This window comes from Silurus meridionalis, chromosome 15, assembly GCF_014805685.1.
Source record: "Silurus meridionalis isolate SWU-2019-XX chromosome 15, ASM1480568v1, whole genome shotgun sequence".
Taxonomy (NCBI): domain Eukaryota; kingdom Metazoa; phylum Chordata; class Actinopteri; order Siluriformes; family Siluridae; genus Silurus; species Silurus meridionalis.
This window is the reverse complement of record NC_060898.1, coordinates 3,457,240-3,742,500: the sequence shown is the minus strand read 5'-3', so window position 1 is coordinate 3,742,500 and position 285,261 is coordinate 3,457,240. Positions and strand designations below refer to the sequence as shown.

Here is a 285,261-nt window from a genome sequence, read left to right as displayed (position 1 = left end):
GACATATTTTCTCTACAAGTACAGTTTTTCCAAGAAAATGTTAACTATTAAAACACTGTTTCAGGTAGGGTGAATGCCAGTGAAAGTTATATACTGGTTAATCAATTCATGAACTGGACTGAAGCTCAGAGATACTGCAGAGAGCATTACACAGATCTGATCAGTGTGAGGAACGAGACTGAAAACCAGAAGATCGGATTATTAATACATTCTTTTATATATTCATTTCTTGAATATGAATATAATCATAATAATTATTATTATGATTATATCTATTATAATTATTTGTATCCTTATCAATACTATTCCCATGTTTGGATCGGCCTGTACAGAACCATGTCTTGGTCAGATAAAAGTGATTCTTATTTTAGCAACTGGAATCCTGGACAACCATATAATTATGCACAAACTGAATCCTGTACTGTTGTGTCATTTAACGATTCTGGGAAATGGACAGTTGAAAACTGTGCTGAAACTCTTCCATTTCTCTGTTACAAAAGTGAGTAGATATTTGTTAAAATTAAAACAGAAGTAGTATTTATATAATATATTAATTATACAATATCTGTTAATAGCTGTTCTGGTTTTAATAACTAACAAAACATGTATATTTATATTTCTACATTTCTATTTCTATTAACCTCAACATTAATATAATATATTGTTTTATTATCCCTTATAGTGCCTTCTAAAACCTCTGACATGGCAATGCTGATTCTTTAGTTTTTGTTACACATTGAAGACATTGGGGTTATATAACATTACTATATTTTGTGTGTGTGAGAAATGCAAGTCAATTAAAAAAAAAGGAAAGGGAAAATTACTTGATTGTTCACAGACTCAAAAGTGTGTAGTGGATTCAAAAACAAAAAACTTGGCCTTGCTGTTTCACTACTTTTGGAAGGGACTGTATACCTAACAAATAGATTCTGCATATAATTTAATATTAAAACATACTGCATTTCTAACCCTTCTCTAGAGATTGCATCATCCTCTCACCAGTATTACTTTGTTAATGAAAATAAGACCTGGACTGAAGCACAAAAGTACTGCAGAGAGAACTGTGACTTTTTCAATTGTCTCAACATTAGATACAAACAATGCATATGTGTGGATTAATTATTCAATGACTTGGAAAGAAGCTCAGAGATTCTGCAGAGCAAATCACACAGACCTGGCTAGTGTGAGGATGAAACTGAACTTCAGAGAATAGTGAACATCACAAATGGCAACTATGTATGGATAGGTCTGTATAGGAACCGTTTATGGTCAGATCAGGGCAACTCCACTTTTACATATTGGAGACCATACATTCCAGGTCAGAAAGAAGAACCTGATAATGGTGTAAATTCAAATTTACAAAATGGAAATCAACACTGCACAGCTGTAGATCATTCTGGCCAATGGACAGATGAAGACTGTTTGTCCAGTTTCCCTTTCATCTGTTACACTGGTGAGTTTATCATCTTTTTGAAAGGATCAGTTATAAACTGTTATTTGCAAATATAATTGAATATAAAATTAATAGAGCATAATACATGTAAAAAGAGTTGAGAGTAAATAAGGTACCATGAGAACGGCATTTACTAATTTATATTTCTTTTCTCAATGCTCTGACAGCATTTACTCCAGGTAAAAGCACAATACATGTTTTTATACGTATATCTGTATAGCATACTTGTAAATGTATTTATTATTTGACAAAAACCTTTTCAGGTGTTGTGACAGGATTGCAAATGAAAGCCAAAGCTAACGAAAATATATTATACTCTGAAATTCCAAAACTTGTACTGATGGAAGTGAGTAACTGCTTTTATATTATTTCTTTATTCATTTTAGATAGACAGATGCATATTCAACATTAAATGCTTTTATTAACCATTGTATAAAATATTACATTATGTTTAGTTTTTTGATAATGTGTAGCAGTTTACATCAGGAAATATTTGTCCAAAACGATGGTACAGTTCAATCTATGTTCATATTTGCTTTCATGTGGCATATTTATGTTTCACAATTGTTGCTGAATTTTTTACATTCCACTTTTTTTCAGCTTCAACAAGAATTCAACAGACTTGGCCTTTCAAGGAACATCTCAGTGAATGTGATTAAAAACGTAAGATCAGCCCATGAAGGAAAATATCAACATCGATATGAGAACAGAATTCATTTTCTGGTGATTTTATGTATTTATTCTTTTAGCTATTTTTTATTTGTTTTTTTTTACCTAGAGCAGGTGGGAATGCTGTTTTAAACCTTAAAAATGCAGCCTTGAAATACTAAAAATAATAATTACTGTAAGTATATTGATTTATAGATTAGTATTTGTTCATGGAAGTAATATTTGTTTAGTTAATTGGAAATGTTTATAGCTTGAACCATATTCTTAAAAGGGAAAGAAAGAAAACACTATACTTATTTGTGCTTGGCGGAATTTATAGAAATGTTTGATCTTATTTCCTGCAACGATCATATTAGTAGTTAGCTGTGTGTTAATGAATACTTTCTGCCTTTATTTTATTACGTACATTCTGACGATTTTATTAAAACAAGCATTGAATGAAGTGAAATGTGTGACAAGGTTTTGAATTCATCTTGCTATTTCAAGTAAGGATTTAAAAAATTAGGGTTTTTAAAAAAAATAGGTGCTGGGTTACTGATTGGAAGGTTGGGGGTTCAAGCCCTGGTATCGCCAAGCTGCCACTCTTGGGCCCTTAAGCAAGGCCCTTAACCCTCTGTGCTCCAGGGGTGCTGTATCATAGCTGACCCAGCTTTCGAGCAAGCTGGAATATGCGAAGAACAAATTTCACTGTGCTGTAATGTGTATTTATCCCTGATGTACGGCCTGGGGCAACTGCAGCAAGGAAAAACTTTCTTAGATGGTATGAGGAAGGAACCTTAAGAGGAACCAGAATCAACAGGCGATCTCTAAAGTGTGATTATAAGTCAAAAAACAATGCAAAACACCTGAAAGTGAGAACTACTATTAGCACCAGAATGTGTGATTTATGAGTAATAGCCTTTCTACAGTCTTATACAGTCTTATACACTCAGTACAACTTATACAGTTGACATTGTGGAACCAGGAGCAACTGAGAAACTCATTAAATAACATCTGAGATCATCAACACCAGCTTCTCCATGCCAGAGCCATTAAATTTAAAAAAATGTCCAACTCCACATGAAGTTGGATCCAAATGTTGCTGATACGTCTCTACATGGTTCAGGATGTTTGTGGGCTCAGCATCTACTTCTTTAAATGTCCAAAATCTTCTTGAGGTGGGACACAACTGGAGCTGGTGCAACCTTTGGATACTTAGGGATGGGTAGAGAAAGAGAAGCAGTAAAGAGGAATTAGCTTAGCTCAATTTCTAAGGTGGAAGAAGGCTGTTTTTGTAGCATTTAACCTCTAAATTCTAAATTAAACAACTAATTAAACAATAGTTGATTATTTTTTCTTTTTAAATTAAGTGCATTTGCTGCCTCGGAAAGTGCCCACTTTGAGACTGATCTCAACATTTACAATTTGTCAGTCCTGAGATCAATTTACTTTTCCCTAAAAAACCCTCTCCACATCTTGTGATTATGTGGATGAAACAAAAGAAAGAATTTCCCCTGGATCCGTCAAAATTAGCCTGTATGCATTAAAGATCTCGTTTGTTGCTTGTTTGTTGATTTTGTGTGTCAGTTTTCTGACTTGTTTTTTCAGATTTCATGAGAAAGACTTTCTTTGTGAGTTTCATTGTGCTTTTTTTTCCCCAATTCCTGTGAGACTAAATATTTTTCCTGAGTTCCCAATAAAGTTTTGTTTTTTTTCCTTTTTAAGTTCTTAACTGATTTTTGCTCTTCATTTTGTTGGATTTCCGGTCGAGTTAAACATGCTCCTGAGGTTCCAGTGACCACTGTGACTCCTGCCCCTCTTTCCTCTGTGGATCTTCCCACTTCATCCAAGCCTGGCTCTGGATAGTGTCCTCTTTGATTGGAGGCCACTCGGTTTCTCATCAACGCCTTGGGTGGTTCCATGAAATTCCATAGTAAGAACGGGAGCTTTGAGGATAGATTTGGACTGTAGTTAATGTCAACAGTCTGCTACACTGACTCAGGACAAATAGAACAGAACAAATGTATAAGGAATACAAAAACATAATAAAAGGAAATCATGGAATCATTTTGTTTAACAAGATTTCATTTTAGTAGACAAACACACTATGCTATCCTTTCTTTAACGGAAATCAAATATTGTTCAGAAAGTTTGTGACACTTTGTGTGCTTTGCTTTAACTTTCTTGTGCATTGTCTTTTTCTCACCATCATAATAATTTTACAATAGTCACTGCAGTACAATACTATCCGAATAGTGCTTAAGAGGGTGTAGAAACAATGTCTATGCCATCACTGCTTTTGTCCTGACACAGGGTTTAAGTAATCAGCAAAGGCACAACTGTAGGAATTGTTAGCATCAACTTTCAAGGCTTCATTTACTTTGCTTCAAAAGAGTTGTTAGCCCATTACTTTTTCCCTGAAAACACCTTTTTGCATATTTCTGAAAGGCACATAATTTTACTTAGCGAACTAAACTTTTTTTTTTTACCCTCTGCTAGTTTACCACTTATTTTTTTATTATTCCAAGTTATTCACTGGACTTCATATGGTTAAATTTCAATAAAAAACTTGGATGTGTTTGAAATTTTGTGACTGGTAGTGTAACTGATTTACAGAAGCTTAAGATTATTAGTATTTGCAGCCTGACATGTTCTTGTGTAAAAAAAAAAACAAAGGTGACTGCTTCTGCTTGTTTTATATTCTGTACATTTTAATTAAATTAAATAAGACTAAAGTGCAGCAATTTTACAAAAAAAATGTCTGTAAGATGCTGTTAGAATATCACAGATTTATCCTGTCTCTCTGCCTGTTCTATATTCATTGCAGTGTGGTACTGATACATGTGACCCCAATTTTTAATTGCTATGTTGATGTGTCTAATACTACAACTTTGCTAAATTTAAAATGTGTGCATTACTCCAAGCAAATAAAGAGTGTCTCACTGAGTTGTGTTTCAACAAAAAAAAGGCTCTGCATTTATCTGCAGGAAATAAACTTGTATTGATTAAACATTACTTATTAGCAAAACTTGTCAAAAGATTTAGGCAGTAACAAGAAATTTAAATATGCTGATTTTGACTGTTTATAAAAGGTCTACTTCTTCTTCTTCTTTCAGCTGCTTCCATTAGGGGTCGCCACAGTGGATCATCTGTCTCCATACTAGTCTGACATGTCAACAATGGGATTCAACAGACATGTTGTTGATTTGGTGGTCCAAACAATGGTCCTACCAAGTCGATAACGTTGATAATTGCAGGTCACACCATCGTCCTATAAACTTTCTCTTTCACTTTTGCAGATACTCTTCTCCACCCACTTCACCCTGCCTGCATTCTTTTCTTCACTTCTCTAACACACTCTCCATTATTTTGTTCTGTTGAACCCAGGTACTTAAACTCCACTGTTGATTGTGTTAATGTAATGCATATGAAATGACAGTGTGAGGTTTACATTAATGTCATGGGCCAGGAACTTCCCATCCAGGTCACTGAAAGTGGAGGATCTCAGTGGTTCATTGAGGAATCCAGCCTTAGTTGCTAGCTTAGTGTCTAGAAGAAGTAGTTCAGTTCAGATGAGTTCACTGGCTAGCAAGGGAATGGAGAGCTGGTTATGACAAAGGGGTGCCTGGACATGGAGGTGAAAGGAAAGGGGAACAGTGCTTGGCTGAATGGTAGTGTGACTGCATCTTCCCTGATTAGTTCGAAAAGAAGTAAAAACCTTGACCTCCTCAGTGTCATAGGACAGTAGCCAGTTGTGGAATTCTAGGAAAAACTGGAGTAAAAATGACCTTTCCTTCCCCATATCTTCAGAGTATGGTTCAGTGTCAGGAAAATAAGTTTAATGTGGCACGTGGGCTGGAGTAGGTGGAGCTGAGGGAGAAGATGTAGACTTAACAAGCTGTGTGCTGGGGCAGAGATTCCATTTCATCTGTTTTTGTTGGATTTGTTTTGAGCATGTTGTATTGGATCCATACAGATCAAGTTGTTCTGTGACAACCACAGATTGTTCAGTGACTAAGAAACTGTTTTTTTTTTATCTAATAAGAAAATAAGAAGCAGTTGTGTGAGCTGATTCAAACAGTGACACGAAAAAGAAGCATAGAGGATGAATCGATAAGAGGGAGTTAAAAAAAAATAGTAGGCCACAAAGGTGTATCAGGAAGGTAAATTCAGCTCATGACAATTTTTATTTTAATGGAAAATTGTGTTTTTACTGTGCCATCCAAGTCAACTCACAAACTCAACCTTCCCACTTTCTTTTGTAGATTTTTTTCCCCATTTGTAATAAGGATTTGCCGCCACCTAGTGCCTTTGTATCTGTATTACATTTGTATTCATTCAGTGTTACGACACATATACTTTAAAGTATGGTAACACTGAATGAATACTGCGGGCCACATTTGGCCCGATGTACAATTATATCTGGCCTGCGAGATGATTTTATATAGATCTATTATTATTGTTATTAATGTCCCGGCGATATGAAGCGCTGATAAACACAAACTACATATCCCATAATGCAGCGCTTCAGCTGCCTTACTGAACGCTAGACTACCTTGAAACATTCCAGCGTCAATCAATTCGAGCTTCTGTTGATGTGTTTAACCCTATTGTAAAGTTATTGTGAAACAGCGCCTCACAGTGGCGAAGAGCAAAGTTGATTTTGAAAACAGAGCCTTTCAAAACCGATGGGATTCTGAGTATATGTTTACTGACACTGCCGGTGTTGTGCCTAATTCAGACCCCCGGTCTAAAACCAACCCCCCTTCGCGTGCACGCGGACAGTACCGTCGTATTTCCTGTAGATGGCACTAAAAACACGGAAGGTTGGGTCAAATGTTTTCTGATCCTAACGCCAAAAGATCAATTTGAAAAAACGTATACAGCTTCCTGTAAATGGCAGAATAAACTCAGGAATGTAATCATTTGCTTTCAAAACCACATGCGTGATTTCTAAACAGCGTATTTATATAATATTACTCGGATACACAAGTAAAAAAAATATTTAAATAGTTAATTTCATTTTATTAACATGGACATAACCTGATAAGGAAAAAGAAATAGAGGGGATTACAATTCAGGCAGGGGGTTTACATTCGGATTGCCTAAATAATACCCCCCTAAATAATACAGCTGTCCATGTTGTTAGATTAAATGTAGTATTTTACACATACATTATTACTTGTGTAGGTGTTTTACAGCAAGGGGTGGGGAGGGTGGCGGTCAGGTTATGTCCATATAATATTTTTTTTACTTGTGTATCCGAGTAATTTTAGTGAGTCTAGGTATTAACGCAAAATAAATACGCGGTTTAGAATTCACGCAGGTGGTTTTAAAAGCAAATGATTACATTCCTGAGTTTATTCTGCATTTACTGTATGCGTTTTCTTCAAATTGATCTTTTGGCGTTAGGATCAGGAAAACATTTGACCCAACCTTCCGTGTTTTTAGTGCCATCTACAGGAAATACGACGGTACTGTCCGCATGCACGCGAAGGGGGGTTGATTTCAGACCGGGGGTCTAAATTAGGCACAACACCTATTAAACCGCGTGTTTTATATGTGGAGTGAATGTGGAATTGAATCTGAGACGCCACTACGAGACAAAACATCAGGAGAAGCTAAAAAACCTGAATGCAGAGCAGAAGATACAGAAAGTAGAAGAGTTAAAGAAGAATCTGACATTTCAGCAGATGTTTTTCACCAGAGCAAAATCACAAAGTGAAGCTGGTGTGAAAACAGAGGAGAAATCAGAGTCACATCAGCAGGTTATTTACTGAGGGAGAGTTTCTGAAGAGCTGCATGATGAAGCTGTGAGACCTCTGGTGTTTGACTGGAGATACTTTTATGGTGGGCAAAATATTTTAAGTTTAATATTATTTTTTTATAAAATGGCATAAGAGCAAAGATCTGATTGTTTTGTTTTGTTGTTATTTTAACGTTTACTTAAAAGCACAATTTTTATTGATTTGTTCAGGGTTTTTTTGCAGCATGTTCTTATTTCTAACTTGTATAATTTCGACAGGAGATATTTTTATAAAGAGCTATTTATTTAAGTATATTTTTTCTGGAATAATATTCCTGTCTGTTTTTATTCATATTTGTGTCTCAAAGTGTGCTTTGAGTTTTGGCCCCCTGTCAAATTGAGTTTAACCCTGATATAGATGAATATCATTATTTATTAATAATAACATATAATTAAAGGTAAATTGAGCAAATTTGTTATTTCAGAAGTGCGTATCAAACTGGTAGCCCTTCACATTAGTCGGTACCCAAGAAGTAGCTCTCGGTGTCAAAAAGGTTGGTGACCCCTGCTTTAAAGTATTCTTTTAAAGATGATTTCTCTGTACGTTTAAGGATATTTCTTTGTCATGAAGCATCACTAGGCACAGCTCTTCATGGTATATGATGCTATAGATTTAGGTTTACTTTATGTGCAGAGCACTATACAAGTGATACATTTACTAGAAGGTGCACATGAATATCAACCCATCAGTTGAACTGCAATTACAGAAAATTAAATTACAAACACCGTCTGAAAAATCAGATAAAAAAAGATATTTTTTGCAGTCCCCCCAGCAGAGGGCAGCAGAGTGTCGTGTAATAAAGACTGAGACCAATGCAATTGCAGGTAAAGTTGGTTTTATGCATACCAATAGTGAATATAAAGGAGGAAGAAGAGATAGCTGGTCTTATAAAAAGAAAACTCAAACAAGAGAGCAGACACCAGAGAGTATGCAAGCACACGTCTCAGCAAATTCATGTGGTAAAACACTAAACTTTACTTTGCCCCGAACAAAGGACACATTCAGGTATAAATATACAACTTAATTTACATGTATGGCATTCAGATGACACGCTTATTCAAATCGATGTACAAAAGTGCTTTGAATACTCTATAATGAATAAATGAACACTGGTTCGCTAAGTTGCAAACCCTCAGCCTAGCACTCTGTTGAGAGGAATTATAGCATTTTTTAAATGTTTTTTTAAACATAACGACATGAAACAAACAGGGAAAATAAATGCTTACAAGTGTTTCAGGAAGAAGTAGGTCTTCACCCAGTCTTTGCAGATAGGCAGTCAGCTTGTTGGACATCTAGCGCAAGTTTATTCCATCAACTTAGTGCATTATTAAGCAGACAAAATCAATCCGAAGGCCATGATTCTGTTCATGCAATATGATAAACTGTGAAGTACCTACATTTCTTTTATTTTTTACATTTATGTAATTAAGCATGTGCTCTTACCCTAAGGTTTTAAAGTCTCTAGCTAAAGTCCTGACCTGGTAGTCATGGACTAAAAACATCAGCCCAATATATCTGTTGGAAAGGTATTATAGTTAGAAAATCCAAAAACAAGTGTTTTTTTCCCCAAGTGCAAATTACAAAAGTAATAATTCTGGTGTTGCAGGTAAGTGCAAGGTGTGTGTGTGTGGGGGATGGGGGGTAAAGTCTTGCCAGGGATGAGTTGCATGAGAGGAATTCTTTTAAAAACATTAGGTGTGGTCCCTTCAAGTTTCAGGTCTTAACTCTTAAACAAAAAGCCTTTCTCAAAAGCTTATAAAGGCTGCTAACCCAAAGTAAAGGCATGAATAAAATGTTGGCACTGTCAGCACATTTCATGTTTACAACGTATGTTTTGTGAATATTTGTTCACAGAAAATCTGTTTTGAAAAGCAATGTGTTCACAAAGCATATATGTGTTATATACTATACAGCGCCTATGTTTGTGTTACAATTAATACAGTTTCCTGTCCAATCCTGTCCATCATCGTCTCTCCCAATAAAAATCTCAACATCTTCAGCTCTGCTACTTCCAGTGTTACCTCCTTAGATTAATGTCAAACAGGTTTCTGTACATTTGCATTTGGTGCATAATCCGTAATTTGCAAATGTACAAAAACCTGTTTGACATGTCTCTGACACATTTTTACATACAAAAAATACATTGTGAACTTTGTGTTAAAAGTTTCTGAACATTTGCAACCTCCAGATTGTGTATTATATACCTATGCTTTTATGCGGAAAAAGAAAAGGAAAAAAGAAAGAAACATTCGATGATATTATAAATAGAACAACATAATCGGTAAGACACAAAAAAGCACCTTCACATGCATGAATTTGCCCCTTCTATTGCTTCTGCAAAGTAAAAGCATGTAGCACGTGCTTTATATTAAAGGACAGAAAAATGTACCTTTGTGAAAGATAAGAAATATAAATATACATGTAAAATAATGCAACCGATATGATTTATATCAAGGATTTATGCCTTAAGATGATTTCCAAAACAAAGCTGTAATAGGATTAATCATAGCTCATTAGGAATCTACCTCTCCTATATACAGGTAATGCAAAAGGAAAAAGGGGGCACAAAAAGCAGAAAGTTAAGAGTAACATTGCAATTATAGGGGACAGTGCACATGGATTGTGCACTTTATTCTATATCCAGTCTCTCTAGTTGTTCATATGTAAAATAGTGACAGTCCTAATCATCTTTAATGATGTTTGCATGTTTCCCAAGTAAGACAAGGGAAGGAGTGAGGCTCATGAGAGCAATGGAATGGCCTGTCCAGTCACCACACCTAAATACTATTGAACTGCTCTAAGAGGAAATTTGGTCAGGAAGAAATATCCAAATAGCAAAGAACACTTTGTATTACAGCTGAAGGTTTGGAGAAATGAACTGTTTGGATGCCAAGAGTGTTTCAAGCTGTTATTCATGCTAAGCTATAAAGTGGCATTTGTATATTTGTTTTGTCAAAGTAAATCTTCATATTGATAAATGACCTAGTTTTGGCATTTAAATAAAAAGAACCATGCATGTGTTTCTCAAAACTGATTTGACCAGGTGTTTCTAAACTTTTTAAAGGCGCTACACATTAACTAATCATACTGAATCAATTTAATGGAATTGTTGCTTATTCATTGCTTCCTCTCTGCCTGTTCTCCATTTACTTATGATGGCTGATTATCTGTTGCAATGTTTTTGTCCTTGTTTTTATGCTTTTTTTCTAATCTTAGCTTTGATTACAAGGTTTCGAGTGTTTTTTGCACATGCATATGTTTAAGAATTTGATTTGCACAATGCTACTACTGTTTGCACTACGGAAATACAGGTTTCTGAATCACAAACATGTAGTTCCAGAAAAGCTTGGTAATCTTAATTAATCTTTAACTACATTGTGTCCTGCACAGATTAACATTGCATCACACCACAAACACACACACACACACACACACACACACACACATTCATAGAGAAGATAAATTCTGGCCTATTGTATAATAATTAACATTATATTAATTAACGCCCTTCAGGGCAGTTGTAAATAACCAGTCATGCTGGATCTTATTAAGCCCATCCCACATATCTTCAATTCAAGTGTTCATAATTATTGTTTAGTTCAGCTAAGACATAATTAATGAGCAGAAACCCGTAAGAAGGAGACGAGAGAGAAGATACATTAGGTTAAGTATTCGAATGCAGGACAAAGTATGAAGTATATACAGAAGTATATTTCAAATTAAATTGTTTTTTTTATATTCATCCAGGAGCCATGTTTCAACTTTTGCTGCTCATGGGTAAGTTATTTCTTTTCTATATAAGAAAGTGTATAGTTTACATTTACATTTTACATTTATGGCATTTGGCAGCTGCCCTTATCCAGAACAATTTAAAATAATCTTATTCTTACAAACTGAGCAGTTGAGGGTTGAAGGACAGAGCAGTGACAGCTTTATGATGCCTGGATATGAATTCACAATCTTCCAATTAAAAGTTCAACACTTTAACTACTGAGCTACCACTACTACAATATGATTACGGATAATAATAATAATAATAATAATAATAATAATAATAATAATAATAATAATAATAATAATAATTTACTTATTTTAAAAAATAAAACTCGCAAGCTGATTTACTCAAATGAGCATGTCCCTTTGATTTTTTGCGCTTTTTGTTTTAAACCTAAAATACAATCTGCAATCAAATAAAAACATTTATCTAGCACCCAGTATTTCTGGAACAAAAATTGCATTGCGTGTATGAGTGAATGGGATATACCACATTTGCATTAACATGTTTTTGCCTTTTCAAAAGTCTAATATATTTATTATTTACATGAAAGTTACAGGAAAGTACATTAAAATACAATTATAATTTTGATACAGTTCCAAATTACAGGTCACTTGAGAGAAGGAGGGAGATCACATACAGTATTTACATATAGGGCAAAGATTTAAGTGGCTCAACAATAAATCCCTTTAGTATCCAGGAGCATGTACTAACAAAAAATTGTATTTGTGCCTAATGTTTTGGTTGTACTTTGGTTTAGACACTAAACCTAAGAAGATCTTTATTTTTACAATTTGTATTTATAATAATGTTATAAATCTATATTAATGTAATTAGTGTAATGTATTCATTTATATCAATAAAACTATAAAAAAGAAAATGAATTAGCCAAGACAGCACATGAAAAACGGGATAGTCAGACTCTTTGAACTTACATATCATAATAGAGCTTTTGTTAATGATACCACATTTATTTCCTGGTGACACTCTACAAAGAAATTCTTTGAAATCTGTCAGTCAATATCATTAACGTTGGGCCAGAAATTATATGGTGCTTACGTATGTTGCAGCATACCAAATACCAGTGATGAAACTAATAATTAAATTAAACTAGTAATTAAATGTCAGCGCTCAAATCCAAAAGTGATCAAAATAAAAATCAAATTTAATAATAAATGGATTAGTCTTATTTACATAACATATTTATTTTACTTACTTAACACTTTATTTGCCCATTTATATGTTTCTTTTTAAACTTATGTATCTTACCATTGGGTAAAATATTTAACCATTATTATGTTATAGATCAGGCATTGTGTTGATGGCTTTGTCAATTTCTGCAAGATGAATCCATACACAATTATTTATATATTGTATATCAAACCCAATTTTGTTTTACTATCAAACGAATGGCACATTTACCTAGTTACAGAAATGAGATAAAATAAATGTGTAGGTGTGCCTCACCTTGTATAAATAATATAATGTAATCATCTAGCGAAAGTAAACAGCTCCGTGATCCGTGAATATATTTATGAGTGCGAGATATTTACAAGGCAAGTAACACATTTGTTTATATATATATATATATATATATATATATATATATATATATATATATATATATATATATATATACAGTACAGACCAAAAGTTTGGACATACCTGCTCATTCAAAGAGTTTTCTTTATTTTCATGACTATGAAAATTGTAGATTCACACGGAAGGCATCAAAACTATGAATTAACACATGTGGAATTATATACATAACAAAAAAGTGAACTGAAAATATGTCATATTGTAGGTTCTTCAAAGGAGGCATCAAGAGAATGCCAAGAGTGTGCAAAGCAGCAATTCAAGCAAAAGGTGGCTACTTTGAAGAACCTACAATATGACATATTTTCAGTTGTTTCACACTTTTTTGTTATGTATATAATTCCACATGTGTTAATTCATAGTTTTGATGCCTTCAGTGTGACTCTACAATTTTCGTAGTCATGAAAATAAAGAAAACTCTTTGAATGAAAAGGTGTGTCCAAACTTTTGGTCTATATATATATATATATATATATATATATATATATATATATATATATACACATAACACTTCAAACACCTCAAAGTCAATTACACCGAATAAACAGTGCCAGCCAATTTTTTATTTTAAATTTAAATTTTATTCTTACTGACAGAATTATACATATAAAAAAGAAATAAATAATTGTATATAATAAAGATTTTACCTGCATGGAATTTAATGAAATAAAAATTGTACAACCCCAATTCCAAAAAAGTTGGGATGTTGTATAAAATGTAAATAAAAACAGAATGCAATAATTAGCAAATTTCATAATCTGCTATTTTATTAAAAATAAAACAAAGAAAACATATCAATGTTTAAATAGAGAAAAACAGGATGATTTTGAATTTGTTGTCCTTTTTACCATTAGTTTTTTTGTGACTTATTTCAAACTTGAAAAAATGTATTAACCTAGACAGAACATGAAAAACCGGATAGTCATTCTTTTTGCAATTATTTATCATAATGGAGCTTTTGTTTTATTTTACCACATTTATTTCTTGATGACAATTTAAACAATACTTAACCTTGACTTGTCAGCCAACATTATTGACAGTGGGCCAGAGATTATAGGTTGCTAAAGTGCATATTTTGTTATATTGATTAAACCAGTAATAAAATGCCAGTGATTAAAATAAAGTATGTAATAATATTTTATAATAAATGGTTTAGTCTTATTTATAAACTTACATACTTCACAATTTATTTGCCGATTTACGTGTTTCTTTTTTATACTAATGTATCTCACCACTGGGTAAAATATTTAACCAATATTATGTTTTTTATTATTATTATGTTAAGAAAAGAAAATAATGTGCAACCCCAATTCCCAAAAAAGTTGGGATGTGAAAAATGTAAATCAAATTTAAATACAATAATTAGCAAATTTTATAATCTGATATTTTATTCATTTTATTCAATAAAACAAAGAAAACATATCAAATACAAGGTGATCATGAAAATATTGGCCTCAGCATGCCTCAAAAAAATTGGGTCATGGTCAAAAAGAAGTTTTGCTTCTTTAAGTTTCCTTTTCAGCATTTTATTGCACACACACACATATATACGAAAGCGCATTGCATTCACACAAAAAAAAAATTCACAGCCAGGATCTCATAATTATGACTTAGTATCTCATAATTATGACTTAGTATCTCATAATTATGACATAGTATCTCATAATTATGAGATAAGTTGGGGCAGTCTGTGGCAGGGGAGTGTTTTAGTGCATAACACCAGATCTGACGTTACTGCATTTTTTGCTTGGAAGCGCCTCATTGCAACAATGGAGATAATTATGAGATACTAAGTCATAATTATAAACATTTTTTTTTTGTGAATGCAATGCGCTTCCGTACATATACACATAAGGGCTCTAGCCCCAGGCAGTTCTCTCTCTCTCTCTCTCTCTCTCTCTCTCTCTCTCTCTCTCTCTCTCTCTCTCTGCTCCAACACCCTTTTTCCACAATCCACAATTGATTGATGTGTTAGACAACACTTAGGTCTGGAGGCCTGGTCATTGAAGCAAGCAAGGTTTATCTAAATTCTTGGAATCTTTTCATAATATTATGTTCTGTAGATGATGAGATGTTGAGGAACATTATTCTAAAATTGTTCCTCTCTGCAGCTATAAGATCCATTTTTATACCCAGTCATGTGACTGACCTGTTGCCAATTATAACCTAATTCATTGTACAGTAAAATGTTCCACTAGCTGTTTTTTTAGTAACTTAGTTTTTCGGACTGGTGTTGTCCTGTCCCAACTTTTTGGAGATGTGTTGTAGCCATCAAATTCAATATTTATCAGTTTATCCCACATACTCAGTGTTTGATTGCACATTAGAAGCAGTTTATTTTAAATAAACAAATCTATAAATAAGTTATATTTAAAATTAAAAACTGTTATTGTGTCTTATAGGGTTTTTCAATCTTGGAGTCTGTCTCCCTCGTCAGTTTCACTTCATTAACGAGAGTAAAACCTGGGCTGCAGCACAGAGATACTGCAGAGAGAATTATGTTGATTTAGCCACAATTAACAATGCTGAAGAGGAACTAGTCGTTACTAACTTAATTGGCACCACAGACAGCAAACAAACTTGGATTGGACTGTACGATGATCTGAACAGCTGGAAATGGTCTCTGGATGATGATTCTTTCTACAATGAGGGAGAGAGAAGCTTTAGAAACTGGTATATACAGAAACCAAGATACTGGTATGAAAACCGTTTGTGTGTATACTTATCAGATAATGATGCAGTATGGGTAGAGTCCTCGTGTTCCAAAACACATCCGTTCATTTGCTTTGATGGTGAGTACAGCACTTTTTGGTTTTGTGATGCTTAATGAAAACAACTTTAAACAGCTTAAAATTTTTTATACATTTCTCTAAAAGTAAGGTTTTTCCATTTTTCATTTGTCTCCTGTAGGCAGAGAGAATGCCAATGAAATGTATGTCCCAGTTATTCAGTTCATGAACTGGACTGAAGCTCAGAGATACTGCAGAGAGCATTACACAGACCTGGCCAGTGTGAGGAATGAGACCGAGAACCAGAAGATCAGATCATTATTATATTTTAATGATTATTATAATTATAATTTTTGGATCGGCCTGTACAAAAACAGGTCTTGGTCAGACAAAAGCAGGTCTTCTTTCAGCAACTGGAAATCTGAAGAACCAGATAATTATGCGCTGAATGAATCCTGTGCTGCTGTTTCATTTGATGATGATGGAAAATGGAGCGATGAAAAATGCAGTCAGGGTTTTCCATTCCTTTGTTACAGTAGTAAGTACCTTAATGACATTTTGCACACACTCTTATCCAGAGTAGCTTACATTTATCTCATTTATACAAATAAGCAGGTAAGGGTTGAAGGCTTTCTTTAAGTGCCCAGGAATGGTAGTGAGGTGATGCTGGGATTTAAACTCATGAGCTTCTGATCAAATGTCCAACATAATAATATCATCAGCATAAACAATGAGCTTCCACTTCTCAGAGTAAATTACTATTCCTAGAGTAGATACATTTTCTTGTCTAAACAAAGTGTCTATCTAATGTGATCACTTAAGTAGTATTACTTGCTTAATTAATTGTTGCAAACCACCTATAATGTATTTTTTCAAAATTATGAGCATAATAAACAAGGTTTTTTCGTTTCCCTACTTTAGAAATGTCATCATTACTCTCTCGTCAGTATCACTTCATCAATGAGAATAAGACCTGGGCTGATGCACAAAGATACTGCAGAGAGAATTACATTGATCTGGCTACCATCGATAACATGGAGGAAATGAATACACTTCTTAACACAGTAAATGGAAGATATTCAGGTTTAGCCTGGATTGGACTGTATGGTGAACTGGACAGCTGGAGATGGTCTCTGGATGATGATGATTTCTACCATGAAGGAGAAAGAGACTACAGAGGATGGTTCCATGAACCTGATAACTACAATGGAAATGAGATGTGCGTTTCCATGAACTCCGAAGGGGAATGGTTTGATCAGATTTGTACAGACAGAAAGACATTTATTTGCTATAATGGTAAGAATGGCAAAATTCAGCAGTGATTCTAATATGCTTTCATAGCTGAAATTAACCAAAATATTAACCATGTTGACATTTTCAATTGACTCAATGTTACAAACCCAGAATAAAAACAACACATATGTGAATTTATGTGTCTATAAAGTCAATCCCTGATAATTCGCAGTTTGGAAAACTCACGGCTCGGAATATTTGCGGGTTCTTATTTGGAACCTTACTAACAGCAAGTTGCGGATTATTTTAAAATTCGCAGGAATCCGCAGCGGGATCGAATGTTCAGGAACGTTAGGAATAACATTTTAAACTATGTATTCGGTACATATTATAAAGTTACATAATGTCTAGATGATGGGTCAGCAACGTGGTGCCCGCCAGGTCGCTACCAAGGACCACATGAGCAGCTGTTTCCTACTTTGTTAAATCATTGTTGATAATTATTATAGGAAATTATTAATATGATCAGTGTCTTCACATAGATGAATATCATTAATTATTAATAATAACATAATAAAAGATGAATTAAGCAAATTTGTTTTTTCAGATCAAACTGAAAACTGTGTGTATCAAACTGGTAGTCCTTACACTAATCAGTACCCAGGAAGTAGCTCTCAGTTTCAAAAAGGTTGGTGACCCCTGGTATAGATTAATTCACTAAGGTACCATAAAGGTTGCAGGGCTGCGTCCAAAATTCACAGATTTACAGAACGTAGCGAGTTCCGAGGGACCACTGTATTGTAACTGATGGGCCATGTTTTGATGAAGAATGTAATTTCTTTTATAATTTTTGTTTTCCATGATGCTGAGAAATATTATATAAACAATTTATGAGGATACACTGAACGATATTTGCTCCAGGATTTATTGAGCACATTTAACCTTTCAGGAAAGAATGGAACAGAAATGTACACATGGATAAACCAGCACATGACATGGACAGAAGCACAACATTACTGCAGAAAGCATTACACAGATCTGGCCAGTGTGAGGAAACAAACAGATAATCAAGAAATCCTCAACCTTACTGGGGGCTCTGCTGCTTGGATTGGTCTGTACAGAACGAGACTTTGGTCAAACAAACAAGAATCCACATATGAAAACTGGAGACCGGCCACCCCTGAACAGCCAGACAATGGTTTATATGCTAAGTGGGAATCTGGTAATCAACACTGCACTGCTGTATCATTCAGAGATTCAGGCCACTGGACAGATGAGAACTGCTTAGCGACATTCCCTTTCATCTGCTATGAAAGTAAGTTCATCAATCAGCCTTTAATTAGAGTTTTTGCAAAACAAGATGCTATAATATAGCATCATGAATCCGATATTTGATTTCAAGACATGACCTAGCTTATGTAGAACCTATTTTTCTCTTTAATGCATATCAGATACTATAAAACATTAATGGCACTTTAAAAACTTTTATGATTTGTCTGTTAAAGAATCCTGCACAGGATCGTCATGTACCCTCCATCAGTATCACTGTTAATGAGAATAAGACCTGGACTGATGCACAAGGGTACTGCCGAGACAAATACACGGACCTGGCTACCATTGATAACATGGAGGAAATGAACAGTCTTATTAACACAGTAAATGGAATCTACTTGGGTTTAGCCTGGATTGGACTGTATAATGATCTGAACAGCTGGAAATGGTCTCTGGATGATGACTCTTTCTACAAGCAGGAGAAAGAAGCTTTAGACGTTGGTACATAAACAAACCAAGTTGGAACTGGAATGGTAACAATTTGTGTGTTTATTTTTCGGGCATTGATGGAGTATGGTGGATGACATCTTGTTCTTTGACACTGCTATTCATTTGTTTAGATGGTGAGTAATAGGTAAAATAGCTTAAAATAAAAACAAAATACAAATAAAAACAAATGACAAATTCTCTAAAGTAAATTCTTTTTTTCAAATAAACTATAATATATTATTGTCTTTTCAGGCAGAGTAAATGCCACTGAAAAATATGTTCCAGTTTATCAGTACATGACCTGGACTGAAGCTCAGAGATACTGCAGAGAGCATTACACAGACCTGACCAGTGTGAGGAACGAGATTGAGAACCAGAAGATCAGATCATTAATATCTGTTTATTTCTATAATGAAGGGTTTTGGATTGGCCTGTACAAAACAGGTCTTGGTCAGATAAAAGCAACTCTTCATTCTGCAACTGGAAACCTGGAGAACCAGATAATTATGGACAAAACATATCCTGTACTACTGTGTCATTTAATGATGGATATCACTATGGCAAATGGACTGATGAAAACTGTGGAGAAGTGCTTCCATTCCTCTGTTACAGCAGTGAGTAGATTTCTATTAAACCTTCAACTGTAAAGTGTATTTTTTTTGGTTGATCAGGGCAATAGTGTCATTAGTTCATTTTCTGAAGTATTACTTACAGTATACATAATAAATTCAAACTACCATTTTGGACCTTTGTATATTTTAATTACCCTTTGTTGTTGTTCTTCTTTAGCAAAGTCTTTAACATCTCCTCATGAGTATCACTTCATTAATGAGAAAAGACCTGGACTGAAGCACAGAGACACTGTCGTCAGAATTACTCTGATCTGGCTTCCATTAACGACATGAAGGAAATGACGGTGCTTCTTAACACAGTAAATGGCAGCTACTCAGGTTTAGCCTGGATTGGACTGTATGATGACCTAAACAGCTGGAAGTGGTCTCTGGATGATGATTCTTTCTACCAGGAGGGAGAGAAAGACTTTAGATGGTGGTTCCATGAACCTGATAACTTCAAAGGAAAAGAGCTGTGTGTTTCTATGAATAACAGAGGGGAATGGTTTGACAGGCCTTGTAATGACAGAAAGACATTTGTTTGCTTCAATGGTAAGTTGTGACAGAGTGGAAATACGTATGGACATATAAATAATAATTATAGAGCTAAGTATAATCCATGTGACTTTTGTAATACTCTCAACCTTAGGTATGACCAACTCATATGTGGGCATTAATGATCCAGTGACATGGGAAAAAGCTCGTAGTTTTTGTAGAGTGAATTACACAGACCTGGCCAGTGTGAGGAATGAGACTGAACTTCAACAAATACTGACAGTCATAAAAGACGTTGAGGTATGGATTGGTCTGTATAGGAATCAATTATGGTCAGATCAGAGCAACTCAACCTTTACATATTGGAGACCAGCGAGTTCAGAACCAACAGAAGAACCTGATAATGGTGTAAATTCACATGGACAACGTGGAAATCAACGATGCACAGCTGTGGAACAGTCTGGCCAATGGACAGATGAAAACTGTTTCAACAGTTTCCCTTTCATCTGCTACACTAGTGAGTTAATCCCCTTTCTTTGTAAAAGAAAGTATAATAAACAAAACAATCAACACAATACTACCACAATATAACACTAATAATACAATAAAATCTAGTAGTAATTGTATGTCTAAAAATAAATTAAATATTTTGTAATAGCATTGGCAATGCTTTCTAATCCTAACTGTCATTCTTGTGTTCTGACAGCATATACTCCAGGTAAGCAAAGACACTATTTCTGTGACCATAAAAATATATAGTGCCTGTAAAAATTTTGAAAATGGCTAATTTCCTTTTATCATTATTCTTATTTTCTTTGTTTACATGCAACCGACTTTTTGTGACCGTGTTTGTATTCGTAATTCTGGCATTCGTAGTTCGAGGGCTGTGATGCATAACATACAAGTACTGGAAGCAGTGCAGCCAAGAGACATGCTACACAATGAAGAGAATAAACTGTTGGAAATAAATTAAAACAATTTCATGGAAAAAATATTAGAATTTAGGTTGTAAATTTAGGTCAGTGCTTCTGATAGTGTTTAGAGCCATCAGGGCTTTGCTGGCCCTGATATATACCGTATATCGGTCAAAGTACATCTTCATAATAACCTTATTTGTTGCATGCAGACAAAAGAAACATACATATATAAATATATAAGCAATTCTTAGTTGAAATTATTAGTTAGTAATTACACTTTTTCTTTTTACAGAAATGAACACACTGCAAAGGAAAATCAGTGCTCCTGATATTCTGTAATCTGATAAAGTCTGAAAATAAAGGGTTAATAATGATGGAAGTAAGTGAACTTTCCAGATATAAAGTCTGCAATGTTATTAGCTATCACATTCTCTGTACATAATTTGTAGCAATTTATTTGCTACAAAAGGGTTGATTTGGGGGTTGGGATTGGATTGGATCGGATCATTTACATTTTAATTTAGATGAGATGTGACATTTGTATGTAAAACATTTACATTTACATTTACATTTGCGGCATTTAGCAGACGCCCTTATCCAGAGCGACGTACAAACGTGCTTTAAATCTCTAGTAGTGAATAAATCTACACTGGTATGCAAGAATACAAACTCAATATAAATATAACTCGAATTAAAAAGTGTTAAAAGTGTTAAAAGTAAAAGTGTTTTCCCATACATACAGGGTTTTCGTAAATATTTTTGTGGGCATCTTTTGAGCAGACTGGGACTTTTAGGCATAGTAACACAATATGATGTAGTAGGACACAAATGTTTCAGATTTTGAATTGATTTATCTGTGTTTTATTTATCCATTCAGCAATCATTCTTTTCTAGATCACCTGAGAAGGGTATAGTGTTAATATAGATATTAAAATGCAGATATAAATGTAAAATAAGAATTTGATCAAATAATCTCATAAAAGCAAAAGTGACTGTTTTACATTTTGTCTGTGAACATATGGCAAAGTGATTTGTATTACAGAATCACCACCTGTGGGTCCAAAGGTCACAGGCATCCAATATTGTTTTTTTTTGCCCTTGTCCCTTGTGCACAAGATTTCTCTAGATATGTACTGTAAGTTATAAGATATTCAACGGTTTTTGCAATTTTATGCTGAGGAACATTATTCTGAAATTGAAGCTCTGCTCATCTTTACTTCCGAGAGACTCAGTTTAAACAGTTTATATGTTTTCTATGTTTACATGTAAATAAACTGGGATTGAGATTTGCAAATCATTGCATTCTGTTTTTATTTACATTCTGCACAATTTTTTTATATACATTCTGTCCCAACTTTTTTGGAATTGGGGATGGAATTAGAATTTAAATGCTTATGTATATACAAAAAAAAAAAAAATATATATATATATATATATATATATATATATATATATATATATATATATATATATATATATATACGATGACAATTTCAGACCCCTCCATGATTTCTAAGTGGGAGAACTTGCAAAATAGCAGGGTGTTCAAATACTTATTTTCCTCACTGCTATTTTGCAAGTTCTCCCACTTAGAAATCATGGAGGGTCTGAAATTGTCATCGTAGGTGCATGTCCACTGTGAGAGACATAATCTAAAAAAAAAAAAATCCAGAAATCACAATATATGATTTTTAAACTATTCATTTGTATGATACAGCTGCAAATAAGTATTTGAACACCTGTCTATCAGCTAGAATTCTGGCCCTCAAAGACCTGTTAGTCTGTCCACCTCCACTACATTTATTATCCTAAATTAGATGCACCTGTTTGAGGTCGTTAGCTGCATAAAGACACCTGTCCACCCCATACAATCAGTAAGAATCCAACTACTAACATGGCCAAGGCCAAAGAGCTGTCCAAAGACACTAGAGACAAAATTGTACACCTTCACAAGGCTGGAAAGGGCTACGGGGAAATTGCCAAGCAGCTTGGTGAAAAAGGTCCAATGTTGGAGCAATCATTAGAAAATGGAAGAAGCTAAACATGACTTTCAATCTCCCTCGGACTGGGGCTCCATGCAAGATCTCACCTCGTGGGGTCTCATTGATCCTAAGGAAGGTGAGAAATCAGCCAAGAACTACACGGGAGGAGCTGGTCAATGACCTAAAAAGAGCTGGGACCACCGTTTCCAAGGTTACTGTTGGTAATACACTAAGACGTCATGGTTTGAAATCATGCGTGACACGGAAGGTTCCCCTGCTTAAACCAGCACATGTCCAGGCACGTCTTAAGTTTGGACCATTTGGATGATCCAGAGGAGTCATGGGAGAAAGTCATGTGGTCAGATGAGACCAAAATAGAACTTTTGGGTCATAATTCCACTAAACTTGTTTGGAGGAAGAAGAATGATGAGTACCATCCCAAGAACACCATCCCTACTGTGAAGCATGGGGGTGGTAGCATCATGCTTTGGGGGTGTTTTTCTGCACATGGGACAGGGTGACTGCACTGTATTAAGGAGAGGATGACCGGGGCCATGTATTGCGAGATTTTGGGGAACAACCTACTTCCCTCAGTTAGAGCATTGAAGATGGGTCGAGGCTGGGTCTTCCAACATGACAATGACCCGAAGCACACAGCCAGGATAACCAAGGAGTGGCTCTGTAAGAAGCATATCAAGGTTCTGGTGTGGCCTAGCCAGTCTCCAGACCTAAACCCAATAGAGAATCTTTGGAGGGAGCTCAAACTCCGTGTTTCTCAGCAACAGGCCAGAAACCTGACTGATCTAGAGAAGATCTGTGTGGAGGTGGGCCAAAATCCCTCCTGCAGTGTGTGCAAACCTGGTGAAAAACTACAGGAAACGTTTGACCTCTGTAACTGCAAACAAAGGCTACTGTACCAAATATTAACATTGACTTTCTCAGGTGTTCAAATACTTATTTGCAGCTGTATCATACAAATAAATAGTTAAAAATCATATATTGTGATTTCTGGAATTTTTTTAGATTATGTCTCTGAGTGGACATGCACCTCGATGACAATTTCAGACCCTCCATGATTTCTAAGTGGGTGAACTTGCAAAATAGCAGGGTGTTTAGATACTTATTTTCCTCACTGTATATATATATATATATATATATATATATGTATATATATATATATATATATATATATATATATATATATATATATATATACAGAGAGAGAGAGAGAGAATATATGTATTTATATGTAATATAAGTGTATATATGTATATATATATATATATATATATATATATATATATATATATATATATATATATATATATATATATATATATATATATGGCACAACATCTGTGACTAGGACAGCAGGTCTTTGTGGTGTAATAACGACCACAGTATCCAGAGTGATGGAACCAAAACGGATTAACCACATCTAATAGAAGAAAATGTCAACATAAAAAGAAGTTGCCGGAAATAGATGTCCTGGTTCTAATCTGGCTTGCATCGAAAATACATAAATCCACACCTGGAAAACTCACGTCAAAATTAAATGTGCTTCTGATGAGCTCACATTTACTGTCTTTCCCACATCCCAAAGAGTTGACGATGGAGAAGCCCCAAAGCTTGATGAACAAGAACCAGTGATCATGTTCCTGTGGTCCTGACAAGCCTCAAGTCAGCACAAGTAAGATCTATAACATCTGCACAGGCAAGAAAAACTCATTTATTGGCAAACTATATTTCCTAGCAGGAAATAATAACATTTACATTTTACTTCCTGCAGCAACATTCTTTTTATGTTGTTTCCTGTTAAAAAAATATATTGATTCTACAATAATATACACTCTTCAAGTTTCACACAATCCCCGGACAAGACGGACTGGACCCCCCCTTTACTTTATACCATACAATTAATAGAGCATGTAGTTTAGATTGAATATTGCAGGAACTTTGAAATGTGAGCTGCACTCAAAGACAATCACTTATGAAAAATACGGAGTTTAATGAATGAGACAAAACAACATAAAACTTACTACACAAACATGCAAAAGGAAATAAAGAAAATAAAAATAAACAAAAAGTTTAAAATAGCAAAAGGGAGGAAGAGAAGGGAATAGAAAAGAGAGAAAGAAAAGAAAGGAATGGCAAGCTTAATCTTTAAAATTAACCACAACCTAAACGAGAATCATCAAGGAATTCAAATTCACCTTAAAATTAGGGGGCTCAAGCTTCAAGTCAAGTCAAGAAGATTTTATTGTCATTTTAAAATATATAGCTGATGCAGTACACAGTGAAATGAAACAACGTTCCTCCAGAACCAAGGTGCTACATAAAAACAACTTAAAACAACAACCACAGAAACAGAAAAACACAGGGCCAAGAACTAGCAGGAAAAAAAAAAAAAAAACACACATCTAAATTGGTTGGTAAAGCGGTTACTTGCATTGGCTTGTTGTACAAGAGTCCGAATAGGGTAGACAAAGGAATCTTTGAAGAGTCGGTTAGGAGGGAGTCGGATACTCTATCAGAAGAACAATCATTGGTCTGTTCTTTCGTGTTTTTTTAAATGATTTTTAAAAAATGTTATCTCTCACACAGCACTGTTCATTTATACTCCTTACTGTAACTGAAATTCTAACAAAAGTTCACAAAAGTTCGAAACTACACACAAACTTACACACTTAACCTATTAACCTATTACCACCAATAGTTATTTCTAGTTTGTGCCCAAAAAAAGTTTGGCTGTAGTACAGGCACAAACAACTGCTCAATCAGACATTCAATCAATGACAGAATACAGTCAAACCCCGAATGAGGACCACTTGACTTACGACATTTCGGGGATAAGACGGTCACCTCAGATGAAAGTTAAAAATAAAATTTAAATAAAAATAAAACAACATAGATTAAAATAATATAAAAAATAATAATTTTGTCTTTTCAGGCTGAACAATTTGATGAAGACCAAATGTATATTTCTGTCTAAGAAGATTTCTGTATAAAATGTGTCTGTTCTTAGTGCAATTCTCAAAGTTTGTTTAATTCTTATCTGTTGATTGCACTTAAAGATTTGTTTAAAAAAATTGTTAAAAAAAGAAAAGAAAAGAACAGCTGCCAGTATTTGCTGCATACTTACCCCTAAACATTTCTTATATGCACAAGCATTAACCAGTGATTACCCAGAGATAATCTCTTCCATTTCTGGCAAAAGTAAACAGATGAGTAACCTGTGTTCCACTTTTAATAAACCAGTTTGGCTACATTGAACTAATCCATCCCACAATCCTGAATTCGTAATTACTTTAGCTATAAACAAATGAATAGGCAGAAACCTTTAAACAGGTGCAAAGACACATGAGGAAAAGTACCTTTACCAGAATATCTAAAATTTTAGCAATCCAGATATAAATACTATTTTAAAATTATTTAATGCGTGGTACTTTTTCTGTTTTCATTATTAATTTTTTTATTTATTTATATTCATACAGGAGCCATGTTTACATTTTTGGTCCTCTTAGGTGAGTGATTTTACTATTTTATACATTAAAAGTATGTTAATGTTACTGTAAGATTTAACGTAACACTGTTAATAGTACTGGTAACTCTTTTGTGTATGTGTGTTAGTCTTTTATTGCTTTTGAGATATATAAATGTTCCTTTTGATAATATGCTATAAACTAATAATTTATGGTCATTTAATGGAATTTAATAGTAATTAAATTATATGTAATTCAATGAATATTTTATTCAATGAAAAAGTAATTGAATAATTAATGATATAATTTAAAAATACAATTTAACTCAGTTAAATTTCCTAGTCTGTTACTGCATATTAATAGAAGGAACATGCAAAAGGTTTATCTCTCAAAAACAATAAAGGACTATTTTTAACTTTTGACAGGTATAACAAGAACTTTTTATATCATCTTGCTCTGTGTGGTGATAATTTACCTGTAAACAGATTTACAAACTTTATGGTATGTGAATTAAAAAAATAAGAATCCTTCAGGCTAACTTACTAACATGGTAAATGCACTATTGTGAAATTAATATGTACCATTGAGTGTCATTTTTTGCTTGATAAATGGTACAATTTGGTGCACATCTATGTAAAATTATAATGTACTTATATCTAGGGCCACTACATTTTGAAAAATAATTTTCATGGTTTTTACGGTGTTATTACCAATGTGATACAGTTATGTCATATTGTAGAACTGGAGCTGCAAAGAAAGCATGTTGAATTGGTTTATAGTTTCTCCTTTACCAACAGGTTCATAACTTCTCTCTAAATTGTATTGGGTCTTGGGGTATACCTCAGGGCTGGCATTAAATAATCACAGTAACTGGCCAATTAACAGGTGGCACATGATTAACATGACTACCACAAATAAACAAGGTTATTCTCTATATTCTAACATGTACAGATCCATAGTGAAAATAACAAATAAAGATAACTTTGGTTTACTTGTGAATTATTACTTTATAATAGCCTTTAGGCAATATACATTAATAGAAGTCTTAGGATACTGCCCTCCTTTTTTTTTAAACACATACAACAAACTGGGAAATAAATTAATTAATTAAAAATCTACCAAAAAAAAAAATACATAAAAATAATTGACAAAAAAAAAAACTTTTGTAGCATGTTTTCTGTGCAGACGCAGCAGGCGCCATTTGCTTTTAGATAAGACGTGTTTGCGCTGTGCTACTTCTCCTCGGCTTCAATGCCACAAAGAATTTCATTTATTTCTTTATTTTGAATCCAAACAATTGAAAGTTGTGCCTTAAAGTGCCTAAAGTTATTTTTCCATTTTGCATTTAAGAAACAAGAACACTTCTTTATTTTATTGTTCCTAATTTTGTGGTGTTTGTTCAAAGTTTATCATTTAGATTATATCGACTATTCAAGCACCATTAATTTCCTTTACTTCTTTCAATCAACACTACAAAGATTGAGTCAAGGACAGATATATACTGTACTTAATATGTTAACCTATTTACATATTGTGACTTTAACAGGGTTTTTCAGCCTTGGATTCTGTCTCTCTCATCAGTTTCACTTCATTAATGAGAGAAAAACCTGGGCTGCAGCACAGAGATACTGCAGAGAGAATTATGTTGATTTAGCCCCAATTAACAATGCTGAAGAGGAACTAGTCGTTACTAACTTAATTGGCACCACAGACAGCAAACAAACTTGGATTGGACTGTACGATGATCTGAACAGCTGGAAATGGTCTCTGGATGATGATTCTTTCTACAAGGAAGGAGAGAAAAGCTTTAGAAACTGGTATATACAGAAACCAAGATACTGGTATGAAAACCGTTTGTGTGTATACTTATCAGATAATGATGCAGTATGGGTAGAGTCCTCGTGTTCCAAAACATATCCGTTCATTTGCATTGATGGTGAGTACACGAGTTATATATACTTTTATTTAAATTGACTTATTTATAGTTTTAAACAAAATAGCTTTTAAAATTTGTATACATTTCTCTAAAAGTACAGTTTTCCCATTTTTCATTTGTCTCCTGTAGGAAGAGAGAATGCCAATGAAATGTATGTCCCAGTTATTCGGTTCATGAACTGGACTGAAGCTCAGAGATACTGCAGAGAGCATTACACAGACCTGGCCAGTGTGAGGAATGAGACCGAGAACCAGAAGATCAGATCATTAATATATTTTAATGATTATTATAATTATAATTTTTGGATCGGCCTGTACAAAAACAGGTCTTGGTCAGACAAAAGCAGGTCTTCTTTCAGCAACTGGAAACCTGAAGAACCAGATAATTATGCGCTGAATGAATCCTGTACTGCTGTTTCATTTGATGATGATGGAAAATGGAGCGATGAAAAATGCAGTCAGGGTTTTCCATTCCTTTGTTACAGTTGTAAGTACATTTCTAGCATTTGGCACACACTCTTATCTGGTTCCTACAAATAAGCAGGTGACAGTTCAGTTGCTCAAGTGCCCAAGGTGATTGTGATATTTAAACTTCTTTTAAGAGAGAACCTTCTGATCAGAAATCAACATACTAATATTATCATCATACTAAACACTAAGCTACCACTTCTCTAAGTAGATTTCTTATCCTTTAGAAAATACATATGTACTTTATTATGTATATTTATTCATAATCCGAATTTGTATTTTTTACTTTTATCCTTACTTTTATCTTTTAATATGAGCAACTGCAATTAAATCATTTCCCTATTGGATCAATAAAGTATTTTGATTCAGATTGATTCATTTTCAGTGATTTAAATGCTAACAAAACACTTGTCTAATAAAAAAGGTTTATTTAGAGTGACCATTTCAGTAGTATTACTTGCATAATAATTGACCCAAATCAGCCATAATGTATTTTTTCAAAATTATAAACACATTAAAAAACATTTTGTGTTCCTACTCTAGCAAGCTCGTCATTACCCTCTCATCAGTATCACTTCATCAATGAAAATAAAACCTGGGCTGATGCACAGAGATACTGTAGAGAGAATTACACTGATCTGGCCACCATTGACACCATGGAGGAAATAGACAAACTCCTTAATGCAGTAAATGGAAGATATTCAGGTTTAGCCTGGATTGGACTGTATGGTGAACTGGACAGCTGGAGATGGTCTCTGGATGATGATGATGATTTCTACCAGGAGCGAGAGAGAGAATACAGAGGGTGGTTCCATGAACCTGATAACTACAATGGAAATGAGATGTGTGTTTCCATGAACTCCAGAGGGGAATGGTTTGATCAGATTTGTACTGACAGAAAGACATTTGTTTGCTATAATGGTAAGAATCGCAACATTTACAGACATACTAATATACTACCATAGCTGAAAATTATGTAAGGAATATTAACCGTGATACAAGAATTGCCTAAAAGGACATTGTGAAGGTTGCAAATTTGGATAAACAACACATACATGTGGGTTTATGGGTTTTTATTGGATCTAATGGTATGGTGGAGACATTTTTTAAATAACTTATTATTTTCTATGATGCTGAGTATAAATTGTATAAACAATTTATGAGGATAAACTTATGAGTGTATTTGCCCAGTTGTTATTAGGCATATTTACCTTTTCAGGAAAGAATGGAACAGAAATGTACACATGGATAAACCAGCACATGACATGGACAGAAGCACAACATTACTGCAGAAAGCATTACACAGATCTGGCCAGTGTGAGGAAACAAACAGATAATCAAGAAATCCTCAACCTTACTGGGGGCTCTGCTGCTTGGATTGGTCTGTACAGAACGAGACTTTGGTCAAACAAACAAGAATCCACATATGAAAACTGGAGACCGGCCACCCCTGAACAGCCAGACAATGGTTTATATGCTAAGTGGGAATCTGGTAATCAACACTGCACTGCTGTATCATTCAGAGATTCAGGCCACTGGACAGATGAGAACTGCTTAGCGACATTCCCTTTCATCTGCTATGAAAGTAAGTTCATCTAATCAGCCTTTAATTAGAGTTTTTTGCAAAACAAGATGCTATAATATAGCATCATGAATCCGATATTTGATTTCGAAGACATGACCTAGCTTATGTAGAACCTATTTTTCTCTTTAATGCTTATCAGATACTATAAAACATTAATGGCACTTTAAAAACTTTTATGATTTGTCTGTTAAAGAATCCTGCACAGGATCGTCATGTACCCTCCATCAGTATCACTTCGTTAATGAGAATAAGACCTGGACTGATGCACAAGGGTACTGCCGAGACAAATACACGGACCTGGCTACCATTGATAACATGGAGGAAATGAACAGTCTTATTAACACAGTAAATGGAATCTACTTGGGTTTAGCCTGGATTGGACTGTATGATGATCTGAACAGCTGGAAATGGTCTCTGGATGATGACTCTTTCTACAAGCAGGGAGAAAGAAGCTTTAGACGTTGGTACATAAACAAACCAAGTTGGAACTGGAATGGTAACAATTTGTGTGTTTATTTTTCGGGCATTGATGGAGTATGGTGGATGACATCTTGTTCTTTGACACTGCTATTCATTTGTTTAGATGGTGAGTAATAGGTAAAATAGCTTAAAATAAAAACAAAATACAAATAAAAACAAATGACAAATTCTCTAAAGTAAATTCTTTTTTTCAAATAAACTATAATATATTATTGTCTTTTCAGGCAGAGTAAATGCCACTGAAAAATATGTTCCAGTTTATCAGTACATGACCTGGACTGAAGCTCAGAGATACTGCAGAGAGCATTACACAGACCTGACCAGTGTGAGGAACGAGATTGAGAACCAGAAGATCAGATCATTAATATCTGTTTATTTCTATAATGAAGGGTTTTGGATTGGCCTGTACAAAAACAGGTCTTGGTCAGATAAAAGCAACTCTTCATTCTGCAACTGGAAACCTGGAGAACCAGATAATTATGGACAAAACATATCCTGTACTACTGTGTCATTTAATGATGGATATCACTATGGCAAATGGACTGATGAAAACTGTGGAGAAGTGCTTCCATTCCTCTGTTACAGCAGTGAGTAGATTTCTATTAAACCTTCAACTGTAAAGTGTATTTTTTTTGGTTGATCAGGGCAATAGTGTCATTAGTTCATTTTCTGAAGTATTACTTACAGTATACATAATAAATTCAAACTACCATTTTGGACCTTTGTATATTTTAATTACCCTTTGTTGTTCTTCTTCTTTAGCAAAGTCTTTAACATCTCCTCATGAGTATCACTTCATTAATGAGAAAAAGACCTGGACTGAAGCACAGAGACACTGTCGTCAGAATTACTCTGATCTGGCTTCCATTAACGACATGAAGGAAATGACGGTGCTTCTTAACACAGTAAATGGCAGCTACTCAGGTTTAGCCTGGATTGGACTGTATGATGACCTAAACAGCTGGAAGTGGTCTCTGGATGATGATTCTTTCTACCAGGAGGGAGAGAAAGACTTTAGATGGTGGTTCCATGAACCTGATAACTTCAAAGGAAAAGAGCTGTGTGTTTCTATGAATAACAGAGGGGAATGGTTTGACAGGCCTTGTAATGACAGAAAGACATTTGTTTGCTTCAATGGTAAGTTGTGACAGAGTGGAAATACGTATGGACATATGATTAATAATTATAGACTTAAGTATAATCCATGTGACTTTTGTAATACTCTCAACCTTAGGTATGACCAACTCATATGTGGGCATTAATGATCCAGTGACATGGGAAAAAGCTCGTAGTTTTTGTAGAGTGAATTACACAGACCTGGCCAGTGTGAGGAATGAGACTGAACTTCAACAAATACTGACAGTCATAAAAGACGTTGAGGTATGGATTGGTCTGTATAGGAATCAATTATGGTCAGATCAGAGCAACTCAACCTTTACATATTGGAGACCAGCGAGTTCAGAACCAACAGAAGAACCTGATAATGGTGTAAATTCACATGGACAACGTGGAAATCAACGATGCACAGCTGTGGAACAGTCTGGCCAATGGACAGATGAAAACTGTTTCAACAGTTTCCCTTTCATCTGCTACTCAAGTCAGTTCATGTCCTTTCTGAATCAAGGTAATAATAATAAAATAAAGATAGTAGAAATACAATAAAACAAATTTGTGGTAGCAGTACGTATAAAAAAAACATGTAAGAAGGTTAGCAATAGTTTACCAGCAAAAGTTTACAGGTTTCGGCCTGTAAACTTTTTTGTTTCGGTGAGGAAAGACATGCAGGTGGCTAATTTAAAAGAGGCAGATGCAGAGGACAGGGACAAGAATATTTATATAATTTAATGGCTTTGTAAATGTATGAATTTACAATTTTTACTTTACAGGTAGGAAGACACAGCAGGAGAAAATCAGTCCTTCTGATATTCTGTAATGTGTTAAAGTCACAAATTAAAGGACTGGTACTGATGGAAGTAAGTGAACTTTCCCAATATTCAAAGAGATGTATTTGAAAAGTGTTTGATAGTACTTACAGGGTTTAGATAAATATTTAATATATTTTTTTCGTCAGCATCAGGAAGAATCGAGCATATTGGGACGTTCAAGCAAAGTGGCACATCTATAAGCTCAGTGCCTGATGGAAATTCAGATTTAGAATATAACTGACACTTCTTCCAGATTTCGTGGTGATTTGTCTTTATTTAATTAATTCTATCAGCAATCATTTTTTTACAAAAGCTTGCAAATGGTATAGAGTTAAGGAGAATATATATTAAATATATTCAAATGCAAACATAAATGTCAAATAAGAAAACAAGTTGAATAAAATAATCATTTTTGATCATAACAATATTAATGATGTTAATTATACTGCATGTGATTGAAATAAAGTGATTGTTTTTGGTGTACTGGAAATAAATATATACCTTATAAATGTTCCTAAAATAAACACTGTACTTTATTTTCTTTGTGCAAATTAATGCTGTGGATCTGAGGGGATTGATTTGTATTTATTTGTTTAGAATTAGTATTGTTTATTGTGTGTACTGATTAAATGCTGATTAAAATAATAATGGTGATTTTTGGTTTTGCACATTTTCTGATATATATTTTGGTATTGTTTTCATTTTATTTATTTCAAAATAATTTTATTTTATAATATTTTAATCCGATTCCTGTTGTGTTCTTTGAGACACAGTTTGCATTGCATTCCATCTTGGCAGTCTGACAGGCTTTTGTGATTACAGTAGATTAAATAATCGCACACCCACACACATTTCTTTTTTTCTCTCTTTTCTTTTCGCAGTCTGACAGGTTATTTTGTTTGTGTTTCACCTTTTGCCTTTTATTGTTCAAGTAACAAAATCAAATAAGACTGAAATGCATGCACAAACTGATTTTTGGTCTTCTGGAAAAACTAAAGCTTCGGGTTGTGACTACTGAAGGCTATTAAATTGGCTGTGCATAATAGTTAAACCCCATACCAGACAATGAATAACAAAGACATGCCATTAAACCACAATTTTGTTACATTTAATGTTATCTGTAATAAAGATTCATTAGTATACTTGCAGCTGTATGACTTGTGTTCAATCTGCCCAAGTTTTCCCACACCACCCCACTGCTGCGTTCCCTTCACTGGCTTCCATCTGGACATATCAGATTCAAAACACTGATGATTACCTACAAGGCCAAAAATGGACCAGCACATCTTACCTCAGAGACCTCACCACACTGTCTGAGATCCTCCAGCACTGCTCGACCGGTACCACCTTCTCACATAATGAGAGATAAGTATACTTCTCTTAGATGTCCGAACAGCGGAATCCCTGGCTATCTTCAAGCGACGATTGAAGATCTACCTCTTCCTGAAACACTTAAATTAGCACTTTTCAAGTTTGCTTTGTAGAATTCAAGAGTTATATTTATATTAAGTTTGTAATCTTGCGTACCAGTGTAGATTTATTCATTGCTAGAGACTCAAAGCACTTTTGTACGTCGCTCTGGATAAGGGCGTCTGCCAAATGCCGCAAATGTAAATTTAAATGTAATATTAGTAGAATCCTGATTAAAAGATATATTTTTATTAGCGAATCCTGACCTTTCAAACATGACAGGCATGAAAACTCAACATGAACTTGAAATGTATTTAGTAACGTATGCATATATATTTGGTGCCTGTGTGGAATAAGCAATTTTACAGGAAGGTAAAAGGAACAGGACTATTTGTTTGGTAAAAACAGTGACAAAAAAATCTAAATACATATTAAACCCAATAAAAATCAGCAGAATAAAGCTTACAGATTATATAAATAAAAAATTAATTATATATATACACATGTATATATATATATATATATATATATATATATATATATATATATATATATATATAAACAGACAGACGGACGGACAGACGGCTATTTGACAATTTTTAAAATGCAACATGTCAAACAGATACCTTTCTGGCTTCTGACAAAGCATTCAAAGGTGTTTAAGGAGCTGGCACATACTCATATATCATAGCTGGCACAATCTCATATAACAAACCCATTTCCTGATCTATAATAATTGCAGGGTGAATCTGAAATATGTGAACAAACCTGTCAGAATTCACCATTATCATTTGTTAGGTCTCTTACTATACCTATACCTTTGCCAAGTTTACAAGTATAATCCATGAAAAGAATTTAAATTGTATTTATACTTCTGGTTTTATCTGAACACAGCAACAGATACAGATAATTCTGAGAGAAATACAGACACAGACATTTTTATTGAAAATCTATAGGTTCTGATTGGGTATTATAATTAATTACAACAAAATGGTTTATTAGTTGCTTTGATGCATCTGGTGCATTTGGGTATATTTAATAATGCCAGAAAGACAAGGCTAAAACTGTATTTTGCAAAACTCCCCATCACACGTCTTTGTACTAAATAAAAAAATCAGAATGAAACCTATCTATGATAGCAGTTAAAATGATCTCTTATGTGTTGGGGAATGTAGCAAAAGTACTGTTTTTAGATGATGATATTGATGATACTGTATACAGGCTGACTTTAAGTAAATCCCACTCCAAAAGCTTTCATTATGTGGTAAATTTATTTGTTATTATAATTTGTATTTGTCTCGAGAAACTGTAGTGTCAGGGTCTGGATATTTTGGGTTGTTTGTTTTTGCTTTGGCCACCAGATGCTTCCACCTGCTCCTCATTTGTTTTGTGTATTTAAGTTACCGCTTTTAGCTTGATTATTGTTGGTTCAGTATAATTGTCTTAGTATTTGGAAGGTGAGAGGATGCCTGAGGAATGGAAAAGGAGTGTGCTGGTACCGGTTTTTAAGAATGAGGGAGATGTGGAGACCTGCAGTAACTACGGGGAATTAAGTTGATCAGTCACACCATGAAGTTATGGGAAAGAGTAGTGGAAGCCAGGCTGAGAGAAGAGGTGACCATCTTTAAGCAATGGTATGATTTCAGGTCGAGGAAGAGCACCAGAGACGCATTATTTGCTTTGAGAATGTTGATGGAGAAGTATAGAGAAGGTCAGAAGGAGTTGCATTGTGTGTTTGTGGATTTAGAGAAAGCGTATGACAGGGTGCTGACAGAGAAGTTGTGGTACTGTATGAGGAAGTCAGGTGTGTCAGAGAAGTATATGTGAGGGTGGTGTAGGACATGTATAAGGACAGTGTAACACCAGTAAAGTGTGCAGTAGGAACAACAGACTGGTTCGAGATGAAGGTTGGACTGCATCAAGGATTGGCTTTGAACCCTTTCCTGTTTGCAGTGGTGATGGACAGGTTGACGAACGAGGTCGGACAAGAGACTCCGTGGACTATGATGTTTGCGGATGATATTGTGATTTGTGGTGATAGTTGGGAGCAGGTTGAGAAGAGCCTGGAGAGGTGGAGGTACACGCTGGAGAGAAGGGGAATGAAAGTCAGTAGGAGTAAGACAGAGTACATGTGTGTGAATGAGAGGGAGGGCAGTGGAGTGGTGCGGGTGCAGGGAGAAGAGGTGGAGAAGGTGGAGGAGTTTAGGTACCTGGGGTCAACAGTGCAAAGTATTGGAGAGTGTGTTAGAGAAGTAAAGAAAAGAGTGCAGGCAGGGTGGAGTGGGTGGAGGAGAGTGATAGCAGGAGTGATTTGTGATAGAAGAGTATCTGTGAGAGTGAAAGGGAAAGTTTATAGGACTGTGGTGAGACCTGAGATGTTGTATGGTTTAGAGACGGTGGCATTGAGTAAAAGACAGGAGGCGGAGCTGGAGGTAGCAGAGCTGAAGATGAGTTTTTTGTATGGAATGATGAGGATGAACAGGATTAGAAATGAGTTTATTAGAGGAACAGCGCATGTAGGACGTTTTGGAGACATGGTGAGGGAGGTGTTAGGAGAATGCTGAAGGATGGAGCCACAAGGAGGAAGGAAAAGAGGAAGACCAAAGAGGGGATTTAGGGATGTGGTGAGGTAGACATGCAGGTGGTTGGTTTGAAAGACGCACATGTAGAGGACAGGGGGGTATGGAGACGGATGAAGTTGTTTGAAGACAGTTTGTGTGTGTATATTTCGGGTGAATGGAAATGGCAGGAGAGCTCTTGTTTAAGGAGATGTTTATTCATTTGCTTTGATGGTGAGTATAACTGGTTAAAGATTCAAATGTTTGTTGAGTTTGAACTTCTTTCAAAAATATTATTCATTTAAAACATGTTACATATGCATCTCTGTTCAAGGTGGTGTGAATGTGAGAGATGAATATGTTCTGGTCAATCCTTGTATGAGCTGGACTGAAGCTCAGAGATACTGCAGAGAGCATTACACAGATTTGCTGTTTGGAGTTTTGGATAGGCCTGTACAAAACCAGGTCTTGGTCAGATAAAAGCTTTTAACTGGAAACCTGAAGAACCGGATATTTATGGGCAAAGTAATGCATGTACTGCTGTGTCCTTTAATGATGATGGAAAATGGACGGATAAAAACTTTTTTGGGATTACAAAACCTTTGATCATAGTTATAACATTTAAATATAAAGCATAATTTGTGGGTCTAAATAAATACACACTCATTAGTAAACTTTACACTTATTCAAGAGAATAATTTATGCCATGATTTACCTTGTGTACTGACCAAAAGCCATTTGTTTGCTATGATGGAAAGTCAAGTTTATTTCTGTAGCGCTTTTCACAACAGACATTGTCTCAAAGTGGCTTTACAGAAATCAACAGTCAAGGTGAATGGTGTGTATTTATCCCTGATGAGCAGCCATGGCAACTGTGGCAAGGAAAAACTTCCTTAGATGACATGAGGAAGAAACCTTGAGAGGAACCTGACTCAAAAAGGAAACCTCATCCTCATTTGGGTGACATCAAAAGTGTGATTATAAATATTTAAACAATGCAGAACACTGGAATGTAAGATTATGAGTAATGTTCTTTCTACAGTCTTATACAGTCATCTGTGGTTATAGAACTAGGAGCTACTGAGCAACTCCTAAAATAGCTCAACATTTACGATCATCATAGATGAACGTTTGTGCACTGGTTCTAACAATGCAATATTGATATTGACTAATGAATAAAATATCATATTAATAATTTATCATTATCTATAGACTATTGTAACGTTTCAATGCTCTCAATCATAGATACAAACATGTGTGGATGTAGTACAAAATGACTTGGGAGGAAGCTCAGAGATTCTGCAGAGCAAATCGCAAAGATCTGGCCAGCGTGAGGAGTGAGACTGAACTACAGAGAATACAGAACATCACAAATGGTGATGAGGTATGAGTAAGTCTGTATAGGAACCAATTATGGTCAAATCAGAGTAGCTCCACTTTTACATATTGGAGACCACAGATTTTAGCACAGGGACCGTAACCTGATAACGGTATTAATTCACCTGGACAATATGGAAAACAACAGTGCACAACCGTCGATCAGTCTGGCAAGTGGACAGATTTAAATTGTTTGTTCAGTTTCCATTTTATCTGCTACACTGTGAGTTGATGATCTTTATGAGTAGTAGAAAAAGTAAGAAAATTCAATGCATTAGATGTATGAGGGTAATGCAAGACTACCATCTAGTGGCCAGTAAATGCTATTGCGTGTCTTCCTGTTACTTTTGCAGAATTTATAAATGGAATAACAAAAATAAAATAAGATGGGGAAAAAGGAAAATATCATTTTTCAATAATTTTACATTCCTCAAAAGCTACCCAATGCCTTAGGGAATAATAATAATAATTATTATTATTATTATTATTATTATTATTATTATTATGATTATGATTATTATTATCATCATATTAGTGACTGTATTTACAGTATACTGATATGTGATTGAAAGTGATTTTCTGATGTGCAAAATTTTATCATTTATTTTATTACATTTTATTTTACTATTGTATTGGAAATAAATGAATAGTGTTTATATAATTTATTTCTGAAATGAATTTTTTAAAGATTGTAACTAGTTACAGGTGCTTATTGTGTGATTAATGCATATGTGTCATGTAATAATCATTGCTTCCTCTGTTGTCTATATGTTTTGGGATTGCTGTGAAATTTTATTTAGCAATTCTTCGAATTATTGAGATTTATGAATTCATAGATGTGTTGATTAAAATGTGACTAATTACCATGCTAATAAAGAAACGCTGAATGCAGGATCATGCAGTTTGTTTTGTGATTGTATTAGAGCACAGGGGATATGAAAGTAAACAATGAGGTTTGAAATGCTAATCGAAAATAATAATAAAAACTTTCATTTTCAGTTACTGTCCAGTTGTGCTTTTATAGTCTCAATAAAAAACAAAAAAGAAAAGTAATATAATAATATAAAAAAATTCTATAAATAAAAAAAAAAAAAAAATCATGACAAATGCTTTGCAGTGTGTCTCTTCTTTCCAGATGTCTTCATAGTTTGAAGATCACACTGATATATCATGAAATTCTACCGTGCTCACCTCATGAAGATTATGGACCTTTAAAGAAGTAGATGCCGACCCTGCAATCATCTCGTACCATCTAGAGACGTACCAGTGCCAATTGGATCCCACTTCATGTTTTCGACATTGGACCTCCTGGAGTGTTTAAAGGCTCTGGTATGGAGAAGCTGGTGTTGGATCTGTCTTCTTCTTCTTCTTCTTCTTTCGGCTGCTCCCATTAGGGGTCGCCACAGTGGATCATCCGTCTCCATACCACCCTGTCCTCTACATCTGCCTCTTTCACACCAACTACCTGCATGTCTTCCTCACCACATCCATGAACCTCCTCCTTGGCCTTCCTCTTTTCCTCCTCCCTGGTGGCTCCATCTTCAGCATTCTTCTACCAATATAATTCATGTCCCTTCTCTGCACATGTCCAAACCATCTCAATCTCGCCTCCCTCACCTTGTCACCAAAACATCCTACATGTGCTGTCCCTCTAATAAACTCATTTCTAATCTTGTCCATCCTCGTCACTCCCAACGAAAACCTTAACATCTTCAGCTCTGCTACCTCCAGCTCCACCTCCTGCCTTTTACATTTTTAATGTCACTGTCTCTAATCCATACAACATCGCAGGTCTCACCACAGTCCTATAAACTTTCCCTTTCATTCTTGCAGATACCCTACTATCACAAATCACTCCTGTCACTCTTCTCCACCCACTCCACCCTGCCTGCACTCTTTTCTTTACTTCTCTAACACACTCTCCATTACTTTGCACTGTTGACCCCAGGTACCTGAACTCCTCCACCTTTTCCAGCTCTTCTCCCTGCAACCGCATCACTCCACTGCCCTCCCTCTCATTCACACACATGTACTCTGTCTTACTCCTACTGACTTTCATTCCCCTTCTCTCCAGCGCATATCTCCACCTCTCCAGGCTCTTCTCAACCTGCTCTCTACTCTCACCACAAATCACAATATCATCTGCAAACATCATAGACCAGGGAGACTCCTGTCTGACCTCGTCCGTCAACCTGTCCATCACCACTGCAAACAGGAAAGGGCTCAGGGCCGATCCTTGATGCAGTCCAACCTTCACTCTGAACCAGTCTGTCGTACCTACTGCACACTTCACTGCCGTCACACTGTCCTCATACATGTCCTGCACCACCCTTACATACTTCTCTGACACACCTGACTTCCTCATACAATACCACAACTCCTTTCTTGGCACTCTGTCGTACGCTTTCTCTAAATCCACAAATACACAATGCAATTCCTTCTGTCCTTCTCTATACTTCTCCATCAACATCCTCAAAGCAAATAAGGCATCTGTGGTGCTCTTCCTCAGCATGAACTGGTGTTGGATCTGTGATGATCACAAATGTTGAGCTATTTTATGAGTTGCTCAATAGCTCCTAGTTTTATAACCACAAATGACTGTATAAGACTGTAGAAAGATCATTACTTATAATCTTATACTCCAGTGCTCATGTTAGTTCTCACTCTCCAGTGTTCTGTATTGTTTAAAGACTATAATCACACTCTTGATGTCACCCAAATGAGGATGGGTTCCTCTTTTGAGTCTGGTTCCTCTCAAGGTTTCTTCCTTATAACATCAAAGGGAGTTTTTCCTTGCCACAGGGCTCAGGTTGCTCATTAGGGATAAATACACATCGTTCATCTTGACTGTTGATTTCTGTAAAGCTGCTTTGAGACAATGTTGTGAAAAGCTCTACATAAATAATCTTGACTTGACTCTGCTACAATGTTTTGCATTTAAATGCTCATCAGCACAAATAGGTTCAGCATAAATGGGTTCTCATTTGAGTCTGGTTACCTTCAAGGTTTCTTCCTCACATCTTACTGATGTCACCACTGGCTCGTTTATTAGGGATGAACGATTAAATATTTATAGTCGTAATCTATTTATTTTGGTAAAGCTGCTTTGCATTGACACGCACTGACACTGGAGACTGATTCAAAGGTAGTTCTAATAATGTTTTTTTGCTATTAGGATATTACATCTGATCATTTTCAGTTAAGACTAATATTATTTATTATTTGTATATTATTTTGTAATACGGTTGTGTACAGCGTTCACAGAAATTCAGGATGCGGAGCTGTAGCTGGCAGAGTTTAAGATGCTGAAGTTTTCATTGGCACACAGGTTGGAGGTTTTGGAGACAAGTTGAGAGAGGCACGATTGAGGTGGTTTGGTCACGTGCAGAAGAATGACATGGGGTATAGTGGTACAGTCAGGTGCGGGAAAAAGGGAAGGCTAATAACTAGGTTTATAGATGTCAGAAACAAAGGAAGGACGTCGCAGTCTAGGGGGTTGATCGCGTACGCATGACCGGCGAAGCTTCATTGAGAGAGAGAGAGAGAGAGAGAGAGACGGCACGTGGCCGCGCGTACACCTTTAATAAATCTCGCGATATGGCACGGGCGAGCGCGCCTCGGATGCAAACGGTGCAGTCCTATCGCGAGAGTTGGCGGAGGCGTTCGCGTGGTCAGCGTGCACGAACGCGAGAGTTCATTTCTCTTTTAAGCTGCACGGAGACGGGAGCGCGTGGCGCACCGACCGAGCTACAGAAATGGTATTTTTTCCTCCCTCATTTACACATAAAAATGTATATATTTATATTATTAGTCTCTATACTATAGACAATATATATGTAATTTTTTCCTCAAACTCTGCAAAAAACTGCTATTCAGCTTAATCTGTATACTGGTTTAGCATAACGGCTAGTCTAAATATAGTGTAAACCGATTAGTTTTAATGAAGGCATGTTATTTCTGTTTTGACGTAATAAACAATAATTAAGGAAGATTATCCGTGCACTTGGTTCATGCTAATGCATTGTTTTATTGTCATTTAAGTACAAAAAATAAGTTTTGCGCTATAGGCCTGTTTTTTTTTTTTTACTAAGGCCTCTGCGTGAGTGACTCAGCTTTAATAGCGTTAATGGAAAACCGTTATGTTAAATACATTTATTTATGTTAATCCTAAAAATACTTTTTCTACATTTGTGGTCTGACCTTTTTATTTTTGGTAGTAATAAAAGATTTAGCTAGCCGCCATGCTAACCCAGAAGGGGGAAACACGTGGTCTGGTTTGAGCTCCAGATGGCCATCTTTGAAATGCAATGCTAATGAGCTGGTTTCTAATTATAGAGAATATAGTTTAAGATCTGAATGCACATTTTAATAAGGGGGAAAAATAAAGTAGGTTTGATTTTGGAACGACGGGAATCGTTTTGGTGGCGACACCACGTGGTGTGGAAATCATTGGTTGGGGGAGGGTGGGTATTTCTGCCACCACGTGGATCTTCGTCTGGGATCATATTTTAAATGCATTTGAAGTCAGGCTCATGTCGAGATTTCTTATTTATTTGTTTGCTTTTATTGTAGGTGCTGCTACACGTGTTATTTGAGCATGCAGCCGGGTACGCCCTGTTCGCCGTGAAGGAGGTCGAGGAGATTGGCATGCTCATGCCACAGGTTCGTCCCATCACTTTTGTCTCATATTTTAATGGATATCTAAGAAATGATCTATTAGTATGACACTTTTTTTGGTTGTGGAAGGCTAAATCTTCAGCCTCTTTGATTTGTTCCCCCAGATCCCCACATTTCTTGCTGCCCCTTTTTTTTTTTTTTTTTTAAGATACCCATGTATGTTTTTAATGCCATACTTTTTCTGGGCAGGTGGAGGAAAGTGTCCTGAACATTACAAAATTCAACAACGTGGTGAAACTGGCTGCTTTCTTTCCCTTTAAGTCTGCCCAGACTGCTCTGGAAAACATAAATGCCATCTCAGAAGGTGAGTCCTTATTAGTCTGAGATTGTTGTTCATATATTAGGTGTTGTGATGTTATAATAATCTGTCAATCCACTGAGTCACTGTGCTGACAAACATCTTTGTGAAACTGAACACCTGAGCAAAAAAGGTACATAGAATGCTGCTTATTCTGTTATTTTAACACTTTTTTTTTAATTTATTTATAGGAGTTGTCCATGCTGATCTCAAGCTGTTTTTGGAAACTAACTTGCCCTCAGGAGGCAAGAAGAAAGCAGTGTTAGGAGTGGCTGATGGCAAGATTGGTGCAGCACTGCAGGAGGAACTGGGTTTGTCCATCCAGACTGGAGGAGTGGTGGCAGAGATCTTCAGAGGTTTGCTGACTTTCAGTGAATCTGATAGTGCTGTAGCAGTAATGCCGCTGTAGTGATGTGTCTAGATACACTGAAGTCTGATGTTTTATACTGAAAAACTGAACAGTTGGCTGTACACTTTCAAAGTACAACCTCATCGCTGTCTTGATTTGACGCCAATGTCTCACTGTGTTTTGTATCCATAGGTGTGCGCTTGCACTTTCACTCCCTTGTTAAGGGCCTGACTGCTCTGGCAGCATCCAAAGCACAGCTTGGTCTGGGTCACAGTTACTCGAGAGCTAAGGTCAAGTTTAATGTAAACAGAGCTGACAACATGATCATCCAGTCCATTGCCCTGCTCGATCAGCTGGACAAGGACATCAACACGTTCTCCATGCGTGTTCGGTATGTCTGGGTTTGGACAACGGTGTTGTGCTAAGAATCTAATCCAGACTCGGCAGGTTGTCTCTGCATGGTGTGTGAGCCTGAAAGCTAACTGATATAAACAGCTGCCTCGTTTACCTTAACATTATAAACTAATTACGGTGTGGCTTGCTATCCTTCCATGGACCAAACAACGTTTTTACATGCAATTGTCTGATTTATTTTAGTTTTGCTCATAAAATAAGGCAGTCAATGGAATATTTTGCACACGGAGTCCCTAGATTCAAGTTTAACCAGATTTAGTGTAATTTGTGACCATAAATTCACTAAGCCCTTTCCAGCATGTTAAATTGGCTTATCAGCTGAAGTAAAAGTTGGCTGACAGCCAAATATAAATGGGCCAAATAAATGTATGTACACATTACTTGTGTTGTGAATAAATTTAGCTGGAGATGCTACCAGGTGTAGAAAAGCTTAAGTACTTGCACATAATGTATTTGAAAAGAAATTAGATCATGATTTTCTCTCCAGCTTTAGTTCAAGTCAGATTCTTTGCATGTAAACACATTTACTAATAAAATAAAATTTCTGCATTGTGGTGTGAGGGGCAGCCTCCCAATGCTTACCACAGACAGTGCCATCTATAGTGCTGGCTGTATAGGAAAAGGAGGGATACAAACACCGTTCTTGGGAACATTCAGTCTGTCTGAGGGGCAGATCACCACCTAAGGGCGGAGACAACTATGCCTGGTTTGGATTTTCCTACTAGTTCTCTGCTTGTGTTGGTGTTCTGTCTGGCTTGTATTAACGTGCCCCTTTTCTTGTTTTGTTCAGTGAGTGGTATGGATACCATTTTCCTGAGCTGATAAAGATAGTAAGCGACAACGCTACATACTGCAAGCTGGCCAGATTTATCGGGAACAGGAAGGAACTGAGTGAGGAGAGTCTGGAGCCTCTCGAGGAGATCACAATGGACAGCGCTAAAGCCCAGGCGATCCTGGATGCATCACGCTCGTCTATGGGTAAGATCCATGCCCCTTAAAGAATTTAGGAATTGCATTCAACTCTGATGTAATGATGTTTTTATAATCTGTCAATCCACTGAATCCATGTGATGACTGCTTATCATTTCGCTGAACATCTGAGCAGCTTTTACCAAAGTAGCTAAGTAGCCAAGGAACACGTATTGAGTATCTGCTTGGTTTTCCTTTAGGTATGGACATCTCTCCGATCGACCTGATCAACATTGAGAGTTTCTCCAGCAGAGTCGTGTCCCTCACAGCTTACAGACTGGAGCTGCAAGAGTACCTGCGCTCCAAAATGTCACAGGTGGCCCCCAATCTGGCAGCCCTCATCGGTGAAGTGGTACGTTAATACAATTGCTGGTAACTTTGCGTTACTAAGTTCTGAGACGTCTGTTTACTAATCAAAACCTGGGTGGATTTTATTTATATATATTTTTAAACCAAAGTAAAATGAGGTCCAGCCTGTTTTTTTCAATGGGTTGCAGTGTGAAATCCTTACGTTTTTGTTGTTTGACTAGCCTGACTATCTTCTACATGCTTCTCCACACAAACTGTTCTTTAAATGCACTTGCTGGTGTTTCAGGTTGGCGCCCGTCTCATCTCCCACGCTGGAAGCCTGACAAACCTTGCCAAGTATCCGGCTTCGACAGTGCAGATCCTTGGAGCAGAGAAGGCCCTGTTCAGGTACTGGGGCTCCCCGACCCTGCTGGGGTTTGAGGCGGCCGCTGTGATGGCAGGGCAGGGGCAAAGCCGCAGTGGTTGATTTGTGTGTGCTTGAACACACCAAAAGTGATCCCACTCTCCCAAGCTAACCCCCCCAGTCTGAGCAGCCGCTCAGGGCTCTGAGAGGTAGTTACAGTAGTGTCAGCCAAATGTTAGTGCCCACATGGCCACTGCCTCTTGGATCCTGGTTTATTTAGCAAAGTGTTGTTGTGTGTAGTGTGCTGTAACTTGTTCCCCTAAATTCAGGGCCCTGAAGACGAGAGGAAACACACCAAAGTACGGTCTGATTTTCCACTCCACCTTCATCGGACGCGCTGCTGCCAAGAACAAGGGGCGCATCTCCCGTTACCTCGCTAACAAGTGCACCATCGCCTCTCGGATCGACTGTTTCGCCGGTGAGATTCTTTTCCTGGCTGTAATGGGTGACTAGTGATGGTTTTTTTGTAAGGAATTTATTAGTTATTAAATCTTGTCAAAGCATTGAGTGCTTTCATCAGAAAGCAAATGGGAGTGATGACTGTACATAATTCTTTAATTTTTTACTCAGCATTGGCTCTTTCAATAAAAATGTATTGGCACAGTCGAATTCTTTTGGGTTTATGCAAAATGTTTTTTTAACCTAATCTTAAACGTGTGATCAGTCATTTATTAATTTCTCATAGCCCATCACTGGTCGTAGGCTTTACTTGCTATGATGTCCTTATTTTTCGTCAACAGTATTCCACCCTTTTTGGGACGGATGTTGAGAAATTAAACTGAGCAAATCCAAGTCTATATAGCATAATTGTGTGTGTTTGTCTCGGCCTATTTGCTAACTCCTAAATTCCTCATTTCAGAGGTTCCTACTAGCGTGTTTGGAGATAAATTGAGAGACCAGGTGGAAGAGCGGCTTGCCTTTTACGAGACTGGTGAGACGCCAAGGAAGAACTTGGACGTCATGAAAGAAGCAGTAGTTCAGGTTCGTTTACAATTAGTCATTATTTCCCCCTTTGCTGTGAATGATGACTCTCTTTCATCCTGACTCTGATATGGAGGCAAAAACTGATTTAATGAGCCTGACACTGCACAGCACTCAATTTCTAAGTCCTAAACTTGTGTGGCTTTTTTGTAAGAGGTTTTGTTGGTTTTGCTTTAGGCTGGGGAAGTGGCAGAAATCAAGCGCAAAATTGAGAAGAAGGAAAAGAAAAGGAAGAAGCGCGAGAAGCGAAAATCTGAAGCTCTGTCCACAGCCGAAGGAGAGGAGGAAGCAGTTGAAGCAAAGAAGGCTAAAGCTAATGGAGACTCTGAGACTCAAGTAAGTGAGCAGTTTCATTTTTGCACTCTTCAGCCGCATGACTAGACTAGAGGCAGGGCCTGAACATGGCACTGCCTCTGCAAAAGCCATGCAAGAGAAAAGCTGCTCCGAACCATCGACAGACCCCTGATGGTGGGTTTGATCACTGAAGTGAGCAGAACATTTTAGACCCTTTAAAAGGAAATGAGGTCCAGATTTGCTTAATGGGTACTGTTTTTGTCAATCTGAAGGAAACCAGAGAAGCTGGGGTGACTGGCAAGAAGAAGAAGAAAAAGAAGGAAGATGTGGAGGAGGAGGAGGATGTGGTGACAAATGGCGTAGAAGAGACGGCTCCTCTGAAAAAGAAAAAGAAACAAAAGGCAGTTGAGGTGGAGGAAGCAGAGGTTCCAGAACCTGAGCAGACTGAAAAGAAGAAAAAGAAAAAAAAGACTGGTTAATCCATTCTTAAATAATGAACTTTTTTTTTTTTTTTTTTTTTAAAATACTGTACAGTTTTTCCTGAATGTGTTGCGCAATCTGTTTCTTTTTCTTTTCTTTTCCCTTGCTTCTTTTGATTGTTGAGCGCTGTGCCTTATTCGTGTCAGTCTGCCTCTGGATTGCGCCTCCCAGCTGTTTTAAGTGACCATGCTTTCTTCCATATTCTTTCGTTGACCAATAAAAGTTGTTTTCAGTAATGAGACTGTGCATCACAAGGCATTAGTTATATCATGGCTTGTAATTGGTCTAAAGGCCACTGTATTAGTACAGCTTGAATTTATTCTTAAACTTAATTTTTTCACAACAAATCTGCAATTTTCATACCAGAAATGTAGGCATTTGTGAGGTGTATTGGTGTTCCTAAAACTGGTTTTATGCTGAGATTTTCCTCTTACTGGTAAAAATCAGCTTTTTGTGAAAATGTGCCAATGCAGATAAGTTTAATAAATGAATACATTCATAATCAGGTCTCCTAATGCATAATGAACCTTCAAGCTAATAATCATGGGACAAGGGTTTTTTTTTTTTTGCTTTTTGTTTACTGTTCTTCCATCAGAAGAGCCAACTGCCTGGTTTCTGAAAAAGGTCAGACCACCTAAGGTCACAGCAAAGTAAAAGTTTCTTTGATGGCTTATATCAAGCCATACCAAGGACTTGGTGGAGAAGGAGCAAGTTCCATTTATTTGTACTGCAAGTTTCAAGGTATCAAAGGTGTTTTAAGGATCTACAATTAATAAAATCCTTTAAAATAGTGTCCCGACTAAGTAATGCACAAGAGACGGAAAAATATGACCTGGTCGGATATTTTATTTTGACGACAAGGGTAAAATCAATGATTTAAAACCATGTTTAAGCCAAATAACAATAAAGGAGGGGTTCACAACTGAAGGGGACTTAAAAATAAAGTGGAGCACTGAACTGAAAATCCCCTTCGAGTAACAAAAATTCACAGGTCGATGAGGCGCATGGGTACAATACAAAAAGTTTTAAAAAAAGGCTTCACCATCGAACGATGCTTAGCAATAATGTACACCATCGTTAAGTTCATGTATGTATACAAAAAAAAATAAAGAATAATCTCCCACATTGTCATGAAGTTGGGTCGTGTTCAAGTAATATGCACCTTCCGTTTAGTACTTAGTTCTCATCCTCGTATCATAATCCTCTTGAAATTAACAGAAAAACGGTCCTTCAGAGCAAAATAAAAATGCCGTAAACCACGTTTCGTATTCTACCGATACATATATACTGTATAAATACATACATAAATATATTTTACATACAACAGCCAAAATTTTGAAAAGGGGTGGATGAGAACTATGGGATGGGAGATGGTAGTGTGTGTGGGTAGGGTGTGTGCACACAAATGTGTGTTTTTAGCTTGCCGCAGTGCAGAGGGGCTTCCTCTGCTCTGGTCAGAATGGGCCAGTAACTTGGTGTGCGTGAGACGGCCGAATGGCTCTCGCGCTGTTTAATTGCCCCAATAGGGAGAGCTGCCGTAGCTGGATTTGTTGACCTGGGTCTTCTGCTGCATGCTGCTGCTCTGGTTCCTCTGATTCGGCCCACCCTATCACACACACACACACACACCCCAATTATTTGGCATCTAAACACAATCAACAAACGACATTTACTCTACTGTAATTGAGTAGTTTTTTGTGTACCACTTTACTTCAAAATAGTTTTTAAAAATGTTACTTTTACTCAAGTATTTTATTTACTTAATTACATTTAAAATCATATCTGTTACTGAAAAAAATATAAAATCGCATCTTAAGGAAGGAGGAAAAGAGAAAGACCAAGAAGGAGGTTTATGGATGTGGTGAGGGAAGACATGCAGGTAGTTGGTTTGAAACAGGCAGATGTACAGTACAGTATGGAGACGAATGATCCGCTGTGGCGCCCCCTAATGGGAGCAGCCGTAAGAAGAAGATTTTGAGATTAGGTCTTCACTTCATCTCTATCTAAATCGGTGCTATTACGTGCGTCCATGTGCACGCTCAATGTCGATAATTATCCTATATGGGTAACTAAACCGAGTTAAACTGTTTCTGCTGCATGTGTCCTGTCCTGACCTGTCCATCCTGGGTAAGGTGGTGGTGCAGCAGCTGAGAGTGAGGCTGCTGGTGAGCAGGCAGGATATGCAGGAATGGAGCTGGCGCATAACCAGGGGCTCCGCCAGGGTTCAGGGGTCCGGTGCCCCCTAGAGCCGAGGGCAGGTTGAACGGAGGTGGTGTGCCAGCATGAAAACCCTGTTTATCAAAGGACTGCAAGCAGAGGGAAAAAAAAACTTCTGAAGGTAAACTCGGCCTACAAACTCATCAAAGACGTCAACACAAACACGTGACGTGCATTAAAACAGGTCCGGCCGATACCTGAGTCTTGTTGTAAACAGTTCCGCTGATATCAGGAACACCAGAATTACTGGACGTCACTGAGACACCTGTGGAGATGCGATAGGAAATATTGATATGTTCTCGTGCGAGATCAAATTTAAAGGTTTTGAAAAATATGAATGTTTTGGCACCTTTTCCTGGGCCAGAAGCAGCAGATTTGGCTTGTGTCTGAGAGCTGTTGCTGTAGCCTTTACTGTACTCTGCTCCTGCTGGGCCTTGTGTCAGGTCATCATACCCTGTTCACGAAGGTTCAAAAACTACATTCAATTTAATCTATTCAATATATTTAAATATGTGATTGTGATTCCCAGTGTGCATAGGACTCACCTGAGCTAAAGGTGTGCTGGCTGTAACCACTGGGCTGCTGGAATGGTGTGGAGGGGTTGCTCAGGCCCATGCCGTGCTGCTTAGCAGAAGCAGGAGGTACGAACATGGTGGGACCATACTGGAAGGCGCTGGGCATGCCGGGCACCCCTGGATAGTAGGGTAAGCCTGTGTAGCTGTAACCAGGGGGCAGAGCTGGGTTAAGAAAGGCCTGCTGGGCGCTGTGGTGGGCCTGCGGCTGAGGCTGGTTCTGGCCTTGGCTCTGCGCCTGTGGGGGCTGAGCTGCCTGGGGAACGTGAGCTGCTGACAGGGTAGTAGGGGGTGCCGGTGAGGTGGAGTCGCCCCTGCCGAACTTCGTCACTTCACCTTTAGGGGAGCGAGCGAGATGTTGAGCTTCAAACGCCAAAGTTACATGTAAGTAAAATTACTTATATACTGCACAAATGGCACAATGATAAAGGACACCAGACTACCTGAGTAAGGATTATTGGCTAGGCTCCCATCTCTACTGGACAAGGTTGCAGTGGGTCCTGGGAATGTGATTCCATAGTAATCCTGCAAGGTGTGGAGCATGATTATTGTCCGAGTATTATAACGTGCACAAAATCACACAAGCTGAAATAAACATATCATTTTGATGTGACACACAGGACCAGGAATTAGTTTTGATCTAAAAGGGCTAATGATTCAATGTTTGTTTCCAACCATGAGTTCACACCAGATGCCTCATTTATAGAGAAAGCAACTTCTACATTCCAGCTTCTTATTAATAATAAGAAGCTATAATTTTATACAACAGTATTCACTCATTCAGTGGTGCTAAAAGTAATTAAAACATAAATCCCTTAGACTGGGAGTTTAAACTAGACTATAGACTATACACAACACAAGAAAGAATAACAGTTTTTTCTCCTCTGATCAGCCAGCTCAGCAATCTTGCATGTTGCATTCTCAAACACGGCTAAATAAGGATGAGGATGAGAATGAATCTGGATTCTATCCAGGTTTCTTTACTCATACCATCTCGAGGAGATTTTCCTTGCCCCTGTCACCACTGGCTCACTCATTAAGAATAGAATTATAGGCCCTAACATACACTGACCAGGCAGAACATTATGACCTCCTGCCTAATATTGTGTTGATTCCCCATTTTGCTGCCAAAACTATCCTGTTGAGTATTAACAGCATGAACGTCTTCAGCAGTTTGAGCTACAGGAGCTCGTCTGTTGAATCGGATCACATGGACCAGCCTTCGCTCCTCACGTGCATCAATGAGCCTCGGCCGCCCACGACCCTGTCGCCGGTTCACCACTGTTCTGTTCTTGAGCACTTTTGATAGATACTGACCACTGCAGACCGGGAACATCCCACAAGAGCTGCAGCTATGGAGGTGCTCTGACCCAGTCGTCTAGACTGAAATTTTTCAAACTCTGAAATCCTTACGATTGCCCATTTTTCCTGCTTCAAACACATCAAACTTTGAAGACAAAATGTTCTCTTGATGCCTAATATATCCCACCGACTAACAGGTGCCATGATGAAGAGATAATCAGGGTTTTATTTTATACGACAGTCATCTGTATAAAGCTGCCTTAAGACAATGGAGACATTAAGTCATTGTCACTCGAGTTGAGCTAAATAAAGGAGTGCGAACCTTGGGGCTGAGAGTCTTTTTACAATTTGTATCCCGTGTAGTGCACTACAATAAATCTGTGCACTAATCAAGAGACTGAAGATGTTTTTTTTACCAGAATGAACTCCAGTCACTGATATTAATCAGGACATTTTGTGCAACTGTGTGATCGTTTAAAGGTCTTCACTAATCTTTGCTCAAATCCTGAGGCAATCTTGAGGATTTGCTAAGCCAAGTCATGATGCACCATCTGAAGAAATCAGGATACAATTACTTTAGTCCTTAGCTCCATGTTCTGTTATGTAGCTCCGTGTTGTTATGTAGCTCGGTGTTGTTTTAGCACCAGGGTTCTGGAGAAATGTCTGATTTCTCTGTGTACTTCGTTAGCTATTTATGGTTGGATTAACAATAAAAGCTTCTTGACTTATTATTGATCATAAATTGTTCAATAGTCAGATTTCACTCTCACTAAAATGCTGAATAAGAGAAGGACAGACTCACCATTGGTAGCCTGGACTGTAGCATATGGAGGTCTTCATAGCCATAGATTTGCTGCAGGACACAAATTTCGGTCCATTACAACATTCCTTCACACACACTTATGTCACTTTACATTACACTCACTGCTACACAACTCCAAAAATAGAATAACACACACACACACACACACACACACACACACAGCCAAACATTACACAGTGTACAGAAAAACAGATAGGTGATCTTGTTTGATATTAAAAGCCTATAAAAGGTTACCGGGTATGCGGGTAGCAGGCCTCCAGGCCCCATGATATACTGATTGGGTAGCAGCGGAGGAACCCCCTGAGACAGGTTTGGGGGGGCTTTTCCTGTAATGCAACACAAAAGCACATTAGCAAAGATAAATGGAAAAACTATCAGCATGATAACGTATTCAGCTAGCATTTATCAGTGGTCTTGATCTTCCAATTAAAGCTCTACTAATGCATGTAAGTCCAACCAGTAGAAGAAGAAAGCAGAGGTGCGGCCCTAATGGCTGGTGCGTTGGTTCCATTCCCACTGAGCCCAAGAGCGGCTGAGTGCAGGCTGCTGCTGCCTGCACTGCTCACGCTGTTACTGGAAAGAGCCGAGATTGATGTGGAGAATGCGGCGGATGACGCAGCCAAGGAATTCACACTATCCACATTAGTGTACTGCAGGGATAAATATAGACAAGATGCACAGGGATGTCATTATCATAGCTGAGCAACAGATTTCATATTACAGGTCGACCGATTTTAAAATGTATACTGGATTAAAAAAAAAAAAAAAAGTCCACTCCAAGTAAAATAGTGCTGAACTTCATTCCAAAATTTAAAAGGAAAAAAATAGCAGCCTGAATAAGTGCTAAAGACAACAGATATGAACATATTAATTAGTAAATATAATTACATAATAAATTATAAATAATAAATATAATACAAAGCATGTGGCGTCAATGATTTGCCTCTAAAGGCTGCTCGCGTAATGAAAGTGGATCGGAATCCGGAAAAAATATCGGTATAGTAGGTATATAATAGGCAAAACCGATTAATTGGTCGACCTCTTTCATATAGCAGAAAACAAAAAGTAAGAACCCACAGCATATCAGCCAGTTGAAAAATCGTACATTACTCTTAAATCAGTTATGATTTTGATAAGAATTGAAGCATGAAAGTGAGTCCACATGTGGTTTCCTAGACTGCGAATGTTGTTCCATCATGTAGTCAGTATAGCAATCGTATCGTGTGTGTCTAACTGTCAAAACATTCACCGTTAAAGAAGAGCTGGTGCCAAGAGCTGATACTGAGGAATGACCACTGCTCACATCCCTAACGGGGGTGGGGACAAAGAGAAGCAATGTGTCACTGCCGTGCTTCCATTTTAAAACGCCATCTCAGAAGTACGTGAGATAAACAAGTTCACCTGCTGAGAGATGGGAGGGTTGCAGAGGGCAGCTCAGGTGCCAGGCTGGATAGAGTTGAGCTGTGGGGCGTAACTGTTGAGGGCAACAGAGACAATGGGGCAGAAGGTGCAACACCGGTGCTACTGCCTAAAGACGGAGACTCTGGCTTTGGAGTGGAAGAACTTGATGTAGCTATAGAAGACAGAAGAGAAGTAGGAATGTTTGTGTTGTGCTGGTTATGCAGGAAAAATCACATCAAAGCGAAAGACAGATCAAATCCACTTACAGTCTAGAGCAACAGAGGTCCTAACACCATTAAAACCATTCTGTTCAAAGATAAAGCAAAAACACAGCGTCAGCTTGTTTCTAAAAGCCAAAAATGATATCAGTTATGACGAAACACACATATCTGGTGACCATATCTACTAACGGAAAGCAGACACTCTCGCTTACTGTCACAGGTCCAGAGGACTCCTTGTTCTGGGAGAAATTCAGTCGTGAATGAGGAGCCACTCCGCAGTCAAAGCTGTTCCCAGCTGACGACGCCACCGATGAAGATGAAGAGGAGGACGAGGAGGATGAGGAGGTAGAGGTGGGCACAGAGGCAGCACTGGGAGTAGTAAGAGAGGGAGCAAGACTGGGCAGAGGCACAGAGGGAGGTGGGTAGATACTGTCAGAAGAGGCCAGGGGCAGCAGCAATGAGACAGGACTGGCCAGAGATTCACTGCAGCAAGAAACACACAATTCTGTCAATGTATATACACATGACCATTCAGTAGTTATACACAATTTATGGGGCTTTGAGTTTGGGCTATACTATAGGGTTTCAAAGTCTGCGGTTGTGTTCTGTGTACTTCCAGGGATCATGAATTTTACACACACACACACACACACACACACACACACACACACACACACACACACACACACACACACACACACACACACAGTGTTTCAATAAAACTAGTGAAAAGCCATTTAATTATAAGTATCATAAAAAACCCAATCCCAAGAATCCCAAACTCAAGAAGCTTGAGAACCACTATATCAGTGGAATGAAATATGCTTTCCTAATATGTATGACTTCTCTCAACTCACCTGATAGGTTTGGAATAGAGGCTGCTTTGAGTCTGAGGAACAGGTAAGGGGGCTTCTCGTGTAGCTTCACTGTTGCAGTTCTCCGTTTGGCTGAAGTCTGGCAAAGCCGTCTCCGAGCCGAAGTCCAAAGCGCCAAATTGCACATTGAGCCCAGACACGTCTGCTGAGCCGGGCATTTCCACCGCAGTGGATGGAATCTATGTACACAAATGATGATTATTGTTGCAAACCGTATAATTGCCAAAGCAACAACAACGCATTTTTTTCCTAAACCTAGAAATTCTCCAGAGAGAGAGAGAGGGGGCACGTTAACAGCGCTTGTTTATTTGAACCATACAAAATACCATCGATTATTATAATGGCACAGGTTTTTCTTTTAAATCCTGCTGACAAAAGCACAACAAAATACACTCACCTTGGAAGTGGGAGCTATCCTTCGTTTCTGTGTCTTAATCTGCCGATGCTGCGTGCTGCTGACCTGCAAATCTGCAACCTGCGGATTGGCCACGTGAGTCTGAGAAGGCTCTGGTGCTTTAGAAAAGGCCTCCATTGTAGCCTGGTTGGCTGACGGGCCATTCTGTGCTGGAGGACTGGGCTGCCTTGCCAGCGGTAGAGACCCCGTGTTGCTCAGAGAGCTCTGCTGCCGCTGGCTCAGCTGACTTAGCACCAATGAAGGCTCTGGTTGCATCTTAAACTCCCCTTGAAGACAGAAAGCACATAGACTGAAGTACATCCTAGTTAATGGTTGAAAGCTGAACATAAATGGAGGCATAAATATGAAAAAAAAAAGATGAAACTTACGACTGAATTGGGAGGGCAGTGAAGCAGAGTTCTGTGTTCCAGGGGGTTTGATATCCCAGGATGAAGAGGGAACAGACATCCCTGTACCCCCCAGGCCTCCTCCAGGGGCACAGTTGTCCCCCAAGCTAGGAGGCTGAGAGGTAAGCTGCCCAAGACCTGGTCCCTTCAGTTGCTCCAGTATTTGTTGTCCAGCGGTCTGTCCCAGCTTAGGGCCACCCAGTTCCCCAAATCCAGAACCCAGAACTGAGGACTACAGGCACAAAAATTAGTCGAACAAATTACAAATCCATAAAAATAAAAAAAAGGATACAAGATACAGTATTTCTTCTTCCATAACTGAGCTCTATGCATGATTATCATGGCCAATGTTTGTAATTAGGTTCAGTAACAAGAAAAGAAAAAAAGAGCGCTGTCTAAAATTGTTCCAGTGTTTCAAATTTGTCTAAAATCCAAAGACCATGACTGTGTGATAGAACTGAATTTGCACTGAATAGCACAACTGCAGACAATAAAATCACAACTTTCAATTTCAATTCAATTCTACACATAGGCATACACTTATTACGGTTATTTTTATTACTTAAGTACTTGTCTTTTTTGTTTTTGTTTCCAGTGCCTCACCAGTGTGGCATGTGCGTAGCTGGTAGTGCCAGTGGTGGTGCCTCCGTTGCGTGTGGGCTGGTGGTGGGAGTTGGTGAAGACCAGGCTGTGTCCAAGCCCTTGAGACGAGGGCGACTTCAGGTTCTCCAACTCCTCCCTGCCAGCAGGCTTCTGCAGCAGAGATGCCAGGTCCAGACTGCACAAGGCAACAGGAGCAATTACATTTCAACATAAAAATAAAAAATAAAAAGCTTCGACTGGTTATAACATGAGGAAATGTGTCACCTTTGGCCAGGGGTGATATGGTTTTCAGCTGGAGGTGCACATGAAGAGGTGAACACTTTGGTCTCTGAGAGCTGAAAGCACAAATAATAATCATAAGCCACTAGTTGTAAAGTCTTAAAATCTTTTCTTTATACAAAAAGTATAGCCATGTGAAAAAGAGCTTGACCTACGCTCACATCCTCAGTCCAGTCTTCAGCTGCCCAGTCTTCCAGAGTGTTGCGCCACGCCACTGTAAAGCCAAGATTAAGAAACCAGACGTGAAATTAAGGAAACACTCTGCCAACTCTTAGCTAGATCTGGCCACTAAAGTAAAAGTGTGTGGTGTGTTGAAGTGCTTTCTTACCTGTACCATCTGTGGCATCATTGGTCCCCGATTCCCAGACGTCAGCGTGCGAGTTGGTCGTGCCACTGTCCATAGTGTAGTCCGCTGGGTTAAAGGTCCTGCAGATTATACGAGTGTGATGAAAAGAGAAGAGTAAAAAGAAGCCAATTTTGCTGCAAAGCTGTAAAATTGTGTGCATATTATTATACTGACCCCATTCCCTGTGCTGTGAACCTGCTGGCACCTGAGGCTCGCCCTCTCCCTCTGCCTCCAGACACTGAAAAAACACACACAATTTAACAAACTACCAAAGATATTGCAAAGTAAGTGTGTCCCAGTCTGCATTTGTGTACCTCGTCCTTTCCCTCTGCGGCCACGGTCAGATCCTTTCTCCACAGATGCAGGTTCTACTCCGTTCTCCTCAACCCTCGCTGACAGCCGCAGTTAATACATGTAGAGCGACATAAAACAATCGAGTCCTCAAGTGAAAATTTACATATGCAAAATCAAAAGGATGAAAGCAAGGAATTTTGTTCAACAGCCATTAATAGGGATGTGCTTTCAGATTTCGATTTTCCAAAAACTATTTTCAGAGTTTATTGTATGTGTGTCCTCAACAAAAAAAAACCCTAAAAAATATCCGCATGTCTTTGGGAAATACTTATTCGAATAAATTAACAAAACACCTATTCAGGCATTATCTAAAGCTTTATCAAATGTCTTAGAACTTCTCTTACCCGGCCGATTACGACTGGCCCCGCCCTTTCCTCTCCGGTTTGCTCCTCCACGAGCCCTGTTGCTCTCTTTCTCGCCTTTTTTCTCCCGATTCTCCTTGTTCTCCTTGCTCTCTGAGGAAATGGCGTCCTTTCCCAGGCTTTTCTTCTTGCCCACCGTCTCCCAAGAGGTCTAGAGAAGTTCAGAGACAATTAAAATCGGTTTATCGCATACAGACGTCAAACAAAGTGTCGCATATGATCCATCAACCTCATTCTGAATAAAGATCTATTTGATTATACAATGTAAAGTACAGAACATTTGTACGTGTTCAAAGCAGCAAGAGTATTTAGATAGACATGCAAATAATGGAGTCATTTCACAGCCAAATCAGAGCATAAATAGTTTTGTCTTATTAGTCCTTATTTCAAGAAACATAATAGACAGGCAAAAATTACAAATTATTCATTCAACAGTTCCATCTTTGTTCTTTGGTCTGAATTTTCAGAAAACTTTAAAGCTCAAAACAAAATTCTGAACTTCACATCTACGAATAATCACTGCAACAAAAATACATGGCGTGTTTGGGTGACTTTCTGCCATCATGTCAAGTCAAACAGCTTTCTCACTGCAATCAGACTGCACTATAGTTCACTTGGATGCAGACCAAAAGCCCCTTGAACAGATAGATCTCAAATTGCTGGTTTTGTGAAAGTGCAAATCCTGCATTTTGTAAACATCTAAAACTTTGACTACAACCTGGTTTGGAGTGAGTCGCTACCAAGAAGTGTGAAGCATGTGATTGTGAAAGGCATTAAACGGTTCATGTTTTGAGGTGGTGCAGGCATGTTATGACCCAGGAATACACATAGATCATCTCACAGAAATGTCTTACTTTCTATTCTTAAGATTTCCTGGATATCAAACAGTTTATAAGCATTGGCCTCTCATATATCACTAGGTCTGTTACTGTATATTGTTAAGCATCAGAAACATTAATCCAATGAGAACTAGTTGTAAAGGCAATTTGATATGACTTAGACTAGGGTTTTCTGGGTATTTTTAATCACTAATAGTGGGCATAATATGGCCAAAAGTTTGTAAAAACCTGGCCATAGCACTCATATGTGTTTTTAACATCCTGTTCCATATATGGTCCCATATTTGTTGTTATAATAACCCCCTATACCCAAAAGGCTGTCCATTACATTTTGTAGATCTGACAATCAGGATTATGTAGCTCTCAAGTGCATTAATGCGGCCAGACCCAAATGCGGGTTTGGACCCCTTGAAAGGAAATGCTAAACTGATAAGGCATTGTATACAACTGTATGCTTCCAATTTTGCGGCAACAGTTCGATGCAGAAGCATAGAAGAGTGTGATGCTCGGTGTCCACATACTTTTGGCCACACAGTGTTCCATAAAACTTGTGTGTGTGCGCGTGTTTACTGTGTCAGAGGTCCCCTCCAACAGGAAGTTGATGGCTCTGTTGACATCCTCATTACAGTCATGAAGAGCAACCATGCACTCATCCTGGTTCTTACCAGTCACCTCCATGAGCTACAATCACACACACACACACACACACACACACAGGCATTTTACAAATGGTCTACAGTATACAATGATTTTTTTTTTTAAAACACGTATACAAATCCATCCACAGCTTTCTGGTATGTGGATTTGACAAATGAAGGTTTTGTCTCACACCTGGTTGACTTTATCTTCAAAATCGGCATCATTCTTATCGTAAATCATCTGGGCAAGTCGGATTTGTTCGGCTGTAGCCTGAAAAAAGGAAGAAAAAAGAAAAAGAAAAACACAACATAGATAAGTACAACAATAAATGAACACATGTCAGAGAACAAGACTAATCATAAGCCTAACAATTTGAGGTGACATGAATCTAATTCGTTCCCAAAGCAAATGCCTGCATTTAAATATGAATAAAAAAAAAACTGGTCCACACAATAATACTGAAATATTACACATGGACCAGTGTTTATGGACCAACACGTGTGCTTGGTATATACCTGAAGCTGTTTCTGTGGCTGTGTGGTCTGTGTGGATGTGGGCAGCACCTTCTCCCGAGTGCCCCGGGCCCGGTCGCCGCCCAGCGAGGTCATCATATACAGTATATACAAAAGAATGTATGTACAAAATAGAAAAATCTGAAAAGCAAAAGCACAGAATTAAGCGCTCGTAATCACAACGCTAAAAGGAAATGTATCATCGAAAAATCGGATTAAAAAGTATTTATTCTTCTATTCTTTATTAAATCTTTACTATCATTTTTACTGCTGAAATTGCACACAAGGCTATCGGTAAAATCTCAACCCGTTTAGTGCATTTAATAGCAATATAACATCAAAACGCAAATACGGTTAAAATCGAAATGTCCCTCTGCAGTGAAAGCGTTGAGCCGGTTATGGGAAACTATTAGTTTGATGAAACTCAGTTATTCTCACTCGTATTTATTTACGTGGCCACTGTGGAATATAATGATAAAATTTGAATTAAAAACGCAGCGTACAGTGTTTTCTTTACATTATATAATATAGATTTATGGTTTGAAATGATTGCAATGTTTGGAAGCTTTCTGCATTTTCTTTGGCCCGAATCTTCTCCTCGCCCCCTCGTCGTTTTCTCCCCGGTTCCTCCATTTTTCATCCTGCAGCGTCTTCTACGTTACCTGTCTAGTGCGCTGCATAGTTTAGCAAGTGGCGCGTCAGCAATAACGGTCCGTTGGAAACACAATGCTCCAATTCGATTATTTTTTTTGTAATAGAATTACAGTCCTACATTAGTGTTTTCCTAACAGCATGCACACTCCAATAACATGCTACACACCTACTCCCTGAGCGCATGAGCACATCTGGAAGTACAGTTACAGTAATACTTCAATGAGTTTTTTTGGGTTTTTTTTTTTTACATTCAATCTCTATCCATGACATCTGTAATGTATTTGTGATTACCATGGCTAGGAATTTTATCCCACTCCCCTTGTGCAGAGAACGAAAACACAAAACTTGTTCACCCAAAACTCAGCCAAGGGCACTGGAAGTCGTAATGCCGGTCTTTTCAACAGAAACTTGCATGGAATTTATTTATCTAAACAGATAAAATACGTATCTAGAATAAAAAATATATATATATCTGGAATGTTGCGCTGTATTGCGGATGTGCTCGAAATGTAAAAAACTGTATCTAAATATGTAAGGAGGAAAAAAAAATTCCTGGTGTGCTATTATAGCAATAATAATCAACAACTTCTCGGGTCTGATGCAATTACTATCTTATTTCTAGCCCCTTACTATCCCCTTTATTCCTCTTACAACACAGCAATGTTACAGTTTGTATTAATCATTGTTGCACAACGAATCCTGTGTAAGTTCCATAAATCACATCACATGCTTTTCCAGAAACCTGTGATAGGCCTTCTGTACAAATCCGACTTTTCTGACCAACAGCATTGGAATAGAGAAAAGAACAGTGTCAAAACTTTCTCTCTATGTGTGTTGTATAAATCATATCTCTTTGCCAAAAGAAAGCTGGGAATACTGACAGGAAGACTCTGGAGTCAGCACTAACAGGGTTCGTATGATTCATGTTTCTGATACGACTAAAATATCCACGTACCTGCAATTCTGAAGGTTTAGCAGCTTTAAGAAAAGGATCAGAAAGCTATGACACTAATGAAGAGATTTAAATAAGTAAATACTTATTGCAGCTCCAAACATCGAACAAGACGACAGTGGAAACATCATTTTACAACTTGACTTGGAAATTTGATCTGGCATGCTGTTTATTGAATGTTGTACATTTCAGCTGCACATAATATATGCAGGGAATGTGTGAATAATCATGCTGCTTGTATCACACAAGGGTTGCTTCTACACAACACAACAGTTCTCTATAGACACTTATGTTACACATACATTCAGTTTATTTGGAAGTCTTTTATTTATTGTACTATTTATAGTCCGGTATAACTTTAAAATAGACAATATGAATAAATAATGTATTTTGCAGCATCATTGTTTTTTTTCCTGAATCAAAATTTCAGCCATCTAAGATGATCGTAAGTATCTGTTTATCTCAACAATATGGTGACTTTTCGCATCAATGTATGACCTTCTGCATTTCTACAATTAAAGTTCTATTATTTCAGATTAAAAAAAAGCTCCTCTGTAGCCAAGGATCCACACTCCTTAACAAAGGCCTGTTGTATTGAGGCTTACAGGAAGTGACTCCGCTGTGAAGTGTTTAACCCTTTTAAGTCACTTAACACACATCAGAGTTCACCACTGTATAAAAAAGAAAGAATAAATCAAGTACCAGTTATTGTTAGCACCCAAATATGTTTTGTTTTCATATATTTTGCGTGCATCCTGATACGTTTAATTCCTCTGACTCTACAGTAATTTTTGATGTATTAATGAACCATGTGTTTTTTAACCATTAATAGTAAATTGCATTATAAAAGCTAGGAACCTTTGTTCTTTCTACTAAGGTTAACAAGACACAAATGCTTGTCCCTGAAGAGTTAAAAGAGTCCAAATCTTACTGAACATTACACAGCACAGCCACCAAAACATAATTACATGAGCATAGGTTTTTTTTCTTGGTCTAATAACACCCCGTTTTATCATCCCCTTTATTACTACCACAAATAACATAACATTCAAATGCTGGAATGAGTAAACCGGAGATTAAAGGAAAAGCAGCCAACCAGCACTCAACACCTTTTTCAAAAGGCGAGTGTCAAGGTCGCGAGTATTGCAGTTCCACTGTATGTGTGTGTGTATGTATGTTTGTGTGTGTGTATGTGTGTGTGTGTATATACATTTGGTATATACAGAATTACTATATTAATGGGGCTATAGAACACCCTCTCATGTCTCCAGGTTTTCACTAAGTAAAGATCTGTTAGACACATTTAAACTATTTTTTTTCATCATAAAATATAAAGTCTGATTTCTGCCAGTAGTAAAAGGAAAAAAGTCTCCTCTGCCAGACCAGAGGCAGCAGCTTTGGTATCTCACTGAACAAAATCAGATTTATGAGACATTTTTATAAACATTTCTTTAAACATGACCTAAAATAAGTAATAATTATATAAATCAGAACTCGCACTGTTGTGTATTAACCAGGCATAGGGAAGAAAAAGGTATAGGAAAGGAAAAGAAGAAAGCAAAAGCAAGTCCTGGTCCAGACAAAGGCTGGAGTTTATTATTCAATCTGTAACATGTCGAGGAACCGACTCAGCACGTTAACTAATTATAACCAACTCAATCCCGAGTCGACTCACGGAGTCGACACGCTGTTACTGTATTGACATTAATGTTATACGTGTATATTCGTAGATGTAAACAATGCTAAGAGACAAAGCTAACCAGGGAAGCTAAAGATAGCCGTATTTCAGGAGTCCTTTGTGTGCGGCTCTGCTAACTCGCTAATGCTAAGCTAGGTCGAATTTCCTAGTCGGTTCAAGCTCAATTGTCGGGGTTTGTGACTAGCTAGCTAACTAGCTAACTAGCTAATGAAGTTGCGGGAAGCTAGCGGGCTAGATCAAGAATCTCACGACCGATAGGCGTCCTTGCCCCGCTCGCCACAGCGCTACGGGCCCGTCAGGGGGGGTGAAACCTCGCCACACACGCACCGAACAGCCAGGACACGATGCTAAACCTTCCCCGGGAACATGCTAACGCTATCAGCGAGCAGGCAACACACACACACATACAGACAAAAACACACACATTCCCTCTTTCAATTCCTTTACACACTATACATAAATCCTCCCAATCAGCATACAACATATACACACGAATTTATATATAAAAATATATATCTGATAATTCGTTTTATATATTTTTTATTACACATAAATATATATATTACCTGCTAACACGCTTCCCTCAACCCAGCAGCGAGCAGACTACGGTCACGTGACACGACGGGCGCGCGGCCGCCGCAGAACAACAGCGCCGGGGGCGCGCGTACAGTTTGCGAAGAAACAAGACACACAAAAAGCCCCTCTGTGTGTGTGTGTGTGTGTGTGTGTGTGTGTGTGTGTGTGTGTGTGTGTGTGTGTGTGTGTGTGTGTGTGTGTGTGTGTGTGTGTGTCAAGGACGTGTCTAACACGCACAGTGTGTATTCATACAGTTAAATAAATACACCCAGTGTACTTCAGTAAAAAAAAAAAAAAAAAATACACCGATAATTAATTTTGTTTATATTATAATCCGCTTTATAGATAATAAATGCACTTCCAGAAGTAAACACTAGTACATTTGGATGTGTATCATGTGTTTGTTCATAAAAAACTGAGATCTATTTCCTTCTTGAAGCTTAAAATTCACCCAATGCACCCAAATGAAGCTACATAAAACAGCAAATAAACAAAAAAATGTATATATAAATAAATAAGTAAATAAAGTCTCAGCAAACATGCACTGAAGCTGGCATGAATACTCCTGAAGCAATACTCCTATATTGCTTTAATGCTTACAAAATGAGGCTGTGTACATAAATAATAAAAACACACTTCAAAATCAAAGATGGAAGAAAAATACATCAATAGACTTTTATTCATTATCTTCTCTTTAAACATTTTTTTTTTGCCTTGTGCACATTTTTTCCCCCCGACTCGTCGAGTTGTAAAAACACTCAGGTAGTGTGTATAAAAAAAAGAGGGCACCACCAAAATAATGACGTTAAGTCCACACATACACACACAGGTTTTCTGACATTTACATAAAATGTATTCTCTCTATAAGATTTTCAAATGTGTACATATTTAATATATAAAATACATTTTAAAAGTGATGGTTATTCATTTAATATACGTTTTTTGACCACAATCTGTTCTATTTGTTCAAGATTTTTTTTTTTCTTAACAATGATCCATGAAGGTTTCATGTTTAAAAAAAAAAAAAAAAAAAAAAAAAAATTAAGGAAAAAAAAAAAAAAAGTCGACTCGCAAAAGTCTTTCACAGAAAGACTCAGGAAAGGCAACGGTGTTCCCGACTACTGCCCTGTCTCAATCGTCTTCCCCTGACTGGAGCTCAGAAACGACGCTGCTAATGAAAATGATTGTACTTCAACAGCAGGAGCGCTAGCGACGTACGAAGGCAGGGAATAAATTACAGTTGCTGAAAAAGAAAACATTGACAGCGTTGCCGATGTGATGTGCGCATAAGCTATAAATCACAAAGCAAAAGACACAATCCAGAAAAAAAAATAAATTCATACTTCACCCACTAGCAGAGGAAAAAACAAACGTATCCACTGACGGCAATGTCTGTGTTTCGCTAAAAAACATCACGTTCGTGCGTTTGTCTGTCTGCAGTCATCAGTCCCTCTGTGATCATCGTGGCATTTTATGGCACAGAAAAACTATAAGTTAAACTCTGCTACCAGACAGTCTGTTTTTTTTTTTCTTCCGTTTGCTCTTCAGCGTACTTCAGTCCACCGCAAACAACAGCTCATCACATAGTCCATACTGAAAGAACAAACTTTTCCCCCACCAAGATCTTTAAAACGCTTTACATGGACTGCTACGAAAAATAAAAAAACAGTACAAACCAAGCGAACATCCAAGATCCTCAAGAGGCTGATAAATAGTTTAATATCTTTACACTTTGTTAAAGTTCTGAGGCGACTCTCCGAATGCGGCCTGAGCTCGGACCTCGCTTCTGCTCAAAACTCTGCTTCGTCACGGAGAAGAAAAAAAAAAAAAAAAAAAAACGAGGAGCCAAGAAAGACGGCACAAAACAGAAAAGAGCAAATGAATAGAGACAGACAGGAAGCTGCAATGATGACCAGTATGTAGAGTGAGGTTTAACACAGACAGCGAGAGAGCGGAGAAAGCTAGCTCCAGAGTCCGGCGTAATTTCCGTGCAGCCCCGAGCAAAGGGGTCCTCCGGCCACGAACAGCTTGGTTCCGGAGTCGTCGTAGCAATGTGTGTAGACGGCGTTGGGAAAGGAGCTGATGTCTGAGAAATAGCTTCGCCACGTTTCGTCATGGTTCTAGGACGTGAAGGAGAGAAAAAGGGACCGTTTCGAATTAGATTCTGTTTCGAGTTCTCGAATCAGCATCAGGTGCACATTTTGAAATCACTTAGATTAGGGTTCTTTCCTCATATCTTAGATTCTATTTGCTAATATGTGCATGTTGATGTATATACATACCAGCCAGCCTCTGCCTGTGGTGAGTTTAAGGATGCCGTCTGCAGGGGTTTTCCGGAACCCGCCGGGTGCACTGGGTGGGCAGTCAAGAAAACGCTGCGCCCTGATGTCGTAGAAGAGAAGGGAGCCTTGTCCTGTCCCTACTGTCACAATGTGCTCATAGAAGCTGACGGAGCGAATTCCTGTTCACACATTTACACACACGGGATTCAGCGACTGCATGGAAAGTCTATAAAGAAATAAGCGATATTTTTGAGACGTACCGCTGCCACGTTCTCTGGAGCTTACAGACTTTATGTTTTGGGAAGACTGCCGAGGATCGAGGAAGGACACGTGTGCTTGGGAGCCGACCGCATACACGGACCAGTCTAGTCCATACGCCAGGCACACGTTCTCCTTGCAGTAAGGAAGCTTCGTCGAAAGCTCCTGAACGGCAAGAAGAAGAGCATGATAAGAACAAGAGCATATTCAAAGGAATAAACACATGGGGCAAAGCTGTATGAGGAAGTAAAGCCGTTTTCTTAATTCCGCTCCTGCGCCGAATTTCTGACCACCAGCTCTCGCGTTTTCTTTGTCACAGTTTATAAAGATTGTTGATATTCGTTACATTTTTACACAGACATAAATCATTAAACTGATGCTAAAGTGAAGTACCACACATGACAAACAGCTTGGGATTATTTTTTCTTATTTATTAGCCTACACAGTAAAAACGAGACAACGTTAACCCAGAACCCTGGTGCTACACTAAACAACACAGAGCAACACAACGCAAGGATACATTAAGTGAATCGAGTGCAACCTAGTGCAAACAGTACAGACAGGACAGACAGAACACATAACAGAAGATAGCGCCGACCAGTAAACCTACTGTATACTTTGAATATACAGTACTGTGCAAAGACTCTACAGCCCTCTACAAGGAAGAATACTCTACCTTACACAGGTTGTCCTCGGCCTTCCATAAATGAAAATATCCATCCAGAGACACAGCACCCAGCTCCTGGGGGAAAATGAAAAATTTATGTCTAAAAAAATAAATAAATACTCAATGTCATATACATCATTTATACATTAAGAAGATGCGACAGAGACTGACCTTATGGCTGTTATTGAAGGCTAGGGCGCGTACTTTGCAGTTGTACGGGTGAGTGTACTCTTTAGGGATGTCTTTAAGGGCACGGTGGGAGATGTGGGCGTAACTGGGAACCCCTTCCTCAGCCTGCTGTTTCTCTGCCAAATTTAGCACCTCTTCAGAGACTTCCCACAGACCCATGGAGCCATCCCGAGAACCTAACACAGAAAAGACCGGTATGAAATCATACTAGTGAGTAGGGGTGTTAATGATACACGTATTCATACCAACAAGTTTCAGTAGAGGGCTTTTGGTTGGTGTTGTACAAAAAGCAATCCTTTATACGAGCGGAACATGAAATCTGAGCTGCCTAGCAAACACATTAAGGTGCGGACTGCGAGTTTGTTAAGTCTCCGCCTCGCACATGAGCGCAGTGTTAATGATTTTTTTTATTATTATTATTTTTATTATTATTATTAACCTTGAAAGGTTTATGGATGTGGTGCGGGAAGACATGCAGGTACAGTAAAACCCTGTTGTACGAGCAACTAATAGTACAAGCAAACGGAGATACGGCGACCCTATTTCAAATTTTGAAGTTCCCCTTTTTCGGCAGAGGGTAACATCAGGCGGTTAGTTGATGACGTATCGCTCGGTCGCTCCATTTGTTCAGTGCAGCAAAAACGTAACTTTTTTTAGCGTTAGATTTTTATTTTACTAGAAATCTTGAAAAACGTCTCCCAAGAAAATCCGTTATGGTGCTGTGAAAATTTTTTTTTTAAAAGAATTACTATTGAAACCAAGAAGGTTATGAGCACTACCACATGGGTAAGTGTTCAATTATGTTTACATTATGGTAATTTGCTAAATTGCTAAAATAAAATAATTTGTTAAAATAGGCTACAAAAAAGCAATAAGCGATCGAATGAGGTCTCGGAACAGATTCAATCGCATTTACATTCATTCTTATGGTGAAAATTAGTTTGAACGTACGAGCAAATGGACCTACGAGCTTTTTCTCAAAAATGAATTATGTTCTTTGCAACAGGAAAAGAAAAAAAAAGCAATTTAATGTTTTGCATTTCTTCTTAAACCGGACCGTGACTTAAAAACAAGAGATAGTACCAAACCGAGAATATAAACACCGCCTATTAATTACTATTGAGCCGACACCCTTTTTAAAGCAACATATACAAGATCCATGTACTAATTAAGGAAACTAGATCAAGAATATCATGAAGAACATAGTATTCTTTGTTAAACCCAGTCATAAATACTATAGGCATTAAAGCAAATCCAAATTTCCAAGTCCACTTCTGCCTTAATCATTTTGAGCTTCTAGTTGTTTATGTACTTTTTGTGGGTGTCACCAAAGGCAAATGAGCCCTGTTAGAAAAACATCTGTTGCACGGGTGATCAGTGTATGGATGCAAGTACAAAGAAAGCCGGCTTGTGCAAACATTACGCATCATTACATCCAGGGAAATATAATAATTACATGTAATTTTTTTTATATTCAATTTGCTAAGCAGCCTAAAAAAAAAAACTATGCCCAGGTCGTCAGTCTTCCCATTACTGAGCATCTTTATAAAAAAAGGCTGCTCAGAGATTCGCGGTGCCTAGCGGCGTTTTAGCGAAGCTGCCTATTATAAAGATTTTTTGCATTGCAAAGATCAAGAAAAAAAATAAAAAATTGGTTGAAGTTGACCGACCCTCATGATCATATATAAACCACGAGCATTTATGATGTGCAAGTTGTTTAGTTCATGTCAGCAGAAATGGTGCTAAAGCAGCATTTTTTTGTATTAAGAAAAAAAAGACCATGCTCCGCTGTTTTCTTTTTCTGAGCTACATAGATTTGTAGTATGGAAGATCTGCTGAGCAGGCAGCCATTAATCAGGGTGGATGCAGGCCTGTTACCTGATACAGCCATTGTGTCACTGATCCAGGCAATGGAAAAAATCCAGTCGTTGTGACCATCCTGAAAATAATAATAATAAAAACCAGAATTAATATTTCTCATTCTACTTAATATAAAAAAGCATAATTCTAACATTCTGGCATTTATAGACCTGCAAAATCAAATGATGTACGTTAGAGTGCAGACTCACGTCTCCGACGCAGACGGGGTCTAGTGTGGGCAGTCGATAGACAGCTAGGCTGTTAGGGTTATCTCCTCCGGTGGCCAGTAGGGTGCGTGACGGGTTGAGCTCGATCGCGTGGATGCCACAGCCCTGCTGCGCATCCAGTCCGCCAGCTAACTGGTTCTGAAAGACCGGGTTGCCTATCACGCCCATGGAGCCTCCGCCATGTCCCTCTCTGTCCTTCAGCATCGGGATCCGCGTAATCTGGCCCGTGAGAACATCTACCACAAAAAGCTGCAGAAACAAAAAACACAATCCCATAAATCATTACGGTGGAAAAAGATCAAATAATTAACTCGAACAGTTTCCAAATCTCACCGTGTTGCACTTGGTCCCGCAAACCACCTGACGCTGATTGAGCCACTGAGAGGCGAACACCTTGTTGAGGCAGCCCAAGGAAAACTCGCGTTCTTTGAGGATTCCCGGGATGCGGCCTGCTGCAAAGCCACGCAAGCTGCGCTGGAACCTCCATTCGTGCTGCTTCTGCGGACGAAATTCCCGCCCGCGAATGGCGGACACCATTGACTGACGGCCCTGCCACCACTGCTGGGCATGACGTGATGAAGAGGATACACGGGCACGCTTATACACAGACTGGCACCAATCAAGCTGTTGAAAGGGAAGGAGAAAGGCACGCTCAGCAGCTGTTCCCTCATTATTTCTCAAGATTTTAATGAGCCTCGTTTATACTGAATCTTCGCAGAATCCACAGATTTTCCTTTTTTAAAGTAATTTGACATAAAGGAACATTAAATATCCTTGTAACAGAAACATATGGTCTTGACATCATTTTAGCAAGACGGTGCAGCTAATTAACTACTATACAGAAATTAAATCATTTCTTTTTGCAAAGAATAAAAACGTAGGCTTAACGACCCAAAAAAAAAAACCAACTCCGAGTGAAAACATTAACTTGTCATGTATGTTCACGACCGAATATTTCCCGTGACAAGGATCAAGATAATAATGAACAATATAGGTCGACCGATTTTCCTGATAGCTAGGTTGGATCGCACTTGCCAATAATCAATTAAATCAATCAATAGTTTTAAAAATAGATACTGGATAAAAAAAATATAATAATAATAATAATAGTAATAAAACTTTAAATAAACTTCAGTGATTCGCCTCTAGAGGCCGCTCTCACACTGTATAACGCAACCCGGAAAAACTATCAGCATGCATGAATCAGTCGACCACTAATAAATGAGGTTAAAAATGAATAAATGAAATAAGCTCAAAGCTGCAAAGTAACACAATAGTAAATAGTATACACAAGCTAGTAATAGTGCATTAGAAAACATTAGGCTTTTTTCTCTCCCCCCTTTTAAATGGTTTTGACATTTGGATGATTCAAGTCCACGTTTTTAGGAAGCTCCGCCCCAAAGATCTTTCATGGCCCAAATAATGATTATAAAATTACTTAACAGAAATACATCCAATCTAGTATTAAGCCAAAGGATCAGCATTCCAAACATGACTTCACCTTAGTTCAGTCACAGTTCCATTGTTAAATAGTAATTACATATTTAAAAAATCAAGTACAAAATTAAAAGTTATCTAACATTATATATATAAAAAAAGAAAAAAATATTATATATATACACACAAATTATATTATTAGTAATTATATTTTGGTAAAAATGGCAAAATCTTTGAAACCTCCAAAGTTAAAACAGATTTACGTCTGAAATTCAACACTTCATAAGTAATTTTAAAAGTGATTACCAGTACCAGAAATGTCCTGGTGTGAGTATTTCGCAAGTGCCAGCGGTTAAAACTGCACAGCTGATCAAATTAAACCATACCCACAATACACATACCCACATTAATGATCTGTATCCAAGCAGAACCTGAAACATGCTTTTAAACAGTCATGGAAAATCCATCTGTACACAAACGTAATGACTGATCCGCGTACAAGTATGCGTGACGTGTCGACACGTGGAACGTTCGGTCAATAAACATCTGAAAGTGTGCAGGCTGGCTTTGAGGTATTTTTTCGCTCTCCTGCAGACAGCGATTATCCGAAATGTTAGAGCAAGCTGTCTGGGATGAAGATCGTTTGATCTTTACAGCTGAAATAAAAAGTTGGATGTGGTTTGCCAGACAGTTTGTGACAAAAATAAAGACAAATTGGAGACTCTCTGTATGCTGGCTGTGTGTGTTGCCTGTCATACTCTGTTTGTTAAAGAAGCATGAGCTCTCAGGAGGTTATCAGGTGACTACAGTCTCCCTTTTCTTACAATGTGACAAACAGCCAGTGATTCAGAAGAATCCCTGATCTGAGGACACTCTTCAAACAGAACAGAATGCAAACTGGGTGGAGATTTGAATATTTGCACAAAAGGCTGCATCTTTGTACAGATGTAAGTGGAAGTGGAAGTGTCATAACTCCAGTGTGACAGACTGCTAATTTTTATGCCCGGAAACAATGACACCCAAACACTGATTTAGATAAACATCGCAGAAACATGTGTGATTATTCATGTTAGTCCATACAAAAACTACATCAGGGAGTTCTCATATAGGAAAATACATCAACAAAGTGGTGTCATGTAGCCTGTTATCAAGATACTGATTTTCTATCTTTTATAGAAATGAATAACTTTAGATTGAAGGTTTAAAGGCTTGTGGTTTGACAAAAAAATATATATGACCAGGATTATTAGTTCAAAAGAGCACTTTGGTAGTTTTTTAATCCCGCAATCTCTACAGTTCTTGGAGTGCTTTGGAGCTCATGATGTTTTAAATCCTTGTGTCAACTATTTGCTTATTCAATAAAAACGTTTTAGAAAACCTTTTTTTTTTGGTAAATGAAACATTTACAAAATTTGATTATAGCAGGGGTTCACAACCACTGGGCACAAACCGGCCCACCCTGATGTCCTTGTAAAAATTGGGGAACCCCCCCCGAAAAAAAGGTTGCTGGTTCATCTTTTTATTGCTTATGGTCCTGAAACTTATAAATCTTTCTTCATTCAAACTGAACATTCAGACGAAGTACATCGACTCCAGAATACGGTATCATGACTTGAATTGAATAGTCACCAGAGTGTATCTTTACACTTATACCAGCTTAGCAAGCAAAGTCCACAGCCTTGAAGTAAGACTTCCTGACAGCTGCGAATATATAACTTTGAGTCAAAACACTGATATCCACTGGACATGACTGGAAATTCAGAAAGAAAGAAAAATGCATTTGCATCATTTGAAATATAATTGTTACACTCCTACCAGCTTGGAAGGTAACGAAGAAAGACTTACTTATTGTTGCAAAGCACTGACACTGGAGACTCCTTCCACAAATGTTTAATAAGCATCTCCTCACTATTTTTATTATATATATACACACACACACACACACACACACACACACACACACAGTACTCTGCTGTTTTCTTTGTTCTTTGTTTAGTATCATGACTGGAACTGAACTGTGACCGGACTGTACCGTTACAATCTGAAAAACTTGGAAAGCAAATCCACGGGTTTAAAGAAAGACGTACTGAAGGTTGCAAACTGCTGACACTGGAGACTCCTTCCAGAATAAAAGCAAAGTCTACAGTCTTGAAGAAAGACCTGAGGACTGCTGAAAAGCACAAAGACCAGAGACTCCATCCAGAAATGTTTAACATTTCCATACAAAATATTTCCTTTACATAAAAACCTATACACAACTTTGGGTCAAAATATCAATGTCCATTAAGTGTCACTGGAAACTAACAAATCACATACACCATGTTTTCATCATGGACTTTGCTTTAAAGACTTGAGGATTCCATTAATATAATAAAAATCTAAAGATTTGCTCGATCCCATTTTCAATGCAATGATCAATTGGGAACGAAGATGGATACAAACATCAATTAAACACTACTGAACTTATTACATGATCAGCAGGTTGTTCAATTAGCAATCAAGATCCCACCAATTATTAGAGAATATATTTATCTTCAAATTAGTTGTTTATTATAATAACTATTATTATTCTTTTGCCAACTGATCACAAATAACCGAGCACCTTTATTATTCATTAACTAGCTCCTGGGGTATGCTAGCATGTCTAAGCTAATCAGGGTCACAGGTGTTAGCCTAGTTATATAAGCGTTAGCCAAATCCCTGCAAGATGTTTTTAATGCTCGACACAAACGTAAAAAATATTTATTTTTTATCAGAATTATTACTTTTTACAATTATTTACAAAATGCCCGAACAATACTTTATAGCGCTAGTCAGTCAGCGAGCCTGTCACTGTTAGCGACGGTAGTCAGGGAAACTCCGGGTTATTATTATGGTCTGGCGCCCTGGTGTATATGTGTATGGAGCTCCTGAGGGTCTTCAGAAAGCGGACAGTGAAGGTTGCAGGTGATAATCACGAGATATAAAACAGAAATACAGGGCTAGTTATCGTTGAGCAGCGCGCACGGATGCTAAATGCGAGCCCGGGTTGAGCTGAGACCTACCTGTTGTTCCTTGAGCTCCCCTGCCTTTCTTTTCCTGCTAACTGTTTTTCTCGCCATAATCCGACACACACAGGTCCCTCACCCACATGGAGGGCAGCACGGGCGACGCTGGAAAGTGGGGCATATAACGGCGCTGGCGGCGGGGCAGTAGGGCAGGGGGGAGGTTGTATTGGATTAAACCGGGATGGATGTGAAACGTCCTCCGAGGCCTTGTTGTCAACCATCCGGAGTCGCTATGGCTGAACTGTTTGCGCTTCCGTACTCTTAGCCCCGCCTCTCCTAATGACGACATCAACGTCCGGTATTTATTTAAAATTGTTATTATTTATTTTGTTGTTTTGTTTCCAATTTACAACATGGTCCAATGTAAGGTCGAACATGTAAACAATATATATAAAATGTAAAAAAAAAGACAAACGATTTCCACATCCGTATTCTGATAAGACGCGCCTATTGGCTCACAGCTTGCATCGATTTACATGCCCTATGCTGATTGGATAGATTATAAGTGACGATTAACCAATTAGCGGGTATTTCCGGTTTCCAGTGTTAATCATAGAAAAATGTGATCTTACCACAAAGCTGGAGGCACAAATTCCTATAGGATGTTTTACGATGCGCTATAATAAAATTGCTTTTACTTGGAAACTCAAACCTGTTCTAGCATGGCAATGCCTCTGTGCATAAAGTGAGAACCTTAATGATATGGTTTACATGGTTGAGTGGCTTGCTATGAAGCTCTGATCTTAAAACCTTTGTGATGAATTGCACCACAGGTCTCCTCACCTACATCAGTACCTGACTCTACTAACACCCTTGTGGCTGATGAACACAAATGTCACACTCCAAAATCTAGTGGAACATCATTCCAGAAAAGTGAATGGAATTATAAGAGCAAATTGGTACCAAATGTGAAACATGATGCTCAAAAAGCACATACCAATGTTATGACCAGGTGTCTGGAAAACATTGCTGCAAAATACTGTGGTAGCCATGCTGGTTTAATGTGCCCTGGAGGTTAGAACCAAAATTTCAAATTTGAACTCAGATTAAAGGACATTTTTCCACTGATCTTTTGTCCATTCCTTGTGTTTTATGACCTAAACAAGTTTCATCTGCTTGTTGTTTTTCAGTAATAATGGTTTCTTTGCCTGACTCATGCAATCTTCTCTGAACAGTGTGTGCTGAAATATGTCTACCACTTGAACTTTGAGAAATATTTATGTAAATCAACAGTTTCTAAATCTGGTCATTCTAATAAATGTTTCCTTTGCAGCAGAGGTAGCTCTTGGTCTTCTTTTCATTGGTAGGTCCTTATTAGAGCCTGTTTTATCATAGCATTTGATTGTTTTGAAGACTGCACTTGAGGATACATTTAAAGTTCTTGAGACTTTTTGGATTGTCTGACAATGTACCAAAATAAACCTGGACAAGGCATACCTGTGAATTGAAGGAGAAGGTGTGTCCATATATATTTGACTGATACTTTATTTACTGTATATATATACAGTACAGACCAAAAGTTTGGACACACCTTCTTATTCAAAGAGTTTTCTTTAATTTCATGACTATGAAAATTGTAGATTCACACTGAAGGCATCAAAACTATGAATTAACGCATGTGGAATTATATATGGAATTATATACATAACAAAAAAGTGTGAAACAACTGAAAAATGTCATATTCTAGGTTCTTCAAAGTAGCCACCTTTTGCTTTGATTACTGCTTTGCACACTCTTGGCATTCTCTTGATGAGCTTCAAGAGGTAGTCACCTGAAATGGTCTTCCAACAGTCTTGAAGGAGTTCCAATCAAATTTCTAGTTCTTTTATAAGTTGGTGAACCTGTTGCGCAAAACACTGTTTTCCATTTCAACCTAATCTCCATCTACAGACTTTATAATCAATAACCTAAACCACAAAGAATAAATAGCAGCTTTCACCATTGGTTCCCTAAAACAAAAGCACAAAACCTTTTTTTTTTGTTTACCATTTTGTCACAATTAGATGTAATAAAGAAAGCAAACATCTGGAATCAAAGTCCCAAAATGCATTACAGCTACTGGATGATGCCTGTCAAACACCTAGTTTGAAAACCACTTAGTCTCTAAAGTTTTTGAGACACACGTTCCTTTTGTTTGTATGTAATTGGGGAATTAACAGTAAGATTCATGTTGAACAAACAAATATATAAATGTACAGATGTTTCACTTTACTTTCATTGAAAAATCCTCCCTAAGCATAACTCACAGCTTTACACACACCTGAGATCCGGACTGTTTGTTTCTCCAAACATTTGGCTAAAATACTTTGCCGTACCTCTTGTTAAACTTACAAAAGGTGGTCTTGACTGGTTGGAAATTTCGTTCTGACCTTATGATCCAGTTCATCCACAAACAGTTCAATAGGGTTAAGGTGCAGTGACTTGTGTGGTGAAGTCGTTCCCAATTATCCACAGTCCAGACAGAATTGCATGGTGTTAAAGTATGGAAATGGTATGATATGGTTCAGTATTTCTTTCACCTGGAATACATCTCCAACCTTCCTTGCCCTAAAACAACCCAAAACCATTAAACTAACATCTCCATGTTTGACTACGGCAGTGAAAGCGTCTGCTAAAATCTTCTCTCCTGTTCTCTGTCCTACACAAATTTTTCAGTTAGAGCTAAAGATCTTACATTTGGACAACATAGAACTTTCTTCCACTGTCCAATCCCCTACCTTTTATCTAGTTAGTTGCATATGAATTAACAGCAGCATTGAGTAAAAGACAGGAGGTGGAGCTGGAGGTAGCAGAGCTGAAGATGTTGAGGTTTTCGTTTGCAGTGACGACGATGGACAGGATTAGAAATGAGTTTATTAGAGGGACAGCGCACGTAGGACGTTTTGGAGACAAGGTGAGGGAGGCAAGATTGAGATGGTTTGGACATGTGCAGAGGAGGGACATGGGGTATATCAGTAGGAGAATGTTGAGGATGGAGCCACCAGGAAGGAGGAAAAGAGGAAGACCAAGAAGGAAGTTCATGGATGTGGTGGAGACGGATGATCCGCTGTGGCGAATGAGAGAATCCGAAAGCAGTAGATGGAGTTGCATATGAATAAAAGAAACATGCAGGTGTCTCAAAAACCATTTAAAAGACAAGGGCTTTCCACATTTTTACCAGCCACGTTATATAATGTAATTAAATGTTACGTTTTGAAGACTAGCTAGCTAGCGATCTACAAAATGATTAGCATGTTCATGTCTGGAAGTGGTATTAGCTTAAAAGCTGAAGCTCTGGACATCTAAATAGAGTGTGCAGACAAAGGTCACACAACATTATGGGTAAAACCATTAAAAAAAAGTTAACAAATCTTGCATGGCATTAAATTAAGACATTCAGAGTTGATTTTTCCCTAAAATCAACTATAGCACACAATGAATTGTAAATTCAAGCAATTCAGAGTACGTCACATCCACAACCTAATGGTAAAGAAGTCTTTATTACAGATTGAAGGTGTCAGTGTATCTCGAACACATTTAAATACGTTTATATTAATATCTGTAAATTTTTTTTGTGCCTTCTCAGCCTTGCATGTCGTTTTGTACGAAGGAGCTCCGACATAAATATTGCATTTCCGCAAAACACTCCGCTTTCGCTTTCCATTCCAGTGTAAAAGCTGTCAGGCTGCCGTTGATCCTTAGGCGAATTTGTCGTTTGGTGTCTCTCGAAGTCGCTGGGGTCGTTAGTTTTGTTAATGCAGGTTCTATAGAAATGGGCAAATGAACCAGATCTCTAACAAAGCGGAAAAAATATGCTTTTTCGGTTTGACAGATGAACATATGATTAAAAATGACGTACAGCAGAGACGGGTGGAAGAAAAAAAAGAACAAAAACGAAAGCTAGGCAGTGGCAAGAACAGAAAGGGCACTTCAAGGTCTCTGTTCAGACATGGCATGTGTATGAGCGAGTATGAAGTGCTTATCATCTATGAAAGATATAGCAGCGCTGTAGCCGTGGGTCCATTTCTTGTCGAATCACGCTTCCATTGCACTCCTCCAAAGGCATGTGTCCTAGGCCCTGCCCCACCACCTGTTTCTATAGCGATGGAGAAAGAAGGACAGCTCGGTGTCCCCTCCCCCAGAGGCACACAAACATCGTTGAATAGGTCGGATGAATGGCCGGTTCGAACCCTGACTCGAAGGGCATGTTTATTTTTGAAGGGATACGTGTTCGCTTGTCCGGTCTCAGACATCCTCGTTACACCCCCTACCTCGGCTGATCTTACTCACTCCCCCTCCTTCTCTCTTGCAAATGGACACAGCGTTGAAAAGGAAAGGAGGGGCGTTTCAAGTAGGAGACACTGCTCTGGTTCAGCTTGCAGCCGCACGAGCCATTAAGTCCTCCAGAGCTTTGTCCTGGTCGTTATTGTGCTCTAAAAGTACCTCTTTGATGGTGTCTCTCTCGAAACCCATCTCACCGAACCGAGACATCAACTGCAGAAACTGTAGAGCCTGAAAGTGAAAAAGAAAAAAACATCCATATATTGTGTATCCACACTCTTGTGGTCTAAGTATATACTCTATGGACAAAAAAGTATTGGGACACAATTATGGTTACCACAAATTTATAAGCACACGATTGTATATATGACGTCTTTAGATGCAGTCGCATTAAACCCTTTATTTGAACAATAAAACCTCAACCTTTATTAAACACCATTGGGATGAAATCTCCATAAAATCTAGTGGAACATCTTCCCAGAAGAGTGAAGCGACTTAAGAGCAACTAACAACTAAACGTGGAATGAGATGTTCAACAAGCACGATGTTATGGGCAGGTGTCCACAAACTTTTGTCTATAATGTGTATAGAATGTTGCTCAGTTAGATCCGGTTACTTATGAATTTGCTACGTTTCTTTATGTTGATGAAATACGCTTTAGCGCCCTTTCTAGATATTTTAGCACAGGTCTTTTAGCGCAGTCTGCTCAGCTTGGCAAATGGGCAAGAGTAAGGATTTGAGTGAGTTTGACGAGCGCCAAATTGTGACGGATAGACGACTGGGTCAGAGCGTCTCCAAAACTGCAGCTCTTGTAGTCTTGTGGTGTGCAGTAGTCTGTATCTATTAAAAGTGCTCCAAAAACGGAACAGCGGTGAACCGGCGACAATAGTCCTGTAGCTCACATTGCTGAAAAAATTCTCGAGGGGTCAGAACTGTTTTGGCAACAAAAGTGGACCAACGCAATATTTGGCAACAAAAGTGGACCAACGCAATATTTGGCAGGTGGTCATAATGTTATGCCTGGTCTGTGTATATGTATGTATGTATATATATATTTTATTTTTTATTTTTATTTAATGCTTCATGCGACAACGGACAAACCTTTTCCTCTGAACACTGGTACATTTCCAGACACTCTTCCACCGCCGTGGAATCGAAGCCTCGCTCGCACAGTCGGCTGTGGACAAAAAGGTACTCCAGCACCTGAGAACAGAGAACAAACCCTTTAGAAATGGGTCACAATAGCGAGACAAAAAGGTTTTGTTCGCCTGAATGTCGTCATGACAAGTCCATCATTCACGAATCAGGTCCTGCGTTTACAGGAGCTTTCGAATGTAAGCCAACCTGTTCGACGTTCTGCCCTTGTCTCTGCATGGCTTTGAGGACGCCTTCGTAAGAGTAGCCCATGCCTACTACGGTCTCCACACACTGGCGCTCGCTGGGGGAGAGACTGAGCAGGGCTCCGCCCACAGGTCCCGTGTGTGAGGGAGCCTCAGTTGCTGGGACGGGGTTCGACTGAGGACAAAAAGAGACAAACAAATGAACGAGAACTGATAATTAACCTCTCTTCATACCATCAGGATGCTAAATAAATTACATATTGTTATGCCATTAATTATTTAATTTGTACACTAATTAGGGTCTATAGCGTACCTCTAATTAGTGCATTATGTATATATATACATACATACATATATACACATATATACAGAGAAAGAGAGAGAGAGAGAGAGAGAGGCGAGAGAGAGCGAGAGAGAGAGAGAGAGAGAGAGAGAGAGAGAGTGTGAGTGTCTGTCAGCTTTTCCGCATCGTTGGCCCTATTCGGCCCGGGTCAGCTGTTTTTTGGCCGATTTGACATGTAGAATCAGTGGTAGCGAAGGAGCCCACGAGGAAAAAAACCCCAACACGCTTGTTGTCATTCTTCATCTTGTCTTTGCAACTTAGCAGACGTGATTGAAAAAAGCTACACGATTCCGTTAGTAATGATCGTGGCAGGTGTAAATGCTTCTTGCTTTATATATTCACATTTGTAGTTCTTCTGGGTTCCCTGTTTGGACGCTGAAAACACACTACCACGCAAGTCTCAGATGCACCTGTTTAATAACCGGCCTCTTTTGCAGCACAATGCGCGATGCCGGTTAATAAAAAAAAAATTCAAAATCGTCCCGATTATTTGGTTGATCTCTAACTGGTGTGAAAACTGATTTTTTTTTTTTATTGTAAAAATAAAATTCTTGTCCATTACCTGCTTTGTAGTGCCATTTGTTCCATGGCCTGGTAACTCGACCGGTAGTGTAGAGCTGGTATCTGGTGTGGATCTTAGCAGGGACAGCGGAGTTCCGTTGGGTAAGCTTCGTTGTGGGGCTGCTGAATATAAAGTGAGGGGAGGATCTGAGGGGGAATCTCCAGGGTCAGACAGTTTGGGAAAAGTCAGTGAGCGAATGTTACAGGGGCGTTCGGCATCAATCTGTCCCCTGGAAGTTGCCACACCACCAACCCCTGAATGCTCCAAGTCCAGCAGTCCTACCAGGCCGTTGGGTTTATGGAAGATACCCACTTTGGCCTGCTGAGGAGGTGTGGCACAGTCTTCTCCACCTGTTCTTTCTGGAGTTGAGGTGGACACTGTGGGCATCGAGGCCTGCGGCTGACTCTGGAGGATGCTCCGGAGCTCTTCTTTGTCATCCAAAGTTTTGAGCTCCAGCTTGTCGAAGGGGTCCTCCTCCCGCTCAAAGTCGGCCAGGTTGAGACTCTGAGGCACAGGGTTGCTGGCTGCTGGTTGCGCTGGGCCGAACCTCGGGGCCGGGAGCGGGGTCAAGATAGCATTGTGCCAAAGACCTGCCAGGACCGGGTTCAGCGCCGGAGGGAGGAGGTCCTGCTCCTCAGCAGGACGGGCTTTTTTACCACCAGCCAATCCGGCTTCACTGTCCTGTAAAGCAGCCTGTCTGTCCTTTTCTGATTCTGCCCGCCTCGATTCGGCTTCCCGTGCCTCGGCAGCTCGCGCCTTGGCCAGGTCATCCCCCCAGCGCACAGTCAGCTTCTCTAGGCTGAAGTCATACTGTGGGTGAAGCAACGTGATATGATCAGACACAGAAATTTTATTACCACTATTACCAACCATTTATTGTGTAACAAAAAAGAAAAACAGCAGCCGAACAAACCTGTGTCTCCGAAAGCAAAGCGTTACAGTCGGGCAGACAGAAGCCAATGGGCAGACCCACTTTTGCTGGGCAGCGAAACTTCTCATTAAGCTTAAAAGGAACACCATCAACGTAGCTGACAGGTCCTGGAAATGAAAGCAGGAGAAAATTATCATCCAGGAGCTGTCTCACAGTGAAAGAGAGGAAAATGAAAACTAGAAAACTCACCATTGTTGTGGAGATCCGATCCAGACTTCCTCGCAGCCATTTAGAGTATCTAGAAATCTGAGGGAAAAGAAACGTCAGAATCGATTGGCTTTGAATCGCACATGTAGCAATGAGTTACTGTGGTTAATATTCAGATAATATCACAAGTTTAAAAAGCACAAACTGACTGAATAAACTCCTGAAATTCATTAATAACTCAAAGGAAAGCAATCCAAAACATACACACAAATGAGGCCAAATATGACTCAGAAATAATATAATAAGACCATTAAGAATGAAATTTAAGACCTACATCACGACATTCCTGGTCCATGTACCTTCTGGTCATTCAATTTTTATTTTGGAAAGAAATGGAATCTAGGTAAAATAGTTCTACACGTATGGAAAAGGAGCCAGAATTCCAAAAGGGGAAAAAACAGGCTTCCATACTTTCGCATAAAAGAAACTAGATCTTGGTGGTAGAAAAGAAAAAAGAAAAGAAAAGAAGCAACATAGGTTGTAGTATATAGTGTTACAAAAATTCTTTCATTGGTCTACAAAAACACACGACTCCACTAAAGGTTGATGTATGAAGGCCAATGAGGAAGTTTCTGCCAAAAAACTACATATCACTCATGCCTTTATTACACAAGTGAATTGTTTTTAAATATCTTGTAAACATTTTAATACGAAATAAGAATAAACGGTCAATCGATTTATTTTTGTATTATTTGTTGGAGGATACACCACATGCTGCATCCGCCTCACCCTCCTACCATCAGGGGACAGAGATAGCGAAGCCTCACAGCCAGACTGTGTAACAGTTTCTACCCTCAAGCCATCGGGCTACTCAACACACTGAACTAAACTGATACTCACACACACACACCTGTGTTATTAAACTGTTACAAACCTGAACTCAAACACACACTCGATACTTATTTCAGTTTATACACATCCATGTCTACAGCAGCACCTCGTTATTATTAAAACTGTTTACATGCTGTTTTGCACAACAGTGTGTTTATGTTTACAAGTCTTGTTAACAGTTCTCTTTTTGCACAATGTACCATATAACATATACAGTAGGTTTACTGGTCGGCGCTATTTCTTGTTTTTGCGCATCTCTCCTACACTGTCTTGTATCGTCTGTTTTGTCTTGTGACGTTTGCACTCGGTTGCACACGATGCTTCAGTTCTTAGCGCTATGTTGTGTGATGTTTTATGTAGCACCAGGGTTCTGGAGAAACGTGGTCTCATTCCACCGTGTACTGCGTCAGCGTTATATGTGGTGGTGCTTCTTGACTTAACTTCAAATTGAGAGCTTATCCCATCCGTCTCAAAAGTATACAGGTGCCAGTGAGGCAGAATTAAAATCCAATTCTGTGCTGCACAAAAAATATACAACTATATCCAGAGGTGAGCTTTTGGGGCCTTCAGGAATTTGTCATGTACAGTGAAGTTTCAATAAATAAAGTACAACCAAACAAGGGTTTTAATATGCTACAAAATATTTCTTTACACAAAATCTGAAACTCTAAATGTGCTGTCTGTGTGTCTACATACATTACAGGACGTTTTTAAAGCAAAGAAACTACCGTATTACACAATTCACACGATCCTGTCGATGCGTAACCGTCAACTGCAATACTTTTTCTCCGTGTGATGTACAAAAAAGCTTGGAAACACGTCTATCGTGGTTTTTTAAAGACACATGCATCTCCCTTTCATTTATATGCAACAAACCAGGTCGTTCAACAATATTAACCAGCATCAAATATTTGGAGAACGTGCTTACTCATCACACACGTGTAGGTTAAACGGTGAAAATACTGAACAAACATGGTGACCACTCGATACTTCAACAACACGCAATTCCGTCTGGACTGCGGCTACCCGGTACCGACTTCGCCTTACAAAGGAAAGATGAGCCGAAGCGTACGACGTGCAAGCGCTAAGTTTTATATCGAAAGCAAACGTTCGGCCGGAGTGATATTTATCATGGAATGGTCTGCCCAGTCACTGCACCTAAATCCTACTGAACCGCTCTGGGATGCACTGATCGGCTGCCGAGAGTTTGTAAAGCTGCTATTCATTATAAGGGAGGATTTTTCAAGTCATATAAAAAGTGTAACATCTGGATATTTATATATATTCGTTTGGTCAAAATCTTCATACTGTCAAATTGATGTGTCGCGATGAAACAAAAAGACCATACATGTTTCCGGCACTGCAAAATCTCTAATAAATAAATAAATAAAAGGTGAAACGGCTTTCGGTTCGGTGCACATGTGTACCGAATGCAATCCTTTTTACATGCAGAACAGATTTAAAAACTTGACGTCCCTCAGGAACGTATTAAGAGGCGGAAAGTGTTTACTTTCCATCTCACACTTTTACAGCAGCGTCACTGTGTTTCATTTATTTATATTCAACTTAAAAAACATACACAACAATACCAGAGGTATATATAAAATTTTTAAAAAAAAAACGACGAAAGTTTGTGCACCTTCACTGTGGCTACTCGCTCCACACCGGAAATACGTTTTGTAGTGCGTTGCAAAACACATGGCGCAAAAAACAAAGGGTAGAAGGAATGAAGACATTAGTTAAAGTATGCTGAAATAAGTAGAACGGTTAAGTGGAAAAGATCTTTAAAAGATCTGTAAAACACACACATTCACACCCAAATGTGGTATAACAAATAAAACCAATTATTTAACTATTTTATTGTATTGTTCCAATTTGATTGATTACACATTCGAATCGATATAATAAAAGTGCATTGCATTAATTTGATTTATTCAATTTTTGGTATATCATTTATTTTTAAATATGATTTTATATATTATTTAAATATTACATTTATTACACAAAATGTAACCGTTAATGTTCGCAAATGCTAATAACAATAAACGTAGGTAAAAAAAATAATAAACACAAGCAATTATATAATAACCGTACCGAAATTGATTCGAACCGTGACTTAAAAACGAAGCACGTACTAAACCGTGAATTTCGTGTACCGTTACACCTCTGATAAATATCGTTTAGCATTCGATTCTTTCAATCCATTTCTTAGCATCACTTTTGTGAACGAATAGCGTAAAGACACGGATTTGTTCTGTTCTGTGAAACATCATAAGTAGAAAAGTAGTAGCTGGATGAATAAGACCCCGGGGGTTAGTGATCGGAGTCAGGGTTCTACTTTATCCCAAAAGTGTACAACATGGATGAGTTCAGAGCTCTATTGCAGGCTACTCAAAATCCTCCACTCCAACTTACGCAAACCTGTTTCTGGTGGGCCCTTGAGTAAGGCCCTTAACCCTTTTGGCTCCAGAGGTGCTGTATTATGGTTGACCCTACACTCACAACCTGGTACAGAAATAATGTCAGTGTTTTTGTGCATATATGACAAGTAAAAGGGACCTGGAAAGGTTGCCAAATCGTTTTAAATCCCCTGTGAGTTGTTTTGCTCTATAAACTCCACTCTGTTGATGTAGATCAAGTTGCTGATTACATTTTTGCATTCTGATTTTCAGATCCAGTCCACTGGGAGGGACCTCATACAACAAAGGTGACAACAAGAGCCAGTGACTCACTGTCTAACTTGTTTACGTCACATGAGACCAAATCATCACAAGCAGCTAGTCAGGCTGGTCCCACTTGTTCCCTGGTATAGCTGGACAATGCCATTAGTCTAAGGTTAAAATCAACGTTAGACACCGGGTTAAAATATCACATCGGGTTTAATGTTAAAATCTTGTCATTAATCAAACCGGGCAGCAGGTTGACTTTTTGACTCGAAAGCGAAGTCCAAACTCACTTGCTAGCACCCGGGCCTGTCGATTCTTTTTACTACCCATATTCAGGACCAGTCCTGAATCGTGCATTCGGATTGGCTACGCCAAAAGCGTTTCCGTCGTAAGTGTGAACTACTGTCCAATCACAGCGTGATAAAGCCTGCCACGTGATGATTGCGGAAGTGAACCGAAAACAGGTAGGAAAAAAACAACAGTGCAGGCCTAGCTATCAGGCGAGCACCTTCCACTTCCTCCGTCACCGCCCCATAATCACGCCGTAAGCGTACATATCGTGACTTGTCTTCAGTACCTGCGCTGTCTTCGGTCGCCAATAAATCCGTTTCAGCCTTCCTCAAGCAGACAACGTCCGAGCGAACCTGTCCAGTCGCGTTTATTACTGAAAGCGAAACATATTTCCTGCTTCATCGCGGGACGCCATCTTGAGTCTGTGTACCTCCCCTACTCTGGTTCCTGCTCGAGGACACGCCCCCTGTATATTTTCTAACCAATCAGCGGAGGTCTATTTAAATCATGGCGAAAAGGTTCAATAACACAGCTTGTCTATTAGATCGCGAACTTCAGAATAAAGAATCAAACTAAACATCATAATCTAATTGCATTACCTGCATTTTATTTATTTATTATATTTTAATTGAGGTTCTTAATATTTACAGAAAATACAATAAAGAAATAAAGTTAGATAAGTTTTACTGAAAGTCATTATAGAGATTTACCACCAGGTGGTGCCATTTCAAGTTTAGATCATATAGGTTTATTTCTTTTGAGTTAAAATCTTTCAGGAGATCTTTTAGATAATTTATAGGAATTTTTAAAAATCTTTTGGGTTTAGATCTTACAGGTAATGTAATTGGATCTTTCAGGTTTAGATATTTAAGGGAATCATATAGATCTTTCACATTTAGATAGTTTAGGGGATCCAATCGGATCTTTCAGGTTTAGCTCTTTTTTGGAGGTGATCTAATGGGATCTTTCCAAGGATCTAAAAGGATCTTTCAGATTTAGATCTGTCAGGAGATATTATATAATATTTCAGGTCTAGGTTTTTAGATGTTCTTTTAGAATTTTTCAGATTTACATTTTTTTTTTCAGATTTCTTTCAGGTCTAGATCTTTCTGGTGTAAATCTTTCATGTGATCATTTAGGATATGTTTTGTTTAGATCTTTCAGGGATCATAACCGATATTTTAGGTTTAGCTTTTCAGGTGTAACATTTTCAGAGGCTCTTAAAGAATCGTTCATGTTTTGATCTTTCTGGCTATCTATCAGGATCTTTAAGGTTTAGATCTTTCAAGTTTAGATCTTTTCAGAGGCTATTTTCTACCCTTTCAGGTTTAGATCTTTCAGGGTATCTTATCAGAGCTTTCAGGTTTAGACCATACAGGTTTATTCCTTGTAGGTTTATATCACTTCGATTTAGATCTTTTTAAGTTCTTATTTACGTTTCAGGGGAAAAAATGAATAGTTAGTTTGAGAGAATACTTTCTCGAAATGCAGTTCTGACATTGATAAGCAACACGTGAACGCCAACAGATCTGATTGTGGTCTGATGCATATGCGTATAAAGTGATCTCTGGATGTGTGAGTGATATCAGTTTCCAAAATCTCACACCAATAAAAAAACCTGTTCAATTTCGATCCAGTGGATTTCGTTGCCACGTGGACGTCATTACGCACAGACGTCATGACGTAGTAGCGCGTCCCGCTAACCGGAAGTGTCGACAGGACGATTTGTTGTTTGTGTGAACGGGCGACAGAGCGATGTTTTGAACACAAAGTGCGGTCCTCCGAGTGTCCCGAGGTTGCGATTCGGCCCGCAGCGCTGCCGTACGAGACGGATAATCCTCCCCGAGCCATGGCTGGGTGTTTCTGATCCGTTGTTGCCTCTTTCCTTCCCCCACTAACACCTCAAGCGGAGGGTTGCTAACGCTAGCTAAAGCTAGGTGAATGTAAACAAGCAGAAGAGGGGATCCGCTGTTCAAACGGAGGAAAGAAAGGGCAAGAATCGGGAACGTCGCCCGGATGACAGCGGGTGATCTGGTTTATTAGGGCTCTTTGGCGTCAACTGTTTGAGTTGCCATTGTTATTTGATTTAGCATAGGAGAGATCGGGTGTAATATTGCCGAGGACACCTCCCTTCCTTTGGCTCCTGCAGTTCTTTAGCTGCAGTAGTTCGACTGATCCTCTGCCAGACAACTTGGCCAGCTTGGGTTTTCTATAGCGTGTGGTTTTGATGGGAAAACGTTGAAATCGGAGCAGAAACCGGTTTATGGATTACACAGCAAAAAATGAACTAAGATACGTAAAGAGATCTATGACTTTGGGGTGCACAGTGTAAAGGTAATCCTTCATCAACACGCATCCAGATCATCCAGATGTTCCTTGACGTTTATTTTGTATCCAGATGTTGCTTGCCTTTACTTTTTTTTTTTTTGCAAATGGTATTAAATATTTACATCCTCCATTCCTCTGTATGGCTCAGCAGGTATTACATTTCATTCAGTGGCAGGGAACTGGACGTGTTTAAGGCGTCTGACTTCTGATCAGAAGCTCTTGAGGTCAAATCCCTGCACCACCAAGCTGCCACTGCTGGGCCCTTGAGCAAGGCCCTTAACCCGAGGCCCTTAACCCTCATCGGCTCAGTTGTAAGTTGCTCTGGAGAAGTAAATGCTGTAAATCAGGGGTCCCCAACCACCAGGCCATTCATTTATTCATTTGCCCAATAATTTTTCTGAATAAAAGAATAAAAACTTATAATAATGATTATTTAAATTATTATATATATATATATATATATATATATATATATATATATATATATATATATATATATAAGTAATGTAAGGGGTGTAACGGTGCACAAAATTCACGGTTCGGTTCTCACAATTTTTAAGTCACGGTTCAGATTAATTTTTTACAATTAGGGGAAAATGCAAAACATTGGTTTTTATTATTGCAGTTTATTAATATTAACATTTCTGAACATCAACAGTTTAAATTTTCAAAACAATTTTTGTGTTTTGCATTAAATTTTACATTTTCTAAAGATATGATCCACTTAATTGTTCCTATTTCAGCATACTTTAACAAATGTCTTCATTCCTTCCATCCTTCATTTATTCACCTCACATGTGAAATTGTCAGCATTTTCTCCTTTGAAGAGAAATTCTTGAAGCTGGACATAAAACAGAAAAGAATCCAGATCACGAATACGTGTGCCATTACAACACTAATTTATATGCTATATTTTGGCACCACTGTTATTAATGTAGTACAACCACAGTTTGCACAAACAAACTCAAGGAGAAAACAAAAAAAATTCAGCCTTTTATTCCCATCTTTTTCTCACAGCTTCCTTGGAGAACGTCAGATCGGAGAAGCACACATATCATGGCCCATCAGCAGATGCCCAGCTCTCAGAAAGCCCTAATGCTGGAGCTGAAGTCTCTGCAGGAGGAACCTGTCGAGGGCTTTCGCATAACACTGGTGGCAGAATCTGACCTGTACAACTGGGAAGTTGCCATATTCGGACCCCCGAATACACTCTACGAGGGGGGCTACTTTAAGGTACGTGATCTGCACCATGAGGGGCGAACAGATGTGTGAGAGAGATCAGAACGGGATTTCTGCTAGTGGTCGATTTGGATCAGGAAAAGACTTTCAGTCAGTAGGGCAAGAGCAATAAATTTAGATCTTTCAGATGCTTTTTCTCAGTACGTTTTGGGAACGTTTGTTTTTGGTTCTTGAGATGTTGGAGATCTTTTGTTTTTTTTTTTACATTTCTGGGGCAAAAATCCAGCTTTTCCAGAACGTTCCAAGGACTAATAATTGTTAGTTGGAGCACAGAGGGTTAAGGGCCTTGCTCAGGGGACCCAAGAGTGGCAGCTCTTTCAATACCGGGGCTTGAAGCCCGACTTTTTGATCAGTAACCCAAAACTTTACCCATGAGTTTTATTGCTCATCTGTTACTCAACGACTATTGATCTTAGCAGCTATACATTAGGGCAGGTATAAAACAGTCCTCTCTTTCTTCTCTCTCTCGTAGACAAAATAAGCAGATTGTCAAGTTACCAAGAAACCACAGAGTCTCATGAAGTTACAGACTGACAGCGCAATATGGTTAGAGATTGTTTTTTTTTTTTTTTAAACTTCTGACCAATTAGATTTGAGAATTTCATGCTAGCTAGAGTATATATGGAACATTTTAGAACTTTTCACTCGTAAGCCATTCTCCTCGTTTCTGATTACCAGCCAAGTTTATGAGAGGAACAGTGCATGTAGGACGTTTTGGAGACAAGGTGAGGGAGGTGTGATTGAGATGGTTTGGACATGTGCAGAGGAGGGACATGGGGTATATCAGTATTAGAATACTGAGGAGAGACACCAGGATGGAGGAAAAGAGGAAGGCATGGAGGAGGTTTATGGATGTGGTGAGGGAAGACATGCAGGTAGTTGGTGTGAAAGAGGCAGATGTAGAGGACAGAGGGGTGTGGAGACGGATGATCCGCTGTGGAGACCCCTAATGTGGAGTAATATCCACATTAATATAATATATAACATATAATCTAGTAATAGTGGCGGTACTTTGAGGTAGTTGAGGTACTTTGAGGAAGTTAAGGTACCTTGGGGTACTTTTAGGTACTTTGAAGTAATTGAGGTACTTTGGGGTACTTTGAGGTATTTGAGGTACTTTGAGGTAGTTGAGGTAATTTCAGGTAGTTGAGGTACTTTGGGGTACTTTGAGGTAGTTGAGTTACTTTGAGGTAGTGGAGGTACTTTGAGGTAGCTGAGGTACTTTGGGGTACTTTGAGGTAGGTCATATTCCAATTACATTAATAACTCTCTCTTGTCCTTTATTTTCCACAGACTTTTTTCAAAAAGAGTTCAAAACTGAGTCTGGGTTCCTAAGAGAACAATGATTTATGCAAACATGCACAAATGATTGATGGCAGCCCATTTCCAGAGGTGTAAAGAGTACCTGAATGTAAAAAGTATAGATACCTTACTACAAAACGTACGCCATTACACGATAAAACTCACCAATTCCTATATTCCAATGTATGAGTGGAAGCCTTTAAGTATATTGATTTGAACGGTGCTTGAACAGGCAACACCAAGACACATGTTCACGAAAAAGCCAGAGGTTTTATTTCCTATATATATATATATATATATATATATATATATATATATATATATATATATATATAATACAAATCAAATTGTACACCCTCAACACTGCATTAACAACATTAAGATCAACACAACAGCCTCTTCAACATGCCGGAATGAATCAAAGCACAAGGTATAAAAAAACCAGACAGAGTAGTAAAGCAACCTTTCAAAATGGTCTTTTATTCCACAAAATAAAGACTTTTATGTTGCATAGTAGAAGAATCATAAGTATTCAATGGACTAATAATTTTAAATAAAGTAAAACCATATTCATAGCTGAGTGATTCGATGCACCTCAGTTTCAGAGAGGGGCAATATTTTTATTCAATTTCAACAAAGTTTTTGGAATTTATTCCAACGCTTTTTCTTTTCTTTTCTTTTTTTAACTAAAAATGAGGCCAGCGGTGATCAAAAATCAGATGCACATTGTCAATGAAAATAGAGTGGAATAAATTGTACATACGTTGAATCATAAATGTAGTTGAGTAGAGTTTTTACACTACTGTTAATTTCAGACTACTTTTATGTATGTTTTTTTTTTTTTTTTTTTAAACCTTGGTGTCCATTCCTTGTACAGACTCATTGGATTTGCCATGACTCTGGTCAGGACATAAAGATGATGCTGATGCATTATGATTTTTATGAATGACAATTAATTAAATGCTCTGGAACATGTTCACAGAGAAAGGTGCTACTCGAGATCAGCTGATTGCTAGAGTTTGTATTAACACCAGGGGGTGCATGAACATCACAACCTTCACCCTGACGTTGTTCATGGAGAAGTGATTCACTCATATTACTACTCACTTCAGTCAAAGTGCAGACACCTTTACTGTAACAGGGGGTGTTTCTGTTCCATCATGAATGTGATTGATCTTAAGCATCCCCCCTTTTTATCTATTTATTATTGGTTCCTCTTCCTCTGTCTGAGGTGATGTGATCCTTATTCAGCTATTTATAGCTGCGGCAGATAAATGGCGTCTCGGCGGGAGAGCTGAAATAGAGAAGGACGTAGTTAGGCTATATCAAGTCTCCTAGCATTTTTTTTGGCTTTATTTTATACCACATACAGTACTCACGAATGCTTGATTCTGATTGGTCAGGAGACTAACAGGAGCTAACTTGTTTTTTTTAGAATGGTAACAACAAAAAAATATGAAAAGAACAAATAGTATCGCTTGCTGTTGCTGAATTATTATTACATCTGTATAATTTATTATCTATATATTATTTCAACATAATTACATAATTGCAAAGTTGTTAATTGCTCAGGAATAACATTGAAGGATGGGCCGTTATTAAGGGGTCACTCTGTACAGAATAAGCTGCACCACACCAATGATTTCCTCGTACAGGCAGTTCCCCGAGTTACGATGGAGACGCGTTACGATGCCCTCTTTGTAACTTACAAATATCGTAAGTTGAAACATGGCCTAACCTACCCAGGAGTTAAAGAATGGTGATCAGTAGGGGGTAGTTTACTGTAATTAGTTAATAATTTAACAAACTACAGTACATCGTTTAGCAAAGCTTTGCAACATCCTTGCAACATTCCAACATATCGTACAGAAATCAAAGTGCCGCGCAAAATGTAAATATTTGTACAATATTTTTTCGAATCACTTTCCTCGTCGTAAGATCGAAAAATCATAAGTCGAACCATCATAACTCTGGGGCTACCTTCACGGACAGGTTGAATGCTCGGCTCCGATTGGTCAGACGTTCGTTATATCTGTGTAACCTCACAGCTCAGACTGTAGTTCCAGCTGGAACTTGAATATTAGGTTGATTTTATTACGATATATCAATATACAAAATAGAATTTATTACAATATAGTAACAGGTCATACACAGGTACTTGTACAGCAGACGGGTTTAAAAAAAATCTGTTGTTTAATAAGGTAAAAATGTATTATTGTTTATGTGGTGATGTTTTATTTATTTTTTTTTAAAGGATTCTTAGGCGTAAGCAATTTCATGGTACTTCGTTAATCGGCACACGAACAGGACAGAGTAGTGATGCATTTCGGTTTTCGGTGCCAAATGCCAAGCTGCTTCTTTTGAGATAGAGAGAGAGAGAGAGAATAAGTATCACGGCTATAACATAAATAAAAAGGGTCTCTCTGAAAAGTCTATAAACTATTTAAAAAACTATAAACTGATCATTCACAGTGTGTTGTTTAAAATTGTCTAATCACATATACACATATTTCTTATACGTAATAATGCACCATCCATCACCCCTCACACCCCAACCCTCAGCAAGGGGGTTACTTGCGTATAACCGCAGGCTTCCATGATGTACATTAGCACGCTGTAGTAAGGATGACGTCAGTGATTTTCACTCTTTGCTAGTATAATGGGATTATAAAGAGTTCCAATGTTGAATTTCTTTCCCCATTCGATTTCAAATTTTATGTGGGCCTGTACATCTTTCATCCAGAATATTTGCCTTGCATGTTTGCCATCTATTTATTGTACTGTGAATTTGGCCGAATATAAGGAAGCCTGTTCTTTCTGCTCTTGTTTGACATAACTCTCTCTTACCAGCAGATGGCAGTAGTTTGTATTCGCCATCCAAGCAGGAAAACTAAGATCTAAATCTGTAGCTTTTCTTTTTAGGCATGTCTGCTAAGTTTTTTTTTTCTTCTTCTTGTGTGCTCATTCGCTAAGCTAAATAGCCGATCAGATTGCTCTTTCCCCGTCGACGAGCCTCGACGTGCAGAATCAGCTGAAAAACAAGCACTTTTCTGTATCACGTCTTATTAATTAGGAATAAGATCTTATGGCATGAAAGGGAAAAAAAAAAAATCAGCCGGACATATTGGCCAAAAGAAATGGCATCAAATATCAGCCATCGGCTGCTTTGATTTCCAAATATCGGCATGGGTCAAAGAAAAACCCATATCGCTCAACCTTTAATTATGACCCATCTGCCGAAATAGAGAGTCTCGAAGCGTGTATTTCTTACAATAAGCTTTCTATATAAAAACAAGCAAATAGAAATGTATATTACTGACTTTCAGGGTCCTGGAGATAAAATAGGTCTTGGAATTATATTGAAATAAATCATCAGCATTCCAGTGCTGGTTTGTCAAAGCAGCATCGTCAGCATCCAATAGAATCAACAGCGAGTAGTGCAGTAACGCCGGGACGGCTCCGAGCGGCGTTTGAGTGTGGGAATGGAAGTGATGTGAGGTGGCGTAAACACTGCTGAATGCTGGGACTGTAATAATGGTATCTGAGCAGATGCAGACTCGTGCTCCCCTCCCCGCAAAATACATACACCATGTTTCTGGGGGGGTTTAATCCAACATGAAAAGGCAGCATCCCAATTTAAAAGGAGACGGATGTGTAGTTCTGGCTGTAATTCAAATAACAATTTTCTCCCTTTTCTATAGTAACAACGATTTTTTTTTAACCTGTATATTTCTTACATATTTAACCAAGAGTACATTTTTTTTTTTTTTATTTAGTGCTATTCTTAAATTCTGTTTGTTTTATTTAGTATACACTATATGGACAAATGTATAAAGATGACGACGATGGACAGGATTAGAAATGAGTTTATTAGAGGGACAGCGCATGTAGGACGTTTTGGAGACAAGGTGAGGGAGGTGTGATTGAGATGGTTTGGACATGTTCAGAGGAGGGACATGGGGTATATCAGTAGGAGAATGCTGAGGATGGAGCCACCAGGAAGGAGGAAAAGAGGAAGGCCAAGGAGGAGGTTTATGGATGTGGTGAGGGAAGACATGCAGGTAGTTGGTGTGAAAGAGGCAGATGTAGAGGACAGAGGGGTATGGAGACGGATGATCCGCTGTGGCGACCCCTAATGGGAGCAGCCGAAAGAAGAAGATATGGACAATGGATTTGTACAATGAAATGCTTAAGTAAAGCTACAGGCAAACATTAAACAATATCAAACAGTAAAGAGAAGAGGAAATAAAGGGGAAAAACTAAATAGTAATAATGAGGCATTAGAAAGTTATAATTATTTACAAGGAAGTAAACACCCCTGTGGCTGAAAGAGCACTAATCTCCACACCACAATCTTCCCAGAATAATGGAGGTTATTATACATGTATAGTCCATATAGTATGTCTTACATGCCAATCGTTCAATACACAAGCCCTGTGGAGTTCAGCACAAGGAAATTGTTTCTTCCCACATACCAGCTTGTTAAAAAGCTGAGCACCTTGATACTTCACCCCCGGAGCTGAGGGTTAGGGCCCTTCATCTTCCCAGAAAAGAGGTTATTATAAGAGCAAATGGAGACATTCTGCTTAATAAGATGTTCTAAAAACACACACCAAGCTTATAGTTCGGTGTCTACAAACCTTTCTTTTCATTTTGATATTTTTGCCTTAAAAAGGTGCTTTTCTTTGTGCTTTAATAGAAAATGGAAGTCAACTGCATTTTTACAATCAAATTTTATATCATGTGCAAAAGTATCGCAGTAATATCGCTATTATTTGACTTATCGCCCAGCCTTAATCATAGCACCCCCCAGTATAGTATACTTTCCAAAACAGCAATTTTTTTTCTTTACATAGTTCCTGTTTCATGAAAAGTGGTTTAAATACCTTTTTTGGCACACTGTCAAACACATTTGCTGAACGCGTGCCAGCCTCTCCATCTTTTCTGACGCTGAGTCAAAGTCGTTAGCTCTGCGAACGAGGAGGAAAATACACAACACCATCATCACTACAGCCGTAACTGGCTTGAATCCAAATTCTGTGTATAAAAGAATCCTGTTTCTCTTTGTCTAGGCCCATATAAAGTTCCCCATCGACTACCCGTACTCACCGCCAACCTTCCGCTTCCTAACCAAAATGTGGCACCCGAACATATACGAGGTAATACTGTACTGTACTGTAAACGTATTGTGCATATTTCAGCGTATATTTGAACGTTGTAGAAGGAACTACTATATGTATATCAAAACTCCTTTCTTTTTTGTGTGTGTGTGTTGAGAATGGTGACGTGTGCATTTCCATCCTGCATCCCCCTGTGGATGACCCTCAGAGTGGAGAATTGCCATCAGAAAGGTGGAACCCCACACAGAATGTCAGGTAAAATTCCAGGGATTTTCAAGACTGAAATCCATCCATGGGAATTAACAGGAATGAACTGGGAATTTACTAAATTGACGGTTAGCCAATAACAGGGAACTTCTAGCAGGATAATTTGGGTTAAAACATAACCAGATTTAATGCATTTTCAGTTGAATTTTTACCTGCACATTCATCACATGCACACAACACACTTACTGCAGGGCCACTGAGGCCACGCCCCCAACATGCACTGTGCATTCCTTCATCACATAACACACACCATTAATTGAATCCTGCACACAAAATTATATAAAAAAAACAAATCCTGTCTTGGTGAGTTTTTGCGTTAAATTGCATAAATATTACCCAAATTTGTGTCGAAAATCTGCATTAGTTTGCATGCATGTCGGCTAATGACCAAACTTTGTTTATACTTGTTTGTATATGTATACAGTTTATATATATTGTCACAAATTTCTAATTAATTCCCAAAAATTCCCATCAATTTTCCAACTTGGAATATTTTTCCTCCCTAATTGAACCCAATGCATTTCTTTTTTTTTTTTCCGTTTCAGTACTAAACGTCCTTGCTCTTGTTTCTTTTGTTTCTTAGAACTATTTTGCTAAGCGTGATCTCGCTGCTGAACGAGCCCAATACATTTTCCCCAGCTAACGTGGACGCCTCGGTCATGTTCCGTAAATGGAGGGACAGCAAGGGCAAGGACAAGGAGTATGCCGAGATCATCCGGTATGAACATTTCCGCACGCACGCTCTCACTACAGAGGGTTAGGGACACCCAGCAAACGTGACGCACCGAAAAGCAAAGCCTTCAGTGCGTTCTTACAAGGTGGTATCAAAAAGTTTTGAGTCGTGCGTTACCACGTCTGCAAATTCATCATAGATAGCAAGTTAGAACAAAAAAAACGACGAGAAATTCTGCGCGAAACCGGGTAAATCTGTTGTTTGACATGCTGCAGCGAGTCTTCTGAGGTGTTTCGAGTGGCACGCACGCTTCAAGAGCTTAAGAACATCACTGAAAGACGAAGAGAGATCAGAAAGACCTTTAATGGGCTCAAAATGTCGAAACCATTAGGCAACTTGTGCATGATGATCGGCGGAGAACAGTCCGCATGATCTCACTTTCACACCCACCCTACTCGCCAGATTTGGCTCCTGCGGACTTCTCCCTCTTTGCGAAGATGAAGATCCGGCTCAAAGAAGACAAGAAGACCTCATGGACACTTTCCAGAAGTTGCAGGAGCGCTGGGAGTGCTGTATTGCTGTGGAAGGTTACTGGTATGCGTAGATAAATTAAGTACTTTCTTGTAAACAGAGCTAGTCTCGAAAGTTTTTGATACCACCTCGTAAATCTTTTAGAAAACTCAGCATGGGATTTGTGAAATCTACACTGAAATGCAATTGAAATATGGTGAAGGCTTTTGTTACTTGATTTCTAATTGAAATGAGTAAAGAAAAGGGGTTGAAAGTGTCTTCGTGTACAGGAAGCAGGTGGCGTCGACGAAGGCAGACGCAGAGCGGGACGGCGTCAAGGTGCCCACCACGCTGGCCGAATATTGCATCCAGACCAAAGTGCCTTCCCACGACAGCAGCTCCGACTTGCTGTACGACGACCTCTACGACGACGACATCGAGGAAGAGGACGACGACGACGACGAAGCGGAGGCCGGTGGGCCGGCAGGGGACATGAGCGCGGACTGCTACGGCGACGAGGAGGACTCTGGGAACGAGGAGTCTTGATGTCATGACTCCGGCCCTCCCTCCCCCTTTCCACCGTACTCCACTCTGTGTCCGTTGAAGCTGCTGATCTTTTACAGTTTTTCTCCACAGCATCATGTCGCCCTCCTGCACACTCGCTGTGTAGGGTCTAACACTGCACTGGGTTTTTAGAGCCCTAATATTGAGCCCTGGCAGAGCGTTTCAAGCAAAGAACACCACTTTCATTACTCACTAGGGCAAGGGTTAAGTGCTTCAACGATTTCTGATCGAGAACTCGTAGTTCAGTAATTACAATAGAAAAAAAAAACTCTTTACCACAAACGTAGTTGATCAATTTGGTGTCTGTTTGGTGTTTTGATGATTTTATGATCCAAAGTCCAATGCCTTAACCACAAACCTACCACCTCCATATTTAAATTTACATTTCCGGCATTTTTCAGATGCCCTTATCCAGAGCAGTTGCGGGTCAAGGGCCTTGCTCAAGGGCCCAGCAATGGCAGCTTGGTGGAACTGGAATTTAAACTTGTGACCTTTTGCTTCAGAATCCAATGCCTTGGTTTAAGGTGATAGGAAACTACCAACTTTCTGTTCATCTGATCTAACTTTGGATTGGAACTGTTAAGCTAACGTACATAACATCTTCCAAAAGTAATGGCGCTTTGGCTTGAGGTTTAATCCATGGGAGATTTCTGTAATCTGTAAATATGAGCAAATAAATTTACAATGCAGATGAACATCCATACAAGGTGGTATCAAAAAATTTGGAGACTAGCTCTGTTTACAAGAAAGATCATCTTTGTGAAAAGGACAAAGTTCGCAGACACCAAATCTGGCGAGTAGGGTGGGTGCGGAAGCGAGATCACGTTGTTTCCGGCGAGAAACGTGTAAGGACAGATCGGTGAGAGGCTGTTCTAACTTGCTGTCCATGATAAAAAATCATGACCGCAGACGTCGCACGGCTCCCGATGTACACAAGATGATGTCCTTTGAAGTTTGGTGCTCTCTGTGACTGTGCGTGCAGCCTTGTGCTGCCATCTGTTGGCGTGTTATTCAACCAGAATTAAAGGGTTTTGATATCACCTCATAGAAAAAAATGATTTTTTTTGTAGTATTTTGGTTTTGTACCATTCTATCTTTTAAGTAGCAAAAGGTAAAAGAAGAGTTCAAAGAAAAATGGATCAGGTATACTTAATACACTTTCACTAAAATGATTATTATAAAAAAAAAAAATAGATCTAAATAATTTATTTGAATGACCATAATTAAAAATTTTTTTTTCAAATTCATGGCCCCAAAATTACAAAAGCAAACGTCAGACACCGAACAGTGCCGCCTGATCAACTACATTTCGGGTAAAAAAGTAAATTTGGACGAATTCTTCCTTTAAAACAAGTCATGCGCAGATTTGTCACCCTCTCCCAGCATCCATCTTCCTCAGCCTGCCTCGAAACCTCATTGCTTTTGGATACTCGCTCCACCCAAATCCTGTCATTTCAAGTGTCTTTCCGTTCAAATTCCCCCTCAATTTCTCCTCCCTTTACCCCGTGTTGTGTTCCTTTAGCAGTAACAGGTGACGCATTTCAACAAACCTTGAGTGCTTGAGTGCCACTCGACCACCTGTGACGATCTCTGCTTTATAAAGTATTCGAGCTCGGAGAAGGAAATGGTGCGAAAGGGTTCCGTTGTATGCGAGTCACAACCTTTTTTTTTCCTCCTTAAGTCTTTTGAGCCATTCAATTCCAGTGTCAAAGGTGGTAATGAAGTTGCTTTCAGGTGCTACTGCAGAATAACGACTGCAGCATCAGCATGGACACCGGGATCTCCGCTAAGGATGGATCGCTGACCAGAAATTAGTTTTTTGCCCTTTTAAAATAAACAAATACAAGATTGTTGCTGGTGATGATTAAACTGTGCACAAATAAAAAACAAAAGTATATGCACCGTGGACTGGTTGCACCGAAGCATCGCAACGTTTCATTTTTCTCTTGCTTTTGATTTCGTATCCGAGCCGAATTTATTCCTGTGGTTTTGACTGAACCTTACCAGCTGTTCGGGTCTGGAGGTTGGACATTACAGCCACTTGGCCCATCAGGAGGTCCTGATGAGTTCTCTTGAATCCAGACCTCAAAATTAGCTTCATCAGACCTTTTTTTTTCCCCCACACGCATGCATGTGTATTTGTTTTAATGTGTTTTATATGATGCGTCTTTCTGAATTTTGGCACAAAAAAAACTTGATAGGCTGGGACATGGACTTCACAACGCACATGACCGGCAAATTAGCCAAGGACGCTGACAATGTTCCTCAACGAAAATGAGGAGAGAGGACACAAATGTGAAAATCGAATGGGACTCTCTGCAAACGAGCTGGAGCTAACGGACAGCCTTTCAGCCTCGTTATTGTTCTTGGCATAAAGCCGCATGACGAGCGTTTGCGTTCAAAACAGGGTGACACTGCGTACAGTGAATCACCTTAATGACCCTCCGTACCCTGAAAAACTCTGGCGATCAGCCATGGATCGTCTATTATAATTTGCGTGTCATGGGTTTGTTTCCGAAACGTCCATCACCTTTGAAGATCTCGAAACGCTGCAGTCCTTGCCCACGCCTTATTGAGGATGCTAAATGATTGCATCATGGTTTGCTTTCGATTTCTATAGTTTCTCTGATTGTAGTCTTGTAACGAACCGAACCACATTAAACGATTATTCACTTAAGAAAGAAAAAAAAAAAACAAGCAAGAAGGATTGACGTTTATTATTACGGGTGTATACTGTCGTGGAAATCCACCTTTTGAAATGAAATTAGGCCTGTCCTGATCAAATTGAATACGCTGCATCGAGATTGCAGTTTTTGGGTAGCTCTGTATCACGTGTAAAATTTGGTACTACCAACCTGAAATTCTTTACTTTATTAGACACAATCATGCATATTCATGATTTAAAACAAAAAAAAGGGTTGATTGGATAAATAAATTAACTAATCACCATATACCATCCCACTTTCTTCAACCGTATACGGACCTTTTCCTGTCTGCCTTAATCTGTCTGCGTCTTCCTCGCAGGCCATCTGTTCTCCTTCTGGTGTTTACAGACCGGAAGATAACAGGAGGAAATATTAAAAAAATCACAACCAATGCTATGTCTAAATCAGCAAAAATCTATTTTAAACATAAATAACAGGCAACAAAAATTCCAACACCTATTTTTTTTAAGACACATGCATTGTCCATTTGTTTTTCTGCAACCGGGTAATGTAACAGTATAACGATTTACTTTGTCCAGATGTTCCATTTTATTTACAGTGAAAAATCCTCCCTTAGCGTTGATAACAGCTTTACACACTCTAAGCAAGTTTGTTTCTTCAAATGTTTAGAAATTCTTTGCCATACTTTCTGTACAACCTGCGATGGTTTGGACATGTGCAGAGGAGGGACATGGGGTATATCAGTAAGAGAATGCTGAGGATGGAACCACCAGGAAGGAGGTAAAGAGGAAGACCAAGGAGGAGGTTTGTGGATGTGGTGAGGGAAGACATGCAGGTAGTTGGTTTGAAGGAGGCAGATGTAGAGGACAGGGGTGTGGAGACGGATGATCCAATGTGGTGACCCCTAATGGGAGAAGCTGAAAGAAGAAGAAGAAGCATCTTGTACAAGTCGCCAAAGGTGTTTTTTACTACTGGGAGGTTTGTAACTGACCTTGCGATCCAGTTCATCCAAGAGCAGTTGAATTTAGGTGCGGTGACTGATCAGGTCATTCCATGATCGATAACACTCCAGCCCACTGTTTGCTCTCTAAATAACACTTACAGAGCCTGGAACTGTTTCAGGTCATTGTCTTGCGTGGTGAATTTGCTTCCAATGGGTCAAGATAGAATTTCATAGTGTTGTATTATGAAATAGGACCCATTGGTTCAGAATTTCTTTCACAGGTAATAAGTCTCCAACCTCCTCTGCTTCAAAACAACCCCAACGCTTCTGCTTCCATGTTTAAATGTGGAGGTGAGACAGTCTGCTCACATCATCTCTCCTGTTCTAAGTCTTATGTAAGTTCTTTTGACAGGATGATTTTGGACTATTCAATTCAGTTTTTTTTTTGTATAGCACTTTTTACAATGTACAGTAACTCAAAGCAGCCGTACACAGATAAAGCTGTTATAAGGTTGTATAAATAAAAGTATGAATTTATTGTCTATAGGTTTGTTCGTTAGAATTGTTTATCTATCTTGTGTATATATATTTGTATAGGAAAAGTGCAAACTGGGCCCTGGACAAAATTCTGAGCCAGATGAAGGCCCTAGTATGAGTGCCAGTCATAAGAAAGTGAAATTGGTTATCTTTTATTAGGATTTACTTGAACTGGGGACGGGAAAAATTAAGTACAGATCACAAGGAAACAATGTTTTTCAAGATCACGATAAGACAACTTGTATAGTCGAGATCACGACAAAACAACTTTTGTTATATCGTGTTCGCGAGGAACCGACTTTTATGTCGAGTTAATACGTTTTTTAATTAAGTATCCATGATGGTGGCGCAGCAGTAGCTCTACTCAGTAGCTCAGTAGATATCGAGAAAACTATTAAAATAATATAATTCATGGCCTCTTAGGTATAAAAAAAACAACACAAAGATGATATACTGTATATGCACTCTGTTAGGCTACAGTGTGTTATTTCTGTTACACCTTTTGGTTGGTTGTGTGCTGTGGGGTTTTTATTTTATATGTCAAAAATTGGCCATGCCTTAAAAAAACGTTAAAAAACTCTGGACTGGTAAAGAGAATTACTGTATGGTGCAGACCACAAAATCTCTGACAAAGTGCATTACTTTATTAGATTTTTGCAGTTTTTTTTTACCTTCGATAAAACAACATAAAACACCATCATTAAGACAATTTTTGGGTGTTTTACCACAAATGATTAATGTATTTGAATAATAGTGAGGGGCAAATGAATAACAGGCCTGACGCTGACGTTCATTATTTACAGTTCATGTGAATTTACTGTTTCTTTTCTGCCTTCTCCAAGAAGCGCTGCACGTTTTTAAGAGTGTCCTGTAGATCCGTATACTTCGCCAGCCTGCACGCCTCGTCCAACCTGGCCCAGCGGTAGTCTCGGTGCTCGTCCGACAGTTTGACCTTCGTGCCTGGTTCACGAAGTTCCGCGAGCCAATAGACGACCTCCTTTTCCTTCCCCCGCACTTGATAATGCAAACTCTGCAGAAAGCCGTCGACCACACGTAAGTGCTCTTCACTGAATCCCGCCTCCTCTTGGGTCTCTCTCCATGCGGTGGTCAGGTCGTCCTCTCCAGGATCAACGTGACCTAAAAGATACAACAGATAGATAAAGAGTCGAAGAAACAAAGTGTCACTTTATCATTCTTTTATTTCATAATTATAAAAAAACAAAACAAAAACAAAACACTAGCTGCCTGACCAAAACCAAAGCAATCTACAAGGAGCGTTCAAGTCAAACCGGGACTTTTAATGTTACAGGTAAGCCTGTTACTGCTAGGTGGCGCACATGTCGCGGGACAGACCACTAATCAAGATGGCAAACAACAGTGTCCACTCAGTTTCCTCTCATCGGAATTTGTTGTATAAACTCAAATGTCCCGGTTTGACTTGAACTCCCCTCATATTAATTCACCATACAAGAATTAAGGGGAACCTTTGGGTGGAGTCCAGTGGTGTTCTCCATAAGACGTTTGAAGGAGGAGGTACTCGATGTTCCCTGGGAAAGGATGTTGTACCAGGCGGCGGAAGATTATAAAGCCACAAGCTCGGAGTGTCATGATCTGAGGAAAAGCATTGTTAATCATTTGTTTGGAGGAAAATACACACACTGGATTGAAAGTGTTTTCCCCAAAAAACAAAGCCTCAAATCCCTGAACCCTAACGGCAAGAAGGTGAACCTTGACCGACCAGGAAGTCCATACCAAATTTATCTGATTACTGGGAAGTTGGATGTTGAATATGATGTGTTTTTTGGTTTATGAAGCCCAGGAATATGCCACAAAGAATATGATTGACCTTCTTTCAACAGTTTAAAGAAATATTTAACTGCCTTAAAAACCTGCCTCTTCCAGTGGGTTATTCTTTATCTTGTGCCTTGTGGGATCAATAAAGTCTGTCTGTCTGCCTCTCAGTCTGTCTGTCTTTCTCTTAAACCACTTACCTTAAATGACATACTATGTTACTTAGCCAACATGAACTCCCACAGAGCAGGTAAAAAGTCATTCAACTGGAGATCTTTTCAGCACATTTGTAGATTTGTTAGCAATAAAACTACATGTTACAGGTAGAAATCATGTCCTGGAAAAATAAAAACAGTGGGTTGCCTGAACTGAACATCATTGGATATGGATCATCATAAACCAATATAAAGTTGAAACCTCTCACCAGGATACTGTAGAAATATACCTGGGAAAATTGGCATTACATTACATCTTATATTTATGGCATTTTTGCAGACACTTATACAGCTAAGCAATTGAGGATTAAGGGTCTTGCTCAACGGCCCAGCAGTAACAGCTTGGAGATGCTGGGATTTGAACCTATGACCTTCCAATCAGTAAAACATCTTATCTATTTATATATACCACAACGCTGCTTTATTCACAGTATGCTTGCATAGGTTTTTCCTTTCATCACACTTATCATTAATGTTGTTTCACTTTTGTAATATGGGTCACCAAGAAGAGGATGGGCTCCTTTTGAGTTTGGTTCCTCGCAAGGTTTCTCTCGCATGGGTCCCATCTCTAATGGGTTGGTCCTGGCTTGGGCATAGAGATCCTATAGATCCTTAAATCTACCTTCAGATCTTTTGTACTACTTTATAACAATCAAAAGCCTTTTCTCAATGACAAGTCAATCAAACCGTTGCCTGTCAAATAAAGCTGCTTCTAGGCTGCTGAGGGTGAATCTGATCTGTCAAGATCTCTTGCAAACCCAAATATACTACAAGAAAACATCTCACACTAAATGGATCTTGAATTATAACTCATCAGACTATTGTTTATTCATACAGACTCCTGTAAACAAACATTTTGCATAGCTGGACACTGGTCTATTTTGCTCATTAGTATTTAAGATCTGGTGTACTCATAGTCTCGTTTTGGGAATATATGACTATATGTTAGTTTACTTACGTCAAAGCAGAGTCAATGAATTAGATCCGATACACAGATTTCCTAGTTCACGCACTAAAACGCGTTTAGGAAATCTACTTCCTGGTTGGAAACTGCCATCTGCGCAAATTCTGTGATGTGTTGATGCGCACCAGTGCTTTATTTCCTCTCGTATGCGCAAATGAGTGGCATATGTCGTCAGATACAAAATTGTATCTTTTTTTTTTTCTTTATTATTTTAAAATTTTTATTATGGTGTTTTAATGGTGTGATTGTAATGTGTGCAAATTTGTGTGGATAAAAGTCTAAGAAAAGATGCAAAGCATGAAAGTTTTCTTTAAGTTTCACTTTCTCCACCATTCACCATTTTTCATCATAAAACCATTTTACATTTTATCTATAATAAATAAAAAGTGATACCAGCTGCCTAATAATGTTTTCATGAAATGCCAAAATAAATAAGTTATTAATTATTATTATTATTATGACTTATTCAGATTTAATTCATGCCTGGAAGAAGTGTGTATTTGATGGAGGGCCAAAAATCAATGATCCATTGTACCAAACAGATTAAAATTAAAGTTGGCATATTTTGCCTCTCATTTATGATGTCATATCATTTAAAAGTAAATAGAAAACACAAATCGGTCATCTGCCTAGTTAATGCAGTTTTATGTTCGGAGTTCTAGTTCAGTGAAAATTATAGTACACTAATAAACAAAGCAGGAAAATTTCACTTGTTACACATATAACTGCACTTTTTTCCCCCATATACCATTTTCCAGCTAAACCAACTGTCTCTCAATGCTTTCATGAAATGTTACATTTATTATTATAAGCTATGAAATAGTATTACTACTTATTCACTTCTAATTGATGTCTTGAAGAAGTGCTCATTTCTGAGGTGCCCAAACTTTTCCTACGAAGCGCCAAACATCTTAGGTATAGTTTATGAATTGAAAACTTACCAATCATGGGTTCAAGACACCTGTCATTCAAGATATACAGAAAGTCTTTTTCTTTTCTTTTCTTTATTTCTTTATTAATGTATTTTATTTTTGATTAAGCAATTAACCATATACAAACAACGTGGCAATAACAAGTACAATTTATATTACAATACACAGAACAGGTGCATGAAAATACAAATATATACACATATTTAGGGGAAAAAGAAAAAAAATTGATAAATAAATACAATTTATAATAATAATAATAGTAATAATAATAAAATTACATTTTATAATAGTAATAAAAATAAACAGGGCTATGGTTTATTCTTTAAATCATATTTTTCAATTAAGGACAAAAGATTAATTGCATTTTTTTTCAAATCACTTTAGGGGCTTTTGTGAAAGAATTAAACTCATTATAAAATGCAAAAAAACGTTGGTTTCACTTTCAAGTATTTCGATTTGTGTATATAAAATCTATAAAATTATTGTTTATTACAAGTCAAAGATAATGTCCTTCACAGTGAAATTTCTTAGATGGGAAACCTTTGGGTAAAGCCAGTTATGGATATCAGACAATAATGCATCTGAAGTACAAAAGGAGAAAGTTGGAACGTATGTGTAAAAGTGTACAAACTAATCTTTATGTCATGATATACTGCAGCATCTCCAAAATCAATGGATTTATTCCAGTTTCTCCTCGCTTGCCAATGTTTACTTCTGTTATTTTCTTATATTTGAAGGTGCATTAATCAAAATAAAAAAATAGTTTAAAGTAAACAGAGAACTTGTACATTTTAATGGATAATAGATCTAAAATGCACACATACACACAAGATTATGGCGTATACATTTTTCTGGATGTGCATACGTGTTAAACCCTCTGTGTTAAAGCAAGATTACGTCAGACAGGCGAAGGAGGGTGATCTGCAGAGCTGATAGGGCTAACTGCTCTTCACCAGGCTGCTCTGATAACAGCTGCTTTAGACCAGCCGAGGGTCCACTTACATTCATCCTTCAGTGATACAACAGGCAGTGAACCAGTTACAGGTAAAAACTCAAGACCCAATAAGAACCTATTATTCTTAATTAATAGAAAATTCTAACCAATGCTGCAAATTATTTTTGTTTTGATTTTTCAAGCCGTGCAAATTTCAGATCTTTCCTTTTAAACAGGGTGTGGAAAATACTTCAGTCTTCACTTTGCTACAACATGTAAGTATTATTTTGCTATTGAATTTGCATACTCTTAAATTCAAGAATAATTTCCAATAATTTTTTTTGCTGTACATTTTCTTTACTTCCAATTAAGTATGATTTCTCATTATTTCTTAATTCTATCTATAGGCTCAAACTTACATATAAAATGATAAAACCTCAATAAAATATAAAGATTACTTTTTTTTTTACCTGTACTGCTTCTATTCCCAGGTGAACACCATAAATAACTTCTCATAAGAACATCTTGTAAAAATAAAAAATTATAATGTATATAAAATATATTATATATGTATATATTTGTTGCTTGTGGTTTATTATTGTATGTATACATACTTAATTTGAGCTGTTTTGTTACAAATAATACTAAACACAATGATATACCATATTTTAAAAACCCTATATTACTATATTATTTATATTAAATGATCTTTCTATGATTTTTCTATCAAGTGCATTGCAAATCTCTGAGCTTGGAGTCTGAACTGCTATGGAAAGTGGAAAGTAAATTCAGTGTGTTTGGATAATTGATCGCAAAGCACTAGTCAAGTCGATTATTTCAGTTGTGAATGAAAATACCTCATGTCTTTGTAGGAACTCTATTTTATTTAAATTCAGGTAAACTCTAATCTAGTCTCTGCCGTATCCTTCTTTATCTCATTCCATCGCTCACTAAAAATAATATATATCTGGTAAAAATGAATATATGAGCATTCCAGGTACTAGGCAACCATGAAATCTGGCAAAACTTCGAGTTTTGAGAAAATTATTGTAGTGTAGAGTGTAAAGTAGTGTAGCGTTCAATCATGAACTCCATTATATTGCAATACACAAAATCTACATGTACGTTTATGAATGCCTTTTCTAATTTTCCTGAAAAAGCGTTAGAAATAGGTGAGATCTTCTGAACAGACGCTCTGACATCATGTCCAAAGAGGAAACTGTCGAATCCGGGAAACCGTTTTTAGTGGGGAACAAGAAAGACCTCATCGAGACCAAACGCACGAGCATCACCGTGGGTGAGAGGGTCCTACTTATCATTCACCATGAGGGAGTTTTCTATGCTTTGGACCAGCATTGCTATCGTGAGTACATCTTAAAGTAAAAATTCTCATATTTGTATCACCATACTATTTCTTACTCCCTAATTAATGGAATGAACCCAAATCTAAAGAAAAATTTTAATGAACAATGAATGAGTTGAATGCTTTACACCGACCTATACTGTGTGTATATATATGTGTGTGTGTGTGTGTGTGTGTGTGTGTGTATATATATATATATATATATATATATATATATATATATATATATATATATATATATATACATGTTGCTCCCTGTAGAATTGTGTGTTTCAGCTTGAACGAGATTAGAATATAAATTGAGGGTGAGTGGATAAGAAAAAAAATCCTATAATTCCAAGTCGGTGTTACTTTAATAAGCAAAATAAGTACATTTTGATCCGAATCAGAATCAGAAATATCTTTATTACCAAGTATGTTTACACACACAAGGAATTTGACTTGGCAGCAGGAGCTTCCAGTGCAGGAGAAGTACAGACATAATGAAACACAATAGTAAACCAGACAATTAAATAATGTAATATATAAAGAGTAAAAATAGTGTTTAAATAAATGTACAGATGTTATTTACATAATGGACAATGTGTAGTTATGAATATTTTAAGTGTTTATGCTGAGTATAGACTTCTGAAAAAAGTTGAACCAGAAGGTGTATAGGGTGCAAAGTGATTTTCTTAGCTCTTTTCTCCACTCTGGATGAGTAAAGATCCTGAAGATTGGGCAGTGGGGCACCAATAATCTTCTCAGTAGTCCTGACCTGCACCTGACCTGTAGTCTCTTGATGTCTGATTTGGTAGCCGAACCAAACCAGACAATTATAGATCTACACAGGACAGACTCAATGATGACCGAGTAGGATTCTTTCAGCAGTTCCTGTACCAGGTTGAATTTCCTCAGTTGACGAAGGAAGTACAACCTCTGCTGGGCCTTTTTAGCATTGGAGTCAATGTTATTGTCCCACTTCAGGTCCTGAGAGATGGTGGTACCCAGAAACCTGAATGGCTCCACTGTTGTTACATTGCTGTTCATGCTGGTGAGTGGGGGGAGTGCTGGGGGATTTCTCCTGAAGTCCACGATCATCTCCACTGTTTTGAGCATGTTGAGAAACATCAGTAAGATGCAAATGGAAATCCAAAATATTGTTCTCAACCTGTTCTTAAGAAATAACCATCAAATCTTTGCCTATTTTTTTAACTTTAAAAGACAGATTTTTGTTTTAAAGTAAAATACTGTAGATTTCGCTTTTGAGTACTTATGAGTACTTATTTATGAGGTTGTTCTCATAAGGTTTACTGTATGACAAATTTTTTGACAGATGGTTTTGTTAATCACTAGAGCCTTAAGGATGTTTCTGCATGCTATACCACAATATTGGGTCACCCTAGGTCACCCTCAGGTCCAAGGTGTGTTATGGAAAGAAACATTTTTTAAATGTTTTTCGAGGCTTAGAGGCAAAGTGAAAAGAGAAGACCGTGAATAGAGGCTCTTGGGAACCCAGCTGAGGTGTTTTCATTTTTTAGAGAAAAGTGCAAGCCTTCAGAGTCTCCCTGATATCTATATATTTTTTCTCTTTTTTTCCCTTTTCATATTTTATAACCTAATATAAACCCGTGCAAACTTCTCACAGATGTAATTACTGTTGGGGATAGTTTTAGGAATACTGCAGAACACTTACAGATGTTTTTATAATGTTATTATCTGTACATTTGTAAGCATTACGTGAGAAAAAATCCAGAAGTGGTTAGTTTCTCATATACCACAGTTGTTCGCTAATGATTAAGTGTTTATAATTTATTAATAAAGGCAAGTTGTGACTTCTTTATGGACTAATGGACTATTTAATGGACTATTTTTAGTTCCATTAATTGTAAACCTAGATAAGAATAAATATAGATATTAAACAACACATGTTTTCTGAAATATGTTTATTATTAGACCAAAGTTGCCCAAACTAGGGTCTGTAAGCAAGAATTGGCCCATGGTAACCTTGATTTGGCCCACAATGCTATATATGAGATAAAAAAAAAAAAAGCCACTGACTCAGATTTTTGTTTCTAATTTAACATATTTACTTGTATTGTTAAGCTGTAAAAATATGAATCGAAATTAAATGTACAGAAGTGAATTTTGCCCATTTTGATAAGTATTGTTTAGAGCATGAATAGCTGTATTGAACTCTATTGTTTTATACATGAGATTGAAAACATAGTTTTAGGAGAAAACATAGTTTTCATTGTACTATCAATTTTACTGAACTAGAAAACTTTGAAAACAAAGCTACATTAGTTGAGTAGATTACAGAATCATGTTTTCTATTTATCTACTTTTAAATATTATGAAATCATAAATGAGGGGGGAAAATGCCATTTACATTTTAATACAAATACATTTTGGTATGGCACAATATTTTCCCTTCATAGAAAAAGGTTTGGGCACCTGTTGATGTGTCCACCATATGAGTTCCAATGGTTCCAGTATTAATAAATATTTCAGCAATCAGGCATTGGTTTAGAGTTTTTGGTATGTCAGACCTCAAAAATACACATGGTCTTTGTCTTTTTAATTCATATTTCTCTCTTCTTAACAGATGCAGGCGGCTCTTTGCTGAATGGAGATATTGAGGTGAGTTTTTAATGAGCATAGGTTACTTTTAAATGTCAAAATCTAATCAAGTCAGAATGGTTCATTTAGAATTTGTGTTTTAATAAAGAATTCATAAATTTTTTTTTATAACACAGGAACTGGACAACAGGCTTTGCATCGTGTGCCCCAAACACAAGTACAAGATCAGCCTGAAAAATGGCGAAGGCATTTACAATGCCACTAATCCAAAAGAGAAAGACAAGCCACCATGCTGGAAGTCTAAAGGCATAAAGCAACGAGTGCACAAGGTGACCGAGGTGGACGGGAAAGTCTTCTTGACACTGTCTGAAACCCCCGGGTGGATCGAGTCGGACTATTATCAGTCTGAAAAGGGCAGAGCAGATCTAAAGCTAGAGATGGATTTAGAGACGAATAAATCAGCAAAAAGCTAATTGACTGGATCAACCAATGAGAGGAAAGTTTTGAAATGCATGAAGAAAATGTGTGAGGAAAAAAAAACAGATATTGAATGCTAGCTATTTTATAGATTTTTTTCTCTTTTTTTTTTAAAGATTGTTGGCACTCTTTAAGCATTCAGATACACTTTATGAACAAACATTTGTGTACTATAAGAATTCTATGTCATTTCTGAACATCTCATTCTACATTTATTCCCATTTGCTCTTATAATAACCTCCACTCTTCTGGAAGACGTTCCACTAGAATTTGTATTTTACTTGTGAATATTTGTGGTCATTCACCTACAAGGCCATTAGTAAAATCAGGTACCGATGTAGGTGAGGTGAGAAGACCTGGAGTGCAGTCAGCATTCATATTTATTCCGAAAGTGTTCAGTAGGGTTGATGTCAGAACTCTACAGCAGGAGATCTTCCACTCCAACACATGTAAAGCATATCTTTATGGAGCTGGTTTTGTGCACAGGGTCATTGTCATGCTGGAACAGGTTTGGATCTTCTAGTTGAAGTAAGGAGAAAATTTAGACATCCTATACAATTGTGTGCCTCCAGCTTTGTGGTTACAGTTTGGAGAAGAAGCACATATAAACAACATGGATAAATGAAGTAGTATTGAGCGTTTGCGAAATTAACACCCTAGGTAGCCTCTTTTTTTCTTTTAGAAAAACACGCTTCTTTTAAAAATGCCAAACAAACATCTCCTGGCAGTAAACTTCTATTCATCAATAATGTCATCCTAGGATAATAAGAGTAATTAGCCACGAGAGGTAAATATGAATCTGCCACTTTTTTCAAGCTCAAAATACTTCATTTCTATTCCAGGAACTTGTAATGACTTCTTGCAAACTCTATTCCCAGTCACCATTCTGAGCTACTCAACTGTGTTCTTGAAGTAATCGTGTGTCACAGCTTCTTACATAACGTGTGTATGTTTAACATCAACATCTGTTCCAGGGTGAATTATTTAATAAATTTTGAGTGAAGGAATCGCTTTTATTTCTGGTGTTCGGTACAGAGATACACTGTCGAACAGCACAAGGAGAAACTCAAGGACACAGTCCAGTTTTATTCTGATTGCTACTTGGTTCCAGACTGAGCGATTCCACGAGTGATATATTTTAGTATCAAATCCTAGTCTTTCACCTTCACAAAGTCTTTTGCACTGTAGCGTTCCTTCCAGCGACGCCATGCTCTTGGGTCCGTATTTTATCGATGGGACTCAAGACACTGGTGCAATAACTTCCAAAATATTCACAGAGAAGAATGTATTGGCTTTACAGTTAGTCATTTATTTTGAAAAGATTTACAGTGCACTTATAAAAAGTAATACAGGTCGTCCTTTACTTACGATGGAGATACGTTACGAAGACCCCATCGTAAGTCAAAAATATCGTAAGTCGAAGATGGTGCTACGACCGTGACAGTCTTTCCTGCTTCATGCTGATTTATCATTTTCATTTTCTGCTGATTTGTTTGAAACAGAAAAAAAATACACACTAACACCTAAACACCTTTACGCCGTCGACTGCCTGCGGCATCTCACAGGGCGAGAGATATGCTCATCCCAACTGCGCTACTGCATGTGCCTGTTGCGTGAAATTTTTTATATTTTTACAATTTTGTCGTATTGCTATCTTCATTGTAAGATCGAAAAATCGTACAATCCATTGTAACTCGGGGACCACCTGTATACATTTATACTCACCATAGGTTCATTTAATACAAGTTTCCAATCAGCCAATCATGTAGCAGTAGTTTAATGCGTAAAATCATGCAAATACTGGCCATGAGTTTCAGTTAATGTTCACATCAAACATCAGGATGGGTAAAAATTGGTCTCATTTGCTTGACAATGACATGGTTGCTGGTCTCAGTAGGTCTGGTTTGAGTATTTCAGGAAAAAAAAGTTCAAATGAATTGAATTTTGTTTTATCTCTATAGTGGTTTTCACAATTGACTGTTTCAAAGGCAGCTTTTACAGAACGTAGGAATTATAAAAGACTGTGGCAAGAAAAAAATCCCTTAGATGGTATGAGGAAGAAACCTTGAGAGGAACCAGACTCCAATGGTGGAAGAAGTACACAAACCATGTACTTATGTTAAAGTAGAGATACACTCTGTAAAATATGACCAAAGTCCAAATATCCAAAGAACTATGATTTATTATGGCTATAATGTTCCTATTATTATTATTGTCACATTGCTTACTCTTAGCACATTCATCTATTTATAGATTGATATTAATGAGTCAAACACTCATTTATATTTATTCATATTATCATTAACCTCAAAACCTTCTTTTCAACTATTTAAAAAAAAATTGCGCAAAAAAGCCCACGGGTTCGACACAAGTTCGAGTCTGGAGATTCTTCCATCAATTATTCCTCTCTTAATATTCTGCATGCTGAACTGTATGTTCGTGGTCAGTAGATACCAATGAAAATAAGTTAAAAACAGAGCTCGCGCTCTACCCTGATTGATGGCTTGCTGTATGCTTGACGAGTTTTTGACAAGTTTTTATCCACTCATAAATAAAAATAAACGACTGATTTTGCAAAATGTATTTGAGTAAACAGTAAGATATTTGAAATGTAGTGACGCTAAAGTAAAAGTCACCTCAAATAAAAATACATCAGTAAAGTACAGATGTGTAAAAAAGTTACTTAAGTACAGGAATGCATTACATTTACTTTGTTAATGTCCACTACTTCCAGACTCAAAGAGGAACCCATCCTCATTTGGGTGACACCAATGTGATATAAATCATTAAATCTTTACAAACACCAGAGCGTGAGAAATATCATGAGTGTGTGATTATGAGTAATGTTCTTTCTACAGACCAGTCAGCTGGAGTTGTGGAACCAGGTGCTCCTGAGCAACTTATAAATTAGCTCAACATCTGAGAACATTATAGATTCAACACCAACTCCTCCATGCCCGAACATTTAAATGTTCATTAGTCTCAGAAGACTTTGGCCAGACATGTTTGGACTAATATGGTAACTTAAATGGTGAACATTAAACATCTCAGTTCTGACAACACATAAAAGCTTGAGTCAGATGGTCCGCAAAAGCAGTCTTTTACTCCTCTCAGCCAAAAAGTGACACCGGCTCATATGTAATACATTGGAAATGGAATGTATCATTGATTTCTCTTTATGCTGGTTAACAACCAGGGACATTGATTTGTATTATTGAGTCAAAAAAACTATGATTAATTTCTTGTTCTGGTTGTGCTGGATTTCCTATCCTGCAACCCAACAGTGAATAATTCCAAGCACAGTTTGAGTGATAATGGCCTTTTTTTTCTTCCTGTGGAGTGGGAGAGTTTAGTGGGTTGGGGAACGCTGTGAGAAGGACGCGAATGTGCTCTGATGCAGAAATCAGGCCACTCTTCACACTAACCCTTTATGCTCTCCTAAAAGTGACCACTAAAAGGCCTATCAATTCTAATTACAGATGCAGTGCATTGTTCATCAAATCTAACTAACTGCTCATGACTTTCAAATGCATTTGGATCGCTTAGCAGGAACAAACTGTTGAATAAACATTAAACATGAATCCTCATCAAAAAGGCACTCTTATTCATTCAAAATCTGTAATTTACCTTACATTAACATTTGGTTTATCTTTTCTGATTTTTTTTGCAAACAGTTCTTATTTTGGGTATAATATTGGATAATATTCTTATTAGATTTGTTCTATAAGAATTTTAGGGTGGTGCCTGTTTTGTTTTATTAACTAAAACAATAACGATATGACCAACCAGGCTTGCACCAGATGTTTCGTTTCTCTAGAGGAACGTTTTTCAAACCTCCTGATACCCAAAGAATGTTCCTCTGAATAAGAATGTTAATGGTTTTGCTAAATGGTAAAATGTTATGTAGTCACGTGTCACTGTGCATTTATGTAATTAATCAAACAATCAAAATCCAGTTTGTTTGTACAGTGTGCTTTTGCACTCAGATCTATTTTTAGATTTGAACAGTAACGAAAGCTAGTTAATTTTCAACTAACATGGTTTATGTATTGTTTATGTCTAGTTACATTTATAATGGTGACTTGTGACCGGTGGTTCAGTTATTCAGCATATTCTCTAACCCTATTTTCATGCATTGCCAAAAATTCAGTACGCTTCGACCTTGAACTTTTTGGATGAATCCATTCTTTTGAGGCAGATGAAACATTGCAATCCAAAATACACCATCTGAATTATTTTTGTACCCTTAAGCTCTGAACAAGCTCACAAAGGAACTATTTGGATTTACTCTTGTAGATGTTCATTTTCTCCCAGCCCAAGTGTGAACCAATGCTCACTAGTGCAAATAGTTCATGTTTACCTTCTTGGGCCTCCAAATGGCATCCTGGCTGGAACAGTACACGGTTTGTGGACAAAGCTTTTTTTGTTGTTTTTTTGCTCCCAAACAGCAAATGATGGAAGAAAACATGAAATGTGCTGACAAAACACATTTATGTTCACATTACATTTCACACTGCTTTTGGCTCTTATCCAGAGCGACTTACAATGATCTCATTTATAAATAATTATAGAGAAGTTATTGGTAGAAGAATGCTGAGGATGAAGCCACCACGAAGGAGGAAAAGAGGAAGGCCAAGGAGGAGGTTCATGGATGTGGTGAGGGAAGACATGCAGGTAGTTGGTGTGAAAGAGGCAGATGTAGAGGACAGGAGGTATGGAGACGGATGATCCGCTGTGACGAACCCTAATGGGAGCAGCCGAAAGAAGAAGAAGAAGATAGTGAAGTTGAGGGTCAAGGGCCTTGCTCAAGGGTCCAGCAGTGGCAGCTTTAATCTGTGTTATTACGCTTTTCTTTTTTCTCAAATAAAAGCCTTAATACTTTTAAAATCTTGTTAATGAAGGACAGGACAATATTCATTACTGGTTCAACCCTACATCTACAACTCAATGGATCGATGGTGAACAGAAAAGCATGTCAAAATGCATAAAATTGAATGTGCTGCAAGAGCAGAAGACCACACCAGGTTCCTCTCCTGTCAACCAAGAACAGGAATGTGATTCTACAAAAGGGGATGGACTCCCAAAACCAGACATAAATAATAGTGTCTGGCTTTACTCTCTTTAGTCTCTGCATAGCTTCTAGTTCATCATGTTTGATGTGACCAGTAGCTGCATGATTTCATGCAATGCACCATGATTGACCGATTCATTGCATGAACGATCAGGTGTTTCATGAGTAAATGAGCCAAACGAGAGAATAAAAAGACATGCAATGAATCTGAATTTAAATGTCATCTCATTCTCAATCTCTTCTACACCAGGGTGTTTTCTTTAGTTGTTTCTCCCCTTTCAGGGTTTGTATTGAGTGCATGGTAAACATTTCCAGACTGGTCTTATGTTCTGAATGCTTCTCGGGTGGCATTGAGGAGGTTGTTTGGACGTGTTGCAATAGTCTGAGTGCTGAGTCAGGAGTGCCAACTCAGAGCTGCTGCTGCTGTCGGTTCATTTCCTCCTTCACAAGGCTCTCGTGTGATCTGAAGGGGTTTTGATATCTCGTGGCTGTGTGTGTGTGTGTGTGTGTGTGTGTGTGTGTGTGAGCCCCGACAGCAAGACGCTGGATATGTATTTTTTCCACGTTGTTTTGTGTTGAACTTGTGCCTCACCGGGCTTTAGCGCTGCACACTGCGGGGGTCTGGATGCGGTCTTTGGGGGGGCTTCGCTTCTCGGGGGCTTTTTCTTTTTGTCTTTGGTCCGCTCACTGGAGCATTGCGCACAGCACACTTTATCTTCGGAAGCGCCTTGTTTATCTCAGAAGAAGACCCAAGATCGTAACGGGACTGGAGACGGTGGGACTCGGTGGGGTTTCGCGTGTAACGATGGATTTGTGCTTGAAGAACCTGATTGCGGAAAAAAGCCGTCGGATGGGAAAACGTGGCGCTTGAGGGGAGGACGTGCTTGCCGAGCTTCATGATCTCAGATCAGGGGACCATGTAAGTTGGACAAAGCATCTGTATTACACTGTGCTGGCTTGCATCATCATCATCATCATCATCATCATCATCATACTACTACTGTACTAATAATAATGTGACACATTGACAATGCCTTTAGTCCTTCAGTGAAACATTGTGATGCATTCGGATGGTGACAGAAATAGTTAATAGTTCAAGCACATCAGTGTAAAACCACATGACCACAAGTTATCCATTGCTCTATTGCTGGACTCCATGGACGACGGTGACTGTTACCATCCTCTTTGCAGGTCTGTCCACATAGTGGCTCTGGGCAGTGAGTGTCCTGGGGGAGTGGGTTCCGGAGAGGAGCCTGGAGCTCCAGCGCAGGTGCAAGGCGGTCTGCTTTGGAGCTACCTGGGCCATGGAGCCAGAGAGCTGGACCCCACATCCACCACTCCTTCCAGGCACCCGCTGAACCCAGCCTTTATGGAGTACCAGTCTAGAGTGTTCGGAGACGTCCGAGTGATGGTGCGAGACTGCCCGAGCTGGGTAAGTTGGGAGGGGGGCGCGAGCGAATGCAACGTGTGGATGAGTGAGTGAATGAGTGGGAAATGAATAGTCTGAAAGAAAAGCATCCGAATGAATAAGTACTGTGTGGTGGACGAGCGAGTGAGTGAGTATGTTGTGGTAGATGAGTGAATGAGTGACTGAGTGGTAGATGAGTGAATGAGTGTTGTGTAGGAATAAGTGCACCGTGTGGATGAATTAATGTGTGAGTAAGTGGGAAATGAATATGGTGTGAAGGAAAAGAAACCGGATTAAGTAGTGTATAGTGTATGATTGAGTGAGTATGGTGTGGTGTATGAGTGAATGAATGATTAAGTGAGTGAGTACTGTGTGGTGAATGAATGAGTGTGTATATTGTGAAGTGAGTGAGTGAGAGATGAGAGAGTGAGTATTGTGTGGTAGATTAAGCTGTGTGCTTTATGGATGAGTGTGGTAGATGAACGAATGAGGGAGTACTGAGTGGTGTATGAGTTAGAATGGTGTGAGTGATTAAATGAAGGTGGTGAAGAGTATTAATGAGTGGGTGATTATGGTGTGCTTTTTGAATGAATGAGTGAGTGCTGTGTGGTAGATGAAAGTGAATGAGAAATGTATGATGGATGAATAAATAAGCAAATACAATGTGGTGGATAAATGAGTGAGTGCTGTGTGGTGGATGAATGAGTGAGTGCTGTGTGGTGGATGAATGAGTGAGTGCGCTGTGCTGTATGAATGAGTGAGTGCTGTGTGCTGGATGAATAAGTGAGTACTGTGTGCTGGATGAATAAGTGAGTATTATGTGGTGGATGAATGAGTGAGTGCTGTGTGGTGGATAAATAAGTGAGTACTGTGTGGTGGATGAATGAGTGAGTACTGTGTGGTGGATGAATGAGTGAGTACTGTGTGCTGGATGAATGCGTAAGTACTGTGTGGTGGATGAATAAGTGAGTACTGTGTGCTGGATGAATGAGTGAGTACCGTGTGGTGGATAAACAAGTGAGTACTGTGTGGTGGATAAATAAGTGAGTACTGTGTGGTGGATGAATGAGTGAGTACTGTGTGCTGGATTAATAAGTGAGTACTGTGTGCTGGATGAATGCGGAAGTACTGTGTGGTGGATGAATAAGTCAGTACTGTGTGCTGGATGAATGAGTGAGTACTGTGTGGTGGATGAATGAGTGAGTACTGTGTCTTGGATGAATGAGTGAGTACTGTGTGATGGATGAATAAGAGAGTACTGTGTGCTGGATGAATGAGTGAGTACTGTGTCTTGGATGAATGAGTGAGTACTGTGTGATGGATGAATAAGAGAGTACTGTGTGCTGGATGAATGAGTGAGTACTGTGTGGTGGATGAATGAGTGAGTGCTGTGTGCTGGATGAATGAGTACTGTGTCTTGGATGAATAAGTGAGTACTGTGTGCTGGATGAATGAGTGAGTACTGTGTCTTGGATGAATAAGTGAGTACTGTGTGCTGGATGAATGAGTGAGTACTGTGTGCTGGATGAATGAGTGAGTACTGTGTGCTGGATGAATGAGTGAGTGCTGTGTGCTGGATGAATGAGTGAGTACTGTGTGGTGGATAAATGAGTGAGTACTCTGTGGTGGATGAATGAGTGAGTACTGTGTGCTGGATGAATGAGTACCGTGTCTTGGATGAATAAGTGAGTGCTGTGTGCTGGATGAATGAGTGAGTGCTGTGTGCTGGATAAATAAGTGAGTGCTGTGTGGTGGGTGAATGAGTAAATACTGTGTAGTGGATGAATGAGTGAGTGCTGTGTGGTGGATGAATAAGTGAGTGCTGTGTGGTGGATGAATGAGTTAATGCTGTGTGGTGGATGAATGAGTGAGTGCTGTGTGGTGGATGAATGAGTGAGTGCTGTGTGGTGGGTGAATGAGTGAGTGCTGTGTGGTGGATGAATGAGTGAGTGCTGTGTGGTGGGTGAATGAGTGAGTGCTGTGGTGGATGAATGAGTGAGTGCTGTGTGCTGGATAAATAAGTGAGTGCTGTGTGGTGGGTGAATGAGTAAATACTGTGTAGTGGATGAATGAGTGAGTGCTGTGTGGTGGATGAATAAGTGAGTGCTGTGTGGTGGATGAATGAGTGAGTGCTGTGTGGTGGATGAATAAGTAAATACTGTGTAGTGGATGAATGAGTGAGTGCTGTGTGGTGGGTGAATGAGTGAGTGCTGTGGTGGGTGAATGAGTGAGTGCTGTGGTGGATGAATGAGTGAGTGCTGTGTGGTGGGTGAATGAGTGAGTGCTGTGTGGTGGGTGAATGAGTGAGTGCTGTGTGGTAGGTGAATGAGTGAGTGCTGTGTGGTGGGTGAATGAGTGAGTGCTGTGTGCTGGATAAATAAGTGAGTGCTGTGTGGTGGGTGAATGAGTGAGTGCTGTGTGGTGGGTGAATGAGTGAGTGCTGTGTGTGGATGAATGAGTGAGTGCTGTGGTGGATGAATAAGTGAGTACTGTATGGTGGATGAATAAGTAAATACTGTGTAGTGGATGAATGAGTGAGTGCTGTGTGGTGGGTGAATGAGTGAGTGCTGTGTGGTGGGTGAATGAGTGAGTGCTGTGTGGTGGATGAATAAGTGAGTGCTGTGTGGTGGGTGAATGAGTGAGTGCTGTGTGGTGGATGAATAAGTGAGTACTGTATGGTGGATGAATAAGTAAATACTGTGTAGTGGATGAATAAGTGAGTGCTGTGTGGTGGGTGAATGAGTAAATACTGTGTAGTGGATGAATGAGTGAGTGCTGTGTGCTGGATGAATGAGTGAGTGCTGTGTGCTGGATAAATAAGTGAGTGCTGTGTGGTGGGTGAATGAGTAAATACTGTGTAGTGGATGAATGAGTGAGTGCTGTGTGGTGGATGAATAAGTGAGTGCTGTGTGGTGGATGAATAAGTGAGTGCTGTGTGGTGGGTGAATCAGTGAGTACTGTGTGGTGGATGAATGAGTGAGTGCTGTGTGGTGGGTGAATCAGTGAGTACTGTGTGGTGGATGATTTAGTGAATTAATAGTTTTAGTTTTTCAATAACTGAGAAATTGAGGGAACATGTATTGCATGCAAATTGTTGATTTCACTTACCACTTTCAGGACGCATATTTTTGCATATTTTTTGCATCATTCAGAAACGCTTTTCAAAATATTTTCTGCCCTTAATAACAAGAACGGGTTTTCTGTTATAAATGTTTGGATTCACCTAGGTGAATGAAAGGAAAATAATTGTCTAATTGCATATGTACAATATAAAATTGTGAATGGGTTTATGAATAGCGATATTTTAGCACGTATATTGTGGAGGAGTAAATTAGAGATCAAGTAATTGAGATACTGAAGACAGAGGATTAAAAATGCAGAATGAACGGTTTGGGGGGATTTTGAAGGCATTTATTTATTTTATTTTATTTTATTTTTTTTTATCGATCACTGCAGCTGGTTAGCTGGTAATGTTCTGATGTTGGACAACCTGCTGCAAAAATACATCCTCATAATGCTCTTTGTTCCTCATCTTGATTCTTCTCTCAGGACTTGTTGGACAGTGACTGGGCCAGTGTGCGGAGCGTCTTGGAGCAAGCTGATATTGTGGTCATTAAGTATTCTGTTAACGACAAGCTGGCCTTCCAGCAGGTCCGAAACGGCTACGCCCCCAGACTCCGCCCCCTCCTGCGTCACTGGGGCATGCCTGTCATCCTGGTAGCGGTCGGAGCGAGGCTTAACGGTGAGACGTGATTGGCTTCTGCTATTCTGCTGACATTATGAGGTTTAAATTATCATGGTGTTCTTTTTCTTTGTCCAGAGTGTCTTCTTGCATCCCGACACACAGCAGCTTAACGCATGATTACGATGTAAATTATTGTTTTTGCCGGAGTGGCGTCTTGCGTGTCTGCTCATGAATTTTTCAGATTTGCTATACACTAATCTGTTAAGGATTAAGGATCAAAGGAATGCTATACGTATCCGAGCCTGTCGGTGCTGAGGTTGTGCTTATGCTATTATTCACCGTTAATATACTTCTGCACTGCAGCTTAAACGTGTCCTTCACGAATCTTGAAGAACACACCAAAGGAGAACATTTCTTTTCCAAATCAAGGGGCCTTAGAAACGGCACTGTTAAATGGATAAAGACGCGGCACTGCTTGAAGTTTCTTGTTGGTAAAATTATTTTCTTTTGAGCATTTCAGTGAATTTAAATACAACCACAGACAAGATAACCAGCATTATTGATTAACCAATCATCAAGATAACATCAAGATTTAATTGTTTACACACATTTTATTCGAAATATTTTAGCATTTCTGACTCGATTAACTTTGTCATTGTATACAAGAGGTAAACAACAACATTCGCAGGTTAGCATCTACCAAAGGTTTAAATAGGGAACTGGTAGTTCACATTCTTTGGATTACTCACCATAAGGTTAAGGGTTCAAGCCCCAGCACTGCCAAACTGCCACTGTTGGACCCTTGAGCAGGCGCTGTAACCTTCTGTGCCCCAGGGGGCGCTGTATCATGGCTGACCTTGTGCTCTGAAGTCAGCTTCATGGCAAAAGGAAGATGCATACATATTTATATATGTACACACAGGGCCAGCACTAGCTACAGGCAGAGCAGGGAATGGGATAGGGGCCTCCATAACTGTGACAAACCTATACACCTAGTTCACCAATCAATACGAACAGTTTAAGACTAGGCTTTTTATCCATTGAAAAAAAAATTGTCACTCACCTGAAGTGAAACCAGTGAATATCATCGTTTACGTTTAGGTCTCCATCATCTGAATGCATGAAGAGAATGTGTACAGTAATGAACAAAGCGATGAGCAGCCAGTTTCTTTCCGAGGTCAAAAAAGCATGAGCGCAATGACGCGTTTAGACTTTAAGTTCACGTATGGACAGTATGACGCCTTTGCACTCGAGCCGATCGGCTGCACGGTGACGTTTTTATTTGTTTTTTTTTGAGAAATGAGAGCCAGATGTGTGTAAGGCTCCATCTATGTAGAGAAATATGGAATATATCAATTTACAGTATGCACATATTTACTGTACAAAAGTGATACACTGTATAAACAGATGATATGTAGTTATATATGTAAAAGATCATCTAGGATCAGACGTATCATTTAAAAACCACTGAGAGGTGACAAATTAATTATCCCAATGTTACAGTAGCACCTGCCAGATGGGTGGGATATATTTAGGCATTAGGTTTTTTGACGTTGATGGTTTGAAAGCAGGATGAAACAAATGAGCAAGTATGAGGATTGACAAATTGTAATGGATAGATGTTGGATATGGATATCGCAGCTTTAAGAGACTGATCTGCTGACCCCTGTACACTACTGGAAGCAACCTGTAATAGGCATGTCATCATGGACCATAGAGTAATGTTCTGGTCAGATGAATAATGCTTTCATACAACCTGTGGACTGTATGCTTTTATGGCAACAGTATTTCCTAAATATAATGCCCTGATACACTACCAAAGAGTCAGGAATGGTTTGAGGAACATGAAGGGTTCATGGTGTTGACTTGACCTTCAAATTCCTTAGATATTTCCACAATATTTGGATTTAATTTGATGTCTGAGCAGTTTTAATTGTGTATGCTAAGAACATTATTCATGTTTCATGTATGGCAATTATTATTATTATTAATTTTTTTTTTTTACATTTGTAAGCGAATAAAATCAAATAGTGATTAAAAAATTTATTTTAAAAGAAATTGTTATAAATGATTAAAAATTATTATTAATTATAATAATAAAAATAATTATTATTATTAATGAATGGTAAAAAAATAAAAAAAATCATGTCACTCATCTGATTGTTTTTTTCCCGAAGGTACAAAGTTTGCGGGAAGTTAAACACAAATCCTTGCTATAATAGCTGAACTATTCAACACCGCAGTACTTTTTTCGCAGATCCTCAGAGGTTATTCAGTCGAAACATTTAAACCGAATGCATCAACAGTCGTCGGCTCGAACATTGAACTTGAATGAACCGAGCAGCTGCAGCTCCTTGTGTTTTCTATCTGACCTTTAAAGAAATAATCTATCAAGGTTTGATACTAATCCTGTGCTGCAGTGCTGTTTTACGCCAAAAGACTAATAGTCTAGATTTAACGAGATGCCAGATTAGTCCTAGACTTGAGGAAGGTCACTGTATTTTGTCTGGGACTTGGACTGTTGCTGTATATTGAGGACGATGAGGAAATATGCTGTGTTCTTTATCGCTGTACAGATGGAACAGGCCGAGAGCAGTAACACGGCTCTGGAATGATAAACATATGTGTACATAACAGTGGTTAAATTGAGTGGAAGCGGAGCTCTGGCATGTCTGGTTTATGGGACTGCCGAGCAGAAACGAAGTCCGGGGCTGTAATTTGATGGCAATATAAATCGTTCGTAACACAATCTTTGTAAAATCCGTTTAACTATTTAACGTTATAAACTGCTCTGACAAACAACCCCGTGGCTGCACACACACACACACTCTCCACATGTTCTCTCCTATAAACGTCTTGGCCGTGATTATTATATTTATGGCAGTGCAGGTACAGATGGCTTGATGAAATGACGCATGTTTTATGGCATCCCGGTTTCACACATTGGTTAGTCGCTTCGATTTGACTAAGGAATTTTGATTTTCCCCATTGCTTTTTTATTGTTGAAGCATCATTTCAGCAGTACAGCAGCCAAAGACAATGGCAATAGCAAGTGGGCATAAAACCTGACGACGAAAACCTCCACTTTATCGAAAACCTCCACTTTATCGAAAACCTCCACTTTATCGAAAACCTCCACTTTATACTGCAATCTAGAAATGTACAATGTGGGCAAAATTAGGTCTAGCCTCAGATTAAATATTGAATATTTCAGAAAAGTGTAGGAAATTAGCTTATGCACTGATTTAGTGTGATCAAAAAATACACTTTCACAATCTCCGTAATCAAAGACGAGAACTTTGTGTTGATGTAATTAGTGATTTGGTCTTTACTGCAGTCGTTGATTACATCACTATTGTTTGATTGATAAATTCTTCTTAGTGTAGTATATGGGGGTGGTGATAAAAGAGCTTCATCAGAAGAAATATTGTTAGGTTGAGTAAAAGCTCTTGTAGTTGGAATTGATCTTTTTAGTACTATTCTTAACTCCTTCATATAGTCTTTGGAAGAACTTCACACTAGAGGATGCTGTGTTCTGAACCTTTTATAAAATATAAAGGATTCATTCTGTTAATTAATAGTGTTATATTTATGTTCTGATGTCTGGACTCGGATAGCGTTCCATAGTTTTTGAGCTTATGTACAGCCCCCAAAAAGTCGAAGGAATTTTCTTTAGGTTGACTAAAAGCTCTTGGATTCGTACCTGATATTTTCAGTCCATTTTTTTATTATTATACATATTATTATTATTATACATATTAATTAATTAGCAACATTATATTTTAGTATTAAAGATTCAAACATTCCATAGTTCCGAGTGTATTTATATCCCACCAAAAACCTTTTCAGCGTGACATAGTGTATTTACATAAAACTGTCAGACACTGACTCAGGACTTTAATACTCCCCTCGCTCGAATACACAAAACAAATAGGCTTAAGTTGAAGGTCAGAACTGACTTTTTTTTCTCCTCTCACACATATACGACTTGAGTATGAGTAAAAGCTGTCCTGTAATATTATTAGCTTATTTTGCATTCAATTCATTTCTATTTGTTTAGCGCTTTTAACAATCAAGGCAGCTTTACAGAGCTAAAGGGGTTATAAAATTGTATAAAAGAATATAAGTTTACTGTCTATAAGTTTATTCCTTGTAATTCTAAGTTTCAGAATCAAAATACTTTATTGATCCCACAGGGAAATTGTTAGGGTGCAGTTGCTCACAGTACAATTCAAGTACAATAAAGTAGAATCAAATATAAGAAATTGAAAATAGAATATACATATACAACTTATATATGGTGGTGTGGTTTTAAAAAGTCTTGCTATGTTTACAAGAAAGTACTTTATTTATCTGTTTACACACTATCACCTTCAAAATCAAAGTCCCCTCGCCCAGTAATACAGCATTCCTGCCACTCCCAGGAGGTGTCCTGGAAGACTTCTTTTTACCAGCAGCCATATCACCCTGTAGCCCAAGACAGCTAGCCCACTGAAGCTAAGCAGGGCTGAGCCTGGCCAGTACTTGGATGGGAGACCACCTGGGAAAAACCAGGTTGCTGCTGGTAGAGGTGTTAGTGAGACCAGCAGGGGGTGCTCACCCTGTGGTCTGTGTGGGTCCTAACACCCCAGTATAGTGACGGGGACACTATACTGTCAAAAAGCACTGTCCTTCGGATGAGACGTTAAACCGAGGTCCTGACTCTCTGTGGTCATAAAAAATCCCAGGATGTCTTTCAAAAAACGAGTAGGGGTGTGCCCCGGCATCCTGGCCAAAAAAAACTTGCCCCCTGGCTTACTAATCATCCCCTCATATTAATTGGCTATATCACTCTATCTCCTCTCCACTAATGTGCTGGTGTGTGGTGGGCGTTCTGGTGCAATATGGCTGCCGTCGCATCATCCAGGTGGATGCTGCACATTGGTGGTGGTTGAGGAGAATCCCCCCTTTCATATGTAAAGCGCTATATAAGTGTAATGTAATGTAATGAAGCGTGTTAAGCACCTTCAACCTTTGGGGCTGGATCTTTATCTTCGGGATGAGTGTCAAGTCCGCAGGATCTGGCGAGGATCTAGGGTGGGTGTGGAAGTAAGATCATGTGGATTGTTTTCCGATGATTATCATGCACGAGTTGCCTAATAGTTTTGACATTTTTGTTGGTTGAGATTGTTGAAGGTCTTCCTGATCTCTTGTCGTCCTCCAGCGGTTTTCTTGTTTTTTTCTTTCTTGTTTTCCCGGTTTTGCTTTCTTGTTCTAACTTGCTGTCCATGATGAAAGCCCAGACGTGGTAACGCAAATGGTCAGAATAGCACCAGTTTGCACCGTTAGTTTTAAAAATCTTTTGATACCACCTCATATTAATTATAGATACTATACGATCAATGAATTTCCAATCTTGTTGGAATATACCTTACGAAATGTGTAGCAGCAGTGAAACAGATGGCTTAAAAAGCCTGAACATTAATACAGTTTATCCCTAAGGAGCGACTGTGGCAAGAAAAAACACCCTGAGTTGGCATGAGGAAGAAACCTTTAGAGAAACCAGACTCAAAAGGGAACAGTTTCATTATTGTTAAGTTGCTGTTCAGTGATAGGTGCTGATTCTTGCACTCATTTTCTTTTTTTAGTTATAAGCCCATTAATATTTTATACTTGATAATACTTAATAATGCTCTTTAATATTATTAGAATTTCTAAAATCCAGGTATCAATCTGAAACTGAAAAATCCTCAATGAAAAAAAACACATTGAGTTCAAGATTTTTCACCTTGACTGTCTACAAGATCGATCCTCCACTCGTGTAGAATTGAGCTGGCAATTATTTCCTCCTTCCACCTTTTGTCTCTTCCTCTCTCATTTTCTCTGTACTTTCTCTCCATGTTGTTTTGTTTTCATCCCGTGGGTCTTCCTTTCCTCTCATTCCTTATCCCTCCTCCTTTCTCCTGATCTCAGCCTTTCCATTTTGTCTTCTACCCTCTCCAGCGCTTTCTCTTCCTACACACACACAAACACACACTCATACTTGAACCAGCTCATTTATATTCAGGGTGGCGTTAGAACACAACCTATTCGTCTGTCCCATATGTTTGCATGTTTGCAAATTTGCCAGCCTTCGTCAGTGCAAGGGCAAGATGTTCTTTATTTAACCTTGAATTTGCACATAAGATGAATTGAATATGATCAGTGCAGTATCCTGATAATGTTCTGCTTTTATGTATCTCATGGTTCTTCTTCCTTCTCACCGCTATTGTTATTGTCGCTGCATTCAGATGAAGGTCCGCCATGCACGTGCCCCCTGTGCGCCTCTGACTGGAGCACTTGTGTTCCTCATGGCGAGGGGCTCCAGCTGTCCCGAGACCTGGGCGCCACCTATCTAGAGTTACCTTCACTCAATAACTTCTTTGTCGGCCGCTATTTTGGGAGTGTGGTGAGTATCTCAGGATTCCGGGCAATTATAATACATGCATACTGATTACTTAATACACTATATTACCAAAAGTTTGTGGACACCTGACCTTTCCTGCCATATGTGGTTCTTCTCCAAACTGTTACCACAAAGCTTCGGATCTTCGTTATAATAAAAGTTTGCATGCACAAAGTGAGTTACATGAAGGTCTGGTGTACATGCTTTGGAGAGGAAGATCTTGCTGCTATAGAGCTCTGATCTCATCCCTACTGAACACCTTTGGGATGAATGTGAATGTTGACTGCACCCCAGGTCTCCTCACCATCATCAGTACCTGCCTTACGTAACAACCTTGTGGCTGATAAACACAAATATGCATAATCACAATCCAAAATCTAGTGGAACATCTTCCCAGAAGAGTGGAGGGAATTATAAGAGCAAATTGGGACTAAATGTTGGAATGCGATGCTCAGAAATCACGTACACGTATCACCGTGCTTATGACCAGGTGACCCAATACTTTTAGAAATATAGTGTATATACATCAAATATAGTGAAGTCCCTTGAACATACACTGTGTGTGTGTGTGTGTGTGTGTGTGTGTGTGTGTGTGTGTGTGTGTGCTTGTTTAGCTTGAATACTTCATGATTCAGTGTCTGAAGCAGAAAGCGAAAGAGGGACCTGATAAGAGGCGGGGTCACCGGTTTAATGAGCCCCGCCCTCCACACTTGGACCAACCGGGTATGAATATTATTTATAGAAATATCATGTATACAAACTGTATCTTACATTGCTGACAATTTATGCATGTTTGTGGGGAGTTATTAGAGAAGAAAAATCATTATGCAATTAAGAATAGAATAGAATGGAATGGAATAATAGAATAGTCTTGCCATAGAATAGCATAGACTACAACAAAATAAAACAGAATTGAATAACAAAAGTAGAATAAGAGAATAAAAGGGTAGAGGAGAAAAAGATTGACCAAAATAGAATAGCTGTACTGTCACTGAACAAGTAACGAAGGATAATAATAGAAGAGAATAAACAATAAATAAAGGATAGACTGGAATAGTAGGACCGATAACAAAGAAGAACACAATAAAGTAGAAACTAATTAAATAGAATTGAATAAATCAATCTACACTATAATAGAAACGAATCGCTTGTATCTCAAACGCACGTCATGTCAGACGTCTCTGTGGCAGATTTGCCCAGTTTCGCGCTGAATTTGACGTTTGCCTTGTTCTTACTTGCTGTCCAGGATGAAATCGCTGACGTGGTAATGCACGTGATCAGGATAGCATCAGCTAGCATCATTAATCTCGAAACGTTTTGATGCCACCTCGTACGTTAGCTTTGTGTCTAGCGCTAACTTATGTTCAATGCCAACGTTTATGCAAATTTCTTACTAAAGCAGGGTGAGAAAGCCAGTAATGTAATTAATCTTGATGGCTGGACTGCACTATAAACTAAGATTTATTGTGTGTAAATGGCCAATTTGGCTACTTTTGAGTTGCCATATTGCAAGCAAGGCAAGGACTCAAGGTGTCCGGTAAATCAAAATGCACATTTTCCCTCTGCTACATTGTTAAAGAATACGCATTTTGTTGATCAGCACTGGACCTCAGTCCATGTAAAATATATTTTATAATAATAAAAGCGTTCGTTTACGTGTTTAGGTTTGTCATGAGCGATCACCGCTGCAGTGATTCATGCGTAAGCCTTGTGTTGGGTCAGATCTCAGAGTGTATGTCAGTGCATTAGACCGGATGTGAAACTGATGAGTGTTTTCTGGCCCTGATTCTGACTCCGATTGTGTAAATACATGCACATGAAAAAACAGGAGAACATTATTAAAGTGTGACCGTCATAATATTAGTTTATAGACTGAAAAAACCCACCACCAGAGAATGGAGCCAAATGCTTTCGGGTAGTTTGCTGATGCTGGTCCAGCAACACTTACGCCTTTTTATGGCACGTAGGACATTAAAAATGAAAGGCTACAGAATCCTGCCAAAATCAGAGGATAATCAATTGGATGCGATGATTTATCAAAAGTAGGCTTATTATATGTCGGAGTAGTAGCAGTTTGACATTACTGACTAGACCTTCTATTTCACGTTTCTACACTTCACCTACCTGTCTTGCGATTTTTCTTCCCCCTTGACATTCTCATCCCCTTTGCTACTTCTGCCTTGTTTCCGCCTCACCGTAATCTCTCGTTCTGCTTCCCCTCCATGCTAATTTATATGCATCGCCCCACTGTACATTCACTCTCTCTGCTTTCATGCAGCACGTCTTCCTCCGGTGCGAGTCGAGGAGTCCAGCTTCTCTCAAGACCTGCAGTGGTTGCTGGAGCGTGGCGCGCAGTTTGCTGATGTGGTCTTTTACGCCGGGGATTCTGGGAAGGACCTGGGATGGGCGCACGCAGCTGTGTTAAGCGCTGTTAGTCCCTATTTCAAGCAGCTGCTGGCCGGAAGGCAGGCGTGGGAGAGGCCAATGTCGCGATGTGCCTGCCGGGAGAGAGACAGCCCCCACTCTCTGCTGTCCACCTGGGACGGGGGTTTGGATGACCTGACCAGGACGGACGGCCACCTACCGGGCCAACTATCTCGGCTGGTAGTGAAGGACCCACTGCTGTGTATATGCATGTGGGAGACGCTGATGTTTCTCTACAGAGGTGAGCACATGCACGTATAAATGGGTCCCTCAGGACATGATGTGCAGATTTCACAAGTTTTATAGCCCAGAGTTGTTTTTTTTGCTCCTTCATTACTACTTATGTAAGCGAAGGGTTTGAACGACCTTGAAAAAAACACTATAAAGAAACACACTTTCCATCCTTCCATTACTCCAGAAACTGACTGGCTTCAAATATTATGATATCGACTACAGTTTAGACACCAGTATATACAAAGTGGAAAAAAACACACATAAATACTGTGCTTTTCCAAGACATGGGAAAATATTGACATAACCTTTAAAAAGGAGGGATAACTTAAATGGAGTGAGAGAAACGGTTATGAGTCTGAGACAAATCAAGAGCCGGAAGCTATAAGCCACAGTCAAGCCTCAAACTCTCAAATAAACATTTATGGCCCAAGTCAGAAAAATACAGCTAAATATTACTACTGTAGTAAAGATCATTATTATAAGATTATAAGACACAACATGGTACTATTTTATTACCCTACCTTATTTCTACAGTTAGCTAACCTGATACAAAACACTAACTTGTGTTCAATTGTGTAACTTTTTTCTTTTTATACTGAATAATGTTATTTACTGTCAATTATTTTGACATCCTGCTTTGATGCAGCTGCTTTTTTAATATTTTATTTCAGTGTCTTTGTATCTAAAGGTCAGAAGATTTGAAGTTTAGAGTTAAAAGGCTTAAAATTGTAGTTGTCAGTCAAATTGGCTTTGCTTAGCTTTCAAGTCCAAGTTGAGTTTAGAATAATAAGCTTTGAAGTCAAATTCTAAGTCATAAGCTTTGAAGTCTGAGTCAAATTCTGAGTCATAAGCTTTGAAGTCTAAATCAAATGACAAGATATAAGCTTTCAATTTCAAGTTGAGTTTAGAATATTAAGCTTTGATGTCTGGGTCAAATTCTGAGTTGTAAGCTTTGAAGTCTAAGTCGAGTTATGAGGCAAAATTTAAACCAAATTACAAGTTATACATTTAGAATCTTTTTAATATTTTAACTGCCTCACTTAAAAGTCAGTCACGTTGCGAGTCACATGATTCGATAGTCTGAGACAAATGACACGTTCTAAGCTTTCAAGTCCGAATTGAGTTTAGAATAATAAGATAAATCTATGAGTCATGCAGCTCTGAAGTCACAAATTTGCTTTTACAATTCGGATTCTCGGGTCCCCATTTCCAGCAGCATGACTTGCTCTTATTTCTCTTCTTGCCTCTATCTTTCTGTATGTTCCTAAAGAGACTCTCTAATACGTCTAATCAATAACTTCGTATCGAACCATGCAAATTTAGATGTCTAATCTACAACGAGTGACACGATAGATTAGATAAGGTTTGAAAAAATAAAGATTTGGTCGAATTAGTCGAACATCTAATGACATGATAGACTCAATGTGGTTTACGTAGGACCGAAATCCCACACCGCTTCGATCGACGCCTTTGGAAAACATCTGTAAGCGTATTTTCTATTGTTTTCAGAAGCCTTTACGAATGCATTCGGTGCAAAAGTGAATTATTTCATAAGCAAGCTGAACTTGTGCAATAATGGATAAATGAAAAAGGGAAATCTGGCATTGTTTTGAGGTGCATTGGTTAAAGACGCATCCTGCGAATTTTCTCAGCAGGAAGCAGTTTGCCACTAAATCACTGTTCGAAAAGTAAAAATACAGCTGGCAAGCCGTCCTTATCTCCTCCGCTCCATGCCCGGATTTTTCTTTTGTGCTTCAGTAGAAGGACTTTTTTTTTACCTTTCATTACTGGAAGCATTTCATATTGCTTCTTGTGTGTCTGTGTGTGTGTGTGTACGTGAGATCCACAGCATACATGTGATTGTACTCTTGTATTCCAGGGCTGTAAGGCTGATTAACATGGTCCAAACATAAATATGCTCCAAGGGGGAAAGGGAGGACGGGGAAAGGGGAGAAAAAAATTAAGATATGTATATAAGCGGAGATTGCACAGAGAGCGAGAGAGGGAGAGAAGGAGAGAGAGAGAGAGAGAGAGAGAGAGAGATGTGTCTTCATGTGGGATGTGTTGCATCTATAGACGTGTGGTGCTGAATGCATAATTGCGATTTTATGCACACATTAACCGTAGATATCCACTGGCTAGAAATGCGCCCCCAAATAAAAGACTAAGGGAGAAGAAATATGTCCAATCGCTCATCAAATTCTTTAATGAGCAAGTTGACCGCAGCTCAATCGGACTGGCAGAATTCGTCAGCGTTACGCCTCGTTGCGAGAAGGCCGATGAGATTAACCTGCCGCTGAGACACGCCATCGTTGTGCACAGGTGTTTTTGTATTCGCCGGTTTCAAGGGCAGCACCGTGGATCCAAAAACACCGGGACAGAAAAAGCCTTCGCAAAACAAACACGACGAGCCTGAAATGATTATGAGGCCGAAACGCAACGAGATAAAGGTTTCTGACAGGTCGTTCGATATCAGAGCTGTGAGCGTGCCAGCCTTTGTTGTTCTAATGAGCACTGTCAATGATAAGGGGCAAAAAGGCAAAATGTGCTGCAGCCAGCACAAGCGGCGCGAACATTTCGATTAAGAGTTTCTTTTTTTCTTTTTTTTTTTACACAATGCATTATTAAAGCTCTTGTACATGGGGAGCCCAATAACACCACCACAGTAAGCAGGGATCTGATATATAGTGCCAGGACCAGCTCAGACTAATAGGAGAGTCTAGACAGCCGAATCACGATGCCTTGAAGTATCTTAATAGATCAGTGCGAGCAAATGTGTGTGTGTATATGTGTGTGTGTTTTGACACAGGGGCCTGGGAGTGGGAGTTTCTGGAGGAGGCTTTGGGTGAAAAGCTTAAGAACCCTTTAGCGGTCGCCCAGCTGATGGATCGAATACGCTCATTTGTTGGGAGAGAAAAGGTAACAGGAGTGAGCTAGTGTGTATTTTCAGGAGCAATAAAAACGGGTAATGAAAGCGATATGTGCAGTGTAGAAGAGCTAAAATCTTATTTCTATTAATATCTCAATGGCTTAACAAATACTTAGTAATATCAATAGACAACAAAACTATTTAGCAGACAGGCAACTCCATTTGTGATAAAAGAAATTCAAGTAAATAATGAAATAAATGTAATAATGAACTAACTTAATTATCGCAAAGATAGTATGGGTAGATCGTGTGCCATTTAAAAAGCAATCTAGATGCTAGTCTATCATCTATCCTCCCTCTGGCATTTGTCTGAGATCTCTTCTCTTCTAACACATGGATCTCCATGCATCATGCGGTCAAACACGCGCAAGCTACTGCAAAACTCTAGAGTCAAATAGCAAGTCCAAATACCATTCCACCATGACTGATGATCATTTTTGGAAGTCTGCATGAGGCTGACTAGATTTATACTGAATATATACATCGATCAGGTGTGACATTATGACCACCCTCCTAATATTGTGTTGGTCCCCATTTTGCTGCCAAAATAAGTTCAGACCCGTCGAGCATCAACAGCAATAACTTCTTCAGCGATTTGAGCTACAGGCCTACAGGCCAGCCTTCGCTCCCCACGTGCATCAATGAGCCTCGGCTGCCCATGACCCTGTCGCCGGTTCACCACTGTTCCTTCCTTGAAGCACTTTTGATAAGATACTGACCACTGCAGACCAGGAACATCCAACCAGGGCTGCAGTTTTGGAGATGCTCTGCACAATTACACAATTTTGGCAAACTCGCACAAATCCTAACGATTGTCTATTTTTCCTGCTTCTAACACGTCAACGTTTTACTTTTTTTCTGGATTGTTCTGGATTATTTCTGATCACTGTGGAATTAGGAGACCACGAGCCGATTTGTAATCAAAGTGGTTTATTGTGCTCATCCTCGGTTCTTTCTTCAGATGAAGATTTTGATTGAATATTTATGAAATCATGCATCTTGATCACCTAATCAGGAAAAAAAGATTGATAGGAATCCCACAGTTCAAACATCAGACAGACACTGTTGGTTCCACCATCTGTCCTCATGCAATTTGTACATGGACTGAACAATAGGTGTTTACTACACTGAGCTAAAACAAAATCGGCCCCAGCTTCATACTTCCTATAACTATGTAGATTTGTCAATGATGGTGTTATATATATATATATATATATATATCTGCAATATAGATTCCAATAATATTTCTAAGTGCTGCTGGGCTCCATTTATGCCAACCATTCCAACACATTCAAAAAAGAAAGTTTTGTTTGCTCAGCTGATATACACTATATGGACAAATGTACTGGGATATCTGACATTTTTAGCCATATTTGGTTGTTCCCCAAACTGTTACTATCAAATTGGAGGCACACAATTGTATAGGATGTTTTTGGATGTGCTAGCAAAATAACTTTTCCTTCTGAACACCTACATTGGTACCTGCCTAAACCAACCTGGCTAAATGTTCCACAAATCTCCACAAGCCCACTCCAAAAAGGGGAACATCTTCCCAGAAAAGGGGAGGTTATTTTCAGAGCGAAACATGAAATGAGATGTTCAGAAGGACATATGAATCTTATAGTCGGGTGTCCACAAACTTTGCAAAAAAAAAGCGTAGGTTTATGTGTAAAACCAATGGAAAAGTGAATCAGATCTTTTTCTTCTATTATTGTTCTTTTTTCTAAAGTTAAGTGGGAAATCTGACCATCCTATTTTCATTAATGTTCCTTTTTGTAGGCCCTCAGGGACACGGCGCTGCACGCTCCCAGCCTGCTCCTCAAACACTCGGAAACATCTTCAACTCCCCTCTCTACTCGGATGTCATTTTTATGGTGCAAGGCAAGTCCTTCCAATACACATTCCCATACTGTACATCAATGTATTTCCTGGACAATAAAACATTTACACATGCTGTGACAAAAATTTATAATTTGTGCGTTAGATTTATTATAATATCAGTCTGTAAGCTGCACATGTGAGTTGTGTGTATTGGATTTGTTTTGAATATCAAAATCAGAAGAGCTATACATTACATGAAGCCACCTTTATGGACTATCAACTGGGTTCAGGGTTTAGAGTTACAGGTTCAAAACCATGGAAAGTGTGAAAGCTGGAAACATTTGGGTACTTAAAGGTGAATCTTTTATAATGGAGGACGATAAAAATCTGCTATAATTAACAATGCAATAATTGGTGGGTTTTTTTTTATAAACAAATGGATAGGATTAGTAAGGAGGAAGTGAGAGCAGCTTTCAAAAGGATAAAAAGTGGAGAGTCGGTTGGACCAGATGACATACCAGTAGAAGCATGGAGATGTTTAGAAGAGATGCAGTGAAGTTTTTAACCAGATTGTTTAACAAGATTTTGGAATGTGAGAGGATGCCTGAGTAATGGAGATGGAGTGTGCTGGTACCGGTTGTTAAGAATAAGGGAGATGTGCAGACCTGCAGGAACTAGAGGGGTATTAAGTTGATCAGTCACACAATGAAGTTATGGGAAAGAGTAGTGGCAGCCAGGCTGAGTGAAGAGGTGACCATCTGTGAGCAACAGTATGGTTTTATGCCGAGGAAGAGCATCACAGACGCATTATTTGCTTTGAGAATGTTGATGGAGAAGTATAGAGAAGGTCAGAAGAAGTTGCATAGTGTATTTGTGGATTAAGAGAAAGCGTATGACAGAGTGCGGAAAGAGGAGTTGTGGTATTTTATGAGGAGGTCAGGTGTGGCAGAGAAGTATGTGAGGGTGGTATAGGACATGTATTAGGACAGTGTGACAGCAGTGAAGTGTGCAGTAGGAACGCCAGACTGGTTCAAGGTGGAGGTTGGACTGCATCCAGAATCGGCTCTGAGCCCTTTCCTCTTTGCAGTGGTGATGGACAGGTTGACGGACGAGGTCAGACAGGAGTTTCCATGGACTATGATGTTTGTGGATGATATTGTGATTTGTGGTGAGAAGGGGAATGAAAGTCAGTAGGAGTAAGACAGAGTACATGTGTGTGAATGAGAGGGAGGGCAGTGGAGGGGTGCAATTGCAGGCAGAAGAGGTGGAGAAGGTGGAGGAGTTTAAGTACCTGGGGTTAACAGTGCAAAGTAATGGAGAGTGTGTTAGAGAAGTGAAGAGTGCAGGCAGGGTGGAGTGGGTGGAGAAGAGTGATAGCAGGAGTGATTTGTAATAGAAGAATATCTGTGAGAGTGAAAGGGAAAGTTTATAGGACTGTGGTGAGACCTTAGATGTTGTATGGATTAGAGACAGTGGCATTGAGTAAAAGACAGGAAGTGGAGCTGGAGGTAGCAGAGCTGAAGATGTTAAGGTTTTCTTACGGAGTGACGACGATGGACAAGATTAGAAACGAGTTTATTAGAGGAACACTGCATGTAGGACATTTTGGAGATAAGGTGAAGAGATTGAGATGAGTTGGCGACTCCAACAGTTATGGGAAGGATACAGGAAGACGCATTGCAGCACTAGCACAAATTAGAATGATCTCAGCATTGGACTTACAAGGAAATACTTCTCGATTAAATATGTTCCAGCAATACAGAGAACAAGATAATTACTTCTTCATAAGAATGTACTTAACGACATGGAGAGGGATTAAGATAAGAACTGGAAAATTATTAAAAAATTACAGCACTAAATGAAGAAACAAAACAAGTCAAAATCCTATCAAGACTACACTAATACAAGTGTCTGAAGTAGCATTTTATCATTTTAACGTATTATGTAAAATAAATATGCATGGTACATTATGGGGGACTTTCTTATTAATTTTACATGACAGTAATTTTTTTATTCCAATAAACAGAAACGCAGCAACAATTGATTATAATCCAAATGTTTAATAGGCAAAGGTCAAAACCATGAAGTAGACAGAAACCAGAACTTGGAAAATAAAACCCTAGGAAATATATTATTATTATCAAGAGATTCAGGATTAAACACAGAACAGGTGAACACTATTTTGACCACGTGAGCACCGTGTCACCGAGCTCTCCTCACATGTAATCTAATTTCTGCACCCACCCTTTTTGCTGAGATCTTTTACCACAACATACACGTGATTAGCATGTCGGTGTGTGTAAGAGTGTGTCGTGTGCTTTTCAGGGAGCGTCCTGCCCGCACACAGAGCCGTGCTCGTGGCTCGATGTGATGTCATGGCCGCCATGTTCAGTGGCAAATATGCAGAAGCCCGGAGTCGAGTAGTACCCATACACGGGGTCTCCTCCGACACCTTCCTCGCTTTCCTGGAGTATCTCTACACGGACACCTGCTGTCCAGGTGAATGTGCATCCTCTGCTTTTATGCTGATCCTCATGTCTTGGATTGTTTTGAGGTTCTCGGTGTAGATCTATTTCTAAATGGCATCTAAGATTGAATTAAATGTTTTTTTTCTAGCACAATTCTGTATCATACCACATGTTCCATCATAGCAGGGCGTTGATGGATGTTGATGGATGTTGGACGTCTTGTACGGAACTTAGCAGGCAGCAAAATATTCTTTCTGGCGATTTTGATTGCCAGTAGATGAATACGGGAGGCGGTACAGTGTGACACGGCGAGCCGACAGCTGCCAGGATGATTGATGGCACAAAAACAAGAGAAGCCGAAGTTGATTGACAGACGTGTGTGTGTGTGTGTGTGTGTGTGTGTGTGTGTGTGTGCATGTTCAGCCAGTGTGTTGCAGGCTATGGCGGTCCTAGTCTGTGCCGAGATGTACCAAGTAAAGCGTCTGCAGCACCTCTGTGAGGTGTGTGTGTGCGCCTATTTGCAGAGCATGCCCAGCCGGGAACTGGCCTCCACCAGCATCAGTGTAATCCGGTTACTGAGGAGAGCGAAGGTGGGTTCGGTGCTTGAGTTTTATTTTTGCTCCTGAAATCAATAATATATATCCTGCTACAAGACATGCTCTAGTGGCGATTTAATTTAATAGCAACACTCCAAGGTATACGATATCATTATTCAAACTAATCTACTGTATGTCCCCTACTGTAGCATTTGTCTGATCAATGAGGAGGATTTTATTCCAGCACATTTCCTTGTATTAGAAAAGAGCAAAAATCCTTCACATGATTTAAGTGATTCTTCCCAAATATCTCTCATCGAAATATTTATTCATGCCCACAGCAAATGCCCTTAGACTTTCATTATAATCAATTACCTTTACATTCATGCCATTTTGCCAGACCTCCTTCTCCAAAACCTTGACCACTGAACATCCCTTAAACTAGTATTTCTTCGGTACAACGAAATAATTCTGAGTCCAAAATAGAGGTCATCAGTTTTTACGCTTATTTGGCTGATAGTTTTTCCGGGTTGCGTTATACAGTACTAGAGCGGCCTCTAGAGGCGAATCACCGACACCACGTGCTGTTTATTTAAACTTCTTTTTATTTTTTTTATTTTAGCTATCGGTATTGGTCGATCCCTTGTCCAAAATTGCAATCACAGCATAACCAGTTACAATTTGTTGTGCTGCCTTATATTGTGGGAATCTATAAGCAAATTTATGATGTAATTTGGATTACTTAGAAAGCCGTGGTTACCACCTTTCAGCTGGGGGAACAGTCTATGGTCTCTGGCAAGACAATTGGATCACTTGTGAACAGTTCTTGGACACGGAAGATCACTTCTTTCAGCTAAATTCTATATTTAACCCACATTTTATTTATTTATTTTTATCGTTATTGTGTAAAGTGTTACTAAAAGTGATTATAAATAATAATAAGTTCCTGTGTCCTTCATACTCTATGTGTTAATACGAACTCAAACTTTCCAATATGATATGATTTTTCAGTGGAACAACTTAAACAGAATGCTGTGTTCTTTTTTTAATAATTTTTTTTTGCTGAGTCAGTCTTTCCACCGCTTGCATCACTGTAGGAATAGCCGTGAAAGTGGGTTTCCAACCGTTTCTTCTCTCTTTACACAGTGTCACAATGCTGACCAGCTCTATGTCTGGCTCCTCCACTTTATTGCCAATAACTACCTGATCTTCAGCCACAAACCTGACTTTCTGGAGCTATCAGGTGAGCAGTCTGTAGTAGCTGGTCAACATTATTATTACAAATAAGGTGTTAAAAATGTGACCAAATGCCCTGAACAGATGTTTAAGTACTTAAACCCTTGTACATCACCATATGCTAGTTATTGCTCAACTGTTTTGGAGAATAGGAAATGCTAATGCAGGTCGAAGCCTGTGACATTCTGCTGTGTTGTGCATAATAATTCAAGGTACAATAGTGTAATTAAGGACCCCTAAATTCGTTTCTTTGTTGTTTTTTTCCCCTCATGTGGATGGCAGTCCTCCCAGCTGTAGGGTCCATGTTTGAGCCTGAGTTTAGGAACCAGGCTGTGTTAAATTCCTGTGCATGATCTCTCAAAGCCTGCATGGGTTCCCCAGTTCCCTCTTACCACAATACCATAAATTTACTGTTTCTGGGTTATTAGTATAAAAAAAACAACATAAAAATTAGCACATATAAAAAACTTTAAATATAATGTTTAATTTGTGAACAGCTTTAATGTAATATAATGTAAGTATAACTATATATTACTGTATGTATACTATAGTATAGTTAAAATACTTTAATAAGTTCATTCAAATTGTAATTCTATTGCACTGAAATACATTTTGAACAATTGTGCGTTTGCAGCGTTTAGCGAGAAATATGTATGGTGGCCGAGAAGTGCAAAACTAATGAACAAATACAAAAACTAATACAAAAACAAATATTTACCGCTCATTGGAGGAGACGTCTGTCATTCAAGATATACAGGAAGTACAACAGGCGTGTGTGGACAAGTGGGAAAAATTGCACTATTGGAAAAAAGTTTTTTTAATGCCAATCTCCACACATGTACAAGAAACTAAGTTAATACGATATACAGGAAGTAGGAAATTGTGTATGTTAATTGGCAGATGTCTCGTCCAATAAGTGTTAAGTATTTATTTCACAAACTATACCTACCTCTTCTGGTTTGTCTGAATTGTGATTGTTTTTGGGGTTTGTTATTTTGTTTTTGGATTTGTTCATTAGTTTTCTAATTAGTTCATATATTTTCTTATTAGTTCTTTTTTTTTTGTTCATTAGTTTTCTGATTTGTTAAATTGTTTATGGATCTGTTATTTTGTTTTTAGATGTGTTCAATAGTTTTTGGATTTGTTTTCTAGTTAGTTAATTTGTTTTCTGATTTGTTCATTTCTTTTCTAAACTATTAATTTGTTTTCTGATTTGTTCATTTGTTTATGGATTAGTTAATTTGTTTTCTTATTAATTTGTTTTTGGATTTGTTCATTTGTATTGTGTTTCTTGGCCATCGTACTTATGCCTGTGATGTTCAGGTGTCCTCAGAATTCTGGGTTTATAGTGTAGCTTGTGTAAGTGGATTTTAAGATAATTGTAATTGTAATGACAGGCGTTTTGTGTGATTTTGTGTTTAGACAAATAGTTGCACGGTGCAACCGGTAAATTTTTCCCCGAAAATGCACTAGACACTTTTTATTCAATGCAGATTATTTTTTAATGAAATGCGATAAATACAAATTTTGGCCAATAAAATGTAACATGATGCAGACCATGAAAGAAAAAGCATTATTGAATGAATATTTCTTAAAGTACATGCATAATGAGGTTTATTGTATCATCCATGAGTTTATATTAAGGCAATTTTATGATTATGATGCATTTAAATGGTTATTATAATAGAAAAAGCATAAGGCATATAGATATGTGGTGGGGGGTGAGGGGTGTCGCTGTGTTTTCCTCATGGTCACAGTGCTGCTGTTGGACAGAGGAGGAGCGGGACCAGGTGGAACGGCTGCGCTGGCCCTCCAGAGGCTACCTGCAGGAGCTCAGCGAGTACCAACAACGCAGACGGCAGCTGCGCAAATCCCGCTGCAGCATCATGTGACCTCCCCCCTCCGAGTGGCATGCTGAAGAGGACGAGAGAAAGGGGAAAGATGAGTCTCGATACACGTTGGAACTCTGACCTTTGATTCTGTGACATTAGCGCACAGTCATGTGATCTCAGAGACCCCGAGTGGACACTGTGGCCACAGACGGACGGACGGTGTTTCTCTTTGGTGCCCTATGACGCAGAGCTGTACACAGACATAAACTTTACCTCCCGATGGAAACTATTTACTACAATACTATATGAACGTACATGAAGGAGGATCTTGGAGCAGAACACGGAGCCAAAATCGTGCCATCAGAAATTCCGGTTTGAAGACGCGTCAAAGTCCATTTTGATTTCGAATTGGATTTGGAATGGAGCGTGAATGCTGAGGGTTTGTAAAGGCGGTGCTGAAACTGAATTTCAAGCTTGAGGACATTTACGATTAACGACAAAATGTCATCCAAATGCCCGGATTTGTAACATATAACCATATAATGTTCATAAAGTCCTGCCGGTATTCATATTCTTTTTGCATTGATTTTACAGTAAAGTTGCAGGAACATGCAGGGAAATCTAACGAGATCATCGATTGGGTCCAAGTGTTGAAATCATTCACAACTATAGTACAGGTAGTCCCAGAGTTACGATGGAGATGCGGTACATTGACCCGAGTGTAACTTCAGATGTAGAGACGTGGCCTAGCCAACCCAGGAGTCTTAAAGAATGGTTATCAGTATGGGCTTGTTTACTGTAATTAGTTAATTAGTTGTTCAAGACTGGAAACTTTCCATGGGAATTAACAGGAATTAATGGGAATAAACTGGGAATTTCCAAAATTGCACATTAGCCTATAACAGGGAAAAAAAAATACTGCAAGATAATTTGGGTATTTGGGTTAAAACAACCAGATTTAATGAGATTTCAGTTGAATTTCTAGGCATGCAAACATGACATGACTGCAAGGTTACTGAGGCCACACCCCCAACATGCACTCCATTCCTTTATAACACATTGTTTGTTGAATCCTGCACACAAAATAATGTCAGGAAAATCTCCATCTTGTATTGAGTATTTACGTAAATGATATAAATGATATACACATTAGTTTGAAACGTCCTTGTGCTGCGTGTACGCTATTGTGCAACAAAATTATACTAATAATTAAAGTAAAAATGTCATCTGTATTAGTTTGCATGCACGTCATCTTATGAACAAATGCAATGTTTATATTTATATTTGTATATCAAACAGTTGAAATTTCCCCAAATTTCGAATGAATTCCCAGTAAGTTTCCAACTTGGCATATTTCCAAAATTCCCAGTACAAGTTTCCGGAAATTTCCCGGAAATTTCCCGCCACTTTTGCCACCCAAACCTAACCATTGTAACTCGGGGACTACCTGTATATAAAAATCCAAAGATGGCTGTCTACAACAACAAACAATTACCTAATTATGATAATTTTTATACATGTATAGAAGATCTGGTGTTGATTTGAATGTTGTTCTGGATTTGCATCACTCATCATTCATCTTCTGGACCCTGCATCCTGGTCAGGGTTTGTAGTGGATTCATCCCAAGAACAAGGTGGGAACAGATCCTGGATTAGACCCACATTTACATACATACTGCATGTTTTGGGACAGTTGAAAGGAAACCCACACGCTGGGATGGATCTCTGGATCCCTGACTCTCTTCCCTGTTCGTTCCTCAAGCATGAAATTCGTCTTCACGCTTCGCCTTTACAAATCCTTTGAGTTCAAAAGCTCGGATTCAGACGCGACCAAAATCTAAGCAATATTCGCGCTGGGGTTTTTGATGGCATGATCCGGACTCGGTCGAAGCTGGAAGAATATACTCCCAAAGTGTTAAACAGGGTAGGGTCAAACACATCCTCTCCAGAGATGTTTCTCCCATCCTCATGCTCTGCCATGGTCTCGTCATGGTGAGATTTTCTTTGATCCGTGATTACAGACTTCAAATGTTTATTTTTTTGCCATGAGATTATAATTTTACGGCCGATGCGAACTATTTTTATAACATGTACATCTGAGATTTTTATTTGGGGGAGGGGAAATATCTGTATATGTATGTATTATGTAGCCAGCATGTGGATTGTTAAGTGCAGGAGATTGTGTTGAATCTAGAGCCTGTTTCTGGCTGTCTTTAGTCTAGTGCAGTCCTGTCGATCTTCATCTCAAACTGAATAAAAGGCATTTTAGAAGGATCCCGAGATCTTGTCTGTGTCTGGCCGAGACAAAGCAGCTGCATCGGCGGGTCCTGCCCTGAGCGGCAATTTATTATTTATTTATTTTCTTTTTTTTTTTTTATGCTATAAAGAACTGAGTGCTGTATGAGGGATGTAAGTGACTGAGAATGAATGGAGTGAGAGAGAGAGTGAGATGAGCTATTTATGAGCTATTTATGTTATCGGGTGTGTGTGTGTGGGGGGGGGCTTACGCCATCATCTTGTCACTGCAGTGCGCCGATTTTCTGCAGCATGCCTTTCAGTTTGCCGCTGTTGTCCAGCCCTTGTACGTCACTGCCTCCTCCGATACACTCCCCGCCTATAAATACACGTGGAACCTGCACACCACAATACACACAAGACAATGAGTTCCAGACACCTGGATCCTTTTGTTTTGGTAAAGCAGTCAAAACATTGCACTATTTCCATCTTTTCCAGCAAAACGGTTTGGTGTGTAATGTCTAGATTTCCAGTTTCCACGCGGATTTAATTCGTTTCAAATTTTCTACTCGCCTCCAAACACATTCAGTTGTTCAGTATCTTGTATGTCTTTATCTTTTAATTAGAAATTTGGGAAGATTTATGTAAACTGTATATCGGTTTTTTTAAGTCACGGTTCGGTTCAATTTCTTTACGGTTTGCAAAACAAGATTTCTTGTCGTTTTTATTTATTGTGCAGTTTATTATTAGCAGCACTTATGAACATCAACAGTTTATATTTTTAAACAATTTTTATTCAAATGCCTGCTTGGTTAAATAATATATGAAATAATATTTTATAAAACAAAATATATAAAAAAATAAAATAGGATAAATCAAATTAATACACTTTTTAAATTATATAGATTTAATTGAGTAATTGATTAAATTGTAAAGGAAAAAAATATATATTGATTAAATACAACTTAATAAATGAAAAAGAAAAAACTATATAATGTAATTTGTTAGAACCCATTTGGATAATACAGATGTTTATATAAGTGTGTGTGTGTGTGTGTGTGTTTTAAATTTAATATTTAATTTTTAAATATGATCTACTTAAATTGTTCTACTTATTTCTGCATACTTTAACAAATGTCTTCATTTCTTCCATCCTTCATTCATTCACTTCCTCGATGTGTGGAATTGTCCGAATTTTCTTCTTCTAAAATAAATTCTTGACTTAAAAACGCAAAATAATCAAAACAAAATGCGCAAAAACAAAATCGGAGTTTTACAACGCACTACAAATCGTATTTCCAGTATGGAGCGAGTAACCACGGTGACACTGCACTAACTATAGTTTCTAGTTTCTTTTTTATACCCCTGCCATTGTTGTAAATGTTTTTAAGACACGGTAAAATTCTGGAAACTTTCCATGGTAACTTCATCTGGGAAATTTGGAAACTTACTACAAATTTATGGGAATTTATGGGAATTAATTAGAAATCAGGGGAAATTTATGTAAACTGTATCATATACAAACATAAATATAAACATTGTGTTTACGTTGACATGCATGCAAACTAATACAAACTTTGAAAAATTAAATTTTTTTACTTTGATTCAATTGTTAGTATAATTTTGTTCCACGATAGCTCACACACAGCACAAGGAAGTTTTAAATATAAATGTATGTAATATTTATGTAATTTACGTGAATACTCAATACAAGACGTATTGTTATGTTATGGAGAAATGCACAGTGTGGCTCATGATGTCCAGCATTTCTTCTTGCAACTATATCGCTGACCAAATCAATTATTTTACTTCTTATAAATCAAAAATTATAATAAAAAATAAGCTATTAAAGCCACACGAATGAATTTGTGCTGTGCAGTTTGCTGATTAGTGCGCTCTCTGACCATCCAATCAAAGGACGTTTGCCAACGTTATCGGACGCCTGCTAGAAGGCCCCAGTGTCTCGAACTCGAAATCTGATTGGTTAAAGCAGTTTACAGACCTCACGGCAGATTTCATTAAACCCCGCAACACGTGACGTAATGGTGAAATCTGATTGGATAGAAACTCAAACCATGAACAGACACTCCTTGCTGCGGCATACCTGAGAGAAGCGCTATTAAATGAAGAGACTATTGGGAATAATTTCATATATATATATATATTAATGGGGAGAAAATATATTAAAACTATATAAAATATATTTCAGTGATTCTGATAGAGGTTAGAAAACACGTGACTGTAGTACAGCCCTATTGCTTTCTCTCAGGGGGCGTGGCCTGTTTGACGTGAGTCAACAATTCCGTTTCCGAAAGTTTAAAACAAAAAGCACTAATTCGTAAAAAAAAAAAAAAAGTATATTTTTTACTTAATTCAAGTTTATAATAACAGAGGTTCTGCGAACTCTGTATAAGTATAAATTACTTCAGGAAAGCGGAATCAAATCCCCCTCAAACAAATCAAGTGACTCACGGTCCTAGCGCCGGTGATGTTCTGTAAGTAATCCTGAATGGCGCCCATGTCGTCTCTTCCGCTGATGTCGACGAAATTTAAATGGCCGGATTTAAAGCTGTATTTGGACAGCACGTCTTTGGCGAGCACGCAGTAAGGACATGAAGGTTTCAGAAAAACTACCACTTGGTCTCCTTTGATTTGAGCTTGGACAAAGTCAGCCATGTCGTCTCTCCTAATGTTGTAGTAACTGCGGGCAAAAACACAGGAACTAGTCAGTGAACGGGGCGTGTCCCAAATAGCAGGGCGTGTAGTGCGCTAGTAGGAGAGGAACCGTTCTGTCATGCGCCGTTTTCTACGTAAAGTGCAGAAAGTAATTTGGGACTCAGCAGTTTTTGCCTCAGTAGGATATACTGGTGCTGCTTCCTCGTGGTGTTGCTGTGGGAATAAGGAAACATACATGGCCTTGAAAATGTTGCTTATCATCCCAACCCTAATAAAAGATAAAAGAGATAAATAAACCAATAAACATCACATAAAGTTCAATGGTTTTCACTATTACTTTATTGTTATATTTATTAATGGTTGCAATAACAATACATCAGCTGTTAACCATTGATCCCATTACCAACGATAACAATGTATTAGGATGCTTTATGGCATCCTAATGGTCTTTATTGGTTTCCAGTATTTTACAAAATGTGATAGTTGAATGTTTTCTGTTGGCCTTAAATCCACAAGACTCTGCCTCCAGTACAAGGTAACAAAACACCAGTAAAGACACACAATTTCCATTAACACCAATACACCTAAAAGTTACTCTTCATCACAAAGCGCTGAAACTGGAGAAACCCACCACCTCACCTCAGCATACCTGTTACAAAGCGCTTGGACTGGAGACTCCTTCCTTTTCGCGTAAACATACCCGTTACAAAACACTGACACTGGAGAATCCTTACTTTTTGCCTAAACATACCAGTTACAAAGCACTGGGACTGGAGACTTTTTCCCGGTTGTCCAAATATATCCTAAAAAAACCCTCGCCATTTCAATGAACTTTTTCTACAAACAATTTTCTCCACGTGTCTCTGTAAACGAGTTGTCACTATACAAATGACAATCTATTCAAATTCATTTATGCTAAGGTGCAAAAACTAAACTGTGAGCCCGGTTCCAGATTGCAGAATATTTATCGTCATAAAAATATATTTGTTCTTCAGGCAATAGTCTAATGCTTCTCGTATTCCCAGCTCTTGCGAAGCCCCTATTAAACTCATTACTGACAATTTCGCTTTAGCTTGGAGAAGTGATTTGAGGAGAATCGGACAGCATAATAATAAAAAGTAATAGCTGAAGGGAAAGAAATAGGATCTGAATAAATGAAAATCTGGGACGATGCTGCCAGTGTCAATATCTGCTGCTATATTTATGCAGGAATGAAAACAATAGCAGGTCGGACGTGTTCTGAAAATATGAAGCCGTTCCGTACGCTGCGAAACAACGTGGATCAGTCGCTTCCCGTTTGAAGGATCCCACTGACTGGAAAATGAATTTAACTTCTAAAAAACAAGCATATAAAATCGATATTGATAATTGAATTCCTCCCGTATTCATCTTTGTTTTTTTGAACGTCGGTTTATTATCAATTTCATCAGTCACCACGGATCCTTTACGCTGTGCATATATAATCCTAGGCGACTCTGATGATGCTCCTAATTCAAAACGATACTAAAATCGGTGCCGAACGCCACAATGTGCTATAGCAGGAATCAATATAAAACGTAAAAACATTACTTAAATTGAGTCACTTCCACAAATCATGATGAACAGCTACTTTTTATTGTAAGAACAGCAAGCAATGTTAATTGTTCTACATCTCTGACTTGTCTTACCAGTCTAATTAGCCAACACTAATCATCATCTTCATCATCATCATCAGCTTTACATACACAATATGGACAGAAGTTTATGGGGACTTTTTGAGCATCCTGTTCCACATTAAGTCTCCATTTGCACTTGTAATACCCTCCACCTCCACTCTACCTCGAAGATGTTCCACAAGATTTTGGAAGGTGTTTGTGGAGATTTGTGTAAGATTCATTCAGCCACAAGGGAGTTTGTAAAACTTACACTAAATAGTAATAACTTTCACATTATGACCCCTTTTGCTGCCAAAACAGCATGAACGTCTTCAGCAGTTTGAGCTACAGGAGCTCGTCTGTTGGATCGGACCACACGGACCAGCCTTCGCTCCTCACGTGCATCGATGAGCCTCGGCCGCCCACGACCTTGTCGCCGGTTCACCACTGTTTCTTCCTTGGAGCACTTTTGATAAATCTACTGACCACTGCAGACCAGAACATCCCATTAGAGCTGCAGTTTTGGAGATGATCTGAACCAGCCGTCTAGACGTCACAATTGGTCAAACTCTCAAATCCATACACTCGCCCATTTTTCCTGCTTCAAACACGTCAATTTTGAGGACAAAATGTTCACTTTAAGAGACAAGGGTATTCACTTCACCACTCAATGTTATGCCTCAATGGAGCTTTGTGCATAGGGGGATTGTAATGCTGGAAGAGGTTTGGGTCTCTTAGTTCAAGTGAAGGGAAAATGTAATGCATCCTACTTTGTGGTAACAGTTCGGAGAAGCAGCACATATGGCTGGAAAAGTCAGGTGTTCCAATATATTGTTTCTCCTATGGACCAGACACAATCAGCTGTGAGCATGAATTGTTTCTGAAGGTTTTGAAGTGTGTGGGAGGATGTGAAGCATGTTTCATAAAATCTCTGATTAGTCAGGATTCAATCTGTTTGAAATGACAGAGATGCCTTTTAACCGATATATGAGTTTATATAAGGGATTGTTGAGACATTTATAGCATTTGGCAGACAAATCGCTCTGGATTAAAGTGTCTCATTTATGGAGTATTTACGAAGTTAAGGGACTTGTTTAAAGGGTTGTTTTTTTGGTACGGCTGGGATTTGAACTCGCCTTCGGATCCAAAGTCCACTGCCGTAACCACTAAAGCTACCAAGTCCTGTTCATAAATATATATAAACATTTATAGAAAAAAATAAGTATAAGTAAACCATCAGATAAACCTTTCTTGGAAAATAAAAACATTCCAGCTCGACAAACAGCTCAAGTTCAAGAAAGAAGCATCAACATTTTGCCAAGTTCACATTTTTATTGAACTCATGTAATGCATTTCTCAGACGAACATGTTGGAAATAGAACAATCTCAGTAAACCCTGTCCCGCTTTCAAATCATAAATCAGGGAGTCAGATTTTTTTTCCAACATTTCTTTTTTTATTTTTGCATGTTTCCATTTTGTGCCATAACCAGCACGTAGTATCCCGTCCCTCTTTAAATGGTTAGTGTCAAACACATTTAATGGTCTCATTGTGGAAAGGAAAAAAAAGCAACCAATTTCAAGTTTAAGCATGAACGTGTTAAGGAAATTGATTTCTCTGCAGAAACTAGTGGGGACACCATTTGGAGGGACACACACACACTTAAACACACACAGACACACACAGGCTCGGACTTAAAAAAAAAAAAAAAAGGAGGGAGTGTGTGGGTGAAAGTTGGGTGGGATGTTAAAAAAAAAAAAAATGACTACTTGACGAATCAAATTAATCATTAAACGCAGGATTAATTCAATTTGTCGAGTAGTCTTTTTTTTTTTTTTGTGTGTGGCTTTAATCATGAGGGTAACGTTGAAGCGAAAAAAGAATCCGTGTTGGTCGGAGGAAGGACACTTTGTTTTTTTTGTTTTTTTTATATCAACACACCACCCAGAATTCTCTTATTCAGCCCAGACAGCGGCGGAGCAGAAATACTGAATTTTATGCTTTTGTGCATCCATATGCACTGAATACTCATTAATATCAACATACAGAATTTGAAATACTACATCCCGGGCTGCGATGTTTGACCCCAATTCTATTCCACACGTGCCGCTATGAGAACACGCAGAAACAAGAGCAGAATCATCTCCTGCATCCACTAAGACTTTGCATATATCTGTAGTGATCGGATTTGCATTATAAAGGATCTCCGACTGCATGAACAAGCAGCGCATGCGTTCTCTCGTCAGAATAATTCTGACCCCCCCCCAATTCTCATTTCGTTAAAAAGCATAAAGGGAACATAGTGATTTAAGATGCTAGCGTTTTCTTGAAGGAAACTCATTGCGTAATCGGCGTACAGAAATAAGCTAAACCAATAGATGCACTTTATTTCAAATCAACCAAACATTTTTTTTTTTTTTTCCCCAAAAAGAAATCAAACACAGGTTTTTGTAAACAAGGTTTCCTTAAACCTTAAGCATCGTTCTTTTCCGAATGTTTTTCATGAAAGTAAAGACATGCGTTTATATCGGATCACCATACATACATCATTTGCTTCTGCCAAAAAGGAAAATTGCAAAAAAAAAAAAATTAAATAAAAAAAAATTCCTGAATTAAAAAAACAAAAAAACAAAAAAAACCTGCATGCTAGTCATTAAGTATAAATAACTAGGTTTTGAAACTTATGGAATAATTGAGAATACATTTTAAATTGTAATATGCGTATGGCTCTGGTAGTTCTTACTCTTTTTACTTTTAAAGCATTATCTTGTGTTGTGTTTGTCTGGTGCTGTGGAGAGAACGAACACACACACACACACACACACACACACACACGCACACACAACCATCCTGTCCTCATCATTCAAAGCTAAGAACATGTAACATGAGCCATGTTGATCGCCAACGCTCTCTCTGGCGGTTCAAAGGCTATAGCAGCTTTTTTTTGGGATTTTATTTTCTACCCCTCCCCCATTATATTCTTCAATCCACATTTTCACACCAACTCTCACAGGCCCACCTGGCCACCCCTGCCCCATGAAACAAATGGGGCAGAGAGGAGAAGGAAAAAAAAAAAGGAAAAAAAAAAAAGGAAAAAAGGGAAAAGAAACAGTACTTCCACCTCTCATTCACTCACTTTTCTTGTTCGCTCTTGCACATCATCTCAAAAACAAAACACAGAGGATCTGTCGCTATTTTCCATCGTCTCAAACGCGAGAGCGCCCCCACACACACACACACACACACACACACACACACACACACACACACACGCACACACACCTTCCACGGATGTGTGTCTAATCTTTGTCATTAGGTCACAGTCGTTTCTTCTGCTCCGGGCCCCTGGAACACGGGCGGACTCCACATCCTTGTGTGTAAACGAACACGTTTAAGGCACCATTTACACGGTGAGCGAGAATACTGCTGCTGCTCAAGGCAGGGTCCAAAGACGAAGGGAATCTCATGGCTCCTGTCTTCACGCTTCCCTTTGCCATGTACCCTCATGTGTTTGTTTGTTTTTTTTTGGGTAATTTTCCTCTTTTTTTTTTTTTTGTATTTGAATACGCACTGGCTCAGCTGCCCCTGTGCAAAAGGCTTCAGGAAGTCAAAGAGACACTATAGTGTAAGGCCCCCGGCAATGCGTTTGCATCCAGAAAAGAAACTAAACCTCAGCTCATCCGTGGACTCGATCTTCTCCTTCCGTTCAAAATAAATAGATCTTCCTTTGTTTTCTCTTTTAAATACAGGTAGCTATATATATAGTATTTTCTTTGCTTTGAAAAACTTTTTAATTTTCTTTTGATGTTTTAGTCCTTTCTTTTTTTTTTTTTTCATTTTTATAGTCTGTTCCAAAAAAAAAAAAAAAAAAAAAAGAAAAAAGAAACTTATATGAAGCGCTATCCTCCTGGACATGCTTGACATCACCAGTAGGAAGGAAGAGTGGCTCTCTTCTCTTAAACAGTGGAGGCAGTGGTCAGAAGGAACGAGAAAGGGGGGGGAAAAAAAAAATATATAGATATATATATATTTATGAAATGTAGACATGTTAAAGGGGAATACAGAACGGGCAAAAAGATCTGAAAGGACCTATAGGGAGAATACAAGACGGGAAAAACAGAAAATCTCAAGGATGTCTGATCCCCTGGCTGCCACTGGATGTGGTCTTTAGGCTGAAAAGAGCTCGGATTGGCTGTTGGGTCCCGACGCTTAACGCCAGGACTGCGCCCTCCGCTGGTCAAAGTCAGCAATAAGCCTCTTGATGTGGGCCAGCTTGTTGTGCAGGTACTCGCAGCGCTGCTTCTCTTCGTGGTAATGCGGGCTGTGCTGTAGGCAAACAAAAGACAGTTCGTGTTAAAAAAGCACGATTGCTCATTTGGTTACATTCCGAAAAACCTTTGCGTTCAAACTCACTTGTTTGACCTTCTTGTATTCCTGAAGCACCTCTTCATGCACCTCCTGCACAAATATAACAAAAACTGGGTGGTTTTTTTTTGTTTTTACAAACTGATGCAAAGCAATCTCATCAGGAATACAAGAGGATTTTTGCAGGATTCACCAAGTCAAAGGGGCCATTAAGAATTCAATTTCAGACCAATATCACAAACAACAAAATACTTTGTTAGCAACTGGCCTTCACGAGCCCTAAATTAATTTATTATTCAAGCTAAGTATCGCTAAACCTGCACTTCTCCCACAGCTTAAAAATAAAAACAGTTTTCTGTCTGTCAGACTGACTGTTGCATGTTGGTCTCATTTGTAGTCGCAACACATTATATTGGGCTGGCAAAAGAATGAACTACACCAAGGAAACCAACAACAACAAAAAAACCCACATTCTTAAGTGCTGCAGGAGCATTACATGGATACTGGAAGATTAAGACCAGTTTAAAAGTATTTATGACCCAATTCAGCAAGCTTAAGGCTATTTTTGAGAATCTCTCTCTCTATTTTTTCTTTTTTCAAGACTTGGACTCGGGAAACCCTGTACAATGTGAAATCAACTATTTTTAGGTGTGTGATGAACAGAGCACATGCCACACTGAAAAATAAACTCTTCATCGCCAAGTTTATATACTAGTTGATCTCTGAGAAGAAAATAGCACTGGATGTCTTTTTTTTTTTTTTTTTTTTTTACAAATAACTTTTCACAGTCTCAAGTCTCACTCTGGGGTGTGGTTGTAATCCGAGAAAGGCTCAAAATTGGCTGTTTCCAAGCAGCAAATGTATCCCTCTAAAAGGAATGCCATATTCTCACTGTCTCTTCATTCCAACTGTGTTGTATTTTTGAGCCTGTGATGATCAAACTTCACAGAAATATGAAATACACCAATCAGGCATAACTTTAAAGCCACTGATCAGCATAACATTATCACCACATGCTCAATATGGTGTTTGAGCTACAGGAAATCAGTTTTTGGAGACATTCTGACTCTCTTGTCAAACGTCCTTCTCAAATCCCTTACACTTGCCTATCAACTTTTTGAGGACAAAATGTTCACTTGCTTCCTAATAAATATATCCACCCACTAACAGGTGCCATGATGAAGAGATAATCAGTGTTACTTCACCGCTCATAAATGGTATGCCTGATGTGGTGTGTATGACAAACCATTTGCAGCATGTAAAGTTTATTTAAAAAAAAAAAAAAAAAAAAAACGCTTGAAGATATGTGAAGTTTTTCTTTGCTTTTTTTCACCTTGTGTCGCAAATGGAAAGCGAACCCAATGAAAATCGCTGGGAATGTGGTTGTGTGTTAAACTCGCTTTAGAAACAAATGGTGGTTTGTCACTTTAGTGTGAATACAGGAATGTGGAAAAAAAAAACAACAACTCCGTGCTTCAGTTACTGATGCACATGTATCCATACCTGGTACTCTTTGGTTCCGGGTGGCAGGCGTCTGCACTGAGTGTCCAGCTGTGTGAAGCGCCGTGTGATGTTCTCCACACGAGCGTGAAGGGTGCGATATTCATCGTACTCTGCGTTGAAGTCGTCCTTGTAGCGCAGCCTCTGATCCATAGACACTACCGCGGTGTATTTACTGTTATAGACGGAGAGAACACACAATTTCATTAGTTTGTAATGGTAAAACAAATAGCACATTTTTTTATATCATCATGTACATATTTACTGGGACTTACGCTATGTAATCAGGTATCACCGGCGTGGGAAGTTCGGTTAGCTTGTGTTTGCTTGTTCTGTCTATAAAACAAAGTGACAAACATCTTGAAAACGTTTTCCTATGGAACAGGATCACGACCGAGAAAATACTGACAAGCTCCCCATGAACACACACCTTAAGCTGGAATTTCAATTATTCAGAAAGATAAATAAGCCGGAGTTAACGTTTGCGTAAGCGTCGAATGTTACGTTTAAAAAAAACAAAAAAAACAATAAGCAATAAAAATGGGTGTTGCGATATTGATTTATCACATATAATATAATGTCTGGTCTGTATATTATCATACACCAAGTTAATGCTAACGTGAGCGGCTTCTTAATTATCAGTTCCATGGACAGCAAGTGAAGGCCTCTGCATACTTTGTGCAGAGACTATGTTCGGCTGGCTTCCATGAATAATGGTGTTACTGCCAAGCAAACAAAAGTTGTGCGAAAGGTCCACTCGCAGTGCTGCGCACAAGGCAGGCAGATGGACGAGCTCTGTGGATTATCACGCTTCTCTGAGAAGTATGTGACACGGTCGTTACGAAAGAGAACATATTGTAAGGAGGCTGTCCAGAGTACTCGTACGTAACGGCTAATACAAAAGCACAGAATACGTACACTTAAAAAGACGATTCCGTATTCACAACCCTGTGCAATCCACAGATTTAACATCCAACCAATAAGCTCAAAACACAATCTATAAGCAACCTTACCTTCTCTGTGCAGTTCTGCATCTAATTGGCTGTCCACGATAGCTGGCGAGTGTTTTTCCACTTCTGCACGATGTCTCTTTCTTGGCCTCTCTTCCTTCTCGGCCGGTGCCTCCCTGTGCCCCGTGCTCTCGGTGTCCCCTCTTCTCTCCCGCTCCTTGTCTTTGTGCTTCTTTGACTTCTTTTTGGGCTTTTTGCTACTGTTGGCTGCTGGGGATGTGGTGGATGATGGGATGAAGTTGGAGCTCGGCGTGAGGGAGCGGGGAGCGTAGCGCTCGGTCTCCTCCCACATGTGGAGCTCTGGTCCAGGGGAAGGTCCTGGGTTCCGCGGCCCTCGGGTGTGCTGGGCGAGTTGGAGTTCGAGCCAGAGGGAGGGTGGGACACTGGAGGCTGGGACGAAGGGCCTGGGCAGGCTGCGTTCACCGGAGGAGCTGGTCTCTTCTCCTCGGTTTCGGAGGGTGCGCGGCGATCCGACGAGCTCTGAGGACCCCGGCTGCTGAGGTGAGAGATGCGGGGTTTCTTGGACATCAGAGGGTCAATAAAGTCACCCTGAGGCTGGCGCTTCTAAGAGAGAGAACACGCAAACATTACATTTTCAACCACAAATTGAGCAAAATACACATTTGGAAGAATAACAAATAAGGGTTTGTTGGGGGTTTTTGTCTCTGTCTACATTTGCCATGATGTGATTTTCCATACCTGTGGTGATGTGGGTTCTTTTGGAGAACTGCTGGATGACAGTGAATCTGCAGGCAGGCCCAGTTTACTAAATAGAGAGAGAGAGAGAAGTTTCCATAAAAAGAAAAAAAAAAAAGTCTAAAATGCTTTCTAAATCAGGCTCCATTTGAAAAGCTGGAGCAGGTATGCAAATATCAGACAAGCAGTCACTCTGAAACAGTTATACACCATGCCCAAGCCACTTCTAAAGGGGGGGTCATTCGTTATGAAACTGCTGCTTGTACTTACCGAGCTAAGATCCAGTCCACCTGAACACGCTCATCCTCCGAGTAGCCGGGCCAGTCTCTCTGGACCTCACGGTAAATAAAGTCCTTTAAGGAGTACGAGTTATCCTTTGGGTTCAGATTGGCAACCTGAAAGTGAGGAAAGAGAGAGGGGGGAAAAAGGGGGTTATATGAATATTAAACAACCCTTCAAAATTTTTTGTTTACACCGGGTCTGTAAGTACACTGGCCAACAGCTACCCTTCATTCATTTCTCCACTGAAAAACAGAGAAATTGGGCAGCAAATCCTGAGTGGAGATCAAAATTTCAGTCAAGGGGAGACAAAAGAGTACTCAGGGTGGAATATACGCTCCTTTCCTTTAGTTACTGTGTTTGTGAAAGGGGGCAGATTATCCTGCCTCTCAAAATGCGTTTCACAAACCTGTGATATAACCTGGGCAGCTGAGTCTCCATCCTCAGTGCTTTTACTGTACAACCACTGACCAGGGGGAAAAAAATAAATAAATAAAAATTTTCCATTCTCTTCAATTCGGTACATGGCATCAAGTCAAAGTTTTCTGAACAGCATTTTTCTTTGGGGAAGTAAATATACGAAAGTCACAATCAGCTCGGTTTATTTCTTGCTGGAAAAAAGAGGAACACGGAGGCACAATTTTTTTTTCCTAAGCTTAAATTCAGGAAGGTTGACAATGGCGTACTTCCGAGTTCAGAATTCCGACTTCCTGCCTATAAGGTAACACTCTCTACAAGACAAACAGAGAATTAAAATTTACCGGTTTTGGATTTGCTTAAAAGTGTAGTTTGAACACTCGCATTAGGTTTTGATTTGGTTTTAAGGACCGGGTATGTCACATTATAACCAGAAATGGGGCATAAAATTTAAAGAAAATCAATGACTGTTTAGGTAAATTTGTACCATAAGCACAAATAATGCCCCTAATACAGGTTTGTCTAAATCTTTCAACAGCCAAATGACCGAACGTTATCCTCTGTGACGGGACACACGTGAAATTTGTTTTACATTAAAAACGAGCTGCTACAATTTTTAAGTCTTGATGTGCAGGTTTAAAAAAAAAGAAAAGAAAAAAGAAAACAAACCAGACAATAACTCTAGATCACACCTTTGTATAATTATGCAAATATTATCTGGGTTCTTTTGATGACGGTTACAAAACAACAACAAAATAAAAAAAAAAAAAAGAAGAAGAAAAAAAAAAAAAAGTTGTTGTGCAATATCCTAAGCCTTATTATGGAGAATAATGTGCATCAGCCAGAGGAACTTTTTTTTTTTACTACTGTAGCTCCTAACATCATGTGTGCCAGATCAGCGTTATTTTGCTGATTTATTCCTGGTGTTCGGGATTTTGATGAGGTAAAAATGTAACTGGAACTGCTCGCTTTATTATAAGACAATTCTGTAAAACGTGAAACCAATTTGGCAACTGTCCTGTGTGACAATTACAGTCCCGAAGAAAGCAATAAGAAAAAAGGGGCATGTTGCAGGATTATTACGACGCGACAAACACTACGGGCCGATCGCCACTGTGACAGAGCGGCTTTTCACTGCGCCCTTGACAGAGTTTCAAATTCTCTCATGTCGAAAGAAGGAGAAAGCCTTGCCCTGTCCTCCTGCCGAGACCACTTATTGGTCATTTTACACATTAAGTATCCTAAAAGTGTGACATTTCTGCACTGAAACCAGCCGGAGGAACTGAAAGAGGCCATTGGCTGGAATTTTCCTATTTCGAACAGTAAACAAAGGGAGGCCAAAAAAAAAAAAAAAAAAAACAGTAAAAAAAAAATTCTGAAAAAGCCAGCAGCATTTACTTTAAATCATGTGTAGGTGGAATTCTGACACACAGGCAAGATTAGTCTATAGTTTAATACTTTACTAGCTAGTCGTGTCGTATATTCAGCTACGATGGGAATGAACATGCTGTGCAGACCGCCTGAGCAGAGTTTATTACATAATTTCATGCTTCAGCAGAGTACAAAGTCTTGCAGCTCACACTCCTCTGACTGAGCTGTGAGCGCTACTGTTTTGATCTGCTCTGCTGGATGAAAATTCGGTCATAAAGGTTCACACGATTAAGTCCGATAATTAGTCAGGAGTCCACTATTTGTGTCACAAACTTACTCCTGTACTCTTTTTCTTGCCTGACACTTTTCCAGGAATAAATTCAAAGCAGCTACTTTGAAATCCTCATGTACAACAGGCTTGTGCCATCTGATGTCACTGGGAATTACTCAGATTCTGGGATCCTAATGACACTAATTGCAATCTGATGTTTCTGGTATTATTGATTTATACTCAGTTATTAACGCCATTAACAGGCGCTGCAATTTTCCATTTCTCTGAAGTGCTGGACACATGCCCCCCAGGCTAGCTATGATTGCCTGCTTTTAGCCAGAAAGCCCCAAATATACAAACTTGGACACGAAGAAAACGCCCTAAACAGTAATATACTTTCAAGGTGTAAAATATATGAGAAACGAATGCTAAATTAACCGTAGGAAGAATCTGTAGGACAATGTAAACCATTTGCGTACAAATGAGAAGATAAGCAGAAACACCCAAAGCAGCATTAAAACCTGATGTCTGTACCACAGCTGCTCAAAATTTAGCAGTTACATTTCTCTTACAAATCTGAGCTTTCCTTTAAATCTCTGCATCCTGCACTCGCATGATCTCCTGCTTTTCATCTGCCCATCTCACTTCAAAACCTGATTACTTTATTCTCCTTGTGTCCCAAATCTTCCTGTCTTGTTACCTGCTGTAAGGTGCTTCCCAGCAAGTTGCGGTCCTTTTGGCTGATCCCGTCTCGCTGCAGCCTTCCCAAGACCTCCAGCTTCTTGTAGGAACGCAGAGCCAACAGGTGAATGATGCGCTCCCGGTATGGCCGCTGGGACACTGGGTTGTTGGTAAGGCACTTGCGGATGGTGTTGGCTGGGTTCATGGGGGTCGACCTTTTCCTCTCGGGGACCGGGTCGGGGGCAGATGGAGCTGGCTTTCGGAATTGCACCTTAGTACCTGCGAGAGTGAGAACAGAGAATGTAGCCCTTAAAGCTGCTTATCTGCTGACCTATCACTTTAAATCACTTCACAGGAAAAAGATCTTGAAGAAGAAACCAGCTTGACGGTAAAGACTTGAGAACAGCTGCAATGAATCAACATTTCCGCTTCATTTCTTTCGCTTCCCCACTTGACTGCTCGATGCAAATGCCCCCCCTTTTGCTGATTCCCCAGGTGCAGGAAGTGCACAGAAACGATTAAAAAAAGCTTTTCTGGTTAAATATTGCAGCACCATGATGTGGTCAGAAGTTTGAGGGGAGATTCGCCTGCAGTAACACCATAAATAAAAGGTGAAAAAATTATCGCTCAAGGCCTCAAAAAGAGGCTGGTCTTAGTGGAGGAAAGATGCGTAAAAATGTCAATTCAATATTTGCTTTGCAAAACAAACGGTCTTCTCATTGTATCTTGATCTAGTACTATTTTATTAAGAAACAAGAAAAAGCATGAGTGAAGATCATGTCTGTTCTGCAAAGAAAGTGAAAAGGTACAATGGTTACAGCGCACTTTACAAACCATGTACTTGAGTTGAAGTAGAGCTGCACTCTAATATATTACTCCAGTAAAAGTGTCCCGTTAAACTTTCACTTGAGTAAAAACAAGTATTTGCCTTCAAATGTACATAAGTATCCAAAGTACTATAATTTATCACGCTATAATGTTCCTATTATCATTGTTGTCACAAGACTCTTTGCCTAATGACCACAGTTTATGTGAAAATAATGTTACTCTCAGCACACTGATCTATTAATAGAGTGATATTTATAAGTCAAACATTGATATTTATTACAAATATCACGAGGCCAAAACATTTTTTTTAATGCGCAAATGAGGCCACGGGGGTTCAAATTAGTGTCAGGGGTTTCTTCCATCATTTGTTGCTCTCAAAATGTTCTGCTTGTATGTTGGTACTAAGTAGATACCACCAAGCGCCAATCAAAACCAGTTTAAAACGGAGCGTGCGCTCGACCCTGATTGATAATGAATTACATTTACTTAAATACTGTCCAACACTTTTTGTTTAAAAAAAAAAAAAAAAAAAAAAAAGACTACTAGAAAAAGTTCACTACCTGGAAAAGACTGTGCGCTACTTCACAATCAATACGCTTTCAATACTGAAAAAGAGGCGGAGCTTTGATGCAACACAGAAAATTAAAAGGCATGCAAAGCTGCAGGTTTTATTGAGTAACAGTTCGGAGACAGCTGTCTGTGGGTGAAAATGCGACATGCGCCTCAATCAAAGCCACTATTCATACAAGTACAAGATTCCTCAAAACAGCATGTGAGATTAAGATGGATTATCTTCACTTCACTGTAACTTTTCCTGACCCTTTTCAACACCACTAGAACAAGCTAACGCGTTTATGATCCGCTCTCATGTTTGCACCGTGTAGATAAAGGGACCTGAGTGTTAATCCAAACAGAGCCACCTGCCTCTGAATTGCCCTCCGGGTTTGATGACCTTGGTGCCCCTCTTGCGCGTGTCCTCCTCGGCCTGCGTCATGCGCTCTCTGGTCACCTGGTAGGAGTCGTTGGTGGCACACACTGTGATTTTGTCCTGGATCGCCCCCAGAGAGGACAAGTGGGGGACCCCGGAGCTAGACGATGTAGAAGATGAAAGCTTAACACGTGGAGCTACGCAACTACAGACAGAAAGACACGACTCGGGAAAATATAGCCCTTGTTACCCGGACACGTGCTGCTGAATGCATTCAAAGCTTCCCTGAGGATTGTCCTTGCCGACATTGGACAGGTAGAAATCGAAGAGATGAGATCCATCCGAGACGTCTGACTTTGGAATCTTGATTCGCTGAGGAGATTACAAAAAAAAATTACAAGACAGGGTAAATCTATAACTCTCAAAATTAGGTGTTCTATAAAAAATAAAAATAAAGTATAAATAAATACATTAAAAACACAATTCACTTACAAAGAAAATGTCTCGTTTACCCCAGTGTGTGGTTTGAAATTAAAACTACAAGATCATTCAAGAACGCATGATCTAGAGAAAAATCTCGGATGCTCTGCCCAGTCCCATGTTATACGCTAAAAGTGGCAACCTCAAAAAAGTGTTTATGCTCGTTAAGACGGAACACTACGAACATAAAGCGAATATCTGGGCGGTTGAGAGGTCTTTCTCCTCTCTTCATTAAAAAAAAAAAAAGGGTCCTTAGACACTATATATAAATATATATATAAGCTACAAAAAAAATCCATTTCCATAACATGTATCAATAATATGATGTGACACGATCATATGTTCAGTCCCCCGTCCCTTCATATTTCTGAGAATCACAAAAATGGGTGACACACAAACAGTGCAGTTTAAGCATCAAATATATCAAACCAATTTTTTTTAAGAAAACACAAAAACAAAAAAACAACTAATCCACTACACTTTCAAACTTTGGCAGTGTGATGACAGCAAACTCTACCAAAAAAAATAAAAATAAAAAATACAGGGTGGCTAAACTACAGCCCCTATATTATTACAGCGTTCAACTACACGGTCATAAACCAGTTTGGAATGTCTACTGAGCCATATAATTATACAAGATCTTTCGTGAGACGTCCTTACTTTCTAGGTACGGCGCAAAACAATAGTATGCCTATGTTGGACGCCGGGCGTGTGTCGGCTGAGCTGTTACACCGTGATCAATGGGAAATACATTTAAACTGCACATGGACATGTAGAGACTAGTTTAAAGAACTGTGTGTGTGTGTGTGAGAAAAAAAAGTGTGAAAAACTAAACAAAAATAAAAAGACTGAGCATTACTGCATAACCACGTAGTATTAGCAGTGTCAGAAGAGCAAACTCTGGCACGCCGTGCAGGGTCAAAGGTTAACCAGCTATTTTTATGGGCGAATAGTGAAAGCTGAAATGCCTTCGACTCGACCCTCAGGCCAAACAGACAACTCCTAAACAACAGGAGGAGCATTCGGAGTAGCTGAGACATGCAAACGTGCGCACACGCATACACACAATAATGCCTGGTTGCCATTAAAAAAAAATGGGTTAGATTTTTTTTAATGCAGCTTATGCTTTGAAGGTTACCACTGAAGAGCACATCTTAGTGTGAAGTGTCCACCTACCCCTTGCAGTCCTTGGAAATGTATTGTTGGCTGCGAGGACGGTACATTCTGGAAGGAAAGAGAGAAAGAGGGCAAAGTAAACATTAAATCTGCAGCCAGCCCAAACCAAAAGCAATTGCACAGAGAGACAGAACTTCACATACCAATTATAATCAAGGGTTTCTTCAAATCGGGACGAAAACCGGAAGGAAAACATTTTTTCGAAATCTTGGTCGCATTATTCTGAACAAGAATCACCTCTGACCACAGTGTAATTCTTCCTCTGGAAAAAAAAAAAAAAAAAAAAAGCCCTGACTGACATTAACTGACCCTCATTGTTGAAATGAATTGCTCAGGATATCCGTAGTGTACACGCTGGTACATCTGCGCCGTTTCATGGAGGTGTGTGTTCATTCCTGAAGCATTACTGGAAAAATACGTATTTGCTCTAGACTGCTGCCATGCCAGTAATACGTACAAACACAACAATCATAGAATGTTGTCGTGTGAGGTCACGTGCTTTATTCCTCCTATTTTATTCAATTTATTCAAAGTGTATTTTTTTTTTTTTGAGTGCACTTTATATCCATTTATAGTTACATTTCAAGTTGTGGAATGTCCGTAAAACAAGTTCCTGTTATCGCTGACTTTATAATGACCATACAAAGCCATTCTTTCACCAACTTCTCGTTTTTGTTTCTCGTGAAGTTAATAAGACTAGAAATAAAACATTTTAATCAGCCTCTTGTGTTCAAAGAAGTCAAAAAGTCACCCTTCCTCAAGGGGGAAAAAACTACAAAGCACTGATACTGGAGACTCCTTCCAGAAAAAATTAATTTAATAAAATCATCATATCAGCAATTAAATGGTTGTTCAATTGTTTGATTCCTTTTTTTGCACAAATAATTTTGAAAGTCATGTGAAAGATAAAAATAAATAAATAAATAAAATCAAGGCCCCAAAAGTCCAAAGCTCATCAAGGTGCTGAGAAAACCGGTTTGGAAATTGGACCTCTGGTCAGAAACACTCGTTTGTTTGGATGCCTCCTGCTAATCACTTGACTCAAATCAATCATCAAACTATTGAACAAATGAATCTTGGGGGTGGGTCATTAAAAATGTTATCATCAATGTCCAATTAGGATAAAAAATTTTTTAAGTTGTACTATGATGATTAGCATGTTTGTTCAATCGACAGGGACGATAGAAAAAGAAAAAAAAAAGTACACAAGAGCCGTCCTGCTACAAACAGCGAACCGCAGTGAGCTCGGCGACAAAGTGGCCACACCAGGGTTGTGTATACGTGTAATCGTTTTTAATCCCACGATAAAGAGCATGTTTAACCGCACGGACACCTCAACTCGCACACTGTGCTCTGAACAATAATAGGACATCTTTACTCTTATCTGATTCATGGATCATCAAGTAGACAGCCGAGACACACCACCGATCGGTAGACGGCTGTGACACCTGTCTCCAGAGACCACAATGTCCTCATACACATCCATTTCTCAGACAATTCCTGAGTGAGTCACCAAAGACGGTGACTTAGTGTTACGTCAGTCGTTACGTCATTCGCTTGCTGCTGATGGCTTTTGCAACTTCAGACCGCAAAATGGAAATGTGGAAACCAAAAGCACCACATTTACACACACACACACACACACACACACACACACACACACACACACACACACACACACACACATCCATAGACTTACCACTGGTTTTTGTGTGTCACAGAGGTATAGAAATCCCAGCGAACAGAAACATACGCACACACCTTTTACCACAAAAAAACCCTTGACAGGCAGGAAGTCTCAATGATGACAGCATGCAATGATTAAACACATAATTGACGGAACTACAATCAGGATTGTTTGGACTTATAAGCAGCCTGTTGAATGTACAGTACAAGCTCACTTTATATCATAGGGTCCTATAATTCATTCGGCAGCCCAGTTCACATCCACCGGCTGCAAAAACCACTTCTTAAACGCCCTACTTAATATACAACATTTTCAATTGCCGAGTGAACAAAAATTCAACTGAAACACACTGACCTGTGGGTCACTTCAGAAACACAAAACATTCACATTCACCTGTGTGAGTATGTCCATCTTATTTGCACTCTCTAAACAGACCGGAGTTTCACCTTCGTGTCTTCTGGTAGCTCACAAGACCCGGGTTTGTCAAAGTTCACCAAGATGTGCCACCAGAAATACTACTCGCAACAAATGTGTCTTTCAGTGAACTGGATCTGCGAATTTATTTCATATAGCTTACAAAAGCCACAGAAAAGGCTCAAAAGGTTATATTTAAAAAAAAAAAAAAAAAAAAAAAAAAAAAGTATCTGCATTTATTAGTCACAATGCATAGTAGAGTCCAGCATTCTTGAAGCTTCTATCTATTTTTTTAACCCTATAAAATAGGGGTTTTTTTTAATTGCATTATGCCGGACCTGCTCTGTAACCGCTTGAGTCAGTAAATTCTGACTTAAATAAAATCCTGACTCAAATCTGGACTCTTGTGGTCAGCAGATCGAATGAGTCAGTGAGTTCAAAGAGGCCATTCAGAGCTGGAGATTTTCAGGCTTTCCAGCATTTCACTGCATGCTGTAGCAGTCTGTGATAAGGAATTCCTCTCTCTATCTAATATTTTTTACACACACACACACACACACACACACACACACACACACACACACACACACACACACACACACACACGTGAATTTTGTGTACTGTTACACCCCCTTTCACACACAGAAATATAAATAAGGGGTGTAATGGTACACAAAAGTCAGTTCGGTATGTACCACGGTTTTTAAGTCACGGTTCGTTTCAATTTTGATACGATAGCAGGAAGAAATGCAAAACAAATTTGCTTCTGTTTTTAGTTTGTTCGTAGCTTGTTATAAAAGTTTATAAAAAAAAAAAAAAAAAAAGCCAGAATATGTTTTATTTAGGACTTATTTCATAAGCTTGACTTCTAGCATTTGTTTAACCACTTGAGAAAAAAAAATGTAATCACTAAATATGCCTAAGAACTGCCTACAATTACAGGAATAGCAGATTATCAGACACAGACCATAACCTTTAAACAAACCTACAACATGTTCTTACTCACCACTAAAAAAAATTATTCTTAGAACTTCAACAACTCCAATATAGTGACCAACATACTCTGAAATGCTTCTCATGTTATTGTGTCCAAGACTGCATTAACAAACATGCACATAAATAGACTTTGCTTTCAAGATCCTGAAGCTTAGAACCAGAAAAATGTTTAAAAAAATATATATATTTTTTAATTATTATAATTTTTTTTTTTTTTTTTTTTTTAACAATTTGCAGATGGGAACTGAAATGTATTTTAATCTACCTTCAGTAAAGTCGCTGCCTCTTTTAGGATATGTTTAGGCAAGCAAATTGCAGAGTCTGTGGTTTCTGCAAACACAACATAGGACTACTGATAATGCTAGCACAATTACAGGCTAAATATCCAAATGATTTGATTAATTTATTTACATAGTTTTTTTTAAACAATTGTGTGCTCTGAAATATAAATAATCTGTTCCTGTCACACACACAAGTAAGTTTTTCACAAGGCAAATTTCTTAAAGTAAATATTTGGATAGGTATCATTTAAATTAATAAATGTTTTGTTTCGATTTCTTTATTTTTATTCTTAGACCATCAGGAATCCTTACAGTAAAGTACAAATAAAGAAATAGCATCACACGGATGTACACCCAAACCAATCGGCTTTGAATGTAGAAAAACCAACAACTAAAAATAACCCTAAAAAGTTCATTTACAACAAAGAAAAAATAAATAAATAAAATAGGGGGTGTTTCATCATAACCTAAACCCGTAATATTTTGCAAACTCCCGCACCACCACACGCAGCAGCCTACAGTTATATTCAAATGACAGCAGGGAGCTTTCGCACAGGCTTGTACGACCAGATCGGTTTCACATTCCCCACCCTCTAAACACAGTCTTACTGCACATATCCGCACAACGCTGCTCACGTTACAGTGCAGCAGGGAGAACCAGGCCCAGACGGTTCTTCTATAACTGCTAAATCACCACGATCGAGTCAGGACGATAGGAAGGAGAGAGAGAGAGAGAGAGACACACAGGTCTGCAAAAGTGCAATCTCAGCATTAACCCTGCTCTCTGCTTAACCAAGCAAGATATGCTACCGAGATTATATCATAGATAAATGTCTTGCTTTAACATGTCTGTAGCACAAAATCAACCAGGAAAAAAAAAAAAAAACAGATCTGAACGCTGAAACGAAGACCTGCAGCCTCAAGTCAGCATTTACTGTCATAGGTTCATGCATTCTATCGGTTCTCTTCACCCCCCAAGGCTACAGCTGGTCTTGGCACACCTCCAGAGAGATAAAAAAAAAAAAAGACTACCAATGATTAACAAATGTTCTTTACTGGAAGCAGGCGAGGAGACAAGTACACACGCCCAATGCACACTTGTAAACAATAAATTAGTCACATAAATTTGATACAAAATATATAGGAATAGGTAAAGGAGAGATTTCTCATGGAAAATAACCACAACTGGCTAAATCATGTGAAATTCGTACTGGTTCCACGTTACAAAACGGATTGTGGAGTTCTATAGCTATTGAACTTCACAGTAATAATAAAAATTATAATAAAAAAAAAAAAAATTCACTCCTGAAATTATTTATATCCTGTAAATATTGTTTTAGCGTGCCAAGAATAACTTGACTGGAAGACATTTGTAGAAATACTATTTCAAACCAAGTAGAATACAACTACCATGTGTGGTCAAATGGTGTGTTCACTAGAGGGCCAACAGACCAGTAAACGTTGTACTATGTAAAACCGTTCAACCATTAGACAGACCTCGGCTGACAAGGTTTGTGAGGCAGGTGGTGGGATTCAGAAAGCCACGAAGAACTTGCATACCGAAGGAAAATGTTGGTTTTGCAGTTTCTTTTTCGACCCTAAACTGTTACATGCAATTGTTTGTCGCACGTTTTTCCAATAGCCAGAAGTATTCTTCTTTGGTTCTGATCAGTTTCTTTGTGGTTAGACCACAGTGTTCATTGTCCTGGTAAGACAAACGCAATGTGCAAGAGTGGTACATGACCACAGTGTGTTCTCCTTAACAGATGATTAACATTTTGTGAACTCGTCATATTTGGTGATGAAACCTGAATCACTGCTATGACTGTAAGATAACTTTAACAAACCAAATGAAGCAACAGCGTTTAATCTGACAACCAGACTTCCATGATGAGCGAGCTGTCAACCCAACAGTCTGACTGTGGGTGTAAACTGCAGGATGGCGGTTCGGTTCAGTTTGGAGGGCGGCTCTTTTGGCTCTTCAGAACCTTTCTGCGGATTGAACCCGAGCCCTCGAAAGATACACAGTAGCAGAGCAGATCGATGTGTGGAAAAAGAAACTGGCTGCACGTTTTAGATCCTTCTTGTAAAGAATGGAAAGCTTTCACACACTCCTATAGTCTATATATATTATTCTTTCCATTTACATGGTTTGTTCGGCAGCCGAATATGCTGGCGAAGTGAAAAGTAAAACAGTCAAAGACCTGACAAAGAGGTACGCCTTTATTCTCCGCTTGTGGTTCAAAACAGATGCCAGCTCAACAATTAAAAAATCACTTCAATGAATATGTAATTTTATATACATCAATAAAAGTCATGTAATCTGCTAGGACACTAGGCAAGGAACGTTCACACAATTGACTCAGACATTTAAGATCCGTCTTCATCCTAAATGAATGATATCGACCCGACACACCTTTATACCTTTGTATATACTTTTTTAAAAATCAAAAAAGTGTCAAATGCATAAACTGAGCAAAAAAAAACAGAAAATAAAATAAAAAGTAATCATGCTTGATCAGGTTCTTTTCAGAGAGGCAGTGCATGGGAATGAGGAGAGCTGCAGGCCTGCTGTGGCTTTAACTCCAACTCTGCCTCGTAAGCACTTTGGGTCAGTGTTGAGCTTAAAAAAAAAAAAAAAAAAAGGAGAGAAACAATGTAAGTGTTCATGAGGCCATGGAGCTCATTTCTCTCCCTGTACTCACACAAATCAAGCCTTTTTTCCCCTCAAAGCTACAGAAAATAATCCAGAACCATTAAATACAATTGACTACAATTTACCTCAGGAACGGCTAAGCACTAGTGACTTGTCAGAAATAAATACCTGTGGTCTGCAATGTAATCATCAATTAGCTCTATACTCCAAATACACGCGTTTATTGTTTAATTTCGATCGTTTATACGAACTTTTAGATGAAAAACTATAATAAATTGTATACAAACACTTATTTATTCGTATTGTTGTCGAATTGGTAGCTAGCTAGTTTAAAAAATATAATAAGTAGGAATGAGCCTAGCCTATTAGCTCGCCAACAAACCAGCAGACAAAAAAGAAAACCAGATAAAAATTATTAATCTTTTTTTTTAAATCATGAAGGATCTCATATTATGCGTGTTGGATCTTGAAAATAAACTGTAATTAATCCTCTTAGCTTAGTTACCTCAGGGCAGGTCACCTGGCTAGTCCGGTTAGCATAAAAATATATACATTTATATATATAAAATATATCAATTTCTTCAAAGAAATTGAGCAAAAGTACCCGACTGGTTCATTTAAACTCATACTGAGCTAATTATATTTTACAACCCCGTGTAAACTGTATTAAAATAAAAAAAAATAAAAAAATCCAACTAGTATATAAATATATTTTCTATCCAAGTTAGCCGACTCTTGCTAGCCACGACTCACGACTCTCGTCTCAAACCGCTGCCATTGTATCAGGAGTGACCCTAAATAGGGCGCACAAGTGGTTATTTGAAACCCTATGTAGCACACCTATATAGGGATCCACTTGCGGTTTAAACGTAGGCTTAGCTTAGGGGCTTGTAGTGCGTATTAGCATTTGGATCAGTGTCTTTAAACGCTATTTAAAAATATATATTATGAGAAAAATACTTTTTTTTTTAAACTTAATAATCTCGAAAACAAGTTAGCAAATGAAAATTCAAGGCATACTTCAGGTTAGTCAGCTAGCTAACTAGCTGCCTGCACGAATCTGATCAGAGGGGTGTTAAGGCAACTTTGTGGTTGAGGGGGAAATACTTTAATTATTTAAAATTGAAATTAAAAAAAGGTTTGGGGGGAAAAAGGGTGCATTTTTAATTTCCTGATCCGGTTGGCAAGTCGTGAATGATCATGGTATTAGAAAGAGAGAGGAAGAAAGCTGGGTTGGTGCTTGTACAGATACACACCAGTTGACCAAGTTTGACTTTTTTTTGTCTCTCTAACAACTTATTCATGATGTAAAAAAAAAAATCAAAGTAAACACAAATATCACTCTATTAATGCGCCTTTTAATCTGAAGAAGAGTGAACAAGTTAATGCATACTCATATTAGGATTGCAGAGCTGCCATGAAGCACCATTAGGGGGATTTTTGTCCAAGGTTTTATAAATCCAGAAATCTGTAAGGGTTTTTTTTTTTTTTACATGATGTACAATCTGGAGAGTTTTTTTGGTTCTCAAATGAAAACTTTTTCTAATAAAACGTGGGTGTTTTTTTATCCCCTTTGCCCGTGTGTGTGTGTGTGTGTGTGTGTGTTTGTCTGTCTGTCTCGAAGACCAGCATATGATATGATAGTGCGTGGCACTGCTGTCTCTTCAGTGCAGCTCTGGAGAAGTTCTGGAGAAAGGGCTCGGATTCAGGGGAGATGAGTCTGGGTCTGAGGGCTTACCTTACAGTTTTGGTAGTTTTCCAGAGCCCGTATGGCCGTCTCCGTGAGTTTCACGTGCAAAACGGTGATCCTGTCGGCGTTGCGGCCGCAATTGAGTCCATATCTCCCGTCCTCGGAGAGAGCGGCCATCTTTACCAGCCTGCCACCATCGTCCCTCTGACGTAGAGGCTAAATCAGCCAGAGCTTCTCTCTCTCTCTCTCTCTCTCTCTCTATGTGCCTGAAGGAGGAGCTCTATCCCCCCCCCTCTCTCTCTTTCTATCCCTCTCTCTTTTTCTCTTTCTATCTCTCTCCTTTCACCCCTGATTTCCTCTGTTGTTTACGACAGTAACAAGGCAAGTCTTGCACTAGCTCAACTACTCTCTATAATACTGCTGGTGGATCGTCATGTATCATACCGTCCTCAGTGTCCGTTCTTTTCAGGGGAAACTAGTTCACGCATGCTCAGAAAGAGTCTACAGGTCGCCACACGACGGCACACAAGGACGCATGCACGCACTCACGCGCGCATATACAGTAAACAGGGGCGCGCGCGCGCAACGCTCAGACGCACGCGCGAGCGCGTACATTTGCATATTCCTTCTGTCGTCACAAATATTTGCATGTTTAAAGGTGGCGATTTGATCATAAAAACAGGTGTTTTTTATTATCATTGATATGTTCATGCCTAGGGTGCTTCCTGACATTCCCATTTAGATGATTTACGCATTGGGTCATTTTTTTTTACATCATCATCTTGTCAGATTTCCTGCCCAATCAAATGCGCTGTGGAATCTGAAGCGTCCTGCCCCCGATATTATAAATATCGCCTTTTTTGATGCTGGTATTATTGAGCTGTGATATTAATGGTGGAACATCATGCGTCACGGACCGTCTTCAGTGTACTTTAAATGCAGGGGAAAGTAGACGTTTACACGTACACATACACACGCACATGTGCGTATTCTTTTTGCCGTTACAATCATTTGCATATCAAAAGGTGGCTCTGGAAAAACGATTCCCTGTGGATGAAGAGATAAATAGAAAAGAGTAATAACGATGACGACACTTCTTCTTATTAATACTACTAATAAAAATAAAGACAAAATTAAAATGAGTTTTTTAAAACCTTATGACTATCTAGCTGGGTAGACATTCCCATTTTATGTAGATTAAGAGATAAATATATAAAAGTAATAATAATTATAATAATAATATCAATAATAATGAGATGATGATGATGATAACAATGATACTACTGAATATTAATACTAGTGATGATAATAAAAATGTAGATAACATTGAAATTTTGTGGCTTTTTTTCAAAAAAATTTGTATGGCACTTTTAACAAAGGACATTGTCCCAAAAAAGCTTAACAGAGATAAAGAAGTTATAAGTTAATCCCTTTATAAGTTTATCCATATATTCATGTTGTATGATTATCTAAGTAGAGTGCTCCAAAACATTCCCATTTAGAAGATATATGCACTGAGAAATTTTGTTAACCAGTGTGGATCAGCAGTTTTGATGTCATCATTCAGCATTTCAGCTTCTCAGGTGAATTCCTGTCCTAAATTGCTTCCTGATAGTGGCTTGTTGTGTGAGACAGATAATAACAACATATGTTGGAAATGTCTTTGTCTGTTCGAACATACGAGTTTTATCTGGTTTTCTAAAAGTACGTCAGTTGGAAAGAAGGACGTTTTTGTGCTGTTTCGTAGTTTTGTAAAAGGTTTAGCACAAACTGTGAGGTAAGCTAAACACTACTGATTATTTGAAAAGTGGGAGGAGTCAGTCGATATAGACGCCCCGCCCCGACTTCCTGTTTAAATGGAAATTAGGTCAATACAGGGAATAACCCCAAGTGTCACAGGTGTGCATTCCAGAAATGTATTTTAGAATAGTGTATAATAATAATAATAATAATAATAATAATAATAATAAAAGCTAATACATAATACAGCAATTTTTTTCCAGCAAATAAATTAAATTGAATTTTGAGTAATTTATATTTTATTTATTCAATTATAGTCAAATGTTCAAACATGCGTTGTATGTCACGGTTCATTGACGTTACATGAGACATTGTTGATACACTTAGAGCTGCGTGTCCTTACAAGTTACCTGTTAAAGAAGGAGAATTAGTACTTACAATTGTGGCTCACTTAATTAACCCAGGGTAACGTTTGTCCAGTGGTAATTATAGTAATTAATGCATGTTTTCCACCACTGGCTCACATTTTAGGATTTTTACTGCATAAAGTGGTTGCATATAAATGTGAATGTGGGAATTTGCAAAAAAAATTCTTACATAAAATATCTAAGCCAGAATACGGTGTCAAACCTGTTATGACATAGTGTTTTGAGATGTCAAAGCAGACCTCAAGGGCATTTTTTATACCCACACCTGCACTATCTCACTAAGCCAGTCCTAGCAATGTGATCATGTGTTGGTGTGGTGCAGTGAATGGTCTCAGACTGGGTGTGGGGGGAAAAGGCTGTATGAAGCCACCAGATTAGGCCAAGCTTACAAAAACAAGCCGCCACACCCTAAACTTACTCTGTCTTACTAACACACAAGGAGCTGTAGCAAAACAAACGCATGCGTATGTGCAGCCCGGCGTGCAATAGAGCAAGAGAAGGAGGATTAGGCCCTTGTGTGATTTACACTGGTGCGTGTTGCGATCTGAGAACTGCCGCAGGAGCTGCCAGGGCAAGCTTCTCGGAGCTTCTTGTAGGGTTGATTTCGGAAAAAAAAATAAAAAGAACAGTTCAGATTTTTTCCCAGCCTAATTTTCCAAATACCACCAACGAAGTATTACATTGAACACTCTTGGTTTTCTTAAGATGCTTCGGGGAAACCAGAATTATCGTAATTTTAATATTTTTTCCTCTTTTTTGTCTTTTTTTTCTACTCCCAGCTTCAACCAAGTTTCAACTAAAGAAGAATCAGAATTTGATTGAATCGTCATGCATGCTAGTCGCTTGTTGTTGCAGAATTGAAACTCTGTGTGCTCTTCACATTATAAAAGAGTGATAACCGAGATTTGATTGGTTTTTTCGCCTTTCTTTTCATATTCATAGACCGTCATTTGCACATCCCTACGCAGAACAATAGCAGAGGGCCGAGACGTCCAAACCTGATCGCATTTCCTCTCTCGAGTGCCTCATCTTTGTTGACACAAGAGCTCATCACGGTGAGTCGTTAGTGCACGGTCGTTAGTGGGGTCCTTGCCCCAGAAGAAAGGCTGCCTTGGGAACGCATTGGATTCGCTCTCTAAAAAGAATACTCCAGACATGGAGTTAAAAGGAAAGGATTTCTGTATTATGATACCTATGAATAGAAATGCAGATCAGATAAGCAATAATAAATCACTGCAAAAAAAGATTAGCTATTATGTTTCTCTAGATACATGCACGTTCTATTAGAATGTCATTTATTTTCAAGTTTTTTCTCCATCTCCTCTGCGTATATTTAATCCCAGTTTTGTTTTTAACAATTCAATATTTCCTCATGTTTTTATTTACTCATAGTTCTAATTCGGACCGGACAATCCGTGCAAGCATTGCGTCAAAAATCGCGTCATGAGTCGCGTCTCGCATGCGTTTCCGGGCTCGCAACTGGCAGGAGACCAACAGCACAACTCCTGTTGCCCATTACCTCCTTAGTTTCCTGTATAAATGTCGCTTAGATTGTAAATCGCACAAATCGCTATGCACGATTATATAACAGGATACAAGAACAAGAAGAGGAAATCTGCTCCATACTTCACCAAAGTGCATTCACAGCCACATGAAACGTTTTTTAATCAACCCGGGAAGATAAAGAAAGCATAAAACCTGACAGAACAATGGGAGAGTAAACATTCTGTATATTTGTGTCTATTTTGTTTCATTATCATATTTGTTTCTTTATTATACATAGTGACTTTGGATCTCATTTCTACGCCGGAGAAGTTTAAGGTGGGGCCATGCTCAGGGGCCCAGACAGCTTAATGGTGCAGGGATTGGAGATTTCCAGAAGTGGTACCTTTTAAATACGTATCTAATAAACACTTTGTTATGCAACTGCAGATTGCACAATCATTCGAGATAAGTTTAAAGATTTGAACTACCATGCACTCTCAAACTTTATGTACATTACTAATCTGTTATATACACTGTATATTGTGTTCTTTATTCAATCTGTATTGTCTTGTACAGTCTGTATTGTCTTGTTTAGTCTTGTCCATTAGTTAAATATATAGTGTTGTTATTTATGTCTGTACTTTTAAGAGTCACCAACAGCTGGAACCGAATTCCTTGTGTGTCAACACTTGGCCAATAAACTTGATTCTCATTCAGATTTTTAGGGCGCTGATGTTTCAGTCACATTCTAGAAAAAAAAGACCACCACAGCTTGTTGGAAAAGTGCCACTGTGGTTTGGGATATATTTTCGTATGTGATGTAATCAAATGTGGACTTTTGTACAGATTTAAGATGACATCAGAGACTTAAATAATTGCTGCTGAGTCAGTGGTGAACTACAACATAGTGTGGGACAGAGAGACACGTTTGTTGGGCTACGCAGATTATATAAATGTGGTGAGAGGGAAACATCTGGGATGGAAGAATGATCCAGGAGAGGTAGGAAAAATACATAAAAATAGAAAAAAAGATTGTGCCATATGCTACTGGTGGTGAGACAAACAGTTTTACTGCCCCGTGGTGATTTTTCTTCTCGCTAGTGGAAATCCCATAAGCACAGAATCTGCTCTGTTCGGTGGAAGATGGATGACCCCCCTCCAATTCACTGTTTATGGAGAGTACAATGAGTCACAATGACGCACAAGTCCATCCCAGAGCCGTATATCGGAATAGCCAGTGTTGGGATGGATTTAAGATGAGCCGTATGTAAGAGAATATATGTGGAATAGCAGTCTTTTTTTATTGATATAAAGACCATGACAGACCAGGTCTGGTTAATGTTTGACCAGCAGAGTCAGTCAGCTCGGGTACCAACTCCATTAAGCCCTTATCACACTAAAACACAAATGTTTAAGGCCATATCACTTAGCAGACACAGCTGGTGTGGCCGGTCGCTTGTTTAACCAGAGCAAACCAGGTTATTCCTGTTCTATTTAAAGGGAAAGATACACAATGCCCATAACTGCAGTTCATTCCAGTGACTTCTTAACACCTAAGGGATTAAGAAAATCAAAGAATGATATATAGGAAGTGTTTGTTTTGGTGTTACTGAGGCTTGTCTTTAAAATGGTGCTAAGTGGATTGTGCAGTAACAAATCAAACAGAAGTACAAGGAAAACAAAAACGTGAAAAACGCGAAAAACAAATGCGTACATTTAAACCACGTTGTGCACAGTAGCAACGGTAAGAATCAACATTACTGATGTAATGCATCGATTTAAAAAAAGTGTGCATCAGATACAAGTTAGCATTTGCATTGTCTTAAACGTATTTGCATCAGCAAAAAACTATTAATAGATGTGCTATACTTTTATTATTTAGTAAGTGATCAATCATGACTTTTCCCCAGTCAAATCCAGGAGCATTAGTAAGGTTAGGCACCAGTGTCAGGTTAAAAGACATTGCATGCTGTTAGCTTTCTAATTTATCCAGAGGTGTTCGCATGCGATTCTTTCACTCCTGCCTAAACACACCATGTCTTCATTGAGCTGGTTTTGGGAAAACAAGGGCTTTGGGGTGGAAATACTTTAGTGGTTAAGGCATTGGGCTTTGGATCTGAAGGTTGCGAGTTCAAATCGCATCTATACCACTTTTGTCCCTAAGCAAGGCCCTTAACCTCATAGCTGCTCAGTCGAAAGAATATTATACAATGCAATTCATGTAAATGGTCATTTGGTCTCACGCAGTTGAGGATGGGTTTCCTTTTAGAGTCCGGTTCTTCACATGGCTTCTTTCTCCTAGCATTTCCGGGGTTTTTTTCTCGCCGTTGTCGCCACTGGCGTCTATCTCATTAAATTTATATTCACAATGAATTCTCTGCAGTGATGGTCTGGTGTCCACATCCTTCTGGAGATGTAATGTATTTTATGGCTAAACTCCATTGTATATTAGGAATGCAAGTTCTACATTCTTAAAAACAATTCTCCTTCAAGGGAAAATTTGGATAGTTATGGTTTTTTTCATTTGGGATTTGGAAGTTGATTTAATTAGACTAGATTGAGATTTTTATAATTTGATTTATACAATAAGTTGAAAGGGTATTTAAAAAAAAAGTAAACCAGTGTCTGCATAAACACTCCCCGCCCTGAGTGAACAGTTTATCATTTCTATCAGCGTTAGACATCTGGATCTGGAACGTTTTAGTGTCTCAATTAGAGAAACAGTGACAAATTATTCTAGACACAAATGACTCTTTTTGTGTGTTTGGCTCAGACATTTGCCTGTAGGATAAGAGGCTTTGGAGCCTTGAATGATTTCAAATTCGTGACCTAGTGTACACTTACGAATCGATCCATCTAATATCTAATGTCATGATTTTATTTTATGTTCACTCATATTAATTTTCATGCTACATGCGTGCACTTCCGAAATGTAGCATGAAAATTAATATGAGTGAACATAAAATAAAATCAAGACATTAGATGCTAGGGTTAAACGTTAGTGCACATGCTCATGTTCATGCACGCATTAAAATACGTGGAACGGCAAAGGCCAATGTATCAATGTTTTGTGTGTGCTGGGATCATGCAGCTAGCATGAAATGAAGGAATGCACATTTCAATACGTCCTCACAAGTTGCTCAGCGAACACATGCATGTGTTTTTTTGAACTTTTCAAGATCTGCCGGCTACTCGGAATGAGCCCCAGTGTAAATATGTTGATGATTATGTACAGAAAATGCCAAACAGAAGTGTTAATTAATAGCATTGCTAGCAAAAAGAATAATAGAACAACTTTGGATGAGGCAGGAAGCCAGAAAAAAGTTGAAGGAGTGAGGTTATGTAGCTGAGCAAAGTCTCACCGACCTAAGGGCAGTGTGCAGGATGGGAACAATGCCATATCTCTTTTTTCTCTTGATCTCTCTCACTTTTTTCTCTCTGATGTCTCCTTATTTTGAATCCGATTTACTTTGCCACCTCTTTGCTTTGTTTCCCTTTTGCATTTCTACTGATATGCTTAGCTACATTCTCATCTGTTGCTTACTTCACTCGTTTTCTTTCCTCTCGCCCTTTTGAAATGGATGAGGTTTCGGAATTTACTCTGGCTCAAACCCACAGCTGCCAGATGTTTAAAACATCTTGGTGAACAGATTTCTGATGAAAAACAGAAACTGCAAATGAGGGATCTTTAGTATAATCTTTAGTAGTATCTAAAACTTGATTTTGGGTAGTTTCAATGACATATTGGTTTAGTTTTATAGTGAAAATCAGGTTCCAAAATGCTGATAGTAGAATCATTGGGATTAAGCACCCTCAAGAGAGTGATGCAGCAGCGCTTTAGTGATTCCATCTGTCCAGTTCTCATTCTGCGTACCTTCCAAAGCATCAGCAATTTATACAAATATCAGTAACACCATCACTCATCATCTCGTAGATCAATAACTACGAGGGTATTGCATTAGCAATACCCTTCTGTAATGTCTGTGTGACACTTAGGAGCTAAATTCTCACTCGAATTAATGGAATAACAAATTAGCACCAGAATCATCAATCACATCACATATGAGGCGGTGTGAAAAAGTCTCAAGACTAGTTTACACACTATCACCTATATTCCCCTTGCACAGCAATACAGCGCTCCCAGCGTTCCTGCCACTTCTGGCACGTGTCCTGGAAGTGCTGGATCTCCGCAATGGTGCCAAAGTGATATGTTGTTTACAGCGATAAACTCACATGTGAGTGCGCACATGGTCAGAATAGAACCAGTTGCACAGCTCCCATATTGAGGTCGGTGCCTCCTGTGACTGTGTGTGCCATCTGTTGGCGTGTTATGTATGTACGTATAATTGTAATAAGTCATACTGTTTGTGCCTCCCCAGGATGTGAAAGTTAATACTGCTACATATGTTTATGCCATGTTCGCTTTTTTTTCCATTCTCTCCTTTTATGCTTTTTATGTCATAGAGTGGGCATAATAAGCATGTCACTGCTAGTCAGTCTGTGTATAATTACTGTATATGACATGGAATTTGCTTTGAAATTCATTGCAAGCATTCTTATGTATCCACCACAAGATGGCACTATAATGCTTTTATTTAAACACAGACTATAATACACTGAAAGTATTGGGACACTTGACTTTTTCCAGCCATGTGTGGTTCTTTCCCAAACTGTTTGTTTGGGCAATTTGGAGGCACACAGTTTTATAAGTGGTCGCATTAAAATTTGTTTAATTTTGTCTCGACTTAGGAGGACCCATGCTAGGAAACCCAAACCTGTTCCAGAATGACAGAAATCTGACCCTCAATCCTATTGAACACCTTTGGGATAAATGTAAATGCTGACTGCACCCCAGGCCTCCTCACCTTCTCACCTCCTTCAGTACCTGCTTTTACTAACACCCTTGTGGCTGAATTAATCTCACAAATATCCAAACTACACTCTAAAATCTAGTGGAACATCCTCTCAGAAGAGTGGAGGTTACTATAAGATAAAATTGCTCTTTTCATTCCTCCTTTGAGACTGTATGTGTTTTTTCTTGCTTTCTATGCGTGTTCTGTGTGTGTGTGTGTGTGTGTGTGTGTGTGTGTGTGTGTGTGTGTGTGTGTGTATTTTTCACCATAATGGACCATAGGTCAACCCACAGACCTATAAAAAAGACCCACTGCGGAATCCTACACAGAGACCACAAAGCATTCGCTTGCAAGAGAACTTTACAGTTTATTATGATGAAAAAAACATATATTATAATATTCATACATATTTAAACTATATTGGCTTTTGTAAACAACTTGAATCAATCAACATGTATAAACACTGACTACATTGAAAAATGAATCAAATTACAGGATGCGTGCCAACGTTCCTCGTCCTTTTTCTCTTTCTTTTCCACTATATATATTATTTATATTCTCTCAGCTGGAAGAGAAGTGGGGCGACAATCACAGAACCAGGCAAACTCTAAACTAAACCAGGCTTTTGAGGTCCACGCCTGCCATAAACATAAGCGTTAATGGGTTTGTCTCATAAATATATATATCATCCAGGTGATTCACTGAGCATCGTTATCAGCAAACATTGCAACATCAATCACAAATTACTTTCAGGTCTTTATTACAATAAATACGTCACATTTATTCATGTTGAGATCTGAGGTGATGCTGGAGCCAAATAACATAAAAAAATAAAAGACTACCTGCAATAAGAGTTAAGATGATGTTGAGGAATTGCAGGACATGATTGTTGTTTTTTTTCTATTTTTCCCCCTTATTCATGTGCATAAATTACTAAGAATCCATAGAAAAATAAATCTTTATTTCATATTGTTGACTGCTGAAAATACAAAATGAGCTGATAGTCCCTTATGTATGTCATGATTGCCATGGTGGTCCAAGAACTTTTGTGTATATATATATATATATATATATATATATATATATATATATATATATATATATATATATATATATATATACAGACCAAAAGTTTGGACATACCTTCTCATTGAAAGAGTTTTCTTTATTTTCATGACTATGAAAATTGTAGATTCACACTGAAGGCATCAAAACTATGAATTAACACGTGGAATTATATATGGAATTATATACATAACAAAAAAGTGTGAAACAACTGAAAAATGTCATATTCTAGGTTCTTCAAAGTAGCCACCTTTTGCTTTGATTACTGCTTTGCACACTCTTGGCATTCTCTTGATGAGCTTCAAGAGGTAGTCACCTGAAATGGTCTTCCAACAGTCTTGAAGGAGTTCCCCGAGAGATGCTTGGCACTTGTTGGCCCTTTTGCCTTCACTCTGCGGTCCAGCTCACCCCTAAACCATCTCGATTGGGTTCAGGTCCGGTGACTGTGGAGGCCAGGTCATCTGGCGCAGCACCCCATCACTCTCCTTCTTTGTCAAATAGCCCTTGATGCCTTCAGTGTGACTCTACAATTTTCATAGTCATGAAAATAAAGAAAACTCTTTGAATGGGAAGGTGTGTCCAAACTTTTGGTCTGTACTGTATATATATATATATATATATCCCATTGTTCCAAGTTTGGACTTTTCAAACCTTTTGCACATGTGCCCTTGAAAAGTGAAACATTGTAATGGTCTGCTTGCGTGAAAATAAGGAGTGTGGATCAGAAACAACTCTTGAATATCAAAATATACTGCAATTAAGAATTCATAATAATTTCTGAAAATGATCTACCCTGTATAAAGAACTGAATGAATCTCTTGATACATATTTGTGTAGGTTTTAAGGCATTTTTCCCCTTAATAATCTGTGGAAATTAAACAGACTTTCGGCAACGTAACAACGTACAACAGGCGGAATAGCTTTACAACACAACTTTACAATCATAATTCTTTGCATATTGAATAAAATACTATAATCATTAGGTTCTAAAGTATAATATTTCATTGAGGCAGCGCATGCAGAAAGTGGTGGCAGTGAAAGCAGCAGAACGTAAGCAGCGATAAGGCAGAGAGAGGTTTGGGAATAAGAAAGGACATGGTCACAGGTCACATGACAGGAAGGAAAACAGCGGTATACATCCAGCTGGAGTTAATGACCACATTCAGGTCATGTCGGGGGTTAGGGGTTTTCACGGTTTTGCCACGTGGGAAAAAAATAAAATATGTTAATAGTATAGTTGCATAAGTATTCCCCCCCCCCCCTCCCTTGTTGTTGTGAAAGCCTTGAGATTAGTTCTCATACAACGATTGCCCTCAAAGCCCCCTAAGTGGTTCAATAAAAATGTGTTCACTCTATTGTTAGTGGCCAGGACTCAACTGAACAAAGGTTGTTATGGTCTCAGGATGGTATAAGTGCATTTCTTTTGCTCTCCAGTCATCCAGTCGTCGGCATCTATCAGCTCAAATATATGAAAAAAAGAGCAGATTTTCTTTTCTTTTCTCTTACTCTGTTACACTGCCCTGTGATGCAGCATTAGCAGCAGTTCCAAAACATATCTACACTTTCACATGGCTCAGTGGAAGCACGCTTTTGACTCACAATTCCCTGTTGGTAGCTGCTGTGTGATGTTAGCTAGTGGCTTGGAAACCATTAGAAGTTACATCGTTGCAAGTGTCAAATAGGAATACACCTGCAATTATTAGATATGCCCAGACAAGCAACATCAAGACCAAGAAGCGATTAAAATATGTCTGGGTGAAAGTTCTGGAGATGTATAAATAAATATCTCAAGCTGTATGTGGCGCAATTGTGACTCTACCTAGTAAAGTCTATCTGCCAAGGCTTAGCGTAGCAAGGCTTTTTGGAAGAGTGGCAAGCCATGTGAAATGCTATTTGGAGTTGGTTTAAAGGAATATTAGAGTAGGTGAAAAAAATTGCATTCTGGTCCTATGAAACCAAATATAACATTGGCCTTGGTAAAAAGTTTCATCATTCCACAACACTGCTTATCTCCCAGAAAAGCACAGTAAAGCATGGTGGCGGTGGTAGCATTGTGGGGAATTTCACTTTCTAACACTATACCACATAGAAATGGTTAAGGCGGGGGAGTAAATACATATGCTAAGCAACTGTATTTGTCATAAAATATACAATATAATTCTAATTCTCAGTATAAAGTTGAAATATTTTTTGGATTGATGTAAATATATATATATATATATATATATATATATATATATATATATATATATATATATATATATATATATATATGTGATGAAGGATGTGATCCGGTTGTGTGTACAGCACAGTAGCTGTGAGATACACAAAACACAAATAAGCCTCAGCGTGATTACGGATGAGAAAGAACGATGACAGAAACTTAGGTGTAAGAGTGAATCTCATCCTGTGCCTGGCTCCCATCGATTTCTCTATAAGCTTCTTCTGACTTTCTGCCATTACAACTCTTCCCTGCCATTATCATGCATCATTATCATTTATATTACCTTATTACCTACATTCACTACATACCTTTTACCCCCTGTGGCTAATCCTCTGATCGTTCCCTAACCTTCTTTTCCCCTTTCCACCACCTCACTGCTGCTCTCTTTCAAGCATGTCAAACAGAGCCTGCATCAGCCGGTCATCTCTGTGCCGATAAGCTTGTGCTCTGTAGAAGTTGTCAGTGTAGTCGTTGTACAAGTTGTTCTCAGGAACTGTGTCCTGTTTGAGCCAGTCCATGGCTTCAAGCAACTTCTGCTTAGAGATCCTGTCTCGGGTTTCTGCGCGGCCGAGAGAAGCCATAGAGTGAGGATAGATTGCAGGGGTCTGCCTGTTAAAAGCTGATTGGAGAAGTTGGAGCAGCGCTAAACTGGGAGAAGTGGAAGACTGCGACAAAGCAGGCTTTTCTTCTGGGCCAGAAGCAGAATCAGGAGTAGAGAAAGTGACTTTAGCTGGAGCCCGGGGCTTCTCAGGTTTGATGGGAGAAGTGGTAGCCTCCTATAATGAATATTCAATGCAATATTTAATTTTGACAAGTAACAAATTAGCATGTTTAAAAGGGGCACATTAAAACCTTGCAGAAATTTGAAGGGGCAACTTGTAATTTTGCAGTTGCAAAGCAAATTCCTTGTGCACGGACTGAATTTGAGCTCTATTCTCTAACTTAATCTCTATTAAACTATCAATCTTCACTTTTTAAGGAAAAGAGATGGAAGCAATATAATTTCTGGGCCAGAAAATATATATACAAATCCATAACCAGGAGAATAATTATATCTATTGCATAGAAACTATGCAAAGCATATATTTTTAAAGGTCCAGAAGCAAATATAAAATTACAAACCACAACTTTAAACAGTTAATACACAGAACAAATCCAGTGTCAAACAATTACAAACAGTAGAAATGTACTGTTCATTGTACGTACCTCCATCATGCCCTCCACGTGTTCCACTCCCCTGCGGTCGTTCTGTACCGCGTTGTACGATGTGTACACTCTCGGCTTTTTCATGTGCTCCGGCTTCTCTGAGGTCCCGTGCAGGATCAGCTTCCAGCTTAGGATCTGCCCTTCATTTTCCATCCTCCCTGACTGGAGAGAAAACAAAATAGGAAAAAAAATCAATCGAATTTAAATATCCTTTGAGCAGATGAGCATCAGTGGAGCCTATTTCTGGGCTAGAAAACGAGTAAAACAAAAGAGTAATCGCAAAATCATTTGCACAGCAATAGTGTGGATCACTGTGAACACGTCTTTTAACCATTATCATATGACTAGAGACAACTAACAGAATTACATACTGCTGGAGTTGCCAAATTGAGGGAAACCCCCATTCCTACATAATATAACTTCTTGATTCATATTTTCTTGAATCCTGCACACAAAATAATGTAAAAAAATGTCTCTCTTGGTATTCATGTAAATTACATAAACTGATGTTGAAGCTATTGTGCAACAAAATTATACTAACCATTAAATCCAAGTAAATATATAAATATACATCTGTTATAAATTAATTTGCATGAATGTCAGCTTATGACCAAAACAAAATGTTTATATTTATGTTTGCACATGATGCAGTTTATACAAATTTCCCCATATTTCTAATTAATTCCAATACATTTTCCAACTCCAAACCCTAACCCCAAACCCAGATGAAGTTCCCAAAGAAAGCTTCCGGAAAGTTTTCGGGAATTTACCAGATATTTGGTGGCCCTTTGCAGCCCCACATACTGCACCTTTAAACGTTATTGTTTTTTTATTTTATTTAAAACAATGCTTGGTGATTATTAAAGGTCCAAAAAGACTTAAAAATCAGTTTGATTTAAGGACTAAATTCATAATTCACATTAAATAAAGAAAAACCTCCGGCTTGTTATTTACCGTGTCGGTGATCTTCAGGGTCCATGTGCCGGTAGGATTTTCTCCCCAGGTGTGCACAGACATGAAGGCCCAGTTCCTGAAGCCATTAGACGAAGTGTCCCTTTCCCTTTCAGCCAAGAGCACTGTAGTAGTTCCTGAGTCAAGTGGATAAACACAGTGTGTTAAACTTGCATTAATATGTAGTGCATCTGGACCAGAACCATGTACATGCATGAATATCTCACCTGAAGGAGAAGTGAGCGTTATATGGAGGTCTCCTCTCCTGGTGTACTCAATGCTTGCCTCTACCTGCACATGCTCTAATGAGCCAATCGCATTTGTCTGGCCAGTACAAGCTTTAGTGGGTATCTCAATGCTGATCTCTCCTGCTGCCTTCAGAGGCCTAGAACATCAACCAGAAAATGTGTGATACATAATGTATGTACCATGACACTACACATACCAAATTAAATATATATTACAGACACTCCTTAGATAATCTCAATCAGCTGTCCTTGTACCTCGGCTGGAAGGTGTCATCCCTCACGATGCATTGCTTCTTCTCAGGCACGTGCTTCCACACTTTGGGATCGGCCAGGTCTACCAGAGCTTTAGCGTTGAGCAAGCCGAAACCGAATCGGCTGTTCACCATGAGACCCGCGCCGTTCCTCTTCCAGCCAGGGTTATTTGCCAGAGGATCGAACTCAGACGTCCAGACCACCAAGTGCTGCAGGTCTCGCCATGTTAGATCAGGACTGGAGACATTCAGACACATAGACTTCAGTCTAAACTATGAGCAATTATACAGTATTTTTGTTAGATCATTTACAGTTTATTTAACCTCATGGCCATATTAAATAGCAGAATTAGGGAACTAGCAGAACTAGGGGTATAAAGGGTATATATATTTTTTAAAAGAGCATACTAATGGTTTGGAGGTGAATTTGCTGGAACAGTTTCGGATCTCGTAGTGTTAGTGAAAGGAAAATTGAAATCCTATACGATTGTGTGCCTCAAATTTTGTGGTAAAAGTCGGGTCCCAATACTTTTGTCTATATAGTGTATTTGAATAAACGACAGACTGCCAAATACCATGACATAAAAGGTGTTCTTTCGATTATTGTCCTACACCACCATGTTCCATCTTGTTTTATTTCTGACTTGTTAGAGCAGAAGTTTCGAAATTAGGTTACTGGAAAAACACAATGCGAGTGCCAGTACAAGTCGTGTTTAGTCGAAATTGTAAGCGGTGGTATGATAATATTTGTACGTACTTCTGTTCTAATGCCAGAGCGAATATCCCAGCTGCCAGTGGAGCAGACGCAGATGTTCCAGTGTGTGTCTCTGTGCATTCATTGTGAAGGTCAGCACTGGTCTGCAGTAGAATGAAGGAGAAAATGGGATTAAGGCATGCAAATATATGTTATTACATTTAGTAATTATTCACAGGACAAAGAACCAGATTGTTAATATAGTATTTTCAGCTACAATGCTTGATAAGATGTAAGTTAGTTATATTTTTGGATGTCAGGCTATAATTAAAACGTAAACAAGAGCAAGTAGTGGCGTCTCAGGTTTGGTTCAGAAATCGAAGGAACTGTTTGTTAAATGTGCCTGATTTTGTGATCAAAATACTACATTTCCATGTATATTCCTAGTCTCTATCACTAAATACATCCCAATCGTTGTAATCAGACCCACTATGAGTTCTAAATATATGTGGTTTAGTGACTCACAATCCTCTGGTCAGTGTAGTCTCCACTGCTGTAGGCGGTAGCGAGGGTGGATGAGCATTTCTCAGCGTACCAGGGCGACAGGCCCTGCTGTGACGCACTGCTGATAGAGATGGTAAAGATGCTGTCCGTATACCCATCACAATCACAGTTATCACCCTGACGTCCACCGTTACCCGACGCCCAAACAAAGATGGAGCCCTTTCCACCACGACCCTGAGGACACCAAGCCAATGAAGATTTTCTTAAACCTAAAACCTCATTCACAGTTTGTTGGTGTATTAATAATATATACAGGTGAATGATTTTAGTGTAATATACAGTATATATACAACATAGTGGCTATACATTTAAATATGATTTCTAACCTTCTGGATGCCATACTCGAACGCTTTTTGTGCCAGGCGGCCCGGCCCTTCTACAGTTTTGCCGTCATCATTTGGCCCCCAACTGGCGCTGTAGATGTCAACGTGGTTGGGGTTAAAGCCTATTGAGCTTGCCTCAATGGCATCGGTCACGATTCCATCCAACATTCGGATACCTGAGGGTCAAAAAGCGGAAGGGAATGGAAACATTATAGAACACATCCATCCATGTTTCCTGCCACTGATCCTACACAGAGTCAGGAGGCTATCTAAGTGAATTCGGGGCTTGGGGGAACTTTATAACCTAGTACATCGAAAGGCCCAATCACACACCTATTAACACACTATGGTCTAGACACTACAAAGTACCAAGAGGAAACCCTTTACTGAGAGAGTATGTCCATGTAAACAGGGGGTGTAAAACAAACTTGCTTGTGGTGGGACCACTGAAAAAGATTGAGAAATTTTTAATGGTGTTCTTATGAATAATGTATTCTTCTATTCTTCTTGTACAAAAGTCTGGTGTGAAAAAATACACTTGCACAGTTTGCAAAGGAACTCAGCAGGTAGGTTGTTCCAAACATCTATAAACTAACCAACTAGTTCTTCTGTGGATGTAGGCTGCTTCAAATCTATCTGTCTCTTCATGTAATCCCAGACAGACTCAATGATTTTGAGATCCATGCTCTGTGGGGGCCAAACTATCACTTCCAGAACTGCTTGTTCTTCTTTACACTGAAAAAAGATCTTAATGATATTGACTGTATGTTTGAGGATAATTGTCGTTGTCCTGCTGCAGAATAAATTTAGGGCCAATCAAACACCTCCCTGATGGTACTGCCTGGATTTCTCAGCCTTGAGGACACCATTAATTCTGAGCAAATCTCAAACTACATTTGGTGAAATGCCACTCCAAACTTGCAAGAACCCTCCACCATGTCTTCACTGTTGCCTGCAGACATTCATTGTTGTACCACTCTCCAGCCTTTGGGCAAATAACTTGCCTTCTGCTACTAGTAAATATTTAAAATTTTGAAAAGGCAAAGAATTTTACACTTTGGATTGTTTCCTTGTGTTCAACTGAACCGAACTGAAAAATATAAATGTAACTCATATAATTCTGGAAAATCACTAATTGATCTTAGACTTAGAAAGCTGACACTTAGTGACTGATAGAGCTGATATAGTAAGAAATGATCATTTATCTATTATATTGTAATCCAAAGGCACTCATTTCTTTAGAGAGCTCTGTATAATACAATATACACATTTTCAGGCACAAATAACAAAAAAGTCTGATTTCTTACCTCCGACTTTCGAGTTGTACGCAACTCCGACACCGCATTTGTTGTTGTCTGCTTGCATTGCGATTTCCCCTGCACATCTTGTTCCATGTCTGAAGCACAAACATCAAGAGGGATATCAAAATGTAGATCTGATACTTTATTTATGAATACATAATTTGCATATTTCAATGGGCTATAAATGTAAACGCATTGGATGGAATTCTCAAAACCGATTAGTCAGAAGTTATCGATTGATTTTCTAGAACAGCAGCTCTAACGGTATTTTCAACAAAAAATGATTTACTTCTAGAAAATCATTTGAAAACTTCTGACCAATCAAATTTGAGAATTCCAGAACTCCTTTTTTTTTTATGTGTTCAGGTTCCAATTTTTATACTTACAGCTCATTTACATAGATTTCTATGACTGGTGCTATGCATTAATCTAAAGTTATTTATTCAGATTAATACAATAAATTATACTGTATATTCTTTAATTATGTTAATTTTGATCAATTTCAGCACTCCCAGATATGTGTGTGTGTGTGTGTGTGTGTGTGTGTGTGTGTGTGTGTGTGTGTGTGTGTGTGTGTGTGTATGAGTCACTCAGATGCAATGTGTGGGATGCTGGACGCTGCTTTGGTGTGGGAGAATAATGATTGTTTTCCTTTTTTCTACCACCTATGTTAGCTTCTAATTGCCAAACAGCTCAACATTTGCCATTTCTACTTTCACAGAATGATTTTGGAAGCTCAAATGTTTCTCCAGAATCACAGAAATGAGACACTGATATTTTGACTATAATAAATGTTTAACATGATGATGCAGTTTTGTAATAAAACCAGTGGAGAATATCTACTGCTCATAATGCACAATAATATTTCATATACAATGGGAGCCACATTGCAAGAGTTTAATGCAGTTCTATTATTTTCATTAGTATCTATATCTATCTATCTATCTATCTATCTATCTATCTATCTATCTATCTATCTATCTATCTATCTATCTATCTATCTATCTATCTATCTATCTATCTATCTATCTATCTATCACCAGAAGTAGGTGTGTTCAAAACCAGATTTTCTTTCTCTTTTTAAAAAATTTAAAACCAATCTCTATAAACTTCTATAAACCTAGAAACACTGGAAATCCCCCAGATGTAGAAATCTCAGTACTGTCAAGCACTGTCAGCATGGTGAACGAATCACATATTTGACAGTTCCTCAGGCTGCGTCCATGTTATAAAAATAAAAAAATAATTTAAAAGCATTCGTTCACACCAAAATAGTGTTTTGGTCAAAATGGAAGGGAGAAAATGCTCTCCAAATTGGAAAATTTGGACCACCATTGAGATGTAATCACATGACCCATTCGAGTCAAAACAAACAAAATGGCTGATGATGTTGTTGTGACTGGTATTTATTTATTTTTTCTTCTTTTTTCATATTTTTTATTTACGATACTATTTTCCCAGCCCTGATGCTGTCGAATCTGCATCCGGCAACAGCGATCAGTGTGTGGTTGTCCTAGTTTTTGATTAGCAGGTGCTAATCCAGGTCTAAGATGAAAGTTATGACGCTAAGACACTCACTTGTTCTCATTGGTGGAGTCGTATCTGGGGAAAGGATCAGGATTGTTGTCATTGAAATCGTAACTGGCCTCGGGATCCTGAAAGAGACAGATTTTTTTTTGCATTTAAGAAACTGCTATGTGGCAAAGCAAGAAAATTGGGTTCCATATATGGCAACTGCAAAGAGAAAACACAGGTAAGTATGACTGCAGCTTCATAAAATTCAGTCCACTACTGCAGATGCTGTTCTTGCTGTATCTGTGCTGTTTAACTTCTCTTTTAAGATTATTACTTGTCACTTGAGAATTCTATAATAGACAATAGCATGTTCTTCATGTTACATTATATTGTGATTTTTTATCATATTTTTATATGATATGATTATAAGATCATTTAAAATTTTGTGTCATGTCTTACAAATGACCATTTCCAGACAACGCTGACTCCGATTTCCTAACAATCACTGCAGCCTAAAAACAAGGACCAGCTGTCTCACAGTTACTTATTACACACACACACCACACCAGGATAAAAAGCACTTCCAAATCGACATTCAGGTTAAAGTATATGCTCATTTGTCCTTGTGCCTTTGTCTTTACCAAGCTTTGAGACTATGTTGGCTATAGTGTTTTGATTTAACCTGGATCTTCATCTTTGAAAAGAGGGGAAATCTGCAGGAGCCAAATCCGTAAGTAGGTTGGGTGTGGAAGAAACTTAGCTCGATGACAGAGTGCGCATGTGGTAAAAATAGCAGTTGTGGTAATGCACTTGGTCAGATTACCACCATTTGCAAAACTTCCGTTGTACACAGGATGATGTATTATGGCACACTATGTTATGAAGATCGGTGCTCCCTGTGACTGTGCGAGTGGCATTGTGCTGCCTTCTGTTGATGTGTTACAAAACTAGTCTTTAAGATTATTTATACTACCTCGTCTTATTAACATGACTATTTATAGCCATCTAACATAGCATCATTTGGTGGTTTCATAGTCTCATCCTTCATCTGAGTGTTTTTTTGTTTTATCACATTGGTGCTAAATTCTGCGTTTCGGGGCCACTGATCTCACAATTTTGCGTCCGCTAATTTTTGTCTGCGAGAGAAAATTAAGCGAATACATTTTACAACGTAAAACTGGCTTCACTTTTCTGGGTTTTCTGGATACAGATAAGATGCTGTTTACTCCAGGATGAGGTTTGGTCTATGACTGGGAAAGCAGCCTGTATTGATTATAGAACATAATGCTTGAGTACTCCTATCAGTGCACAGCGCAGTCACTAAAGGCTTTCTGATTGAGTAAAGATAATTACAGACACTATAGCTCCATCTGTGAGGAAATAGAGACTCACTCTCCATTTCTGCCTCCTTCAGTCTGTGTGTTTGTGTGTGTGTATTTGTGCGGCCTCTGACTGCAACCCATCTATTCACTAAGACACAAAAGGCTCTCACTCGAATGAAAAGAGTCTCTGCACTTTGTAAACAGAAAACATATCAGAACACAGCTCATGCAGGGACGTGAGATTCACGCGCTGACGCATAAGTCTGTATTTCTCACTCTATAGAAGCCTATAATATATCACGGCCATGTTCAAGCCTTTCTGTCCGCTAATATTCATTAGACGCCTCTGCGTGCGCCAGAGACGGTCACTACAGATAATCGTTCGCCTGTCTGAGGTGTGTGTGTGGGGGGGCGTTGTCACCATAGAAACAGCTGAACGTTATTGTGGTGTTGGAGTGGCCTGTTGCCATGGTGATGCACTTACGTAATTGGGGTAGATGTCGGTGTGGTTCCATTCTAGGCCGTCATCCAGCACGGTGATGACCACGCCTTTACCCGTGATACCTTTCTTCCACACAGGGATCACATGGAGGTCCAGCTTCGGCAACGATGACGACGTCCGCGTGTCTTGCTACAGGGCAGCGGAGATGGAGGAAATTGGTTAGAAAGGATAAACTGTAGTGTTATTTTAGGGTAAAGCATGTGTATGTGGCTTTCTCCATGGCTGTAGTATCTGGAGTAAAATTCCCAGTAGACCACTATAAGCTAATATCTTCTGTAAGCCAAACTTTGGTTTGTGGCTATTGTATTGACATAAAAAATATGTAAGTCCATGCCATGTGGTGAACCTGGATCATGTTTATGTGATTACAGAATTCTATTTATAATTCCTGAGGTAAAATTTTATGCTACACAGAAACAAAAGCTGTGTAGCATGATCGATCGATTTAAAGAAAGGATTTTCTTATTAAGACAATTTGCTTTGTTTCAAAAAGTGATCTCTTGCATCCATGACCAGAGATGTGAAGTGGCTAAGGGTGTGTTATGCTAGCTATGGCAAAGAGTACAAGTCCAAGGTACAAGTAATATACTCTTAAGAAATATAAATACTAGATCTAATAACTAAACAAATATTAGTTAGCTGAGCACACACTAAACAATTCATTTAAAGGTTGCTAATATAATGAAGTGTGGAAAATTATTGTCACCAGAGGTGGGAAGTATAAAATACTTTATTACTGTGCTTCTGGTATCAGTACTTTACTTCATTACTTATTTTTCAAACAACCTTTTACTTTTACTCATTCAATTTTTTACACAAATATGTACATTCTACCCCTTACATTTTTGGCACATTAACCTGTTTCTCGTCATTGCGTGGCTTTTTCAATCTACCACTGGTGTATTATTGGGCTCTCACACACCACAGTTGTAGGCTAGTTTATGAAACTAACAACAAGCAAGACAGAAGGCAACAAGATGTTTGGGGTTAACGTGGATGAGACAGAGGGAGTCGGTGCCGTAAACATGCCTGAGAACAGAGACATTCCTGATCACCTGATCATCATTATCTTTTCTCTGCTCGTGTTCTATATGGTGGATGTTCAGCCTGGATACATTCATTAGGCAACAAAATCTGAAATTCTTTAATTAATATATTAATATGATGTGAGGTTTAGTTTCCAGCGAGACACTAAAACAGGTAGTAATACTGGCTCATTTTTTTAAGTACATGTCAGAGCCCGAACTTCTTTACCTTAACTTGTGTAAAAAAATTTTGTCAGTACTTCAATTTTTACTAGAGTCTTTTAATACAGAGCATCTGCACAATCACACTTTAAATCTGGACTACTGTCAATATCTCTGTCATATCCATACCCATCCCTTTCTTATTACACTTTCTTAAACACATTATCTCTTCATCATGGCTTCTGTTAGTAAGTTAAAATTTTGTCCTCAGTGTTGATGTGTTAGAAGCAGGAAAACTGGACAAGCGTAAGTATTTGAGCAAGTTTAACAAGAGCCAAATTGTGATGGCTAGACGACTGGGTCAGAGCATCTCCAAAACTGTAGCTCTTGTGTGATGTTCCTGGTCTGTAGTGATCATTATCTATGAAAAATGGTCCAAGGAAGGAACAGTGGTAAACCGGCGACAGGGTCATAACCGATGACCAAGGCTTATTGATGCCAATATTGGGCAGGTGGTTATAATGTTATTCCTGAACCGTGGAATAAAGTTACACCTGGTCGCTGTAAATGATCATTTCACAAATAAAAATGAAAAATAAAAACATACATTATACATGAAAAATCGAGGTAAAGGTGTAAAAGCAGATGTAAAGCATCTAAAAACCATGCGTTATGTTGACGTGACTTTTTTTATATGGGTTGCATGTAGAGCACTTTGGCCTGAACATGCTTCTATAGTAATCCCATTGTTTAGCCACTCCAAAGCCAAAAAAGGGAAAGATAGGATCTTCCCCATGTTGACCTTTTCCTTGACTATTGTCAGCTCTTGCTGTGCCACAAAGACGTTCCACCTTTAGGCAGATTATTAACTGCTAGAAATAGGAAGCTCTAAAGTGCAATCACAGCAACAATACAGGACAAAAAGGAAGTCCTTCGCTTGATAAAAAACGTGTAATTCGTGTAAAAAGCTTGGCATGGAAAGCTCATTAGTGTCAGCTTTAATTGGTTAATGAACCGGAAAGGGAGGTGATGTGAAGCTCCGCCGAGCATCGCTGATGACTCAGAGCTGAGAGAAGGCTTGAACAAGAAGAGCTTTGAAACAGAGTACGCTATAGTGTTACACAAGCACAACCCTCAGCAATGACTCATAACGCATATCGCTTAGCTGTGGGAGGGGGGAAGGGAGAAAATGTGACGTCTATGGCCACTTGTATCAGGATTTTCTTTTTTTCATGGGATGACCATAGCCCTAAAAAGTTTACACACACACACACACACACACACACACACACACACACACACACAAACACACAAACACACTTGTTCTCAAAAGAATAGAACAAATTTTAGACCTGAACAGCAAAACCTCTCAGCTTCCACCTGAACATTTTTTCACTGATGGTTTGATTTGGGAAAAAAATATGTTTGCACCCAAATACATGTTGAGACTCGTTGAGACTCGGCACACCCACTCAATAACAGCATGCTGTATTCTGGAGAGAAACGCCTTGTGAGTCATCTCTGATTGAATTATCAAGTGCCACGAGGTAGTGCCTTCACAACACCACATGACAATCGATCGTTTTCCTCTGCCCTCCCTTCCTTCTCAGCACATCCTGTCTCTTCTCTAGACCTTGTACGTCATCCTCGTTCTCTCCCTCTCCCCTTCTTTCTCTATGCACCACTGCGCTACATCTGCAGGTCATCACTGCGAACATTCCACGCAAACCAGGCCACGTTTGCAAATTGGTTCCGTAAAAAGAACTGCTTAGCTTTGATCATAATAGTGGGGCAATCACAAAGAGCTTCACTAAAAAAAACCCAAAAGAAAATCATTCGCTGGTTCACCACTGTTCCTTCCCTGGACCACTTTTCATAGATACTGGCCACTGCAGCCCAGGAACATCTCACTGCAGTTTTCGAGATGCTCTGACACCTTCACAAAACAAAGATGTAGTTGTTTAATATGAGAAGATGCATGGACATATGGCCAGTCAAGGGGGAATTTATTTCATTGTTTAATCAGGACTCCGGGAACTGATTCTGTCCTGTGCCTTTTATGGGTGACTCAGATTTTCCAATATCCTGTTTTACAGTCATAAAGTATAATAAAACAGGAGAAACCCAAAACCACAATACAGTAAACTACATAATTATGACAATCACTATGTGGAGGAAAGTGCAGGACATGCCATATGCAAGTAATACTATCAATGACGGGGTATTGTTGCCCAATTCCTGTAAAGTCATGTCTTGAATTGCTTTCCTTACTAGCATCATTTTTTTCTCTTGATTTGAAGTTCATTGAAACATATTTTTTAATATTTTTAAATGACTGAAAAAAAAAAACAATTTAAACAAAGCTACTATTACAAACCACTGAAACTGGAGACACCTTTTAAAAATGCTAAATCAATGTCTTCTGGCAGAAAACTAACACCATGTCTTGAAGTGTTTTCCTTACTAGCATCTGAATTTGATCTCTCGATATGTTAATGAAACATAAAAGTAAAAATGTAGCTTTCCACACTACCAGAAAACAGTCCCCAGTTACTGTAACAAACCAATAAAACTGTAAACTCCTTCTAAAATGTCTTCTGACTGAAAACACAACCATATCAACAACAACATCCTAATTCATTTATGTTTAGCATGTTTAGCTGGGACTAATATCACAGTCAAGATGACACACCTTCTGACCAATCAGATTTAGGAAAAACAGTATTGTGATATAGTTCAAATGTATTATATAATTAATTAAGTATTCAATTTGATAAAAAAGCAGGTCAGTGCTTAATACCTGAGTGGATGTTACTGTATATCTATTAGAAATAGGACATCTCTGACTCTGGCTTACAATGCAAAAACAAATTGAGTTGGTTTGGTTTTGCAAGGATTTTTCTTTTCTGTATCTGTCTCTATCTGTTTATCTGTCAACATTTATTTCATAATATCCTACAACCTAATGAATAAAGCATCAGCCTTCAGAGTTACGAGGTTGTGGGGTCACTTATGTGGTAGTTGTGGCCCAATGAGTATCATCAGGTTGCTGATTATAAGCTTGTCAATTCAAATTGCCATTCTGTCCCACTTCTACAGAATCATTGGGTTTGGTTGCTGATGTGAATCTCTTTACTAGATCTATATTTATCTCTCGGTTTTTACTGCCGGTTTTGTCCGTTGTTCTTGAGCTTAATTGCCCTGCTTCGTTTGGATTGAGTGATTGATCGAACAGTTTCTTTTTCAGTTTGTTTGCTGGGTTCGAATAAAAAGCTCCTGCTTACATCCTTCAGCATCCGCTTTATAACGGAAGCACTAATGCTGTGCTACTATAGCTAAGAAGCAACATCCCAGAGGAAAACACTGGTCCACTAATGAAGTCCAGAGAAAAGAAGAACTTTGCTCTGTTGTACAACTCTGACAAACAAACTGAGCAGTTTTAAAAGATGAATTCTTTTTTTTTACTGACTCCTGAATTTTGTTCTCAGTTATCACTGAGGTAAACCTTTCCTTTATTTACCTTAAACCTTATTTTTTATTTCCTTTATTTATATTTATTATTGCATTTGGCAATATACACTCGATGACCTTATTTTGAGCGAATTACAACTGAGCAGTTAAGAGTTAAGGGCCTTGCTCAAGGGCCCAAGAGTGGCAGCTTAGTGGTGCTGGGTTTTGTACTTATGACCTTCCGATTCCAAAGTCCAATGTCTTTAAAATTGAGGTACACTGTCCCTCATTGATATGACCATGATCTATTTGGAAGCCTGACAGCGTGGGGTGCCACCAACAACCTGACCCTCAACGTCAAGACTAAAGAGCTTATTGTGGACATTCAGACATCTAACAGCAGAAGAAACTCATTAGTCTACATCAATGGAATTGATGTAGAGAGGGTCTCCAGCTTTATGTTCTTGGAAGTTCACATCTTTGAGGATCTGTCCTGGCACCAGAACATTTCAGCTCTGGTTCAGAAGGCATAACAGCTCCTGTACTTCTTGAGACAGCTGTCTGTCCCCTGGGATTCTAACGAGATTTTACTGCTGTATATATATATATATATATATATATATATATATATATATATATATATATATATATATATATATGGATGGATGGATGGATGTTAAATGTACTTATGTATGAGGTTAAATTGAGTTACATACTGTAGAGTGATTGTCAACTCAAACAAAGGAAACTCACCAGGTACCACTGCTGGTTCCACATTGGGTCGTCAAAGAGTTTGTCCACAGAGCAGTCTTTACATTCTGCCCCTAGAGGAGCACGTTTCTTCGCTTCATTTCATACTGCTGCTCTGCCCAAGACACCTTAAGAGAAAAACAAAGCAATAATACATTCAATATTTGTGTACATATACATATATTCTCAAATGCATACATGTGGATGGATGGATTGATGGAGAGATGAATAAATGGATGATTTTCTGCTTGGTTTGTTTGTTGCATGGATAAATGGGTGTATTGATGGAGGAATGTATTAATTGTTTGTTGGTTTGTTGAATAAATGGATGGATGAATGCATGGTTGGTTGGTTGTTTAGAGGATTTTTGGTGCACATTTTAATATTTTAAACGTCAATAACTTTTGGCAATGCAACAGTGTATAATGTAAATATTCTTTACAAATAAATGTTTAGAAGTGAGGAATGTTTGATTTCTTACCCTGTCATCTTCTGACAGCCTTTTGGTAATGTGCTCTGCACTTCTTTTGTTCCTGCTAGGATGATAGTGATTTTTGAATAAATAATGGTTCTCTAGGGCCCCAATCTGCAAAAAGAAGAGAAAAATAAAGTGAGTGGGAGCGAATAAAGTACTTAATGATGATTCATTCTTACTCATGAAGTGTCCTGAGGATTTGGAATTTGGTTAACCATTTTTCACTTCCTTTTTTGAGAAAAAATTAATTTACTCCTGGCATAAAAACCCATGTAAGTTTTTTTTTGTCAATTGAAATTAAATCGTATAGATTTATTGAATAACGTACACCAGAAACCCCTCAAAAAGATTTAGTTTTGAGTTATAAAGCCTCCACTCTGAGAATAAAAGGATACTAGCTGAATGGAGAGGGCCTCATGGGTTCACCTTCTGTGTCTTTACATATATTTTACATAGAAAGCTGCATGTGTACATTCATCTTAAGTACTTTACTGTTAAAGTTAGATATCATACCTTAAGTGTTTTTGAAAACAATAGTATATCCAGGTTTCCAGATGAAATATAAATATTAATGGAATGCAATATAAGGGCACCACCCCAGAGACCAGGAAAGGTATTTTAAGTTGCTGAGAGCTCCTGGGATGTCACACAAGGCAACCTGTGGGATCTTTTAAACCAGATACTTGCCATTGTAATGGTCTTAAAGTCAGATATGCACATAGATCACAACAGGTTATTGCAATACTGAAATGCAGTTACTCTCTACCTTAAAATGGTTCCAATTTACCTACAGTATGAGTTCACATAACCATAACTTACCTATATTAAATGACAGTCATCCAACATATAGCTACAAAATCCTATTACTCTATAAAGCATTAATCAAACAAAACTCAATGCATTACACAAACAAACTCCCCATGCTTTAAACAAACAAAACCCATGCATTAAGCAAACAATATTCTATGCATTACATAAACAAAATTCTATGTATAACCAAACAAAACCCCATACAGTAAATAAACAAAACCCCATGCATTAAACAAGCAATATTCCATGCATTAAACAAACAAAACTCAATGTATTAAACAAACAAATGTATATGCAATAAACAAATAAAAGCATGTATAAACCAAACAAAAGGCCATACATTAAGTAAACAAAACCCTGTGTATTAATAATAAAAAAACATATGCATTAAACAAATAAAACCCATGCATTAAACAAACAAAACTACACTCATTAAAAAAACTAAAGTAAAAGCATTTAACAAACAATATCCCATGGATTTAATAAACATACAAAACCACACAAAACCTCATGCATTAAACAAACACAATTTCATGCATTAACTAAAAAAACCCTCATGCATTAAACAAATAAAACCTATGCATCCAAAACAAACAATATTAAATGCATGTAACATACAAAATTACATGCATCCAACAAACAATATTTTATGCATTAAACAAACATACCCCAACCATTAAACAAACAATATTCCATGTATAGTATAAGCAATGCTAGATTTTATGCATTATCCAAACAAAACCCCATGTGTAATCCATGCAAAATTCCATGCATTAAAGAAACAAAATCCCGTGCATTACTTAAACAACCACAATCCAAACTCTATGCATCAACCTTTAAAAAAACACACGCATAATCCAAGTAAAACCCCAATGCATGAATCAAACTCGGATGAATATACGATGCTGTAATATGAAACACGCACGGTTTCCAATCCACCTACCTGTCGCACTAACTCGTAGCCGAGCTCGTCGGCGATGGTCCGGGCAGCGTCTATTCCCCCGGGTACCTCCACGGCCCATTCGTTCAGGTACTGTCGCTGAGAGCGCGCGCCCACCACGCACAGCAGAAGCGCCAGAGTCGCGCGCAGCATCATCACCGCCACTGCCGGAGCCCGACATCTCACTTCCATTTCAGTCTGAAGAGCACGGATGAAGAAATGCAGGCGACCCGATTTAGGATTCAACCGAGAGAGCAAATAAATAGATCAATAAATAAATATATAAACATGCAAATAAATAAAAAGGTCAATAAATAGGTTAGAATGCTGTGTCTAAATTTCTTTCTGAATCCTGCTATTTTTTTTATTCTAATGGAGGATGCTGCTGCCGTGTAGAAGAAGTAACTGAAAGCAGGCGTGGAAAAGCCACCAGTGAACGACTCGGGAAAGGGGAAGGGATGCTTACACGTCAATTTGCGAAAACGCTCTGACGTCAATTTCTACCTGGGGTAGGATGCTCAAGTCCCAAGGGAAGAGGACGAGAAGGAGGAGGAAGAGGCAAAGAGGAAGGGAAAATTCATCTATTAATAACCACAAGACTTTTTTTAAATCTATGTGAAGATAGAGAGCTATTTGAAGATTTTTTAGAGCTGGCAGACTAAAAATATTTGAGCCTTCACCATTCAATGAATTCCCTCTTTTAATAAAAAAAATAATAACATAATTTATAGCTTAGGGATTAGCTTTGTTTTTTGTAGAGGCGACAATGACGACATGATGTGCGTCATCAGATCGATTCAGCACCACCGCTTTGGACAGCTCCCTGCTGCCTTGCATTCTATTTATTTTGGATTTAAAAAATTATTTTTTAATCCAAAATAAATATTTGCAGTAAATGTGTCTATGTTTGGATGTACAGTTTTTTTCCTCGATACAAATTTGGTTAGCAAATTAGGCAGATCACCATATGAATGAACGTGTGTGTTTGAGAGCTTGAAAACGAGAGATGACACGAGCAGAAGGATTCAGTATTCAGTATTCAGTTCATGTGACCAAAATAGACTGGCTGTACATAAAAGGGTTCTTCATATCAAAGACATTAAGCTTGAAAGGTAGACTGGGGGCAGTTGTATAATCTTTTTAAATATAATTTTTTATAGGCTTCAGTATCTGATCATGTGATAGGTGCAACTGTCTGTTTACTGTTTCTAATGTAAAAAAAATGTTTATGTTAAAGGGATTCTGTATAAAATGAGATCTAATGATTAAAATGTTACTTGGGTTATATCATTTTGGTACGTCTATGGGGGATTGTTCCAATTTTTTTTTTTCAGGCCGTACACATGTCTTATATAATGCACCAGGTGAAGAATATGGTTCAGATACCGAGCACTGCATTGTAGGGACAGGCAATATGACCTTTACAAATTTCTTTCCAATCTGACAATCTGATACCAGGTGCGTACTGTACCAGTATTGTCAAAACTGATATGGGATATGGATACCAAAACTAGTCATTATTATCCATACTAAATAGATTACAATGAACCAGACTTCTCTATTTTTACATTATAATTATTAATCATTAAAATTATGATTCCTGAAGAAAAGGACTTTGGGCAAAATATAATCCATCACACAAACTATATTAACACGATCCCACAATGCTTCTGTGTTCTCTTCCCTTTATTGGGTTTCATGAGAGAATAAGCAAATGTTGATTTTTTTTTTTCTCCCTCCATGATTTTGTTTCTTTTTTGACTTGACACACAATTGTTCAGGATGTATTTGGGTGTGGTAACATTTAATTCTTCCTTCATTTGAACTCAGAGACCTGAACCTGTTCTAGCATGATAATGTTGTGCCTGTGAATCTTACGATCAGGTGTCTACAAAATGTTGTCTATAAAATGTATATGACTAAATGACACTGGTATCAAAAGTATAAATAGTTTAGGCTTGTTACGACCATCCATACTTAAATACACACCAAGTTATTTCCCACTGAGGTATGGTCAACATGCAAAATTAAAAAAATTAAAACATGAATGCCTCCGTGAATGCATTTCTTCAGTTTTTTGCTACCAGAGCTCATGAAAGCCAATCAACCACACTTTTTGCAGTAACAGACCTGATAGGTGGATGGAACTGAGCTCTCATAGTGAACTTTAAACCTTTATGCAAATTAATGGATAAAAACTGAAACAACAGTACATTGTGTTTTAACAACTGACATTGTCCCAAAGCAGCTTTACAGAGATAAAGCTTTTTAAAGTTGCATAAAAGTTTGTTTCTTATAATTGTAAGTTTATCCCTAATAAACAAGCCAGTGGTGACAGTGGCAAGAAAAAACTCCCTAAAATGGCATGGGGAAGAAACCTTGAGAGCAACCAGACCCAGAAGGAACCCATCCTCATCTGGATGGCACCAAATGTCCATTCATTACAGTTCTATCACTGTTAAGTTGTACAGTTTATCAACAGGTGTTTAAATGCAGTTCTGTAACCATGCAAACTTTATATTAATTACCATCTAAATACATCCTTATAGTTTTCAAGTTGCTCAGTAACTTCATGGATCTTTAATCTGTTGATGTGAGAGTGGTCTTTAATTGGAACAAGCTAGGCAGCTACCATTAATAACATTTCTAATGTTTATGATGAGCTAACGATGTACTGTGTGTACATGAACTGCTATAAACCCAATAGTGCTACAATCCAACTTAGAGAGGAGGGGTTTAGTGTTTGAGATGACTACTTCAAGTTGGATAGGATGTGGTTTTACCAGTTGTAAATGGGGATTTACAGTTAGGAACTTCCCTTCGACTTTACTACAGTTTTAAAGTAAGTGAACCCTACCCACTAAGCTACCACTTCCCTGTCTCTTTTTTGGAGAACATAATTGGTATACACAAAATTGGTATATATTTCATTGGTATACATTTTTTTGCTGCTGTAACATGGACATTTCTCTACTGTGGGATGGATAAAGTATTTCATATCTTATCTTACCTTGCAAAATCTGACTATTCATAATAGTACATTCAGAGTCATGATTCATCTTAGCAAGCAGGCCATGAGCTCTACTGAGCATGAACACGCAGAATGAGTACCAACTGCTACCTGGAGCAAACTGACCCCACTTTCCACAACAACTTTTACTTATACTTTTAGGTGCACTTAAAGTGTGGTCTCAATGATAAATCAGTAAATTGTGCTAGATTTATATGCAGTACAGCAGCTCCAGTTCTCCCACCTGCACTTCCTGTTAGTTTTTCCTCACGTTGAGTGTGTGCACAGCTGCCACCCACGTGAACCTTCTCATACCATGATTTACGAATAAAAGAGGCTTTTATGAAGTAGTTTCCTGTATGACTCACATTTGTTAGACCGCTGATCATCTGATGCAAATGAAATATTTTCCTTTAGCACAACCCAAGCCTAGTACTAGTGGAGTACATATTCAGGTTTCCTCAGAATCTCAGATTTAGTGAAACTCAAATAGTCACTTAGAAGAAGGAATGTTAATTAAATGTAAATAAAAAGACACAGTAAGTATATTTCTAACAGGAAACATTAAGTAAATTAAACTTCCAGTCAATGCTGATGAGGTATGGAGTGGTAATGTACAGCCTGGAGTAAAATACTAGTGCTTGTGCAATCAGTGCATTAGGCAGCTGCTGTCTGCTTCTACCTGGCAACACATGTTTGCTTTGTAGCCTTTAAAGAAGAAAGCCAGACTTTGTACTAGGATGAGTTGAGGTAGATTAGCTGAAGAAAACAGACATTATATTATCGATAAATCAAAATAGGATACATCTTTTATTACATAGAAAAGTCTGTTTGGTTCATTTTATTAAAGCTGCGCTGTGCAACCTTTAAAGGGATTCTGAACATTTGGAAGAATTCTTTGGTAGAACTATGGTACAAGGTGGTATCAAAAAAGTTTCAGGACTGAAGGTGTTAGCTGGTGCTATTCTGACCACATGCTTTACCACATCTGCGATTTCATCATAGACAGCAGGTTAGAACAAAGAGTAAAAATGTCAAAACCATTCGGCTACTTGTGCATAATGATCGTCGGAGAACAATATATTTGATCTCACTTCCGCACCCACCCAACTCACCAGATTGGGCTTCTGCGGACTTTGCCTTCTTCCTGAAGATGGAGATTGAGCTCAAAGGTCGCCTTTTTGAAAAGAAGACTTTCAGGACACGTTCCAGAAGTGGCAGGAACGCTGGGAGCACTGTATTGCTGTGCAAAGAGACTATTTCGAAGGTGATAGTGTGGAAACGTAGCTAAATTAGGTACTTTCTTGTAAACAGAACTAGTCTCAAAACCTTTTGATACCTCCTCATATAGCAAGCAACTTGCAGAAAAATGATTTATTCTATGATGCCCCAAGCAGCAAGTGGATACACATACAAGTGGTTCTTTATGATATAACTATTCTCAAATCATGTAATAAACATAAAGGCAGATTTGGAAGTGGAGCCCATAGTGGCCATTGTGTCTGCTGGAAATGGAAATTTGAATTGTGCCGTGACATGATGTAATTATCACTTTTGTGTTATAAAAGCCACATTACGGTCATTAAATCCGGTCATCAAGTTTTGTCACAGTGGTGCAACAGACCACACACTGCCTCACAGCTATTGGATCCCCAGTTCAATCCTTAGCACAGGTTATTGAAGTCCTGTATGGAGTTACACATGTTCTCTATGTCTGATAGGTGGATTGGCTGAGCTAAATTGTGCCTAAGTGTGAATGTTGTGTGTGTGTCTTGTGATGGCCAGCTGTTTTATACAGGGTTTACTGTATATCTGCTTTTGACTAAGTTGGCATTGACCTTCAGAAGGTATACTTCTTTTTGGAGAAAAGGTTCATCTGAAAATACCCAAAAGGTGTGAATGGACATACAGAGTCTGAAAAGCAACTAGTGTGTTTTGATTGAAAATTTTTTTATAATGACTTTGTGCCATGACCGAGGTGGCACACTAATACTTCCTCAGAAAGAGGTTCCTTTCCTTGTAAAAACAAATGGAGTCGGAAACATAGAATTAGTCTATTAGTCTACAATTAGATTCTGAGTCTATAATTCACAAAAAATTAAGAGATTGAACTACAATGAACTACATACATTTTTTTGCTGACAGAGCGTTTACGCATGATTGTAAAATGGCTTTAGTGCATGCCATGGAACATTATTCATTACATCATACATTATTTGAAACGATGTTCATGTATTAGGATAGTACTGGGAGTACCCTTGGATATCCGGTGAAAAAAAGACCTTGTGCTTTACGCTGTCAGTAATGTTGTACTGAAGAGGTTCCATTGCACAGCTTTAATATAATGTTTTATGCCCCATGGCCAATTAAACCAGTAGCTTGTCATGAGCAAGCTTTCTTGACACAGACAATTAAAATCTACCATATAATAAAAAACAAACTCCTTTGTCGGAAGTGTACTGTGTACAGCTGGGCTGCATTTTTTATTGGCCATTAGTCATTTAGGAATCAGCTAGCTAATTACAGAGACAGTAGGACACACACACACACACACACACACACACACAAATGCACAAACAGAAATCCTAAACCAGGTCGATGAGCTGACTGCTGTTTGGCGTCATATGAGACACTTTACTGTGTAATGATGTGTAAAATAATGTCCCTGAAGCCTTAACAGATGAGGAAACGAGAGTTCTGATTGAGCAGGGGTTACACTCTGTCATTCAGACGTCACAATGACGTCCTGGCCTGTGTGTACATTACATGGAGGTGGGAAATTAATAGAAGAGATTGCTCTGAAGGAAAAGAGCTTTGACCTGCTGCTAATCATTTGTCTTATAAATACAGCGATGTACGTCAACCTTACGTCAAAATGGAAAGGAACCTACTCTGCACAGTATGGATACCTTTTACTTTTCGCACCATTAACGCAATTACAGTTACGTAGAACTGTAACTGCATAGAACTGTTCTATTTTAAGATTTGATCATATATTCATTTGATTTGTACAGTTTTTTGGGGCTAAAAAGAGTAAAACGAGTAAAAAGAGAGCCAGATTTGGCAGAGAGAGGATCTCTTACATTATATGAAGAGTGTCATTTGTCAAGGATGTGTGGTCGTCATGGAAACTCCATTCTCTTTCTCTCACTGTGTGTCAGGGGAGCAACACCAGTCTGGAAGGAAATGAATATGATACATTCATATCTATCTATCTATCTATCTATCTATCTATCTATCTATCTATCTATCTATCTATCTATCTATCTATCTATCTATCTATCTATCTATCCATCTATCTATCTATCTATCCATCCATCCATCCATCCATCCAGCTATATATATATATATATATATATATATATATATATATATATATATATATATATATATATATATATATACATATAAAATCTCCTATATTGACGTTGGATATTTCTAATGTACTATAACCCCATTTTCAGATCCCATGTTTCTCTATACATACCCACACTTTCATCACATCCTGTTTCCCCATTACCTGTATTTCCTCATGTACACTCAGTAACCACAGGACAGGACTGCAGTAATCAGGTTTGCTGTAGTGTAGCAGGAGAGTCTACATACAGGGTGGGTTATGAGCAGATCTCTAAGGCCCTGTAGTCTCCGAGGCAGTGGGGCGGTGAAGCTGTGTGGCGTTTCTATAGCAAATAATGACTGAAGGCAGCAATAAAAGGCCCAAGCAAGCAGTGCAGCTGATAAGAGCGATATGTGAAGGGTGTGAGAGTGAAAGGGAAAAGAGAAGGCAAATAGCAAATGAAGTCCACTGAATCAATGCTATTCACTTAAAATGCAAATAAGCCATTAACCAGGGTCACATATTATAGATATTCATGAAAACATAACTATGAAAATAGAAATAAATATTCTTTATTTTTTACTTTTAATAATTTCTTAAAGTGAGATTATTTTTTTTTTACAGAAGATTGAAATTAATTAATTAATTCATTGGCTTTTATTATTTAGGTCATTAGACGTAATACAAATTCGAATCCATGGTAACATAGTTTATATCCTGTGCACACATAATGAGTTCATAACCCAGATTTAGTATCTTATGGCATCTTTTTGAACTGCACACACATTTATGAATTGTTGCTTTAAAAAAAAAAATAATAACAATAATAATTGAATGTACTGGATTAAGTGCTATATTTGAATATTTGCAATAGATATTAGATTGCAAATAAATTAGATATTTACAATTTTGTCTGTTCATGCAATAAAGCCCATTTTGAAAAAAATATTATTTATTTCAGCAGTTGCAATAGTCTCATATTCTCCTTCTGGATCTCAGTATATAGGATATACAGGGTATAAGGTTTTTGTCTGTATTTATTTTTCATATTTACATTCATACCTCTTGCTTTATTTCCCATTTGACAGCAACGAAAAACACAATCACACAGTCTATGATTTTATTTCAAGTTTATTGGCATGTTTTTGTGCTTAATATTGGGGGTCTAGGTTAATAAATTAATAAATTATTAATAAGTAAAATGGCTGCCCAGAAAAATCCCAGACTTACTTTCCCAAGTTGGAGAAACACAATTGAATAAATCTTTATCTTTATTTGAACTAGGAGACCCAAACCTGTTCCAGCATGACAATGACCCTGTGCACAAAGCAAACTCTATATGGTTTACATGGGTTGAAGTGGAAGATCTTGACTGGCCTGCTACAGAGCTCAATCTCAACTTTGTTGAACACCTTTGGGGAACTATGCACCCCAGGCCTCCTAACCTCACCTACACCAGTACCTGACTTTCTAACTTATTTACGCTGAATGAACACAAAATCTCCACAAGAACATGCCAAAGTCTAGTGGAACATCTTCCCAGACGAGTGAAGGATATTATAACAGCAGTATACCATTTGAACATACATTGCTAACTTGTTTACATTTAGCTAACATTTTGCTGTATATTAGCCAATGGATATGTGCATGTGGTAAAAAAAAATAACTAAATGGTATTTATCTTCTTAATGTAATACCTTTATAATAATTATATGGTTTTAATTGCCTTCTCGGTATACCTATAAATAAAGCGTTTTCTATCTGTTTAATATAATTCATGTGCATTTACCAAGAAAATCTCCTTATAGAAACTCCTTATGTAACAGATGTGCCCGAAAAAAAACAAATTCTGAACATCTTTCCTTTCAGTTAGTTGAGAAAGAAAATAAAAGCCTAGCCCTTTTCTCATTCTCTCCTCATCTGGAGGAGGTCTCTTTCCATTATCTGCTGGTTTGAAAGGTCATGAATGACGCTGACACGCGTGTAAAACCCACAGATGTCGGTGATATGAGGTGTGAGAGCAATTAACCTACTGATAACAGGATGGTGTTATAGCTCCATCTCTAGTGATGACTAAGAAAGATATAGGTGACCTTCTTTCAACAGATTATGGCTGATATCTGCACAAAGAGTGTTCTCGATTTGCTTCAGCGATTCAAACTGATTCACAAAAATGAATTGTTTTATATACTAACATACATAGATGTTGGTAACTAACAGCACAATTCCCTGTTGCTGGGTATGGTCACACCTGGACAGCCTAAGTCCATAATTCCCACTTAGAAACCATGAAGATGGCTTTGGAATGCAATTGATATGAACATCACTGCTACGATTCCGTAGGATTCTTCCTCATGTCATCTAAGAGAGTTGATTCTCGCCACCATCACCTCTGGATCTCTCATTTGAGATACATTTATCAATTTAAAATCTATATCCTAAGTCTATATAAATCCTGTATATATCCTGTATATAATAAATAAATCCTACGGGTGGGCAAACAAACCTCATCCTACCTCACCCTCAGCACTGGAGCTCCTCAGGGTTGTGTTCTGAGTCCCCTGAAGTACACGCTGTCACAAATGACTGATTGGCCACTTCCAACTTCACCACCATTATCAAGTTTACTGATGACACTGTTGTGGTGGGCCTGATCTCCAACAACGATGAGACGGCCTAATTACAGGAGATTAAAAACCTGGAGAGATGGTACCAGGAGAACACTTTTCCATGGAACGTCAGCAAGACAAAGGAGCAACGGGACCCCAGTGGAGAGAGTGGACAGTTTTCGGTACTTAGGTGTCCACATCACGCAGGACCTGTCTTGGTCGTGTCACATCAACACCTTGGTGACAAAAGCCAGGCAGATACCGTCTACCATCTGATACGCTTAATGGAAACTACCCTCTCTGGTGATAAGGGCTTTATACACCTGCACCATTTAGAGCGTCCTGACGGGTAGCATCACTTCCTGGTTTCCTGGATTTATATAAAAAATTCTATAGTATATTCTCTATACTTTTAATATACTTTTGTATTTATTTTTCTTTATTTTATTTTATTTCTATTTCTATTATATTATGTTGTACTCTGTATGAATGTGTATGTGACAAATAAAGATTTAGATTTTTTTTTTAACTATATATTATTTATATTAAGCTGCTTTGCGAAATGTTCATTGTAAAAACCTGGAAACCTGGTGCATTACGCAAACTAAATTGAATTGTGTTCGTTTGTTTGAACTTAAACAGATGTAAGTGCAGTTTAGGAGGTGTAATGACATGATGGCAAACAAATCCAATATGTGAATCAAGATCAAGTTCAAAAACATGCAACGGGTCATCAACCAACAGGAACGAGACAAATCCATGATTGAAACCATGGAATCAAAAACAGCAATATTAATCATTTGTATCTACTGAAAGTTTTGATTTTTCCAGTTGTTCTTCCTCCAAACTGTTAGAGGCATACAATTGTACAGGATGTCTTTTGATGCAGTAGCATGAAATTTTCACTTCACTTGAACTAGGAAACCTAAACCTGTTCCAGCATGATGATGCACCTGGGCACAATACCAGCTCCATAAACATATACTTTACATGGGTTGGATTGGAAGATCTCCTACTATAGAGCCGTGACCTCAACCCCATTGAAAACCCTTTTGGATGAATAGGAACTCTGACTGCACCCCAGGCCTCCTCATCCTACATCTTATTCTACTATTGCTCTTCAGCACAAATCTCCACAAACACACTCCAAAAGATGGTGGAACATCTTCCAAGAAGAGTGGAGGCTATTCCACAAATTTTGCACATATATGAGTTTATGTACTATGTAGTCTATACCATAAATTGAAACAAATGTGATGTGAGAAACGAGAGCATATATATTTTTTTATCTTTTAGTTTTTAAGTACATGTTTTGGTAGCTATAACTACAAGCACCAACAAGGCAGAAGTGTGAACCCACTATAAATCCGAGGTGATTCGAAGCCACAATAATGCTTTGAAAACAACCGAATGAAATGCCAAATGCTGGCTTCTTATCAGTGCAGTGAAGGACTACACACACCAATAAAGACTCTGGCTATTGACACGCGCTGCTGTAGCCTCTGTTGCCTTTGTGTAGCTAAATGTTATCAGAGCCACAGACTGTGATGCACTGCACCTTGCTCTTATTCAATGCACCCAGCAATTACTGTGGTGCAAAAGGCTCACCGGGGGCAAAAGGGCTCCACTTTGTGCTGTCAGACACTCAACCACATACTTTTCGAGCCTTTCGTCGAATTTATTTCAGCTTTCCAAATGGACGTGGGGATGAGTCACACCACTCGACTTCCATCACTGCCTAATAACTGGAGAATAAAACTGGAAAGGGTCAGATATTAATTATAGAACATGTTTGAGAGAAAAGGTTCTGTTGTTTATAGCAGTGTGTGGGATACCAAGTCATAAATAGTGATCAAACATAAATAGTGTGTCATATAGTAGTAATAATAATAATAATAATAATAATAATAATAATAATAATAATAGGAAGAAGTAGAAGACAATGACAACAAAGAAGAAGAAAAGGAAGACTTCAGAGGGTCCTGGAATCAGAATAAGTGTTATACTATGGCAGGAAATTTCGAATTCTTATCTCAAGGATGCCACAACCATCGTAACCGGGAGCCAAAGAAGCTAAACTGGCCGTGTTCTCCAGCTAAGAAGGATGGCATTTCCTTTCCTCTGCCAGTCAATCTATATTAAATCTAATCTAATCTCATCTGGTCTAAAAATGACACTAAGACTCAAAAACGTTACACTACTGCCTTATATGACCTCATTATATAAAAGAAAGTTACACAACATTATTGTTGTGTAACTAATAACAATACCAACATGCAATTTGTATTATTTGTACAATTTAAAAGTTTCGTTTTCTTAATTTTTGTTATTTTTGATCAAGAAAACCCAAGAACTCAGTTTAGCCCGACAGACTAATCTCTAGATTTCTAGCTGGTTCCTGTGTTTAAATAAACAGTACTAAATACATGGAGAAATTCACAGTAAGATCAAATCAAGGTTCAAAGAATTTGAACAAAAAATAAACTACACAGTCTGGTGCATATAAAAGCCCCAGAAAGTACAGAAAGTAACCTATAGTGTACTTTAAGACCAGGATTGGGCAAAATGCCCCTGTGTGACACCTTCAAAACATCAGGTTCTAATAATATTACAGAGACATAAGGTGGTTATACTGTAATCTATATTAAATCTGATCTAATCTGATCTGGTCTGAAAATGACACCAACACTCAAAAAACGTTAAACTACTGCCATCTGGTGGCTTGTTTGGTTTTGTGAAATCCTTTTATGAATTTTTCTTCTTTCCTTTCTACTTCTCCTTTTTTCCCTTCTTCTTCTTTTTCCTCTTCTTCTTCTTCTTTTTTTCTTCTTCTTCTTCTTCTTCTTTCTTCTTCTTCTTCTTCTTCTTCTACTTTTTCTTCTTCTTCTACTTTTTCTTCTACTTTTTCTTCTACTTTTCTTCTTCTTTTTCTTCTTCTACTTTTTCTTCTTACTGTTAAAACAATTTTGATTATGCTTATTAAATTAAATTAGATAGATAGATAGATAGATAGATAGATAGATAGATAGATAGATAGATAGATAGATAGATAGATAGATAGATAGATAGATAGATAGATAGATAGATAGATAGACCTGACTTTACCAGCCATATGTGTTTTTTCTGCCAAACTGTTACCACAAAGTCAGAGGCACACAATTGTTTAAGATGCCTTTGGTAAATTTTCCATTTCCTTGATCTCTGAGACCCAACCCTGTACCAGCATTACAATGCCCCTGTGCACAAAGCCAGCTCCAGGAAGATATGGATATGTTGATATAAGGATGCCTATTGAACCTCATCTACATCATTATCTGACTTTACTAACGCCCTTGTAGCTGAGTGAGCACATATTTCCACAAACACACTCTGAAATCTTGTGGAACATCTTCCCAGATGAGTGCAGGTTATTGTAAAAGCAAACGGGGACTAAATGTGGAATGGGATTTTCTAAACACACATATAAATCTTATGGTCAGTTTTCCACAAACCTTTTTCTACATAGTGTAGAGAGATTAGCTTGCTAGTTTTGTTTTGTTAATTAGCATGCTAGCTAGCATTCATTCAGGTTACAATGCCTTAGCATTCATTGAAAAAAGGGTTATTAATTATTATTGTCTAAGTAATCAGAATATTTTTAGCTGATCATGCAGAATCTGGTCTAATCATCTCTTTTGATCGCATATTCACTTATACGTGAATGAATTTAAATTGTCTGAATCTAGATATTTTTAATGAGGAGAGTTTTTTCTCCATTGTGATAGAAGAGTATCTGTGAGTGTGAAAGACCTGAGATGTTGTACGGTTTAGAGACAGTGGCATTGAGTAAAAGACAGGAGGTGGAGCTGGAGGTAGCAGGGCTGAAGATGTTGAGATGTTCATTGGGAGTGACAACGATGGACAGGATTAGAAATGAGTTTATTAGAGGGACAGGGCATGTAGGACGTTTTGGAGACAAGGTGAGGGAGGTGCGAGTGAGATGGTTAGGTCATGTGCAGAAGAGGGACACGGGGTATATCGGTAGAAGAATGTTGAGGATGGAGGTAAAGAGGAAGGCCAAGGAGAAGGTGTATGGATGTGGTGAGGAAGACATGCAGGTGGTTGGTTTGAAAGTGGCAGATGTGGAAGACAGAGTAATTTGGAGACAGATGATCCTTTGTGGCGATCTCTAACTGGAGCAGGTGAAAGAAGACAAAGAAGAAGAAGAAGAGTTTTTTCTCCATACTTTAATTTTTAAGTGAGCAAGAGTTTAAAACAGAACCCAGACCTTTACTTAATAGTCTGAAAATGAAGGAAAGTAAACTGTCAATGTAAAACAGGAAACCTGCTGCAAAGAGAGTGGATAATCACAGGATGTAATTTTAAATTCTCATTCAAATGAGTTTACTTCCTGTGCTTTTGCTGTTTTACTGATGAAATACAAAGTTGCAAGATGCTTGCATGTGTTCTGCCATTGGCACGCTGTGAATGCACTAATGTAAACCTGTGCAACACTTCATGGGAATTAATGTGCTGTAATGCAATCCAGTTACTGTGCGCACACCTTCATAATTTATCATGCCAGTGTTGACATTATAACATTGAGCAATCCTGCCCTCCATTCATCGTTGTTTTCGAGATTCTGAGAAAGTGAGTCGAAGAGAAGTCAAGCATTCTTAGGTGAAATTGAATCGATTGAGAAACGAGAAGGCGGGTTTGTGCGACACACCCACTGAATCATTGCCAACTTTATGTTAGTATAGAGAAAGGAGTGGGAGTGTGAATCACATAGATAAGGAGTCCATAAAAGGAGCATATGGTTTTTATGTTATATCGCATTGTCGATAAACATTAAGCACTGGAGGGTCTGCTTTGATGGTGTGAGGGGATTGAGGAGTGGCTTTTGTTTTCATTAGACATACTTCTCCCATTGTTCTAACTCTAGGCGTAAAAAGAGCCTTATAACCCTCTCATAATAATAACACAAGTACAATTCTGTATACCAACACTGCATTTATTATATACTGTTCAAAACATATGTACAGTTCCACAATATGTGCTTGAATAAGAAAATATGTACAGTACACGCTTAAGGTGTTGGCACTGTTTGCTCATTCCTTCACTCGCATTTTTTAATCAGTTTTGCCTCTGGCACTGACTCGGTTCAATAATTCACATGCTCCAAGCAGGAGGAGCAAAGCAAGTGCCACAGAGCCCCATTCTGAACGTGCAGACTCGAGAGAGGAAGCTCTGAAAGACGACGAAGCAGACATGCCAGGCAAAAAGAGGTCTCACGGACGAAAGAAAAAGGCCAGCCAGGTATGTCATTGAACTGCGCACACACTCAGGACCTTCCAGCACATTCAGCAGACTTTTAAACATCCAATCACAGCGTAAATGCAGGATGCAGGAACATCTTGTGAATGTCTTGTGAATGAATTTGAATTGTTCTGCACTGTGGCATTAACAGATTTAATCCATTATCCGTTATACTTTTCAACCTTGTTTGTTGCATGCAAAGCTGTATGAAGGCTAGGTGACGTGAAAATAGAAAAAAATCTGATTGGTCAGAACTTGTCGATGTATTTTCTATGACAGCAGCTCAGACAACAATGATCTCGTATGGATCAGTCCATTCTGTTTATCACTGATGATTAGGTTGTGTTGTGCCAATGTAGAATCACATGACCTAGGATCCTAGGCCAGCCCATTACTTTTTCTTTTTTTTTAATTCAGCGCTTTCTACAGAAATTCAGCTTACACAATCATTACTCATCCTCTGCGGCTGAAATTTTTTTTTGTATCTCTCAGGAAACAGAACCCAATAATGGGTTTTCATGTGCTATAATAGTGAATTTAATGGTTTCTTGGATGATCATCGATATGGTGAAGAAATGTTTGTCTAACTTTTATGGAAGGAGTCTCCTGTGTGAGTGCTTTGTAAGAGTCACAGGTTGAATCTTTAGGATGTTGATTGGCAGATATTTTAAATGAGAGATAATGAGAGCGAGAGCGAGAGCGAGAGCGAAAGAGAGAGAGAGAGAGAGAGAGAGAGAGAGAGAGAGAGAGAGAGTATTTTTGGGGCTAGGTAATCACAGGAAATGACTTGTTCAACATTCCACATCTTGAAGGGTGCATTACAGAAACCATAAGCTAAGTTAAAATACAATAAATTAGCTTGCTAGCTAGCTACGTTTATTTTATTGGCATTCATTCCAAATGGGTTATTAATTGGTGTTGGTTTGTTTTAGTAATCAGAAGATTTTGCTGATTGTTTAGGAGCCTGGGTGTTTATGCAGAATCTGGTCTAATCAGACCTTTTGTTTAGTTACATATTCAATTACACTTAAATACACTTAGATTAAGAGAAAGGTTTTGCAGCATGGGGAAATCTTTAGGATGTATAATGGCAGATCGTCTTTAAAGAAAGAGAGAGAAATAAGCTAAAGTTCAGTGCTAGTGAAAGGAAATATCTTGTTCAACATTCCACAAAATGAAATGTACATTGCAGAAACTATGCACTAATTTCAAATAAAATAAAATCAATCCTGATTTATTTCATTGATATACATTAATATACAATTATATAATTATACAGAATATTTCAGCAAAAAGATACTCATAAATGCATATCGTAACATATGTCTTTAGGTTTCACGATATGATTTTTTTCATACGATCACCTTCACCGTGCATCACACAGATAAGATCATTTAGCACCATTTCTTCCATAAAGCATGTGGAATTAGTTTTTTTAACCCATGCATAGATATGTTTTTGCTTGATGTTTCGGTCTGCTGAGAGTCAAGCACATGCATGCAGGTATTGTATTGCGTTGTGTTGTACAGATGAATCCTGAAATTGTAGCGAGTCATAGTTTATGCTGGTGAGCAGCCTATCAGAAATTCTCAGGAATGTGAGTTTTGACTGCACTCTAACACTCCCAGGTTCTTGCGCAACCCCACAGACTTAAAATAGTGAGGCCAAGTGAATCTACGAAGTATTCTACAAGGGAAAACCCGGCTGCAGTGTCAGTTTGACCAGAGTGACAGAGTAGTACATGAGGCAGAGAAAAACGGAGCATTAGAACAATACAGAGTGCACTGAGTGATAATTAGTTACACACTGACGGGAGTGGCACAAGCGGAAAGTGACGGATGACCCCAGGTCTACTTCTGCTCTGTTCTGAAAGTTAGAGAACGCCTCTCGTTTTCTTTCTGCTTCTCCTTCTCTGGGGTTGGTGTCGCTCAACTTCATGGCGTACGCTGCATACTGGATTCACAGTGTAAGTAATTTCCTGCCTGCCACTTTTTTTTTCGAGCTTTGAACTCTGCGAGCAGGAAAACTCAAGTCTCCTGAAACAGGGTGTGTAGCTTCTTGGCATGTTGTGTTGAAGATCTAACAAATTATAAAGTAAAACATGGCAAAGGCTTTTGAGAACTCTGTGCTCATTTGATAGTTCTTATCTCTCATTCATGCATTCACTATTATATCCTGTATGTGATAACGTACACTGTAGCCACAAATTAAAAAGATGTCTACTCTTATTTACTGTAAATGTTTCCTGTGTATTCTGGGTACTAGCTGAGTATGGAATATAAAATGTAGCCTTTTTTTTTTTTTTTTTTTTTTTTCAATCTGGCAACCCACCTGGGCACCACTCACATTGTTTGTTGTTAAATAGTAACATCTCATTTGTTCCAACAAAGAGCATTTATAAGCATTAGGTTCCATTCAGAAGATCTTTCTGTTTTAGATTAAAAAAGGCAAATTTAGTTTTGGTTATTATATGAAGAGGTGCAGCACATGCACCAAAACAAAATTTTCCTTTTTAATCTAAAAAACAATGAGCCCAAAACAAGTTTCCTGCACATTACGCAGCCCAGAAAGATCTTCTGAATAGAACCTTATGCTTATAAATGCTCTTTGTTGGACTGGAAAAAATGAGATGGTACTATTTAACAACAAACAATGTGAGTGGTGTCCAGGTGGGTTGCCAGATTGAAAATAGTAAAAATAAAAAAAAAACAGGCTACATTTTATATGTGGTGTACCTCCTCATATAATGTGCACTGATTATTTTTTGGTTAGCTTTGTTTCCCGGGATAAAACATATATAAAAAAGTGGGGTATTATGGGATCGGATATTATGGGATACCCAGAAGTAGAAATAATAAAAAATCTTTACTCGAATACTCGACTATACCAAATGTGCATTTTAAGCTAAGCATAACAAACACTTGAAACATTATTTATGTGTCCAGTTCTAGTAATAGGTCTATTAACAGTTTTCCCTTTTTTAAATCGTATGCATTTATTATTATATCTAATTATTTCTAATGCAGGTCATTTAAAAGATTCATCTGTGTTCAACCTGAAATAGGCTATTTCACATTTAAGTGCATTTGAAAGATAAGAAGATGTTTTTCCCCCTGAAGGAGAATACCACGTGGTCTCATTTGCAAACTCGATTTGCATCGGCTCCATTAGAAAGACAATTAACAACATCCAAACGTCAACCTCAGCCGTTTAAACGCATGTCAAAATTTTCATGAAAAACAGGTTGCTGGAATGGTAAAAATGTCTTATCTCTTCCTTGCTCCGAATTTCTTTCTAAAATTCTTTTGTTTGCTTCATCTCTTAGTCTGTTTCTAGCAAATGTGACATGTTTTAGCTTCAGGAAAATAGTTCTATTCAGTGAGCTCTTTCTAATCATGCTGATTGTTCATGTTTTGTGAACAATTTCTTTTTTTGGATGAATAACCGGAAAAAAATAACACGACTCCTCACAAGAGCATTAATAATGATCGGTTTAGCACCGTGAGCTTTACAGAGAGAAATCACATGCTTGTTAGTTCATGGCATCCATTTGTCTCCATCTAGTGTGTAATATCTGATTTCGGACAAACCATCGTTCAACATCAGCCCAAAATATTATCATTGTTAAAACAATAGCTCAAACCGATATCAAAGATTTTGACAATCACCCTCAACAATAGGTTCAGAGTATTAACACATGTCATTAGCATTAACCCCCACACATTTAGTCATTAAGGCCAAACCCTGAAAACTGGTCTGACTTATAAAAGTCAAAGGAATTGTTTGGAAAAACATGGCTGTGAGAACAAGCCAAAAATAAAACAATAGTGATTCATAATTAAGGCTTAAAGAAAGCAATATTAAGATTTTTCTGAAGATTGTATTGAAGCCCTCTCTGGTAGATCTTTCTATGGTCCTAAGTCCTAAGAGGATAAGAGCATTATCCCTTTTTATCAATTTCTCTTTATTGATTTCACGTAATCACAACATAACAAAAGTTGTTTTCTCGTGACCACAACATAATTACCACAATTACCACATTCTTGTGATCACGACAAAAGCCACGGTTATGGATATTATCCATGATGCTAGAACATGTTTTTTTACCAAATACAGAGAAAAATGTTTGTTATGGAAATCTCGAGAGAAAATGAAGTCGTGATAATGAGAAAACAACTTTTGTTATGTCGAGATAACAAAGAAAATGAAGTCGTGATCATGAGAAAGCAAGAAAGAAAAACATATTGTAATGCATGACCTCTTAGGACCTCCGTATCTTTGCGTTGGAGGAGAGAATAAAACATTTCACTATTTGCTGTTATAGGAATGAAAAGGTGGTGTGATGCAGCCTGATATAATGTTGTTCCAAAATCTGATCAGTCCATTGCCAGTTCTATTAATTCCAAATAAATTATACTGAGATATTCGCTTAATGAAAAGTGTAAAGGAAACTAATGATACAGACACACAACAGTACAAACTGTATGCATCCCAAACAAGAATGGCTTCTTGGGTTTACACAGTATTAATTGAAATGTTCTAAATATGGACTATTATCTAAGGTCATGTGCACCATATGTGCCGACATACAGAGGAATCGAAATACCATTTCTCTTCCATCTCTTCAAGTGTTTACATTTTCAATGCAGTATAGAGAGTTTATATATGCAGTCAGTGCAAAATATACAGATTTTGGGTGAGGTAACAGCAGTGTACGTGTAAATATATATTACTTAATATAATATATATTATATTAAGTACACTGCTGTTACCTCACACAAAATCTGTATATATTGCACTGAACTGCTGATATTTAACTATATACAGTACAGACCAAAAGTTTGGACACACCTTCTCATTCAAAGAGTTTTCTTTATTTTCATGACTATGAAAATTGTAGATTCACACTGAAGGCATCAAAACTATGAATTAACACATGTGGAATTATATATGGAATTATATACATAACAAAAAAGTGTGAAACAACTGAAAAATGTCATATTCTAGGTTCTTCAAAGTAGCCACCTTTTGCTTTGATTACTGCTTTGCACACTCTTGGCATTCTCTTGATGAGCTTCAAGAGGTAGTCACCTGAAATGGTCTTCCAACAGTCTTGAAGGAGTTCCCCGAGAGATGCTTGGCACTTGTTGGCCCTTTTGCCTTCACTCTGCGGTCCAGCTCACCCCTAAACCATCTCGATTGGGTTTAGGTCCGGTGACTGTGGAGGCCAGGTCATCTGGCGCAGCACCCCATCACTCTCCTTCTTGGTCAAATAGCCCTTGATGCCTTCAGTGTGACTCTACAATTTTCATAGTCATGAAAATAAAGAAAACTCTTTGAATGAGAAGGTGTGTCCAAACTTTTGGTCTGTACTGTATATATAGCTGGGTGAATATTCCTTGTAAAACATCTGAATGTGTAAGGTGCAGTATACATCCTAGTACATGTAAACATACTGAAGATCTAAGTAATCTCTTAAATTTGAAATCTCTTAAATCTCTAAATCTTAAATCTCTTCTGATAAAGCCCTATGTCTGGTCATTTTTTTCTCCCAGCTATCATGAGGAACAGCCTAAAAACCCCCACCTGACATTCACTGACCCTTATTGTTGAAATTCTTTGCTCAGGATATCCCTACTGTACATGGCGTTAAATCTTTATTGTTTAAAGATGTAGAAACAGTTTTTCTCTTGTCTGTTACACCATGTAAGTACTATAATTAACACTGTGGTCAGGGTGATGTTGGCATTTCTCTTGTACTTCGGCAATATGACAATTTATTATTTATTCATATACATTATACTGTACCTTTGACTGTTTTAGGGTAATAATTATGTTTCATGAGACAAAGGAGTTCCTGTTAATCACTTAATTTGTAGACGTTGTATACGCAGCTTATTTGTAACTATTAAAAGGCGTATATTGTATTTAGTTTATATTCTATGTGCAATACAAATACGCAGATTAATTGTGGAAATCTGTAGAGCTTATGAGGCGTACATATTTGCATGTCTTGCATGTTTTTTTTAAGCGCACCTCTGGAAACGAGTGCATGGTTACTCACTGTGGATCAGCTGCCAGTTAAAAAACTATTCAGTAAGAAAATAAAAATCACACATCATGTTGATGTATTTTACCTGGTGTTACTGTCACTGCCACAAACTTCTGAACAATACACTTTGAACTTAAATGCTTATTTTAATACCATGGCTTGTGATTGTAGTGCACTGGACAGACAGCAGAACAAGGAAACCAAAGGCTGACAAGATTGTAGATATTTACCTTCACGCTATGTTGCAAAAAACAGGAAGGGCGTGATGAAACGCTTGAGCATGGTTAATTCCAAGATCTCCTTTTGTGTGTAGGTAGGAAAAACCATTAAATCCTACACATTTATTCCCGGCGTTCTTTCTTTACTGAGATATAAATAAAAACGGTGCAAACATCCGTCCATGTGGAAACAGCAAAATTTAGTTTTGGTGTCCTGATGATTTACGTAATTTAAAACACTATAATTACTTCAAAACATTTACAAGAGTACTTTTACAAGCTTCCCTGTCATGTAAAAATTTAAACATAATGTAAAACTTGTCTAAGCAACTGACAATGTTTGAGCAATGGTTTTTTTTTGCATGTGTTTAACAGACATGAACACGTTCTTCGAAAATCATGTCAACCATCTTTGAAACATGTCTGCGTTTTTTATATTTACGGTGGTTTCACTAGTCATAAACATACGTTTACATGAAACATCCATATTTGTCTATTGATTAGTGAATTAAAAAAGTACTTGAAGAGTATTCATTGAAGTTATTTAGATTTGTAATAAAAAATGTGCGATTAAGTTGCGATTAATCACAAGTGAACTCGTGCTTTGCGATTAATCACGATTCATTTTTAATCGTTTGACAGCTGCCCAAACTTCACACTTCTTAAATTCAGGCAAACTGACTTCCTGCTAATGCAACTGAGAACCATGGACACTTATGGTACTGCCATGTCCCGTGACTTGTCCTCATGTCCTACGTGTGCCTATAAATACCCTGTGCATGCAGTAACTCATTTTTCAGTGACACTCACTTAGGCACAGGCTACAAGACAGGTCAAGGTCTTATCATGGCATTAACTCGTATGCATTGGTATATATATTGATTGATGCACAGACACGCTATAAATATGCTCGCACACAGAGTTTGAGTATCATAAGGAGATAAATTTACATTTATTGCATATGGCAGACGCCCTTAAATCGCCCAGAGCGACGTACAATTATCTCATACAAACAACTGAGCAGTTGAGAGTTAAGGGCCTTGCTTAAGGCCTGGTGGGATTTTAACTCACAACCTTTTGATCAGAAGTCCAACATCTTAACCACTGAACTAATTATGCATTTTACTTAGATTCCAGGAGTTTTTTTTTATATGCTCCAGCAGGTTTAACAAGCCTGTTAAGCTCCAATCAGGTGTGTCTTCACCAGTATCCATTTATCTTCGTACCCAGTGTGTGTTGTCTTCGGCATGCACGTGGTGTCTGGGCGTGGGAAACAACGAGAAGTTAAACCTCATTCCTCAGTCAATTCTAGAAGAACAGATGCACTTGCTGGATTTGCAAATACGAATTGTTTGTAAGTACTATGAAATCAACAGGATATGAAGTTACAAGACTGAGGAACGAGAATCCTATTCCTGAGGGGTTCTTTGTTTTGATAAGAGTTGTACCAGAGCACAGCTGAATTTTTTATTCTGATTGGTCAGAAGATTCTTTTCTTTTTGTCCATGTTCTTAACTGTCCATAGAAAGAGTGAATACAAAAGCACTTCCATGAAGGACTTATTACATCAATAAAACCTAGTAATAATAAATGAATGATTGTTAGGTCACAATAAAACTAACAGCTTTAAATGCTTCTTTTAAAAATTAGTTTAATTTGAATATTTTGTGAAAGGAGTCTTGATTGTCGTATTATTGTAAAAGTAGGTTTTCTGCCACAAGAAAGACGTCTTTTTTTTAAATACATCTCGACGATATTTGCACCTTAAGACAGAAAATCAGGAACACATGTTTATAGCTGCTATAACATAAATGACACGATGAACTAACTTCCCCACAACAGTAAATGTAATTTTAGACCTATAAATGAAAATCAGGTTTTTCTGTGATTTCTAAAAGAATATAAAAAAGACAAGAAGTCCATTATATAAGCTTTGTTGCTAAAATGTTTTTTGACCAATCAGAATTAAGCCAGCAGGAACGCTGTGGTATAATCAGTGTTGATTAATAACCTGCTAAACTAGTGAAATGTTCAGTTACACCCTGGTTGAACTTTTAATTACTAAGCAGCATCGACACTTATTCAGATTGTTCATGCCGTGCAAGTGAATGTTCCTCCACCCAGAAGTTACATGAATAAATGACACAATACACTTGGACTTTGCACCCGGTTGTATAAGTCACAGATATTTTTTATTGTAGAGATTTATGGCAACACTGTGAAGCTGTTTGCTTGTTGGTATGTTGTTTTTGAGTAAAATTTTCACTGGAAGGTAACCACTTACATGAAGGTTCATACTCAAAGGTTTTCTTCTCACTGTTTGGTTTCTTTATGGACTCTAAGAGTACATTCAGTGCACTCTGTGGTGTTTGACAATTCCTGTACCTGGAAATTCTTCAACCTACATGTCAGACTGGTTCAATAAATAGGCCTTTATCAAAGCTCCAAAGTGATTCATTCTGTCTGTTCGACTTTATGCATTTCCACTGGATTAAAAAGTAAAATATATGTTTCCTAATCCTGTCAAACTCCAGTAAGTTTCCTGATTTAACCCGCCTTGTGCTATTTCAGAGGCATAGCTCCTCCCAGTCCATGCTCTGAGTCCTCCTCTTTCCCTTTCCTCTCCTCCCCTCATCTTTCAGAGCCTGGAACGTGCTGTCTCGGAGAGGAGGAACACAGTGTGAGAAGAATTTGCAGGGACACACTTAGTAACACACACACAGGCAACAAACATGGGACAGTTTATTAGCTGGTTACGAGGAACACAGGAATCTTCAGGCCTGGAGGATGTCACCATAGAAGAACAGGTCACTCTTACTGGATATACTGTGTCTAAGGTCTAAGTAGGGAGTGCAATGCATGGTGGGAAAGGGTGGGAACTGGTGGGTTTGTGGGTGTGTACTTGATCTCGGGGTCAGGACGCAGTGCACGTGTGTGGTTAAAGTGAACAGCCGAGATTTCTAATGTGTGTGTTCATGGTGGTGTTGTTGGATTTCTGTCACGCATTTACACAATCACAAATAAGGGCAGGGTGAAAGGGAGAGAGTTCAGGCACTGGGCCAGGTCTTAAAGAGGAGTAATGGAATGTGACAAGAGTACTGAGAAAACTTTCCAGATTTCTGCACACAAACTTTAATTTCTACCCGGAATTGTTGTTGTTTTGGCAACTTACTTGCTTGTTTTGCTGAGTGTGCATGTTTAATGTGAAAAAAGTGGTGTGGCAATGGAAGAGTGGAAATTCTTTTGGTTTATCAGGACAATGATCTGTGTGTCCGTGTGGAAATGCTGTCATTTACTTGAACATGATTTCTGTTTTCTTGTGTTATTCAATATTTGTACATATATTAAATAATATTAAATTAAATATCTTTGTATATATAATTTAAATCCATGCTTTGTTGTTTTTCCCTAAAACTTTCGTTATTGAAAGAGAAATAAATGCCATTATTTTATTTATTTCATATCTGGCAATGATTCAGTAAAATAAGATAAAATAATTAAAAAAATGATTAAAGAAATCAAAAAGTATATGAGGGCCTTTTTTTTCGTTAAAGAAGAAAGGTCATTTTTAACATATTTCTAGTGACAACATCTTTTCTAGAGAAAAAAGAACAATCCTCATTATTCCACCTCAAGGCATAGAAAATATGTTGCAGAAGGAAATGAAAAAAGAAATGAAAACAGATCTGCTTTGTATTTGACCTCATATCATATTCAGGAGCACCTGGGACTCAGCTTTGGATATATCTCTTGATCCATTTTTATTATTTCAGTTTAGGAAAATGACCTGCGAATAGTTTCCATTTCCCCTTTCTTTTTTATTTTATTTTTTGTTTCTTTACAAAAAAATAGTCTACAGCTGAATATCTCAAAATATGACCCATGCTTCGTCTCTGAATTTATTAACTTATATCTATTTTTCTGTCTGGGTCTCTGGGATGTGTGTGTTCAGTTGCATTGAGGTGTGTTAGTAGTCATAAGGTTGGACATTACCCATAATTCAGACTGATATCTGCACTCAGGCATCAGGCAAAATTACAAAAATGGATTTCTAATATCCAGCTCACGTGTTATGTTAGATGTTTGTACAGAAAAGGACCAGGCTCCTATGATCTTTATTCTTCTATATGAACTTTATGAGAGTCAACGCCTTGCTGTCTTTTGATTCTTCTAACCTTGAAAACACCATATCAGGATACTGTAAGTGACAGTGATTGGCCCAACCTAGAAGTTAACATGGCCTCAGAGTAATTAAAAAAATAGAATGAATATCTGTATACCTTCATCACATAATCATTCAGACAGGAGCATAAAGCAGGTAACAGACCTTGAAATAATTCAAACCTGTATGATCAGTGATTAGATCAGGATCCAACCTGTGTTTTCCTTCAGGTTTGTCTCCAAACACATTACATCATCCATGTAACTGTTAAAACAAGAGCCTCAAAAACGTTCTTTATTTTATTTATTTTCAAATCGTAAATCTTAAAAAACTGTAGTTCTTCTGTAGAAGTCTGACTCATTAGACATGTTTAGGGACTGAGTGGAGGATGCTGGATGAAGTAACTTGTCCAGTTTACAATTATAATTTCTCAGTATTGCCATTTTTGTTCTGTTTAGTTTTCTATAGACAGAAGCGCACATTAGTTGGCATTCATTATTGTACAGACATAAATGAGTAAATAAAACAAAAACAAATTTTGTTGAGAGTGAGAATCAACTCAAGAATGCAGTATCTTGATTCAAATCAGGAACAGCGTTTCAAGCTACACGTGTAAAATGTATTCTCTAAGATGCTAAAGATTGTAGTCAACCAAGCTGTAGTACATTAATAGGGATTCACTGATGAATGGATATTTTTGTGCACATAAAATCAAAAGGAGTACATGTTTTTGTTACTCTTCATCTCCAATACTAATATTCAAATTCGTAATATGACCTACTAAATATGTCTCAATCAGGGGCTCTTTTTTTTCTTCCAATTGTTAAAATTAAAGACTTTAAACTTGTACATGATGCACATAGTCATAGTCATGCACTTGGGCTACTGAGGCTAAATCTTTAAAATGTTAGCTAATTGATTTAGATTAATTTTGTTCGCAATAGCTGCGTTTGTGTATTGTGAATGCTTGCAGCATGGAGCTGTTTTTTGTTTCAGTTGTAAAAACCTGTACAGTGGTGAGAAAAGTATTAATTGTTTTCACTGTATCTGGGCCACTTGTTGTCAATGGCCAATAATCAACATACTGTGTTAGAACTGTTGCATTATAAAATTTGTTAACCTTTTGGTGTGGGAATGAAAGAACCATATTGGAATTGGGCAAGCTTTCAACCTTGCCATGTATTTTATATTGGCAAAAGTTTAGAGAAAGTTCTAGGGCCTTTGTTTTGGCAAAAGGAGATCCGAATCAATATGTCACCATATGAATACACTTCGATTAGATTCTGTTTCCGTCTGTTTAAATTGTTTCTATCAGATTTTCAGAAAATAAAGTGCTTGTAGGTGATTTGGCAACTTTAAATTGACCCTAGATGCTAATGAATGTTAGTGTGTGAGTGTGTGTGAAAGGTGATCTGTGATGGACTGACATTCCATCCAGGGTGTATTCCTATCTCACACCCCGTGTTCTGGGGATCCGTTATGACCCGGACCAGAATAAAGTGCGTATTTAAACCGATCGACCGAACGAGTTAAAATAGGTTTGCGTCAGTAAAACATGTTGCCACATGAGTTTGGTAAATACTGCACAACACTGATATTTACTTTTTGTGCTCCAGCTCTTAAAGAGACAAGTTAATATAAAAATATAACAAAACTATTAGTGGAATGAAAGAAGCAGTCATTATAGTTTTATGGGATTGGTTTGTTTTGTATGTGTTTGTGTTCTCTAGCTTCAGCTTCCATCTGAGATGTCAGATCTCTCAGCTCAGTGCCTCTTAGCTCACTCCTGAACATCGCACAAATACAAAACACATTCCTCGGCTCTGCTGGAGCACAATTGGCTCGCACCCAGTGATTTCAGTCTCTATGGAACCCGTCAAATACATTAGCATCAAGATCATCATCACTGATAATGATTTTGATTGAATCGGTGATGGTTCAGGCTTGGGATTTGTTTTGAAGGTGGATATAAAAATATAAGATAAAACATAAGATGATCACCAAGACATAAGATGAAACATCAAGATCATCAACACTGAAAATGATTTTAATTGAATCGGGTGATGGTTCAGGGTCATGGTTCAGGTTAGGGATTTGTTTTGGGATTTGTTTTGAAGGTGGATATAAAAATATAAGATAAAACAAAAGATGACTTTATTTACCTTGTAAAAGATTCTGCATTAGTAAGGTGAAGGTGTAATTTGTAAAATCACATTTATCTTGGATCATATTTATTTACACAGTATTCATAAAAAGGAATATTTCTTGAATTCTGAGTCATGTTGTGCAGCTGCCTCAGTCAGTAAGTCATTTTTAACTTATGCCAGAAACTATGTGTATGTGGTTCAGACCTCCAGGGTTGCCAGATTTGTTACTGAGTAAAACTCTAATATTTTGGCATCATATCTCTTCTTGAATATCAATTGTAACTCTCTAAAAAAAATCAGCTCAACGTTGGGTTCATTAATCAATATGGGTCTATAGCATGTGATCCAGCTCATTTAGGTGCCATAAGATACTTAGAAATCAAGGTCAATTTATTACTCAAAGTCAAGTCAAAATGAACTTTACTGCCATTCAACCGGCATGAGGCTGCAAAGCAGAACAAAACTTTCACCAAACTCTCCAATGTGAAGTTGCAGCATAAAAATCAACAGCAAACTAGACAGTAATGAAAATGATAATAATGAAAGATGATAAATATTGCATGTCAGATCACAAATACAAAGGCTTATTGCACGATAAATGTTAACATTATTTGGTTGGCATGAATGTAAAAGGACTGTGAGAAATATAAAGTACCCAAGTGATGAGAGTTAAATAAATAGCACATGACCAGTCTGATTATTGCACAAGAACAAGACTGAAAATAGTGTAATAGTCGCGACAGGTCAGTGGGTTTTCTGTACTGTCAAAGTGATCTGAGTAGCCTGATGTCATATGGGAAATAGCTTTTGCAGAGTCTGGTTGTCATGCACTGCATATTACAGACATGAATTAAACAATATTTAACTTATTAATATTAAGCATAAAAAACATTCGTCTAATTTAGGAAGATTAAATCATTAAAAAGTGTTTTTTGTTGATTATTTAAGGTGTTTGTATAATATAATGATCTTTTACTGTTTCCAGAGTGCTCTAGACAATTCATTATTAACCTTAAATAAGTCTTTAAATAAAATTTTAATAATCTTATATATAAAACAAGACCATGATAATATAATATAATATAATATAATATAATATAATATAATATAATATAATATAATATAATATAATATAATATAATATAATATAATATACATGGTCACATGTCTCATTTGTGTTAGAATTCTGATTTACTAAAACAAAAGGAAATCTTCAGTATGTTCAAATGTTTTAATATGTTCCTCTAGTGTGTATTTACTGTGTATTTCTATTCCTCCTCAGTCCGGTCACATTAGATAGATCAGTATTGAGTAACTGCAGGGGCTATTTATGACCTGTTACATGGCCTGAAAATATCTGCTTGCATTTACACAAACACCGTTTTATTGTGCATCCCATATTTTTGGCAGGAAATGTACTCACACTGGCTCCTGGACAGAGATGATGAATGCACAACAGGTCCCTAGTGCTAAATATACCCAGTTACTAAACTATTGTACAATCAGCACACAGAGTTATCAGGCAAAACCAAATCACTTTATCAAATTCCTGCTACGAAATAACAAAAGCAAAATTGTATAACTGTAAATTCAGACAGTAATGGATAACAGGGTTCCAATTTGATTTGTATGTTTAATAAGACTGTTAATTGTGGTGATGCATAGGAATTCTGGTACTAAGTTTGACATCATATTACTAAGTTAGAAGTGGGGTGGTGGAGTTTTTTATTCAATATGGCACTAAAACACAATGACGCAGTTGTTTTGAGGTAATGTGCAGTTTCTAGTCCCTGGTTAGCGATCTACAAGATGATGAGCGATGATGATATTTACGGTACTAAGTTGAAAGTTGAAGCCGAATGGATTAAAATTAAAAAGTATTATTGTGTCACTCTGTTTAGGTAGATATAAAACAAAAGCACCAGGTCATCAACAGGTTGTAGGAATGTATGGTGTATGTATGGTGTATTTTGGCAAACCATCATTGTTAATAGGACTGAACTTAAACTTAACTAGAATATTAAAGTACTTGATTTGTCACATATTGAGATCTCAAAATCTCATGTTGGATTGAGATATTTAAGACGAGAATTAATTCTTCCAGTACTGAACGTATCCATAGTTTAGGTTCGAGGTAGAAAATTGAAAATAGACCAATGTGAATCAATAATGTTTTAAATGTTTAAACATTTTAACTAAAAAATTTGATGTAGGTGCAATTTAAGCTCAGTATTTCCTTACTATTAGTCATACTTTGGCCTTGTTTTCATTACCGTATTTGTGTTTAGTCTTGTTTTTCTCTTTTTGTTATGTCTGTTGCACTAATTAGTGTTTTTTTTTTTTTTTCACGCATTCAATTCACACACTTACAGTTTTCACGACCCTCAAAACAGGGGGGTGGTGGTGGTGGGACTAAAGGGGGAAAAAAGTAGAAGCAGACACATGCTTTGCCATAAAGTAATTCAAATAACACATTCACAGTGTTCTCTTGTATCTATCTAACCAAAAACTGAAACGATGAGACCCACCAGGAAAACATACTAATATTTTATTAGTCTGATATCTGTGTCTGGCTGCACTGATGAAATGCCTGAGAAACAAAGCAAGCATTCTCTCTTCGCTTCTCTTAATGCATGCTGGAGTCATCATCCCATTTCTGATTGGTTCTACTGTGTAAATAGGAGGAGGCCTGAAAACTTGCTTGTCAAAAATAAGGGTTGGCATGGGTTGGCATGGGTTGCCAAGTAAATGGTTTTCACTCCATTTGCACCTAAGCTCTCCTGGAGCATTCCCTATATGTGAAACCCCCTTAAGACCTTTGCTTCTTGCCCTACAGGAGTAAAGGGACATTTACCAGGTATATCAGGGAAATCGGTGGTATGTGTTATCACAAAGTTTAATGGTGGTATTGGTGTCTTCCATATTAGGTCAGGTTGGAAGGCTGTGATGTGAGTCTGTGGCATGTCGAGTCTGCATTCCAGTTTGTTTGCATAACAAGCAGAGTTATGCCTCCTTGTTTTGGTGCTAAACTTGAAAAGGAAGTGTATGTATTTCATTTGGAAATTTTATATCCGTCCAATATTATGTATCTGTTGCATGGACAATGAATTACCACAGTGAATCCCATGAAAAATCTGTTTTTGTAATTATTAGGATTTAACACTGGGATGTTTTAATCTAGCATATGTGCCAGGGAACTTGTATATTTTTAATAAGCGTATCACAAGAGTCATGTAGCTCAGTGCTATCAAAATAATGCAGTAATGTAGTAAGAAGTGATACAGCAGCATTTCATTACATGTAAGCATGCAGTGTTATTACAAATATATAGAGTATAGACCTAATATAGGAATAGATAGCAGTAGTGTTTCATCATTATACTTTATAATAATATATACAATTTCTAGCTGAATAATATGACATACATATACAAAATATGTACCAATTAAAAAAAAGATAATTAAGAATTATTCATAAATATGTTATCAGATGTGCTAGCAACTTTTCTATCTGTTCTAAATGTAGCTTAAATTAATACTTTTCAAGTTTTCAATACTCACTATGGACATGGATAAATATGGATGCTTTTATGCAAATGTATGTTTATTATTAACAAAACCAAACTCAACATAGAGCAAGATGACAAAATATTCTTGTTAATGTTTTAAAGTAATTATGGTGTTTTAAATTATGATCAGGCACCAAAAGGAACTTTTGCCATGTTTCCACACGGACGGTTTTAATTGCCGGATTTGTGTCATGGAGGATTTTGGTGATTGATTTGAGACTTGGTGCAGCAGTAAAACAAATGTTAAGTTATTACAATTTTTTTTTAAATCTTATTAAAGAAAGGACGTCATAAATAAATGTTTTGAGCTGACGGTTTTGATTACACGTATTTTATATTTATTTATTTATATTTTTTTATAAAAATGGTCCAACAGAAATGCGAGCTGCATGAATCGCGCGTTAATAAAATTAGCGGCTTTTTAAAAAATTGCGCCGATGTGATAATTTTTATATGCTAAAGCTTATATGTTGTAATGAGTGATTATGCAGAGTGATGATTATAAGATAATACTTTAATTATTAAACTATACAATATAGATTATACTATAATTCATAATGATATATAATATATTTAATACATATGCATAAAAAAAATAGAAAATGAATAATTATTCATATATATTGGAACAGCTATGCTAGAGATGCACAGAGGCTATATGTTATGATGTAGAGGGAAACCTCATTTCAAGTAATTAAGATGGGTTTGGTAATGTTTTATGGTGCTACAGTGTGATACAACACACAGAGATTCAAACTTGTCCTGACATTCTGTAATTAGGTGTGTAACAGACTTCACCTGGGCCCACCTTAACTTCATCATGATTAATCAGCATGCTTTTAATACTCACTTGTTTTAAAGCTTGTCTGAACAGGATACATGTAAACGCATTGTATGAATGATGTGATTTATGTTACATCATCACTGAGTCAGTGTTGCATCATTTCATTGCTGTAGACACTTTTTTTTCCTCTTTTGTTTAGAACATGCCGGTGGGTGAACTGATATTACTTTGTGAAAGTGGGGCTGGATGCACTCATAGTATCTCCACCTCAGTGGTGTTTGTAAGATGGACCCTGAATGCAGAACAACCCTAACCAGAAGCATGAATGAACGAGTTAATGAAGGAACTGTTGGACATTTAGATCTTCATGACTGCAATATATTTGCTTGCACATGCAGGTTCTGAAGCAAAACACTAGATGGCAGTGTTGTCGCAGAAAATGGAATGTGTTTACACACCCAGGCGTGTTTTAGTTTTAGAAACAAGGAAGGACTCAAAGTAGTGAGCTGAATCATGGTGGTAATGACAGCCTAGAGTTTGTCTTGTATAAGAGCTGGCACACTTTCCTCAGCCTTGTTTCGGCTTGTTTTCAAAAGCGTCGTTTGTCTCTCAGGCCTCAGAACAGATCTTGTCTTGATTAATGAGCAATCTGCAATTCTGTGCTTTATACTGTTTACTTTTCCTTGGCATTGATCTCTCTTCTCTCTCTCCCTCTCTGTGTTTCTGGGTGGAGCTGTAAGCTTGTGAGGTTGCGAGGCAGGGCCTCATTTTTTTTTTGTGATCCTAGCTCAGATTCCAAAGCAGTGACTGTAGGAGTCACACCCAGCTCAGCAGATCTCAGACAACGCCTGTGGCCTTTGTCATATCGAGCTCTTCATCTTCACGCAAAACATCAGATGTCTCTTATCATCTAGAAAAGCTTGTCGAACCTGTGCTTTTTGACCATTACTAGCCCATTAAACCGATCTGCTTATTTTTCTTGGCGTCCTGTCAGAGAAGGCCGTCGTGCCCACCTCTCAGCCAATGAGAGAGCTTTCTAGCACAGCATCATCATTAAAGAAGGAGGGCTCTCCTAGGAGGAGTTTGGGAGTCATTTTTATACTGGGAGGGGCGTGTTCCTGATGTTTTTTTATGTGTGTATGTGTGTATGTGTGATTGTGAGTGTATGTGTGAAGTATATACTTTAAGCTGTCATACCATACAGGATATCTTGATTCTTTGGAGTTTGTAAAGACACACAGGAAGGACGTGTTTCTAAACGCAGGAGCCAGATGGTACGTATTGAGAGCACTGGGTGTTCTGTGGTTTCCTGCTGTTGAACCTGATTTTTCTGTGCCTGCAATACTGCCAGCATGGACTGCAGTTCATGGAAAATGTGATGGGTGCAATTTATGACTTTTGCCGTAGCTGGCCAGTGCTTGGTTTTTTTTCTCTTCATGAATCATGTGGAGCAGATGGAAAAAAGACGCAGATGAAAGTTTGATTATTATTCCAAAAACTTTCTTTTTATTATGCAAAGTATTGATTTTATAGACTACGAATGTGTAAAACGATCTTTTTTGTTGCAGGGCAGGTTCCTGTGTGCCGTGATCGATGTGCATTCAAAACCAGCCCTTAAACATTACATAATTTGTCCAGCAGGCCTTGGATTGCTGTTTGTTTTAGTTATTGATTTGAAACCTCTTATTTGCTTGTCAGAAGTATTTCCTGAAAGTGTCGCAGTGTAGCATCACACAATGAAAAGCGTAGCCTGTTTACATGACTCAGTCTTGTATCTGAGGACAATCTGAATCCTGGTAGTCGTAGCATAACTCTGGTCAAGCTGGAATTTTAGCTCCAGCACTAATGGCATGCACCTGGTCTGGCATATTAAACATCTCGGCTGATGATCAACCTGGAAAACAAGTAAACTTTGAACGAATGAATATTCTTCACATATCTTTATATGTGAAGCCTTATTAGGTGACCAGGGATGGGGATTGTAAGAGGACATAACTGGTAGATGTTGAGACACACACACACACACACACACACACACACAAACCAGCAAGATTACACGCTTTGCACAAGAGCCTCTGTAGGCTTATGGAATTGCAGGTATCTTGCTAGTAAGAACCTGTGCAACTACCTGAGGTGCAGTAAAACTAAAGCATTTGAGTTTATGATCGTTTATGTTCAGTCCCAACTCGAACGAAACTCCATGTCTGCTGGTTGTAGCCGTCTTTAGACACATGATGTGTGCAGGCAAAAAGTAAGAAAGCTTATTAAACTACTTAAATTTAGTTTTTCTGCCTATAATATATATTAAGTCCAATTCTAGTTTCTCTTACCTGTACAGATCATTTGATGGTCTTTTTTTTTCCGGTCTGCCGCACATACATGAACCACTTTAAAACCAGTGACATATCATGTTATATTATAAACAATATGGTCACATAAGGATTTTCGAATGCAGTACCACTCAGTAAGTCTCAGAAAGCCTGCATGTTTTTATTTAGATGTTTGCTTCTCGCTCTGTTTACTTTCCATAGATTGTGTGTACTTGGTTGCGTGGTGCTGTGGTCATGTATTAGTCATCACTTCCTTTGAACAAAAAAAAGGGCAGTCCAACTGATGTCACTCCCACTGTTCTTGTTGCAAGCCTAACCTGCACAGAGTATGCTGTATACATACTGAAAAAAAGCGGACCTGTTAGTACCTGTGATGGGATGAGCCCAAGGTAATATTTGCATACTAGCATTCTGAAGCCAATGTAAGCTGGGTGTGCCTGAATCATGCTGGTAAACCACTAGGCATGCATGCTTCACATTGGGCTGTGGCCATACTGGAACCAGTTTGTCCTATTATAAAGGGGCAAACGGGTTCCCATTATAGACAATCCAAACATAATTGATAATTATGGATTAATGGATCGTCTAGCAAAGTGAAAGGCAGTACATTATATTAATCGTGTCACAATTGTTTATGAACTTTCCCCACATATTAATTTTGGCCAGACATTACAGTCATTAGGACATCGAGGCTAAAGAGGAGCTGCTTTTAACCCGGCTCTTCTTATCAGCTTCTATTTTCACCCCTTGTGCTATGGTTTCAGGGATCTGTGCGCACGATTTGGTAAGCAGCTGTGCCCCACCAGAGCATTCCTGTTGACTGACATGGCACGAAGCAAAAAAGAAAAAATGCTGTCGTCTCTTCAGCAAGTTTGGTTTTAGAGGATTGATAGGAGAGCATGTTGTTTACAGAGATACTAAGGCATTTGGGGACAGTGTGTGAGCACAGATTTGGAGGTCTGAGTCATAAGACTGTGTTTAGGGGGATGTGGGTTGGATTCAGACTGCAGCACAGGGATCAGTGGAGGTTTAAAGGCATACACACATTCTGCAGAATCCTGGTTTAACCTTTGAATGTTTCATCCTCTGATTTATTCCTTCATTGCGTCCTAATCAACCGGTTCTTTTTTTCCTAATCATTTATTAACTTTTTTTGAATAATTTTATCTTTGGTGAACATTTCAGGTCATTCCTTTTTTCTAGCTGGGGGTTTACACCTGTAAAAAAAAAATCTGATTATTTCTAATGTAAAATTTAATAATAAATTAGGTTTTTTTTATTTATTTGAGTTTAAATCATCCCAAACTTTACCGGATTCGAGTTTAATTTCCAGACATGTTTTATTGTTCTGATTAGCTCTTTCCCTTGGTTCATTCATGTGAATCATGTCTCAGGAATACCTCACCTGCTGTATTCTCTCCACTTTCATTCTCTCACATTGTTGCATGACATCAGCTTTTACCTGCCCTCTATTATTTATCCGGTTTGCTTTGTAATTGAGCGAATGATGCCATAATGCAGGTGTTAGGTGTTGCTAATGGAGATATCTGGGAGGCTCTTTAAACCTGCGCCCTACAATAAAACCTGTCCAAAGTTTGCACTGACTCAAATGAAGCTCTCTGTATAGCTGTACCCACCTTGCATAGCTTTTCTGTGAGTGTGTGCCTTTATTTTAATTGTCATTGTGTTGTTGTGGTGCGGGTTTGGCGTTCCATCCTGAATATTTGCATGTCCACCCTGTTGACAATGTTGATGTGCACTGAAAATCTGTTTGTAATACGTATTAAGGATAAACCCGGTCACACAGACTATCCATAAGAGATTCATTTTGGTAGAGAAATAGGGGGTTGATGTTCAACAATTACGTTAGGTCTTTAATTTAAATCCAAACAAATCATGCTTCTATAAGTGAGTCCTCCTCACAAGTTTGTGGAAGTAACCCAAAAGCGATAGATTAGATCCGCTGTATGTTTGTTTAGTCAAGAGAAAATGGAGTCGATTTAGGAAGTCGTTCGTGTTCGCTTCCTCTGCATGATGCTGCATATTAACTGACTGTGGCAGCGGAGGCGTGGCCGAGCGGCGAAGATCCCATCGTTGGTTCGTCCTGCGTTCCTTCCCGGGTTTTGGCACCACTGTGGGAGAGCTGACGGTTTAGGGGAAGGAAAGCCACTCAGGACAGGACCAGTTCCGAACAAATCGGTTTATTTAAGCGATCAGTGCTTTATTCACACTCTCGCAGGCACACACTCTCGCTCCTCTTCATGCGCTCCCCCTGATCACTGCAAGAGAGAGAACATTCATTAGTTAAGATCTCCCTCAGGTGTGTCATTCCTATGCCTTTCTGCTCCCGGCCTCACCCTCTATTCACAAACCTGTACAACAAAACTTGTACAACATTTGGTTGCTTAGGATGTTAAGGCATTGGTAGGGGAGGTGGTTGCTTAGTGGCTGAGCCATTAGAGTTTGGATCGAAAGGTCATAAGTTTAAATTCCAGCCATACCAAACCAAATTCCTGGGCCCCTAAACAAGGCCCTAAACCCCATAGCTGCTCAGTTGTAAGAACTATATAAATTTAAGTCTCTCTGGATAAATGCCATAAAATAAAACATACTGTATTGATGAACAAAACCATGATTTTTTAAAATACGTATCAAAAAAAATAAGAAAAAATAGCCAATGCTTACAACAATCACTGGTAAAATATTTTCTCATTGGCGAGGAAATAATCAACATTTAGACATTTATGACTTTTTTTTCGACACATTTCTGTCTTATCGGCTGAAAAGGACTCAACACAACTGAGCCTGGAAAGAGTGATGGACTGATTTGTTAAACTCATGTTAAGGAGACACCCTGATATATTTCCTACCTAAAACATAAAAATGACAAAAAAGATAAATGTTGTTCTAAAAGACACACAAACAAAAAGCAATTTAGAAAGATTAAACTGGACATTAGACAAAACGAAAGAAGACGAAGGATATCAGGACAAAATGTTAAATGAAATTGAGACAAAATAACAGAAAAGATGAAAGAAATATATAGCAGAATGAACGGTGAACTAAGAGGAATACAGTAAAAAAAAAAAAAAAAAAAAAAGGTAGGTCAAGAAAACACTTTAAAGAGATGATCAGTAAAAGGAAAAATTAAGTAAAAACAAGAAGAATATAAAAAAATTGTCATTTGCTTTGTTTTTGTCTTTTTTTTTAATCTTCCTCCTAAAGGAAAAACACCATAGGCATTGCCGTGATGTCCATATTTCATTAAAAAAAAAAAACACTTCATCAAAGAAAAATTGCTGTTTTGGAAAATGAATCCCTGGTTCGAGGAGGCAAGGAGGTGAAGAAGGGGGTGGTCTTGTTCTCAGGGCATTAAGACTCTTATCTTTTCCAACCAGAGCAACGCTGCTTGCCTGAATAGAGATAGTCAAGTCATCTCCCGTGCAAGTATCCAAAAACGTGAACTGCAAACTTGTATTTCGTAGACATTTAGAGTATGATCGAGGCATTAACTGTGTGATTACCGCATGAATATAATGAGCCGTTTAACTGTTAGAAATCGACGCCTCATGAGTCATGCAGATTAATAACTGAATGAGGCATAATAAAGATGGCTGGCGTGCATATCCTGTGTTCATTAGTTGAATGAATTGTGCACATCTAAAAAACAAAACAAAAGGAATGTAATGTTTGCAGGTATCGAATAGCATTTAGAGAACTGGGGATTGACTAAAACTTCATTGACTAGATTTGTGTCTCAAATCAGACACATGTACTATTCTAGACATTAACATTTGAAAAGAAAAAGCCTTTCAGATAAATAATGAAGGTCTGATTTGCATCCTATTTTTAAAAAATTCTAGTAGAGTAGTCCATACTTTTGAAACTAAGGCCATAGTTTCCGAATGCATTGTTCTACACGACAACAGCAAAACACCTTTTTCATGTGCTTAACATCGCCCCGCTAATCCTAATAATCTGATTAATCCGATTAATTCCAGATGTGTAAGAGGAATGCAAATGAGAACAAATGAGAATGCAACCTTTTTGCACGGTTCAAGTATAAACCCGGGCTTGTGCACCGCTCGCATAGGTACAGCCACCTGAAATGCTTTATCAGGAAATCTATGATAAGAGGTTTGTACAACAGTTTCCTCTCTTACTCTCATGGAAGTGAATTTATCTAGGAGCTCTGGCATGAAGCAGCCATTTTTTGAAGACGTGCTGCATATGATACTGTATTTCTGTTAAAGAATTTAAAGTAATGTTTTTTAGTAAAAGTTTTCTTTTTATCGATTGCCTTCATTTAGAGTTTTTCTAGAAAGAGAAACGCTCAAATATCAGTTTTAAAATCTATTTCTAAGGTATGATTCTATCCTTTTCTCTTTTTCCTTTTGTCACTCTAGATATTATTTTCCCACTCGGACATGCGAAATCCCGTGGCTCACAGCACGGTATTGCTATTTTTTGTGGGCACACGTCAAATATTTGCATTTCTGTCTTTGTGGTCATAGAGTAACACAGATGTGAATGAACTGATTAAAAAATCTGGCTTGTGAAGTTGTGGCTAATTAAAAATAACACATTTTTCAGTCAGGTGTAAAAATATATCTTGATTTGTTTGACTACCAGTATCATCATTGGTCACTTTTCACATGAGCTCAGGTCATCTCTTTCAATTTCGTTTCTATTATATCATTGTTATCCAAAGATCATGAGATCGATCAGCTGTTCCTAGGCCTACAGACATATATCCGTATAAACAAATATGAGATTGTGATTGCTTTTCGTTTGTGTGAAGAAAATATGATGTTCTTATACACAGTGATTTTCCAATAGCTTTTCCAACAATTTCCAACCCATTAAACAGGAAGTGCCTGCTTGGTATATGATCACGCATGATAAAAGACGAGGAAGGATATCAGGACAAATGGAATTGAAATAAAACACCAAACAAGCAATGAGAGACAAAAGAAAGTTTTTAAAGGGACGATCAGTAAAAGAGGCAAAATTTAGAATATTTTTTCCATCTGCATTGTTTCTTCTTGAAAATTTCTCAAGAGAGACAAGAAGCAGTAGTATCTTTTTCTTTGTCACGTATTCAAAATGCAATAAGGTCAGAACACCGTAGATATTAGTGCGGCATCCAAGAATCATAAAAAAAATTACTGTTTTGACAATTAATCCCATAGTCTTGTTCTCAGGACACTAAGCCAAGTGGTTAAACTGTAAAAGTAGACTGCACTGTATCATTAACCTTCTAAGTGTAATCTTTTTTGTAGGCATTACCAAAAATGCTTTACACACTAAAGTCCTTATTTCATTATAACACAGCCTGCAAGCGTGACAGAAAACCTGCTTGTGCTTTTGCTTTACAGGTTCATTAATATTCTCACTGAGCCTGTTTGTCAGTAAATTAGCAGTAAATATGAGCCTGCAGGTGGCAGCCTAAATTCTCGCTCTTACTTTCCTGACGCATGTGTTATTAAGGATGCTTTCTGACTTGCCTTAGAGCAGTATTAGGTCACACCTCAAAGGTATACACTCAACACACACACACACACACACACACACACACACTAGATGTCTTTGAGTAATCATGGCCCTATAACATTTTATTTCAAAATAGCAAGGATGTTTTTGCATAGACCATTTGAATAAATTTGGTGTGGCCAGACTGAAGTCACGAGATAATGTATCAGGACCACAAGTTTAAATCTCGTGTGTAAGATCCGACAAGAGTGTATGACTTGTGTAAACATCATCTGTAAGACATAAGGCTTCCACTTCCTTATTTGATAGAATCAGATCAACAACTAGTGCTAATGGTAAATGGTCCATGATACAACAGCAGTATGTCAGAATGCACTAATCCAATCCTGAAGTCTAAAGGTACTTTGATGAACTTTGACTTGTGGCATAGTTGTTGGAGCCAGAATGGCAGAGTTAGATTTCAAATAAAAAACAAAAACAAGCAGCAGTTCCAGATGTGGAAATGCTGCGACAAAAACCAACAAAACTCACATAACCACACTTTAGCATTTTGATGAGCAGTAAAGCAGGTCCTGATTGCGCAGCGTGCCGACCCTTGGGCGAAAAACTGCCTCAGGTTTAACTCCTGTCATTTAAGTACAGGACTCTGTAGCTACAGTGTGCACAGGCTCACTAATATTCTACTGTGCAAATAAAGTTTTTTTCATATCAGTTGCCCAGATTTAAGCACAAAACCCACAAAGTAGTAATAAAACAAATAAAAGGGCAAACAAAGATAAGTTTCAAACTCATTAGATAAGTTTTTGTAGTCACGTGTTCATAAATCCTTGGGGGGGCGGGGGAACAAAATGTGAAGGGTCTAAAATCCCCAGCATGGCTAAAGCATTGTTTCCAGTAATGGCTAAAGCCAACGCCCCAACCTGGCACTTATCTGGCATGTTTTTCCTGCGCCACGTGGCTTTTGCTCTCTTCATCCCTGGCAAACAAAGAAATGTAGATATATTGTCTCAGGAATACCAATATCTGGATATTGCACTCTATAAAGGATTGTTTATGCTGTTTAAAGAGATAAAGCAGTTTTGCATGGCTGAGATAACATCAAGCCACCATTCAGTACCATTCAAATGAAATAAATGAAGTGTGTATTCAATATCCATTATTTCTCTTTTTCTCTCCACAGTCTCAGCCTAAACAGCCCACTTCCACCCCATCCGTGCCGGCTTCCACAGTGAAACCTGCACAATATGAGGTACAGTTTTTGGATCTAATTGTCTTCCCTTTAAGTTGTACAAATTCTGTATATAGTGTGTACGAACCTACTTCCTGCTCTGTGTGGCAGACTCCACCCCTAGGCCCAGCAGCCTTCCTCTATGATCAGTATTGTTCTCTTTCCTGTTGCTGCCAATGAGTTGTTCTGTGTAGTTGAGTTATTTTAGAACCGTGTGCCTGAAGAGAGACAACATGGCCTCCTGTGCAAGCATTCGCAATCATGCCGCTTTAAATCTTGCAGAATTGCATGGATTTTTTATGAGACTGGTAATAAAATGGCAGATTTGAAAGCCATATTCTAGCAGAAATAAGCAGTTTATGACAATTCTGATAACAAACAAAAGAAAGTCAAGGCTTTATTGTCATTCCAACCATATACAATGCAGCACACAGTAAAATGAAACAACACTTCCCCAGGACCAAGGTGCAATATAAGGCAACATAAATGAACATAAAGGAACATGGAACTACACAGAAATCTAAACTAACAACACAAAGTGAACATGTGCAACATTTAGGGCAATAAAACAAAACAAAAGACAGCAACTCAAAAGAGAGTAAACATGGTAACTGTTAAACAGTAAACACATCGACACGTTAGCGCCAATCAGCAGAGTACAGAAGGTTGTGCACGTGGGTTGTCTGTATAAGAACAAAAAAATTTATTATTATAAGAAACTAGAAAGAAAACCAACAGGGTTGTTTGCTATATTTGTAGTTGCATGTTACACTTTTTGTGTTTTATCCTGTGACAGCATTTAGACATTGATTATTGAATTTATGAATAAATGAATAAAAGAATGCCTTTTTTTATTTATTTAATCTATACTAACCGACCAATCAGGTTCTGGAATTCAAAAATCGTGTGGTAAAATGTGAGATAATATCCTCTTTTCAAATTCATCTCTAATTAATTACATTCACAAAGGCAGCATTTTCCCCGTGTCTCTTCTGGGAATGTTTGGTCATTGTGCTATTGTGGCTGAGACAAATGGATGCCTCCTTGGAAATGGAAGTGCCTTCCTAATGATTCACCTGCTTTCAGTTTAAAGAGTTTCAGAGTTCTTTTCACTGTGATTTGGTTCGTCATGGTGACTTAAACCAGTACAGTGTTAATTAGGGAATATAGGGATGTTTTATAGTGACACATCTAAGCAACTTGATATAATGAAACTGCTTGAATGAGCGACAAAAAGACTTCCTTATTCTAAAAAAATCGCCAGTTTCAAAGATTCATTAGACTCCAACTCACATTATTTTTTTTTTCAGTAGAGAAATAGTTGTAATTTTTCCGCACAGGCTACAAAGCTTACATGTAGTGTAATTACACCCAAAATATTTTCCAGAAATATCAGGTTCAAGCCTTACTGGTTCTCAAATGAGGACTCACTGACCTGCTGGTGTGGTTAAGGGTAACCCCTGTAAGGGTTTTTATCAGGAATGATTGTGTAGGGTCAAAGGGCTCAAGCAGGAATGTTTTAAGGGCTGAAGAATCCATTTTGTACGAGATAGAAGCTATGGTACATATTTAACAGTTAATAAACAGGAGGAAAGCTGCAAAGTGTAGCTGAATGAATAGCTATAGGGGCAGCCATCGATGGTATCTTTGGCACTGCTTCGAAAGCAAACCTGTGAAGTTTCACAATAAAGTGCAACTTGTATGGAAGATAAGATTTAGCAAGCAATTATGAGGTTTCGAATATTTCCATGATTTAGATAAGATTGTTGGTGATATAGATTAATGCCATTTTCTATTAACTTTTGAGTAGTCCAACAGAAAAAGCATTGGACACCAAACCTGTTTGGGTTTTTCAGTATTCACTAGCCTACTTCCTTTAGGATCTGGAAGATAAATATCTGCTTTACCAGCTCTAGCACCCATCAAACAAAGTCATCTAGCTAGCATAACAATGATGAGCAATGATTAAACATGGCAGTCTGACATCTGCATTGCAGAAAGAGGCTACATCATCAGTCTCTGCCGGTGTGGCTGCAAAGCCCGCAACCACCACAGCCTCTGCAGTCAAAACTACTGCCAGTACCCATTCTACATCCACTGAATCTACTAAAGCTGCCAGCTCAGTGACCAATGTAGGAGCTTCTACAGGAGCTAAAGTTAGTGGAGGAGTAACCACCACAACTGGAGCTTCTAAAGCAACCACCACTGCAGGATCTTCTAAAGTGACAACACAGGTAGCCTCCAATGTCTCTAGGGCTTATAAGATTGGTCAAAGTTTCCTTCTATTTCATCACCAACTTTTTTTACACTCTTCAACATTTCTTTATTACTTCATGTCTTCTTGTTCATACTGTTATCTCAGGGGTCTTCCTTTTCACGCTTTTGTAAGGCATTTAGGCATCCATATCATCTTGTAGATTTTCTCTGGGACTTTCCATACCACTTAAGCTGGATCTCTGTTGCCTGTTGGTTTGCTTGACGTTCTTTACTTCAGGTCTCTTGAACTCACATGGGATTTCCGGTTATTTCCTTGCAATTTCTCTTTGCACGTATGCCAGATGGGACAGTCTTCAATCCAGTCTTTTCCTGATATTTTTGAATGCTTATTTAGTGCATACCCGTTGTGTCAGCAGAACAAGTCCATGCATGACTTTGTAGGGCTAAAAATCTCTATGTGTTAGACTTCATGCCTGCATTTTGGATATAAGCCCCCCTGGCAAAGCTCCACCTGTGAGTGCTGGAGCAATGGGTGCAATAGGTGGAGCAGGAAAACCTACAGATCTGATTAAACCCACAGATACTTCCAAAGTACCGGTCTACAAAAGACAAGTGTTGTGTTTTGGAACCCACGTTGCTTCGAGGGACATGTCTGAGACTCATCACAATCTGGCACTTTACTTCTTGCTGAATGTCTGAATGCTGAACATATTTCTGCTTACTGATATTGTCTTTCTTCCTGAATGGGCAATGGGCTTTACATCATCTTTTCCATCATCCTTTTATAACATCACTGCCATATACTTTGGCCATAAGATCTTGTCTTGTTAAATAATGTATTGTGAATTGCATGGATTTTAGACCAGTGATTAATAGTTACACATATACTTCAAATAGAGCACCACAGTTTCATCGTCCAAGCCGGAACCATCTAAGGTGACCTCTACAGTAACAAAGCCCACGGCTACCACTGTTGTTTCTGCATCCACTGGCCAAAAGGTATTTTCTTCTGAATCAGGGATACACACAAAACAACTATTCATCTTCCACAGCAATCTTTTTTCAAACCAGCAACAGGAAGCCCCACATTCCAATAGACAGGACTTGCTAGGATGCTCTAATGTCATGGTACCAGATGGCACATTGTTTTGGATGCACAAAAGGAAAGTACACAATAATGAGGGGTGGTTTTAATGTTTTGGCTGAAGCATAGATAGATAGATAGATTGATAGATTGATAGATTGATAAATAGATCGATTATCCAAGAGGGAAATTCACAAAAGACGGAAATTCATAGCCTGTTTGTAGATGTTTCATAACATTAAATGTAATCGCGATTGGAAATTCCTACAAATGATCGTTCTTTCATAAATACAAACTTGTCAGTGTAAGAAAAGTGCTTTGGTACAAGTTGAATGAAACACTTTGGGGTGGCATTGCATGACCTTGTTGAGTGTTTTATTGCTTATTTCTTGGATGCCATTTAATTTTGGCTCCGAAATGAGCTCAGCCCCATAGCCACAACTAGCTACAGAGTTGTTCATTCATGTTCCTTTTTACTTAAAAGTCAACCCACAGCCAGTTTGCACAGAGAGAGTGGCATCAACTAGAAAATGCCAATGCATCAACTCAAAAGCAGTTTGACTTGTTCATGGGGTTTTATCATTTACAAACTAGTCTTCTGAGTGTCACAAAACATTTGGACTTTAATGTGAAAAAATGGTGCAAAGTTCTGCAAGACTCACATTCCCTTGATCCTCTGGTCTGCAGGTGAAGTCAGAGGTTTCTGCCAAGGCCAGCACTACGGTGAGTCAGCATTAGTTTTTTATTCCTGCAGTGCCTTAGCTGCATATCCTACAATTTAACAAGCATGCCAGTTTGCATGAGCAATGCTGTACTGCTGTATTTTATACGCAACACAGGCGCCTGATGTAGATCCTTTTGACACCTTGGCTGGCACTTTGCCATCTGCAAACCCTCCAAAAAGTCCTCAGTTCACTGGGCCTGAAGTTACAGAGGTATGAGTTTCGATCAACGCATGTGCGGATTATTTTTAACAGCATGAGTTTTGCCCTTTGTTACGGAATGTGCATTGTAACAGTGTCTTGCATGCCTTAGCCAAACCTAACCTCAGTAGTGGCACCACGTTGTGGAGACAGAGATGACACGCTTCCACCTGGATACAGGCTGAAAGACATGGTCAGTCTGACATGAGAAACTCAAATATTTGAGTTGCTACAGCTGATTTCTTTTATGCTAGTTCTGTTCCAACTGACTTTCTAGCTTTGGACAGCATTGCTTTGTTCAGTTTTCTTGCTTTTGTGTCATAAAATATTTAAAATTATTGATTTCAAATACAATGGACTTTGAATAAACTTGTTTGCTTCCACAAATTCTCACAGGAAAAGAAGATGCCTGCTGCACAACCTGAGAAGCCTAAGGAAGTTTCCAAGGTAAGCAAGTTGTACCTTCTACACATGCAGCAATATTGTTAGCAATGTCATAGTTGGGTTAAGAAAAGAGCATTATTATATCCCCTCATTAAGAAAGCTTTTAGAGATGAGAAAATTAGAACATTCCTGGTGATCGATCCAACAAATGGGTATGTAAGAGTGTGATATTAATAAATGAATATATAAATAAATAAAATGCGAGCGCTTCAATGTAATTTAGCATTCGGTTGAACCATTAAAATTTGCATTAACTCAACGTTATGGAGGCACTAATATCTTCAAAAAGTAGTTTGGCTTGAGGCCCTGAAAGGCAAACATATAATGTTACTTCCACATTGTTAAAGATAATACAGCATGATACCTAGCTGGCTTGGACCGATTGTTTGTTTTCACATGCACATTATTCTAAACAGCAGCATTTGCTTTATGTCAGCTGAATGTGCCTGTCCACCAAGTTTCCAAAACTAGCTACCATTTATTAATTCTACTAGCTATTGAGTTTCTTTCAGTCACGATGTTAGCCTGGCTAACTAGTTGAAAAAGTTCAGTAAAACGTAATTGTAAAGACAGTAATGTGAAGACAGTGTTCAAACAGAAAATAGCAAGTGTTTTATAAATGGTGTTGCTAATTAACAGGAAAATAGGCATAGCAAGCGAAGCTAGCTAATAATTGTAGATAAAAGTTGGTTAGTTGGATTGCTAGTTACATTTACCTCAGAAATTGTGGTGAACTTACTAAAATAAAACTCTTGTTTTGAATATGTCGCACTCGACAAGATCACGAAAAACAAAGCGTGCGGCCATTTTGAAACATTTAAAGATTTATAAGAAAATGTGTGGCAGAATTCCAATCTGTCTTATTATGATTTTTACAATTTCTATTTGCTGCACATCTGCAGCATATGGCTTCCTAATTTGTGTTTAATTCTCATACATGGCCTGATCTGCATTCACACTCATCACAAACTGCTCCCATGTTCATTACAGTACTTACACCCATGTCAAAACCACCGCCCTGACGTCATTATTAGTAATTAATACCCAGCCCAACCATCTCCCATTAAAGAAACACTCACTCGGCCAACTAGCTAACACTAGTTTCCAAAGCTAGCTTTGCAATACTACCTATGAAGTTTTTCCAGTCACAATGTTAGCCTAGCTAAATTTTTTATTAGGATGGAATGTAAGTAATGTAAAGACAGTGTTCAAACAGAAAATAGCAAATATTTTAAAGGTTGTAGAAACGGTGTTGCTAATCAACAGGAGAATAGGCCCTGAAAGTCAAGCTAGCTAATAATTGTAGATAACGGTTAGCTAGTTAGAATGTCTAGAGGCAGAATTTAAACAAATTGTTGTCACCAAAGTTTACCTCAGAAATGAAAAATCTACGTCTAAAAATTAACACTCATATTTGTAAATAATACTCAGCCCAACTATCTCATGAATGAAACACTCAAACAAAGTATATGTCTAGTGTATGCCCTTTTGTTTGCTTCCAATCCTTCATTGTTGTTGCTTGTAAATTAGAGAACTTTATTTCAAAGAAATGATGCAAGTTGTCGACTAACAGGAAGAAGTATAAAGGGTTATTGTTTTTCATTGTTTTTAAAGTTTTGCCTGTTTTTACACTCCAATGGCATTGGGTGTGTCTGCACTTTTTCAAAGACCTTTCAGTCTATTTTTGGGACTATAGCACCCTCTTCTGGTATTAAAGTCAAGATATTTTTGATTGGAATGTAGCCCACTTTGAGATGATGTTTTTTCTGCTTCATTTATTTATTCATGTATTTATTTATTTTATAGGTTCAGATTAGTTTTGATGACTTATTTAGAAAACCACAGCACTATTTACACCATACAAATATTAATATATTTATATATTAATACGAGAAAAAAAATGCAGAAAAACACCCAACATGTTGGGTAATAATTTGAGATTTACCTACAAATCTTTAAGGTGTCATTAAAGTTTTTTTCATTTACAAGATTACAAGATCATAAATAAATCCAATTGGACAGTAAAACATTTGAATATATATCTCTTAAATATGTTTAAACCTTTATTGGGCAGTTGCTAGCATTAGAACTACTCATGCAAAAAGAACAACATATAAACAAACAGTGTATTTTGAAAATTCCAACATTCCTTAGGAGAAAAAAGTGTTTCCACGTGTTCTGAACAAGAGTAGGAATTAAAAAAAAAGAAAGAATGCACAAGTCTTTAATTTTTTTCTGGATTTGGTGTGTAAAGTAATATATGAGAAAATGTGCATTTATATAAATGCTGTTAGAAAAGAAATCAACAGTTTTTGACCTATTAAAATTGAGAATGTGATAGTTGTGTGGTATAAGATATTAAAGTATTTATAAAGTATTTTTAAAGTATTTATTAATTTTTTTCTTTTTTTTCTTTTTTTCAAAACAGTATTTATGCTTATATTAATACATCTCTTCCTCTGTGTGTGTGTGTGTGTGTGTGTGTGTGTGTGTGTGTGTGTGTGTGTGTGTGTGTTCTCTCAAAGCCCCTAACATTGGATGAAGCTGTGGATTCACTCTCTGCTGGATTTGTATCATCATCCAAACCAGAAATAGTACGAGCACAGACACTGACTTATTTCTCCAGCTGTTGGAACTTGTTGAAGTTCTGTATAGAGGAATTTTCCTCACAGAAAAGGTTTCAAAGGGGCTTTTTTTCTCTTTAGTTTTATCTTGCACAAGTTCAATAGTGACTTCGAGTCAACACAGCAAAATTAGCCTTGCTGTCTGGGTAGGATGGATGTCCATACTGTGTTTTCCCTGACAATCACAGCAACCCAAGATGAACAGTGACGTCTGTGAACTAATGTATTATCAATCACCTTTTGTGATCCTCTACTCATTAAGAGATGGATGATCGAAAGACTTTTATTTTTTATTATTTTTTAAAAACTGGGTTCTCTATAGTGTCAACTTTTTCAAACACACCTGATCATCTCACGAAATATTGTAATTATAGTAATAATAATAGATTTAATACTGATTTCTTATTCGGTTTTTTTTTTTTTTTCTTTACACAGAAACATGAAACTGTGGCTGCTGTTCAAACCCAGAAAAGCCATGCCCCTGCTCCTCCATCTCAGAAAGTAAGCAGCTTCAGCATTTTCAGATCGGAATAATGAGGAATATTTTTGGACTACTGTTACTTTTTAAAAGCGCTCATCATTTGTGCGCCATTGTTGCTATGAAGTTTTGATGAAATTTCAGCATTTTAGAAGGTGTCAGTCCCTCGTCAGATTCTTCAAAAATATCTAAATACAGTGTCCTAAACATACCAGCCCTGATATTGCATAGCTTGGAATCGTAAGCTTGACGAATTAAAAAAAACAAGAATAAACAGCAATGTAAAAGATTCAGCCAAGAACAGTGAAGTCAGTCAGGCTTATCGACAGTATTATACTTACTTACATTTTTATGGATTGTTCTGTTCATCCTTATCCAGGAATGTTCATGACTTCTAGTACACTTGGCTGTGTTTTTGCTGATAACAGTATGCATGAGTATCTTTTTAATAAACCATTAGAGTTACTGTATATTAAAATAATAATGAAAATACATTTTTTTAGATTGATTAGATATTTTATTAAATCAGTCATAATAAAAAATTACACCAAAGTATTTATAATATCTTCTGTTTTTGAGTGTAAATCCAAAGCCTTAGTCCACTTTACATGCAATGGACCATCATTAAGTTTCAAAACTGTATGTCTAAAACAGAGGCCACCAACCGCAGATTGCAACCCAGTGACGGGCCATGACATAGTTGCTACCAGGTTCTCAGAACATCAATAGATTTACACAGTATTATTACACAGCTTTATCCAAATGTACTGTACATGCAGCATGACTTCATTTCACAACATTGGAGGAAGTGATTTTATCTCAATAGTTAAAACGTTGGACTTCTGATCAGAAGGTCATGAGTTCAAATCCCAGAACTGCCAAGTTGCCACTGCTGGGCCTTTGAGCAAAGCCCTTAACCCTCAACTGCTCAGATTTATAAATGAAATTTTTGCAACAGGTTCAACTAACATGAGTGTTAAACAAACATCCTTCAAATGTTTCTTTAGTGGAGGGTGGACGAGGTAAGAAGAGACCAAGCAATGGTGATAATTATGTATGACTGTTCTGAAGTGATATATATGGTCCATAGTATTTAAAAGGTTTTAGAGCTCTGGTCTGCAGTGTATATGGTGCAAGACTATCAATACCTGAGATGTTGTTATTTAATAACAGATAACTTTGTCTAAGTTCCTATGACAATTCATTTTACAGAAACAAGATGTTTCAGTACCTGCAAGTCTTTCTCCTGCTCCTCCTGCTGACAAGAAACCAAAGATAGAGAAGGTAAGGGCCAGGATATGTCAACATTACCTCACATTTAGAAATAATCTGCTGCTGCTGCTGTATTGCATGTACACTTATTACACCATCTCAAACAAAGTGACAATATCTGTTTAACATGGAATGATATGTTCTTTTATCAGCCCACAACTGCAGCCGCTCAGGATGTCAAACCCAAGAGTGAGGTAGGAGACAACATCAAATTCTGAATAAAAATGTAGTGTCTATGTGTGTCACATACATTTTATAAGGTTTGTTACAGTAAAGCTTGATGAAATTGTAAAATGTTCACCCAAATGAATACTTATAATTATTAGCTTGTTTCTATGACCTACAGCTAAGATGAGACGGAGACGGAGACAATTTAGTCTCATTAGTATGTATTCTTGGTATTATTAGTGATAGCTAAGTGTTTAAGATTGGTCTTCTGATTGAAAGATCTGGGCCTCAACCCTCAGCTGCTCAGTTGTGTAAATGAGACAAAGGATAAGTGTGTCTGCCAAATGACAAAATATAAATGTATTATAATAACATTTTGGTGAAACTCTATTTTGTCTGTTGTCAAATTGTTTGTTGTAAAAAAAGGTTTTACTTCTTGGCACATATATGAGAGAGCCTATTAGCACATATATGTCGGTATCTATATCTATATATCTATATATATCAGCCACATGAAGAAGTTTACTTTCAGATTATTCGTTTGATAAGCACAATACATGTACCTATATTCTAGCAGTAATAATTACTATTGTTTTATGTTCAGATGGTAATTGGCGAATTTTTTGATAATATAATGTTTGGAATGATCTTTAGTTTTTCCAATTTGCAATCTGTTAATATTAATAATTACAGAAAAATTGCTGAAACATATATATATACACACACAAAATATGAGGTGTGTGTGTGTGTGTGTGTGTGTGTGTGTGTGTGTGTGTGTGTGTGTTTTAAGTTAGAAACTAGGAATCAAAGCTAAATGGAAACTTAGCTTTGAATAAATGTGTTTTTTTGTTTTTTTGTTTTAATCCCAGGAAAAAAAGGTTTCTGTGGATAAGCCACAGCAAGTCCCCAAGGTAACGGCTCTTTTTCTCTTTTTTCCACTTTCCAGGTTAGTGTGTTTGCTATGGGAGACAATAATTCTCGACTAGAGATCATTTTTGCTGTGTTGCTTACCAACCATGTATGAGATTCTCTTTGTGTGTTAGCTAGCACTTTATTATTTTACATCCCACAGTCTAAAGAGAAGTGGAACAGGTTTCAAACTAAAAGCATTAGCATGTCTAAAGGGAATTAGCATTACCTTCACAGTAGTGAGCAAACACAAATATTAACAAATATCATAGAGTATAGCGATATAATGACTCTATACAAAAACTAAACTTGGCCACACTAAACACTGCTTTTGGTGGCACTTCTGAGGCAATTATTGTAATCTTAAACAACAACATCTAAATGGTTACACAAAAACACCACCTGGGCCTGATCTCAAATGAAATGTAAGTCCTTTATGCGTCCTTACAGCTGGATTTTTGAATTTTTTTTTTTAATGGCAGCTGTTCATAATTTTCAAGCATTAGGGGTGTGAACTTGTATCTATAATAATACGTAAGATTAATTGGTTTGCTGTTGTGGCAGAGGTGTGGACCTTCGAGTACAAGATCAGACCAGTATTCAAAAAGACACAGTACATTTGGACATTATGTAAAAAAAAAAGAAACACCCTTTCAAAATCAATGTAGGATACAAAGATCATCCACTTAATATTACAAAATGGGACGATTATTAAATACGATTATTTGCTGTAAAATCCTCTTGAGGAAACACGTGGTCCTATGAACACTTGATCTGAAGAATTGATGTGCTAATAAATTTCCTAGTTCTTAGGAGTTTTATATGATCGAGCCGAAAGCTTCAAGTAGAACATTTCAGTTTACAGAATTATTAAAAAGAGAAAGCAAGAAGGAGCGTTCTTGTTTTCTTGTCGTCGTGTGGAATGTCTGGCAGAGATCCTGAGTGCAAACACATCTCACCTGCTGCAAACCTGGACCAGCTGGTTTCTGATTCCACACACACACTCCACAGTATTTACTCAGAGACGTGATTAACTTGTATGTGCTTGTGTGCACACATTTATCCTGAAACCTAGTAGTTTTTAACTTTTGTAATTTTTTTTATGAGTGGATAAAAACGAAACTGGTCAAGCACACAGGAAGCCAATCAGTTCTTATAATATATTACAAGTATATAAATGTTGTATGTATCTTGTAGCTAATGACATGACAAAATGTCTCGCTGTATTACTGTAATTCCATCTGGCAACAATTTAGGGAAGACCCACATAAAGGAAGATGAACTGGGCGTGGCTGAATACTTTTGCTCATATAGTGTCTATGACATCACAAAATCTTGCTTTTGGTTGCTCAGAAGGTACTGATTCATTTTCTATAACAGCAGCTTTGATCGTAGATTCAGCTGCAAAGCTGGTTTGTGTGATTTTTCATAATTCTAACAAATATTAAGGAATTCAACTTCAAGGTTAAGTTTCTTAAAAAAGAACTTAAAATACAGTACTTGCATACGCAATCAAAATCTCGAAAAATATCTATATTATAAATGTAAGAAATATCTGTCATGAACGGTGATCCGGTTCATAGTTTAGAGCATAGCAACTATAGGTATTGTAAAATGATCATAGTGACCATAAATATCGAATAATACAATTTTAATAAAACATCAGTAGACTGTAGACATTTGCTCATAAACAGATTCTCTAGACACTCTGATTGCATCAGTTCTACGGAACATGTTATTGGCACACACTGTGTTTTAATGTCATTATATAGTATGCAGGAATGGAATCAAGACTAAATTAACTTAATTAACTCAAAACTTTACCAGCTTTCCTCTCTCCAAACACTGACCACTTTTATATGGAAAAAGTGTTTTTATTCGAGACATTTGTGTCACCAGGGAAACCAAAGTTTTGTTTCGGAAATAAACTTTAATGTGGCTCAGGAATGCCCTACACACACCTACACAGACACTTTAATTATCAGAATCTAACCTGTTGAGTCAGACCTCTCTCTCTCACACACACACACACACACACACACACACACACACACACACACACACACACACCTATAGTGACTGTTAAGTATCCATTATAGCAGCCTGTAATGATATACTCTTTGTATAGTGTTCAGTAGGGTGTGTATTCATGTATCGTCCGGTCCTTTAAACTAAACCTGGACTCAAAAACTCCTCCACAAACACTTATGTTTTGAAGAAGAGGTTTTTTTTTAGGATCAACACTAACAATAGAGCTACATACAAGGTTTATGCGCTGTGAATGCTCTCATTCTAATACATTATTGTTTCTGTCGTTCGAAAAAAAACGGGTCCGCGTTCAGATGATTTTGGAAATCAACAAAATTGTTTCTTGAGATTATGAACAGCTTCATATGAACAATTTTCAAAAGATCCATGTAGCTGTAAGTTGATTGAGTACATGCCTTCAGAGAAAAACAGGATAAATAGTGAGGCGAACAGTCACTCAGCATCTGAATCATGATCTCATTCAGGCCATATTACAGTAATTACATTTTCCAAATCCCAGTCTAATCATTTCGATTTGGCTACACTGCAGTCAATCATTCATTGCTGGTAAATGTTGATCCTCCTTGTGTCTCTTCAGGCGGACTCCATGTCTCTGGATGCTCTCGATGCCCTAGGTGACATGTTACCTGAAGCGAAACCAGTTCCCGAGTCCCCAAAACTGAGACCAGACCAAATTGTTGATGTAATGACTGTAAAGTTTTATATATTTATATACCTTACATACATATCTGCACTTGTCAATTTGCACAGTTGCTACTATTTGCACTTCTGGTAGATGCTAAACTGCATTTTGTTGCTGTGTACCTGTACTATGCAATGACAATAAAGTTGTATATATCTATCTTCAGGAGAAGAAGCTGGTGTCAGAGAAAGGTGTGCGTGTGGGTGAGAGAGACGACACACTGCCACCGGAGTACAGGTTCAAGGAGGACAAGGACAAGAAGCCGGCTCCTCCACCAAAACAGGTAATTTAGTTTGTGTCTAAGGTTTTATTCATGCAGGTCAGTGGAAAAATAAACAGGAGAAAATGGCAAGGCATTTGGATGTATTGTAAAATTAAAAAAGGAAAAAATATTTACAGTTGTCTGACTGTTGTTTCAGCAGGTCTAATTTCAAATGATTAGGATTTATAATTTGATATCTGTATATAATGCTCAAAATGTCAGATTTTTCTGTTACATTCAGCACATGCTGGATCCAAGTTTCTATATATACAACTCTAGTCTAGTCTAATCTAGTCTTCATTCTGTATATTATATTCATATTTTGTACAGACTATTAAAGAACATTAAAATTGCTCTTATTTTTTTAATCAAGTCTTTAAAACCTTTCACTTGATTCACTGTATTTTTTATTGGATGTTCCTGAATATGACTAAAATATATCTATATATAAATCTCATTGGAAATGGTGTCTATATATTATAGATGAGGTTCTGGGTTTTGTCACAGTGTTTGAAACTAATATTCTCATCACCAATCAATGAATACTGAGGTACTTGGTGTATATGTTGTTCTCACCAGCCCTCAATGGACACCACCCAAGCTCTGGATCTTCTGTCTGGTGATTTCACTGATGCCACTGTAGCTCCTGCTGTCCACACCCCTGTTCCTCCTAAAGCCCAAGCTAAGAAGGTATGAAAATCAGCACAGATCTATAAAAATTTATCTCAAACAACAGTTTCCATCTAAAGATAAATAATTTCGATTAAAAGCATTAAAGCAGTTGCCATTAAGATCAAACATGGAACAGTGTCTCATTCTTAAAATAATGTCTACTGTGTCATGTCTTTTTCTGGGTTCTTACAGCCCCAATTAGAGGATCTTTCAGCCCTTGATGCTTTGGAAGGGGATTTTGTGGCTCCTACTCAAGCCAAAAAGGTATTTCACATTGCTGTAAGTGTACTGAAGTTACAGTTGTGTTGTCATGACCAGCTTGTAGTCATATTTTGTTGTTTGTCTACAGGTCTCTTCTGGAGTACTTCCTGTCCCAACACCAGCCACTAAAAGCACTACATCCCCCTCTAACCAGGTATTGCCGAAACTACACTTCATATGTATTTATTTATTTAAGTATGATTAATGGTTAAGCTCAATGGGAACAAAATGAGTGAAAATTCAGCATTACACTGCCCTCTACAGGTGAAATGTAGCATTGACATTTCTCCACTATTCTTTTCTCTTTCCTTAATTCTTCCATAAATGTATTTTTCCACACCTGTAAATGACCTTAAACAATAAGAAATCAATCACTGCATGCTCACCTAGCTGAGTTATTTAGTTAATGTTTATAATACTTCTCTAGGTAAATAGGTTAGCTAATGTGTGCTAATAAAGGTGTCAAAAAAGTTGCTATCCATTTGTTTATGTGGTGTTACAAAAAAAAAAAAACTTAAACATGAACAATTATATGTATGACTACTTCAACTAATTAAAATGATCATTTCTATAATAGTAGCTTCTCAGTGCCAATTTTAATTGACCAGCATTGTCTTTTCTTCTCTGTCCATATATCCACTTCAGTTTCCTTTAGCTCTACAATAAAAAATTAAAAAGAATGATTTTCTGTGTCCCTCAGGCAGACTCAGGCATGTCTCTGGAGGCCCTCGATGCCCTCGGAGAAACACTTCCTGAAGCAAAACCAGTTCCCGAATCCCCAAAACTTAGACCTGATCAAATTGTTAAAGTACTAAACATATTATTTATTTAAAATGCATGGAAATAAATTTTACCCTGCACATTCATGTACAGAAAGATCCACCAATGTTTATTCATGGGTTTGTTCAGGAGGCTAATCTAACCTCGGAGAAAGGTGTACGTGTGGGTGAAAGAGACGACACACTCCCTCCGGATTACAGATTCCCGAAGGACGACAAGAAAACACAGCCTCCACCCCCAAAGAAAGAGGTAGTGCATCATTCCAGACTTCTGTACATAAGTGTCTAATGTGTGAGCAGTGATAGAGATTGTATAAGAGGATGTTATATCTTTTTTCAGCCCTCACTGGACCCTGCTGATGCTCTGGATATTCTTTCCGGAGATTTCTCCTGCTCAGCAGCAGCAGCACCTGTAGTCCAGACCTCTGTTTCTAAATCGACTCCTCGAACAGATGTGAGTCACATTATTACATCTGGAAATTATGAACTGTTTGTGTGCTACAGGAAGATAAATTAACAACTTCTGACCAATCTGATTCAAGATTTTAACAAAAGTGTGGTATAAGTAAGGAAGAAAACTCTGTTCTCCACAGGAAAGTCTTCATGATGGAGGACTTTTCGTTTTTCTGTTTCTCTGTGGCCCTTATAGTAACATATAATTAAAAAAACTGAATGTTTGTTGTTTGTTTAATGGATAGAAGGTTGTTTTGTGGGTGTTTTACACTTATTCATTCATTAGTTATTTACGAATCGCAATCGCTGATCAATCGCTTCAATGAACTTCAGGACATGCTGAAAATATTACCTTAGAGTGGTAACAGTGACTCTGCGTCACTCTGGACTGAACTTCACCAACACATTGAGTTTGAAGTTTTTCCCCCATATTATCGATTCTGTCCTTTTTTCATTAGCGGACTTTGCGTACACCTTCTGACCAATCAGAGGTTGACAATCTGGCAAACGACAAACAAGATTTGTTCTTTCAGTGATTGATATTGATATTGATGAAATGGTTAAAATTTGAGAGATTTTCTAAACAAATCTCTATATAAACTCTGTTAGAATCATGTGCTATAATGGTGGCATTTATTATTTATAGCTTGCATTAAAACTAAAGAGGTGTATTGAGAAAGAAATCCAATTACTGATTGTATAGAGACCCAGTGACTGTTCAGTTTTTTTTATTATTATCTTGCATCTATTCATATAAATATTTGTATGTATGAATAAATTTAAAAAAAATCAAACGGTGATCTTTATATTGTTTAATACATTTGCAATACAGCATGATGTCACCTGAATGAAATAGCAAAATTATTCTGAGGTAAAAAATCCTCAAATAATAACTGAGCCTTTTTTCTTTCATCAGAGCTCAGCAGACTTTGCTCTCGAGGAACTTGCTGGTGATTTTGTGGCTCCTACTAGTGCATCCAAAGTCTGTTCTTCTGCTGCTTCTGCTCCCACTTCAACTGACAAACAGGTAAATTGTGTTTTAAGCACGTTTATGTTGTCTGAACCTGCAGCATCAGCACTCTCAGGCACTGCAGTGGATGTTTGTGCAGTGTCTGAGTTAATATGATAATGGAAAATTACTGAAAAGATTTATTATTCTGCTTACTTACACAACCCCAATTCAAAAAATGGGTTGAGACTCTGTCAAATTTTAATATAAACGGAATGCAATGATTTGCAAATCTCATAATTCCATATTTTATTCACACTAGAAGATATAAAACATATCAAATGTTTAAATGGAGGAAATGTACCATTTAAAGGTAAATTTGACCATCTGGCTTGGTATCAGCTCTCAGTTCAAAAAGCAGCATCTCCAAAGTTATGGGAGCGCATTAGTGCCTGTGGAATGGGCAGCGTGCACATTTGGAAAGGCTTCATCAATGCTGAACGGTGTATATACAGGTTTAAGAGCAACAAATGCTTCCATCCAGAAAGCGTCATTTTCAGGAGAGGCCTCGCTTTTATGAGCAAGACTATGCAAACTGCAGAATGCATCTATTACACTAGCATGAGTTCGTAGTAGAGGAGAGCCGTGTGCTGAACTGTCCTGCATGCAATTTGAAACCTCATCATGAAACGAAAAATACAACAAAGGCAACTCAGAACTGTTGAACAGCTAGAATCCTATATCAGACACATATTTCACTCGCAAAACATCAGCAACTGGTCTCCTCAGTTCCCAGATGATATGGACAGAAGATGTGAAGCCACATAATGGTAATCACGACTCCGTCCCAACTTTTTTGAGACCTGTTTCAACCATCAAATTCAAAATGGCCGCTTTTTTCTTTTAAATGGCATCAGTTTAAACATTATTTTTTTTTTTTATACTGTGAATGTGAGATTTTCAAATCATTGCATTCTGGTTTTATTTGCATTTCACATTGTCTCAACGTTTTTGGAATTGTGGTTGAAACGTTTCAGTGCCACTTTAGGTTAATAAACAGCTTGCAGTTTTGTTTTCTGCTTTTATATCCACCTCAGTTTTCAGCTTTACATTGAAAAAAATGTATGTTTTCCTCAGCCTGACTCAGGCATGTCTCTGGAGGCCCTTGACGCTCTTGGAGAAACACTTCCCGAAGCAAAACAGGTTCCCGAGTCCCCAAAACTCAGACCTGATCAAATTGTCAAAGTACTGAACATCTCAATATTTATATAAAATGCATGGAAATTAATTTTAACCTGCACATTCATGTAAAAGATTCACTAATGTTTATGCATGGGTTTGTCCAGGAGGCTAATGTAACCTCGGAGAAAGGTGTATTTGTGGGTGAGAGAGACGACACACTTCCTCCGGATTACAGATTCCCGAAGGACGACAACAAAACACAGCCTCCACCCCCAAAGAAAGAGGTAGTGCATCATTCCAGTCTCCTGAACCTAAAATGTAGTGTATGAGCAGTGATAGAAGTTAAGATGAGGTTGAGATGTTGTATCTTTTTACAGCCCTCACTGGACCCTGCTGATGCTCTGGATATTCTTTCCGGAGATTTCTCCTGCTCGGTGGCGGCACCAGTAGTCCAAACTCCTGCTCAGAGCTCAGCAGATTTTGATCTCGAAGAACTTGCGGGTGATTTTGTGGCTCCCAAGACTGCATCTAAAGTCTGTTCTGCTGCTTCTGCTCCTGCTGTGGACAGACAGGTGAATTTCTCTCTCTTTCTCTCTTTTTTCTCAAACACTCAGTGTTCATATAGTTGCATCCATTCACTGTAGAATTATGCTGTCTATTTCTAGCTGTCAGAAGGCACCGCATCGGCAATGGACGCGCTCTCAGATACTCTGAAGGACATCAGTCCAGCGCCTGAACCCGCACCAGTACCTCTTAAAGATATCGTTAAGGTAAAATAGGAATATCAATATGGAGTTTTTGCAGCTGTAGAAGTTTAGTTGGTGTTTGATTGGTGGCATGTCGTCTCCATGTGATCTCAGGAGAAGAAGGTGGTGGAGGAGAGGGTGCATAAGACTGGTGAGAGGGACGACTCATTACCCCCTGAGTATCGACCCACAGAGGCAGATATCAAGGTACTGAGCCTTCACTAATCACATTATAATATAAAATGCTATGGGTGCGAATTATCCTTCATTTCTTTTATTATTGGTTTTATTCAAGGCTGCAGCAGAAGCCAAAGCCAAAGCAGCATCTGCAGCTAAGCAGGTAATTTATTATTTACAGTTTCAGTAACTTTGACAGTAACTTTTCACTTTTCTACTAGAAATCTGGTCTTGGATTATTGTTGATGAAAGATATGTCTTATTTCTCTGATAGTATTCTTAATAATTTATAGCTATGTAAGAATTGTTTTGCACATTTATTAGAAAAAAAAAAATTTTTTTTAATTTGGTTAGAAATTTATCTACAAAAAAAGGTGAAATGTTGAATAAAAGAAATGTCCTTTATCCTGGAACACATGTAGAAAAAAAAATTCATAAAAACATAAAGAATAAAAACGGGGAAAAAAATTAACAAAAAGGATTCATCATCAGGACCGTTTCTAAGCTTTTTGTCACCCTAGGCAAAATTCCTGTTGCCCCCCCAATGGCTCCGCCCATCTACCACAAAGCTCCACCCCCACACCAAACAAATAATTTACAACCTTTCATCAAAAAGGTTAAACACATTTTGATAATCATTGCAAAATTGCCCGAATTCACGTATGTAAACATATACTGTATATTAAAGTTAATCAGAAAAACAGGTAAATTATTTAAATGGGCGACGGGGTGGCCAGCAGGGGGCCGCACCTCCCTAAAGGTGACTGTGGCAAGAAAACTCCCCAAGGAAGAAACCTTGAAGAAACCCCCATCCTCATCTGGGTGGCACCATTCATTACAGTTCTATCATTTTTAAGGTGTTCATTGACTGGCGAATTAAATGTAACCTGCAGTCCTGAGCTGTTGTAGTCGACTGTTGATATTAATCACAGTCCAAATCCATTCTCAAAGTTCTTGAGTTACTCAGAAATTTGAATGGATCTTCACTTGGAACCATTCTCATCTGGAGACAGTGGTTTCCAATTGGAGAGAACTATATCCAGAGGTTGGGTGTTGGGATGAATCGGGGAGATTCGAAGAGAGGATATGGACTGGAACACTGGTCGCTGGTACCTCAGGAGCATGTTGCTGTAACTCGACACCGAGAGGGAAAGAGAGAAATAAGGATTGCTAACAGTCCATCTGTTTAAAGACTTTCTATATGTTAATGTGCTGAAAAATATTTATATGTACACAAGTAAATATCCTCCTGTTTTGTTCTCACAGAACTCACTGGATGACGCCCAAGCCCTTGACCTTCTGTCCGGTGACTTTGTTTCCGGTCCCGTGACTCCACCCACCGTTCAGTGTCAGGCTTCTCCTGTAAAGACATCCTCCAGCCAGAAGGTACTGAACCTCAATACAAACCAACATTTAATTTGTGTCTGTTTACACTCATTAATGCCTGATTTAATTTCACCACATTTAATGCTCACCTATCAGGAGTCAGGTCCAGTTTTGGATAAATTGGCAGCCACACTGCTCCCAGAAGATTTCCCTCACACCAAACCAAGTGACAGCAAACCAAAGGTGTGGTTATGTTTACCAGATATGTCGTGCATGGGGGATTTTTTTTTTTTCTTTTAGAATGAACCTTTCGTCGCATCTGTATAAACTCTTCCACACAGACCCATTGAGTTCATACTAGTTTATTTAGGGGACTTTGTCTGGTTTCAGGGTAAAGGTGGAAAGTCAAAAAAATCTGCATCAAAGGTAGGTTATGACTCCACCTGAGCACAATCGCAGTGCTGAACGCAGGTCTAATATCACACGCTGTTTCTTTTCTTTCTTTTTCTTTTTTTATATTTGTTCTCACTGCAAATAATTGCATGAATATTATGCATGAAAATTCATGCTTTGCTGGTTCTTCACATCAGCTGCACTTCATTCATAGCGAATTTCTCTTTTTTTTTTTTTTTTTTAGAATTGCTTCATACTAGACTGTGAGATAGAAATCTTAAATATCACACAGCAACTATAGGCGAAGATGTGAATAAAAAAAGTTGTTACATCTGCACTATATGATGGGTGTTAATTTTATTTATCGATTAAGATTTGAATACAGAATAAGATATCTTTGTGTGTGAGCATTCTGGACCATCCACCTAGGTAGTATGTTCCTACAAAGCATTTAGTTAAAGGTGTAGTTTGTTTCTATCAGTGGAGTTAAAGGTGGGATCAGTTATTTCTAAATTCAAATATTATTTGTGACTGAAATATTATATGGCACTTAAATGAATGGCACATAAATCAAGACAAGTCAAGCAGGATTGTTTTGTACTTATATACGGTTCTGTACACAGTGAAACGAAACAACGTTCCTCCAGGACCAAGGTGCTGCATAAGACATTATAAATAAATAGCACATCTGTAGTAGCTCAAATTCAAATTTTATTTAAATTTATTTAAATTTTATTTTACTCAGTGGTTAAGACTCTGGGTTATTGATCGGAAGTTTGGGGGTTCAAGCTCCAGTATCGCCAAGTTGGCACTCTTGTGGCCCTTAAGCAAGGCCCTTAAGCCTCTGTTCTTCAGTGGCACTGTCCCATGGTTGACCATGCTCTCTGAACCCAGCTTCCTAACATTGCTGGGATATGTGAAGGAGATTTTTCTTTGTGCTGTAAAGTACATGTGACGAGTATGAGGCACCTTTCTTTCTATTCAATGATGGGGCAAATAAAATGTTTATATACAAATAAAAAGTAATGTATGAATAAAAGTTCTCTGCAAACAATGTGCACCACCAACGTCCAACCAATCAGGACACGGATTTGCCTTTTTTTGGTTGTGTTGCTTTAGAGCTAAACTCAAAGGCATATAATTCAGCTAGATACATTGTGAGGCCATAATTATGTTTTATACACTATCATATATATTTTGCTCTTCATCTGAATGTGCATTATTTTATACACTGCACTGCTGCCATAGGACACAATTTTGGCTGTTTGTATCATTGCATGAATGAGAAGGTGTACATGTGTTCCTCTTAAAGCTCTCACCGAGTATATATTTAATATACTGTAGATTCATTGATTTCTGTTTTGTCTTTCATAGAAACCCGCAGCAGCAGCAGCAGCAGCAGCAGCAGTCCCGGAAACCCTCCCAGGCAAGCCGAGCAGAGACGTAGTGTCCTCATCCCCTGCAAAGAAAGGCGGGAAGAGCTAGATCTCACCTACTAGTAAGCTGTGGGGGCAAAAAGAAATCTAAAATAACTACATAATAATCAACTGCATATGAAACCACATTAAGCTGAAATGTAATTCTGCGTTTCAGGCCGCAAGATGATGCGATGACGAGATGGTGATCCCAGAAGCTGCTGGAACGAACGCGTACATATTGTGTGTGGAAGAAAGGTGTACAGATGTCTAACTGCGAAATAAAAACACAAAAAAGCTAAAAAAAAAAAACACCAGCACAAATTGTTCCATGTGTAAATATTCGAGCACTGATCTGGGATCAGCGCACGCATTGTTATTAGAAAAGCAAAAAAAAAAAAAGCAAAAAAAAAAAACGGCCCCCACATCGACCTGAACACCCAAGTGAATGTGTGATGATTGGATTTGAAGCATAAATAAAGAATAAAGAAGGGCAATTATTTTCCATTGGGAATGTCGGAAGGATGCTGATGTGCCTTAGTTGATGAGGAATGGTGTAATGCATGAATTTCTTTTTTTATTGTTATTATTTGGGGAATTTCTTTTTTTTTTTTAGTAATAAGTGTTATATTGCCACTTACTTATAGACACTAGTGTACAGCATTTTCACTTTGGTTTACTTAATTTAGTTTACAGTATAGAGTCATGCTAAAGGAGTGTAGAGTGGACGGATGGATGGATGGATGGACAATGATGCTTGTTGTACGTCTAGGATTATATTATTTGGAATGATATTTGTGCAAAAGGGCTTTTCAATGTATGTGTCTTTGACTGGGCTGTCTGATTTAGTTTTTTATGTGTGTGTTTTTTTTTAATGAACTGCTCAGCTAATACCCGGCCCTGTAAGGTTTCAAAGAGCTTACTAGCAAGGCTTACACGACAAATGAACTTCCTTTAAGCAACCGGTTGGAGCTGATATGTGGTTAGTGCATTTGATTCATATGTAACACCTGAACTAGTCCTGTATGCACACTATTTTCTTGTTATTTACAGCTTGAGTAGGATGTGGCAGACCAAGTATGAGTTTTTCGTTTCGTTTCTTCATCAGAACTAACACCACTTGGTTTGACAGCTTTCCATTTACGTTGTCCATTAGACTATTTTTTTCATCAAAAAAAAATCCCGAAACCCCTAAACGTCTGGATCAGGCTTCCATGAGCATGCTTTAATTATAATTTTTTCGTTGTTGTCTTTCACTTTGTCTTCCTGTCATGGTGATATCACTTCAATACTGTGCCTTTCTGCTGAAGTGCAATCTTATTTTAACCCAGGGACTGAGATATGGAGGAGGGTTTTTTCTGGTTAAAAAATAATAAAGATTGTAAAAAAAAAAATAAAAATTTTGATTTCTGAGTCTTTTGTGAAATTAAACCTGTTTTTAAAACGTAACCCTTTTCACTACACTATATGCTCTGTGTACTCTTCCCTCAATCATCCTCACATCAAGCTCTGGAGTCACCTTGACCCTGAAATCCTTATCTTGGAAGCTTGTGGTCATTTTAATATATAAATGAGTTCAGCAAGCGACATTTCATCAACATGGCTACTCACAGGAGAACTTCCTGTATTTAACACTGACTATACACTTCACAGTTTTAAGGCAAATACACCATTAATCATGGATTACTGGATAACTTATTAACAAAAGATGAAAAATTCATTGGTTTCTCCCCCTACTTTGTGAATGACCAGGTTTTAATTAGGAGCTCTGATTTCCAATTTCAAAATCGTGGTGGATTTCCGTGAAATGAAAATAGAAACAAAATGTTTCTCATGCTAAGGAAAAAAATCTGGAGTGTGTGCAGGAGACAAAGCTGACTTTGATAAGTAATTTTATTTTATTTATTTTTTTCATTTATACACTACACTGTACACAACTACATAACAAATAGCAATACACATTCCTGGCAGCAGATGGCACCTAAACAAAAATCTATTCTTTCCTAAATGTATTTTTATTTTGAAATGAAATGAACAATAAAGTCATAAAAAATATTTCTAACATATTACTTTATTTACTGATGTTGGGCCACACCTCCTAAATGACTACGTGTGCAGCTGGGAGATTTATTGATATAGATTTCAAACCATTGCATTTGACACCTTAAGAAATTGCATGCATCGACAGCATTAAAAACATCAAACAAAAAGAAATAGAAGAAGATGAAGAAGAATATAATATATATATATATATATAATTTATTATTATTATTATTAATATTAAGCAAAAAATATTTTTGGTCCACATTTATTAAAAAAAGGTTAAAATTATCTAAAAATCCCATTTCAAATGTTAAGCGTTTCAAGCAATACTTCTACTACAGAAATCTTTTCAGGTGAAAGATCTGATAGCCCCTCACACAAAGGTTTTTTAAAAAGTATTTAAAAAGTATAACCTGGAAATAAAAAAAGAAAAATTGAATGCCATTTTTCTTGGTGATCGTGTTCAATAGTCTGGAGGATTGGGTAGAGTTTTGTGGCCCGCTGTTCTGCTTCGGGGTCTGCAAAATATAAATGCGAGAAATTTATCTTCATCGTATACATCAATTATACAATAATAAGAAATAGAGGGAAATGTATTTAGAATCTGCTTACTGTCTTTTGTAATGGTGAGGGCATCGTCTTGTTCTAATCCCTTTAGAGATGGAAGAAGATATAAAGTGTTGTGTGGTTAATGTGTGGATAAAGAATCGCCTTTTATCTTACTCAATTTGGTGCTGATGATATAATTTGTACTAAAAAACTTTTACACAAAGATTTTCTCTTGTTCTCTCAGGCATTTTTTAAGACAGAAAGACAAATGTAAAGAATGTTGATTTACACTCTGTATCTTTTCCAGATCATGGACATAACAGCATAGAATGTATTGTATCTAGTATTCTAGTGTTCTGGACTATCGATGTTAACAATGATCATGTTTATGATGAAGGTGAAGATGATACAGATGCTTACTATTGCAGTAAAGAATGGTGAAGATCAGAATCAGGAGGAGAAGTCCAGAGCCAGCAGCCAAAGGAATTAAGATGTGCAGCTCGCAACCCAAACGAACATCTATTCTTTCATTCAATTTCCCTGAACAAATTTCATGTCAGTGATGGAACATGAATCGTTTCATTCGAAATCTTTTCAAACTGGTGTTTGTGCACCAAAAGGCCTGCAACAGGCTGAATCATTGTACATTCTACAATGACAGCATTTATGCTGGCTTTATGAAGATCATCTGTCAGATATCAAAATAGAAATGATCCGAAGCTGGCAAGGTCAAATTAAACTTCCCTTTATGCATGGACTTTAATGCAGAAATGAAACTTTACAAATTATGAATTGCTGCTTATAACAGCAACAATGCAACAGAAATAATAATAGTAACACCACCACTACTACTAATAATAATAATAATAATAAAGAATAATAAAATATAAACATGATATACCTATAAAATTGTGTCTACAGTTCACAGTAGCTTTTGTTGTCATAGCCTCTGTCTGGATGCGAGGTGTTTCCTTTGGTTTGCTTGTTGTCGGGACTTGGGGGAAAAAATGGACAATAAAAAACAGAAAATTCATCCACCTATCATAGGCATATTCCTCAAAAATTTTATTTTAATAATAAATTGTCGTACACAACATTTCTCAAGAAACAGGGTGTTAAATTTCTTCATTAATTGTTTGTGAATATTTAATAGACTGTAAACACATAAATCAATTTTTTTTTATTTAAAAATTATATAAAATTATATTATGTGTGTGTGTGTGTGTGTTTGTGTGTGTGTGTGTGTGTGTGTGTGTGTGTATATATATATATATATATATATATATATATATATATATACACACACATATATATATATATATATATATATATATATATATATATATATATATATATATATATATATATATATAGATACATAGATAAATAGATCATGGTGCACTATGAATATGAATGAATAGTGTTAAAGCATGATGAAGGTTGTGCAGATGTTCATGAACCCACCTTGCTCTCCACGCAGTTTGGTGACGCAGTCGAACTGCAGCTTGTTGTTGTTAATGGAGACGCAGCTGTAAGTGCCGCTGTCTTTCAGACGATCGAAATGTTTTACTTTAAGACCCTTTTCAGTCAATTCAAATCTTTCCTCGTCTTCTACTTTAGGGGAACGCTTGCTGTACGCTCCTATGTGCTCAAAGCCCTGTCCATTTTCTCTCAGCCGAATCCAAAACAATATAGACCCTGGAGGTTCCCGGTCAGATATAGTGATGGTCGCAGCTTCATCCTCTTTCAGCACCTTTTCACGGATTTGGCCTTCAACACCTGAAGATGTGAAATTAAATCCATCAGCCATCAGTGAACAGTCAAATGAAGATATATATATATATATATATATATATATATATATATATATATATATATATGTTTTGAAAAAGGCTGGAAAAAATAAAACCAACTATTTTTCTTGAAAAAAACCCCCAAAAAAACTAATGAACAAATAAACACATTTTACTAATTATTCACTATCAAGAAAATACTCATTATATATTAAAGATTTTATGAAAGTCTAAATAACCGATGCATTTAGGAAACGATTGTATTTTTAATGCAATACAAATTAAATGTATAATTGATTGAAAATAAAAAGACGTACTGGGGGCGTTAAAAAAGTTTATAAAATGAACATATTGATCTCATTATACACTATTTAGAAGTGAAAAATTTAAGGAAATCAAGGTTTTATTAAACAGTTTTCATAAAGTGATTAACAAAAAAAAAAGCCTTGATTTTTTTTTTATATTTAATATAATTCAAGAACAACAAACCATTTCTGGTTTAATAAAACAAATAAATCGGATTGTTCATGTATTCCGTTGTAAACGTACATACTGTACCTTATTTCGTTTTAATGACCTCTTATAACCTCAAATACAACATTTTTAAAGAAGAAAGTGTTTTTCTTACCATTCCACGTGAATAAAAACACGCAAAAAACACTGAAAATTAGGGTCATTTTCATTTTCTTGTGTCGCCCTCAGTTTTATTTTTCAGTTAATCCAGTCTTGTGTGAGAACATGAAGAGTGTGAAAAAGAAGATCATGACCATGAGCTTCTCTCCTCCCAGTTTTACATCCTCTACTCATTTCTCTTTTGTGTATTGCACTCTCTTTGTTAGATTTTTGTTTCCGTAAAATAAAAACATTCTGCCAAAAAACAGTTAGCATGGACCAAAAATTGTAATATTACTTTTTAATATTATTTTTTCAATATATAACAACTTAAATACACACACAACCAAAATTGTGGACTAGGACCTGGACCCTTAGAATAAAATTAATCACATAAAAATGTTTATTTTATTCATTTATATGCACATAGGAGTTTTACAATAAGCATTTTAAAGTTGGTGATTTTTTGTTCCACGTGTTTTTCTACGTTTCTACGTACATTTATTTCCTTCCATGTGACTTTTGACCACGTTGATGATATCGTGTGAATGCGACTTCAGATCTTACTGGAATTCTCCATGCTTATTATTATTATTATTATTATTATTATTATTATTATTATTATTATCACAAGAGCAGGATTTAAATATATAGAATATATATAATAAATATAAATGAATGGTATATATTTCTAGACTGGTGCATTGTTGTGTGTGCATGATCAACTGTGTGTGTGTGTGTGTGTGTGTGTGTGTGTGTGTGTGTTTGTGTAAAGATGTTTGACAAAACTGGATCACATGAAAACGGAAATTGGATAAATGTAACTTGTTTCAGACTTCATGCATTTTGCAGCAGGGTTGCAGAACCATGCACCACTCTGAGGGTCTTGCAGAGCGCGTGTAGCACTTAAACCCACCAATCAGAAGCCGAGCTGATACCCTCTCTCTCAAACCGCAGACACTTTATATGCGACAGATACTGAACATCATCCATCTACACTTCAGCCAAGTTCATTGTTCATTTTCAGCTCTATAAAGTCTATGTTTTGACATTTTCCACAAAAAAAAATCACCATCCATCATTTTATTTTCCATAAATCGAGATGGACTGTGAACACAAAAGTGTTCAAAAATCAATATTTTTTTATAAACAAGGTTCAAGGTTTCTTGTCCGCTTGTAGTTCTTGTTCTTTACTTGTGACCACTAAAAAAGGCATAACAAACTAGTAAAATGTATACCTATAATAAATTATTATTATTATAACAGCAAACTACACAAAGCAAACTACACACATTACAGAAAGAAGTTTGTGAACACCTGGCCTAAGGTTCATGTTTTCATTTCCACATTTAATCCCCATAGTTTCTCTCTACAGTGAAGATAATTCTTGATGACATTGACGGTATGTTTAGGGTCGTTGTCCTGAGGCAGAATAAATATGGAGCTACTCAGACAGCTCCCTGATGGTACTGCATAATAGATAAATATCTGTCTGTATTTCTCAACATTGAGGACACCAATAATCCTGATCAATTCTTCAACTCTATTTGCAGAAATGCTGAACCAAACTTGCTGGAAACCTCCACCATGCTTCACTGTTGCCTGCAGATACTCATTATTGTTTCACTCTTCAGCTCTTTGGTGAACAAACTGCTTCCTGGTACAGGCAAATGCACACATAGACTCATCAGTCCAGAGCACCTGCTCAGTTCTTGTAGATAGTTGAGTCGCTTAGCCTTGTTTCCATGTCAAATGTATGAGTATTTGGCTGCAATTCTTCCATGAAGACCACTTTTGGCCAGACTTCTCCAGACAATAAATGGGTGTAACTGAGTCCCAGTGGTTTCCACAAATTCTTTGCTGATGGCACTGCTAGACATTTTTTCAGTGTTGAAGGGAACTTAGCATTATGTGTGATCTACTGTATTACATTTTCTTTCCTGACCACTGCATCTACAGTCCTCAATATTAGTGATGGGACATTCATGAACGATTTGTTCATTCTGAAAGAGATTTTAATGTGAACGATTTGTCTCAAAGAGCGATTCGTTCATTTTCTACTGCATGAGCAAAGCATCACAAAATCTTCGTAGGTTATATACAGGAAACAGAATTGAGTAGTTTAGCCCATGACTCTTCTAATCTGAGTCATTCGTTCTTTTGTCAAGTGACCCCTTTAGACGCTATGCAGTGCATTACACAGGAGACAGAATTGAGTAGTTCATCTCATGAGTCCTCTGGTGTGAGTCCTTTTATCATGAGACTCCGATATCCGCTATGAAGTTGATTAAAGGATTGAAGGAACCAAATAAAGTAATTGACTAGATTCAAGATTCAAAGAATCAAGTCACTAAAATGATCCGATCTCCCCATCACTTCACTGCTCCCAGTGAACGGGTCACAATAATACACACTGTTGTTGTGTTTTTAACCATGCAATATTAACAATAACAATATTTTGTGCCGTAACTGTGAGAGTTGCTGTGTAATAACACTAATTTGAATCATGCAATATTACCCATATGTAATATGTTTGAAAGTGTAACTACTTTATTGCTGGTTTCTTTTTCTTTTTTATTTATACACTGTAATGTATATTCTTGTTGGGTGATTTGTGATAGAAGAGTATCTGTGAGAGTGAAAGGGAAAGTTTATAGGACTGTGGTGATACCTGAGATGTTGTATGGTTTAGAGACAGTGGCATTGAGTAAAAGACAGGAGGTGGAGTTGGAGGTAGCAGAGCTGAAGATGTTGAGGTGACGACGATGGACAGGATTAGAAATGAGTTTATTAGATGGACAGCGCATGTAGGATGTTTAGGAGACAAGGTGAGGGAGGTGAGATTGAGATGGTTTGGACATGTTCAGAGGAGGGACATGGGGTATATCAGTAGGAGAATGCTGAGAATGGAGCCACCAGGAAGGAGGAAAAGAGGAAGGCCAAGGAGGAGGTTTATGGATGTGGTGAGGGAAGAAATTCAGGTAGTTGGTGTGAAAGAGGCAGATGTAGAGGACAGGGTGGTATGGAGACGGATGATCCGCTGTGGCGACCCCTAATGGGAGCAGCCGAAAGAAGAAGAATGTATATACTTGTATTATGTCTTTACTTTCTATATATTTGCACCATTTCTTTTCTTTGCACTTTACATAATAAAACATGGGCATTGTTTGAAGGCCACAGAATAACTAAGAACTGTAACAAAAATCCTTAAAATCATCATCTTGTAAAGTCCATTTCCAGCAGGATTACACAAACAACTCAATGTAATAGATTTACTTTGGGATGAAATAGAAAAATGAGAGTTTCACATCTTAATGTGCAAATAACAAATCTGCAGCAATTATCTCATGTATTAATGTTTAACATGGACCAGAATCTCAAACAAATGTTACCAACATCTTGTGGAATCCATGCCATGAAGAACTGAGGCTGTTCTAAGATTGAAGCAGTATGTGAAAGTATGTAGGGTAACTGTGCTTTATTGTGAAACTTGACTGCAAAGCAAACAAAACCAGGCAAGGAGTCTTAGGGGACTACTGCCCCCCTGTGGGCTGTAAACATGTCCTTCTTTATCCTTTCTTTCTTGCTCTGCATGGTGTAGCAGTGACGTCGAAAGGCAATAAGGCCAATACGTCTACAGTGATGTCGATTTATTAATTAACACTAATTTATCAGATTGAAAGCTTCCAAGCAATGCACAACAATTCATATATAGTGCTACTAAATAGTTGCTATATATTAGTTTTAGTATTTATTCCCTCTAAACCTAAAGACTGACATAGTCTCCGAAGAGGCTTTAAACTTTTTATTTTTCATTATACTGTATAATACTATTTTATCTTCTATCTCATCAAGTAACATCACTCGATATTCCTTTTCTCTGAAAAAAATGTATTCCGTTTTATACAAATGTACAGTATCTAGGCCTATGGCCCTGTAGCATCATGGGATGCAGTTGGACATACCGTAATTTCCACACCCATATATAAGCCGCACCCACTGAATTTTACAAATATTTTTATTTTTAACATAAATAAGCCGCACCTGTCTATAAGCCGGAGGTGTCTACACTAATGTACTTTACACAGGCTTTAACGAAAGACACGGTTTAACGGGTGAATTATGTTGCACTTCATTTAGGAGGATAGCAATATTTTAGGAATAGCATGCCAGAAGCGAGCTCTCTCATGACCCAGACTCAACGCGTAACAACGGCTTGTATCTAAACAGTAGCCGACCAAGAAAATCATTGTTCACTGTCTTCCTCCTTCCTTTCATAACTATTTCTCTCAGGAGTTTATCTTTTGGCATCGTCGTCCGTTTAAAAATCACCTGATGGAAGTTTTTCTCTCGATGCCGTGCAGCTCAGAACACAGGTGAGGTGAGTTTTTTTGTTTCCGTTCGGAAATTTCATTGGTCTAATGTTATGGGGTTCATTTTTTGGCTTGAAGTTTGTGAACCCGGTAAAAACCCAGGAAAAATTCATAAATAAGCCACTTCATTGTTTAAGCCGCGGGTTCAAAATGTGGAAAAAAAGTAGCGGTTTATAGTCCGAAAAATATGGTAATAAAACATAAATAATAGCATACATTTCTTATAAATCGTTTTAAACTCTTTTATATAATGCTTTGTGTTGTTTTTGACAAGAACAACTAAATTAAAAAAACATGCAAGAACCTATAGACAAGCAATAATCCAAAAATTCAGTTTGCCGAAATTTGATCACCCGAGATTAGGATGTATGAGACGCCATGAGAAGTCACATGATTTTGACCACATGGTTTCACTACCAAGGCAATATTAAAGTCCCAAGTCTGGTTGGTTTTTAGAAATATACAGCAAAATCAAAGCATCCAAAAAGTTTAAAAGTCAAGACATAGAAATTGCAATTTAGTAATATTTCTGACATTGGGTTCATGGATTTATCCAAAGCAACATATCATTGAACTGGCATTAGAACTCTTGATCTTCTAATCAGTAACACTCTGACCCAATGCGTTAACCATGGAGCTACCACACCAAAATCTCCAGGGTGTAGTACACTAAAACCATCTGTGGTCTCTTAAGGAGTCATTTTTGGTTTCCCAAAAAAATCCTTTCAGTACATGAGACATGGCTTGTTTAAAAAGCCAATGTTATTAGAGCATGGGTTAAAAAGTTATTAAATCATGGGTTCTGCTGTGGAAAAACAAAACCCACTGCAATCTCAGTAACGTTTTCATGAACGGCCACTTTCTGAGAACTGAGGACAATGGAAAAGAGTTTTAAACACACGAAAGTTTCATATGTGCGCAATTGTGTGGAAGAATAGCCCACTCTGAGCAGTAGGCGTACAGAGATCCTCCGAAATGTGAAAGAGAAAGCTGCCTACATGACAGCAATCCTCATTTACCAGACGCTTTTAATGTCACAATCGGGTCTTGCGTCACGTGCTTTACGTTTTGCTCTCAGTGGGAAAATAACGCAATTTCAATGAGGCCACACACACACACACACACACACACACACACACACACACACACACACACACACAAGGGAAAGACTGCAAGTTACTGAAAACATATACCCAAGCATGACCTTATAAATATAAGCATCCTGACACACAATTAAGCCCAGATGTCTTGCATGCATAGTATTTCACATACCAGTATGTAGTCCATGGTGCATTATTTTCCAGTAAAAATCATGCCTTTAATGAATTTTGCTATATGCTTACATTTTCTTATATTTCTTATCAAACAACACATGTAACCCCTCATTTAAGAAAATGTCCTGGTTACCACTTACATTATCAGAACTCTTTTTTTAAAGGTTATAATACGAAAAACTGTAGATTGCCATGTTACAGATTCAGTAAAAAAAAAAAAACCTCAGTGACCAAAAACTGAAATGAAATCTGAAAAGTATTAGATCTTAAACACACGCATTCAGGTGCATCCTGTCGCTTTGATTATCATGAGATGTCTCTATAGCACGCTTTGAGTCTACCCATGTATGAGGTCGCACATTTTACAGAGCATGCTATACCAAAAACAAGCCATAAAGTCCTCTTTGTTTAACGCACATTTCAGACTGTCTTAAAAGATCGGGGGGCAAAGGTATAAGCTATTTTTACGGCCCGAGGATATTCCGAGGATCACAGTGAAATTTATCAGGTGGTGGACATTATGGAAGTAAATTGAATTTTTTAATGCACTTAAGTATCGTTTTTTACGTATTTGTCTTTACTGAAGTTTTCCATTTAGGGAGACTTTTACCTTAACTTCACTACATTTCAGAGTCAAATATCTCACTTTTTACTCTTTTACATTTTCTGTAATCAGTCGTTCCTTTTTTTATTTATAAATGGATAAAAACTGGCAGGCAGCAGGTTACTCAAGGCAGTAATGCATTGTATTTTAAGGGGTTTTTCAGGTGTAGGAAGGAAGGAGGAATATAAATACAGAGAGTTCCTTGTAGAAAACCAGCTCCAGAATGGACACATCTTCAGACTAAGCAAATGTTTTAGGTTTTAAGCATGACATCAAAACCAAAAGTAAAGATCCAAGGCATGTCTGAGTGACCTGGAATAGTCCAATCAAAGACCAGTCATGAACTAGTGACTGGAAGATCGGATCATTTTAGTGACTTGGTTCTTTGAATCTTGTTCGTCAAAATCAATTTATCTAAAATTTTTAATAAGCAGATCCTCAGCATGTCTACATACACAAAATTTGACTATCGTTTCAATACTTTATATATGTATATACAACTGCATAGCGTATTTGAGAGTCACGTGACAAAAGAACGAACGACTCGGACCAGAGGACTAATGAGAAGAACTATTCAATTTTGTTTCCTGTGTAATGTACTGCATAGTGTCTATGAGAGTCACATGATAAAAGAACCACTGACTCAGACTTAAAGAGTCGAGAGGTGAACAACTCAATTCTGATGCAGGCAATGGGAGTTTATTGATAGAGTTTGAGAAACAGACCCAATCCAGGGGTGTAAAGTTAGTAGAAAGTCCAAAATTTCAGTGACCAAAATACATCAGCTGCTTGATGAGTAAACAAATGAATGTATGAGTACCTTCACCAGCTCCATCAGCACTAATCAATGAAGCCTTTCTTCCTCCTGTGAGCCAAATCTCATATATATCTGTTTCCTGCCTTAGCTGTGGTAATTCATCTTTTGCAAATGCACTACATATTCAAACCATGCTATTCTGTATTACTCATAACTCATAACATCTGCATGTGATTCCATATGTCTGTTAAAATAAAAGCGCTGGCGATTAAGAAAAAGAAGGGATGAAGAAATAATAATAAAAAAAACCACATGGCATACAGGATACAACTGGGTTAAAAACAAAGTGCTGAAAATAGCATGGTGTAATAATAACGTGTTTCTGTTTATGTAAAAGGTGGGTGCTGTTGGACTAAGAATTGCCTTATGACTGGTGGTCCACCCTCGGTTTCCATTCCCCTCACAACGCTTTGAGTCATCGCGTCCCTTCTGGTACTTTCTCACTCTGCACTCATGTCTGACCCGGGGATCCCTGTGTGACTCACAAAAGAGAAAAAAAAACAAAGGGTTCCTGCATAAAATAAGCCACAAATATGTGTATAAATGTTTTGTGAGAGACTGTAGGATGGGGATTACCTGGGCATTCCTTTCAAAAGTGAGACTCCAACTCATCTCCTTGAGCACCACAAGAGAAGAACCGAATGAGTAACACAGCGTCCTACACGGCAGACTCTACTCAGGTGGGGAGCAGAATCAAGTCAGAATCACTTCAGAATTATTACTGCAAAGACTCTGAAATGAGAAAAATGAACACAAGATGATGATTAGGTTTAGGATCAAGCACCACGAAGAGCAGGAATGTCGTCAGCAGACATGAGCTGATGTGGACTAAGAGGAGGTAGGAAGACATTTTTTTTTGTTCAGACTTCTACACACGTGACTGATGATCAAGGCGAAAACCTGCCAGTGCTGCTCTGCAAATAGAAATCAGGTCTTTTTATTTAATTCCTGTCTAATTATTCTGTGATTTTTACACACATCCTATAGAGTCTAACATAAGAAAATTCTATCAAAGTATCTCTATTGGCATACAAGCAATAGATTTGATCAAATTAAATAAATAATCATATACAGTTTAAAGAACATGTGTCTGTGTGTGTGGGGCTGCCATATAAACCAATTGTTTATTAGAAAAGCATTTCAATTATTCTGCTGGTATTTATAAAGTGTGGGAATCCTAATATGTTGTTTTTGTTGTTAAATTTCAGCTCATGATTTTTCAAATATGTCTGTATTTCCTTCTTTTAGTATTGTTAGTAGAAATGTTTTTATTTCTGGTTTTGCACTTAAGTACATTATTATTTTACAGTCTTTTTGTGATCTGTGTTATTTTAGGCTCTATCTATCTATCTATCTATCTATCTATCTATCTATCTATCTATCTATCTATCTATCTATCATCTATCTATCTATCTATCTATCTATCTATCCATCCATCCATCCATCCATCCATCCATCCATCCATCCATCCATCCAGCTATTTACTGATTTACTAATTTTTTTATATTTTTTTTCAATTGTTAATGTTCTTTTAATTTTTGCTATTGCAATTGTATAATTTTGTAAAATTATAGTACTAAAGTCACCAATAAAAATATAAAAAAGCCAAACAAAAAATGAATAAATAAAACATTACGCTGTTTAAGTGAAAGTTATTCTTCTACAGCTTTAGGAATTTATTTATACTTATTTAGTAGTATTGTGTTTACAGTGTATACAATATTATAGGGTACATATGTATTTTTGTTTCAGAAAAGGTTGATGTTAAATGTTTATTAAGAAGAAGAAGAAGAAAAAGAAGAAAAAAAAAAACAATGAAGAGGAACTTTTTACTTCTGTGTGTCGTGTAGTCGTTCGCACAATTACACTGATTAGTAAATAAAACAATTGAAAGCCTGCGTTTGAAGTCGCCTTCAGGTTGTCTCAGTTCTACGATTAAAGCGCTTCAGACTATACGGCTGAAATGATTTCAGGAACTCATGCTGTGCTGCCTGTACATCTCAACATTATAACCAAATTATAACCAAAAAATTATATATATTTTTTATTTTTAGAGCAAACATTAAAAAAAAAGTAAGAGATTACATAAAGAATTAATAAATGAATGAATGAAAGAATAAATGAATGAATGAATGAATGAATGAATGTACATTAAAAGACAAGAAAAAAAGAAACAATAAAGAAAAATATGTAATTAGTGTAAGATATATAGACATTGTTCTTTTTTCCTCATTTCTTATATGCACAATCACTCACTTAATATAAAGTATACAATATATACAAACAGAACATTTTATTTCTTTTAAAAAAAGGCACAAATATTATTAATTACAATTCATTTCTTTTCATTTTTAAGAAAACTTTAAACAAACTTTTTAAATGCGTGTTGAAAATATATATGTATCTCATATATGTAGCATCAGAACAACCCAAAACAATATACTATATATATATATATGTATATATATATATATTTCCTTAAATTGTCAAATAATACATTTATGTATACATATACAGTATATACATACATAGACATTATATATATGACTAAGAAAATGCATTTGACAGCTTTGATTTCAGTCAAGTGTACAGCAGTGATCAAGGTACATAGTGTGGGCTTTATTTCATACTGAAAGACATCATAAATACATATGCACTTACCAATTATTAAATACGTAATATATTAAATACTGTGAACACTAACGTTGTATTGATTTGGCAAAGAAAGGACTCAAATTGTGAAATATTTTGAAAGTTTTATTTGATTTTTAAAAGCCTTGAGACACTTTCGGAAGGTGAGCTCACTCTGCACCTGGGTGGTGGTAGTAGTGGTGGTGGGAAGGTTGGGTTGTTGTAGGGGATGTTGTGATGTCAGTATGTGCATACAGTATGTCAAGCACAAACCTTTTACACAGACAGTGTCAGATTGTTGTGCAGCACCGTCATGCGATTGTTCCTGTTCTTTCATATGAACCTGCACTACAACGTCTCAGCTGTAGTAAAGAATATATCATATTAATTACATGAATATATTATAAATGTAATGAGCTCTCTCTCTCTCTCTCTCTCTCTCTCTCTCTCTTTTTCTCTGCCTGTGACGCTGTAGCTGCGGCCGACTCTGTGGTCTTTCTGTGGTGGTTTTGTTTCAGCTCAAAGCAGAGTGAGCGATGAGAGTGACAGATAACGTTCTCTTTGCCTCAATGCACAGGAAAAAGAATAAAACAAAAACAGCTGTTGATCACATCGCACTAGCACAAGGATTCTAGCAAACCTTCAGCTACGACTAATCCTCAGTCCTCTGATTCTTGATTTTGGAAGAACCAAGCACCAGAGCATCAGCGCATCAGAGCACCACAGCACCAGAGCACCAGACCTGAGAACACATCAATATACTGCAGCTCATAGCCTGTTAGCAAAACTATCACATACCCTACACTTCAAGTATCATAATGTAATATTTGTGTCATATCACCTATCTTTCTAACACACACCGACGCAGAGAGAGAGAAACACACACACACACACACACACACACACACAAGCTCATCCTCGGAGAGGGAAACTTATGCTAACAGTCAGAAACATAAACCACCACACCCTCAGATATGTAACATAGAGAAGCAGTGTGAAACTAATGTGGTGCAAATTCATTCTTTATATCAGAAAATAAGTCGCAGAAAACGCAATTTTTTATATATTTTTTCTGTTTTTTGTTTTATGCATTTTTATTCCTCATCTGTACACGTAATAAAAAAAATAAAAAAAAGATTCAACATCTATCTTTAAAAAAAAAGTAAACACAACAGTCAACCCACGATAATTCGCAGCTCGGGTTCTCATTTGGAACCTGACTAACAGCAAGTTGCGGATTTTCTTCAAATTTGTGGGAATCCGCAGCGGGACTGAATGTTCACAAATTGTATAAAAATTTAAAAAGTTTAATACAGATTATTGTATTAAAGTGACACAATGTCTAAATAAATTCACTAAAGGTACCATAGGGGCGGCAGAGGGTGCGTCCAAAATTTGTGGATTTTCGGTCTTAGAACGTAACCCCTGCGAGTTCTGGGGGACCACTGTATATCACTAGCATTTAGATCACATGATCATTGATTGTAGTTCAGGCATGAGTAAAGCCCACACATACACAAACACACCAAATTTTTCAGGAATGTAGAATAGATATATTATATAGATTATATTAAACAATTTACAAAAAAAACCCCTTTTGATATTAATAGCCTTCTGGTGGAAGAGCTAACGCTAACGCTAACTATTCTTCCAGACACGTCCGAGCATATTTAGATTTTGCATCACATTATGAAGGATCACATGATTATAAAAATGTTTCATTGTTTTGCCATGACCCAAGCTTGAAATTTCTTCTGCTGTGCATTTTTACCTTTATTGAGTTTAGCGTAAAAATGTCACACCTTAGCCTGCTAGCTCCTGTAGCTAGCTAGCACACTGAGTAGGTTCATTTACTGACATTATTTACACCATTTGTACAATATTAATACACTAAATTGTGTATTAACCAAGTAATGAATTAAACACAGTTGATAACCCACACTAACACATTTAAATAATTAACATACTTGTGGTTGTAAATCAGTCGGGAAAAAAAAAAGAAAAAACAGAACAGAATACAATAGTTCTTATATTAATTAATATTTTGTTCTCAATTCTGATTGGTCAAAAGTTTTGCTTCATTTTCTGTAACCAACTGAAGACCTCTCATTAGTCAAATACAATATGGGTTCTATGATAAGAGCTTTCATAGTGTACCCCCCACCCCTCAAACACACACACACACACACACACGGGTTATTGTTCTTCTTTTATGGCATTTGCCAGCCCTTATTCAGAGCGACTTACAACTGAGCACTTGTTCAAGAGCCCAACAGGACAAAGGAGTCACCAGTGTCAGCATTTTCTAACAGTCAAAGCTAAAGCTGTAAAAAGTCTTTATAAATCAGGAAAGGCTTCAGCACGGAAATGTTTCTCTGTCACGTGACAAGTTGCATGTCTTATTAACTTTCTGAGAGAAAAAATAAGCGTCTTGTAAAGAAAAAACTTGTCCACATGGAGGTTACTCATTACAAAGCTTACATGTAAATATATGTGTATATATAAATGGATAAAAAAAAAGCCATTAAAATGAAGAAAATGTATTACCTTAATATATTAAAAAATGTCATCTTTGACATACGTCTGTAGGATAAGAGGAATAAAACACATTGCTCAGAAAAGAATAAACGTCATGTTGGAAACAGGAAGACATTTGATTGCTTTTTTCAATGTTACATTTGAAGTTGTTGATGCTGGTAATGAGTATTTGCAGAAAATTTCGTGCTGAATTTCTTTCTATTTTTTTTAATGAAAGCAACTCTAATAAGGAGAGGGACTGCTTTAAACATCCATCAGAATCCTCTTCAAAAACACACACACACACACACACACACACACACACACACACACACACACACACACAAAAACATACAGCATTTTCCTTAACCATGTTTTGATCACTAGCAAATACAATCCATAATCAAAAGTACTACTATTCATACTTTAATATCTCAAAGGCTGTGAGGCAAAATATCAGCCACGGAAATGAAAAACTATTGAATCACTGGAAGTCTTTTAAAATAAAAGCGTTTTGCAGACACAATAAATACCAGTAAAGACACCATTACAGAGAACTGAGGGGAATAAAATGCAGACTGAACCATCACCATGATCAATAGTCTCTGATTCATGAATAAAGAAAGGCTATGGGCAAAAGTGCTTTGAAAAAAGGAAATAAAAGCATGTTTCTTTGTACATATGATTCATTTACAGGAAAGAAAAAAATCTTCGCCATGACGGAGTGATGTGCTCCAACCCGGACAGCTCGTCTCATCTTATCTCATCTCGTCTCGTCTCATTTCAGCTGATGCTTTCTGCGTTTCCAAAAAAAATCAAAACACAAGACAATCAAAAAATTGAACAAAAGAAATTGTATAGAAATCAAGCCAAAACTTTTTTTTCTCAAACATCAAGCTGATTTATTAATTAGTTATTAATGTGATTGCTTGAATTAAATAGCATTATCCTAAACCATAATACCAGAGGTGCCCAAACTTTTTCCCATGAAGGGCCAAAAATCATACTTGATTGAGGGCCATGGGCCGAAAAATCAAAAGATCACTATGGGCCAAATTTATCCCACAGGCCCTAGTGTGGGCATCTGCTTAATACCAAACCGAACATAAGGTGAGCTTTGACCTAATGTTGCTGGAAGGTTCAGTCATAACAATAAATAAGCTGCCAATAAATAGTGATATCAGCACAGTTTCTAATATAGCAATAGGCAGAATATTTGAACATCTCGATTCTGTTTGTAAATTAAATCTGTACTGATGTGGTTAAAGTGGTAAAGGGCTCTCCACACCCCAAAAACTGGAAACTGAACAATTAACTGTTTCCATCATCCATAACAGCATTTTCAGAGCCCAGCAGCTCTCAAAGTAACTACACACAATTATGACGGTGAAAACTGAATGTAGAGATTATGCGAATGATAGATATGAAATTACACTTCTTTTCAAAACCAATATTATATATATATATATATATATAAAAAAGAAATAAAAAATAAAAAAGGAAAGTTTTTAGTATATCTAAAACTCACTTAGCAAAGTGATGTCTGCACTTCTTCGGGAGTCCTGTTTTCAGAAGAAAGACATCATAGTTTATGTTATAGGTTCACGTCGTAAACATAATACAGTCAAACCCCTGATAATTCACGGTTTGAAATTCGTGGGTTTTTATTTCAATTCTGACTTACAGGAAGTTGCGGATTATCTTAAAATTCGTGGAAATCCGCAGCGAGATCGGATGTTGAGGAACGTTAGGAATAACATTTTAAACTGTTTTCACAAACAAATTTTATAATTTCTTTAATAACACATTGTATTAAAGTGGCATGGTAGATGAATTCACTAAGGTACCATGGGACTGCGGGTGCATCCAAAATTCGCGGATTTTCAGAACTCAGGGGGTCTTAGAACGTAACCCGCACGAGTTCCGGGGGACCACGGTATATAAAATACATACAAATATAATATTCTTATTATAATAGAGATTTAAACAATATCAATTAAATGTTACTTATAAAAAGAAATAAAAATAAAAAGGAAAGTTTTTAGTATATCTAAAACTCACTTAGCAAAGTGATGTCTGCACTTCTTCGGGAGTCCTGTTTTCAGAAGAAAGACATCATAGTTTATGTTATAGGTTCACGTCGTAAACATAATACAGTCAAACCCCTGATAATTCACGGTTTGAAATTCGTGGGTTTTTATTTCAATTCTGACTTACAGGAAGTTGCGGATTATCTTAAAATTCGTGGAAATCCGCAGCGAGATCGGATGTTGAGGAACGTTAGGAATAACATTTTAAACTGTTTTCACAAACAAATTTTATAATTTCTTTAATAACACATTGTATTAAAGTGGCATGGTAGATGAATTCACTAAGGTACCATGGGACTGCGGGGTGCATCCAAAATTCGCGGATTTTCAGAACTCAGGGGGTCTTAGAACGTAACCCGCACGAGTTCCGGGGGACCACGGTATATAAAATACATACAAATATAATATTCTTATTATAATAGAGATTTAAACAATATCAATTAAATGTTACTTATAAAAAAAGAAATAAAAAAACAGAAATCACACATTGTAAAACATGTGCTCTCTCTGAAGCAGACATTGTTATCAAACGTTTAATTCTCAACTCTGATTGGTCAAAATATTCAAATGCTTAATTCAAATGCATATTTAATGCTCTTGTCTTAATACATAAATCTTTTCGAAAGCAACTGCTCATTTTGTATACCAGTTACTCCAAAAATGTGAGCAATAAAAAAAAAAGCAAGTTTGATGACAGAGAAGTTTTCTTGTAAGGAGTCTCCAGTGCGAATAGGAACAGGAATGTCTTCAAAACAAAGGATGTTGTGGTTCACAGTAATATAATTTTTTTCTCTCAAAAAGAGCAAAAACATATGCGATAGCAGGAACAAACATTAAATAGGCTTTGTTATTTGCTTTATCACAGACGGATGTGAAGTCACAAAAGAATTGTTCAGGCATCAAGACGTACAATACACAAACCCAGTAAACAATACAATAGATTGTAAAATAAATTATACAGCTAACAAACTGAGAGCGGGATTGGATGTAGCTTCATTCTTTTCTGAGAAACTGTACACCCTGGTTTCCTCTTCTATAATATTCACGTTTTTCCTTTTGAAAATTTTACCTCCCTTACATGTTTATATATGCCAAATTTTACAGAAAAACACAGCAGCACACTAATTTAACAAATACTGTCGACCCCATGTGTTTTCCACAGATGTGTATATTTATATTTATCTGCCTTTATTCATAGATGTAATTTTGCAGTCAGGTCGAACAAAATCAGAGTTTAGGCAGTAAATGATTCATTATTATATGATGGGGAATTTTGTTTGTGAAGTTATTGAGCCACATTAAATACAGAATGAACCTCACTTACTTTTTCATATGTCGCTACTTCATCTACATTGTGTTACATTACAGTGTTGTACAGAAGTCTTTGTATACACTGTATAGTAATTGGTGTATATAAATTAGTGTTACTCTTTGACATCGAGTATTAGGGTTCACAAGAACCAGTCAATTATATTGTATAATATATATGTAATGTATGTATGTAATATATATGTAATATGTATGTCTATACTGTCTCATATTGTCTGTATTGTCTTGTCTGTTTTGTCATGTATAGGTTTTATTTATGTCTGTACTTTTGAGAGTCACAAACAGCTGGAACCAAATTCCTTGTGTGTTAACACACTTGGCCAATAAACCTGATTCTGATTCGGATGTAATATAAAATAAAAGGACAGAGAATAAAAATGTTTTCATTTCACTGTCATTACTGAGTAGTATAATTCTATCTGAATATTATATATTATATAATAACATGAAACCTTTGTTCTCTTTTTAATAATCTTGTATCACTCCCTAGATTGTTGTCTAGATTGATTATTACAACCTGACAGCACAAGCCAAATCAAACAACATGGGGGAAATAAGATTTTCCCCACACCGTGATAAGACGGTGATGTTGAGAGAACCATTAATGCTGGAAAGCTACCATTCAAAACATTAAAGAAACTATAAATTAGGCTTTATTTAGATATTTTAGCATCTGGTCCAATTGTCTTGTGTGTGTGCGTGTAGTATACTCACTGCTAAAGTAATACAGTGTTAAGATCAGGATCACCCCGAGGAGCAGGACAGCACCGATGCCCGACCAAAGTACTAGAGACTTACAACCTGAAACGTGACCACATTAAACAGAACATACATTGAGACACATTTCATTCACAAAGTAGCGGATTTACTAACCCACATTCAATACACATCGTTTTACATCCAACAAGCGTGTACCTTTCAGACTAATAGGTTTGCAGTTGTTACCCGGACGGTTCACATGCCTCGGATTTTTCACCGTCGCAGGAGCCAGAGTGTTTGTGACGACTAGAAAGAACAATCAACAATAAATACATTTGACACTATATAAAGCTGTAAAGTAAAAATCCCAAGATTCACTGAGCTGAAATGTGTTGCTTTTGGCATTCATTTTAACCACAAGTTTTACAGAATGGTTTATAAATTACTGAGGAACACGTTACTTCTGTGGACAGATACTGCTGAGAATATACAAGGACTTGTCTTGTATTTTTAAACACACATTCTGCTTTACCTCCAAAATCTCGAAGCTATATAAGTGGTTCACCATTTACTCTCAAGTCACTCTTTTATCATTCACTGAAATTCTTATTCTATTTACTGTAGTTACTGTGCAATATAAATAAATACGATTCAATATTATATAATAACCTGAAATCTTTTTTTTTGCAATTGGAGGAACTTTTGTATCGGATTCCTTCCATCATTTCTTACAAGAAGTTGTTCGATTTTCTACGGCTTGCTCATTACGGATACAGATCCAAAGCAACATCTGGATTTCTGGATTTGGAAAACCGAAATGAATTCGAAGTATCTACTGTATTTACTGATTCAGTTTGAACCCCTATGTTGCAGATGAACAGATTCCTCAGCATGCTCCTCAAATTGAGAGAAGAAATTGATAGAGAAGAAAATAGAGACCTCCAGGCCTGATGTAGTATCCTTCAGGCATCAGATCTTTGGGATCCTGTGCTGAATTCTGACTGACGAGGACGCACGAGTAGAAACCTGCATCTTCGTTCTGTATGCCGGTGATGCGCAGTGTGTACAGCACCTTCTTCTCGTCGCTAGCAGTTGTCCTGAAGCGGCCTTGGTTAAGTTTTTCCGCATAGTGCGCATTGTTTAAATTGTTGGTGGACACGAGGAACTCAGGTGTGCCGCTGTTGTGAAGATAAGCGGTACCATAACACCTTCTGACACTGGTGGTCCGGGCAGGTGCAGGTCAGCGTTTCGGAGCTGTTGATGCTCGGGTAGCGCACTAGTACTGCAGAAACTGAACACAGGGACAAAATAGGACAAGTTAAAGAACAAATCTTGGTTCCTTTTCCAGAATCAGCAGTCGTGATAAACATGTAAATATAAAATACATGCATTTTTTGAAAACTTGGAATATCCAATCGTTAATGCGTTAAAAGCAACGCATAAGTCCGTATTTCATTTGGATTATTTTCAATGTTTTTAAGGTTCTATCCAAAAAATAAAAATCATCAGCTCTAAAACATCCTCAGGATTAAGAGGATACTTAACTTAGCAGTCCTTAACATTAATTGCAACTCTAAATGGATAAAAAGTACATTTCATTATGCAATAAATTCTCGTTTCACAAACTGCTGTGGTGTAAGAGGAATAAAACACTTCAAGACAAATCGATCAATACGACTTTCCTCGAACAGGACACTTCATGTGATTGAATTTTTACACAGCACGTAATATTGTATATACTCGCTGAACCACAACTTGTGCAACAACAGACTGGAAACAACAGACAGGAAAAACAAGTAAGTAAAAAAGTAACAAACCCATTCACCAAAATAAACCTGTTTCCATTTACCACTATTATTTTGTAAGAGCTAAAATTGCAAAATTTTCAAAAAAAGGAGGCCTTGTTTGGAAAAGGACACGTATAACATTGCACAGGTTGCAAAACGTCTCGTTCCTTCACTCGTCTCTTTGTGATTTGTGATATGCTGACATAATCATTTTATAAAGGAGACACAGAAATCTAAGTGGTGTAAAAATCTGAGTGAAATAATTCATTATTAGGTTCAAATCAAACAGGATTCAAATAAAGCATGTAAATAAATACATTGAGAAAACACAAAAAACCCTGGGCGTTGACGCAAAATATACACGAGAATCGTTTAGACGTTCTGTATCTTGCAGATCTATAATTTAGAGCTTTTAATTATAATATATAGTTATAATAAGGATGTCGAACATACAATCGGGTATTCAGATATATGTATATTGATTGTATAAGCCTTTAATCTGTATACAGTCTTCTAATTATTTAGCGTATTCAGACTTCAAAAGCCGTATATATGTGAATAATCGAATTGTAAAATTTATATATATATTCAATATTCTAAACCAATAAATATTGTGCTTATAACCAGTATATAAACTTAAAATGAGCATATAAGCAGGATATATATACTATTTAGGAACTATGATATGCTTATAACAAGTATATAATCTTATAATTAGTGCATGGTGTTTAAAAAGTATATAAGCATATAATCAGTATATAAGCATAGAATCTGTGTACAGTGCTTATAAACAGTATATGCAGGAGTATACTTGGTGTATTTGTGTAAAATCAGTGTTTGCATAGAATCCGTTTTTAATCGCCATCTATGCATATTACACTGTTTTAATCTTCTTTGCTGGCCGTTTGCAAACTCCTAGACAACATACACTCAAACTATTTCTATAAAACAATTACATTTGACTGTTTCTGGAGTTTCACACTAAAGCTGGACATTATATAATATTTCACTCAGGATTTAAAAAGAAAATCGTCATCGGGCCTAGTGTTGATCCCTTATGACATCCGTGTCGCTGCCAACAATCAAAAAACTGCATCTCTCTAACTAGACATCAGTTCAAAAAGCATTAACATGCCCACACAAAAGGATTCATTCTAAATGAATTGAGATTAATAATCTAAACATAATTTTTTGACAATTCACCCTGATTTCTCTAAGCAGATCGTTTCACAGACAATCATCTCAATCGAGGAACATGTTAATGAATTTGAAGTGTTCGATGTGATTCGATTTTCATTTGGAAATTTCGTACCTGCTGTCAGGAAGCAGAGAACGCTCCAGAGGTGACTGAGGGTCGTCATTATCTTCAGGCATGCAGATGTGTTGCCACTATTGGGTGTGTGTGAGTGTGTGCGAGTGTGTATTTGCTTTAGTGCTTCTGGGGCCCGTCCTTCTTCTTCTTCTTCTTATGTCACACCGCAGGGAGGAACTGAAGTGTGTTGAGCCCAACCACTCAGTGCAGAGAGTCATAGAGCGCACACACACACACACACACACACAGAACATAGATTCTGTCATTATTAATTGTTTACTTGTTTAACTTTAGATTTCGGTCCTTTATAAGCAAATATTTGTACTAAATAAAAAAGAAAATACACTCTTTAATGGTGTATTTTACAAACTAACAGTAGATTACATGGTATGACATTTTAATGTGATATTTTCTTATTTTTAACCAATTTACCATGTCATATATTATATTTCTACATACACACATATATACTTATATACATAAATAATTTTTCCACGGTCTTCCCAACGAATTTACTACATGCTTAAACACCAGCATGATATTCAGAGTAAACCTTATCGTTCTGCCTGCATGCTCCATGCTAACTTGTGCCCAGGTGTGTGACCTAGCCCAACATCTGCAGCACACCACCAGCAGCCTGCAACATCCACACTAGTGAAGTTGGAGCAAACCACACAAACAGTGTGTTCGGTGTAATTTTTCTGCCATCAAAAATGGAGTAGAGGTTTTATATAAATGCCAAAGCGGTGGGGGTCGTCTTTCATTCCAACTAGTGCAGGAACCGTATGTAGATTTGGGTTGAAAAAAAAGAGGCAAATTTCATGCTGTTTTAATGTGACAGAAAAGATCCGATTAAAATGTCACGATAAAAACGTGCCAGAATAAACGACATGTTACCAAACAGGACCTTATCAAAGTTTCACCTCAGAAGCTGCATGTGATGTAGTTTTCATTTCAAAGATTTCAAAATATTTTACCATCAATCCAGGAACAAGAAAATATGATTTTTGTGTTTAGTAAAAAATCATAGCCTGGAAGTAGCAATGGAGCTGACGCAGTGTTAAAAATGATAATAACGATACCAGTAACATTCTACACCTAAATCAGAATATGGATATTTTTATATTGTCCCACAGGACAACTTTTTCAAATCTTACTTAAAAATTATAATATTTGATAAAGAAAATAATTTGTGCCTCATCAGATTAGCATCTAACCAGAAGAGATGCTAGTAATGATGCTAATAAAATTAATGAGATAGATAAAGAGACAGACAGATAGCATTGTGCAAAAAGCTAAAAAAAAATGTCCATTAGGTAATTATACAGAGATCAAAATCATTATAAAGTAAACTAAAGACGCATGTACCACAATAATGCAAATGCAAAGAGACAACAGAGTGCAAACAACATTAGTAATGAATAATAGTTTTTTAACATGGTTCTGATTTTCTTCACTTATCTAATTATTCAAGGCCTATTGGGTTTTGGTGTGTAAGTTCATGAATGCAAAATATGCAAATGAGCACAGGGACATAAGTCAGAATTAAATTTTGCGTGCCGTATACTAGTATTCTACAGTATACATTGAAATCTAGTAGCTCTACTGTACAATTCGATGTGATTAATATACATTTATAGAGCCTAGAGCAGATCATGTACATGCTGTAAGCTGGAGAAAGACCTTAGTTAGTGATTTTTTATTTTCTTTCTAAGATTAAACAATGAAATTTCAATAAATCCGAAAGTTAATCATTTTGATGCTAAATTGGTGCCCATGAGATCCATTATCATCATTAGTCACAAAAGGAGTGGTAGGCAAATATGTTATTTTTCATATATATATATATATATATATATATATATATATATATATATATATATATATATATAAATATATTGGTAAAATCCTTTATGTGGGGGGAAAATAAACAGTTCGATCTCATTTATTATGTCTGGAAATCTCTCGAAGTTTTAACCGTGTTTATATACACAGACTGTTGAAAATTGGCCATATTTTAATTTAATATAATAAAATCGTTAAAAAAAACGTATTAAATAAATGAACACAGGCGTGGACAGCAACCACTTTCATGAAATGAAATTTAGATAGAATCCCATAGTTAATCATTTTGATGCTAATTTGGTGGCCTTGTATGCAAATGCAGTGCAATATAAAAGTACTACATTTTGTCAGCAAACTCGACTAACTTCAGGAAATTCATGTTTCCATGCAAACACCCGTCTCCTGTCAGGTAAATATTTTAGCATCCAAATGTGCAAAAATGTATTTATT

General features: G+C 37.7%; 16 protein-coding genes and 1 non-coding gene across 45 annotated transcripts; 8 read left to right on the top strand and 9 right to left on the bottom strand.

Annotated features, from left to right (window-relative positions):
* The first annotated feature begins 7,676 nt into the window (after nt 1-7,676).
* On the top strand, nt 7,677-33,537 carry LOC124397889 (macrophage mannose receptor 1-like). 5 transcript variants are annotated; one of them, XM_046867753.1, is made up of 12 exons: nt 7,677-7,951; nt 11,656-11,685; nt 15,682-16,071; nt 28,555-28,911; nt 29,436-29,813; nt 30,112-30,477; nt 30,671-31,063; nt 31,182-31,544; nt 31,720-32,094; nt 32,192-32,581; nt 32,844-32,930; nt 33,029-33,537. In XM_046867753.1, the coding sequence occupies exons 2-11, from the start codon at nt 11,661-11,663 to the stop codon at nt 32,888-32,890; spliced, it is 3,084 nt and encodes a 1,027-aa protein (XP_046723709.1). In that variant the 5' UTR covers nt 7,677-7,951; nt 11,656-11,660; the 3' UTR covers nt 32,891-32,930; nt 33,029-33,537. The 5 variants fall into 5 exon arrangements, with proteins under 5 accessions (XP_046723709.1, XP_046723710.1, XP_046723708.1 ...); XM_046867754.1 differs by lacking the exon at nt 7,677-7,951 and adding an exon at nt 11,553-11,571; XM_046867752.1 differs by lacking the exons at nt 7,677-7,951; nt 11,656-11,685; nt 15,682-16,071 and adding exons at nt 26,339-26,372; nt 26,502-26,531; nt 28,036-28,425.
* Nucleotides 19,830-21,569, top strand: LOC124397893 (C-type lectin domain family 4 member F-like). Its single transcript, XM_046867760.1, has 4 exons — nt 19,830-20,165; nt 20,263-20,625; nt 20,815-20,826; nt 21,318-21,569. The coding sequence occupies exons 1-4, from the start codon at nt 19,904-19,906 to the stop codon at nt 21,362-21,364; spliced, it is 684 nt and encodes a 227-aa protein (XP_046723716.1). The 5' UTR covers nt 19,830-19,903; the 3' UTR covers nt 21,365-21,569.
* An 8,296-nt stretch (nt 33,538-41,833) lies between the features above and the next one.
* nop56 (NOP56 ribonucleoprotein homolog) lies at nt 41,834-47,637 on the top strand. Its single transcript, XM_046867414.1, has 12 exons — nt 41,834-41,985; nt 42,800-42,889; nt 43,094-43,208; nt 43,394-43,558; nt 43,744-43,942; nt 44,756-44,943; nt 45,135-45,286; nt 45,530-45,630; nt 45,916-46,064; nt 46,506-46,627; nt 46,805-46,963; nt 47,194-47,637. The coding sequence occupies exons 1-12, from the start codon at nt 41,983-41,985 to the stop codon at nt 47,398-47,400; spliced, it is 1,650 nt and encodes a 549-aa protein (XP_046723370.1). The 5' UTR covers nt 41,834-41,982; the 3' UTR covers nt 47,401-47,637.
* LOC124398520 lies at nt 46,663-46,731 on the top strand. Its single transcript, XR_006928079.1, has one exon. It is a non-coding gene; the product is annotated as a small nucleolar RNA SNORD57 (small nucleolar RNA).
* A 590-nt stretch (nt 47,638-48,227) lies between the features above and the next one.
* On the bottom strand, nt 48,228-63,554 carry ubap2a (ubiquitin associated protein 2a). Of its 3 annotated transcripts, none has more exons than XM_046867412.1 (27): nt 63,419-63,554; nt 59,551-59,688; nt 59,228-59,305; nt 58,967-59,077; nt 57,540-57,708; nt 57,156-57,233; nt 57,016-57,079; nt 56,824-56,921; nt 56,651-56,709; nt 56,481-56,551; nt 56,217-56,391; nt 55,596-55,845; nt 55,210-55,493; nt 54,795-54,991; nt 54,150-54,420; nt 53,983-54,022; nt 53,717-53,888; nt 53,565-53,622; nt 52,773-52,965; nt 52,550-52,641; nt 52,295-52,345; nt 50,634-50,715; nt 50,164-50,553; nt 49,968-50,072; nt 49,816-49,883; nt 49,516-49,707; nt 48,228-49,007 (listed from the first exon to the last, which is right to left on the bottom strand). In XM_046867412.1, the coding sequence occupies exons 2-27, from the start codon at nt 59,644-59,646 to the stop codon at nt 48,912-48,914; spliced, it is 3,540 nt and encodes a 1,179-aa protein (XP_046723368.1). In that variant the 5' UTR covers nt 59,647-59,688; nt 63,419-63,554; the 3' UTR covers nt 48,228-48,911. The 3 variants fall into 3 exon arrangements, with proteins under 3 accessions (XP_046723368.1, XP_046723369.1, XP_046723367.1); XM_046867413.1 differs by having other exon boundaries at nt 50,164-50,526; XM_046867411.1 differs by having other exon boundaries at nt 49,816-50,072; nt 50,164-50,526.
* A 434-nt stretch (nt 63,555-63,988) lies between these two features.
* dcaf12 (DDB1 and CUL4 associated factor 12) lies at nt 63,989-73,623 on the bottom strand. The gene is made up of 9 exons (XM_046867804.1): nt 73,393-73,623; nt 69,245-69,535; nt 68,894-69,160; nt 68,703-68,763; nt 66,807-67,000; nt 66,645-66,710; nt 65,971-66,133; nt 65,711-65,889; nt 63,989-65,548 (listed from the first exon to the last, which is right to left on the bottom strand). The coding sequence occupies exons 1-9, from the start codon at nt 73,447-73,449 to the stop codon at nt 65,390-65,392; spliced, it is 1,437 nt and encodes a 478-aa protein (XP_046723760.1). The 5' UTR covers nt 73,450-73,623; the 3' UTR covers nt 63,989-65,389.
* Nucleotides 73,624-76,855: 3,232 nt separating this feature from the next.
* Nucleotides 76,856-85,302, bottom strand: ubap1 (ubiquitin associated protein 1). 2 transcript variants are annotated; one of them, XM_046867806.1, is made up of 7 exons: nt 85,113-85,302; nt 81,021-81,077; nt 80,814-80,938; nt 79,901-80,710; nt 79,000-79,170; nt 78,757-78,858; nt 76,856-77,886 (listed from the first exon to the last, which is right to left on the bottom strand). In XM_046867806.1, exons 2-7 carry the CDS (start codon nt 81,058-81,060, stop codon nt 77,746-77,748), a joined length of 1,389 nt encoding a protein of 462 aa, XP_046723762.1. In that variant the 5' UTR covers nt 81,061-81,077; nt 85,113-85,302; the 3' UTR covers nt 76,856-77,745. The 2 variants fall into 2 exon arrangements, with proteins under 2 accessions (XP_046723762.1, XP_046723763.1); XM_046867807.1 differs by having other exon boundaries at nt 81,021-81,069.
* A 1,194-nt stretch (nt 85,303-86,496) lies between these two features.
* On the top strand, nt 86,497-98,716 carry ube2r2 (ubiquitin-conjugating enzyme E2R 2). 3 transcript variants are annotated; one of them, XM_046867716.1, is made up of 7 exons: nt 86,497-87,160; nt 87,306-87,465; nt 88,172-88,387; nt 94,768-94,854; nt 94,973-95,070; nt 95,666-95,800; nt 96,556-98,716. In XM_046867716.1, exons 3-7 carry the CDS (start codon nt 88,211-88,213, stop codon nt 96,809-96,811), a joined length of 753 nt encoding a protein of 250 aa, XP_046723672.1. In that variant the 5' UTR covers nt 86,497-87,160; nt 87,306-87,465; nt 88,172-88,210; the 3' UTR covers nt 96,812-98,716. The 3 variants fall into 3 exon arrangements, with proteins under 3 accessions (XP_046723672.1, XP_046723673.1, XP_046723674.1); XM_046867717.1 differs by having other exon boundaries at nt 87,303-87,465; XM_046867718.1 differs by lacking the exon at nt 87,306-87,465.
* Nucleotides 98,717-101,597: 2,881 nt separating this feature from the next.
* nudt2 (nudix (nucleoside diphosphate linked moiety X)-type motif 2) lies at nt 101,598-104,083 on the bottom strand. The gene is made up of 3 exons (XM_046867719.1): nt 103,940-104,083; nt 102,460-102,586; nt 101,598-102,112 (listed from the first exon to the last, which is right to left on the bottom strand). Exons 2-3 carry the CDS (start codon nt 102,581-102,583, stop codon nt 101,790-101,792), a joined length of 447 nt encoding a protein of 148 aa, XP_046723675.1. The 5' UTR covers nt 102,584-102,586; nt 103,940-104,083; the 3' UTR covers nt 101,598-101,789.
* A 1,763-nt stretch (nt 104,084-105,846) lies between these two features.
* rfesd (Rieske (Fe-S) domain containing) lies at nt 105,847-110,428 on the top strand. Its single transcript, XM_046868243.1, has 5 exons — nt 105,847-105,921; nt 106,048-106,086; nt 106,972-107,174; nt 109,762-109,796; nt 109,913-110,428. The coding sequence occupies exons 3-5, from the start codon at nt 107,015-107,017 to the stop codon at nt 110,207-110,209; spliced, it is 492 nt and encodes a 163-aa protein (XP_046724199.1). The 5' UTR covers nt 105,847-105,921; nt 106,048-106,086; nt 106,972-107,014; the 3' UTR covers nt 110,210-110,428.
* A 5,219-nt stretch (nt 110,429-115,647) lies between these two features.
* On the top strand, nt 115,648-137,233 carry rhobtb3 (Rho related BTB domain containing 3). Of its 3 annotated transcripts, none has more exons than XM_046867949.1 (10): nt 115,648-116,203; nt 116,476-116,716; nt 120,242-120,434; nt 126,647-126,804; nt 127,416-127,524; nt 129,080-129,466; nt 132,269-132,378; nt 134,168-134,269; nt 136,535-136,708; nt 137,105-137,202. In XM_046867949.1, exons 1-9 carry the CDS (start codon nt 116,181-116,183, stop codon nt 136,631-136,633), a joined length of 1,422 nt encoding a protein of 473 aa, XP_046723905.1. In that variant the 5' UTR covers nt 115,648-116,180; the 3' UTR covers nt 136,634-136,708; nt 137,105-137,202. The 3 variants fall into 3 exon arrangements, with proteins under 3 accessions (XP_046723905.1, XP_046723902.1, XP_046723904.1); XM_046867946.1 differs by lacking the exon at nt 137,105-137,202 and adding an exon at nt 136,826-137,070; XM_046867948.1 differs by having other exon boundaries at nt 115,649-116,203; nt 137,101-137,233.
* A 2,663-nt stretch (nt 137,234-139,896) lies between these two features.
* Nucleotides 139,897-145,279, bottom strand: glrx (glutaredoxin (thioltransferase)). Its single transcript, XM_046867950.1, has 3 exons — nt 144,989-145,279; nt 142,789-142,914; nt 139,897-140,363 (listed from the first exon to the last, which is right to left on the bottom strand). The coding sequence occupies exons 1-2, from the start codon at nt 145,190-145,192 to the stop codon at nt 142,801-142,803; spliced, it is 318 nt and encodes a 105-aa protein (XP_046723906.1). The 5' UTR covers nt 145,193-145,279; the 3' UTR covers nt 139,897-140,363; nt 142,789-142,800.
* Nucleotides 145,280-149,187: 3,908 nt separating this feature from the next.
* Nucleotides 149,188-169,063, bottom strand: ell2 (elongation factor for RNA polymerase II 2). The gene is given in 13 exon segments (XM_046867860.1): nt 149,188-151,151; nt 151,239-151,283; nt 152,694-152,865; nt 152,966-153,026; nt 153,704-153,985; nt 153,988-154,264; nt 154,400-154,466; nt 154,667-154,791; nt 157,435-157,694; nt 159,168-159,331; nt 159,422-159,543; nt 160,828-160,875; nt 168,600-169,063. Coding segments are annotated over 13 exon segments (1,869 nt in total). The 5' UTR covers nt 168,729-169,063; the 3' UTR covers nt 149,188-151,034.
* A 10,287-nt stretch (nt 169,064-179,350) lies between these two features.
* Nucleotides 179,351-197,359, bottom strand: pcsk1 (proprotein convertase subtilisin/kexin type 1). The gene is given in 16 exon segments (XM_046868598.1): nt 179,351-181,122; nt 181,553-181,714; nt 182,507-182,640; nt 182,731-182,888; nt 183,007-183,240; nt 183,760-183,860; nt 184,222-184,434; nt 184,587-184,759; nt 185,891-185,979; nt 187,463-187,539; nt 189,206-189,352; nt 194,614-194,702; nt 194,705-194,738; nt 195,092-195,196; nt 196,839-197,033; nt 197,302-197,359. Coding segments are annotated over 15 exon segments (2,310 nt in total). The 5' UTR covers nt 197,028-197,033; nt 197,302-197,359; the 3' UTR covers nt 179,351-180,717.
* Nucleotides 197,360-210,947: 13,588 nt separating this feature from the next.
* On the top strand, nt 210,948-259,949 carry cast (calpastatin). 17 transcript variants are annotated; one of them, XM_046867036.1, is made up of 33 exons: nt 210,948-211,089; nt 237,024-237,092; nt 239,069-239,305; nt 240,186-240,287; nt 241,060-241,095; nt 241,212-241,307; nt 241,408-241,488; nt 241,692-241,742; nt 244,265-244,333; nt 244,799-244,864; nt 246,054-246,125; nt 246,266-246,307; nt 247,151-247,192; nt 249,817-249,921; nt 250,088-250,204; nt 250,763-250,873; nt 251,048-251,119; nt 251,205-251,270; nt 251,817-251,924; nt 252,026-252,145; nt 252,236-252,349; nt 253,265-253,375; nt 254,435-254,542; nt 254,644-254,763; nt 254,857-255,051; nt 255,145-255,249; nt 255,340-255,432; nt 255,521-255,565; nt 256,669-256,788; nt 256,885-256,971; nt 257,119-257,154; nt 258,496-258,619; nt 258,715-259,949. In XM_046867036.1, exons 1-32 carry the CDS (start codon nt 211,042-211,044, stop codon nt 258,604-258,606), a joined length of 2,955 nt encoding a protein of 984 aa, XP_046722992.1. In that variant the 5' UTR covers nt 210,948-211,041; the 3' UTR covers nt 258,607-258,619; nt 258,715-259,949. The 17 variants fall into 17 exon arrangements, with proteins under 17 accessions (XP_046722992.1, XP_046723000.1, XP_046723006.1 ...); XM_046867038.1 differs by lacking the exon at nt 210,948-211,089 and adding an exon at nt 212,776-213,055; XM_046867035.1 differs by lacking the exon at nt 210,948-211,089 and adding an exon at nt 219,999-220,166.
* On the bottom strand, nt 259,411-263,709 carry cd8a (CD8a molecule). Of its 2 annotated transcripts, XM_046867054.1 has the most exons (6): nt 263,550-263,708; nt 262,593-262,907; nt 262,030-262,122; nt 261,549-261,668; nt 261,192-261,231; nt 259,411-261,097 (listed from the first exon to the last, which is right to left on the bottom strand). In XM_046867054.1, exons 1-6 carry the CDS (start codon nt 263,602-263,604, stop codon nt 261,043-261,045), a joined length of 678 nt encoding a protein of 225 aa, XP_046723010.1. In that variant the 5' UTR covers nt 263,605-263,708; the 3' UTR covers nt 259,411-261,042. The 2 variants fall into 2 exon arrangements, with proteins under 2 accessions (XP_046723010.1, XP_046723011.1); XM_046867055.1 differs by lacking the exons at nt 259,411-261,097; nt 261,192-261,231; nt 261,549-261,668 and adding an exon at nt 261,675-261,816 and having other exon boundaries at nt 263,550-263,709.
* Nucleotides 263,710-275,428: 11,719 nt separating this feature from the next.
* Nucleotides 275,429-284,768, bottom strand: cd8b (cd8 beta). The gene is given in 7 exon segments (XM_046867166.1): nt 275,429-276,546; nt 277,811-277,844; nt 279,883-279,969; nt 280,084-280,173; nt 280,807-281,056; nt 281,058-281,158; nt 282,967-284,768. Coding segments are annotated over 7 exon segments (630 nt in total). The 5' UTR covers nt 283,016-284,768; the 3' UTR covers nt 275,429-276,527.
* Nucleotides 284,769-285,261: the final 493 nt, after the last annotated feature.

Coding starts and splice junctions, on each gene's coding strand:
- rhobtb3 (XM_046867948.1), top strand. CDS start 116,181: ATGATCTCAGATCAGGGGACCAT. Junction 129,467..132,268: donor GCTGATGTTTCTCTACAGAG/GTGAGCACATGC, acceptor GTTTTGACACAG/GGGCCTGGGAGTGGGAGTTT. Junction 132,379..134,167: donor CATTTGTTGGGAGAGAAAAG/GTAACAGGAGTG, acceptor TCCTTTTTGTAG/GCCCTCAGGGACACGGCGCT.
- rfesd (XM_046868243.1), top strand. CDS start 107,015: ATGTCCAAAGAGGAAACTGTCGAATCCGGGAAACCGTTTTTAGTGGGG. Junction 107,175..109,761: donor TTTGGACCAGCATTGCTATC/GTGAGTACATCT, acceptor TCTTCTTAACAG/ATGCAGGCGGCTCTTTGCTG. Junction 109,797..109,912: donor TGCTGAATGGAGATATTGAG/GTGAGTTTTTAA, acceptor TTTATAACACAG/GAACTGGACAACAGGCTTTG.
- ube2r2 (XM_046867718.1), top strand. CDS start 88,211: ATGGCCCATCAGCAGATGCCCAGCTCTCAGAAAGCCCTAATGCTGGAG. Junction 88,388..94,767: donor ACGAGGGGGGCTACTTTAAG/GTACGTGATCTG, acceptor CTCTTTGTCTAG/GCCCATATAAAGTTCCCCAT. Junction 94,855..94,972: donor GGCACCCGAACATATACGAG/GTAATACTGTAC, acceptor GTGTGTGTTGAG/AATGGTGACGTGTGCATTTC.
- ubap2a (XM_046867411.1), bottom strand. CDS start 59,646: ATGATGACCTCGCTGGGCGGCGACCGGGCCCGGGGCACTCGGGAGAAG. Junction 55,846..56,216: donor GCTACGCACATGCCACACTG/GTGAGGCACTGG, acceptor TTGTGCCTGTAG/TCCTCAGTTCTGGGTTCTGG. Junction 54,421..54,794: donor CTCTATTCCAAACCTATCAG/GTGAGTTGAGAG, acceptor TTCTTGCTGCAG/TGAATCTCTGGCCAGTCCTG.
- nudt2 (XM_046867719.1), bottom strand. CDS start 102,583: ATGACACTCCGAGCTTGTGGCTTTATAATCTTCCGCCGCCTGGTACAA. Junction 102,113..102,459: donor CCACTGGACTCCACCCAAAG/GTTCCCCTTAAT, acceptor TGTATCTTTTAG/GTCACGTTGATCCTGGAGAG.
- LOC124397893 (XM_046867760.1), top strand. CDS start 19,904: ATGAAGGAAATGACGGTGCTTCTTAACACAGTAAATGGCAGCTACTCA. Junction 20,166..20,262: donor GACATTTGTTTGCTTCAATG/GTAAGTTGTGAC, acceptor TCTCAACCTTAG/GTATGACCAACTCATATGTG.
- LOC124397889 (XM_046867751.1), top strand. Junction 30,478..30,670: donor CCCTTTCATCTGCTATGAAA/GTAAGTTCATCT, acceptor TGTCTGTTAAAG/AATCCTGCACAGGATCGTCA. Junction 31,064..31,181: donor GCTATTCATTTGTTTAGATG/GTGAGTAATAGG, acceptor TTGTCTTTTCAG/GCAGAGTAAATGCCACTGAA.
- cast (XM_046867035.1), top strand. CDS start 220,092: ATGGGACAGTTTATTAGCTGGTTACGAGGAACACAGGAATCTTCAGGC. Junction 252,146..252,235: donor CTCCACCCCCAAAGAAAGAG/GTAGTGCATCAT, acceptor ATCTTTTTTCAG/CCCTCACTGGACCCTGCTGA. Junction 256,789..256,884: donor AGACATCCTCCAGCCAGAAG/GTACTGAACCTC, acceptor CTCACCTATCAG/GAGTCAGGTCCAGTTTTGGA.
- dcaf12 (XM_046867804.1), bottom strand. CDS start 73,449: ATGGCGAGAAAAACAGTTAGCAGGAAAAGAAAGGCAGGGGAGCTCAAG. Junction 66,711..66,806: donor CCTTCAATAACAGCCATAAG/GTCAGTCTCTGT, acceptor ATTTTCCCCCAG/GAGCTGGGTGCTGTGTCTCT. Junction 65,549..65,710: donor CCACAGGCAGAGGCTGGCTG/GTATGTATATAC, acceptor TTCACGTCCTAG/AACCATGACGAAACGTGGCG.
- cd8a (XM_046867054.1), bottom strand. CDS start 263,604: ATGAAAATGACCCTAATTTTCAGTGTTTTTTGCGTGTTTTTATTCACG. Junction 261,232..261,548: donor CACCATTCTTTACTGCAATA/GTAAGCATCTGT, acceptor CCATCTCTAAAG/GGATTAGAACAAGACGATGC. Junction 261,098..261,191: donor CCTCACCATTACAAAAGACA/GTAAGCAGATTC, acceptor TATATTTTGCAG/ACCCCGAAGCAGAACAGCGG.
- glrx (XM_046867950.1), bottom strand. CDS start 145,192: ATGGCTGACTTTGTCCAAGCTCAAATCAAAGGAGACCAAGTGGTAGTT. Junction 142,915..144,988: donor ACATCACCGGCGCTAGGACC/GTGAGTCACTTG, acceptor TGTGGTGTGCAG/GTTCCACGTGTATTTATAGG.
- ubap1 (XM_046867806.1), bottom strand. CDS start 81,060: ATGGCTGCGAGGAAGTCTGGATCGGATCTCCACAACAATG. Junction 79,171..79,900: donor CAAATGGCACTACAAAGCAG/GTAATGGACAAG, acceptor TTTTGTCCTCAG/TCGAACCCCGTCCCAGCAAC. Junction 78,859..78,999: donor AAGGGCAGAACGTCGAACAG/GTTGGCTTACAT, acceptor CTCTGTTCTCAG/GTGCTGGAGTACCTTTTTGT.
- nop56 (XM_046867414.1), top strand. Junction 43,559..43,743: donor GGTGGCAGAGATCTTCAGAG/GTTTGCTGACTT, acceptor TTGTATCCATAG/GTGTGCGCTTGCACTTTCAC. Junction 45,631..45,915: donor GCAGAGAAGGCCCTGTTCAG/GTACTGGGGCTC, acceptor CCCTAAATTCAG/GGCCCTGAAGACGAGAGGAA.